The sequence below is a fragment of the Equus caballus genome, chromosome 14, assembly GCF_041296265.1.
Source record: "Equus caballus isolate H_3958 breed thoroughbred chromosome 14, TB-T2T, whole genome shotgun sequence".
Lineage (NCBI taxonomy): Eukaryota > Metazoa > Chordata > Mammalia > Perissodactyla > Equidae > Equus > Equus caballus.
In genome coordinates, this window is record NC_091697.1 from 5209540 (window position 1) to 5497897 (window position 288358).

Below are 288358 nucleotides of genomic sequence, written 5' to 3' on the forward strand. Positions count from 1 at the left end.
GTTGGAACCACCTCTCAGACGTGCCAGAAGCACGTGGCGGACAGTCCGGAATCACCTGTTGGGCATACGCAACCACCTCTGACACGTACCAGAACCACGTGCCGTGCACGCCGGAACCACCTACCGGACAGACCGGAATCAACTTTTGGGCATGCCGGAACCACCAGTCAGATGTGCCAGAAACACGTGCCGGAGACGCCGGAAGCACCTGCCGAGCACGTCGCAACCACCTGCTCAACTCGCCTGAACCACCTGCCGGACACGCCAAAATCACCTGCCCGCTACACCAGCACCACTTCGGGGACAAGCCAGAATCACGTGAGGGTCATGCCGGCACAGCCTCTCAGACTGAACCTCGTGCCGGACACCACAGAACCACCTGCCGGACAGACCGGAACCACCTGCCGGACACGCCGGAACCACCGGCTCGACCCGCCGGAACGACCGCTGGACATGCAAAATCACCTGCCGGCTACGCCGGAAACACTTGGCGAACACTCCGGAATCACCTGCCGGGCATGCCGGAACCACCTCTCAGATATGCCAGAACCACGTGCCAATGACCCCGGAAGCACCTGCCGAGCACGCCGGAACCACCTGCTCGACTCGCCAGAACCACCTGCCGGACACGCAAAAATCACCTGCCGGCTACGCCACAACCAGTTGGGGAACACTTCGGAATCACCTGCCGGGCTTGCTGGAACCACCTGCCGGTCATGCCAAAATCACCTGCCAACTAAGACAGTACCACTTGGCGGACACTGTGGAAACACCTGTCGGGCCCGCCGGAACCACATCTCAGACGTGCCAGAACCATGTGCATGAGATGCTGGAACCACACCCCGAACAGACGGAAAACACCTGCCAGACCCGTCTGAACAACCTGCCGAGCACGCTGGAGCCACCTGCTCGACTCGCCGGAACCACCTACCTGACATGCCCAAATCACCAGCCGGGTATGCCAGAACCACTTGGCGGACACTCCGGAATCATCTGCCGGACATGCCGGAACCAGCTCTCAGACACACCAGAACCACGTGCCGGAGACGCCGGAAGCACCTGCCGAGCATGCCGGAGCCACCTGCTCGACTCGCCAGAAACACCTGCCGGACACGCCAAAATCACCTGCCGGGTACGCCAGAACCACCTGGCGGACACTCCGAAACCTCCTGTCGCGCATGCCGGAACCACCTCTCAGACGTGCCGGAAGCACGTGCCGGACACGCCCGAATCACCTACCGGACAGACCGGAACCACCTGCCGAGCACGCCGGAGCCACCTGTTCGACTCGCTGGAACCACCTGCCGGACAGGCCAATATCAACTGCTGGCTATGCCAGAACCATTTGGGGGACGGTCCGGAATCACCTGCCAGCCATGGCGGAACCACCTCTCAGACGTACCAGAACCACCTGCCGGAGAAGCTGGAAACACGTCCTGGACAGTCTGGAACCACCTGCCGGCCAAGCCTGAACCACCTGCCAAGCACAACGGAACAACCTGCCAGACACGCCAAAATCACCTGCGTGTTATGCCAGAACCACTTGGAGGACTCTCTGGGATGACCTGCCGGGCATGCCGGAACCACCTCTCAGACGTGCCAGAACCATGTGGCGGACAGTCCGGAATCACCTGTTGGGCATGCGCAACCACCTCTGAGACGTACCAGAACCACATGCCGTGCAGGCTGGAACCACCTACCGGACAGACCGGAATCACCTTTCGGGCATGCCGGAACCACCCTTCAGAAGTACCAGAAACACGTGCCGGAGACGCCGGAAGCACCTGCCAAGCACGTTGGAACCACCTGCTCAACTCGCCTGAACCACCTGCCGGACATGCCAAAATCACCTGCCGACTATGCCAGAACCACTTGGCGAACACTCCGGAATCACTTGCCGTGCATGCAGGAACCACATCTCAGACATGCCAGAACCCCGTGCCAATGACCCCGGAAGCACCAGCCGAGCACGCCGGAACCACCTGCTCGACTCGCCAGAACCACCTGCCGATCACGCAAAAATCACCTGCCGGCTACGCCACAACCAGTTGGTGAACACTTTGGAATCACCTGCCAGGCTTGCTGGAACCACCTGCCAGTCATGCCAAAATCACCTGCCAACTACGCCAGAACCGCTTGGCGGACACTGCGGAAACACCTGTCGGGCCGGCTGGAACCACATCTCAGACGTGCCAGAAACGTGTTCATGAGATGCTGGAACCACACCCCGAACAGACGGATACCACCTGCCAGAACCGCCTGAACCACCTGCTGAGCACGCCGGAACCACCTGCTCGACTCACCAGTACCACCTCCCTGACACGCCAAAATCACCTGCTGGGTATGCCAGAACCACTTGGCGGACACTCCGGAATCATCTGCCGGACATGCCGGAACCAGCTCTCAGACACACCAGAACCACGTGCCGGAGACGCCGGAAGCACCTGCCGAGCATGCCGGAGCCACCTGCTCGACTCGCCAGAAACACCTGCCGGACACGCCAAAATCACCTGCCGGGTACGCCAGAACCACCTGGCGGACACTACGGAATCACCTGCCGCGCATGCCGGAACCACCTCTCAGACGTGCCGGAAGCACGTGCCAGACACGCCGGAAACACCTACCGGACAGACCGGAACCACCTGCCAAGAACGCCGGAGCCACCTGTTCGACTCGCTGGAACCACCTGCCGGACAGGCCAATATCAACTGCTGGCTATGCCAGAACCACCTGGGGGACAGTCCGGGATCACCTGCCAGCCATGGCGGAACCACCTCTCAGACGTACCAGAACCACCTGCCGGAGAAGCTGGAAACACGTCCTGGACAGACTGGAACCACGTGACGGCCATGCCTGAACCACCTGCCGAGCACGGCGGAACCACCTGCCGGACACGCCAAAATCACCTGCGGGCTACGCCAGAACCACTTGGACGACTCTCCGAAATGACCTGCCGGGCATGTTGGAACCACCTCTCAGACGTGCCAGAAGCACGTGGCGGACAGTCCGGAATCACCTGTTGGGCATACGCAACCACCTCTGACACGTACCAGAACCACGTGCCGTGCACGCCGGAACCACCTACCGGACAGACCGGAATCAACTTTTGGGCATGCCGGAACCACCAGTCAGATGTGCCAGAAACACGTGCCGGAGACGCCGGAAGCACCTGCCGAGCACGTCGCAACCACCTGCTCAACTCGCCTGAACCACCTGCCGGACACGCCAAAATCACCTGCCCGCTACACCAGCACCACTTCGGGGACAAGCCGGAATCACGTGAGGGGCATGCCGGCACAGCCTCTCAGACTGAACCTCGTGCCGGACACCACAGAACCACCTGCCGGACAGACCGGAACCACCTGCCGGACACGCCGGAACCACCGGCTCGACCCGCCGGAACGACCGCTGGACATGCAAAATCACCTGCCGGCTACGCCGGAAACACTTGGCGAACACTCCGGAATCACCTGCCGGGCATGCCGGAACCACCTCTCAGATATGCCAGAACCACGTGCCAATGACCCCGGAAGCACCTGCCGAGCACGCCGGAACCACCTGCTCGACTCGCCAGAACCACCTGCCGGACACGCAAAAATCACCTGCCGGCTACGCCACAACCAGTTGGGGAACACTTCGGAATCACCTGCCGGGCTTGCTGGAACCACCTGCCGGTCATGCCCAAATCACCTGCCAACTACGCCAGTACCACTTGGCGGACACTGTGGAAACACCTGTCGGGCCGGCCGGAACCACATCTCAGACGTGCCAGAACCATGTGCATGAGATGCTGGAACCACACCCCGAACAGACGGAAAACACCTGCCAGACCCGTCTGAACAACCTGCCGAGCACGCCGGAGCCACCTGCTCGACTCGCCGGAACCACCTACCTGACATGCCCAAATCACCAGCCGGGTATGCCAGAACCACTTGGCGGACACTCCGGAATCATCTGCCGGACATGCCGGAACCAGCTCTCAGACACACCAGAACCACGTGCCGGAGACGCCGGAAGCACCTGCCGAGCATGCCGGAGCCACCTGCTCGACTCGCCAGAAACACCTGCCGGACACGCCAAAATCACCTGCCGGGTACGCCACAACCACCTGGCGGACACTCCGAAATCACCTGTCGCGCATGCCGGAACCACCTCTCAGACGTGCCGGAAGCACGTGCCGGACACGCCGGAATCACCTACCGGACAGACCGGAACCACCTGCCGAGCACGCCGGAGCCACCTGTTCGACTCGCTGGAACCACCTGCCGGACAGGCCAATATCAACTGCTGGCTGTGCCAGAACCACCTGGGGGACGGTCCGGAATCGCCTGCCAGCCATGGCGGAACCACCTCTCAGACGTACCAGAACCACCTGCCGGAGAAGCTGGAAACACGTCCTGGACAGTCTGGAACCACCTGCCGGCCAAGCCTGAACCACCTGCCAAGCACAATGGAACAACCTGCCAGACACGCCAAAATCAACTGCGTGTTATGCCAGAACCACTTGGAGGACTCTCTGGGATGACCTGCCGGGCATGCCGGAACCACCTCTCAGACGTGCCAGAACCATGTGGCGGACAGTCCGGAATCACCTGTTGGGCATGTGCAACCACCTCTGAGACGTACCAGAACCACATGCCGTGCAGGCTGGAACCACCTACCGGACAGACCGGAATCAACTTTCGGGCATGCCGGAACCGCCTGTCAGATGTGCCAGAAACACGTGCCGGAGACGCCGGAAGCACCTGCCAAGCACGTTGGAACCACCTGCTCAACTCGCCTGAACCACCTGCCGGACATGCCAAAATCACCTGCCGACTATGCCAGAACCCCTTGGCGAACACTCCGGAATCACTTGCCGGGCATGCAGGAACCACCTCTCAGACATGCCAGAACCCCGTGCCAATGACCCCGGAAGCACCAGCCGAGCACGCCGGGACCACTTGCTCGACTCGCCAGAACCACCTGCCGATCACGCAAAAATCAGCTGCCGGCTACGCCACAACCAGTTGGTGAACACTTTGGAATCACCTGCCAGGCTTGCTGGAACCACCTGCCAGTCATGCCAAAATCACCTGCCAACTACGCCAGAACCGCTTGGCGGACACTGCGGAAACACCTGTCGGGCCGGCTGGAACCACATCTCAGACGTGCCAGAAACGTGTTCATGAGATGCTGGAACCACACCCCGAACAGACGGATACCACCTGCCAGAACCGCCTGAACCACCTGCTGAGCACGCCGGAACCACCTGCTCGACTCACCGGTACCACCTCCCTGACATGCCAAAATCACCTGCTGGGTATGCCAGAACCACTTGGCGGACACTCCGGAATCATCTGCCGGACATGCCGGAACCAGCTCTCAGACACACCAGAACCACGTGCCGGAGACGCCGGAAGCACCTGCCGAGCATGCCGGAGCCACCTGCTCGACTCGCCAGAAACACCTGCCGGACACGCCAAAATCACCTGCCGGGTACGCCAGAACCACCTGGCGGACACTACGGAATCACCTGCCGCGCATGCCGGAACCACCTCTCAGACGTGCCGGAAGCACGTGCCAGACACGCCGGAAACACCTACCGGACAGACCGGAACCACCTGCCAAGAACGCCGGAGCCACCTGTTCGACTCGCTGGAACCACCTGCCGGACAGGCCAATATCAACTGCTGGCTATGCCAGAACCACCTGGGGGACAGTCCGGGATCACCTGCCAGCCATGGCGGAACCACCTCTCAGACGTACCAGAACCACCTGCCGGAGAAGCTGGAAACACGTCCTGGACAGACTGGAACCACGTGACGGCCATGCCTGAACCACCTGCCGAGCACGGCGGAACCACCTGCCGGACACGCCAAAATCACCTGCGGGCTACGCCAGAACCACTTGGACGACTCTCCGAAATGACCTGCCGGGCATGTTGGAACCACCTCTCAGACGTGCCAGAAGCACGTGGCGGACAGTCCGGAATCACCTGTTGGGCATACGCAACCACCTCTGACACGTACCAGAACCACGTGCCGTGCACGCCGGAACCACCTACCGGACAGACCGGAATCAACTTTTGGGCATGCCGGAACCACCAGTCAGATGTGCCAGAAACACGTGCCGGAGACGCCGGAAGCACCTGCCGAGCACGTCGCAACCACCTGCTCAACTCGCCTGAACCACCTGCCGGACACGCCAAAATCACCTGCCCGCTACACCAGCACCACTTCGGGGACAAGCCGGAATCACGTGAGGGGCATGCCGGCACAGCCTCTCAGACTGAACCTCGTGCCGGACACCACAGAACCACCTGCCAGACAGACCGGAACCACCTGCCGGACACGCCGGAACCACCGGCTCGACCCGCCGGAACGACCGCTGGACATGCAAAATCACCTGCCGGCTACGCCGGAAACACTTGGCGAACACTCCGGAATCACCTGCCGGGCATGCCGGAACCACCTCTCAGATATGCCAGAACCACGTGCCAATGACCCCGGAAGCACCTGCCGAGCACGCCGGAACCACCTGCTCGACTCGCCAGAACCACCTGCCGGACACGCAAAAATCACCTGCCGGCTACGCCACAACCAGTTGGGGAACACTTCGGAATCACCTGCCGGGCTTGCTGGAACCACCTGCCGGTCATGCCAAAATCACCTGCCAACTACGCCAGTACCACTTGGCGGACACTGTGGAAACACCTGTCGGGCCGGCCGGAACCACATCTCAGACGTGCCAGAACCATGTGCATGAGATGCTGGAACCACACCCCGAACAGACGGAAAACACCTGCCAGACCCGTCTGAACAACCTGCCGAGCACGCCGGAGCCACCTGCTCGACTCGCCGGAACCACCTACCTGACATGCCCAAATCACCAGCCGGGTATGCCAGAACCACTTGGCGGACACTCCGGAATCATCTGCCGGACATGCCGGAACCAGCTCTCAGACACACCAGAACCACGTGCCGGAGACGCCGGAAGCACCTGCCGAGCATGCCGGAGCCACCTGCTCGACTCGCCAGAAACACCTGCCGGACACGCCAAAATCACCTGCCGGGTACGCCACAACCACCTGGCGGACACTCCGAAATCACCTGTCGCGCATGCCGGAACCACCTCTCAGACGTGCCGGAAGCACGTGCCGGACACGCCGGAATCACCTACCGGACAGACCGGAACCACCTGCCGAGCACGCCGGAGCCACCTGTTCGACTCGCTGGAACCACCTGCCGGACAGGCCAATATCAACTGCTGGCTGTGCCAGAACCACCTGGGGGACGGTCCGGAATCGCCTGCCAGCCATGGCGGAACCACCTCTCAGACGTACCAGAACCACCTGCCGGAGAAGCTGGAAACACGTCCTGGACAGACTGGAACCACGTGACGGCCATGCCTGAACCACCTGCCGGACACGCCAAAATCACCTGCGGGCTAGGCCAGAACCACGTGGACGACTCTCCGAAATGACCTGCCGGGCATGTTGGAACCACCTCTCAGACGTGCCAGAAGCACATGGCGGACAGTCCGGAATCACCAGTTGGGCATACGCAACCACCTCTGACACGTACCAGAACCACGTGCCGCGCACGCCGGAACCACCTACCGGACAGACCGGAATCAACTTTTGGGCATGCCGGAACCACCAATCAGATGTGCCAGAAACACGTGCCGGAGACGCCGGAAGCACCTGCCGAGCACGTCGCAACCACCTGCTCAACTCGCCTGAACCACCTGCCGGACACGCCAAAATCACCTGCCCGCTACACCAGCACCACTTCGGGGACAAGCCGGAATCACGTGAGGGGCATGCCGGCACAGCCTCTCAGACTGAACCTCGTGCCGGACACCACAGAACCAGCTGCCGGACAGACCGGAACCACCTGCCGGACACGCCGGAACCACCGGCTCGACCCGCCGGAACGACCGCTGGACATGCAAACTCACCTGCCGGCTACGCCGCAAACACTTGGCGAACACTCCGGAATCACCTGCCGGGCATGCCGGAACCACCTCTCAGATATGCCAGAACCACGTGCCAATGACCCCAGAAGCACCTGCCGAGCACGCCGGAACCACCTGCTCGACTCGCCAGAACCACCTGCCGGACACGCAGAAATCACCTGCCGGCTACGCCACAACCAGTTGGGGAACACTTCGGAATCACCTGCTGGGCTTGCTGGAACCACCTGCCGGTCATGCCAAAATCACCTGCCAACTACGCCAGTACCACTTGGCGGACACTGTGGAAACACCTGTCGGGCCGGCCGGAACCACATCTCAGACGTGCCAGGACCATGTGCATGAGATGCTGGAACCACACCCCGAACAGACGGAAAACACCTGCCAGACCCGTCTGAACAACCTGCCGAGCACGCCGGAGCCACCTGCTCGACTCGCTGGAACCACCTACCTGACATGCCAAAATCACCAGCCGGGTATTCCAGAACCACTTGGCTGACACTCCGAAATCATCTGCCGGACATGCTGGAACCAGCTCTCAGACTCACCAGAACCACGTGCCGGAGACGCCGGAACCACCTGCCGAGCATGCCGGAGCCACCTGCTCGACTCGCCAGAAACACCTGCCGGACACGCCAAAATCACCTGCCGGGTACGCCAGAACCACCTGGCGGACACTCCGAAACCACCTGTCACGCATGCCGGAACCACCTCTCAGACTTGCCGGAATCACGTGCCGGACACGCCGGAATCACCTACCGGACAGACCGGAACCACCTGCCGAGCACGCCGGAGCCACCTGTTCGACTCGCTGGAACCACCTGCCGGACAGGCCAATATCAACTGCTGGCTATGCCAGAACCACCTGGGGGACGGTCCGGAATCGCCTGCCAGCCATGGCGGAACCACCTCTCAGACGTACCAGAATCACCAGCCGGAGAAGCTGGAAACACGTCCTGGACAGTCTGGAACCACGTGACGGCCATGCCTGAACCACCTGCCGAGCACGGCGGAACCACCTGCCGGACACGCCAAAATCACCTGCGGGCTACGCCAGAACCACTTGGACGACTCTCCGAAATGACCCGCCGGGCATGTTGGAACCACCTCTCAGACGTGCCAGAAGCACGTGGCGGACAGTCCGGAATCACCTGTTGGGCATACGCAACCACCTCTGAGACGTACCAGAACCACGTGCCGTTCAGGCTGGAACCACCTACCGGACAGACCGGAATCACCTTTCGGGCATGCCGGAACCACCTGTCAGATGTGCCAGAAACACGTGCCGGAGACGCCGGAAGCACCTGCCAAGCACGTTGGAACCACCTGCTCAACTCGCCTGAACCACCTGCCGGACATGCCAAAATCACCTGCCGACTATGCCAGAACCACTTGGCGAACACTCCGGAATCACTTGCCGGGCATGCAGGAACCACCTCTCAGACATGCCAGAACCCCGTGCCAATGACCCCGGAAGCACCAGCCGAGCACGCCGGAACCACCTGTTCGACTCGCCAGAACCACCTGCCGATCACGCAAAAATCAGCTGCCGGCTACGCCACAACCAGTTGGTGAACACTTTGGAATCACCTGCCAGGCTTGCTGGAACCACCTGCCAGTCATGCCAAAATCACCTGCCAACTACGCCAGAACCGCTTGGCGGACACTGCGGAAACACCTGTCGGGCCGGCTGGAACCACATCTCAGACGTGCCAGAAACGTGTTCATGAGATGCTGGAACCACACCCCGAACAGACGGATACCACCTGCCAGAACCGCCTGAACCACCTGCTGAGCACGCCGGAACCACCTGCTCGACTCACCGGTACCACCTCCCTGAAACGCCAAAGTCACCTGCTGGGTATACCAGAACCACTTGGCAGACACTCCGGAATCATCTGCCGGACATGCCGGAACCAGCTCTAGACACACCAGAACCAAGTGCCGGAGACGCCGGAAGCACCTGCCGAGCATGCCGGAGCCACCTGCTCGACTCGCCAGAAACACCTGCCGGACACGCCAAAATCACCTGCCGGGTATGCCAGAACCACCTGGCGGACACTACGGAATCACCTGCAGCGCATGCCGGAACCACCTCTCAGACGTGCCGGAAGCACGTGCCAGACACGCCGGAAACACCTACCGGACAGACCGGAACCAGCTGCCAAGAACGCCGGAGCCACCTGTTCGACTCGCTGGAACCACCTGCCGGACAGGCCAATATCAACTGCTGGCTATGCCAGAACCACCTGGGGGACGGTCCGGGATCACCTGCCAGCCATGGCGGAACCACCTCTCAGACGTACCAGAACCACCTGCCGGAGAAGCTGGAAACACGTCCTGGACAGACTGGAACCACGTGACGGCCATGCCTGAACCACCTGCCGGACACGCCAAAATCACCTGCGGGCTACGCCAGAACCACTTGGACGACTCTCCGAAATGACCTGCCGGGCATGTTGGAACCACCTCTCAGACGTGCCAGAAGCACGTGGCGGACAGTCCGGTATCACCTGTTGGGCATACGCAACCACCTCTGACACGTACCAGAACCGCGTGCCGTGCACGCCGGAACCACCTACCGGACAGACCGGAATCAACTTTTGGGCATGCCGGAACCACCAGTCAGATGTGCCAGAAACACGTGCCGGAGACGCCGGAAGCACCTGCCGAGCACGTCGCAACCACCTGCTCAACTCGCCTGAACCACCTGCCGGACACGCCAAAATCACCTGCCCGCTACACCAGCACCACTACGGGGACAAGCCGGAATCACGTGAGGGGCATGCCGGCACAGCCTCTCAGACTGAACCTCGTGCCGGACACCACAGAACCACCAGCCGGACAGACCGGAACCACCTGCCGGACACGCCGGAACCACCGGCTCGACCCGCCGGAACGACCGCTGGACATGCAAAATCACCTGCCGGCTACGCCGGAAACACTTGGCGAACACTCCGGAATCACCTGCCGGGCATGCCGGAACCACCTCTCAGATATGCCAGAACCACGTGCCAATGACCCCGGAAGCACCTGCCGAGCACGCCGGAACCACCTGCTCGACTCGCCAGAACCACCTGCCGGACACGCAAAAATCACCTGCCGGCTACGCCACAACCAGTTGGGGAACACTTCGGAATCACCTGCCGGGCTTGCTGGAACCACCTGCCGGTCATGCCAAAATCACCTGCCAACTACGCCAGTACCACTTGGCGGACACTGTGGAAACACCTGTCGGGCCGGCCGGAACCACATCTCAGACGTGCCAGAACCATGTGCATGAGATGCTGGAACCACACCCCGAACAGACGGAAAACACCTGCCAGACCCGTCTGAACAACCTGCCGAGCACGCCGGAGCCACCTGCTCGACTCGCCGGAACCACCTACCTGACATGCCCAAATCACCAGCCGGGTATGCCAGAACCACTTGGCGGACACTCCGGAATCATCTGCCGGACATGCCGGAACCAGCTCTCAGACACACCAGAACCACGTGCCGGACGCCGGAAGCACCTGCCGAGCATGCCGGAGCCACCTGCTCGACTCGCCAGAAACACCTGCCGGACACGCCAAAATCACCTGCCGGGTACGCCAGAACCACCTGGCGGACACTCCGAAATCACCTGTCGCGCATGCCGGAACCACCTCTCAGACGTGCCGGAAGCACGTGCTGGACACGCCGGAATCACCTACCGGACACACCGGAACCACCTGCCGAGCACGCCGGAGCCACCTGTTCGACTCGCTGGAACCACCTGCCGGACAGGCCAATATCAACTGCTGGCTATGCCAGAACCACCTGGGGGACGGTCCGGAATCGCCTGCCAGCCATGGCGGAACCACCTCTCAGACGTACCAGAACCACCTGCCGGAGAAGCTGGAAACACGTCCTGGACAGTCTGGAACCACCTGCCGGCCAAGCCTGAACCACCTGCCAAGCACAACGGAACAACCTGCCAGGCACGCCAAGATCACCTGCGTGTTATGCCAGAACCACATGGAGGACTCTCTGGGATGACCTGCCGGGCATGCCGGAACCACCTCTCAGACGTGCCAGAACCATGTGGCGGACAGTCCGGAATCACCTGTTGGGCATGCGCAACCACCTCTGAGACGTACCAGAACCACATGCCGTGCAGGCTGGAACCACCTACCGGACAGACCGGAATCACCTTTGGGGCATGCCGGAACCGCCTGTCAGATGTGCCAGAAACACGTGCCGGAGACGCCGGAAGCACCTGCCAAGCACGTTGGAACCACCTGCTCAACTCGCCTGAACCACCTGCCGGACATGCCAAAATCACCTGCCGACTATGCCAGAACCCCTTGGCGAACACTCCGGAATCACTTGCCGGGCATGCAGGAACCACCTCTCAGACATGCCAGAACCCCGTGCCAATGACCCCGGAAGCACCAGCCGAGCACGCCGGGACCACTTGCTCGACTCGCCAGAACCACCTGCCGATCACGCAAAAATCACCTGCCGGCTACGCCACAACCAGTTGGTGAACACTTTGGAATCACCTGCCAGGCTTGCTGGAACCACCTGCCAGTCATGCCAAAATCACCTGCCAACTACGCCAGAACCGCTTGGCGGACACTGCGGAAACACATGTCGGGCCGGCTGGAACCACATCTCAGACGTGCCAGAACCGTGTTCATGAGATGCTGGAACCACACCCCGAACAGACGGATACCACCTGCCAGAACCGCCTGAACCACCTGCCGAGCACGCCGGAACCACCTGCTCGACTCACCGGTACCACCTCCCTGACACGCCAAAATCACCTGCTGGGTATGCCAGAACCACTTGGCGGAAACTCCGGAATCATCTGCCGGACATGCCGGAACCAGCTCTCAGACACACCAGAACCAAGTGCCGGAGACGCCGGAAGCACCTGCCGAGCATGCCGGAGCCACCTGCTCGACTCGCCAGAAACACCTGCCGGACACGCCAAAATCAACTGCCGGGTATGCCAGAACCACCTGGCGGACACTACGGAATCACCTGCCGCGCATGCCGGAACCACCTCTCCGACGTGCCGGAAGCACGTGCCAGACACGCCGGAAACTCCTACCGGACAGACCGGAACCACCTGCCAAGAACGCCGGAGCCACCTGTTCGACTCGCTGGAACCACCTGCCGGACAGGCCATTATCAACTGCTGGCTATGCCAGAACCACCTGGGGGACAGTCCGGGATCACCTGCCAGCCATGGCGGAACCACCTCTCAGACGTACCAGAACCACCTGCCGGAGAAGCTGGAAACACGTCCTGGACAGACTGGAACCACGTGACGGCCATGCCTGAACCACCTGCCGAGCACGGCGGAACCACCTGCCGGACACGCCAAAATCACCTGCGGGCTACGCCAGAACCACTTGGACGACTCTCCGAAATGACCTGCCGGGCATGTTGGAACCACCTCTCAGACGTGCCAGAAGCACGTGGCGGACAGTCCGGAATCACCTGTTGGGCATACGCAACCACCTCTGACACGTACCAGAACCACGTGCCGTGCACGCCGGAACCACCTACCGGACAGACCGGAATCAACTTTTGGGCATGCCGGAACCACCAGTCAGATGTGCCAGAAACACGTGCCGGAGACGCCGGAAGCACCTGCCGAGCACGTCGCAACCACCTGCTCAACTCGCCTGAACCACCTGCCGGACACGCCAAAATCACCTGCCCGCTACACCAGCACCACTTCGGGGACAAGCCAGAATCACGTGAGGGTCATGCCGGCACAGCCTCTCAGACTGAACCTCGTGCCGGACACCACAGAACCACCTGCCGGACAGACCGGAACCACCTGCCGGACACGCCGGAACCACCGGCTCGACCCGCCGGAACGACCGCTGGACATGCAAAATCACCTGCCGGCTACGCCGGAAACACTTGGCGAAGACTCCGGAATCACCTGCCGGGCATGCCGGAACCACCTCTCAGATATGCCAGAACCACGTGCCAATGACCCCGGAAGCACCTGCCGAGCACGCCGGAACCACCTGCTCGACTCGCCAGAACCACCTGCCGGACACGCAAAAATCACCTGCCGGCTACGCCACAACCAGTTGGGGAACACTTCGGAATCACCTGCCGGGCTTGCTGGAACCACCTGCCGGTCATGCCCAAATCACCTGCCAACTACGCCAGTACCACTTGGCGGACACTGTGGAAACACCTGTCGGGCCGGCCGGAACCACATCTCAGACGTGCCAGAACCATGTGCATGAGATGCTGGAACCACACCCCGAACAGACGGAAAACACCTGCCAGACCCGTCTGAACAACCTGCCGAGCACGCCGGAGCCACCTGCTCGACTCGCCGGAACCACCTACCTGACATGCCCAAATCACCAGCCGGGTATGCCAGAACCACTTGGCGGACACTCCGGAATCATCTGCCGGACATGCCGGAACCAGCTCTCAGACACACCAGAACCACGTGCCGGAGACGCCGGAAGCACCTGCCGAGCATGCCGGAGCCACCTGCTCGACTCGCCAGAAACACCTGCCGGACACGCCAAAATCACCTGCCGGGTACGCCAGAACCACCTGGCGGACACTCCGAAACCTCCTGTCGCGCATGCCGGAACCACCTCTCAGACGTGCCGGAAGCACGTGCCGGACACGCCCGAATCACCTACCGGACAGACCGGAACCACCTGCCGAGCACGCCGGAGCCACCTGTTCGACTCGCTGGAACCACCTGCCGGACAGGCCAATATCAACTGCTGGCTATGCCAGAACCATTTGGGGGACGGTCCGGAATCACCTGCCAGCCATGGCGGAACCACCTCTCAGACGTACCAGAACCACCTGCCGGAGAAGCTGGAAACACGTCCTGGACAGTCTGGAACCACCTGCCGGCCAAGCCTGAACCACCTGCCAAGCACAACGGAACAACCTGCCAGACACGCCAAAATCACCTGCGTGTTATGCCAGAACCACTTGGAGGACTCTCTGGGATGACCTGCCGGGCATGCCGGAACCACCTCTCAGACGTGCCAGAACCATGTGGCGGACAGTCCGGAATCACCTGTTGGGCATGCGCAACCACCTCTGAGACGTACCAGAACCACATGCCGTGCAGGCTGGAACCACCTACCGGACACACCGGAATCACCTTTCGGGCATGCCGGAACCACCTGTCAGATGTGCCAGAAACACGTGCCGGAGACGCCGGAAGCACCTGCCAAGCACGTTGGAACCACCTGCTCAACTCGCCTGAACCACCTGCCGGACATGCCAAAATCACCTGCCGACTATGCCAGAACCACTTGGCGAACACTCCGGAATCACTTGCCGGGCATGCAGGAACCACCTCTCAGACATGCCAGAACCCCGTGCCAATGACCCCGGAAGCACCAGCCGAGCACGCCGGAACCACCTGCTCGACTCGCCAGAACCACCTGCCGATCACGCAAAAATCACCTGCCGGCTACACCACAACCAGTTGGTGAACACTTTGGAATCACCTGCCAGGCTTGCTGGAACCACCTGCCAGTCATGCCAAAATCACCTGCCAACTACGCCAGAACCGCTTGGCGGACACTGCGGAAACACCTGTCGGGCCGGCTGGAACCACATCTCAGACGTGCCAGAAACGTGTTCATGAGATGCTGGAACCACACCCCGAACAGACGGATACCACCTGCCAGAACCGCCTGAACCACCTGCTGAGCACGCCGGAACCACCTGCTCGACTCACCGGTACCACCTCCCTGACACGCCAAAATCACCTGCTGGGTATGCCAGAACCACTTGGCGGACACTCCGGAATCATCTGCCGGACATGCCGGAACCAGCTCTCAGACACACCAGAACCAAGTGCCGGAGACGCCGGAAGCACCTGCCGAGCATGCCGGAGCCACCTGCTCGACTCGCCAGAAACACCTGCCGGACACGCCAAAATCACCTGCCGGGTACGCCAGAACCACCTGGCGGACACTACGGAATCACCTGCCGCGCATGCCGGAACCACCTCTCAGACGTGCCGGAAGCACGTGCCAGACACGCCGGAAACACCTACCGGACAGACCGGAACCACCTGCCAAGAACGCCGGAGCCACCTGTTCGACTCACTGGAACCACCTGCCGGACAGGCCAATATCAACTGCTGGCTATGCCAGAACCACCTGGGGGACAGTCCGGGATCACCTGCCAGCCATGGCGGAACCACCTCTCAGACGTACCAGGACCAACTGCCGGAGAAGCTGGAAACACGTCCTGGACACTCTGGAACCACCTGCCGGCCAAGCCTGAACCAGCTGCCAAGCACAACGGAACAACCTGCCAGAAACGCCAAAATCACCTGCGTGTTATGCCAGAACAACTTGGAGGACTCTCTGGGATGACCTGCCGGGCATGCCGGAACCACCCCTCAGACGTGCCAGAGCCACCTGCCGGAGAAGCTTGAAACACGTCCTGGACAGACTAGAACCACGTGACGGCCATGCCTGAACCACCTTCCGGACACGCCAAAATCACCTGCGGGCTACGCCAGAACCACTTAGACGACTCTCCGAAATGACCTGCCGGGCATGTTGGAACCACCTCTCAGACGTGCCAGAAGCACGTGGCGGAAAGTCCGGAATCACCTGTTGGGCATACGCAACCACCTCTGAGACGTACCAGAACCACGTGCCGTGCACGCCGGAACCACCTACCGGACAGACCGGAATCAACTTTTGGGCATGCTGGAACCACCAGTCAGATGTGCCAGAAACACGTGCCGGAGACGCCGGAAGCACCTGCCGAGCACGTCGCAACCACCTGCTCAACTCGCCTGAACCACCTGCCGGACATGCCAAAATCACCTGCCGACTATGCCAGAACCACTTGGCGAACACTCCGGAATCACTTGCCGGGCATGCAGGAACCACCTCTCAGACATGCCAGAACCCCGTGCCAATGACCCCGGAAGCACCAGCCGAGCACGCCGGAACCACCTGCTCGACTCGCCAGAACCACCTGCCGATCACGCAAAAATCACCTGCCGGCTACGCCACAACCAGTTGGTGAACACTTTGGAATCACCTGCCAGGCTTGCTGGAACCACCTGCCAGTCATGCCAAAATCACCTGCCAACTACGCCAGAACCGCTTGGCGGACACTGCGGAAACACCTGTCGGGCCGGCTGGAACCACATCTCAGACGTGCCAGAAACGTGTTCATGAGATGCTGGAACCACACCCCGAACAGACGGATACCACCTGCCAGAACCGCCTGAACCACGTGCTGAGCACGCCGGAAACACCTGCTCGACTCACCGGTACCACCTCCCTGACACGCCAAAATCACCTGCTGGGTATGCCAGAACCACTTGGCGGACACTCCGGAATCATCTGCCGGACATGCCGGAACCAGCTCTCAGACACACCAGAACCAAGTGCCGGAGACGCCGGAAGCACCTGCCGAGCATGCCGGAGCCACCTGCTCGACTCGCCAGAAACACCTGCCGGACACACCAAAATCACCTGCCGGGTATGCCAGAACCACCTGGCGGACACTACGGAATCACCTTCCGCGCATGCCGTAACCACCTCTCAGACGTGCCGGAAGAACGTGCCAGACACGCCGGAAACACCTACCGGACAAACCGGAACCACCTGACAAGAATGCCGGAGCCACCTGTTCGACTCGCTGGAACCACCTGCCGGACAGGCCAATATCAACTGCTGGCTATACCAGAACCACCTGGGGGACAGTCCGCGATCACCTGCCAGCCATGGCGGAACCACCTCTCAGACGTACCAGAACCACCTGCCGGAGAAGCTGGAAACACGTCCTGGACAGACTGGAACCACGTGACGGCCATGCCTGAACCACCTGCCGGACACGCCAAAATCACCTGCGGGCTACGCCAGAACCACTTGGACGACTCTCCGAAATGACCTGCCGGGCATGTTGGAACCACCTCTCAGACGTGCCAGAAGCACGTGGCGGACAGTCCGGAATCACCTGTTGGGCATACGCAACCACCTCTGAGACGTACCAGAACCACGTGCCGTGCACGCCGGAACCACCTACCGGACAGACCGGAATCAACTTTTGGGCATGCCGGAACCACCAGTCAGATGTGCCAGAAACACGTGCCGGAGACGCCGGAAGCACCTGCCGAGCACGTCGCAACCACCTGCTCAACTCGCCTGAACCACCTGCCGGACACGCCAAAATCACCTGCCCGCTACACCAGCACCACTTCGGGGACAAGCCGGAATCACGTGAGGGGCATGCCGGCACAGCCTCTCAGACTGAACCTCGTGCCGGACACCACAGAACCACCTGCCGGACAGACCGGAACCACCTGCCGGACACGCCGGAACCACCGGCTCGACCCGCCGGAACGACCGCTGGACATGCAAAATCACCTGCCGGCTACGCCGGAAACACTTGGCGAACACCTCGGAATCACCTGCCGGGCATGCCGGAACCACCTCTCAGATATGCCAGAACCACGTGCCAATGACCCCGGAAGCACCTGCCGAGCACGCCGGAACCACCTGCTCGACTCGCCAGAACCACCTGCCGGACACGCAAAAATCACCTGCCGGCTACGCCACAACCAGTTGGGGAACACTTCGGAATCATCTGCCGGGCTTGCTGGAGCCACCTGCCGGTCATGCCAAAATCACCTGCCAACTACGCCAGTACCACTTGGCGGACACTGTGGAAACACCTGTCGGGCCGGCCGGAACCACATCTCAGACGTGCCGGAACCATGTGCATGAGATGCTGGAACCACACCCCGAACAGACGGAAAACACCTGCCAGACCCGTCTGAACAACCTGCCGAGCACGCCGGAGCCACCTGCTCGACTCGCCGGAACCACCTACCTGACATGCCCAAATCACCAGCCGGGTATGCCAGAACCACTTGCCGGACACTCCGGAATCATCTGCCGGACATGCCGGAACCAGCTCTCAGACACACCAGAACCACGTGCCGGAGACGCCGGAAGCACCTGCCGAGCATGCCGGAGCCACCTGCTCAACTCGCCTGAACCACCTGCCGGACATGCCAAAATCACCTGCCGACTATGCCAGAACCACTTGGCGAACACTCCGGAATCACTTGCCGGGCATGCAGGAACCACCTCTCAGACATGCCAGAACCCCGTGCCAATGACCCCGGAAGCACCAGCCGAGCACGCCGGAACCACCTGCTCGACTCGCCAGAACCACATGCCGATCACGCAAAAATCACCTGCCGGCTACACCACAACCAGTTGGTGAACACTTTGGAATCACCTGCCAGGCTTGCTGGAACCACCTGCCAGTCATGCCAAAATCACCTGCCAACTATGCCAGAACCGCTTGGCGGACACTGCGGAAACACCTGTCGGGCCGGCTGGAACCACATCTCAGACGTGCCAGAAACGTGTTCATGAGATGCTGGAACCACACCCCGAACAGACGGATACCACCTGCCAGAACCGGCTGAACCACCTGCTGAGCACGCCGGAACCACCTGCTCGACTCACCGGTACCACCTCCCTGACACGCCAAAATCACCTGCTGGGTATGCCAGAACCACTTGGCGGACACTCCGGAATCATCTGCCGGACATGCCGGAACCAGCTCTCAGACACACCAGAACCAAGTGCCGGAGACGCCGGAAGCACCTGCCGAGCATGCCGGAGCCACCTGCTCGACTCGCCAGAAACACCTGCCGGACACGCCAAAATCACCTGCCGGGTACGCCAGAACCACCTGGCGGACACTACGGAATCACCTGCCGCGCATGCTGGAACCACCTCTCAGACGTGCCGGAAGCACGTGCCAGACACGCCGGAAACACCTACCGGACAGACCGGAACCACCTGCCAAGAACGCCGGAGCCACCTGTTCGACTCACTGGAACCACCTGCCGGACAGGCCAATATCAACTGCTGGCTATGCCAGAACCACCTGGGGGACAGTCCGGGATCACCTGCCAGCCATGGCGGAACCACCTCTCAGACGTACCAGGACCAACTGCCGGAGAAGCTGGAAACACGTCCTGGACACTCTGGAACCACCTGCCGGCCAAGCCTGAACCAGCTGCCAAGCACAACGGAACAACCTGCCAGAAACGCCAAAATCACCTGCGTGTTATGCCAGAACAACTTGGAGGACTCTCTGGGATGACCTGCCGGGCATGCCGGAACCACCCCTCAGACGTGCCAGAACCACCTGCCGGAGAAGCTTGAAACACGTCCTGGAAAGACTAGAACCACGTGACGGCCATGCCTGAACCACCTGCCGGACACGCCAAAATCACCTGCGGGCTACGCCAGAACCACTTAGACGACTCTCCGAAATGACCTGCCGGGCATGTTGGAACCACCTCTCAGACGTGCCAGAAGCACGTGGCGGACAGTCCGGAATCACCTGTTGGGCATACGCAACCACCTCTGAGACGTACCAGAACCACGTGCCGTGCACGACGGAACCACCTACCGGACAGACCGGAATCAACTTTTGGGCATGCCGGAACCACCAGTCAGATGTGCCAGAAACACGTGCCGGAGACGCCGGAAGCACCTGCCGAGCACGTCGCAACCACCTGCTCAACTCGCCTGAACCACCTGCCGGACATGCCAAAATCACCTGCCGACTATGCCAGAACCACTTGGCGAACACTCCGGAATCACTTGCCGGGCATGCAGGAACCACCTCTCAGACATGCCAGAACCCCGTGCCAATGACCCCGGAAGCACCAGCCGAGCACGCCGGAACCACCTGCTCGACTCGCCAGAACCACCTGCCGATCACGCAAAAATCACCTGCCGGCTACGCCACAACCAGTTGGTGAACACTTTGGAATCACCTGCCAGGCTTGCTGGAACCACCTGCCAGTCATGCCAAAATCACCTGCCAACTACGCCAGAACCGCTTGGCGGACACTGCGGAAACACCTGTCGGGCCGGCTGGAACCACATCTCAGACGTGCCAGAAACATGTTCATGAGATGCTGGAACCACACCCCGAACAGACGGATACCACCTGCCAGAACCGCCTGAACCACGTGCTGAGCACGCCGGAAACACCTGCTCGACTCACCGGTACCACCTCCCTGACACGCCAAAATCACCTGCTGGGTATGCCAGAACCACTTGGCGGACACTCCGGAATCATCTGCCGGACATGCCGGAACCAGCTCTCAGACACACCAGAACCAAGTGCCGGAGACGCCGGAAGCACCTGCCGAGCATGCCGGAGCCACCTGCTCGACTCGCCAGAAACACCTGCCGGACACACCAAAATCACCTGCCGGGTATGCCAGAACCACCTGGCGGACACTACGGAATCACCTTCCGCGCATGCCGTAACCACCTCTCAGACGTGCCGGAAGAACGTGCCAGACACGCCGGAAACACCTACCGGACAAACCGGAACCACCTGACAAGAATGCCGGAGCCACCTGTTCGACTCGCTGGAACCACCTGCCGGACAGGCCAATATCAACTGCTGGCTATACCAGAACCACCTGGGGGACAGTCCGCGATCACCTGCCAGCCATGGCGGAACCACCTCTCAGACGTACCAGAACCACCTGCCGGAGAAGCTGGAAACACGTCCTGGACAGACTGGAACCACGTGACGGCCATGCCTGAACCACCTGCCGGACACGCCAAAATCACCTGCGGGCTACGCCAGAACCACTTGGACGACTCTCCGAAATGACCTGCCGGGCATGTTGGAACCACCTCTCAGACGTGCCAGAAGCACGTGGCGGACAGTCCGGAATCACCTGTTGGGCATACGCAACCACCTCTGAGACGTACCAGAACCACGTGCCGTGCACGCCGGAACCACCTACCGGACAGACCGGAATCAACTTTTGGGCATGCCGGAACCACCAGTCAGATGTGCCAGAAACACGTGCCGGAGACGCCGGAAGCACCTGCCGAGCACGTCGCAACCACCTGCTCAACTCGCCTGAACCACCTGCCGGACACGCCAAAATCACCTGCCCGCTACACCAGCACCACTTCGGGGACAAGCCGGAATCACATGAGGGGCATGCCGGCACAGCCTCTCAGACTGAACCTCGTGCCGGACACCAAAGAACCACCTGCCGGACAGACCGGAACCACCTGCCGGACACGCCGGAACCACCGGCTCGACCCGCCGGAACGACCGCTGGACATGCAAAATCACCTGCCGGCTACACCGGAAACACTTGGCGAACACCTCGGAATCACCTGCCGGGCATGCCGGAACCACCTCTCAGATATGCCAGAACCACGTGCCAATGACCCCGGAAGCACCTGCCGAGCACGCCGGAACCACCTGCTCGACTCGCCAGAACCACCTGCCGGACACGCAAAAATCACCTGCCGGCTACGCCACAACCAGTTGGGGAACACTTCGGAATCACCTGCCGGGCTTGCTGGAACCACCTGCCGGTCATGCCAAAATCACCTGCCAACTACGCCAGTACCACTTGGCGGACACTGTGGAAACACCTGTCGGGCCGGCCGGAACCACATCTCAGACGTGCCAGAACCATGTGCATGAGATGCTGGAACCACACCCCGAACAGACGGAAAACACCTGCCAGACCCGTCTGAACAACCTGCCGAGCACGCCGGAGACACCTGCTCGACTCGCCGGAACCACCTACCTGACATGCCCAAATCACCAGCCGGGTATGCCAGAACCACTTGGCGGACAGTCCGGAATCATCTGCCGGACATGCCGGAACCAGCTCTCAGACAAACCAGAACCAAGTGCCGGAGACGCCGGAAGCACCTGCCGAGCATGCCGGAGCCACCTGCTCGACTCGCCAGAAACACCTGCCGGACAAGCCAAAATCACCTGCCGGGTACGCCACAACCACCTGGCGGACACTCCAAAATCACCTGTCGCGCATGCCGGAACCACCTCTCAGACGTGCCGGAAACACGTGCCGGACACGCCGGAATCACCTACCGGACAGACCGGAACCACCTGCCGAGCACGCCGGAGCCACCTGTTCGACTCGCTGGAACCACCTGCCGGACAGTTCAATATCAACTGCTGGCTATGCCAGAACCACCTGGGGGACCGTCCGGAATCACCTGCCAGCCATGGCGGAACCACCTCTCAGACGTACCAGAACCACCTGCCGGAGAAGCTGGAAACACGTCCTGGACAGTCTGGAACCACCTGCCGGCCAAGCCTGAACCACCTGCCAAGCACAACGGAACAACCTGCCAGACACGCCAAAATCACCTGCGTGTTATGCCAGAACCACTTGGAGGACTCTCTGGGATGACCTGCCGGGCATGCCGGAACCACCTCTCAGACGTGCCAGAACCATGTGGCGGACAGTCCGGAATCACCTGTTGGGCATGCGCAACCACCTCTGAGACGTACCAGAACCACATGCCGTGCAGGCTGGAACCACCTACCGGACAGACCGGAATCACCTTTCGGGCATGCCGGAACCACCTGTCAGATGTGCCAGAAACACGTGCCGGAGACGCCGGAAGCACCTGCCAAGCACGTTGGAACCACCTGCTCAACTCGCCTGAACCACCTGCCGGACATGCCAAAATCACCTGCCGACTATGCCAGAACCACTTGGCGAACACTCCGGAATCACTTGCCAGGCATGCAGGAACCACCTCTCAGACATGCCAGAACCCCGTGCCAATGACCCCGGAAGCACCAGCCGAGCACGCCGGAACCACCTGCTCGACTCGCCAGAACCACCTGCCGATCACGCAAAAATCACCTGCCGGCTACGCCACAACCAGTTGGTGAACACTTTGGAATCACCTGCCAGGCTTGCTGGAACCACCTGCCAGTCATGCCAAAATCACCTGCCAACTACGCCAGAACCGCTTGGCGGACACTGCGGAAACACCTGTCGGGCCGGCTGGAACCACATCTCAGACGTGCCAGAAACGTGTTCATGAGATGCTGGAACCACACCCCGAACAGACGGATACCACCTGCCAGAACCGCCTGAACCACCTGCTGAGCACGCCGGAAACACCTGCTCGACTCACCGGTACCACCTCCCTGACACGCCAAAATCACCTGCTGGGTATGCCAGAACCAATTGGCGGACACTCCGGAATCATCTGCCGGACATGCCGGAACCAGCTCTCAGACACACCAGAACCAAGTGCCGGAGACGCCAGAAGCACCTGCCGAGCATGCCGGAGCCACCTGCTCGACTCGCCAGAAACACCTGCCGGACACGCCAAAATCACCTGCCGGGTATGCCAGAACCACCTGGCGGACACTACGGAATCACCTGCCGCGCATGCCGGAACCACCTCTCAGACGTGCCGGAAGCACGTGCCAGACACGCCGGAAACACCTACCGGACAGACCGGAACCACCTGCCAAGAACGCCGGAGCCACCTGTTCGACTCGCTGGAACCACCTGCCGGACAGGCCAATATCAACTGCTGGCTATGCCAGAACCACCTGGGGGACAGTCCGGGATCACCTGCCAGCCATGGCGGAACCACCTCTCAGACGTACCAGAACCACCTGCCGGAGAAGCTGGAAACACGTCCTGGACAGACTGGAACCACGTGACGGCCATGCCTGAACCACCTGCCGAGCACGGCAGAACCACCTGCCGGACACGCCAAAATCACCTGCGGGCTACGCCAGAACCACTTGGACGACTCTCCGAAATGACCTGCCGGGCATGTTGGAACCACCTCTCAGATGTGCCAGAAGTACGTGGCGGACAGTCCGGAATCACCTGTTGGGCATACGCAACCACCTCTGAGACGTACCAGAACCACATGCCGTGCACGCCGGAACCACCTACCGGACAGACCGGAATCAACTTTCGGGCATGCCGGAACCACCAGTCAGATGTGCCAGAAACACGTGCCGGAGACGCCGGAAGCACCTGCCGATCACGTCGCAACCACCTGTTCAACTCGCCTGAACCACCTGCCGGACACGCCAAAATCACCTGCCCGCTACACCAGCACCACTTCGGGGACAAGCCGGAATCACGTGAGGGGCATGCCGGCACAGCCTCTCAGACTGAACCTCGTGCCGGACACCACAGAACCACCTGCCGGACAGACCGGAACCACCTGCCGGACACGCCGGGACCACCGGCTCGACCCGCCGGAATGACCGCTGGACATGCAAAATCACCTGCCGGCTACGCCGGAAACACTTGGCGAACACTCCGGAATCAACTGCCGGGCATGCCGTAACCACCTCTCAGATATGCCAGAACCACATGCCAATGACCCCGGAAGCACCTGCCGAGCACGCCGGAACCACCTGCTCGACTCGCCAGAACCACCTGCCGGACACGCAAAAATCACCTGCCGGCTACGCCACAACCAGTTGGGGAACACTTCGGAATCACCTGCCGGGCTTGCTGGAACCACCTGCCGGTCATGCCAAAATCACCTGCCAACTACGCCAGTACCACTTGGCGGACACTGTGGAAACACCTGTCGGGCCGGCCGGAACCACATCTCAGACGTGCCAGAACCATGTGCATGAGATGCTGGAACCACACCCCGAACAGACGGAAAGCACCTGCCAGACCCGTCTGAACAACCTGTCGAGCACGCTGGAGCCACCTGCTCGACTCACCGGAACCACCTACCTGACATGCCCACATCACCAGCCAGGTATGCCAGAACCACTTGGCGGACACTCCGGAATCATCTGCCGGACATGCCGGAACCAACTCTCAGACACACCAGAACCACGTGCCGGAGACGCCGGAAGCACCTGCCGAGCATGCCGGAGCCACCTGCTCGACTCGCCAGAAACACCTGCCGGACACGCCAAAATCACCTGCCGGGTATGCCAGAACCACATGGCGGACACTCCGAAACCACCTGACGCGCATGCCGGAACCACCTCTCAGACGTGCCGGAAGCACGTGCCGGACACGCCGGAATCACCTACCGGACAGACCGGAACCACCTGCCGAGCACGCCGGAGCCACCTGTTCGACTCGCTGGAACCACCTGCCGGACAGGCCAATATCAACTGCTGGCTATGCCAGAACCACCTGGGGGACGGTCCGGAATCACCTGTCATCCATGGCGGAACCACCTCTCAGACGTACCAGAACCACCTGCCGGAGAAGCTGGAAACACGTCCTGGACAGTCTGGAACCACCTGCCGGCCAAGCCTGAACCACCTTCCAAGCATCACGGAACAACCTGCCAGACACGCCAAAATCACCTGCGTGTTATGCCAGAACCACTTGGAGGACTCTCTGGGATGACCTGCCCGGCATGCCGGAATCACCTACCGGACAGACCGGAACCACCTGCCGAGCACGCCGGAACCACCTGCTCGACTCGCCAGAACCACCTGCCGGACACGCAAAAATCACCTGCTGGCTACGCCACAACCAGTTGGGGAACACTTCGGAATCACCTGCCGGGCTTGCTGGAACCACCTGCCTGTCATGCCAAAATCACCTGCCAACTACGCCAGTACCACTTGGCGGACACTGTTGAAACACCTGTCGGGCCGGCCGGAACCACATCTCAGACGTGCCAGAACCAAGTGCATGAGATGCTGGAACCACACCCCGAACAGACGGAAAGCACCTGCCAGACCCGTCTGAACAACCTGTCGAGCACGCCGGAGCCACCTGCTCGACTCGCCGAAACCACCTACCTGACATGCAAAAATCACCAGCCGGGTATGCCAGAACCACTTGGCAGACACTCCGGAATCACCTGCCGGGCATGCCGGAACCACCTCTCAGATATGCCAGAACCACGTGCCGGAGACGCCGGAAGCACCTGCCGAGCACGCCGGAGCCACCTGCTCGACTCGCCAGAACCACCTGCCGGACACGCAAAAATCACCTGCCGGCTACGCCACAACCAGTTGGGGAACACTTCGGAATCACCTGCCGGGCTTGCTGGAACCACCTGCCGGTCATGCCAAAATCACCTGCCAACTACGCCAGTACTATTTGGCGGACACTGTGGAAACACCTGTCGGGCCGGCCGGAACCACATCTCAGACGGGCCAGAACCATGTGCATGAGATGCTGGAACCACACCCCGAACAGACGGAAAACACCTGCCAGACCCGTCTGAACAACCTGCCGAGCATGCCGGAGCCACCTGCTCGACTCGCCAGAAACACCTGCCGGACACGCCAAAATCACCTGCCGGGTACGCCACAACCACCTGGCGGACACTCCGAAATCACCTGTCGCGCATGCCGGAACCACCTCTCAGACGTGCCGGAAGCACGTGCCGGACACCCCGGAATCACCTACCGGACAGACCGGAACCAACTGCCGAGCACGCCGGAGCCACCTGTTCGACTCGCTGGAACCACCTGCCGGACAGGCCAATATCAACTGCTGTCTATGCCAGAACCAACTGGGGGACGGTCCAGAATCACCTGCCAGCCATGGCGGAACCACCTCTCAGCCGTTCCAGAACCACCTGCCGGAGAAGCTGGAAACACGTCCTGGAGAGTCTGGAACCACCTGCCGGCCAAGCCTGAACCACCTGCCAAGCACAACGGCACAACCTGCCAGACACGCCAAAATCACCTGCGTGTTATGCCAGAACCACTTGGAGGACTCTCTGGGATGACCTGCCGGGCATGCCGGAACCACCTCTCAGACGTGCCAGAACCATGTGGCGGACAGTCCGGAATCACCTGTTGGGCATGCGCAACCACCTCTGAGACGTACCAGAACCACATGCCGTGCAGGCTGGAACCACCTACCGGACAGACCGGAATCCACTTTTGAGCATGCCGGAACCACCAGTCAGATGTGCCAGAAACACGTGCCGGAGACGCCGGAAGCACCTGCCGATCACGTCGCAACCACCTGCTCAACTCGCCTGAACCACCTGCCGGACACGCCAAAATCACCTGCCCGCTACACCAGCACCACTTCGGGGACAAGCCGGAATCACATGAGGGGCATGCCGGCACAGCCTCTCAGACTGAACCTCGTGCCGGACACCACAGAACCACCTGCCGGACACGCCGGAACCACCGGCTCGACCCGCCGGAACGACCGCTGGACATGCAAAATCACCTGCCGGCTACGCCGGAAACACTTGGCGAACACTCCGGAATCACCTGCCGGGCATGCCGGAACCACCTCTCAGATATGCCAGAACCACGTGCCAATGACCCCAGAAGCACCTGCCGAGCACGCCGGAACCACCTGCTCGACTCGCCAGAACCACCTGCCGGACACGCAGAAATCACCTGCCGGCTACGCCACAACCAGTTGGGGAACACTTCGGAATCACCTGCCGGGCTTGCTGGAACCACCTGCCGGTCATGCCAAAATCACCTGCCAACTACGCCAGTACCACTTGGCGGACACTGTGGAAACACCTGTCGGGCCGGCCGGAACCACATCTCAGACGTGCCAGAACCATGTGCATGAGATGCTGGAACCGCACACCGAACAGACGGAAAACACCTGCCAGACCCGTCCGAACAACCTGCCGAGCACACCGGAGCCACCTACCTGACATGCCCAAATCACCAGCCGGGTATGCCAGAACCACTTGGAGGACTCTCTCGGATGACCTGCCGGGCATGCCGGAACCACCTCTCAGACGTGCCAGAACCATGTGGCGGACAGTCCGGAATCACCTGTTGGGCATGCGCAACCACCTCTGAGACGTACCAGAACCACATGCCGTGCAGGCTGGAACCACCTACCGGACAGACGGGAATCACCTTTCGGGCATGCCGGAACCACCTGTCAGATGTGCCAGAAACACGTGCCGGAGACGCCGGAAGCACCTGCCAAGCACGTTGGAACCACCTGCTCAACTCGCCTGAACCACCTGCCGGACATGCCAAAATCACCTGCCGACTATGCCAGAACCACTTGGCGAACACTCCGGAATCACTTGCCGGGCATGCAGGAACCACCTCTCAGACATGCCAGAACCCCGTGCCAATGACCCCGGAAGCACCAGCCGAGCACGCCGGAACCACCTGCTCGACTCGCCAGAACCACCTGCCGATCACGCAAAAATCACCTGCCGGCTACGCCACAACCAGTTGGTGAACACTTTGGAATCACCTGCCAGGCTTGCTGGAACCACCTGCCAGTCATGCCAAAATCACCTGCCAACTACGCCAGAACCGCTTGGCGGACACTGCGGAAACACCTGTCGGGCCGGCTGGAACCACATCTCAGACGTGCCAGAAACGTGTTCATGAGATGCTGGAACCACACCCCGAACAGACGGATACCACCTGCCAGAACCGCCTGAACCACGTGCTGAGCACGCCGGAAACACCTGCTCGACTCACCGGTACCACCTCCCTGACACGCCAAAATCACCTGCTGGGTATGCCAGAACCACTTGGCGGACACTCCGGAATCATCTGCCGGACATGCCGGAACCAGCTCTCAGACACACCAGAACCAAGTGCCGGAGACGCCGGAAGCACCTGCCGAGCATGCCGGAGCCACCTGCTCGACTCGCCAGAAACACCTGCCGGACACGCCAAAATCACCTGCAGGGTACGCCAGAACCACCTGGCGGACACTACGGAATCACCTGCCGCGCATGCCGGAACCACCTCTAAGACGTGCCGGAAGCACGTGCCAGACACGCCGGAAACACCTACCGGACAGACCGGAACCACCTGCCAAGAACGCCGGAGCCACCTGTTCGACTCACTGGAACCACCTGCCGGACAGGCCAATATCAACTGCTGGCTATGCCAGAACCACCTGGGGGACAGTCCGGGATCACCTGCCAGCCATGGCGGAACCACCTCTCAGACGTACCAGAACCACCTGCCGGAGAAGCTGGAAACACGTCCTGGACAGACTGGAACCACGTGACGGCCATGCCTGAACCACCTGCCGAGCACGGCGGAACCACCTGCCGGACACGCCAAAATCACCTGTGGGCTACGCCAGAACCACTTGGACGACTCTCCGAAATGACCTGCCGGGCATGTTGGAACCACCTCTCAGACGTGCCAGAAGCACGTGGCGGACAGTCCGGAATCACCTGTTGGGCATACGCAACCACCTCTGAGACGTACCAGAACCACGTGCCGTGCACGCCGGAACCACCTACCGGACAGACCGGAATCAACTTTTGGGCATGCCGGAACCACCAGTCAGATGTGCCAGAAACACGTGCCGGAGACGCCGGAAGCACCTGCCGAGCACGTCGCAACCACCTGCTCAACTCGCCTGAACCACCTGCCGGACACGCCAAAATCACCTGCCCGCTACACCAGCACCACTTCGGGGACAAGCCGGAATCACATGAGGGGCATGCCGGCACAGCCTCTCAGACTGAACCTCGTGCCGGACACCACAGAACCACCTGCCGGACAGACCGGAACCACCTGCCGGACACGCCGGAACCACCGGCTCGACCCGCCGGAACGACCGCTGGACATGCAAAATCACCTGCCGGCTACGCCGGAAACACTTGGCGAACACCTCGGAATCACCTGCCGGGCATGCCGGAACCACCTCTCAGATATGCCAGAACCACGTGCCAATGACCCCGGAGGCACCTGCCGAGCACGCCGGAACCACCTGCTCGACTCGCCAGAACCACCTGCCGGACACGCAAAAATCACCTGCCGGCTACGCCACAACCAGTTGGGGAACACTTCGGAATCACCTGCCGGGCTTGCTGGAACCACCTGCCGGTCATGCCAAAATCACCTGCCAACTACGCCAGTACCACTTGGCGGACACTGTGGAAACACCTGTCGGGCCGGCCGGAACCACATCTCAGACGTGCCAGAACCATGTGCATGAGATGCTGGAACCACACCCCGAACAGACGGAAAACACCTGCCAGACCCGTCTGAACAACCTGCCGAGCACGCCGGAGCCACCTGCTCGACTCGCCGGAACCACCTACCTGACATGCCCAAATCACCAGCCGGGTATGCCAGAACCACTTGCCGGACACTCCGGAATCATCTGCCGGACATGCCGGAACCAGCTCTCAGACACACCAGAACCACGTGCCGGAGACGCCGGAAGCACCTGCCGAGCATGCCGGAGCCACCTGCTCGACTCGCCAGAAACACCTGCCGGACACGCCAAAATCACCTGCCGGGTACGCTACAACCACCTGGTGGACACTCCAAAACCACCTGTCGCGCATGCCGGAACCACCTCTCAGACGTGCCGGAAGCACGTGCCGGACACGCCGGAATCACCTACCGGACAGACCGGAACCACCTGCCGAGCACGCCGGAGCCACCTGTTCGACTCGCTGGAACCACCTGCCGGACAGGCCAATATCAACTGCTGGCTATGCCAGAACCACCTGGGGGACGGTCCGGAATCACCTGCCAGCCATGGCGGAACCGCCTCTCAGACGTACCAGAACCACCTCCCGGAGAAGCTGGAAACACGTCCTGGACAGTCTGGAACCACCTGCCGGCCAAGCCTGAACCACCTGCCCAGCACAACGGAACAACCTGCCAGACACGCCAAAATCACCTGCGTGTTATGCCAGAACCACTTGGAGGACTCTCTGGGATGACCTGCCGGGCATGCCGGAACCACCTCTCAGACGTGCCAGAACCATGTGGCGGACAGTCCGGAATCACCTGTTGGGCATGCGCAACCACCTCTGAGACGGACCAGAACCACATGCCGTGCAGGCTGGAACCACCTACCGGACAGACCGGAATCACCTTTCGGGCATGCCGGAACCACCTGTCAGATGTGCCAGAAACACGTGCCAGAGACGCCGGAAGCACCTGCCAAGCACGTTGGAACCACCTGCTCAACTCTCCTGAACCACCTGCCGGACATGCCAAAATCACCTGCCGACTATGCCAGAACCACTTGGCGAACACTCTGGAATCACTTGCCGGGCATGCAGGAACCACCTCTCAGACATGCCAGAACCCCGTGCCAATGACCCCGGAAGCACCAGCCGAGCACGCCGGAACCACCTGCTCGACTCGCCAGAACCACCTGCCGATCACGCAATAATCACCTGCCGGCTACGCCACAACCAGTTGGTGAACACTTTGGAATCACCTGCCAGGCTTGCTGGAACCACCTGCCAGTCATGCCAAAATCACCTGCCAACTACGCCAGAACTGCTTGGCGGACACTGCGGAAACACCTGTCGGGCCGGCTGGAACCACATCTCAGACGTGCCAGAAACGCGTTCATGAGATGCTGGAACCACACCCCGAACAGACGGATACCACCTGCCAGAACCGCCTGAACCACCTGCTGAGCACGCCGGAACCTCCTGCTCGACTCACCGGTACCACCTCCCTGACACGCCAAAATCAGCTGCTGGGTATGCCAGAACCACTTGGCGGACACTCCGGAATCATCTGCTGGACATGCCGGAACCAGCTCTCAGACACACCAGAACCAAGTGCCGGAGACGCCGGAAGCACCTGCCGAGCATGCAGGAGCCACCTGCTCGACTCGCCAGAAACACCTGCCGGACACGCCAAAATCACCTGCCGGGTATTCCAGAACCACCTGGCGGACACTATGGAATCACCTGCCGCGCATGCCGGAACCACCTCTCAGACGTGCCGGAAGCACGTGCCAGACACGCCGGAAACACCTACCGGACAGACCGGAACCACCTGCCAAGAACGCCGGAGCCACCTGTTCGACTCGCTGGAACCACCTGCCGGACAGGCCAATATCAACTGCTGGCTATGCCAGAACCACCTGGGGGACGGTCCGGGATCACCTGCCAGCCATGGCGGAACCACCTCCCAGACGTACCAGAACCACCTGCTGGAGAAGCTGGAAACACGTCCTGGACAGACTGGAACCACGTGACGGCCATGCCTGAACCACCTGCCGAGCACGGCGGAACCACCTGCCGGACACGCCAAAATCACCTGCGGGTTACACCAGAACCACTTGGACGACTCTCCGAAATGACCTGCCGGGCATTTTGGAACCACCTCTCAGACGTGCCAGAAGCACGTGGCGGACAGTCCGGAATCACCTGTTGGGCATACGCAACCACCTCTGACACGTACCAGAACCACGTGCCGTGCACGCCGGAACCACCTACCGGACAGACCGGAATCAACTTTTGGGCATGCCGGAACCAGCAGTCAGATGTGCCAGAAACACGTGCCGGAGACGCCGGAAGCACCTGCCGAGCACGTCGCAACCACCTGCTCAACTCGCCTGAACCACGTGCCGGACACGCCAAAATCACCTGCCCGCTACACCAGCACCACTTCAGGCACAAGCCGGAATCACGTGAGGGGCATGCCGGCACAGCCTCTCAGACTGAACCTCGTGCCGGACACCACAGAACCACCTGCCGGACAGACCGGAACCACCTGCCGGACACGCCGGAACCACCGGCTCGACCCGCCGGAACGACCGCTGGACATGCAAAATCACCTGCCGGCTACGCCGGAAACACTTGGCGAACACTCCGGAAGCACTTGCCGGGCACGCCGGAACCACCTGCTCGACTCGCCAGAACCACCTGCCGGACACGCAAAAATCACCTGCCGGCTACGCCACAACCAGTAGGGGAACACTTCGGAATCACCTGCCGGGCTTGCTGGAACCACCTGCCGGTCATGCCAAAATCACCTGCCAACTACGCCTGTACCACTTGGCGGACACTGTGGAAACACCTGTCGGGCCGGCCGGAACCACATCTCAGACGTGCCAGAACCATGTGCATGAGATGCTGGAACCACACCCCGAACAGACGGAAAACACCTGCCAGACCCGTCTGAACAACCTGCCGAGCACACCGGAGCCACCTGCTCGACTCGCCGGAACCACCTACCTGACATGCCCAAATCACCAGCCGGGTATGCCAGAACCACTTGGCGGACACTCCGGAATCATCTGCCGGACATGCCGGAACCAGCTCTCAGACACACCAGAACCACGTGCCGGAGACGCCGGAAGCACCTGCCGAGCATGCCGGAGCCACCTGCTCGACTCGCCAGAAACACCTGCCGGACACGCCAAAATCACCTGCCGGGTACGCCAGAACCACCTGGCGGACACTCCAAAACCACCTGTCGCGCATGCCGGAACCACCTCTCAGACGTGCCGGAAGCACGTGCCGGACACCCCGGAATCACCTACCGGACAGACCGGAACCAACTGCCGAGCACGCCGGAGCCACCTGTTCGACTCGCTGGAACCACCTGCCGGACAGTCCAATATCAACTGCTGTCTATGCCAGAACCAACTGGGGGACGGTCCGGAATCACCTGCCAGCCATGGCGGAACCACCTCTCAGCCGTTCCAGAACCACCTGCCGGAGAAGCTGGAAACATGTCCTGGAGAGTCTGGAACCACCTGCCGGCCAAGCCTGAACCACCTGCCAAGCACAACGGCACAACCTGCCAGACACGCCAAAATCACCTGCGTGTTATGCCAGAACCACTTGGAGGACTCTCTGGGATGACCTGCCGGGCATGCCGGAACCACCTCTCAGACGTGCCAGAACCATGTGGCGGACAGTCCGGAATCACCTGTTGGGCATGCGCAACCACCTCTGAGACGTACCAGAACCACATGCCGTGCAGGCTGGAACCACTTACCGGACAGACCGGAATCAACTTTTGGGCATGCCGGAACCACCAGTCAGATGTGCCAGAAACACGTGCCGGAGCCGCCGGAAGCACCTGCCGATCACGTCGCAACCACCTGCTCAACTCGCCTGAACCACCTGCCGGACACGCCAAAATCACCTGCCCGCTACACCAGCCCCACTTCGGGGACAAGCCGGAATCACATGAGGGGCATGCCGGCACAGCCTCTCAGACTGAACCTCGTGCCGGACACCACAGAACCACCTGCCGGACACGCCGGAACCACCGGCTCGACCCGCCGGAACGACCGCTGGACATGCAAAATCACCTGTCGGCTACGCCGGAAACACTTGGCGAACACTCCGCAATCACCTGCCGGGCATGCCGGAACCACCTCTCAGATATGCCAGAACCACGTGCCAATGACCCCGGAAGCACCTGCCGAGCACGCCGGAACCACCTGCTCGACTCGCCAGAACCACCTGCCGGACACGCAGAAATCACCTGCCGGCTACGCCACAACCAGTTGGGGAACACTTCGGAATCACCTGCCGGGCTTGCTGGAACCACCTGCCGGTCATGCCAAAATCACCTGCCAACTACGCCAGTACCACTTGGCGGACACTGTGGAAACACCTGTCGGGCCGGCCGGAACCACATCTCAGACGTGCCAGAACCATGTGCATGAGATGCTGGAACCGCACACCGAACAGACGGAAAACACCTGCCAGACCCGTCTGAACAACCTGCCGAGCACACCGGAGCCACCTACCTGACATGCCCAAATCACCAGCCGGGTATGCCAGAACCACTTGGAGGACTCTCTGGGATGACCTGCCGGGCATGCCGGAACCACCTCTCAGACGTGCCAGAACCATGTGGCGGACAGTCCGGAATCACCTGTTGGGCATGCGCAACCACCTCTGAGACGTACCAGAACCACATGCCGTGCAGGCTGGAACCACCTACCGGACAGACCGGAATCACCTTTCGGGCATGCCGGAACCACCTGTCAGATGTGCCAGAAACACGTGCCGGAGACGCCGGAAGCACCTGCCAAGCACGTTGGAACCACCTGCTCAACTCGCCTGAACCACCTGCCGGACATGCCAAAATCACCTGCCGACTATGCCAGAACCACTTGGCGAACACTCCGGAATCACTTGCCGGGCATGCAGGAACCACCTCTCAGACATGCCAGAACCCCGTGCCAATGACCCCGGAAGCACCAGCCGAGCACGCCGGAACCACCTGCTCGACTCGCCAGAACCACCTGCCGATCACGCAAAAATCACCTGCCGGCTACGCCACAACCAGTTGGTGAACACTTTGGAATCACCTGCCAGGCTTGCTGGAACCACCTGCCAGTCATGCCAAAATCACCTGCCAACTACGCCAGAACCGCTTGGCGGACACTGCGGAAACACCTGTCGGGCCGGCTGGAACCACATCTCAGATGTGCCAGAAACGTGTTCATGAGATGCTGGAACCACACCCCGAACAGACGGATACCACCTGCCAGAACCGCCTGAACCACCTGCTGAGCACGCTGGAACCACCTGCTCGACTCACCGGTACCACCTCCCTGACACGCCAAAATCACCTGCTGGGTATGCCAGAACCACTTGGCGGACACTCCGGAATCATCTGCCGGACATGCCGGAACCAGCTCTCAGACACACCAGAACCAAGTGCCGGAGACGCCGGAAGCACCTGCCGAGCATGCCGGAGCCACCTGCTCGACTCGCCAGAAACACCTGCCGGACACGCCAAAATCACCTGCCGGGTACGCCAGAACCACCTGGCGGACACTACGGAATCACCTGCCGCGCATGCCGGAACCACCTCTCAGACGTGCCGGAAGCACGTGCCAGACACGCCGGAAACACCTACCGGACAGACCGGAACGACCTGATAAGAACGCCGGAGCCACCTGTTCGACTCGCTGGAACCACCTGCCGGACAGGCCAATATCAACTGCTGGCTATGCCAGAACCACCTGGGGGACAGTCCGGGATCACCTGACAGCCATGGCGGAACCACCTCTCAGACGTACCAGAACCACCTGCCGGAGAAGCTGGAAACACGTCCTGGACAGACTGGAACCACGTGACGGCCATGATTGAACCACCTGCCGAGCACTGCGGAACCACCTGCCGGACACGCCAAAATCACCTGCGGGCTACGCCAGAACCACTTGGACGACTCTCCGAAATGACCTGCCGGGCATGTTGGAATCACCTCTCAAACGTGCCAGAAGCACGTGGCGGACAGTCCGGAATCACCTGTTGGGCATACGCAACCACCTCTGAGACGTACCAGAACCACGTGCCGTGCACGCCGGAACCACCTACCGGACAGACCGGAATCAACTTTTGGGCATGCCGGAACCACCAGTGAGATGTGCCAGAAACACGTGCCGGAGACGCCGGAAGCACCTGCCGAGCACGTCGCAACCACCTGCTCAACTCGCCTGAACCACCTGCCGGACACGCCAAAATCACCTGCCCGCTACACCAGCACCACTTCGGGGACAAGCCGGAATCACATGAGGGGCATGCCGGCACAGCCTCTCAGACTGAACCTCGTGCCGGACACCACAGAACCACCTGCCGGACAGACCGGAACCACCTGCCGGACACGCCGGAACCACCGGCTCGACCCGCCGGAACGACCGCTGGACATGCAAAATCACCTGCCGGCTACGCCGGAAACACTTGGCAAACACCTCGGAATCACCTGCCGGGCATGCCGGAACCACCTCTCAGATATGCCAGAACCACGTGCCAATGACCCCGGAGGCACCTGCCGAGCACGCCGGAACCACCTGCTCGACTCGCCAGAACCACCTGCCGGACACGCAAAAATCACCTGCCGGCTACGCCACAACCAGTTGGGGAACACTTCGGAATCACCTGCCGGGCTTGCTGGAACCACCTGCCGGTCATGCCAAAATCACCTGCCAACTACGCCAGTACCACTTGGCGGACACTGTGGAAACACCTGTCGGGCCGGCCGGAACCACATCTCAGACGTGCCAGAACCATGTGCATGAGATGCTGGAACCACACCCCGAACAGACGGAAAACACCTGCCAGACCCGTCTGAACAACCTGCCGAGCACGCCGGAGCCACCTGCTCGACTCGCCGGAACCACCTACCTGACATGCCCAAATCACCAGCCGGGTATGCCAGAACCACTTGCCGGACACTCCGGAATCATCTGCCGGACATGCCGGAACCAGCTCTCAGACACACCAGAACCACGTGCCGGAGACGCCGGAAGCACCTGCCGAGCATGCCGGAGCCACCTGCTCGACTCGCCAGAAACACCTGCCGGACACGCCAAAATCACCTGCCGGGTACGCCACAACCACCTGGTGGACACTCCGAAACCACCTGTCGCGCATGCCGGAACCACCTCTCAGACGTGCCGGAAGCACGTGCCGGACACGCCGGAATCACCTACCGGACAGACCGGAACCACCTGCCGAGCACGCCGGAGCCACCTGTTCGACTCGCTGGAACCACCTGCCGGACAGGCCAATATCAACTGCTGGCTATGCCAGAACCACCTGGGGGACGGTCCGGAATCACCTGCCAGCCATGGCGGAACCACCTCTCAGACGTACCAGAACCACCTGCCGGAGAAGCTGGAAACACGTCCTGGACAGTCTGGAACCACCTGCCGGCCAAGCCTGAACCACCTGCCCAGCACAACGGAACAACCTGCCAGACACGCCAAAATCACCTGCGTGTTATGCCAGAACCACTTGGAGGACTCTCTGGGATGACCTGCCGGGCATGCCGGAACCACCTCTCAGACGTGCCAGAACCATGTGGCGGACAGTCCGGAATCACCTGTTGGGCATGCGCAACCACCTCTGAGACGTACCAGAACCACATGCCGTGCAGGCTGGAACCACCTACCGGACAGACCGGAATCACCTTTCGGGCATGCCGGAACCACCTGTCAGATGTGCCAGAAACACGTGCCAGAGACGCCGGAAGCACCTGCCAAGCACGTTGGAACCACCTGCTCAACTCTCCTGAACCACCTGCCGGACATGCCAAAATCACCTGCCGACTATGCCAGAACCACTTGGCGAACACTCTGGAATCACTTGCCGGGCATGCAGGAACCACCTCTCAGACATGCCAGAACCCCGTGCCAATGACCCCGGAAGCACCAGCCGAGCACGCCGGAACCACCTGCTCGACTCGCCAGAACCACCTGCCGATCACGCAAAAATCACCTGCCGGCTACGCCACAACCAGTTGGTGAACACTTTGGAATCACCTGCCAGGCTTGCTGGAACCACCTGCCAGTCATGCCAAAATCACCTGCCAACTACGCCAGAACCGCTTGGCGGACACTGCGGAAACACCTGTCGGGCCGGCTGGAACCACATCTCAGACGTGCCAGAAACGTGTTCATGAGATGCTGGAACCACACCCCGAACAGACGGATACCACCTGCCAGAACCGCCTGAACCACCTGCTGAGCACGCTGGAACCACCTGCTCGACTCACCGGTACCACCTCCCTGACACGCCAAAATCACCTGCTGGGTATGCCAGAACCACTTGGCGGACACTCCGGAATCATCTGCCGGACATGCCGGAACCAGCTCTCAGACACACCAGAACCAAGTGCCGGAGACGCCGGAAGCACCTGCCGAGCATGCCGGAGCCACCTGCTCGACTCGCCAGAAACACCTGCCGGACACGCCAAAATCACCTGCCGGGTACGCCAGAACCACCTGGCGGACACTACGGAATCACCTGCCACGCATGCCGGAACCACCTCTCAGACGTGCCGGAAGCACGTGCCAGACACGCCGGAAACACCTACCGGACAGACCGGAACCACCTGCCAAGAACGCCGGAGCCACCTGTTCGACTCGCTGCAACCACCTGCCGGACAGGCCAATATCAACTGCTGGCTATGCCAGAACCACCTGGGGGACAGTCCGGGATCACCTGCCAGCCATGGCGGAACCACCTCTCAGACGTACCAGAACCACCTGCCGGAGAAGCTGGAAACACGTCCTGGACAGACTGGAACCACGTGACGGCCATGATTGAACCACCTGCCGAGCACTGCGGAACCACCTGCCGGACACGCCAAAATCACCTGCGGGCTACGCCAGAACCACTTGGACGACTCTCCGAAATGACCTGCCGGGCATGTTGGAATCACCTCTCAGACGTGCCAGAAGCACGTGGCGGACAGTCCGGAATCACCTGTTGGGCATACGCAACCACCTCTGAGACGTACCAGAACCACGTGCCGTGCACGCCGGAACCACCTACCGGACAGACCGGAATCAACTTTTGGGCATGCCGGAACCACCAGTGAGATGTGCCAGAAACACGTGCCGGAGACGCCGGAAGCACCTGCCGAGCACGTCGCAACCACCTGCTCAACTCGCCTGAACCACCTGCCGGACACGCCAAAATCACCTGCCCGCTACACCAGCACCACTTCGGGGACAAGCCGGAATCACATGAGGGGCATGCCGGCACAGCCTCTCAGACTGAACCTCGTGCCGGACACCACAGAACCACCTGCCGGACAGACCGGAACCACCTGCCGGACACGCCGGAACCACCGGCTCGACCCGCCGGAACGACCGCTGGACATGCAAAATCACCTGCCGGCTACGCCGGAAACACTTGGCAAACACCTCGGAATCACCTGCCGGGCATGCCGGAACCACCTCTCAGATATGCCAGAACCACGTGCCAATGACCCCGGAGGCACCTGCCGAGCACGCCGGAACCACCTGCTCGACTCGCCAGAACCACCTGCCGGACACGCAAAAATCACCTGCCGGCTACGCCACAACCAGTTGGGGAACACTTCGGAATCACCTGCCGGGCTTGCTGGAACCACCTGCCGGTCATGCCAAAATCACCTGCCAACTACGCCAGTACCACTTGGCGGACACTGTGGAAACACCTGTCGGGCCGGCCGGAACCACATCTCAGACGTGCCAGAACCATGTGCATGAGATGCTGGAACCACACCCCGAACAGACGGAAAACACCTGCCAGACCCGTCTGAACAACCTGCCGAGCACGCCGGAGCCACCTGCTCGACTCGCCAGAACCACCTACCTGACATGCCCAAATCACCAGCCGGGTATGCCAGAACCACTTGCCGGACACTCCGGAATCATCTGCCGGACATGCCGGAACCAGCTCTCAGACACACCAGAACCACGTGCCGGAGACGCCGGAAGCACCTGCCGAGCATGCCGGAGCCACCTGCTCGACTCGCCAGAAACACCTGCCGGACACGCCAAAATCACCTGCCGGGTACGCCACAACCACCTGGTGGACACTCCGAAACCACCTGTCGCGCATGCCGGAACCACCTCTCAGACGTGCCGGAAGCACGTGCCGGACACGCCGGAATCACCTACCGGACAGACCGGAACCACCTGCCGAGCACGCCGGAGCCACCTGTTCGACTCGCTGGAACCACCTGCCGGACAGGCCAATATCAACTGCTGGCTATGCCAGAACCACCTGGGGGACGGTCCGGAATCACCTGCCAGCCATGGCGGAACCACCTCTCAGACGTACCAGAACCACCTGCCGGAGAAGCTGGAAACACGTCCTGGACAGTCTGGAACCACCTGCCGGCCAAGCCTGAACCACCTGCCCAGCACAACGGAACAACCTGCCAGACACGCCAAAATCACCTGCGTGTTATGCCAGAACCACTTGGAGGACTCTCTGGGATGACCTGCCGGGCATGCCGGAACCACCTCTCAGAAGTGCCAGAACCATGTGGCGGACAGTCCGGAATCACCTGTTGGGCATGCGCAACCACCTCTGAGACGGACCAGAACCACATGCCGTGCAGGCTGGAACCACCTACCGGACAGACCGGAATCACCTTTCGGGCATGCCGGAACCACCTGTCAGATGTGCCAGAAACACGTGCCAGAGACGCCGGAAGCACCTGCCAAGCACGTTGGAACCACCTGCTCAACTCTCCTGAACCACCTGCCGGACATGCCAAAATCACCTGCCGACTATGCCAGAACCACTTGGCGAACACTCTGGAATCACTTGCCGGGCATGCAGGAACCACCTCTCAGACATGCCAGAACCCCGTGCCAATGACCCCGGAAGCACCAGCCGAGCACGCCGGAACCACCTGCTCGACTCGCCAGAACCACCTGCCGATCACGCAATAATCACCTGCCGGCTACGCCACAACCAGTTGGTGAACACTTTGGAATCACCTGCCAGGCTTGCTGGAACCACCTGCCAGTCATGCCAAAATCACCTGCCAACTACGCCAGAACTGCTTGGCGGACACTGCGGAAACACCTGTCGGGCCGGCTGGTACCACATCTCAGACGTGCCAGAAACGTGTTCATGAGATGCTGGAACCACACCCCGAACAGACGGATACCACCTGCCAGAACCGCCTGAACCACCTGCTGAGCACGCCGGAACCACCTGCTCGACTCACCGGTACCACCTCCCTGACACGCCAAAATCAGCTGCTGGGTATGCCAGAACCACTTGGCGGACACTCCGGAATCATCTGCTGGACATGCCGGAACCAGCTCTCAGACACACCAGAACCAAGTGCCGGAGACGCCGGAAGCACCTGCCGAGCATGCAGGAGCCACCTGCTCGACTCGCCAGAAACACCTGCCGGACACGCCAAAATCACCTGCCGGGTATTCCAGAACCACCTGGCGGACACTATGGAATCACCTGCCGCGCATGCCGGAACCACCTCTCAGACGTGCCGGAAGCACGTGCCAGACACGCCGGAAACACCTACCGGACAGACCGGAACCACCTGCCAAGAACGCCGGAGCCACCTGTTCGACTCGCTGGAACCACCTGCCGGTCAGGGCAATATCAACTGCTGGCTATGCCAGAACCACCTGGGGGACGGTCCGGGATCACCTGCCAGCCATGGCGGAACCACCTCTCAGACGTACCAGAACCACCTGCTGGAGAAGCTGGAAACACGTCCTGGACAGACTGGAACCACGTGACGGCCATGCCTGAACCACCTGCCGAGCACGGCGGAACCACCTGCCGGACACACCAAAATCACATGCGGGTTACACCAGAACCACTTGGACGACTCTCCGAAATGACCTGCCGGGCATGTTGGAACCACCTCTCAGACGTGCCAGAAGCACGTGGCGGACAGTCCGGAATCACCTGTTGGGCATACGCAACCACCTCTGAGACGTACCAGAACCACGTGCCGTGCACGCCGGAACCACCTACCGGACAGACCGGAATCAACTTTTGGGCATGCCGGAACCACCAGTCAGATGTGCCAGAAACACGTGCCGGAGACGCCGGAAGCACCTGCCGAGCACGTCGCAACCACCTGCTCAACTCACCTGAACCACGTGCCGGACATGCCAAAATCACCTGCCCGCTACACCAGCACCACTTCAGGGACAAGCCGGAATCACGTGAGGGGCATGCCGGCACAGCCTCTCAGACTGAACCTCGTGCCGGACACCACAGAACCACCTGCCGGACAGACCGGAACCACCTGCCGGACACGCCGGAACCACCAGCTCGACCCGCCGGAACGACCGCTGGACATGCAAAATCACCTGCCGGCTATGCCGGAAACACTTGGCGAACACTCCGGAAGCACTTGCCGGGCACGCCGGAACCACCTGCTCGACTCGCCAGAACCACCTGCCGGACACGCAAAAATCACCTGCCGGCTACGCCACAACCAGTTGGGGAACACTTCGGAATCACCTGCCGGGCTTGCTGGAACCACCTGCCGGTCATGCCAAAATCACCTGCCAACTACGCCAGTACCACTTGGCGGACACTGTGGAAACACCTGTCGGGCCGGCCGGAACCACATCTCAGACGTGCCAGAACCATGTGCATGAGATGCTGGAACCACACCCCGAAGAGACGGAAAACACCTGCCAGACCCGTCTGAACAACCTGCCGAGCACACCGGAGCCACCTGCTCGACTCGCCGGAACCACCTACCTGACATGCCCAAATCACCAGCCGGGTATGCCAGAACCACTTGCCGGACACTCCGGAATCATCTGCCGGACATGCCGGAACCAGCTCTCAGACACACCAGAACCACGTGCCGGAGACGCCGGAAGCACCTGCCGAGCATGCCGGAGCCACCTGCTCGACTCGCCAGAAACACCTGCTGGACACGCCAAAATCACCTGCCGGGTACGCCAGAACCACCTGGCGGACACTCCGAAACCACCTGTCGCGCATGCCGGAACCACCTCTCAGACGTGCCGGAAGCACGTGCCGGACACGCCGGAATCACCTACCGGACACACCGGAACCACCTGCCGAGCACGCCGGAGCCACCTGTTCGACTCGCTGGAACCACCTGCCGGACAGGCCAATATCAACTGCTGGCTATGCCAGAACCACCTGGGGGACGGTCCGGAATCACCTGCCAGCCATGGCGGAACCACCTCTCAGACGTACCAGAACCACCTGCCGGAGAAGCTGGAAACACGTCCTGGACAGTCTGGAACCACCTGCCGGCCAAGCCTGAACCACCTGCCCAGCACAACGGAACAACCTGCCAGACACGCCACAATCACCTGCGTGTTATGCCAGAACCACTTGGAGGACTCTCTGGGATGACCTGCCGGGCATGCCGGAACCACCTCTCAGACGTGCCAGAACCATGTGGCGGACAGTCCGGAATCACCTGTTGGGCATGCGCAACCACCTCTGAGACGTACCAGAACCACATGCCGTGCAGGCTGGAACCACCTACCGGACAGACCGGAATCACCTTTCGGGCATGCCGGAACCACCTGTCAGATGTGCCAGAAACACGTGCCGGAGACGCCGGAAGCACCTGCCAAGCACGTTGGAACCACCTGCTCAACTCGCCTGAACCACCTGCCGGACATGCCAAAATCACCTGCCGACTATGCCAGAACCACTTGGCGAACACTCCGGAATCACTTGCCGGGCATGCAGGAACCACCTCTCAGACATGCCAGAACCCCGTGCCAATGACCCCGGAAGCACCAGCCGAGCACGCCGGAACCACCTGCTCGACTCGCCAGAACCACCTGCCGATCACGCAAAAATCACCTGCCGGCTACGCCACAACCAGTTGGTGAACACTTTGGAATCACCTGCCAGGCTTGCTGGAACCACCTGCCAGTCATGCCAAAATCACCTGCCAACTACGCCAGAACCGCTTGGCGGACACTGCGGAAACACCTGTCGGGCCGGCTGGAACCACATCTCAGACGTGCCAGAAACGTGTTCATGAGATGCTGGAACCACACCCCGAACAGACGGATACCACCTGCCAGAACCGCCTGAACCACCTGCTGAGCACGCCGGAACCACCTGCTCGACTCACTGGTACCACCTCCCTGACACGCCAAAATCAGCTGCTGGGTATGCCAGAACCACTTGGCGGACACTCCGGAATCATCTGCCGGACATGCCGGAACCAGCTCTCAGACACACCAGAACCAAGTGCCGGAGACGCCGGAAGCACCTGCCGAGCATGCCGGAGCCACCAGCTCGACTCGCCAGAAACACCTGCCGGACACACAAAAATCACCTGCCGGGTATGCCAGAACCACCTGGCGGACACTACGGAATCACCTGCCGCGCATGCCGGAACCACCTCTCAGACGTGCCGGAAGCACGTGCCAGACACGCCGGAAACACCTACCGGACAGACCGGAACCACCTGCCAAGAACGCCGGAGCCACCTGTTCGACTCGCTGGAACCACCTGCCGGTCAGGGCAATATCAACTGCTGGCTATGCCAGAACCACCTGGGGGACGGTCCGGGATCACCTGCCAGCCATGGCGGAACCACCTCTCAGACGTACCAGAACCACCTGCTGGAGAAGCTGGAAACACGTCCTGGACAGACTGGAACCACGTGACGGCCATGCCTGAACCACCTGCCGAGCACGGCGGAACCACCTGCCGGACACACCAAAATCACATGCGGGTTACACCAGAACCACTTGGACGACTCTCCGAAATGACCTGCCGGGCATGTTGGAACCACCTCTCAGACGTGCCAGAAGCACGTGGCGGACAGTCCGGAATCACCTGTTGGGCATACGCAACCACCTCTGAGACGTACCAGAACCACGTGCCGTGCACGCCGGAACCACCTACCGGACAGACCGGAATCAACTTTTGGGCATGCCGGAACCACCAGTCAGATGTGCCAGAAACACGTGCCGGAGACGCCGGAAGCACCTGCCGAGCACGTCGCAACCACCTGCTCAACTCACCTGAACCACGTGCCGGACATGCCAAAATCACCTGCCCGCTACACCAGCACCACTTCAGGGACAAGCCGGAATCACGTGAGGGGCATGCCGGCACAGCCTCTCAGACTGAACCTCGTGCCGGACACCACAGAACCACCTGCCGGACAGACCGGAACCACCTGCCGGACACGCCGGAACCACCAGCTCGACCCGCCGGAACGACCGCTGGACATGCAAAATCACCTGCCGGCTATGCCGGAAACACTTGGCGAACACTCCGGAAGCACTTGCCGGGCACGCCGGAACCACCTGCTCGACTCGCCAGAACCACCTGCCGGACACGCAAAAATCACCTGCCGGCTACGCCACAACCAGTTGGGGAACACTTCGGAATCACCTGCCGGGCTTGCTGGAACCACCTGCCGGTCATGCCAAAATCACCTGCCAACTACGCCAGTACCACTTGGCGGACACTGTGGAAACACCTGTCGGGCCGGCCGGAACCACATCTCAGACGTGCCAGAACCATGTGCATGAGATGCTGGAACCACACCCCGAAGAGACGGAAAACACCTGCCAGACCCGTCTGAACAACCTGCCGAGCACACCGGAGCCACCTGCTCGACTCGCCGGAACCACCTACCTGACATGCCCAAATCACCAGCCGGGTATGCCAGAACCACTTGCCGGACACTCCGGAATCATCTGCCGGACATGCCGGAACCAGCTCTCAGACACACCAGAACCACGTGCCGGAGACGCCGGAAGCACCTGCCGAGCATGCCGGAGCCACCTGCTCGACTCGCCAGAAACACCTGCTGGACACGCCAAAATCACCTGCCGGGTACGCCAGAACCACCTGGCGGACACTCCGAAACCACCTGTCGCGCATGCCGGAACCACCTCTCAGACGTGCCGGAAGCACGTGCCGGACACGCCGGAATCACCTACCGGACACACCGGAACCACCTGCCGAGCACGCCGGAGCCACCTGTTCGACTCGCTGGAACCACCTGCCGGACAGGCCAATATCAACTGCTGGCTATGCCAGAACCACCTGGGGGACGGTCCGGAATCACCTGCCAGCCATGGCGGAACCACCTCTCAGACGTACCAGAACCACCTGCCGGAGAAGCTGGAAACACGTCCTGGACAGTCTGGAACCACCTGCCGGCCAAGCCTGAACCACCTGCCAAGCACAACGGAACAACCTGCCAGACACGCCACAATCACCTGCGTGTTATGCCAGAACCACTTGGAGGACTCTCTGGGATGACCTGCCGGGCATGCCGGAACCACCTCTCAGACGTGCCAGAACCATGTGGCGGACAGTCCGGAATCACCTGTTGGGCATGCGCAACCACCTCTGAGACGTACCAGAACCACATGCCGTGCAGGCTGGAACCACCTACCGGACAGACCGGAATCACCTTTCGGGCATGCCGGAACCACCTGTCAGATGTGCCAGAAACACGTGCCGGAGACGCCGGAAGCACCTGCCAAGAACGTTGGAACCACCTGCTCAACTCGCCTGAACCACCTGCCGGACATGCCAAAATCACCTGCCGACTATGCCAGAACCACTTGGCGAACACTCCGGAATCACTTGCCGGGCATGCAGGAACCACCTCTCAGACATGCCAGAACCCCGTGCCAATGACCCCGGAAGCACCAGCCGAGCACGCCGGAACCACCTGCTCGACTCGCCAGAACCACCTGCCGATCACGCAAAAATCACCTGCCGGCTACGCCACAACCAGTTGGTGAACACTTTGGAATCACCTGCCAGGCTTGCTGGAACCACCTGCCAGTCATGCCAAAATCACCTGCCAACTACGCCAGAACCGCTTGGCGGACACTGCGGAAACACCTGTCGGGCCGGCTGGAACCACATCTCAGACGTGCCAGAAACGTGTTCATGAGATGCTGGAACCACACCCCGAACAGACGGATACCACCTGCCAGAACCGCCTGAACCACCTGCTGAGCACGCCGGAACCACCTGCTCGACTCACTGGTACCACCTCCCTGACACGCCAAAATCAGCTGCTGGGTATGCCAGAACCACTTGGCGGACACTCCGGAATCATCTGCCGGACATGCCGGAACCAGCTCTCAGACACACCAGAACCAAGTGCCGGAGACGCCGGAAGCACCTGCCGAGCATGCCGGAGCCACCAGCTCGACTCGCCAGAAACACCTGCCGGACACACAAAAATCACCTGCCGGGTATGCCAGAACCACCTGGCGGACACTACGGAATCACCTGCCGCGCATGCCGGAACCACCTCTCAGACGTGCCGGAAGCACGTGCCAGACACGCCGGAAACACCTACCGGACAGACCGGAACCACCTGCCAAGAACGCCGGAGCCACCTGTTCGACTCGCTGGAACCACCTGCCGGACAGGCCAATATCAACTGCTGGCTATGCCAGAACCACCTGGGGGACAGTCCTGGATCACCTGCCAGCCATGGCGGAACAACCTCTCAGACGTACCAGAACCACCTGCCGGAGAAGCTGGAAACACGTCCTGGACAGACTGGAACCACGTGACGGCCAAGCCTGAACCACCTGCCGAGCACGGCGGAACCACCTGCCGGACACGCCAAAATCACCTGCGGGCTACGCCAGAACCACTTGGACAACTCTCCGAAATGACCGGCCGGGCATGTTGGAACCACCTCTCAGACGTGCCAGAAGCACGTGGCGGACAGTCCGGAATCACCTGTTGGGCATACGCAACCACCTCAGAGACGTACCAGAACCACGTGCCGTGCACGCCGGAACCACCTACCGGACAGACCGGAATCAACTTTTGGGCATGCCGGAACCACCAGTCAGATGTGCCAGAAACACGTGCCGGAGACGCCGGAAGCACCTGCCGAGCACGTCGCAACCACCTGCTCAACTCGCCTGAACCACCTGCCGGACACGCCAAAATCACCTGACCGCTACACCAGCACCACTTCGGGGACAAGCCGGAATCACGTGAGGGGCATGCCGGCACAGCCTCTCAGACTGAACCTCGTGCCGGACACCACAGAACCACCTGCCGGACAGACCGGAACCACCTGCCGGACACGCCGGAACCACCGGCTCGACCCGCCGGAACGACCGCTGGACATGCAAAATGACCTGCCGGCTACACCGGAAACACTTGGCGAACACTCTGGAAGCACCTGCCGAGCAGCCGGAACCACCTGCTCGACTCGCCAGAACCACCTGCCGGACACGCAAAAATCACCTGCCGGCTACGCCACAACCTGTTGGGGAACACTTCGGAATCACCTGTCGGGCTTGCTGGAAACACCTGCCGGTCATGCCAAAATCACCTGCCAACTACGCCTGTACCATTTGGCGGACACTGTGGAAACACCTGTCGGGCCGGCCGGAACCACATCTCAGACGTGCCAGAACCATGTGCATGAGATGCTGGAACCACACCCCGAAGAGATGGAAAACACCTGCCAGACCCGTCTGAACAACCTGCCGAGCACGCCGGAGCCACCTGCTCGACTCGCCGGAACCACCTACCTGACATGCCCAAATCACCAGCCGGGTATGCCAGAACCACTTGGCGGACACTCCGGAATCATCTGCCGGACATGCCGGAACCAGCTCTCAGACACACCAGAACCACGTGCCGGAGACGCCGGAAGCACCTGCCGAGCATGCCGGAGCCACCTGCTCGACTCGCCAGAAACACCTGCCGGACACGCCAAAATCACCTGCCGGGTATGCCAGAACAACCAGGCAACCACTCCGAAATCACCTGTCGCGCATGCCGGAACCACCTCTCAGACGTGCCGGAAGCACGTGCCGGACACGCCGGAATCACCTACCGGACAGACCCGAACCACCTGCCGAGCACGCAGGAGCCACCTGTTCGACTCGCTTGAACCACCTGCCGGACAGGCCAATATCAACTGCTGGCTATGCCAGAACCACCTGGGGGACGGTCCGGGATCACCTGCCAGCCATGGCGGAACCACCTCTCATACGTACCAGAACCACCTGCCGGAGAAGCTGGAAACACGTCCTGGACAGACTGGAACCACGTGACGGCCATGCCTGAACCACCTGCCGAGCACGGCGGAACCACCTGCCGGACACGCCAAAATCACCTGCAGGCTACGCCAGAACCACTTGGACGACTCTCCGATATGACCTGCCGGGCATGTTGGAACCACCTCTCAGACGTGCCAGAAGCACGTGGCGGAGAGTCCGGAATCACCTGTTGGGCATACGCAACCACCTCTGAGACGTACCAGAACCACGTGCCGTGCACGCCGGAACCACCTACCGGACAGACCGGAATCAACTCTTGCGCATGCCGGAACCACCAGTCAGATGTGCCAGAAACACGTGCCGGAGACGCCGGAAGCACCTGCCGAGCATGTCGCAACCACCTGCTCAACTCGCCTGAACCACCTGCCGGACACGCCAAAATCACCTGCCCGCTACACCAGCACCATTTCGGGGACAAGCCGGAATCACGTGAGGGGCATGCCGGCACAGCCTCTCAGCCTGAACCTCGTGCCGGACACCACAGAACCACCTGCCGGACAGACCGGAACCACCTGCCGGACACGCCGGAACCACCGGCTCGACCCGCCGGAACGACCGCTGGACATGCAAAATGACCTGCCGGCTACGCCGGAAACACTTGGCGAACACTCCGGAATCACCTGCCGGGCATGCCGGAACCACCTCTCAGATATGCCAGAACCACGTGCCAATGACCCCGGAAGCACCTGCCGAGCACGCCGGAACCACCTGCTCGACTCGCCAGAACCACCTGCCGGACACGCAAAAATCACCTGCCGGCTACGCCACAACCAGTTGGGGAACACTTCGGAATCACCTGCCGGGCTTGCTGGAACCACCTGCCGGTCATGCCAAAATCACCTGCCAACTACGCCAGTACCACTTGGCGGACACTGTGGAAACACCTGTCGGGCCGGCCGGAACCACATCTCAGACGTGCCAGAACCATGTGCATGAGATGCTGGAACCACACCCCGAACAGACGGAAAACACCTGCCAGACCCATCTGAACAACCTGCCGAGCACGCCGGAGCCACCTGCTCGACTCGCCGGAACCACCTACCTGACATGCCCAAATCACCAGCCGGGTATGCCAGAACCACTTGGCGGACACTCCGGAATCATCTGCCGGACATGCCGGAACCAGCTCTCAGACACACCAGAACCACGTGCCGGAGACGCCGGAAGCACCTGCCGAGCATGCCGGAGCCACCTGCTCGACTCGCCAGAAACACCTGCCGGACACGCCAAAATCACCTGCCGGGTACGCCAGAACCACCTGGCGGACACTCCGAAACCACCTGTCGCGCATGCCGGAACCACCTCTCAGACGTGCCGGAAGCACGTGCCGGACACGCCGGAATCACCTACCGGACAGACCGGAACCACCTGCCGAGCACGCTGGAGCCACCTGTTCGACTCCCTGGAACCACCTGCCGGACAGGCCAATATCAACTGCTGGCTATGCCAGAACCACCTGGGGGACGGTCCGGAATCACCTGCCAGCCATGGCGGAACCACCTCTCAGACGTACCAGAACCACCTGCCGGAGAAGCTGGAAACACGTCCTGGAGAGTCTGGAACCACCTGCCGGCCAAGCCTGAACCACCTGCCCAGCACAACGGAACAACCTGCCAGACACGCCAAAATCACCTGCGTGTTATGCCAGAACCACTTGGAGGACTCTCTGGGATGACCTGCCGGGCATGCCGGAACCACCTCTCAGACGTGCCAGAACCATGTGGCGGACAGTCCGGAATCACCTGTTGGGCATGCGCAACCACCTCTGAGACGTACCAGAACCACATGCCGTGCAGGCTGGAACCACCTACCGGACAGACGGGAATCACCTTTCGGGCATGCCGGAACCACCTGTCAGATGTGCCAGAAACACGTGCCGGAGACGCCGGAAGCACCTGCCAAGCACGTTGGAACCACCTGCTCAACTCGCCTGAACCACCTGCCGGACATGCCAAAATCACCTGCCGACTATGCCAGAACCACTTGGCGAACACTCCGGAATCACTTGCCGGGCATGCAGGAACCACCTCTCAGACATGCCAGAACCCCGTGCCAATGACCCCGGAAGCACCAGCCGAGCACGCCGGAACCACCTGCTCGACTCGCCAGAACCACCTGCCGATCACGCAAAAATCACCTGCCGGCTACGCCACAACCAGTTGGTGAACACTTTGGAATCACCTGCCAGGCTTGCTGGAACCACCTGCCAGTCATGCCAAAATCACCTGCCAACTACGCCAGAACCGCTTGGCGGACACTGCGGAAACACCTGTCGGGCCGGCTGGAACCACATCTCAGACGTGCCAGAAACGTGTTCATGAGATGCTGGAACCAAACCCCGAACAGACGGATACCACGTGCCAGAACCGCCTGAACCACCTGCTGAGCACGCCGGAACCACCTGCTCGACTCAGCGGTACCACCTCCCTGACACGCCAAAATCACCTGCTGGGTATGCCAGAACCACTTGGCGGACACTCCGGAATCATCTGCCGGACATGCCGGAACCAGCTCTCAGACACACCAGAACCACGTGCCGGAGACGCCGGAAGCACCTGCCGAGCATGCTGGAGCCACCTGCTCGACTCGCCAGAAACACCTGCCGGAAACGCCAAAATCACCTGCCGGGTATGCCAGAACCACCTGGCGGACACTCCGGAATCACCTGCCGCGCATGCCGGAACCACCTCTCAGACGTGCCGGAAGCACGTGCCAGACACGCCGGAAACACCTACCGGACAGACCGGAACCAGCTGCCAAGAACGCCGGAGCCACCTGTTCGACTCGCTGGAACCACCTGCCGGACAGGCCAATATCAACTGCTGGCTATGCCAGAACCACCTGGGGGACAGTCCGGGATCACCTGCCAGCCATGGCGGAACCACCACTCAGACGTACCAGAACCACCTGCCGGAGAAGCTGGAAACACGACATGGACAGACTGGAACCACGTGACGGCCATGCCTGAACTACCTGCCGAGCACGGCGGAACCACCTGCCGGACACGCCAAAATCACCTGCGGGCTACGCCAGAACCACTTGGATGACTCTGCGAAATGACCAGCCGGGCATGTTGGAACCACCTCTCAGACGTGCCAGAAGCACGTGGCGGACAGTCCGGAATCACCTGTTGGGCATACGCAACCATCTCTGAGACGTACCAGAACCACGTGCCGTGCACGCCGGAACCACCTACCGGACAGACCGGAATCAACTTTTGGGCATGCCGGAACCACCAGTCAGATGTGCCAGAAACACGTGCCGGAGACGCCGGAAGCACCTGCCGAGCACGTCGCAACCACCTGCTCAACTCGCCTGAACCACCTGCCGGACACGCCAAAATCACCTGCCCGCTACACCAGCACCACTTCGGGGACAAGCCGGAATCACGTGAGGGGCATGCCGGCACAGCCTCTCAGACTGAACCTCGTGCCGGACACCACAGAACCACCTGCTGGACAGACCGGAACCACCTGCCGGACACGCCGGAACCACCGGCTCGACCCGCCGGAACGACCGCTGGACATGCAAAATCACCTGCCGGCTACGCCGGAAACACTTGGCGAACACTCTGGAAGCACCTGCCGAGCACGCCGTAACCACCTGCTCGACTCGCCAGAACCACCTGCCGGACACGCAAAAATCACCTGCCGGCTACGCCACAACCTGTTGGGGAACACTTCGGAATCACCTGCCGGGCTTGCTGGAAACACCTGCCGGTCATGCCAAAATCACCTGCCAACTACGCCTGTACCACTTGGCGGACACTGTGGAAACACCTGTCGGGCCGGCCGGAACCACATCTCAGACGTGCCAGAACCATGTGCATGAGATGCTGGAACCACACCCCGAACAGACGGAAAACACCTGCCAGACCCGTCTGAAAAACCTGCCGAGCACGCCGGAGCCACCTGCTCGACTCGCCGGAACCACCTACCTGACATGCCCAAATCACCAGCCGGGTATGCCAGAACCACTTGGCGGACACTCCGGAATCATCTGCCGGACATGCCGGAACCAGCTCTCAGACACACCAGAACCACGTGCCGGAGACGCCGGAAGCACCTGCCGAGCATGCCGGAGCCACCTGCTCGACTCGCCAGAAACACCTGCCGGACACGCCAAAATCACCTGCCGGCTACGCCAGAACAACCAGGCAGACACTCCGAAATCACCTGTCGCGCATGCCGGAACCACCTCTCAGACGTGCCGGAAGCACGTGCCGGACACGCCGGAATCACCTACCGGACAGACCCGAACCAGCTGCCGAGCACGCCGGAGCCACCTGTTCGACTCGCTTGAACCACCTGCCGGACAGGCCAATATCAACTGCTGGCTATGCCAGAACCACCTGGGGGACGGTCCGGGATCACCTGCCAGCCATGGCGGAACCACCTCTCATACGTACCAGAACCACCTGCCGGAGAAGCTGGAAACACGTCCTGGACAGACTGGAACCACGTGACGGCCATGCCTGAACCACCTGCCGAGCACGGCGGAACCACCTGCCGGACACGCCAAAATCACCTGCGGGCTACGCCAGAACCACTTGGACGACTCTCCGATATGACCTGCCGGACATGTTGGAACCACCTCTCAGACGTGCCAGAAACACGTGGCGGAGAGTCCGGAATCACCTGTTGGGCATACGCAACCACCTCTGAGGCGTACCAGAACCACGTGCCGTGCACGCCGGAACCACCTACCGGACAGACCGGAATCAACTCTTGGGCATGCCGGAACCAACAGTCAGATGTGCCAGAAACACGTGCCGGAGACGCCGGAAGCACCTGCCGAGCACGTCGCAACCACCTGCTCAACTCGCCTGAACCACCTGCCGGACACGTCAAAATCACCTGCCCGCTACACCAGCACCACTTCAGGGACAAGCCAGAATCACGTGAGGGGCATGCCGGCACAGCCTCTCAGACTGAACCTCGTGCCGGACACCACAGAACCACCTGCCGGACAGACCGGAACCACCTGCCGGACACGCCGGAACCACCGGCTCGACCCGCCGGAACGACCGCTGGACATGCAAAATCACCTGCCGGCTACGCCGGAAACACTTGGCGAACACTCCGGAATCACCTGCCGGGCATGCCGGAACCACCTCTCAGATATGCCAGAACCACGTGCCAATGACCCCGGAAGCACCTGCCGAGCACGCCGCAACCACCTGCTCGACTCGCCAGAACCACCTTCCGGACACGCAAAAATCACCTGCCAGCTACGCCACAACCAGTTGGGGAACACTTCGGAATCACCTGCCGGGCTTGCTGGAACCACCTGCCGGTCATGCCAAAATCACCTGCCAACTACGCCAGTACCACTTGGCGGACACTGTGGAAACACCTGTCGGGCCGGCCGGAACCACATCTCAGACGTGCCAGAACCATGTGCATGAGATGCTGGAACCACACCCCGAACAGACGGAAAACACCTGCCAGAACCGTCTGAACAACCTGCCGAGCACACCGGAGCCACCTGCTCGACTCGCCGGAACCACCTACCTGACACGCCAAAATCACCAGCCGGGTATGCCAGAACCACTTGGCGGACACTCCGGAATCATCTGCCGGACATGCCGGAACCAGCTCTCAGACACACCAGAACCACGTGCCGGAGACGCCGGAAGCACCTGCCGAGCATGCCGGAGCCACCTGCTCGACTCGCCAGAAACACCTGCCGGACACGCCAAAATCACCTGCCGGGTATGCCAGAACCACCTGGCGGACACTACGGAATCACCTGCCGCGCATGCCGGAACCACCTCTCAGACGTGCCGGAAGCACGTGCCAGACACGCCGGAAACACCTACCGGACAGACCGGAACCACCTGCCAAGAACGCCGGAGCCACCTGTTCGACTCGCTGGAACCACCTGCCGGACAGGCCAATATCAACTGCTGGCTATGCCAGAACCACCTGGGGGACAGTCCGGGATCACCTGCCAGCCATGGCGGAACCACCTCTCAGACGTACCAGAACCACCTGCCGGAGAAGCTGGAAACACGTCCTGGACAGACTGGAACCACGTGACGGCCATGCCTGAACCACCTGCCGAGCACGGCGGAACCACCTGCCGGACACGCCAAAATCACCTGCGGGCTACGCCAGAACCACTTGGACGACTCTCCGAAATGACCTGCCGGGCATGTTGGAACCACCTCTCAGACGTGCCAGAAGCACGTGGCGGACAGTCCGGAATCACCTGTTGGGCATACGCAACCACCTCTGACACGTACCAGAACCACGTGCCGTGCACGCCGGAACCACCTACCGGACAGACCGGAATCAACTTTTGGGCATGCCGGAACCACCAGTCAGATGTGCCAGAAACACGTGCCGGAGACGCCGGAAGCACCTGCCGAGCACGTCGCAACCACCTGCTCAAATCGCCTGAACCACCTGCCGGACACGCCAAAATCACCTGCCCGCTACACCAGCACCACTTCGGGGACAAGCCGGAATCACGTGAGGGGCATGCCGGCACAGCCTCTCAGACTGAACCTCGTGCCGGACACCACAGAACCACCTGCCGGACAGACCTGAACCACCTGCCGGACACGCCGGAACCACCGGCTCGACCCGCCGGAACGACCGCTGGACATGCAAAATCACCTGCCGGCTACGCCGGAAACACTTGGCGAACACTCCGGAATCACCTGCCGGGCATGCCGGAACCACCTCTCAGATATGCCAGAACCACGTGCCAATGACCCCGGAAGCACCTGCCGAGCACGCCGGAACCACCTGCTCGACTTGCCAGAACCACCTGCCGGACACGCAAAAATCACCTGCCGGCTACGCCACAACCAGTTGGGGAACACTTCGGAATCACCTGCCGGGCTTGCTGGAACCACCTGCCGGTCATGCCCAAATCACCTGCCAACTACGCCAGTACCACTTGGCGGACACTGTGGAAACACCTGTCGGGCCGGCCGGAACCGCATCTCAGACGTGCCAGAACCATGTGCATGAGATGCTGGAACCACACCCCGAACAGACGGAAAACACCTGCCAGACCCGTCTGAACAACCTGCCGAGCATGCCGGAGCCACCTGCTCGACTCGCCGGAACCACCTACCTGACATGCCCAAATCACCAGCCGGGTATGCCAGAACCACTTGGCGGACACTCCGGAATCATCTGCCGGACATGCCGGAACCAGCTCTCAGACACACCAGAACCACGTGCCGGAGACGCCGGAAGCACCTGCCGAGCATGCCGGAGCCACCTGCTCGACTCGCCAGAAACACCTGCCGGACACGCCAAAATCACCTGCCGGGTACGCCAGAACCACCTGGCGGACACTCCGAAATCACCTGTCGCGCATGCCGGAACCACCTCTCAGACGTGCCGGAAGCACGTGCCGGACACGCCGGAATCACCTACCGGACACACCGGAACCACCTGCCGAGCACGCCGGAGCCACCTGTTCGACTCGCTGGAACCACCTGCCGGACAGGCCAATATCAACTGCTGGCTATGCCAGAACCACCTGGGGGACGGTCCGGAATCGCCTGCCAGCCATGGCGGAACCACCTCTCAGACGTACCAGAACCACCTGCCGGAGAAGCTGGAAACACGTCCTGGACAGTCTGGAACCACCTGCCGGCCAAGCCTGAACCACCTGCCAAGCATAACGGAACAACCTGCCAGGCACGCCAAGATCACCTGCGTGTTATGCCAGAACCACATGGAGGACTCTCTGGGATGACCTGCCGGGCATGCCGGAACCACCTCTCAGACGTGCCAGAACCATGTGGCGGACAGTCCGGAATCACCTGTTGGGCATGCGCAACCACCTCTGAGACGTACCAGAACCACATGCCGTGCAGGCTGGAACCACCTACCGGACAGACTGGAATCACCTTTCGGGCATGCCGGAACCACCTGTCAGATGTGCCAGAAACACGTGCCGGAGACGCCGGAAGCACCTGCCAAGCACGTTGGAACCACCTGCTCAACTCGCCTGAACCACCTGCCGGACATGCCAAAATCACCTGCCGACTATGCCAGAACCCCTTGGCGAACACTCCGGAATCACTTGCCGGGCATGCAGGAACCACCTCTCAGACATGCCAGAACCCCGTTCCAATGACCCCGGAAGCACCAGCCGAGCACGCCGGGACCACTTGCTCGACTCGCCAGAACCACCTGCCGATCACGCAAAAATCACCTGCCGGCTACGCCACAACCAGTTGGTGAACACTTTGGAATCACCTGCCAGGCTTGCTGGAACCACCTGCCAGTCATGCCAAAATCACCTGCCAAGTACGCCAGAACCGCTTGGCGGACACTGCGGAAACACCTGTCGGGCCGGCTGGAACCACATCTCAGACGTGCCAGAAACGTGTTCATGAGATGCTGGAACCACACCCCGAACAGACGGATACCACCTGCCAGAACCGCCTGAACCACCTGCTGAGCACGCCGGAACCACCTGCTCGACTCACCGGTACCACCTCCCTGACACGCCAAAATCACCTGCTGGGTATGCCAGAACCACTTGGCGGACACTCCGGAATCATCTGCCGGACATGCCGGAACCAGCTCTCAGACACACCAGAACCACGTGCCGGAGACGCCGGAAGCACCTGCCGAGCATGCCGGAGCCACCTGCTCGACTCGCCAGAAACACCTGCCGGACACGCCAAAATCACCTGCCGGGTATGCCAGAACCACCTGGCGGACACTACGGAATCACCTGCCGCGCATGCCGGAACCACCTCTCAGACGTGCCGGAAGCACGTGCCAGACACGCCGCAAACACCTACCGGACAGACCGGAACCACCTGCCAAGAACGCCGGAGCCACCTGTTCGACTCGCCTGAACCACCTGCCGGACACGCCAAAATCACCTGCCCGCTACACCAGCACCACTACGGGGACAAGCCGGAATCACGTGAGGGGCATGCCGGCACAGCCTCTCAGACTGAACCTCGTGCCGGACACCACAGAACCACCTGCCGGACAGACCGGAACCACCTGCCGGACACGCCGGAACCACCGGCTCGACCCGCCGGAACGACCGCTGGACATGCAAAATCACCTGCCGGCTACGCCGGAAACACTTGGCGAACACTCCGGAATCACCTGCCGGGCATGCCGGAACCACCTCTCAGATATGCCAGAACCACGTGCCAATGACCCCGGAAGCACCTGCCGAGCATGCCGGAACCACCTGCTCGACTCGCCAGAACCACCTGCCGGACACGCAAAAATCACCTGCCGGCTACGCCACAACCAGTTGGGGAACACTTCGGAATCACCTGCCGGGCTTGCTGGAACCACCTGCCGGTCATGCCCAAATCACCTGCCAACTACGCCAGTACCACTTGGCGGACACTGTGGAAACACCTGTCGGGCCGGCCGGAACCACATCTCAGACGTGCCAGAACCATGTGCATGAGATGCTGGAACCACACCCCGAACAGACGGAAAACACCTGCCAGACCCGTCTGAACAACCTGCCGAGCACGCCGGAGCCACCTGCTCGACTCGCCGGAACCACCTACCTGACATGCCCAAATCACCAGCCGGGTATGCCAGAACCACTTGGCGGACACTCCGGAATCATCTGCCGGACATGCCGGAACCAGCTCTCAGACACACCAGAACCACGTGCCGGAGACGCCGGAAGCACCTGCCGAGCATGCCGGAGCCACCTGCTCGACTCGCCAGAAACACCTGCCGGACACGCCAAAATCACCTGCCGGGTACGCCAGAACCACCTGGCGGACACTCCGAAATCACCTGTCGCGCATGCCGGAACCACCTCTCAGACGTGCCGGAAGCACGTGCCGGACACGCCGGAATCACCTACCGGACACACCGGAACCACCTGCCGAGCACGCCGGAGCCACCTGTTCGACTCGCTGGAACCACCTGCCGGACAGGCCAATATCAACTGCTGGCTATGCCAGAACCACCTGGGGGACGGTCCGGAATCGCCTGCCAGCCATGGCGGAACCACCTCTCAGACGTACCAGAACCACCTGCCGGAGAAGCTGGAAACACGTCCTGGACAGTCTGGAACCACCTGCCGGCCAAGCCTGAACCACCTGCCAAGCACAACGGAACAACCTGCCAGGCACGCCAAGATCACCTGCGTGTTATGCCAGAACCACATGGAGGACTCTCTGGGATGACCTGCCGGGCATGCCGGAACCACCTCTCAGACGTGCCAGAACCATGTGGCGGACAGTCCGGAATCACCTGTTGGGCATGCGCAACCACCTCTGAGACGTACCAGAACCACATGCCGTGCAGGCTGGAACCACCTACCGGACAGACCGGAATCACCTTTCGGGCATGCCGGAACCGCCTGTCAGATGTGCCAGAAACACGTGCCGGAGACGCCGGAAGCACCTGCCAAGCACGTTGGAACCACCTGCTCAACTCGCCTGAACCACCTGCCGGACATGCCAAAATCACCGGCCGACTATGCCAGAACCCCTTGGCGAACACTCCGGAATCACTTGCCGGGCATGCCGGAACCACCTCTCAGACGTGCCAGAACCATGTGGCGGACAGTCCGGAATCACCTGTTGGGCATACCCAACCACCTCTGACACGTACCAGAACCACGTGCCGTGCACGCCGGAACCACCTACCGGACAGACCGGAATCCACTTTTGGGCATGCCGGAACCACCAGTCAGATGTGCCAGAAACACGTGCCGGAGACGCCGGAAGCACCTGCCGAGCACGTCGCAACCACCTGCTCAACTCGCCTGAACCACCTGCCGGACACGCCAAAATCACCTGCCCGCTACACCAGCACCACTTCGGGGACAAGCCGGAATCACGTGAGGGGCATGCCGGCACAGCCTCTCAGACTGAACCTCGTGCCGGACACCACAGAACCACCTGCCGGACAGACCGGAACCACCTGCCGGACACGCCGGAACCACCGGCTCGACCCGCCGGAACGACCGCTGCACATGCAAAATCACCTGCCGGCTACGCCGGAAACACTTGGCGAACACTCCGGAATCACCTGCCGGGCATGCCGGAACCACCTCTCAGATATGCCAGAACCACGTGCCAATGACCCCGGAAGCACCTGCCGAGCACGCCGGAACCACCTGCTCGACTCGCCAGAACCACCTGCCGGACACGCAGAAATCACCTGCCGGCTACGCCACAACCAGTTGGGGAACACTTCGGAATCACCTGCCGGGCTTGCTGGAACCACCTGCCGGTCATGCCCAAATCACCTGCCAACTACGCCAGTACCACTTGGCGGACACTGTGGAAACACCTGTCGGGCCGGCCAGAACCACATCTCAGACGTGCCAGAACCATGTGCATGAGATGCTGGAACCACACCCCGAACAGACGGAAAACACCTGCCAGACCCGTCTGAACAACCTGCCGAGCACGCCGGAGCCACCTGCTCGACTCGCCGGAACCACCTACCTGACATGCCCAAATCACCAGACGGGTATGCCAGAACCACTTGGCGGACACTCCGGAATCATCTGCCGGACATGCCGGAACCAGCTCTCAGACACACCAGAACCACGTGCCGGAGACGCCGGAAGCACCTGCCGAGCATGCCGGAGCCACCTGCTCGACTCGCCAGAAACACCTGCAGGACACGCCAAAATCACCTGCCGGGTACGCCAGAACCACCTGGCGGACACTCCGAAACCACCTGTCGCGCATGCCGGAACCACCTCTCAGACGTGCCGGAAGCACGTGCCGGACATGCCGGAATCACCTACCGGACAGACCAGAACCACCTGCCGAGCACGCCGGAGCCACCTGTTCGACTCGCTGGAACCACCTGCCGGACAGGCCAATATCAACTGCTGGCTATGCCAGAACCACCTGGGGGACGGTCCGGAATCACCTGCCAGCCATGGCGGAACCACCTCTCAGACGTACCAGAACCACCTGCCGGAGAAGCTGGAAACACGTCCTGGACAGTCTGGAACCACCTGCCGACCAAGCCTGAACCACCTGCCAAGCACAACGGAACAACCTGCCAGACACGCCAAAATCACCTGCGTGTTATGCCAGAACCACTTGGAGGACTCTCTGGGATGACCTGCCGGGCATGCCGGAACCACCTCTCAGACGTGCCAGAACCATGTTGCGGACAGTCCGGAATCACCTGTTGGGCATGCGCAACCACCTCTGAGACGTACCAGAACCACATGCCGTGCAGGCTGGAACCACCTACCGGACAGACCGGAATCACCTTTCGGGCATGCCGGAACCACCTGTCAGATGTGCCAGAAACACGTGCAGGAGACGCCGGAAGCACCTGCCAAGCACGTTGGAACCACCTGCTCAACTCGCCTGAACCACCTGCCGGACATGCCAAAATCACCTGCCGACTATGCCAGAACCACTTGGCGAACACTCCGGAATCACTTGCCGGGCATGCAGGAACCACCTCTCAGACATGCCAGAACCCCGTGCCAATGACCCCGGAAGCACCAGCCGAGCACGCCGGAACCACCTGCTCGACTCGCCAGAACCACCTGCCGATCACGCAAAAATCACCTGCCGGCTACGCCACAACCAGTTGGTGAACACTTTGGAATCACCTGCCAGGCTTGCTGGAACCACCTGCCAGTCATGCCAAAATCACCTGCCAACTACGCCAGAACCGCTTGGCGGACACTGCGGAAACACCTGTCGGGCCGGGTGGAACCACATCTCAGATGTGCCAGAAACGTGTTCATGAGATGCTGGAACCACACCTCGAACAGACGGATACCACCTGCCAGAACCGCCTGAACCACCTGCTGAGCACGCCGGAACCACCTACTCGACTCACCGGTACCACCTCCCTGACACGCCAAAATCACCTGCTGGGTATGCCAGACCACTTGGCGGACACTCCTGAATCATCTGCCGGACATGTCGGAGCCAGCTCTCAAACACACCAGAACCAAGTGCCGGAGACGCCGGAAGCACCTGCCGAGCATGCCGGAGCCACCTGCTCGACTCGCCAGAAACACCTGCCGGACACGCCAAAATCACCTGCCGGGTATGACAGAACCACCTGGCGGACACTACGGAATCACCTGCCGCGCATGCCGGAACCACCTCTCAGACGTGCCGGAAGCACGTGCCAGACACGCCGGAATCACCTACCGGACAGACCGGAACCACCTGCCAAGAACGCCGGAGCCACCTGTTCGACTCGCTGAAACCACCTCCCGGACAGGCCAATATCAACTGCTGGCTATGCCAGAACCACCTGGGGGACAGTCCGGGATCACCTGCCAGCCATGGCGGAACCACCTCTGAGACGTACCAGAACCACCTGCCGGAGAAGCTGGAAACACGTCCTGGACAGACTGGAACCACGTGACGGCCATGCCTGAACCACCTGCCGTGCACGGCGGAACCACCTGCCGGACACGCCAAAATCACCTGCGGGCTACGCCAGAACCACTTGGACGACTCTCCGAAATGACCTGCCGGGCATGTTGGAACCACCTCTCAGACGTACCAGAACCACCTGCCGGAGAAGCTGGAAACACGTCCTGGACAGTCTGGAACCACCTGCCGGCCAAGCCTGAACCACCTGCCAAGCACAACGGAACAACCTGCCAGACAAGCCAAAATCACCTGCGTGTTATGCCAGAACCACTTGGAGGACTCTCTGGGATGACCTGCCGGGCATGCCGGAACCACCTCTCAGATGTGCCAGAACCATGTCTCGGACAGTCCGGAATCACCTGTTGGGCATACGCAACCACCTCTGAGACGTACCAGAACCACGTGCCGTGCACGCCGGAACCACCTACCGGACAGACCGGAATCAACTTTTGGGCATGCCGGAACCACCAGTCAGATGTGCCAGAAACACGTGCCGGAGACGCCGGAAGCACCTGCCGAGCACGTCGCAACCACCTGCTCAACTCGCCTGAACCACCTGCCGGACACGCCAAAATCACCTGCCCGCTACACCAGCACCACTTCGGGGACAAGCCGGAATCACGTGAGGGGCATGCCGGCACAGCCTCTCAGACTGAACCTCGTGCCGGACACCACAGAACCACCTGCCGGACAGACCGGAACCACCTGCCGGACACGCCGGAACCACCGGCTCGACCCGCCGGAACGACCGCTGCACATGCAAAATCACCTGCCGGCTACGCCGGAAACACTTGGCGAACACTCCGGAATCACCTGCCGGGCATGCCGGAACCACCTCTCAGATATGCCAGAACCACGTGCCAATGACCCCGGAAGCACCTGCCGAGCACGCCGGAACCACCTGCTCGACTCGCCAGAACCACCTGCCGGACACGCAAAAATCACCTGCCGGCTACGCCACAACCAGTTGGGGAACACTTCGGAATCACCTGCCGGGCTTGCTGGAACCACCTGCCGGTCATGCCCAAATCACCTGCCAACTACGCCAGTACCACTTGGCGGACACTGTGGAAACACCTGTCGGGCCGGCCGGAACCACATCTCAGACGTGCCAGAACCATGTGCATGAGATGCTGGAACCACACCCCGAACAGACGGAAAACACCTGCCAGACCCGTCTGAACAACCTGCCGAGCACGCCGGAGCCACCTGCTCGACTCGCCGGAACCACCTACCTGACATGCCCAAATCACCAGCCGGGTATGCCAGAACCACTTGGCGGACACTCCGGAATCATCTGCCGGACATGCCGGAACCAGCTCTCAGACACACCAGAACCACGTGCCGGAGACGCCGGAAGCACCTGCCGAGCATGCCGGAGCCACCTGCTCGACTCGCCAGAAACACCTGCCGGACACGCCAAAATCACCTGCCGGGTATGCCAGAACCACCTGGCGGACACTCCGAAACCACCTGTCGCGCATGCCGGAACCACCTCTCAGACGTGCCGGAAGCACGTGCCGGACACGCCGGAATCACCTACCGGACAGACCGGAACCACCTGCCGAGCACGCCGGAGCCACCTGTTCGACTCGCTGGAACCACCTGCCGGACAGGCCAATATCAACTGCTGGCTATTCCAGAACCACCTGGGGGACGGTCCGGAATCGCCTGCCAGCCATGGCGGAACCACCTCTCAGACGTACCAGAACCACCTGCCGGAGAAGCTGGAAACACGTCCTGGGCAGTCTGGAACCACCTGCCGGCCAAGCCTGAACCACCTGCCAAGCACAACGGAACAACCTGCCAGACACGCCAAAATCACCTGCGTGTTATGCCAGAACCACTTGGAGGACTCTCTGGGATGACCTGCCGGGCATGCCGGAACCACCTCTCAGACGTGCCAGAACCATGTGGCGGACAGTCCGGAATCACCTGTTGGGCATGCGCAACCACCTCTGAGACGTACCAGAACCACATGCCGTGCAGGCTGGAACCACCTACCGGACAGACGGGAATCACCTTTCGGGCATGCCGGAACCACCTGTCAGATGTGCCAGAAACACGTGCCGGAGACGCCGGAAGCACCTGCCAAGCACGTTGGAACCACCTGCTCAACTCTCCTGAACCTCCTGCCGGACATGCCAAAATCACCTGCCGACTATGCCAGAACCACTTGGCGAACACTCCGGAATCACTTGCCGGGCATGCAGGAACCACCTCTCAGACATGCCAGAACCCCGTGCCAATGACCCCGGAAGCACCAGCCGAGCACGCCGGAACCACCGCTCGACTCGCCAGAACCACCTGCCGATCACGCAAAAATCACCTGCCGGCTACGCCAGAACCACTTGGACGACTCTCCGAAATGACCTGCCGGGCATGTTGGAACCACCTCTCAGACGTGCCAGAAGCACGTGGCGGACAGTCCGGAATCACCTGTTGGGCATACGCAACCACCTCTGAGACGTACCAGAACCACGTGCCGTGCACGCCGGAACCACCTACCAGACAGACCGGAATCAACTTTTGGGCATGCCGGAACCACCTGTCAGATGTGCCAGAAACACGTGCCGGAGACGCCGGAAGCACCTGCCGAGCACGTCGCAACCACCTGCTCAACTCGCCTGAACCACCTGCCGGACACGCCAAAATCACCTGCCCGCTACACCAGCACCACTTCGGGGACAAGCCGGAAGCACGTGAGGGGCATGCCGGCACAGCCTCTCAGACTGAACCTCGTGCCGGACACCACAGAACCACCTGCCGGACAGACCGGAACCACCTGCCGGACACGCCGGAACCACCGGCTCGACCCGCCGGAACGACCGCTGGACATGCAAAATCACCTGCCGGCTACGCCGGAAACACTTGGCGAACACTCCGGAATCACCTGCCGGGCATGCCGGAACCACCTCTCAGATATGCCAGAACCACGTGCCAATGACCCCGGAAGCACCTGCCGAGCACGCCGGAACCACCTGCTCGACTCGCCAGAACCACCTGCCGGACACGCAGAAATCACCTGCCGGCTACGCCACAACCAGTTGGGGAACACTTCGGAATCACCTGCCGGGCTTGCTGGAACCACCTGCCGGTCATGCCCAAATCACCTGCCAACTACGCCAGTACCACTTGGCGGACACTGTGGAAACACCTGTCGGGCCGGCCGGAACCACATCTCAGACGTGCCAGAACCATGTGCATGAGATGCTGGAACCACACCCCGAACAGACGGAAAACACCTGCCAGACCCGTCTGAACAACCTGCCGAGCACACCGGAGCCACCTACCTGACATGCCCAAATCACCAGCCGGGTATGCCAGAACCACTTGGAGGACTCTCTGGGATGACCTGCCGGGCATGCCGGAACCACCTCTCAGACGTGCCAGAACCATGTGGCGGACAGTCCGGAATCACCTGTTGGGCATGCGCAACCACCTCTGAGACGTACCAGAACCACATGCCGTGCAGGCTGGAACCACCTACCGGACAGACCGGAATCACCTTTCGGGCATGCCGGAGCCACCTGTCAGATGTGCCAGAAACACGTGCCGGAGACGCCGGAAGCACCTGCCAAGCACGTTGGAACCACCTGCTCAACTCTCCTGAACCACCTGCCGGACATGCCAAAATCACCTGCCGACTATGCCAGAACCACTTGGCGAACACTCCGGAATCACTTGCCGGGCATGCAGGAACCACCTCTCAGACATGCCAGAACCCCATGCCAATGACCCCGGAAGCACCAGCCGAGCACGCCGGAACCACCTGCTCGACTCGCCAGAACCACCTGCCGATCACGCAAAAATCACCTGCCGGCTACGCCACAACCAGTTGGTGAACACTTTGGAATCACCTGCCAGGCTTGCTGGAACCACCTGCCAGTCATGCCAAAATCACCTGCCAACTACGCCAGAACCGCTTGGCGGACACTGCGGAAACACCTGTCGGGCCGGCTGGAACCACATCTCAGACGTGCCAGAAACGTGTTCATGAGATGCTGGAACCACACCCCGAACAGACGGATACCACCTGCCAGAACCGCCTGAACCACCTGCTGAGCACGCCGGAACCACCTGCTCGACTCACCGGTACCACCTCCCTGACACGCCAAAATCACCTGCTGGGTATGCCAGAACCACTTGGCGGACACTCCGGAATCATCTGCCGGACATGCCGGAACCAGCTCTCAGACACACCAGAACCAAGTGCCGGAGACGCCGGAAGCACCTGCCGAGCATGCCGGAGCCACCTGCTCGACCTGCCAGAAACTTCTCCCGGACACGCCAAAATCACCTGCCGGGTACGCCAGAACCACCTGGCGGACACTCCGAAACCACCTCTCAGACGTGCCGGAAGCACGTGCCGGACACGCCGGAATCACCTACCGGACAGACCGGAACCACCTGCCGAGCACGCCGGAGCCACCTGTTCGACTCGCTGGAACCACCTGCCGGACAGGCCAATATCAACTGCTGGCTATGCCAGAACCACCTGGGGGACGGTCCGGAATCGCCTGCCAGCCATGGCGGAACCACCTCTCAGACGTACCAGAACCACCTGCCGGAGAAGCTGGAAACACGTCCTGGACAGTCTGGAACCACCTGCCGGCCAAGCCTGAACCACCTGCCAAGCACAACGGAACAACCTGCCAGACACGCCAAAATCACCTGCGTGTTATGCCAGAACCACTTGGAGGACTCTCTGGGATGACCTGCCGGGCATGCCGGAACCACCTCTCAGACGTGCCAGAACCATGTGGCGGACAGTCCGGAATCACCTGTTGGGCATGCGCAACCACCTCTGAGACGTACCAGAACCACATGCCGTGCAGGCTGGAACCACCTACCGGACAGACCGGAATCACCTTTCGGGCATGCCGGAACCACCCTTCAGATGTACCAGAAACACGTGCCGGAGACGCCGGAAGCACCTGCCAAGCACGTTGGAACCACCTGCTCAACTCGCCTGAACCACCTGCCGGACATGCCAAAATCACCTGCCGACTATGCCAGAACCACTTGGCGAACACTCCGGAATCACTTGCCGTGCATGCAGGAACCACATCTCAGACATGCCAGAACCCCGTGCCAATGACCCCGGAAGCACCAGCCGAGCACGCCGGAACCACCTGCTCGACTCGCCACAACCACCTGCCGATCACGCAAAAATCACCTGCCGGCTACGCCACAACCAGTTGGTGAACACTTTGGAATCACCTGCCAGGCTTGCTGGAACCACCTGCCAGTCATGCCAAAATCACCTGCCAACTACGCCAGAACCGCTTGGCGGACACTGCGGAAACACCTGTCGGGCCGGCTGGAACCACATCTCAGACGTGCCAGAAACGTGTTCATGAGATGCTGGAACCACACCCCGAACAGACGGATACCACCTGCCAGAACCGCCTGAACCACCTGCTGAGCACGCCGGAACCACCTGCTCGACTCACCGGTACCACCTCCCTGACACGCCAAAATCACCTGCTGGGTATGCCAGAACCACTTGGCGGACACTCTGGAATCATCTGCCGGACATGCCGGAACCAGCTCTCAGACACACCAGAACCAAGTGCCGGAGACGCCGGAAGCACCTGCCGAGCATGCCGGAGCCACCTGCTCGACTCGCCAGAAACACCTGCCGGACACGCCAAAATCACCTGCCGGGTACGCCAGAACCACCTGGCGGACACTCCGAAATCACCTGTCGCGCATGCCGGAACCACCTCTCAGACGTGCCGGAAGCACGTGCCGGACACGCCGGAATCACCTACCGGACAGACCGGAACCAACTGCCGAGCACGCCGGAGCCACCTGTTCGACTCGCTGGAACCACCTGCCGGACAGGCCAATATCAACTGCTGTCTATGCCAGAACCAACTGGGCGACGGTCCGGAATCACCTGCCAGCCATGGCGGAACCACCTCTCAGCCGTACCAGAACCACCTGCCGGAGAAGCTGGAAACACGTCCTGGACAGTCTGGAACCACCTGCCGGCCAAGCCTGAACCACCTGCCAAGCAAAACGGCACAACCTGCCAGACACGCCAAAATCACCTGCGTGTTATGCCAGAACCACTTGGAGGACTCTCTGGGATGACCTGCCGGGAATGCCGGAACCACCTCTCAGATGTGCCAGAACCATGTGGCGGACAGTCCGGAATCACCTGTTGGGCATGCGCAACCACCTCTGAGACGTACCAGAACCACATGCCGTGCAGGCTGGAACCACCTACCGGACAGACCGGAATCAACTTTTGGGCATGCCGGAACCACCAGTCAGATGTGCCAGAAACACGTGCCGGAGACGCCGGAAGCACCTGCCGATCACGTCGCAACCACCTGCTCAACTCGCCTGAACCACCTGCCGGACGCGCCAAAATCACCTGCCCGCTGCACCAGCACCACTTCGGGGACAAGCCGGAATCACGTGAGGGGCATGCCGGCACAGCCTCTCAGACTGAACCTCGTGCCGGACACCACAGAACCACCTGCCGGACAGACCGGAACCACCTGCCGGACACGCCGGAACCACCGGCTCGACCCGCCAGAATGACTGCTGGACATGCAAAATCACCTGCCGGCTACGCCGGAAACACTTGGCGAACACTCCGGAATCACCTGCCGGGCATGCCGGAACCACATCTCAGATATGCCAGAACCACATGCCAATGACCCCGGAAGCACCTGCCGAGCACGCCGGAACCACCTGCTCGACTCGCCAGAACCACGTCCCGGACACGCAAAAATCACCTGCTGGCTACGCCACAACCAGTTGGTGAACACTTTGGAATCACCTGCCAGGCTTGCTGGAACCACCTGCCAGTCATGCCAAAATCACCTGCCAACTACGCCAGAACCGCTTGGTGGACACTGCGGAAACACCTGTCGGTCCGGCTGGAACCACATCTCAGACGTGCCAGAAACGTGTTCATGAGATGCTGGAACCACACCCCGAACAGACGGATACCACCTGCCAGAACCGCCTGAACCACCTGCTGAGCACGCCGGAACCACCTGCTCGACTCACCGGTACCACCTCCCTGACACGCCAAAATCACCTGCTGGGTATGCCAGAACCACTTGGCGGACACTCCGGAATCATCTGCCGGACATGCCGGAACCAGCTCTCAGACACACCAGAACCAAGTGCCGGAGACGCCGGAAGCACCTGCCGAGCATGCCGGAGCCACCTGCTCGACTCGCCAGAAACACCTGCCGGACACGCCAAAATCACCTGCCGGGTATGCCAGAACCACCTGGCGGACACTACGGAATCACCTGCCGCGCATGCCGGAACCACCTCTCAGACGTGCCGGAAGCACGTGCCAGACACGCCGGAAACACCTACCGGACAGACCGGAACCACCTGCCAAGAACGCCGGAGCCACCTGTTCGACTCGCTGGAACCACCTGCCGGACAGGCCAATATCAACTGCTGGCTATGCCAGAACCACCTGGGGGACAGTCTGGGATCACCAGCCAGCCATGGCGGAACCACCTCTCAGACGTACCAGAACCACCTGCCGGAGAAGCTGGAAACACGTCCTGGACAACCTGGAACCACCTGCCGGCCAAGCCTGAACCACCTGCCAAGCACAACGGAACAACCTGCCAGACACGCCAAAATCACCTGCGTGTTATGCCAGAACCACTTGGAGGACTCTCTGGGATGACCTGCCGGGCATGCCGGAACCACCTCTCAGACGTGCCAGAACCATGTGGCGGACAGTCCGGAATCACCTGTTGGGCATGCGCAACCACCTCTGAGACGTACCAGAACCACATGCCGTGCAGGCTGGAACCACCTACCGGACAGACCGGAATCACCTTTCGGGCATGCCGGAACCACCTGTCAGATGTGCCAGAAACACGTGCCGGAGACGCCGGAAGCACCTGCCAAGCACGTTGGAACCACCTGCTCAACTCTCCTGAACCACCTGCCGGACATGCCAAAATCACCTGCCGACTATGCCAGAACCACTTGGCGAACACTCCGGAATCACTTGCCGGGCATGCAGGAACCACCTCTCAGACATGCCAGAACCCCGTGCCAATGACCCCGGAAGCACCTGCCGAGCACGCCGGAACCACCTGCTCGACTCGCCAGAACCACCTGCCGGACACGCAGAAATCACCTGCCGGCTACGCCACAACCAGTTGGGGAACACTTCGGAATCACCTGCCGGGCTTGCTGGAACCACCTGCCGGTCATGCCAAAATCACCTGCCAACTACGCCTGTACTACTTGGCGGACACTGTGGAAACACCTGTCGGGCCGGCCGGAACCACATCTCAGACGTACCAGAACCATGTGCATGAGATGCTGGAACCACACCCCGAACAGACGGAAAACACCTGCCAGACCCGTCTGAACAACCTGCCGAGCATGCCGGAGCCACCTGCTCGACTCGCCAGAAACACCTGCCGGACACGCCAAAATCACCTGCCGGGTACGCCAGAACCACCTGGCGGACACTCCGAAATCACCTGTCGCGCATGCCTGAACCACCTCTCAGACGTGCCGGAAGCACGTGCCGGACACGCCGGAATCACCTACCGGACAGACCGGAACCAACTGCCGAGCACGCCGGAGCCACCTGTTCGACTCGCTGGAACCACCTGCCGGACAGGCCAATATCAACTGCTGTCTATGCCAGAACCAACTGGGGGACGGTCCGGAATCACCTGCCAGCCATGGCGGAACCACCTCTCAGCCGTACCAGAACCACCTGCCGGAGAAGCTGGAAACACGTCCTGGACAGTCTGGAACCACCTGCCGGCCAAGCCTGAACCACCTGCCAAGCAAAACGGCACAACCTGCCAGACACGCCAAAATCACCTGCGTGTTATGCCAGAACCACTTGGAGGACTCTCTGGGATGACCTGCCGGGCATGCCGGAACCACATCTCAGACGTGCCAGAACCATGTGGCGGACAGTCCGGAATCACCTGTTGGGCATGCGCAACCACCTCTGAGACGTACCAGAACCACATGCCGTGCAGGCTGGAACCACCTACCGGACAGACCGGAATCAACTTTTGGGCATGCCGGAACCACCAGTCAGATGTGCCAGACACACGTGCCGGAGACGCCGGAAGCACCTGCCGATCACGTCGCAACCACCTGCTCAACTCGCCTGAACCACCTGCCGGACGCGCCAAAATCACCTGCCCGCTACACCAGCACCACTTCGGGGACAAGCCGGAATCACGTGAGGGGCATGCCGGCACAGCCTCTCAGACTGAACCTCGTGCCGGACACCACAGAACCACCTGCCGGACAGACCGGAACCACCTGCCGGACACGCCGGAACCACCGGCTCGACCCGCCGGAACGACCGCTGGACATGCAAAATCACCTGCCGGCTACGCCGGAAACACTGGGCGAACACTCCGGAATCACCTGCCGGGCATGCCGGAACCACCTCTCAGATATGCCAGAACCACGTGCCAATGACCCCGGAAGCACCTGCCGAGCACGCCGGAACCACCTGCTCGACTCGCCAGAACCACCTGCCGGACACGCAAAAATCACCTGCCGGCTACGCCACAACCAGTTGGGGAACACTTCGGAATCACCTGCCGGGCTTGCTGGAACCACCTGCCGGTCATGCCCAAATCACCTGCCAACTACGCCAGTACCACTTGGCGGACACTGTGGAAACACCTGTCGGGCCGGCCGGAACCGCATCTCAGACGTGCCAGAACCATGTGCATGAGATGCTGGAACCACACCCCGAACAGACGGAAAACACCTGCCAGACCCGTCTGAACAACCTGCCGAGCACGCCGGAGCCACCTGCTCGACTCGCCGGAACCACCTACCTGACATGCCCAAATCACCAGCCGGGTATGCCAGAACCACTTGGCGGACACTCCGGAATCATCTGCCGGACATGCCGGAACCAGCTCTCAGACACACCAGAACCACGTGCCGGAGACGCCGGAAGCACCTGCCGAGCATGCCGGAGCCACCTGCTCGACTCGCCAGAAACACCTGCCGGACACGCCAAAATCACCTGCCGGGTACGCCAGAACCACCTGGCGGACACTCCGAAATCACCTGTCGCGCATGCCGGAACCACCTCTCAGACGTGCCGGAAGCACGTGCCGGACACGCCGGAATCACCTACCGGACACACCGGAACCACCTGCCGAGCACGCCGGAGCCACCTGTTCGACTCGCTGGAACCACCTGCCGGACAGGCCAATATCAACTGCTGGCTATGCCAGAACCACCTGGGGGACGGTCCGGAATCGCCTGCCAGCCATGGCGGAACCACCTCTCAGACGTACCAGAACCACCTGCCGGAGAAGCTGGAAACACGTCCTGGACAGTCTGGAACCACCTGCCGGCCAAGCCTGAACCACCTGCCAAGCACAACGGAACAACCTGCCAGGCACGCCAAGATCACCTGCGTGTTATGCCAGAACCACATGGAGGACTCTCTGGGATGACCTGCCGGGCATGCCGGAACCACCTCTCAGACGTGCCAGAACCATGTGGCGGACAGTCCGGAATCACCTGTTGGGCATGCGCAACCACCTCTGAGACGTACCAGAACCACATGCCGTGCAGGCTGGAACCACCTACCGGACAGACTGGAATCACCTTTCGGGCATGCCGGAACCGCCTGTCAGATGTGCCAGAAACACGTGCCGGAGACGCCGGAAGCACCTGCCAAGCACGTTGGAACCACCTGCTCAACTCGCCTGAACCACCTGCCGGACATGCCAAAATCACCTGCCGACTATGCCAGAACCCCTTGGCGAACACTCCGGAATCACTTGCCGGGCATGCAGGAACCACCTCTCAGACATGCCAGAACCCCGTGCCAATGACCCCGGAAGCACCAGCCGAGCACGCCGGGACCACTTGCTCGACTCGCCAGAACCACCTGCCGATCACGCAAAAATCACCTGCCGGCTACGCCACAACCAGTTGGTGAACACTTTGGAATCACCTGCCAGGCTTGCTGGAACCACCTGCCAGTCATGCCAAAATCACCTGCCAACTACGCCAGAACCGCTTGGCGGACACTGCGGAAACACCTGTCGGGCCGGCTGGAACCACATCTCAGACGTGCCAGAAACGTGTTCATGAGATGCTGGAACCACACCCCGAACAGACGGATACCACCTGCCAGAACCGCCTGAACCACCTGCTGAGCACGCCGGAACCACCTGCTCGACTCACCGGTACCACCTCCCTGACACGCCAAAATCACCTGCTGGGTATGCCAGAACCACTTGGCGGACACTCCGGAATCATCTGCCGGACATGCCGGAACCAGCTCTCAGACACACCAGAACCAAGTGCCGGAGACGCCGGAAGCACCTGCCGAGCATGCCGGAGCCACCTGCTCGACTCGCCAGAAACACCTGCCGGACACGCCAAAATCACCTGCCGGGTATGCCAGAACCACCTGGCGGACACTACGGAATCACCTGCCGCGCATGCCGGAACCACCTCTCAGACGTGCCGGAAGCACGTGCCAGACACGCCGGAAACACCTACCGGACAGACCGGAACCACCTGCCAAGAACGCCGGAGCCACCTGTTCGACTCGCTGGAACCACCTGCCGGACAGGCCAATATCAACTGCTGGCTATGCCAGAACCACCTGTGGGACAGTCCGGGATCACCTGCCAGCCATGGCGGAACCACCTCTCAGACGTACCAGAACCACCTGCCGGAGAAGCTGGAAACACGTCCTGGACAGACTGGAACCACGTGACGGCCATGCCTGAACCACCTGCCGAGCACGGCGGAACCACCTGCCGGACACGCCAAAATCACCTGCGGGCTACGCCAGAACCACTTGGACGACTCTCCGAAATGACCTGCCGGGCATGTTGGAACCACCTCTCAGACGTGCCAGAAGCACGTGGCGGACAGTCCGGAATCACCTGTTGGGCATACGCAACCACCTCTGACACGTACCAGAACCACGTGCCGTGCACGCCGGAACCACCTACCGGACAGACCGGAATCAACTTTTGGGCATGCCGGAACCACCAGTCAGATGTGCCAGAAACACGTGCCGGAGACGCCGGAAGCACCTGCCGAGCACGTCGCAACCACCTGCTCAACTCGCCTGAACCACCTGCCGGACACGCCAAAATCACCTGCCCGCTACACCAGCACCACTTCGGGGACAAGCCGGAATCACGTGAGGGGCATGCCGGCACAGCCTCTCAGACTGAACCTCGTGCCGGACACCACAGAACCACCTGCCAGACAGACCGGAACCACCTGCCGGACACGCCGGAACCACCGGCTCGACCCGCCGGAACGACCGCTGGACATGCAAAATCACCTGCCGGCTACGCCGGAAACACTTGGCGAACACTCCGGAATCACCTGCCGGGCATGCCGGAACCACCTCTCAGATATGCCAGAACCACGTGCCAATGACCCCGGAAGCACCTGCCGAGCACGCCGGAACCACCTGCTCGACTCGCCAGAACCACCTGCCGGACACGCAAAAATCACCTGCCGGCTACGCCACAACCAGTTGGGGAACACTTCGGAATCACCTGCCGGGCTTGCTGGAACCACCTGCCGGTCATGCCAAAATCACCTGCCAACTACGCCAGTACCACTTGGCGGACACTGTGGAAACACCTGTCGGGCCGGCCGGAACCACATCTCAGACGTGCCAGAACCATGTGCATGAGATGCTGGAACCACACCCCGAACAGACGGAAAACACCTGCCAGACCCGTCTGAACAACCTGCCGAGCACGCCGGAGCCACCTGCTCGACTCGCCGGAACCACCTACCTGACATGCCCAAATCACCAGCCGGGTATGCCAGAACCACTTGGCGGACACTCCGGAATCATCTGCCGGACATGCCGGAACCAGCTCTCAGACACACCAGAACCACGTGCCGGAGACGCCGGAAGCACCTGCCGAGCATGCCGGAGCCACCTGCTCGACTCGCCAGAAACACCTGCCGGACACGCCAAAATCACCTGCCGGGTACGCCACAACCACCTGGCGGACACTCCGAAATCACCTGTCGCGCATGCCGGAACCACCTCTCAGACGTGCCGGAAGCACGTGCCGGACACGCCGGAATCACCTACCGGACAGACCGGAACCACCTGCCGAGCACGCCGGAGCCACCTGTTCGACTCGCTGGAACCACCTGCCGGACAGGCCAATATCAACTGCTGGCTGTGCCAGAACCACCTGGGGGACGGTCCGGAATCGCCTGCCAGCCATGGCGGAACCACCTCTCAGACGTACCAGAACCACCTGCCGGAGAAGCTGGAAACACGTCCTGGACAGACTGGAACCACGTGACGGCCATGCCTGAACCACCTGCCGGACACGCCAAAATCACCTGCGGGCTAGGCCAGAACCACGTGGACGACTCTCCGAAATGACCTGCCGGGCATGTTGGAACCACCTCTCAGACGTGCCAGAAGCACATGGCGGACAGTCCGGAATCACCAGTTGGGCATACGCAACCACCTCTGACACGTACCAGAACCACGTGCCGCGCACGCCGGAACCACCTACCGGACAGACCGGAATCAACTTTTGGGCATGCCGGAACCACCAATCAGATGTGCCAGAAACACGTGCCGGAGACGCCGGAAGCACCTGCCGAGCACGTCGCAACCACCTGCTCAACTCGCCTGAACCACCTGCCGGACACGCCAAAATCACCTGCCCGCTACACCAGCACCACTTCGGGGACAAGCCGGAATCACGTGAGGGGCATGCCGGCACAGCCTCTCAGACTGAACCTCGTGCCGGACACCACAGAACCAGCTGCCGGACAGACCGGAACCACCTGCCGGACACGCCGGAACCACCGGCTCGACCCGCCGGAACGACCGCTGGACATGCAAACTCACCTGCCGGCTACGCCGCAAACACTTGGCGAACACTCCGGAATCACCTGCCGGGCATGCCGGAACCACCTCTCAGATATGCCAGAACCACGTGCCAATGACCCCAGAAGCACCTGCCGAGCACGCCGGAACCACCTGCTCGACTCGCCAGAACCACCTGCCGGACACGCAGAAATCACCTGCCGGCTACGCCACAACCAGTTGGGGAACACTTCGGAATCACCTGCTGGGCTTGCTGGAACCACCTGCCGGTCATGCCAAAATCACCTGCCAACTACGCCAGTACCACTTGGCGGACACTGTGGAAACACCTGTCGGGCCGGCCGGAACCACATCTCAGACGTGCCAGGACCATGTGCATGAGATGCTGGAACCACACCCCGAACAGACGGAAAACACCTGCCAGACCCGTCTGAACAACCTGCCGAGCACGCCGGAGCCACCTGCTCGACTCGCTGGAACCACCTACCTGACATGCCAAAATCACCAGCCGGGTATTCCAGAACCACTTGGCTGACACTCCGAAATCATCTGCCGGACATGCTGGAACCAGCTCTCAGACTCACCAGAACCACGTGCCGGAGACGCCGGAACCACCTGCCGAGCATGCCGGAGCCACCTGCTCGACTCGCCAGAAACACCTGCCGGACACGCCAAAATCACCTGCCGGGTACGCCAGAACCACCTGGCGGACACTCCGAAACCACCTGTCACGCATGCCGGAACCACCTCTCAGACTTGCCGGAATCACGTGCCGGACACGCCGGAATCACCTACCGGACAGACCGGAACCACCTGCCGAGCACGCCGGAGCCACCTGTTCGACTCGCTGGAACCACCTGCCGGACAGGCCAATATCAACTGCTGGCTATGCCAGAACCACCTGGGGGACGGTCCGGAATCGCCTGCCAGCCATGGCGGAACCACCTCTCAGACGTACCAGAATCACCTGCCGGAGAAGCTGGAAACACGTCCTGGACAGTCTGGAACCACGTGACGGCCATGCCTGAACCACCTGCCGAGCACGGCGGAACCACCTGCCGGACACGCCAAAATCACCTGCGGGCTACGCCAGAACCACTTGGACGACTCTCCGAAATGACCCGCCGGGCATGTTGGAACCACCTCTCAGACGTGCCAGAAGCACGTGGCGGACAGTCCGGAATCACCTGTTGGGCATACGCAACCACCTCTGAGACGTACCAGAACCACGTGCCGTTCAGGCTGGAACCACCTACCGGACAGACCGGAATCACCTTTCGGGCATGCCGGAACCACCTGTCAGATGTGCCAGAAACACGTGCCGGAGACGCCGGAAGCACCTGCCAAGCACGTTGGAACCACCTGCTCAACTCGCCTGAACCACCTGCCGGACATGCCAAAATCACCTGCCGACTATGCCAGAACCACTTGGCGAACACTCCGGAATCACTTGCCGGGCATGCAGGAACCACCTCTCAGACATGCCAGAACCCCGTGCCAATGACCCCGGAAGCACCAGCCGAGCACGCCGGAACCACCTGTTCGACTCGCCAGAACCACCTGCCGATCACGCAAAAATCAGCTGCCGGCTACGCCACAACCAGTTGGTGAACACTTTGGAATCACCTGCCAGGCTTGCTGGAACCACCTGCCAGTCATGCCAAAATCACCTGCCAACTACGCCAGAACCGCTTGGCGGACACTGCGGAAACACCTGTCGGGCCGGCTGGAACCACATCTCAGACGTGCCAGAAACGTGTTCATGAGATGCTGGAACCACACCCCGAACAGACGGATACCACCTGCCAGAACCGCCTGAACCACCTGCTGAGCACGCCGGAACCACCTGCTCGACTCACCGGTACCACCTCCCTGAAACGCCAAAGTCACCTGCTGGGTATACCAGAACCACTTGGCAGACACTCCGGAATCATCTGCCGGACATGCCGGAACCAGCTCTAGACACACCAGAACCAAGTGCCGGAGACGCCGGAAGCACCTGCCGAGCATGCCGGAGCCACCTGCTCGACTCGCCAGAAACACCTGCCGGACACGCCAAAATCACCTGCCGGGTATGCCAGAACCACCTGGCGGACACTACGGAATCACCTGCAGCGCATGCCGGAACCACCTCTCAGACGTGCCGGAAGCACGTGCCAGACACGCCGGAAACACCTACCGGACAGACCGGAACCAGCTGCCAAGAACGCCGGAGCCACCTGTTCGACTCGCTGGAACCACCTGCCGGACAGGCCAATATCAACTGCTGGCTATGCCAGAACCACCTGGGGGACGGTCCGGGATCACCTGCCAGCCATGGCGGAACCACCTCTCAGACGTACCAGAACCACCTGCCGGAGAAGCTGGAAACACGTCCTGGACAGACTGGAACCACGTGACGGCCATGCCTGAACCACCTGCCGGACACGCCAAAATCACCTGCGGGCTACGCCAGAACCACTTGGACGACTCTCCGAAATGACCTGCCGGGCATGTTGGAACCACCTCTCAGACGTGCCAGAAGCACGTGGCGGACAGTCCGGTATCACCTGTTGGGCATACGCAACCACCTCTGACACGTACCAGAACCGCGTGCCGTGCACGCCGGAACCACCTACCGGACAGACCGGAATCAACTTTTGGGCATGCCGGAACCACCAGTCAGATGTGCCAGAAACACGTGCCGGAGACGCCGGAAGCACCTGCCGAGCACGTCGCAACCACCTGCTCAACTCGCCTGAACCACCTGCCGGACACGCCAAAATCACCTGCCCGCTACACCAGCACCACTACGGGGACAAGCCGGAATCACGTGAGGGGCATGCCGGCACAGCCTCTCAGACTGAACCTCGTGCCGGACACCACAGAACCACCTGCCGGACAGACCGGAACCACCTGCCGGACACGCCGGAACCACCGGCTCGACCCGCCGGAACGACCGCTGGACATGCAAAATCACCTGCCGGCTACGCCGGAAACACTTGGCGAACACTCCGGAATCACCTGCCGGGCATGCCGGAACCACCTCTCAGATATGCCAGAACCACGTGCCAATGACCCCGGAAGCACCTGCCGAGCACGCCGGAACCACCTGCTCGACTCGCCAGAACCACCTGCCGGACACGCAAAAATCACCTGCCGGCTACGCCACAACCAGTTGGGGAACACTTCGGAATCACCTGCCGGGCTTGCTGGAACCACCTGCCGGTCATGCCAAAATCACCTGCCAACTACGCCAGTACCACTTGGCGGACACTGTGGAAACACCTGTCGGGCCGGCCGGAACCACATCTCAGACGTGCCAGAACCATGTGCATGAGATGCTGGAACCACACCCCGAACAGACGGAAAACACCTGCCAGACCCGTCTGAACAACCTGCCGAGCACGCCGGAGCCACCTGCTCGACTCGCCGGAACCACCTACCTGACATGCCCAAATCACCAGCCGGGTATGCCAGAACCACTTGGCGGACACTCCGGAATCATCTGCCGGACATGCCGGAACCAGCTCTCAGACACACCAGAACCACGTGCCGGACGCCGGAAGCACCTGCCGAGCATGCCGGAGCCACCTGCTCGACTCGCCAGAAACACCTGCCGGACACGCCAAAATCACCTGCCGGGTACGCCAGAACCACCTGGCGGACACTCCGAAATCACCTGTCGCGCATGCCGGAACCACCTCTCAGACGTGCCGGAAGCACGTGCTGGACACGCCGGAATCACCTACCGGACACACCGGAACCACCTGCCGAGCACGCCGGAGCCACCTGTTCGACTCGCTGGAACCACCTGCCGGACAGGCCAATATCAACTGCTGGCTATGCCAGAACCACCTGGGGGACGGTCCGGAATCGCCTGCCAGCCATGGCGGAACCACCTCTCAGACGTACCAGAACCACCTGCCGGAGAAGCTGGAAACACGTCCTGGACAGTCTGGAACCACCTGCCGGCCAAGCCTGAACCACCTGCCAAGCACAACGGAACAACCTGCCAGGCACGCCAAGATCACCTGCGTGTTATGCCAGAACCACATGGAGGACTCTCTGGGATGACCTGCCGGGCATGCCGGAACCACCTCTCAGACGTGCCAGAACCATGTGGCGGACAGTCCGGAATCACCTGTTGGGCATGCGCAACCACCTCTGAGACGTACCAGAACCACATGCCGTGCAGGCTGGAACCACCTACCGGACAGACCGGAATCACCTTTCGGGCATGCCGGAACCGCCTGTCAGATGTGCCAGAAACACGTGCCGGAGACGCCGGAAGCACCTGCCAAGCACGTTGGAACCACCTGCTCAACTCGCCTGAACCACCTGCCGGACATGCCAAAATCACCTGCCGACTATGCCAGAACCCCTTGGCGAACACTCCGGAATCACTTGCCGGGCATGCAGGAACCACCTCTCAGACATGCCAGAACCCCGTGCCAATGACCCCGGAAGCACCAGCCGAGCACGCCGGGACCACTTGCTCGACTCGCCAGAACCACCTGCCGATCACGCAAAAATCACCTGCCGGCTACGCCACAACCAGTTGGTGAACACTTTGGAATCACCTGCCAGGCTTGCTGGAACCACCTGCCAGTCATGCCAAAATCACCTGCCAACTACGCCAGAACCGCTTGGCGGACACTGCGGAAACACATGTCGGGCCGGCTGGAACCACATCTCAGACGTGCCAGAACCGTGTTCATGAGATGCTGGAACCACACCCCGAACAGACGGATACCACCTGCCAGAACCGCCTGAACCACCTGCCGAGCACGCCGGAACCACCTGCTCGACTCACCGGTACCACCTCCCTGACACGCCAAAATCACCTGCTGGGTATGCCAGAACCACTTGGCGGAAACTCCGGAATCATCTGCCGGACATGCCGGAACCAGCTCTCAGACACACCAGAACCAAGTGCCGGAGACGCCGGAAGCACCTGCCGAGCATGCCGGAGCCACCTGCTCGACTCGCCAGAAACACCTGCCGGACACGCCAAAATCAACTGCCGGGTATGCCAGAACCACCTGGCGGACACTACGGAATCACCTGCCGCGCATGCCGGAACCACCTCTCCGACGTGCCGGAAGCACGTGCCAGACACGCCGGAAACTCCTACCGGACAGACCGGAACCACCTGCCAAGAACGCCGGAGCCACCTGTTCGACTCGCTGGAACCACCTGCCGGACAGGCCATTATCAACTGCTGGCTATGCCAGAACCACCTGGGGGACAGTCCGGGATCACCTGCCAGCCATGGCGGAACCACCTCTCAGACGTACCAGAACCACCTGCCGGAGAAGCTGGAAACACGTCCTGGACAGACTGGAACCACGTGACGGCCATGCCTGAACCACCTGCCGAGCACGGCGGAACCACCTGCCGGACACGCCAAAATCACCTGCGGGCTACGCCAGAACCACTTGGACGACTCTCCGAAATGACCTGCCGGGCATGTTGGAACCACCTCTCAGACGTGCCAGAAGCACGTGGCGGACAGTCCGGAATCACCTGTTGGGCATACGCAACCACCTCTGACACGTACCAGAACCACGTGCCGTGCACGCCGGAACCACCTACCGGACAGACCGGAATCAACTTTTGGGCATGCCGGAACCACCAGTCAGATGTGCCAGAAACACGTGCCGGAGACGCCGGAAGCACCTGCCGAGCACGTCGCAACCACCTGCTCAACTCGCCTGAACCACCTGCCGGACACGCCAAAATCACCTGCCCGCTACACCAGCACCACTTCGGGGACAAGCCAGAATCACGTGAGGGTCATGCCGGCACAGCCTCTCAGACTGAACCTCGTGCCGGACACCACAGAACCACCTGCCGGACAGACCGGAACCACCTGCCGGACACGCCGGAACCACCGGCTCGACCCGCCGGAACGACCGCTGGACATGCAAAATCACCTGCCGGCTACGCCGGAAACACTTGGCGAAGACTCCGGAATCACCTGCCGGGCATGCCGGAACCACCTCTCAGATATGCCAGAACCACGTGCCAATGACCCCGGAAGCACCTGCCGAGCACGCCGGAACCACCTGCTCGACTCGCCAGAACCACCTGCCGGACACGCAAAAATCACCTGCCGGCTACGCCACAACCAGTTGGGGAACACTTCGGAATCACCTGCCGGGCTTGCTGGAACCACCTGCCGGTCATGCCCAAATCACCTGCCAACTACGCCAGTACCACTTGGCGGACACTGTGGAAACACCTGTCGGGCCGGCCGGAACCACATCTCAGACGTGCCAGAACCATGTGCATGAGATGCTGGAACCACACCCCGAACAGACGGAAAACACCTGCCAGACCCGTCTGAACAACCTGCCGAGCACGCCGGAGCCACCTGCTCGACTCGCCGGAACCACCTACCTGACATGCCCAAATCACCAGCCGGGTATGCCAGAACCACTTGGCGGACACTCCGGAATCATCTGCCGGACATGCCGGAACCAGCTCTCAGACACACCAGAACCACGTGCCGGAGACGCCGGAAGCACCTGCCGAGCATGCCGGAGCCACCTGCTCGACTCGCCAGAAACACCTGCCGGACACGCCAAAATCACCTGCCGGGTACGCCAGAACCACCTGGCGGACACTCCGAAACCTCCTGTCGCGCATGCCGGAACCACCTCTCAGACGTGCCGGAAGCACGTGCCGGACACGCCCGAATCACCTACCGGACAGACCGGAACCACCTGCCGAGCACGCCGGAGCCACCTGTTCGACTCGCTGGAACCACCTGCCGGACAGGCCAATATCAACTGCTGGCTATGCCAGAACCATTTGGGGGACGGTCCGGAATCACCTGCCAGCCATGGCGGAACCACCTCTCAGACGTACCAGAACCACCTGCCGGAGAAGCTGGAAACACGTCCTGGACAGTCTGGAACCACCTGCCGGCCAAGCCTGAACCACCTGCCAAGCACAACGGAACAACCTGCCAGACACGCCAAAATCACCTGCGTGTTATGCCAGAACCACTTGGAGGACTCTCTGGGATGACCTGCCGGGCATGCCGGAACCACCTCTCAGACGTGCCAGAACCATGTGGCGGACAGTCCGGAATCACCTGTTGGGCATGCGCAACCACCTCTGAGACGTACCAGAACCACATGCCGTGCAGGCTGGAACCACCTACCGGACAGACGGGAATCACCTTTCGGGCATGCCGGAACCACCTGTCAGATGTGCCAGAAACACGTGCCGGAGACGCCGGAAGCACCTGCCAAGCACGTTGGAACCACCTGCTCAACTCGCCTGAACCACCTGCCGGACATGCCAAAATCACCTGCCGACTATGCCAGAACCACTTGGCGAACACTCCGGAATCACTTGCCGGGCATGCAGGAACCACCTCTCAGACATGCCAGAACCCCGTGCCAATGACCCCGGAAGCACCAGCCGAGCACGCCGGAACCACCTGCTCGACTCGCCAGAACCACCTGCCGATCACGCAAAAATCACCTGCCGGCTACACCACAACCAGTTGGTGAACACTTTGGAATCACCTGCCAGGCTTGCTGGAACCACCTGCCAGTCATGCCAAAATCACCTGCCAACTACGCCAGAACCGCTTGGCGGACACTGCGGAAACACCTGTCGGGCCGGCTGGAACCACATCTCAGACGTGCCAGAAACGTGTTCATGAGATGCTGGAACCACACCCCGAACAGACGGATACCACCTGCCAGAACCGCCTGAACCACCTGCTGAGCACGCCGGAACCACCTGCTCGACTCACCGGTACCACCTCCCTGACACGCCAAAATCACCTGCTGGGTATGCCAGAACCACTTGGCGGACACTCCGGAATCATCTGCCGGACATGCCGGAACCAGCTCTCAGACACACCAGAACCAAGTGCCGGAGACGCCGGAAGCACCTGCCGAGCATGCCGGAGCCACCTGCTCGACTCGCCAGAAACACCTGCCGGACACGCCAAAATCACCTGCCGGGTACGCCAGAACCACCTGGCGGACACTACGGAATCACCTGCCGCGCATGCCGGAACCACCTCTCAGACGTGCCGGAAGCACGTGCCAGACACGCCGGAAACACCTACCGGACAGACCGGAACCACCTGCCAAGAACGCCGGAGCCACCTGTTCGACTCACTGGAACCACCTGCCGGACAGGCCAATATCAACTGCTGGCTATGCCAGAACCACCTGGGGGACAGTCCGGGATCACCTGCCAGCCATGGCGGAACCACCTCTCAGACGTACCAGGACCAACTGCCGGAGAAGCTGGAAACACGTCCTGGACACTCTGGAACCACCTGCCGGCCAAGCCTGAACCAGCTGCCAAGCACAACGGAACAACCTGCCAGAAACGCCAAAATCACCTGCGTGTTATGCCAGAACAACTTGGAGGACTCTCTGGGATGACCTGCCGGGCATGCCGGAACCACCCCTCAGACGTGCCAGAGCCACCTGCCGGAGAAGCTTGAAACACGTCCTGGACAGACTAGAACCACGTGACGGCCATGCCTGAACCACCTTCCGGACACGCCAAAATCACCTGCGGGCTACGCCAGAACCACTTAGACGACTCTCCGAAATGACCTGCCGGGCATGTTGGAACCACCTCTCAGACGTGCCAGAAGCACGTGGCGGAAAGTCCGGAATCACCTGTTGGGCATACGCAACCACCTCTGAGACGTACCAGAACCACGTGCCGTGCACGCCGGAACCACCTACCGGACAGACCGGAATCAACTTTTGGGCATGCTGGAACCACCAGTCAGATGTGCCAGAAACACGTGCCGGAGACGCCGGAAGCACCTGCCGAGCACGTCGCAACCACCTGCTCAACTCGCCTGAACCACCTGCCGGACATGCCAAAATCACCTGCCGACTATGCCAGAACCACTTGGCGAACACTCCGGAATCACTTGCCGGGCATGCAGGAACCACCTCTCAGACATGCCAGAACCCCGTGCCAATGACCCCGGAAGCACCAGCCGAGCACGCCGGAACCACCTGCTCGACTCGCCAGAACCACCTGCCGATCACGCAAAAATCACCTGCCGGCTACGCCACAACCAGTTGGTGAACACTTTGGAATCACCTGCCAGGCTTGCTGGAACCACCTGCCAGTCATGCCAAAATCACCTGCCAACTACGCCAGAACCGCTTGGCGGACACTGCGGAAACACCTGTCGGGCCGGCTGGAACCACATCTCAGACGTGCCAGAAACGTGTTCATGAGATGCTGGAACCACACCCCGAACAGACGGATACCACCTGCCAGAACCGCCTGAACCACGTGCTGAGCACGCCGGAAACACCTGCTCGACTCACCGGTACCACCTCCCTGACACGCCAAAATCACCTGCTGGGTATGCCAGAACCACTTGGCGGACACTCCGGAATCATCTGCCGGACATGCCGGAACCAGCTCTCAGACACACCAGAACCAAGTGCCGGAGACGCCGGAAGCACCTGCCGAGCATGCCGGAGCCACCTGCTCGACTCGCCAGAAACACCTGCCGGACACACCAAAATCACCTGCCGGGTATGCCAGAACCACCTGGCGGACACTACGGAATCACCTTCCGCGCATGCCGTAACCACCTCTCAGACGTGCCGGAAGAACGTGCCAGACACGCCGGAAACACCTACCGGACAAACCGGAACCACCTGACAAGAATGCCGGAGCCACCTGTTCGACTCGCTGGAACCACCTGCCGGACAGGCCAATATCAACTGCTGGCTATACCAGAACCACCTGGGGGACAGTCCGCGATCACCTGCCAGCCATGGCGGAACCACCTCTCAGACGTACCAGAACCACCTGCCGGAGAAGCTGGAAACACGTCCTGGACAGACTGGAACCACGTGACGGCCATGCCTGAACCACCTGCCGGACACGCCAAAATCACCTGCGGGCTACGCCAGAACCACTTGGACGACTCTCCGAAATGACCTGCCGGGCATGTTGGAACCACCTCTCAGACGTGCCAGAAGCACGTGGCGGACAGTCCGGAATCACCTGTTGGGCATACGCAACCACCTCTGACACGTACCAGAACCACGTGCCGTGCACGCCGGAACCACCTACCGGACAGACCGGAATCAACTTTTGGGCATGCCGGAACCACCAGTCAGATGTGCCAGAAACACGTGCCGGAGACGCCGGAAGCACCTGCCGAGCACGTCGCAACCACCTGCTCAACTCGCCTGAACCACCTGCCGGACACGCCAAAATCACCTGCCCGCTACACCAGCACCACTTCGGGGACAAGCCAGAATCACGTGAGGGTCATGCCGGCACAGCCTCTCAGACTGAACCTCGTGCCGGACACCACAGAACCACCTGCCGGACAGACCGGAACCACCTGCCGGACACGCCGGAACCACCGGCTCGACCCGCCGGAACGACCGCTGGACATGCAAAATCACCTGCCGGCTACGCCGGAAACACTTGGCGAAGACTCCGGAATCACCTGCCGGGCATGCCGGAACCACCTCTCAGATATGCCAGAACCACGTGCCAATGACCCCGGAAGCACCTGCCGAGCACGCCGGAACCACCTGCTCGACTCGCCAGAACCACCTGCCGGACACGCAAAAATCACCTGCCGGCTACGCCACAACCAGTTGGGGAACACTTCGGAATCACCTGCCGGGCTTGCTGGAACCACCTGCCGGTCATGCCCAAATCACCTGCCAACTACGCCAGTACCACTTGGCGGACACTGTGGAAACACCTGTCGGGCCGGCCGGAACCACATCTCAGACGTGCCAGAACCATGTGCATGAGATGCTGGAACCACACCCCGAACAGACGGAAAACACCTGCCAGACCCGTCTGAACAACCTGCCGAGCACGCCGGAGCCACCTGCTCGACTCGCCGGAACCACCTACCTGACATGCCCAAATCACCAGCCGGGTATGCCAGAACCACTTGGCGGACACTCCGGAATCATCTGCCGGACATGCCGGAACCAGCTCTCAGACACACCAGAACCACGTGCCGGAGACGCCGGAAGCACCTGCCGAGCATGCCGGAGCCACCTGCTCGACTCGCCAGAAACACCTGCCGGACACGCCAAAATCACCTGCCGGGTACGCCAGAACCACCTGGCGGACACTCCGAAACCTCCTGTCGCGCATGCCGGAACCACCTCTCAGACGTGCCGGAAGCACGTGCCGGACACGCCCGAATCACCTACCGGACAGACCGGAACCACCTGCCGAGCACGCCGGAGCCACCTGTTCGACTCGCTGGAACCACCTGCCGGACAGGCCAATATCAACTGCTGGCTATGCCAGAACCATTTGGGGGACGGTCCGGAATCACCTGCCAGCCATGGCGGAACCACCTCTCAGACGTACCAGAACCACCTGCCGGAGAAGCTGGAAACACGTCCTGGACAGTCTGGAACCACCTGCCGGCCAAGCCTGAACCACCTGCCAAGCACAACGGAACAACCTGCCAGACACGCCAAAATCACCTGCGTGTTATGCCAGAACCACTTGGAGGACTCTCTGGGATGACCTGCCGGGCATGCCGGAACCACCTCTCAGACGTGCCAGAACCATGTGGCGGACAGTCCGGAATCACCTGTTGGGCATGCGCAACCACCTCTGAGACGTACCAGAACCACATGCCGTGCAGGCTGGAACCACCTACCGGACAGACGGGAATCACCTTTCGGGCATGCCGGAACCACCTGTCAGATGTGCCAGAAACACGTGCCGGAGACGCCGGAAGCACCTGCCAAGCACGTTGGAACCACCTGCTCAACTCGCCTGAACCACCTGCCGGACATGCCAAAATCACCTGCCGACTATGCCAGAACCACTTGGCGAACACTCCGGAATCACTTGCCGGGCATGCAGGAACCACCTCTCAGACATGCCAGAACCCCGTGCCAATGACCCCGGAAGCACCAGCCGAGCACGCCGGAACCACCTGCTCGACTCGCCAGAACCACCTGCCGATCACGCAAAAATCACCTGCCGGCTACACCACAACCAGTTGGTGAACACTTTGGAATCACCTGCCAGGCTTGCTGGAACCACCTGCCAGTCATGCCAAAATCACCTGCCAACTACGCCAGAACCGCTTGGCGGACACTGCGGAAACACCTGTCGGGCCGGCTGGAACCACATCTCAGACGTGCCAGAAACGTGTTCATGAGATGCTGGAACCACACCCCGAACAGACGGATACCACCTGCCAGAACCGCCTGAACCACCTGCTGAGCACGCCGGAACCACCTGCTCGACTCACCGGTACCACCTCCCTGACACGCCAAAATCACCTGCTGGGTATGCCAGAACCACTTGGCGGACACTCCGGAATCATCTGCCGGACATGCCGGAACCAGCTCTCAGACACACCAGAACCAAGTGCCGGAGACGCCGGAAGCACCTGCCGAGCATGCCGGAGCCACCTGCTCGACTCGCCAGAAACACCTGCCGGACACGCCAAAATCACCTGCCGGGTACGCCAGAACCACCTGGCGGACACTACGGAATCACCTGCCGCGCATGCCGGAACCACCTCTCAGACGTGCCGGAAGCACGTGCCAGACACGCCGGAAACACCTACCGGACAGACCGGAACCACCTGCCAAGAACGCCGGAGCCACCTGTTCGACTCACTGGAACCACCTGCCGGACAGGCCAATATCAACTGCTGGCTATGCCAGAACCACCTGGGGGACAGTCCGGGATCACCTGCCAGCCATGGCGGAACCACCTCTCAGACGTACCAGGACCAACTGCCGGAGAAGCTGGAAACACGTCCTGGACACTCTGGAACCACCTGCCGGCCAAGCCTGAACCAGCTGCCAAGCACAACGGAACAACCTGCCAGAAACGCCAAAATCACCTGCGTGTTATGCCAGAACAACTTGGAGGACTCTCTGGGATGACCTGCCGGGCATGCCGGAACCACCCCTCAGACGTGCCAGAGCCACCTGCCGGAGAAGCTTGAAACACGTCCTGGACAGACTAGAACCACGTGACGGCCATGCCTGAACCACCTTCCGGACACGCCAAAATCACCTGCGGGCTACGCCAGAACCACTTAGACGACTCTCCGAAATGACCTGCCGGGCATGTTGGAACCACCTCTCAGACGTGCCAGAAGCACGTGGCGGAAAGTCCGGAATCACCTGTTGGGCATACGCAACCACCTCTGAGACGTACCAGAACCACGTGCCGTGCACGCCGGAACCACCTACCGGACAGACCGGAATCAACTTTTGGGCATGCTGGAACCACCAGTCAGATGTGCCAGAAACACGTGCCGGAGACGCCGGAAGCACCTGCCGAGCACGTCGCAACCACCTGCTCAACTCGCCTGAACCACCTGCCGGACATGCCAAAATCACCTGCCGACTATGCCAGAACCACTTGGCGAACACTCCGGAATCACTTGCCGGGCATGCAGGAACCACCTCTCAGACATGCCAGAACCCCGTGCCAATGACCCCGGAAGCACCAGCCGAGCACGCCGGAACCACCTGCTCGACTCGCCAGAACCACCTGCCGATCACGCAAAAATCACCTGCCGGCTACGCCACAACCAGTTGGTGAACACTTTGGAATCACCTGCCAGGCTTGCTGGAACCACCTGCCAGTCATGCCAAAATCACCTGCCAACTACGCCAGAACCGCTTGGCGGACACTGCGGAAACACCTGTCGGGCCGGCTGGAACCACATCTCAGACGTGCCAGAAACGTGTTCATGAGATGCTGGAACCACACCCCGAACAGACGGATACCACCTGCCAGAACCGCCTGAACCACGTGCTGAGCACGCCGGAAACACCTGCTCGACTCACCGGTACCACCTCCCTGACACGCCAAAATCACCTGCTGGGTATGCCAGAACCACTTGGCGGACACTCCGGAATCATCTGCCGGACATGCCGGAACCAGCTCTCAGACACACCAGAACCAAGTGCCGGAGACGCCGGAAGCACCTGCCGAGCATGCCGGAGCCACCTGCTCGACTCGCCAGAAACACCTGCCGGACACACCAAAATCACCTGCCGGGTATGCCAGAACCACCTGGCGGACACTACGGAATCACCTTCCGCGCATGCCGTAACCACCTCTCAGACGTGCCGGAAGAACGTGCCAGACACGCCGGAAACACCTACCGGACAAACCGGAACCACCTGACAAGAATGCCGGAGCCACCTGTTCGACTCGCTGGAACCACCTGCCGGACAGGCCAATATCAACTGCTGGCTATACCAGAACCACCTGGGGGACAGTCCGCGATCACCTGCCAGCCATGGCGGAACCACCTCTCAGACGTACCAGAACCACCTGCCGGAGAAGCTGGAAACACGTCCTGGACAGACTGGAACCACGTGACGGCCATGCCTGAACCACCTGCCGGACACGCCAAAATCACCTGCGGGCTACGCCAGAACCACTTGGACGACTCTCCGAAATGACCTGCCGGGCATGTTGGAACCACCTCTCAGACGTGCCAGAAGCACGTGGCGGACAGTCCGGAATCACCTGTTGGGCATACGCAACCACCTCTGAGACGTACCAGAACCACGTGCCGTGCACGCCGGAACCACCTACCGGACAGACCGGAATCAACTTTTGGGCATGCCGGAACCACCAGTCAGATGTGCCAGAAACACGTGCCGGAGACGCCGGAAGCACCTGCCGAGCACGTCGCAACCACCTGCTCAACTCGCCTGAACCACCTGCCGGACACGCCAAAATCACCTGCCCGCTACACCAGCACCACTTCGGGGACAAGCCGGAATCACGTGAGGGGCATGCCGGCACAGCCTCTCAGACTGAACCTCGTGCCGGACACCACAGAACCACCTGCCGGACAGACCGGAACCACCTGCCGGACACGCCGGAACCACCGGCTCGACCCGCCGGAACGACCGCTGGACATGCAAAATCACCTGCCGGCTACGCCGGAAACACTTGGCGAACACCTCGGAATCACCTGCCGGGCATGCCGGAACCACCTCTCAGATATGCCAGAACCACGTGCCAATGACCCCGGAAGCACCTGCCGAGCACGCCGGAACCACCTGCTCGACTCGCCAGAACCACCTGCCGGACACGCAAAAATCACCTGCCGGCTACGCCACAACCAGTTGGGGAACACTTCGGAATCATCTGCCGGGCTTGCTGGAGCCACCTGCCGGTCATGCCAAAATCACCTGCCAACTACGCCAGTACCACTTGGCGGACACTGTGGAAACACCTGTCGGGCCGGCCGGAACCACATCTCAGACGTGCCGGAACCATGTGCATGAGATGCTGGAACCACACCCCGAACAGACGGAAAACACCTGCCAGACCCGTCTGAACAACCTGCCGAGCACGCCGGAGCCACCTGCTCGACTCGCCGGAACCACCTACCTGACATGCCCAAATCACCAGCCGGGTATGCCAGAACCACTTGCCGGACACTCCGGAATCATCTGCCGGACATGCCGGAACCAGCTCTCAGACACACCAGAACCACGTGCCGGAGACGCCGGAAGCACCTGCCGAGCATGCCGGAGCCACCTGCTCAACTCGCCTGAACCACCTGCCGGACATGCCAAAATCACCTGCCGACTATGCCAGAACCACTTGGCGAACACTCCGGAATCACTTGCCGGGCATGCAGGAACCACCTCTCAGACATGCCAGAACCCCGTGCCAATGACCCCGGAAGCACCAGCCGAGCACGCCGGAACCACCTGCTCGACTCGCCAGAACCACATGCCGATCACGCAAAAATCACCTGCCGGCTACACCACAACCAGTTGGTGAACACTTTGGAATCACCTGCCAGGCTTGCTGGAACCACCTGCCAGTCATGCCAAAATCACCTGCCAACTATGCCAGAACCGCTTGGCGGACACTGCGGAAACACCTGTCGGGCCGGCTGGAACCACATCTCAGACGTGCCAGAAACGTGTTCATGAGATGCTGGAACCACACCCCGAACAGACGGATACCACCTGCCAGAACCGGCTGAACCACCTGCTGAGCACGCCGGAACCACCTGCTCGACTCACCGGTACCACCTCCCTGACACGCCAAAATCACCTGCTGGGTATGCCAGAACCACTTGGCGGACACTCCGGAATCATCTGCCGGACATGCCGGAACCAGCTCTCAGACACACCAGAACCAAGTGCCGGAGACGCCGGAAGCACCTGCCGAGCATGCCGGAGCCACCTGCTCGACTCGCCAGAAACACCTGCCGGACACGCCAAAATCACCTGCCGGGTACGCCAGAACCACCTGGCGGACACTACGGAATCACCTGCCGCGCATGCTGGAACCACCTCTCAGACGTGCCGGAAGCACGTGCCAGACACGCCGGAAACACCTACCGGACAGACCGGAACCACCTGCCAAGAACGCCGGAGCCACCTGTTCGACTCACTGGAACCACCTGCCGGACAGGCCAATATCAACTGCTGGCTATGCCAGAACCACCTGGGGGACAGTCCGGGATCACCTGCCAGCCATGGCGGAACCACCTCTCAGACGTACCAGGACCAACTGCCGGAGAAGCTGGAAACACGTCCTGGACACTCTGGAACCACCTGCCGGCCAAGCCTGAACCAGCTGCCAAGCACAACGGAACAACCTGCCAGAAACGCCAAAATCACCTGCGTGTTATGCCAGAACAACTTGGAGGACTCTCTGGGATGACCTGCCGGGCATGCCGGAACCACCCCTCAGACGTGCCAGAACCACCTGCCGGAGAAGCTTGAAACACGTCCTGGAAAGACTAGAACCACGTGACGGCCATGCCTGAACCACCTGCCGGACACGCCAAAATCACCTGCGGGCTACGCCAGAACCACTTAGACGACTCTCCGAAATGACCTGCCGGGCATGTTGGAACCACCTCTCAGACGTGCCAGAAGCACGTGGCGGACAGTCCGGAGTCACCTGTTGGGCATACGCAACCACCTCTGAGACGTACCAGAACCACGTGCCGTGCACGACGGAACCACCTACCGGACAGACCGGAATCAACTTTTGGGCATGCCGGAACCACCAGTCAGATGTGCCAGAAACACGTGCCGGAGACGCCGGAAGCACCTGCCGAGCACGTCGCAACCACCTGCTCAACTCGCCTGAACCACCTGCCGGACATGCCAAAATCACCTGCCGACTATGCCAGAACCACTTGGCGAACACTCCGGAATCACTTGCCGGGCATGCAGGAACCACCTCTCAGACATGCCAGAACCCCGTGCCAATGACCCCGGAAGCACCAGCCGAGCACGCCGGAACCACCTGCTCGACTCGCCAGAACCACCTGCCGATCACGCAAAAATCACCTGCCGGCTACGCCACAACCAGTTGGTGAACACTTTGGAATCACCTGCCAGGCTTGCTGGAACCACCTGCCAGTCATGCCAAAATCACCTGCCAACTACGCCAGAACCGCTTGGCGGACACTGCGGAAACACCTGTCGGGCCGGCTGGAACCACATCTCAGACGTGCCAGAAACATGTTCATGAGATGCTGGAACCACACCCCGAACAGACGGATACCACCTGCCAGAACCGCCTGAACCACGTGCTGAGCACGCCGGAAACACCTGCTCGACTCACCGGTACCACCTCCCTGACACGCCAAAATCACCTGCTGGGTATGCCAGAACCACTTGGCGGACACTCCGGAATCATCTGCCGGACATGCCGGAACCAGCTCTCAGACACACCAGAACCAAGTGCCGGAGACGCCGGAAGCACCTGCCGAGCATGCCGGAGCCACCTGCTCGACTCGCCAGAAACACCTGCCGGACACACCAAAATCACCTGCCGGGTATGCCAGAACCACCTGGCGGACACTACGGAATCACCTTCCGCGCATGCCGTAACCACCTCTCAGACGTGCCGGAAGAACGTGCCAGACACGCCGGAAACACCTACCGGACAAACCGGAACCACCTGACAAGAATGCCGGAGCCACCTGTTCGACTCGCTGGAACCACCTGCCGGACAGGCCAATATCAACTGCTGGCTATACCAGAACCACCTGGGGGACAGTCCGCGATCACCTGCCAGCCATGGTGGAACCACCTCTCAGACGTACCAGAAACACCTGCCGGAGATGCTGGAAACACGTCCTGGACAGACTGGAACCACGTGACGGCCATGCCTGAATCACCTGCCGGACACGCCAAAATCACCTGCGGGCTACGCCAGAACCACTTGGACGACTCTCCGAAATGACCTGCCGGGCATGTTGGAACCACCTCTCAGACGTGCCAGAAGCACGTGGCGGACAGTCCGGAATCACCTGTTGGGCATACGCAACCACCTCTGAGACGTACCAGAACCACGTGCCGTGCACGCCGGAACCACCTACCGGACAGACCGGAATCAACTTTTGGGCATGCCGGAACCACCAGTCAGATGTGCCAGAAACACGTGCCGGAGACGCCGGAAGCACCTGCCGAGCACGTCGCAACCACCTGCTCAACTCGCCTGAACCACCTGCCGGACACGCCAAAATCACCTGCCCGCTACACCAGCACCACTTCGGGGACAAGCCGGAATCACATGAGGGGCATGCCGGCACAGCCTCTCAGACTGAACCTCGTGCCGGACACCAAAGAACCACCTGCCGGACAGACCGGAACCACCTGCCGGACACGCCGGAACCACCGGCTCGACCCGCCGGAACGACCGCTGGACATGCAAAATCACCTGCCGGCTACACCGGAAACACTTGGCGAACACCTCGGAATCACCTGCCGGGCATGCCGGAAACACCTCTCAGATATGCCAGAACCACGTGCCAATGACCCCGGAAGCACCTGCCGAGCACGCCGGAACCACCTGCTCGACTCGCCAGAACCACCTGCCGGACACGCAAAAATCACCTGCCGGCTACGCCACAACCAGTTGGGGAACACTTCGGAATCACCTGCCGGGCTTGCTGGAACCACCTGCCGGTCATGCCAAAATCACCTGCCAACTACGCCAGTACCACTTGGCGGACACTGTGGAAACACCTGTCGGGCCGGCCGGAACCACATCTCAGACGTGCCAGAACCATGTGCATGAGATGCTGGAACCACACCCCGAACAGACGGAAAACACCTGCCAGACCCGTCTGAACAACCTGCCGAGCACGCCGGAGACACCTGCTCGACTCGCCGGAACCACCTACCTGACATGCCCAAATCACCAGCCGGGTATGCCAGAACCACTTGGCGGACAGTCCGGAATCATCTGCCGGACATGCCGGAACCAGCTCTCAGACAAACCAGAACCAAGTGCCGGAGACGCCGGAAGCACCTGCCGAGCATGCCGGAGCCACCTGCTCGACTCGCCAGAAACACCTGCCGGACAAGCCAAAATCACCTGCCGGGTACGCCACAACCACCTGGCGGACACTCCAAAATCACCTGTCGCGCATGCCGGAACCACCTCTCAGACGTGCCGGAAACACGTGCCGGACACGCCGGAATCACCTACCGGACAGACCGGAACCACCTGCCGAGCACGCCGGAGCCACCTGTTCGACTCGCTGGAACCACCTGCCGGACAGTTCAATATCAACTGCTGGCTATGCCAGAACCACCTGGGGGACCGTCCGGAATCACCTGCCAGCCATGGCGGAACCACCTCTCAGACGTACCAGAACCACCTGCCGGAGAAGCTGGAAACACGTCCTGGACAGTCTGGAACCACCTGCCGGCCAAGCCTGAACCACCTGCCAAGCACAACGGAACAACCTGCCAGACACGCCAAAATCACCTGCGTGTTATGCCAGAACCACTTGGAGGACTCTCTGGGATGACCTGCCGGGCATGCCGGAACCACCTCTCAGACGTGCCAGAACCATGTGGCGGACAGTCCGGAATCACCTGTTGGGCATGCGCAACCACCTCTGAGACGTACCAGAACCACATGCCGTGCAGGCTGGAACCACCTACCGGACAGACCGGAATCACCTTTCGGGCATGCCGGAACCACCTGTCAGATGTGCCAGAAACACGTGCCGGAGACGCCGGAAGCACCTGCCAAGCACGTTGGAACCACCTGCTCAACTCGCCTGAACCACCTGCCGGACATGCCAAAATCACCTGCCGACTATGCCAGAACCACTTGGCGAACACTCCGGAATCACTTGCCAGGCATGCAGGAACCACCTCTCAGACATGCCAGAACCCCGTGCCAATGACCCCGGAAGCACCAGCCGAGCACGCCGGAACCACCTGCTCGACTCGCCAGAACCACCTGCCGATCACGCAAAAATCACCTGCCGGCTACGCCACAACCAGTTGGTGAACACTTTGGAATCACCTGCCAGGCTTGCTGGAACCACCTGCCAGTCATGCCAAAATCACCTGCCAACTACGCCAGAACCGCTTGGCGGACACTGCGGAAACACCTGTCGGGCCGGCTGGAACCACATCTCAGACGTGCCAGAAACGTGTTCATGAGATGCTGGAACCACACCCCGAACAGACGGATACCACCTGCCAGAACCGCCTGAACCACCTGCTGAGCACGCCGGAAACACCTGCTCGACTCACCGGTACCACCTCCCTGACACGCCAAAATCACCTGCTGGGTATGCCAGAACCAATTGGCGGACACTCCGGAATCATCTGCCGGACATGCCGGAACCAGCTCTCAGACACACCAGAACCAAGTGCCGGAGACGCCAGAAGCACCTGCCGAGCATGCCGGAGCCACCTGCTCGACTCGCCAGAAACACCTGCCGGACACGCCAAAATCACCTGCCGGGTATGCCAGAACCACCTGGCGGACACTACGGAATCACCTGCCGCGCATGCCGGAACCACCTCTCAGACGTGCCGGAAGCACGTGCCAGACACGCCGGAAACACCTACCGGACAGACCGGAACCACCTGCCAAGAACGCCGGAGCCACCTGTTCGACTCGCTGGAACCACCTGCCGGACAGGCCAATATCAACTGCTGGCTATGCCAGAACCACCTGGGGGACAGTCCGGGATCACCTGCCAGCCATGGCGGAACCACCTCTCAGACGTACCAGAACCACCTGCCGGAGAAGCTGGAAACACGTCCTGGACAGACTGGAACCACGTGACGGCCATGCCTGAACCACCTGCCGAGCACGGCAGAACCACCTGCCGGACACGCCAAAATCACCTGCGGGCTACGCCAGAACCACTTGGACGACTCTCCGAAATGACCTGCCGGGCATGTTGGAACCACCTCTCAGATGTGCCAGAAGTACGTGGCGGACAGTCCGGAATCACCTGTTGGGCATACGCAACCACCTCTGAGACGTACCAGAACCACATGCCGTGCACGCCGGAACCACCTACCGGACAGACCGGAATCAACTTTCGGGCATGCCGGAACCACCAGTCAGATGTGCCAGAAACACGTGCCGGAGACGCCGGAAGCACCTGCCGATCACGTCGCAACCACCTGTTCAACTCGCCTGAACCACCTGCCGGACACGCCAAAATCACCTGCCCGCTACACCAGCACCACTTCGGGGACAAGCCGGAATCACGTGAGGGGCATGCCGGCACAGCCTCTCAGACTGAACCTCGTGCCGGACACCACAGAACCACCTGCCGGACAGACCGGAACCACCTGCCGGACACGCCGGGACCACCGGCTCGACCCGCCGGAATGACCGCTGGACATGCAAAATCACCTGCCGGCTACGCCGGAAACACTTGGCGAACACTCCGGAATCAACTGCCGGGCATGCCGTAACCACCTCTCAGATATGCCAGAACCACATGCCAATGACCCCGGAAGCACCTGCCGAGCACGCCGGAACCACCTGCTCGACTCGCCAGAACCACCTGCCGGACACGCAAAAATCACCTGCCGGCTACGCCACAACCAGTTGGGGAACACTTCGGAATCACCTGCCGGGCTTGCTGGAACCACCTGCCGGTCATGCCAAAATCACCTGCCAACTACGCCAGTACCACTTGGCGGACACTGTGGAAACACCTGTCGGGCCGGCCGGAACCACATCTCAGACGTGCCAGAACCATGTGCATGAGATGCTGGAACCACACCCCGAACAGACGGAAAGCACCTGCCAGACCCGTCTGAACAACCTGTCGAGCACGCTGGAGCCACCTGCTCGACTCACCGGAACCACCTACCTGACATGCCCACATCACCAGCCAGGTATGCCAGAACCACTTGGCGGACACTCCGGAATCATCTGCCGGACATGCCGGAACCAACTCTCAGACACACCAGAACCACGTGCCGGAGACGCCGGAAGCACCTGCCGAGCATGCCGGAGCCACCTGCTCGACTCGCCAGAAACACCTGCCGGACACGCCAAAATCACCTGCCGGGTATGCCAGAACCACATGGCGGACACTCCGAAACCACCTGACGCGCATGCCGGAACCACCTCTCAGACGTGCCGGAAGCACGTGCCGGACACGCCGGAATCACCTACCGGACAGACCGGAACCACCTGCCGAGCACGCCGGAGCCACCTGTTCGACTCGCTGGAACCACCTGCCGGACAGGCCAATATCAACTGCTGGCTATGCCAGAACCACCTGGGGGACGGTCCGGAATCACCTGTCATCCATGGCGGAACCACCTCTCAGACGTACCAGAACCACCTGCCGGAGAAGCTGGAAACACGTCCTGGACAGTCTGGAACCACCTGCCGGCCAAGCCTGAACCACCTTCCAAGCATCACGGAACAACCTGCCAGACACGCCAAAATCACCTGCGTGTTATGCCAGAACCACTTGGAGGACTCTCTGGGATGACCTGCCCGGCATGCCGGAATCACCTACCGGACAGACCGGAACCACCTGCCGAGCACGCCGGAACCACCTGCTCGACTCGCCAGAACCACCTGCCGGACACGCAAAAATCACCTGCTGGCTACGCCACAACCAGTTGGGGAACACTTCGGAATCACCTGCCGGGCTTGCTGGAACCACCTGCCTGTCATGCCAAAATCACCTGCCAACTACGCCAGTACCACTTGGCGGACACTGTTGAAACACCTGTCGGGCCGGCCGGAACCACATCTCAGACGTGCCAGAACCAAGTGCATGAGATGCTGGAACCACACCCCGAACAGACGGAAAGCACCTGCCAGACCCGTCTGAACAACCTGTCGAGCACGCCGGAGCCACCTGCTCGACTCGCCGAAACCACCTACCTGACATGCAAAAATCACCAGCCGGGTATGCCAGAACCACTTGGCAGACACTCCGGAATCACCTGCCGGGCATGCCGGAACCACCTCTCAGATATGCCAGAACCACGTGCCGGAGACGCCGGAAGCACCTGCCGAGCACGCCGGAGCCACCTGCTCGACTCGCCAGAACCACCTGCCGGACACGCAAAAATCACCTGCCGGCTACGCCACAACCAGTTGGGGAACACTTCGGAATCACCTGCCGGGCTTGCTGGAACCACCTGCCGGTCATGCCAAAATCACCTGCCAACTACGCCAGTACTATTTGGCGGACACTGTGGAAACACCTGTCGGGCCGGCCGGAACCACATCTCAGACGGGCCAGAACCATGTGCATGAGATGCTGGAACCACACCCCGAACAGACGGAAAACACCTGCCAGACCCGTCTGAACAACCTGCCGAGCATGCCGGAGCCACCTGCTCGACTCGCCAGAAACACCTGCCGGACACGCCAAAATCACCTGCCGGGTACGCCACAACCACCTGGCGGACACTCCGAAATCACCTGTCGCGCATGCCGGAACCACCTCTCAGACGTGCCGGAAGCACGTGCCGGACACCCCGGAATCACCTACCGGACAGACCGGAACCAACTGCCGAGCACGCCGGAGCCACCTGTTCGACTCGCTGGAACCACCTGCCGGACAGGCCAATATCAACTGCTGTCTATGCCAGAACCAACTGGGGGACGGTCCAGAATCACCTGCCAGCCATGGCGGAACCACCTCTCAGCCGTTCCAGAACCACCTGCCGGAGAAGCTGGAAACACGTCCTGGAGAGTCTGGAACCACCTGCCGGCCAAGCCTGAACCACCTGCCAAGCACAACGGCACAACCTGCCAGACACGCCAAAATCACCTGCGTGTTATGCCAGAACCACTTGGAGGACTCTCTGGGATGACCTGCCGGGCATGCCGGAACCACCTCTCAGACGTGCCAGAACCATGTGGCGGACAGTCCGGAATCACCTGTTGGGCATGCGCAACCACCTCTGAGACGTACCAGAACCACATGCCGTGCAGGCTGGAACCACCTACCGGACAGACCGGAATCCACTTTTGAGCATGCCGGAACCACCAGTCAGATGTGCCAGAAACACGTGCCGGAGACGCCGGAAGCACCTGCCGATCACGTCGCAACCACCTGCTCAACTCGCCTGAACCACCTGCCGGACACGCCAAAATCACCTGCCCGCTACACCAGCACCACTTCGGGGACAAGCCGGAATCACATGAGGGGCATGCCGGCACAGCCTCTCAGACTGAACCTCGTGCCGGACACCACAGAACCACCTGCCGGACACGCCGGAACCACCGGCTCGACCCGCCGGAACGACCGCTGGACATGCAAAATCACCTGCCGGCTACGCCGGAAACACTTGGCGAACACTCCGGAATCACCTGCCGGGCATGCCGGAACCACCTCTCAGATATGCCAGAACCACGTGCCAATGACCCCAGAAGCACCTGCCGAGCACGCCGGAACCACCTGCTCGACTCGCCAGAACCACCTGCCGGACACGCAGAAATCACCTGCCGGCTACGCCACAACCAGTTGGGGAACACTTCGGAATCACCTGCCGGGCTTGCTGGAACCACCTGCCGGTCATGCCAAAATCACCTGCCAACTACGCCAGTACCACTTGGCGGACACTGTGGAAACACCTGTCGGGCCGGCCGGAACCACATCTCAGACGTGCCAGAACCATGTGCATGAGATGCTGGAACCGCACACCGAACAGACGGAAAACACCTGCCAGACCCGTCCGAACAACCTGCCGAGCACACCGGAGCCACCTACCTGACATGCCCAAATCACCAGCCGGGTATGCCAGAACCACTTGGAGGACTCTCTCGGATGACCTGCCGGGCATGCCGGAACCACCTCTCAGACGTGCCAGAACCATGTGGCGGACAGTCCGGAATCACCTGTTGGGCATGCGCAACCACCTCTGAGACGTACCAGAACCACATGCCGTGCAGGCTGGAACCACCTACCGGACAGACGGGAATCACCTTTCGGGCATGCCGGAACCACCTGTCAGATGTGCCAGAAACACGTGCCGGAGACGCCGGAAGCACCTGCCAAGCACGTTGGAACCACCTGCTCAACTCGCCTGAACCACCTGCCGGACATGCCAAAATCACCTGCCGACTATGCCAGAACCACTTGGCGAACACTCCGGAATCACTTGCCGGGCATGCAGGAACCACCTCTCAGACATGCCAGAACCCCGTGCCAATGACCCCGGAAGCACCAGCCGAGCACGCCGGAACCACCTGCTCGACTCGCCAGAACCACCTGCCGATCACGCAAAAATCACCTGCCGGCTACGCCACAACCAGTTGGTGAACACTTTGGAATCACCTGCCAGGCTTGCTGGAACCACCTGCCAGTCATGCCAAAATCACCTGCCAACTACGCCAGAACCGCTTGGCGGACACTGCGGAAACACCTGTCGGGCCGGCTGGAACCACATCTCAGACGTGCCAGAAACGTGTTCATGAGATGCTGGAACCACACCCCGAACAGACGGATACCACCTGCCAGAACCGCCTGAACCACCTGCTGAGCACGCCGGAACCACCTGCTCGACTCACCGGTACCACCTCCCTGACACGCCAAAATCACCTGCTGGGTATGCCAGAACCACTTGGCGGACACTCCGGAATCATCTGCCGGACATGCCGGAACCAGCTCTCAGACACACCAGAACCAAGTGCCGGAGACGCCGGAAGCACCTGCCGAGCATGCCGGAGCCACCTGCTCGACTCGCCAGAAACACCTGCCGGACACGCCAAAATCACCTGCAGGGTACGCCAGAACCACCTGGCGGACACTACGGAATCACCTGCCGCGCATGCCGGAACCACCTCTAAGACGTGCCGGAAGCACGTGCCAGACACGCCGGAAACACCTACCGGACAGACCGGAACCACCTGCCAAGAACGCCGGAGCCACCTGTTCGACTCGCTGGAACCACCTGCCGGACAGGCCAATATCAACTGCTGGCTATGCCAGAACCACCTGGGGGACAGTCCGGGATCACCTGCCAGCCATGGCGGAACCACCTCTCAGACGTACCAGAACCACCTGCCGGAGAAGCTGGAAACACGTCCTGGACAGACTGGAACCACGTGACGGCCATGCCTGAACCACCTGCCGAGCACGGCGGAACCACCTGCCGGACACGCCAAAATCACCTGTGGGCTACGCCAGAACCACTTGGACGACTCTCCGAAATGACCTGCCGGGCATGTTGGAACCACCTCTCAGACGTGCCAGAAGCACGTGGCGGACAGTCCGGAATCACCTGTTGGGCATACGCAACCACCTCTGAGACGTACCAGAACCACGTGCCGTGCACGCCGGAACCACCTACCGGACAGACCGGAATCAACTTTTGGGCATGCCGGAACCACCAGTCAGATGTGCCAGAAACACGTGCCGGAGACGCCGGAAGCACCTGCCGAGCACGTCGCAACCACCTGCTCAACTCGCCTGAACCACCTGCCGGACACGCCAAAATCACCTGCCCGCTACACCAGCACCACTTCGGGGACAAGCCGGAATCACATGAGGGGCATGCCGGCACAGCCTCTCAGACTGAACCTCGTGCCGGACACCACAGAACCACCTGCCGGACAGACCGGAACCACCTGCCGGACACGCCGGAACCACCGGCTCGACCCGCCGGAACGACCGCTGGACATGCAAAATCACCTGCCGGCTACGCCGGAAACACTTGGCGAACACCTCGGAATCACCTGCCGGGCATGCCGGAACCACCTCTCAGATATGCCAGAACCACGTGCCAATGACCCCGGAGGCACCTGCCGAGCACGCCGGAACCACCTGCTCGACTCGCCAGAACCACCTGCCGGACACGCAAAAATCACCTGCCGGCTACGCCACAACCAGTTGGGGAACACTTCGGAATCACCTGCCGGGCTTGCTGGAACCACCTGCCGGTCATGCCAAAATCACCTGCCAACTACGCCAGTACCACTTGGCGGACACTGTGGAAACACCTGTCGGGCCGGCCGGAACCACATCTCAGACGTGCCAGAACCATGTGCATGAGATGCTGGAACCACACCCCGAACAGACGGAAAACACCTGCCAGACCCGTCTGAACAACCTGCCGAGCACGCCGGAGCCACCTGCTCGACTCGCCGGAACCACCTACCTGACATGCCCAAATCACCAGCCGGGTATGCCAGAACCACTTGCCGGACACTCCGGAATCATCTGCCGGACATGCCGGAACCAGCTCTCAGACACACCAGAACCACGTGCCGGAGACGCCGGAAGCACCTGCCGAGCATGCCGGAGCCACCTGCTCGACTCGCCAGAAACACCTGCCGGACACGCCAAAATCACCTGCCGGGTACGCTACAACCACCTGGTGGACACTCCAAAACCACCTGTCGCGCATGCCGGAACCACCTCTCAGACGTGCCGGAAGCACGTGCCGGACACGCCGGAATCACCTACCGGACAGACCGGAACCACCTGCCGAGCACGCCGGAGCCACCTGTTCGACTCGCTGGAACCACCTGCCGGACAGGCCAATATCAACTGCTGGCTATGCCAGAACCACCTGGGGGACGGTCCGGAATCACCTGCCAGCCATGGCGGAACCGCCTCTCAGACGTACCAGAACCACCTCCCGGAGAAGCTGGAAACACGTCCTGGACAGTCTGGAACCACCTGCCGGCCAAGCCTGAACCACCTGCCCAGCACAACGGAACAACCTGCCAGACACGCCAAAATCACCTGCGTGTTATGCCAGAACCACTTGGAGGACTCTCTGGGATGACCTGCCGGGCATGCCGGAACCACCTCTCAGACGTGCCAGAACCATGTGGCGGACAGTCCGGAATCACCTGTTGGGCATGCGCAACCACCTCTGAGACGGACCAGAACCACATGCCGTGCAGGCTGGAACCACCTACCGGACAGACCGGAATCACCTTTCGGGCATGCCGGAACCACCTGTCAGATGTGCCAGAAACACGTGCCAGAGACGCCGGAAGCACCTGCCAAGCACGTTGGAACCACCTGCTCAACTCTCCTGAACCACCTGCCGGACATGCCAAAATCACCTGCCGACTATGCCAGAACCACTTGGCGAACACTCTGGAATCACTTGCCGGGCATGCAGGAACCACCTCTCAGACATGCCAGAACCCCGTGCCAATGACCCCGGAAGCACCAGCCGAGCACGCCGGAACCACCTGCTCGACTCGCCAGAACCACCTGCCGATCACGCAATAATCACCTGCCGGCTACGCCACAACCAGTTGGTGAACACTTTGGAATCACCTGCCAGGCTTGCTGGAACCACCTGCCAGTCATGCCAAAATCACCTGCCAACTACGCCAGAACTGCTTGGCGGACACTGCGGAAACACCTGTCGGGCCGGCTGGAACCACATCTCAGACGTGCCAGAAACGCGTTCATGAGATGCTGGAACCACACCCCGAACAGACGGATACCACCTGCCAGAACCGCCTGAACCACCTGCTGAGCACGCCGGAACCTCCTGCTCGACTCACCGGTACCACCTCCCTGACACGCCAAAATCAGCTGCTGGGTATGCCAGAACCACTTGGCGGACACTCCGGAATCATCTGCTGGACATGCCGGAACCAGCTCTCAGACACACCAGAACCAAGTGCCGGAGACGCCGGAAGCACCTGCCGAGCATGCAGGAGCCACCTGCTCGACTCGCCAGAAACACCTGCCGGACACGCCAAAATCACCTGCCGGGTATTCCAGAACCACCTGGCGGACACTATGGAATCACCTGCCGCGCATGCCGGAACCACCTCTCAGACGTGCCGGAAGCACGTGCCAGACACGCCGGAAACACCTACCGGACAGACCGGAACCACCTGCCAAGAACGCCGGAGCCACCTGTTCGACTCGCTGGAACCACCTGCCGGACAGGCCAATATCAACTGCTGGCTATGCCAGAACCACCTGGGGGACGGTCCGGGATCACCTGCCAGCCATGGCGGAACCACCTCCCAGACGTACCAGAACCACCTGCTGGAGAAGCTGGAAACACGTCCTGGACAGACTGGAACCACGTGACGGCCATGCCTGAACCACCTGCCGAGCACGGCGGAACCACCTGCCGGACACGCCAAAATCACCTGCGGGTTACACCAGAACCACTTGGACGACTCTCCGAAATGACCTGCCGGGCATTTTGGAACCACCTCTCAGACGTGCCAGAAGCACGTGGCGGACAGTCCGGAATCACCTGTTGGGCATACGCAACCACCTCTGACACGTACCAGAACCACGTGCCGTGCACGCCGGAACCACCTACCGGACAGACCGGAATCAACTTTTGGGCATGCCGGAACCAGCAGTCAGATGTGCCAGAAACACGTGCCGGAGACGCCGGAAGCACCTGCCGAGCACGTCGCAACCACCTGCTCAACTCGCCTGAACCACGTGCCGGACACGCCAAAATCACCTGCCCGCTACACCAGCACCACTTCAGGCACAAGCCGGAATCACGTGAGGGGCATGCCGGCACAGCCTCTCAGACTGAACCTCGTGCCGGACACCACAGAACCACCTGCCGGACAGACCGGAACCACCTGCCGGACACGCCGGAACCACCGGCTCGACCCGCCGGAACGACCGCTGGACATGCAAAATCACCTGCCGGCTACGCCGGAAACACTTGGCGAACACTCCGGAAGCACTTGCCGGGCACGCCGGAACCACCTGCTCGACTCGCCAGAACCACCTGCCGGACACGCAAAAATCACCTGCCGGCTACGCCACAACCAGTAGGGGAACACTTCGGAATCACCTGCCGGGCTTGCTGGAACCACCTGCCGGTCATGCCAAAATCACCTGCCAACTACGCCTGTACCACTTGGCGGACACTGTGGAAACACCTGTCGGGCCGGCCGGAACCACATCTCAGACGTGCCAGAACCATGTGCATGAGATGCTGGAACCACACCCCGAACAGACGGAAAACACCTGCCAGACCCGTCTGAACAACCTGCCGAGCACACCGGAGCCACCTGCTCGACTCGCCGGAACCACCTACCTGACATGCCCAAATCACCAGCCGGGTATGCCAGAACCACTTGGCGGACACTCCGGAATCATCTGCCGGACATGCCGGAACCAGCTCTCAGACACACCAGAACCACGTGCCGGAGACGCCGGAAGCACCTGCCGAGCATGCCGGAGCCACCTGCTCGACTCGCCAGAAACACCTGCCGGACACGCCAAAATCACCTGCCGGGTACGCCAGAACCACCTGGCGGACACTCCAAAACCACCTGTCGCGCATGCCGGAACCACCTCTCAGACGTGCCGGAAGCACGTGCCGGACACGCCGGAATCACCTACCGGACAGACCGGAACCAACTGCCGAGCACGCCGGAGCCACCTGTTCGACTCGCTGGAACCACCTGCCGGACAGTCCAATATCAACTGCTGTCTATGCCAGAACCAACTGGGGGACGGTCCGGAATCACCTGCCAGCCATGGCGGAACCACCTCTCAGCCGTTCCAGAACCACCTGCCGGAGAAGCTGGAAACATGTCCTGGAGAGTCTGGAACCACCTGCCGGCCAAGCCTGAACCACCTGCCAAGCACAACGGCACAACCTGCCAGACACGCCAAAATCACCTGCGTGTTATGCCAGAACCACTTGGAGGACTCTCTGGGATGACCTGCCGGGCATGCCGGAACCACCTCTCAGACGTGCCAGAACCATGTGGCGGACAGTCCGGAATCACCTGTTGGGCATGCGCAACCACCTCTGAGACGTACCAGAACCACATGCCGTGCAGGCTGGAACCACTTACCGGACAGACCGGAATCAACTTTTGGGCATGCCGGAACCACCAGTCAGATGTGCCAGAAACACGTGCCGGAGCCGCCGGAAGCACCTGCCGATCACGTCGCAACCACCTGCTCAACTCGCCTGAACCACCTGCCGGACACGCCAAAATCACCTGCCCGCTACACCAGCCCCACTTCGGGGACAAGCCGGAATCACATGAGGGGCATGCCGGCACAGCCTCTCAGACTGAACCTCGTGCCGGACACCACAGAACCACCTGCCGGACACGCCGGAACCACCGGCTCGACCCGCCGGAACGACCGCTGGACATGCAAAATCACCTGTCGGCTACGCCGGAAACACTTGGCGAACACTCCGCAATCACCTGCCGGGCATGCCGGAACCACCTCTCAGATATGCCAGAACCACGTGCCAATGACCCCGGAAGCACCTGCCGAGCACGCCGGAACCACCTGCTCGACTCGCCAGAACCACCTGCCGGACACGCAGAAATCACCTGCCGGCTACGCCACAACCAGTTGGGGAACACTTCGGAATCACCTGCCGGGCTTGCTGGAACCACCTGCCGGTCATGCCAAAATCACCTGCCAACTACGCCAGTACCACTTGGCGGACACTGTGGAAACACCTGTCGGGCCGGCCGGAACCACATCTCAGACGTGCCAGAACCATGTGCATGAGATGCTGGAACCGCACACCGAACAGACGGAAAACACCTGCCAGACCCGTCTGAACAACCTGCCGAGCACACCGGAGCCACCTACCTGACATGCCCAAATCACCAGCCGGGTATGCCAGAACCACTTGGAGGACTCTCTGGGATGACCTGCCGGGCATGCCGGAACCACCTCTCAGACGTGCCAGAACCATGTGGCGGACAGTCCGGAATCACCTGTTGGGCATGCGCAACCACCTCTGAGACGTACCAGAACCACATGCCGTGCAGGCTGGAACCACCTACCGGACAGACCGGAATCACCTTTCGGGCATGCCGGAACCACCTGTCAGATGTGCCAGAAACACGTGCCGGAGACGCCGGAAGCACCTGCCAAGCACGTTGGAACCACCTGCTCAACTCGCCTGAACCACCTGCCGGACATGCCAAAATCACCTGCCGACTATGCCAGAACCACTTGGCGAACACTCCGGAATCACTTGCCGGGCATGCAGGAACCACCTCTCAGACATGCCAGAACCCCGTGCCAATGACCCCGGAAGCACCAGCCGAGCACGCCGGAACCACCTGCTCGACTCGCCAGAACCACCTGCCGATCACGCAAAAATCACCTGCCGGCTACGCCACAACCAGTTGGTGAACACTTTGGAATCACCTGCCAGGCTTGCTGGAACCACCTGCCAGTCATGCCAAAATCACCTGCCAACTACGCCAGAACCGCTTGGCGGACACTGCGGAAACACCTGTCGGGCCGGCTGGAACCACATCTCAGACGTGCCAGAAACGTGTTCATGAGATGCTGGAACCACACCCCGAACAGACGGATACCACCTGCCAGAACCGCCTGAACCACCTGCTGAGCACGCTGGAACCACCTGCTCGACTCACCGGTACCACCTCCCTGACACGCCAAAATCACCTGCTGGGTATGCCAGAACCACTTGGCGGACACTCCGGAATCATCTGCCGGACATGCCGGAACCAGCTCTCAGACACACCAGAACCAAGTGCCGGAGACGCCGGAAGCACCTGCCGAGCATGCCGGAGCCACCTGCTCGACTCGCCAGAAACACCTGCCGGACACGCCAAAATCACCTGCCGGGTACGCCAGAACCACCTGGCGGACACTACGGAATCACCTGCCGCGCATGCCGGAACCACCTCTCAGACGTGCCGGAAGCACGTGCCAGACACGCCGGAAACACCTACCGGACAGACCGGAACGACCTGATAAGAACGCCGGAGCCACCTGTTCGACTCGCTGGAACCACCTGCCGGACAGGCCAATATCAACTGCTGGCTATGCCAGAACCACCTGGGGGACAGTCCGGGATCACCTGACAGCCATGGCGGAACCACCTCTCAGACGTACCAGAACCACCTGCCGGAGAAGCTGGAAACACGTCCTGGACAGACTGGAACCACGTGACGGCCATGATTGAACCACCTGCCGAGCACTGCGGAACCACCTGCCGGACACGCCAAAATCACCTGCGGGCTACGCCAGAACCACTTGGACGACTCTCCGAAATGACCTGCCGGGCATGTTGGAATCACCTCTCAGACGTGCCAGAAGCACGTGGCGGACAGTCCGGAATCACCTGTTGGGCATACGCAACCACCTCTGAGACGTACCAGAACCACGTGCCGTGCACGCCGGAACCACCTACCGGACAGACCGGAATCAACTTTTGGGCATGCCGGAACCACCAGTGAGATGTGCCAGAAACACGTGCCGGAGACGCCGGAAGCACCTGCCGAGCACGTCGCAACCACCTGCTCAACTCGCCTGAACCACCTGCCGGACACGCCAAAATCACCTGCCCGCTACACCAGCACCACTTCGGGGACAAGCCGGAATCACATGAGGGGCATGCCGGCACAGCCTCTCAGACTGAACCTCGTGCCGGACACCACAGAACCACCTGCCGGACAGACCGGAACCACCTGCCGGACACGCCGGAACCACCGGCTCGACCCGCCGGAACGACCGCTGGACATGCAAAATCACCTGCCGGCTACGCCGGAAACACTTGGCAAACACCTCGGAATCACCTGCCGGGCATGCCGGAACCACCTCTCAGATATGCCAGAACCACGTGCCAATGACCCCGGAGGCACCTGCCGAGCACGCCGGAACCACCTGCTCGACTCGCCAGAACCACCTGCCGGACACGCAAAAATCACCTGCCGGCTACGCCACAACCAGTTGGGGAACACTTCGGAATCACCTGCCGGGCTTGCTGGAACCACCTGCCGGTCATGCCAAAATCACCTGCCAACTACGCCAGTACCACTTGGCGGACACTGTGGAAACACCTGTCGGGCCGGCCGGAACCACATCTCAGACGTGCCAGAACCATGTGCATGAGATGCTGGAACCACACCCCGAACAGACGGAAAACACCTGCCAGACCCGTCTGAACAACCTGCCGAGCACGCCGGAGCCACCTGCTCGACTCGCCGGAACCACCTACCTGACATGCCCAAATCACCAGCCGGGTATGCCAGAACCACTTGCCGGACACTCCGGAATCATCTGCCGGACATGCCGGAACCAGCTCTCAGACACACCAGAACCACGTGCCGGAGACGCCGGAAGCACCTGCCGAGCATGCCGGAGCCACCTGCTCGACTCGCCAGAAACACCTGCCGGACACGCCAAAATCACCTGCCGGGTACGCCACAACCACCTGGTGGACACTCCGAAACCACCTGTCGCGCATGCCGGAACCACCTCTCAGACGTGCCGGAAGCACGTGCCGGACACGCCGGAATCACCTACCGGACAGACCGGAACCACCTGCCGAGCACGCCGGAGCCACCTGTTCGACTCGCTGGAACCACCTGCCGGACAGGCCAATATCAACTGCTGGCTATGCCAGAACCACCTGGGGGACGGTCCGGAATCACCTGCCAGCCATGGCGGAACCACCTCTCAGACGTACCAGAACCACCTGCCGGAGAAGCTGGAAACACGTCCTGGACAGTCTGGAACCACCTGCCGGCCAAGCCTGAACCACCTGCCCAGCACAACGGAACAACCTGCCAGACACGCCAAAATCACCTGCGTGTTATGCCAGAACCACTTGGAGGACTCTCTGGGATGACCTGCCGGGCATGCCGGAACCACCTCTCAGACGTGCCAGAACCATGTGGCGGACAGTCCGGAATCACCTGTTGGGCATGCGCAACCACCTCTGAGACGTACCAGAACCACATGCCGTGCAGGCTGGAACCACCTACCGGACAGACCGGAATCACCTTTCGGGCATGCCGGAACCACCTGTCAGATGTGCCAGAAACACGTGCCAGAGACGCCGGAAGCACCTGCCAAGCACGTTGGAACCACCTGCTCAACTCTCCTGAACCACCTGCCGGACATGCCAAAATCACCTGCCGACTATGCCAGAACCACTTGGCGAACACTCTGGAATCACTTGCCGGGCATGCAGGAACCACCTCTCAGACATGCCAGAACCCCGTGCCAATGACCCCGGAAGCACCAGCCGAGCACGCCGGAACCACCTGCTCGACTCGCCAGAACCACCTGCCGATCACGCAAAAATCACCTGCCGGCTACGCCACAACCAGTTGGTGAACACTTTGGAATCACCTGCCAGGCTTGCTGGAACCACCTGCCAGTCATGCCAAAATCACCTGCCAACTACGCCAGAACCGCTTGGCGGACACTGCGGAAACACCTGTCGGGCCGGCTGGAACCACATCTCAGACGTGCCAGAAACGTGTTCATGAGATGCTGGAACCACACCCCGAACAGACGGATACCACCTGCCAGAACCGCCTGAACCACCTGCTGAGCACGCTGGAACCACCTGCTCGACTCACCGGTACCACCTCCCTGACACGCCAAAATCACCTGCTGGGTATGCCAGAACCACTTGGCGGACACTCCGGAATCATCTGCCGGACATGCCGGAACCAGCTCTCAGACACACCAGAACCAAGTGCCGGAGACGCCGGAAGCACCTGCCGAGCATGCCGGAGCCACCTGCTCGACTCGCCAGAAACACCTGCCGGACACGCCAAAATCACCTGCCGGGTACGCCAGAACCACCTGGCGGACACTACGGAATCACCTGCCACGCATGCCGGAACCACCTCTCAGACGTGCCGGAAGCACGTGCCAGACACGCCGGAAACACCTACCGGACAGACCGGAACCACCTGCCAAGAACGCCGGAGCCACCTGTTCGACTCGCTGCAACCACCTGCCGGACAGGCCAATATCAACTGCTGGCTATGCCAGAACCACCTGGGGGACAGTCCGGGATCACCTGCCAGCCATGGCGGAACCACCTCTCAGACGTACCAGAACCACCTGCCGGAGAAGCTGGAAACACGTCCTGGACAGACTGGAACCACGTGACGGCCATGATTGAACCACCTGCCGAGCACTGCGGAACCACCTGCCGGACACGCCAAAATCACCTGCGGGCTACGCCAGAACCACTTGGACGACTCTCCGAAATGACCTGCCGGGCATGTTGGAATCACCTCTCAGACGTGCCAGAAGCACGTGGCGGACAGTCCGGAATCACCTGTTGGGCATACGCAACCACCTCTGAGACGTACCAGAACCACGTGCCGTGCACGCCGGAACCACCTACCGGACAGACCGGAATCAACTTTTGGGCATGCCGGAACCACCAGTGAGATGTGCCAGAAACACGTGCCGGAGACGCCGGAAGCACCTGCCGAGCACGTCGCAACCACCTGCTCAACTCGCCTGAACCACCTGCCGGACACGCCAAAATCACCTGCCCGCTACACCAGCACCACTTCGGGGACAAGCCGGAATCACATGAGGGGCATGCCGGCACAGCCTCTCAGACTGAACCTCGTGCCGGACACCACAGAACCACCTGCCGGACAGACCGGAACCACCTGCCGGACACGCCGGAACCACCGGCTCGACCCGCCGGAACGACCGCTGGACATGCAAAATCACCTGCCGGCTACGCCGGAAACACTTGGCAAACACCTCGGAATCACCTGCCGGGCATGCCGGAACCACCTCTCAGATATGCCAGAACCACGTGCCAATGACCCCGGAGGCACCTGCCGAGCACGCCGGAACCACCTGCTCGACTCGCCAGAACCACCTGCCGGACACGCAAAAATCACCTGCCGGCTACGCCACAACCAGTTGGGGAACACTTCGGAATCACCTGCCGGGCTTGCTGGAACCACCTGCCGGTCATGCCAAAATCACCTGCCAACTACGCCAGTACCACTTGGCGGACACTGTGGAAACACCTGTCGGGCCGGCCGGAACCACATCTCAGACGTGCCAGAACCATGTGCATGAGATGCTGGAACCACACCCCGAACAGACGGAAAACACCTGCCAGACCCGTCTGAACAACCTGCCGAGCACGCCGGAGCCACCTGCTCGACTCGCCAGAACAACCTACCTGACATGCCCAAATCACCAGCCGGGTATGCCAGAACCACTTGCCGGACACTCCGGAATCATCTGCCGGACATGCCGGAACCAGCTCTCAGACACACCAGAACCACGTGCCGGAGACGCCGGAAGCACCTGCCGAGCATGCCGGAGCCACCTGCTCGACTCGCCAGAAACACCTGCCGGACACGCCAAAATCACCTGCCGGGTACGCCACAACCACCTGGTGGACACTCCGAAACCACCTGTCGCGCATGCCGGAACCACCTCTCAGACGTGCCGGAAGCACGTGCCGGACACGCCGGAATCACCTACCGGACAGACCGGAACCACCTGCCGAGCACGCCGGAGCCACCTGTTCGACTCGCTGGAACCACCTGCCGGACAGGCCAATATCAACTGCTGGCTATGCCAGAACCACCTGGGGGACGGTCCGGAATCACCTGCCAGCCATGGCGGAACCACCTCTCAGACGTACCAGAACCACCTGCCGGAGAAGCTGGAAACACGTCCTGGACAGTCTGGAACCACCTGCCGGCCAAGCCTGAACCACCTGCCCAGCACAACGGAACAACCTGCCAGACACGCCAAAATCACCTGCGTGTTATGCCAGAACCACTTGGAGGACTCTCTGGGATGACCTGCCGGGCATGCCGGAACCACCTCTCAGAAGTGCCAGAACCATGTGGCGGACAGTCCGGAATCACCTGTTGGGCATGCGCAACCACCTCTGAGACGGACCAGAACCACATGCCGTGCAGGCTGGAACCACCTACCGGACAGACCGGAATCACCTTTCGGGCATGCCGGAACCACCTGTCAGATGTGCCAGAAACACGTGCCGGAGACGCCGGAAGCACCTGCCAAGCACGTTGGAACCACCTGCTCAACTCTCCTGAACCACCTGCCGGACATGCCAAAATCACCTGCCGACTATGCCAGAACCACTTGGCGAACACTCTGGAATCACTTGCCGGGCATGCAGGAACCACCTCTCAGACATGCCAGAACCCCGTGCCAATGACCCCGGAAGCACCAGCCGAGCACGCCGGAACCACCTGCTCGACTCGCCAGAACCACCTGCCGATCACGCAATAATCACCTGCCGGCTACGCCACAACCAGTTGGTGAACACTTTGGAATCACCTGCCAGGCTTGCTGGAACCACCTGCCAGTCATGCCAAAATCACCTGCCAACTACGCCAGAACTGCTTGGCGGACACTGCGGAAACACCTGTCGGGCCGGCTGGTACCACATCTCAGACGTGCCAGAAACGTGTTCATGAGATGCTGGAACCACACCCCGAACAGACGGATACCACCTGCCAGAACCGCCTGAACCACCTGCTGAGCACGCCGGAACCACCTGCTCGACTCACCGGTACCACCTCCCTGACACGCCAAAATCAGCTGCTGGGTATGCCAGAACCACTTGGCGGACACTCCGGAATCATCTGCTGGACATGCCGGAACCAGCTCTCAGACACACCAGAACCAAGTGCCGGAGACGCCGGAAGCACCTGCCGAGCATGCAGGAGCCACCTGCTCGACTCGCCAGAAACACCTGCCGGACACGCCAAAATCACCTGCCGGGTATTCCAGAACCACCTGGCGGACACTATGGAATCACCTGCCGCGCATGCCGGAACCACCTCTCAGACGTGCCGGAAGCACGTGCCAGACACGCCGGAAACACCTACCGGACAGACCGGAACCACCTGCCAAGAACGCCGGAGCCACCTGTTCGACTCGCTGGAACCACCTGCCGGTCAGGGCAATATCAACTGCTGGCTATGCCAGAACCACCTGGGGGACGGTCCGGGATCACCTGCCAGCCATGGCGGAACCACCTCTCAGACGTACCAGAACCACCTGCTGGAGAAGCTGGAAACACGTCCTGGACAGACTGGAACCACGTGACGGCCATGCCTGAACCACCTGCCGAGCACGGCGGAACCACCTGCCGGACACACCAAAATCACATGCGGGTTACACCAGAACCACTTGGACGACTCTCCGAAATGACCTGCCGGGCATGTTGGAACCACCTCTCAGACGTGCCAGAAGCACGTGGCGGACAGTCCGGAATCACCTGTTGGGCATACGCAACCACCTCTGAGACGTACCAGAACCACGTGCCGTGCACGCCGGAACCACCTACCGGACAGACCGGAATCAACTTTTGGGCATGCCGGAACCACCAGTCAGATGTGCCAGAAACACGTGCCGGAGACGCCGGAAGCACCTGCCGAGCACGTCGCAACCACCTGCTCAACTCACCTGAACCACGTGCCGGACATGCCAAAATCACCTGCCCGCTACACCAGCACCACTTCAGGGACAAGCCGGAATCACGTGAGGGGCATGCCGGCACAGCCTCTCAGACTGAACCTCGTGCCGGACACCACAGAACCACCTGCCGGACAGACCGGAACCACCTGCCGGACACGCCGGAACCACCAGCTCGACCCGCCGGAACGACCGCTGGACATGCAAAATCACCTGCCGGCTATGCCGGAAACACTTGGCGAACACTCCGGAAGCACTTGCCGGGCACGCCGGAACCACCTGCTCGACTCGCCAGAACCACCTGCCGGACACGCAAAAATCACCTGCCGGCTACGCCACAACCAGTTGGGGAACACTTCGGAATCACCTGCCGGGCTTGCTGGAACCACCTGCCGGTCATGCCAAAATCACCTGCCAACTACGCCAGTACCACTTGGCGGACACTGTGGAAACACCTGTCGGGCCGGCCGGAACCACATCTCAGACGTGCCAGAACCATGTGCATGAGATGCTGGAACCACACCCCGAAGAGACGGAAAACACCTGCCAGACCCGTCTGAACAACCTGCCGAGCACACCGGAGCCACCTGCTCGACTCGCCGGAACCACCTACCTGACATGCCCAAATCACCAGCCGGGTATGCCAGAACCACTTGCCGGACACTCCGGAATCATCTGCCGGACATGCCGGAACCAGCTCTCAGACACACCAGAACCACGTGCCGGAGACGCCGGAAGCACCTGCCGAGCATGCCGGAGCCACCTGCTCGACTCGCCAGAAACACCTGCTGGACACGCCAAAATCACCTGCCGGGTACGCCAGAACCACCTGGCGGACACTCCGAAACCACCTGTCGCGCATGCCGGAACCACCTCTCAGACGTGCCGGAAGCACGTGCCGGACACGCCGGAATCACCTACCGGACACACCGGAACCACCTGCCGAGCACGCCGGAGCCACCTGTTCGACTCGCTGGAACCACCTGCCGGACAGGCCAATATCAACTGCTGGCTATGCCAGAACCACCTGGGGGACGGTCCGGAATCACCTGCCAGCCATGGCGGAACCACCTCTCAGACGTACCAGAACCACCTGCCGGAGAAGCTGGAAACACGTCCTGGACAGTCTGGAACCACCTGCCGGCCAAGCCTGAACCACCTGCCCAGCACAACGGAACAACCTGCCAGACACGCCACAATCACCTGCGTGTTATGCCAGAACCACTTGGAGGACTCTCTGGGATGACCTGCCGGGCATGCCGGAACCACCTCTCAGACGTGCCAGAACCATGTGGCGGACAGTCCGGAATCACCTGTTGGGCATGCGCAACCACCTCTGAGACGTACCAGAACCACATGCCGTGCAGGCTGGAACCACCTACCGGACAGACCGGAATCACCTTTCGGGCATGCCGGAACCACCTGTCAGATGTGCCAGAAACACGTGCCGGAGACGCCGGAAGCACCTGCCAAGCACGTTGGAACCACCTGCTCAACTCGCCTGAACCACCTGCCGGACATGCCAAAATCACCTGCCGACTATGCCAGAACCACTTGGCGAACACTCCGGAATCACTTGCCGGGCATGCAGGAACCACCTCTCAGACATGCCAGAACCCCGTGCCAATGACCCCGGAAGCACCAGCCGAGCACGCCGGAACCACCTGCTCGACTCGCCAGAACCACCTGCCGATCACGCAAAAATCACCTGCCGGCTACGCCACAACCAGTTGGTGAACACTTTGGAATCACCTGCCAGGCTTGCTGGAACCACCTGCCAGTCATGCCAAAATCACCTGCCAACTACGCCAGAACCGCTTGGCGGACACTGCGGAAACACCTGTCGGGCCGGCTGGAACCACATCTCAGACGTGCCAGAAACGTGTTCATGAGATGCTGGAACCACACCCCGAACAGACGGATACCACCTGCCAGAACCGCCTGAACCACCTGCTGAGCACGCCGGAACCACCTGCTCGACTCACTGGTACCACCTCCCTGACACGCCAAAATCAGCTGCTGGGTATGCCAGAACCACTTGGCGGACACTCCGGAATCATCTGCCGGACATGCCGGAACCAGCTCTCAGACACACCAGAACCAAGTGCCGGAGACGCCGGAAGCACCTGCCGAGCATGCCGGAGCCACCAGCTCGACTCGCCAGAAACACCTGCCGGACACACAAAAATCACCTGCCGGGTATGCCAGAACCACCTGGCGGACACTACGGAATCACCTGCCGCGCATGCCGGAACCACCTCTCAGACGTGCCGGAAGCACGTGCCAGACACGCCGGAAACACCTACCGGACAGACCGGAACCACCTGCCAAGAACGCCGGAGCCACCTGTTCGACTCGCTGGAACCACCTGCCGGTCAGGGCAATATCAACTGCTGGCTATGCCAGAACCACCTGGGGGACGGTCCGGGATCACCTGCCAGCCATGGCGGAACCACCTCTCAGACGTACCAGAACCACCTGCTGGAGAAGCTGGAAACACGTCCTGGACAGACTGGAACCACGTGACGGCCATGCCTGAACCACCTGCCGAGCACGGCGGAACCACCTGCCGGACACACCAAAATCACATGCGGGTTACACCAGAACCACTTGGACGACTCTCCGAAATGACCTGCCGGGCATGTTGGAACCACCTCTCAGACGTGCCAGAAGCACGTGGCGGACAGTCCGGAATCACCTGTTGGGCATACGCAACCACCTCTGAGACGTACCAGAACCACGTGCCGTGCACGCCGGAACCACCTACCGGACAGACCGGAATCAACTTTTGGGCATGCCGGAACCACCAGTCAGATGTGCCAGAAACACGTGCCGGAGACGCCGGAAGCACCTGCCGAGCACGTCGCAACCACCTGCTCAACTCACCTGAACCACGTGCCGGACATGCCAAAATCACCTGCCCGCTACACCAGCACCACTTCAGGGACAAGCCGGAATCACGTGAGGGGCATGCCGGCACAGCCTCTCAGACTGAACCTCGTGCCGGACACCACAGAACCACCTGCCGGACAGACCGGAACCACCTGCCGGACACGCCGGAACCACCAGCTCGACCCGCCGGAACGACCGCTGGACATGCAAAATCACCTGCCGGCTATGCCGGAAACACTTGGCGAACACTCCGGAAGCACTTGCCGGGCACGCCGGAACCACCTGCTCGACTCGCCAGAACCACCTGCCGGACACGCAAAAATCACCTGCCGGCTACGCCACAACCAGTTGGGGAACACTTCGGAATCACCTGCCGGGCTTGCTGGAACCACCTGCCGGTCATGCCAAAATCACCTGCCAACTACGCCAGTACCACTTGCCGGACACTGTGGAAACACCTGTCGGGCCGGCCGGAACCACATCTCAGACGTGCCAGAACCATGTGCATGAGATGCTGGAACCACACCCCGAAGAGACGGAAAACACCTGCCAGACCCGTCTGAACAACCTGCCGAGCACACCGGAGCCACCTGCTCGACTCGCCGGAACCACCTACCTGACATGCCCAAATCACCAGCCGGGTATGCCAGAACCACTTGCCGGACACTCCGGAATCATCTGCCGGACATGCCGGAACCAGCTCTCAGACACACCAGAACCACGTGCCGGAGACGCCGGAAGCACCTGCCGAGCATGCCGGAGCCACCTGCTCGACTCGCCAGAAACACCTGCTGGACACGCCAAAATCACCTGCCGGGTACGCCAGAACCACCTGGCGGACACTCCGAAACCACCTGTCGCGCATGCCGGAACCACCTCTCAGACGTGCCGGAAGCACGTGCCGGACACGCCGGAATCACCTACCGGACACACCGGAACCACCTGCCGAGCACGCCGGAGCCACCTGTTCGACTCGCTGGAACCACCTGCCGGACAGGCCAATATCAACTGCTGGCTATGCCAGAACCACCTGGGGGACGGTCCGGAATCACCTGCCAGCCATGGCGGAACCACCTCTCAGACGTACCAGAACCACCTGCCGGAGAAGCTGGAAACACGTCCTGGACAGTCTGGAACCACCTGCCGGCCAAGCCTGAACCACCTGCCAAGCACAACGGAACAACCTGCCAGACACGCCACAATCACCTGCGTGTTATGCCAGAACCACTTGGAGGACTCTCTGGGATGACCTGCCGGGCATGCCGGAACCACCTCTCAGACGTGCCAGAACCATGTGGCGGACAGTCCGGAATCACCTGTTGGGCATGCGCAACCACCTCTGAGACGTACCAGAACCACATGCCGTGCAGGCTGGAACCACCTACCGGACAGACCGGAATCACCTTTCGGGCATGCCGGAACCACCTGTCAGATGTGCCAGAAACACGTGCCGGAGACGCCGGAAGCACCTGCCAAGCACGTTGGAACCACCTGCTCAACTCGCCTGAACCACCTGCCGGACATGCCAAAATCACCTGCCGACTATGCCAGAACCACTTGGCGAACACTCCGGAATCACTTGCCGGGCATGCAGGAACCACCTCTCAGACATGCCAGAACCCCGTGCCAATGACCCCGGAAGCACCAGCCGAGCACGCCGGAACCACCTGCTCGACTCGCCAGAACCACCTGCCGATCACGCAAAAATCACCTGCCGGCTACGCCACAACCAGTTGGTGAACACTTTGGAATCACCTGCCAGGCTTGCTGGAACCACCTGCCAGTCATGCCAAAATCACCTGCCAACTACGCCAGAACCGCTTGGCGGACACTGCGGAAACACCTGTCGGGCCGGCTGGAACCACATCTCAGACGTGCCAGAAACGTGTTCATGAGATGCTGGAACCACACCCCGAACAGACGGATACCACCTGCCAGAACCGCCTGAACCACCTGCTGAGCACGCCGGAACCACCTGCTCGACTCACTGGTACCACCTCCCTGACACGCCAAAATCAGCTGCTGGGTATGCCAGAACCACTTGGCGGACACTCCGGAATCATCTGCCGGACATGCCGGAACCAGCTCTCAGACACACCAGAACCAAGTGCCGGAGACGCCGGAAGCACCTGCCGAGCATGCCGGAGCCACCAGCTCGACTCGCCAGAAACACCTGCCGGACACACAAAAATCACCTGCCGGGTATGCCAGAACCACCTGGCGGACACTACGGAATCACCTGCCGCGCATGCCGGAACCACCTCTCAGACGTGCCGGAAGCACGTGCCAGACACGCCGGAAACACCTACCGGACAGACCGGAACCACCTGCCAAGAACGCCGGAGCCACCTGTTCGACTCGCTGGAACCACCTGCCGGACAGGCCAATATCAACTGCTGGCTATGCCAGAACCACCTGGGGGACAGTCCTGGATCACCTGCCAGCCATGGCGGAACAACCTCTCAGACGTACCAGAACCACCTGCCGGAGAAGCTGGAAACACGTCCTGGACAGACTGGAACCACGTGACGGCCAAGCCTGAACCACCTGCCGAGCACGGCGGAACCACCTGCCGGACACGCCAAAATCACCTGCGGGCTACGCCAGAACCACTTGGACAACTCTCCGAAATGACCGGCCGGGCATGTTGGAACCACCTCTCAGACGTGCCAGAAGCACGTGGCGGACAGTCCGGAATCACCTGTTGGGCATACGCAACCACCTCAGAGACGTACCAGAACCACGTGCCGTGCACGCCGGAACCACCTACCGGACAGACCGGAATCAACTTTTGGGCATGCCGGAACCACCAGTCAGATGTGCCAGAAACACGTGCCGGAGACGCCGGAAGCACCTGCCGAGCACGTCGCAACCACCTGCTCAACTCGCCTGAACCACCTGCCGGACACGCCAAAATCACCTGACCGCTACACCAGCACCACTTCGGGGACAAGCCGGAATCACGTGAGGGGCATGCCGGCACAGCCTCTCAGACTGAACCTCGTGCCGGACACCACAGAACCACCTGCCGGACAGACCGGAACCACCTGCCGGACACGCCGGAACCACCGGCTCGACCCGCCGGAACGACCGCTGGACATGCAAAATGACCTGCCGGCTACACCGGAAACACTTGGCGAACACTCTGGAAGCACCTGCCGAGCAGCCGGAACCACCTGCTCGACTCGCCAGAACCACCTGCCGGACACGCAAAAATCACCTGCCGGCTACGCCACAACCTGTTGGGGAACACTTCGGAATCACCTGTCGGGCTTGCTGGAAACACCTGCCGGTCATGCCAAAATCACCTGCCAACTACGCCTGTACCATTTGGCGGACACTGTGGAAACACCTGTCGGGCCGGCCGGAACCACATCTCAGACGTGCCAGAACCATGTGCATGAGATGCTGGAACCACACCCCGAAGAGATGGAAAACACCTGCCAGACCCGTCTGAACAACCTGCCGAGCACGCCGGAGCCACCTGCTCGACTCGCCGGAACCACCTACCTGACATGCCCAAATCACCAGCCGGGTATGCCAGAACCACTTGGCGGACACTCCGGAATCATCTGCCGGACATGCCGGAACCAGCTCTCAGACACACCAGAACCACGTGCCGGAGACGCCGGAAGCACCTGCCGAGCATGCCGGAGCCACCTGCTCGACTCGCCAGAAACACCTGCCGGACACGCCAAAATCACCTGCCGGGTATGCCAGAACAACCAGGCAACCACTCCGAAATCACCTGTCGCGCATGCCGGAACCACCTCTCAGACGTGCCGGAAGCACGTGCCGGACACGCCGGAATCACCTACCGGACAGACCCGAACCACCTGCCGAGCACGCAGGAGCCACCTGTTCGACTCGCTTGAACCACCTGCCGGACAGGCCAATATCAACTGCTGGCTATGCCAGAACCACCTGGGGGACGGTCCGGGATCACCTGCCAGCCATGGCGGAACCACCTCTCATACGTACCAGAACCACCTGCCGGAGAAGCTGGAAACACGTCCTGGACAGACTGGAACCACGTGACGGCCATGCCTGAACCACCTGCCGAGCACGGCGGAACCACCTGCCGGACACGCCAAAATCACCTGCAGGCTACGCCAGAACCACTTGGACGACTCTCCGATATGACCTGCCGGGCATGTTGGAACCACCTCTCAGACGTGCCAGAAGCACGTGGCGGAGAGTCCGGAATCACCTGTTGGGCATACGCAACCACCTCTGAGACGTACCAGAACCACGTGCCGTGCACGCCGGAACCACCTACCGGACAGACCGGAATCAACTCTTGCGCATGCCGGAACCACCAGTCAGATGTGCCAGAAACACGTGCCGGAGACGCCGGAAGCACCTGCCGAGCATGTCGCAACCACCTGCTCAACTCGCCTGAACCACCTGCCGGACACGCCAAAATCACCTGCCCGCTACACCAGCACCATTTCGGGGACAAGCCGGAATCACGTGAGGGGCATGCCGGCACAGCCTCTCAGCCTGAACCTCGTGCCGGACACCACAGAACCACCTGCCGGACAGACCGGAACCACCTGCCGGACACGCCGGAACCACCGGCTCGACCCGCCGGAACGACCGCTGGACATGCAAAATGACCTGCCGGCTACGCCGGAAACACTTGGCGAACACTCCGGAATCACCTGCCGGGCATGCCGGAACCACCTCTCAGATATGCCAGAACCACGTGCCAATGACCCCGGAAGCACCTGCCGAGCACGCCGGAACCACCTGCTCGACTCGCCAGAACCACCTGCCGGACACGCAAAAATCACCTGCCGGCTACGCCACAACCAGTTGGGGAACACTTCGGAATCACCTGCCGGGCTTGCTGGAACCACCTGCCGGTCATGCCAAAATCACCTGCCAACTACGCCAGTACCACTTGGCGGACACTGTGGAAACACCTGTCGGGCCGGCCGGAACCACATCTCAGACGTGCCAGAACCATGTGCATGAGATGCTGGAACCACACCCCGAACAGACGGAAAACACCTGCCAGACCCATCTGAACAACCTGCCGAGCACGCCGGAGCCACCTGCTCGACTCGCCGGAACCACCTACCTGACATGCCCAAATCACCAGCCGGGTATGCCAGAACCACTTGGCGGACACTCCGGAATCATCTGCCGGACATGCCGGAACCAGCTCTCAGACACACCAGAACCACGTGCCGGAGACGCCGGAAGCACCTGCCGAGCATGCCGGAGCCACCTGCTCGACTCGCCAGAAACACCTGCCGGACACGCCAAAATCACCTGCCGGGTACGCCAGAACCACCTGGCGGACACTCCGAAATCACCTGTCGCGCATGCCGGAACCACCTCTCAGACGTGCCGGAAGCACGTGCCGGACACGCCGGAATCACCTACCGGACACACCGGAACCACCTGCCGAGCACGCTGGAGCCACCTGTTCGACTCCCTGGAACCACCTGCCGGACAGGCCAATATCAACTGCTGGCTATGCCAGAACCACCTGGGGGACGGTCCGGAATCACCTGCCAGCCATGGCGGAACCACCTCTCAGACGTACCAGAACCACCTGCCGGAGAAGCTGGAAACACGTCCTGGAGAGTCTGGAACCACCTGCCGGCCAAGCCTGAACCACCTGCCCAGCACAACGGAACAACCTGCCAGACACGCCAAAATCACCTGCGTGTTATGCCAGAACCACTTGGAGGACTCTCTGGGATGACCTGCCGGGCATGCCGGAACCACCTCTCAGACGTGCCAGAACCATGTGGCGGACAGTCCGGAATCACCTGTTGGGCATGCGCAACCACCTCTGAGACGTACCAGAACCACATGCCGTGCAGGCTGGAACCACCTACCGGACAGACGGGAATCACCTTTCGGGCATGCCGGAACCACCTGTCAGATGTGCCAGAAACACGTGCCGGAGACGCCGGAAGCACCTGCCAAGCACGTTGGAACCACCTGCTCAACTCGCCTGAACCACCTGCCGGACATGCCAAAATCACCTGCCGACTATGCCAGAACCACTTGGCGAACACTCCGGAATCACTTGCCGGGCATGCAGGAACCACCTCTCAGACATGCCAGAACCCCGTGCCAATGACCCCGGAAGCACCAGCCGAGCACGCCGGAACCACCTGCTCGACTCGCCAGAACCACCTGCCGATCACGCAAAAATCACCTGCCGGCTACGCCACAACCAGTTGGTGAACACTTTGGAATCACCTGCCAGGCTTGCTGGAACCACCTGCCAGTCATGCCAAAATCACCTGCCAACTACGCCAGAACCGCTTGGCGGACACTGCGGAAACACCTGTCGGGCCGGCTGGAACCACATCTCAGACGTGCCAGAAACGTGTTCATGAGATGCTGGAACCAAACCCCGAACAGACGGATACCACGTGCCAGAACCGCCTGAACCACCTGCTGAGCACGCCGGAACCACCTGCTCGACTCAGCGGTACCACCTCCCTGACACGCCAAAATCACCTGCTGGGTATGCCAGAACCACTTGGCGGACACTCCGGAATCATCTGCCGGACATGCCGGAACCAGCTCTCAGACACACCAGAACCACGTGCCGGAGACGCCGGAAGCACCTGCCGAGCATGCTGGAGCCACCTGCTCGACTCGCCAGAAACACCTGCCGGAAACGCCAAAATCACCTGCCGGGTATGCCAGAACCACCTGGCGGACACTCCGGAATCACCTGCCGCGCATGCCGGAACCACCTCTCAGACGTGCCGGAAGCACGTGCCAGACACGCCGGAAACACCTACCGGACAGACCGGAACCAGCTGCCAAGAACGCCGGAGCCACCTGTTCGACTCGCTGGAACCACCTGCCGGACAGGCCAATATCAACTGCTGGCTATGCCAGAACCACCTGGGGGACAGTCCGGGATCACCTGCCAGCCATGGCGGAACCACCACTCAGACGTACCAGAACCACCTGCCGGAGAAGCTGGAAACACGACATGGACAGACTGGAACCACGTGACGGCCATGCCTGAACTACCTGCCGAGCACGGCGGAACCACCTGCCGGACACGCCAAAATCACCTGCGGGCTACGCCAGAACCACTTGGATGACTCTGCGAAATGACCAGCCGGGCATGTTGGAACCACCTCTCAGACGTGCCAGAAGCACGTGGCGGACAGTCCGGAATCACCTGTTGGGCATACGCAACCATCTCTGAGACGTACCAGAACCACGTGCCGTGCACGCCGGAACCACCTACCGGACAGACCGGAATCAACTTTTGGGCATGCCGGAACCACCAGTCAGATGTGCCAGAAACACGTGCCGGAGACGCCGGAAGCACCTGCCGAGCACGTCGCAACCACCTGCTCAACTCGCCTGAACCACCTGCCGGACACGCCAAAATCACCTGCCCGCTACACCAGCACCACTTCGGGGACAAGCCGGAATCACGTGAGGGGCATGCCGGCACAGCCTCTCAGACTGAACCTCGTGCCGGACACCACAGAACCACCTGCTGGACAGACCGGAACCACCTGCCGGACACGCCGGAACCACCGGCTCGACCCGCCGGAACGACCGCTGGACATGCAAAATCACCTGCCGGCTACGCCGGAAACACTTGGCGAACACTCTGGAAGCACCTGCCGAGCACGCCGTAACCACCTGCTCGACTCGCCAGAACCACCTGCCGGACACGCAAAAATCACCTGCCGGCTACGCCACAACCTGTTGGGGAACACTTCGGAATCACCTGCCGGGCTTGCTGGAAACACCTGCCGGTCATGCCAAAATCACCTGCCAACTACGCCTGTACCACTTGGCGGACACTGTGGAAACACCTGTCGGGCCGGCCGGAACCACATCTCAGACGTGCCAGAACCATGTGCATGAGATGCTGGAACCACACCCCGAACAGACGGAAAACACCTGCCAGACCCGTCTGAACAACCTGCCGAGCACGCCGGAGCCACCTGCTCGACTCGCCGGAACCACCTACCTGACATGCCCAAATCACCAGCCGGGTATGCCAGAACCACTTGGCGGACACTCCGGAATCATCTGCCGGACATGCCGGAACCAGCTCTCAGACACACCAGAACCACGTGCCGGAGACGCCGGAAGCACCTGCCGAGCATGCCGGAGCCACCTGCTCGACTCGCCAGAAACACCTGCCGGACACGCCAAAATCACCTGCCGGCTACGCCAGAACAACCAGGCAGACACTCCGAAATCACCTGTCGCGCATGCCGGAACCACCTCTCAGACGTGCCGGAAGCACGTGCCGGACACGCCGGAATCACCTACCGGACAGACCCGAACCAGCTGCCGAGCACGCCGGAGCCACCTGTTCGACTCGCTTGAACCACCTGCCGGACAGGCCAATATCAACTGCTGGCTATGCCAGAACCACCTGGGGGACGGTCCGGGATCACCTGCCAGCCATGGCGGAACCACCTCTCATACGTACCAGAACCACCTGCCGGAGAAGCTGGAAACACGTCCTGGACAGACTGGAACCACGTGACGGCCATGCCTGAACCACCTGCCGAGCACGGCGGAACCACCTGCCGGACACGCCAAAATCACCTGCGGGCTACGCCAGAACCACTTGGACGACTCTCCGATATGACCTGCCGGACATGTTGGAACCACCTCTCAGACGTGCCAGAAACACGTGGCGGAGAGTCCGGAATCACCTGTTGGGCATACGCAACCACCTCTGAGGCGTACCAGAACCACGTGCCGTGCACGCCGGAACCACCTACCGGACAGACCGGAATCAACTCTTGGGCATGCCGGAACCAACAGTCAGATGTGCCAGAAACACGTGCCGGAGACGCCGGAAGCACCTGCCGAGCACGTCGCAACCACCTGCTCAACTCGCCTGAACCACCTGCCGGACACGTCAAAATCACCTGCCCGCTACACCAGCACCACTTCAGGGACAAGCCAGAATCACGTGAGGGGCATGCCGGCACAGCCTCTCAGACTGAACCTCGTGCCGGACACCACAGAACCACCTGCCGGACAGACCGGAACCACCTGCCGGACACGCCGGAACCACCGGCTCGACCCGCCGGAACGACCGCTGGACATGCAAAATCACCTGCCGGCTACGCCGGAAACACTTGGCGAACACTCCGGAATCACCTGCCGGGCATGCCGGAACCACCTCTCAGATATGCCAGAACCACGTGCCAATGACCCCGGAAGCACCTGCCGAGCACGCCGCAACCACCTGCTCGACTCGCCAGAACCACCTTCCGGACACGCAAAAATCACCTGCCAGCTACGCCACAACCAGTTGGGGAACACTTCGGAATCACCTGCCGGGCTTGCTGGAACCACCTGCCGGTCATGCCAAAATCACCTGCCAACTACGCCAGTACCACTTGGCGGACACTGTGGAAACACCTGTCGGGCCGGCCGGAACCACATCTCAGACGTGCCAGAACCATGTGCATGAGATGCTGGAACCACACCCCGAACAGACGGAAAACACCTGCCAGAACCGTCTGAACAACCTGCCGAGCACACCGGAGCCACCTGCTCGACTCGCCGGAACCACCTACCTGACATGCCCAAATCACCAGCCGGGTATGCCAGAACCACTTGGCGGACACTCCGGAATCATCTGCCGGACATGCCGGAACCAGCTCTCAGACACACCAGAACCACGTGCCGGAGACGCCGGAAGCACCTGCCGAGCATGCCGGAGCCACCTGCTCGACTCGCCAGAAACACCTGCCGGACACGCCAAAATCACCTGCCGGGTATGCCAGAACCACCTGGCGGACACTACGGAATCACCTGCCGCGCATGCCGGAACCACCTCTCAGACGTGCCGGAAGCACGTGCCAGACACGCCGGAAACACCTACCGGACAGACCGGAACCACCTGCCAAGAACGCCGGAGCCACCTGTTCGACTCGCTGGAACCACCTGCCGGACAGGCCAATATCAACTGCTGGCTATGCCAGAACCACCTGGGGGACAGTCCGGGATCACCTGCCAGCCATGGCGGAACCACCTCTCAGACGTACCAGAACCACCTGCCGGAGAAGCTGGAAACACGTCCTGGACAGACTGGAACCACGTGACGGCCATGCCTGAACCACCTGCCGAGCACGGCGGAACCACCTGCCGGACACGCCAAAATCACCTGCGGGCTACGCCAGAACCACTTGGACGACTCTCCGAAATGACCTGCCGGGCATGTTGGAACCACCTCTCAGACGTGCCAGAAGCACGTGGCGGACAGTCCGGAATCACCTGTTGGGCATACGCAACCACCTCTGACACGTACCAGAACCACGTGCCGTGCACGCCGGAACCACCTACCGGACAGACCGGAATCAACTTTTGGGCATGCCGGAACCACCAGTCAGATGTGCCAGAAACACGTGCCGGAGACGCCGGAAGCACCTGCCGAGCACGTCGCAACCACCTGCTCAAATCGCCTGAACCACCTGCCGGACACGCCAAAATCACCTGCCCGCTACACCAGCACCACTTCGGGGACAAGCCGGAATCACGTGAGGGGCATGCCGGCACAGCCTCTCAGACTGAACCTCGTGCCGGACACCACAGAACCACCTGCCGGACAGACCTGAACCACCTGCCGGACACGCCGGAACCACCGGCTCGACCCGCCGGAACGACCGCTGGACATGCAAAATCACCTGCCGGCTACGCCGGAAACACTTGGCGAACACTCCGGAATCACCTGCCGGGCATGCCGGAACCACCTCTCAGATATGCCAGAACCACGTGCCAATGACCCCGGAAGCACCTGCCGAGCACGCCGGAACCACCTGCTCGACTTGCCAGAACCACCTGCCGGACACGCAAAAATCACCTGCCGGCTACGCCACAACCAGTTGGGGAACACTTCGGAATCACCTGCCGGGCTTGCTGGAACCACCTGCCGGTCATGCCCAAATCACCTGCCAACTACGCCAGTACCACTTGGCGGACACTGTGGAAACACCTGTCGGGCCGGCCGGAACCGCATCTCAGACGTGCCAGAACCATGTGCATGAGATGCTGGAACCACACCCCGAACAGACGGAAAACACCTGCCAGACCCGTCTGAACAACCTGCCGAGCATGCCGGAGCCACCTGCTCGACTCGCCGGAACCACCTACCTGACATGCCCAAATCACCAGCCGGGTATGCCAGAACCACTTGGCGGACACTCCGGAATCATCTGCCGGACATGCCGGAACCAGCTCTCAGACACACCAGAACCACGTGCCGGAGACGCCGGAAGCACCTGCCGAGCATGCCGGAGCCACCTGCTCGACTCGCCAGAAACACCTGCCGGACACGCCAAAATCACCTGCCGGGTACGCCAGAACCACCTGGCGGACACTCCGAAATCACCTGTCGCGCATGCCGGAACCACCTCTCAGACGTGCCGGAAGCACGTGCCGGACACGCCGGAATCACCTACCGGACACACCGGAACCACCTGCCGAGCACGCCGGAGCCACCTGTTCGACTCGCTGGAACCACCTGCCGGACAGGCCAATATCAACTGCTGGCTATGCCAGAACCACCTGGGGGACGGTCCGGAATCGCCTGCCAGCCATGGCGGAACCACCTCTCAGACGTACCAGAACCACCTGCCGGAGAAGCTGGAAACACGTCCTGGACAGTCTGGAACCACCTGCCGGCCAAGCCTGAACCACCTGCCAAGCATAACGGAACAACCTGCCAGGCACGCCAAGATCACCTGCGTGTTATGCCAGAACCACATGGAGGACTCTCTGGGATGACCTGCCGGGCATGCCGGAACCACCTCTCAGACGTGCCAGAACCATGTGGCGGACAGTCCGGAATCACCTGTTGGGCATGCGCAACCACCTCTGAGACGTACCAGAACCACATGCCGTGCAGGCTGGAACCACCTACCGGACAGACTGGAATCACCTTTCGGGCATGCCGGAACCACCTGTCAGATGTGCCAGAAACACGTGCCGGAGACGCCGGAAGCACCTGCCAAGCACGTTGGAACCACCTGCTCAACTCGCCTGAACCACCTGCCGGACATGCCAAAATCACCTGCCGACTATGCCAGAACCCCTTGGCGAACACTCCGGAATCACTTGCCGGGCATGCAGGAACCACCTCTCAGACATGCCAGAACCCCGTTCCAATGACCCCGGAAGCACCAGCCGAGCACGCCGGGACCACTTGCTCGACTCGCCAGAACCACCTGCCGATCACGCAAAAATCACCTGCCGGCTACGCCACAACCAGTTGGTGAACACTTTGGAATCACCTGCCAGGCTTGCTGGAACCACCTGCCAGTCATGCCAAAATCACCTGCCAAGTACGCCAGAACCGCTTGGCGGACACTGCGGAAACACCTGTCGGGCCGGCTGGAACCACATCTCAGACGTGCCAGAAACGTGTTCATGAGATGCTGGAACCACACCCCGAACAGACGGATACCACCTGCCAGAACCGCCTGAACCACCTGCTGAGCACGCCGGAACCACCTGCTCGACTCACCGGTACCACCTCCCTGACACGCCAAAATCACCTGCTGGGTATGCCAGAACCACTTGGCGGACACTCCGGAATCATCTGCCGGACATGCCGGAACCAGCTCTCAGACACACCAGAACCACGTGCCGGAGACGCCGGAAGCACCTGCCGAGCATGCCGGAGCCACCTGCTCGACTCGCCAGAAACACCTGCCGGACACGCCAAAATCACCTGCCGGGTATGCCAGAACCACCTGGCGGACACTACGGAATCACCTGCCGCGCATGCCGGAACCACCTCTCAGACGTGCCGGAAGCACGTGCCAGACACGCCGCAAACACCTACCGGACAGACCGGAACCACCTGCCAAGAACGCCGGAGCCACCTGTTCGACTCGCCTGAACCACCTGCCGGACACGCCAAAATCACCTGCCCGCTACACCAGCACCACTACGGGGACAAGCCGGAATCACGTGAGGGGCATGCCGGCACAGCCTCTCAGACTGAACCTCGTGCCGGACACCACAGAACCACCTGCCGGACAGACCGGAACCACCTGCCGGACACGCCGGAACCACCGGCTCGACCCGCCGGAACGACCGCTGGACATGCAAAATCACCTGCCGGCTACGCCGGAAACACTTGGCGAACACTCCGGAATCACCTGCCGGGCATGCCGGAACCACCTCTCAGATATGCCAGAACCACGTGCCAATGACCCCGGAAGCACCTGCCGAGCATGCCGGAACCACCTGCTCGACTCGCCAGAACCACCTGCCGGACACGCAAAAATCACCTGCCGGCTACGCCACAACCAGTTGGGGAACACTTCGGAATCACCTGCCGGGCTTGCTGGAACCACCTGCCGGTCATGCCCAAATCACCTGCCAACTACGCCAGTACCACTTGGCGGACACTGTGGAAACACCTGTCGGGCCGGCCGGAACCACATCTCAGACGTGCCAGAACCATGTGCATGAGATGCTGGAACCACACCCCGAACAGACGGAAAACACCTGCCAGACCCGTCTGAACAACCTGCCGAGCACGCCGGAGCCACCTGCTCGACTCGCCGGAACCACCTACCTGACATGCCCAAATCACCAGCCGGGTATGCCAGAACCACTTGGCGGACACTCCGGAATCATCTGCCGGACATGCCGGAACCAGCTCTCAGACACACCAGAACCACGTGCCGGAGACGCCGGAAGCACCTGCCGAGCATGCCGGAGCCACCTGCTCGACTCGCCAGAAACACCTGCCGGACACGCCAAAATCACCTGCCGGGTACGCCAGAACCACCTGGCGGACACTCCGAAATCACCTGTCGCGCATGCCGGAACCACCTCTCAGACGTGCCGGAAGCACGTGCCGGACACGCCGGAATCACCTACCGGACACACCGGAACCACCTGCCGAGCACGCCGGAGCCACCTGTTCGACTCGCTGGAACCACCTGCCGGACAGGCCAATATCAACTGCTGGCTATGCCAGAACCACCTGGGGGACGGTCCGGAATCGCCTGCCAGCCATGGCGGAACCACCTCTCAGACGTACCAGAACCACCTGCCGGAGAAGCTGGAAACACGTCCTGGACAGTCTGGAACCACCTGCCGGCCAAGCCTGAACCACCTGCCAAGCACAACGGAACAACCTGCCAGGCACGCCAAGATCACCTGCGTGTTATGCCAGAACCACATGGAGGACTCTCTGGGATGACCTGCCGGGCATGCCGGAACCACCTCTCAGACGTGCCAGAACCATGTGGCGGACAGTCCGGAATCACCTGTTGGGCATGCGCAACCACCTCTGAGACGTACCAGAACCACATGCCGTGCAGGCTGGAACCACCTACCGGACAGACCGGAATCACCTTTCGGGCATGCCGGAACCGCCTGTCAGATGTGCCAGAAACACGTGCCGGAGACGCCGGAAGCACCTGCCAAGCACGTTGGAACCACCTGCTCAACTCGCCTGAACCACCTGCCGGACATGCCAAAATCACCGGCCGACTATGCCAGAACCCCTTGGCGAACACTCCGGAATCACTTGCCGGGCATGCCGGAACCACCTCTCAGACGTGCCAGAACCATGTGGCGGACAGTCCGGAATCACCTGTTGGGCATACCCAACCACCTCTGACACGTACCAGAACCACGTGCCGTGCACGCCGGAACCACCTACCGGACAGACCGGAATCCACTTTTGGGCATGCCGGAACCACCAGTCAGATGTGCCAGAAACACGTGCCGGAGACGCCGGAAGCACCTGCCGAGCACGTCGCAACCACCTGCTCAACTCGCCTGAACCACCTGCCGGACACGCCAAAATCACCTGCCCGCTACACCAGCACCACTTCGGGGACAAGCCGGAATCACGTGAGGGGCATGCCGGCACAGCCTCTCAGACTGAACCTCGTGCCGGACACCACAGAACCACCTGCCGGACAGACCGGAACCACCTGCCGGACACGCCGGAACCACCGGCTCGACCCGCCGGAACGACCGCTGCACATGCAAAATCACCTGCCGGCTACGCCGGAAACACTTGGCGAACACTCCGGAATCACCTGCCGGGCATGCCGGAACCACCTCTCAGATATGCCAGAACCACGTGCCAATGACCCCGGAAGCACCTGCCGAGCACGCCGGAACCACCTGCTCGACTCGCCAGAACCACCTGCCGGACACGCAGAAATCACCTGCCGGCTACGCCACAACCAGTTGGGGAACACTTCGGAATCACCTGCCGGGCTTGCTGGAACCACCTGCCGGTCATGCCCAAATCACCTGCCAACTACGCCAGTACCACTTGGCGGACACTGTGGAAACACCTGTCGGGCCGGCCAGAACCACATCTCAGACGTGCCAGAACCATGTGCATGAGATGCTGGAACCACACCCCGAACAGACGGAAAACACCTGCCAGACCCGTCTGAACAACCTGCCGAGCACGCCGGAGCCACCTGCTCGACTCGCCGGAACCACCTACCTGACATGCCCAAATCACCAGACGGGTATGCCAGAACCACTTGGCGGACACTCCGGAATCATCTGCCGGACATGCCGGAACCAGCTCTCAGACACACCAGAACCACGTGCCGGAGACGCCGGAAGCACCTGCCGAGCATGCCGGAGCCACCTGCTCGACTCGCCAGAAACACCTGCAGGACACGCCAAAATCACCTGCCGGGTACGCCAGAACCACCTGGCGGACACTCCGAAACCACCTGTCGCGCATGCCGGAACCACCTCTCAGACGTGCCGGAAGCACGTGCCGGACATGCCGGAATCACCTACCGGACAGACCAGAACCACCTGCCGAGCACGCCGGAGCCACCTGTTCGACTCGCTGGAACCACCTGCCGGACAGGCCAATATCAACTGCTGGCTATGCCAGAACCACCTGGGGGACGGTCCGGAATCACCTGCCAGCCATGGCGGAACCACCTCTCAGACGTACCAGAACCACCTGCCGGAGAAGCTGGAAACACGTCCTGGACAGTCTGGAACCACCTGCCGACCAAGCCTGAACCACCTGCCAAGCACAACGGAACAACCTGCCAGACACGCCAAAATCACCTGCGTGTTATGCCAGAACCACTTGGAGGACTCTCTGGGATGACCTGCCGGGCATGCCGGAACCACCTCTCAGACGTGCCAGAACCATGTTGCGGACAGTCCGGAATCACCTGTTGGGCATGCGCAACCACCTCTGAGACGTACCAGAACCACATGCCGTGCAGGCTGGAACCACCTACCGGACAGACCGGAATCACCTTTCGGGCATGCCGGAACCACCTGTCAGATGTGCCAGAAACACGTGCAGGAGACGCCGGAAGCACCTGCCAAGCACGTTGGAACCACCTGCTCAACTCGCCTGAACCACCTGCCGGACATGCCAAAATCACCTGCCGACTATGCCAGAACCACTTGGCGAACACTCCGGAATCACTTGCCGGGCATGCAGGAACCACCTCTCAGACATGCCAGAACCCCGTGCCAATGACCCCGGAAGCACCAGCCGAGCACGCCGGAACCACCTGCTCGACTCGCCAGAACCACCTGCCGATCACGCAAAAATCACCTGCCGGCTACGCCACAACCAGTTGGTGAACACTTTGGAATCACCTGCCAGGCTTGCTGGAACCACCTGCCAGTCATGCCAAAATCACCTGCCAACTACGCCAGAACCGCTTGGCGGACACTGCGGAAACACCTGTCGGGCCGGGTGGAACCACATCTCAGATGTGCCAGAAACGTGTTCATGAGATGCTGGAACCACACCTCGAACAGACGGATACCACCTGCCAGAACCGCCTGAACCACCTGCTGAGCACGCCGGAACCACCTACTCGACTCACCGGTACCACCTCCCTGACACGCCAAAATCACCTGCTGGGTATGCCAGACCACTTGGCGGACACTCCTGAATCATCTGCCGGACATGTCGGAGCCAGCTCTCAAACACACCAGAACCAAGTGCCGGAGACGCCGGAAGCACCTGCCGAGCATGCCGGAGCCACCTGCTCGACTCGCCAGAAACACCTGCCGGACACGCCAAAATCACCTGCCGGGTATGACAGAACCACCTGGCGGACACTACGGAATCACCTGCCGCGCATGCCGGAACCACCTCTCAGACGTGCCGGAAGCACGTGCCAGACACGCCGGAATCACCTACCGGACAGACCGGAACCACCTGCCAAGAACGCCGGAGCCACCTGTTCGACTCGCTGAAACCACCTCCCGGACAGGCCAATATCAACTGCTGGCTATGCCAGAACCACCTGGGGGACAGTCCGGGATCACCTGCCAGCCATGGCGGAACCACCTCTGAGACGTACCAGAACCACCTGCCGGAGAAGCTGGAAACACGTCCTGGACAGACTGGAACCACGTGACGGCCATGCCTGAACCACCTGCCGTGCACGGCGGAACCACCTGCCGGACACGCCAAAATCACCTGCGGGCTACGCCAGAACCACTTGGACGACTCTCCGAAATGACCTGCCGGGCATGTTGGAACCACCTCTCAGACGTACCAGAACCACCTGCCGGAGAAGCTGGAAACACGTCCTGGACAGTCTGGAACCACCTGCCGGCCAAGCCTGAACCACCTGCCAAGCACAACGGAACAACCTGCCAGACAAGCCAAAATCACCTGCGTGTTATGCCAGAACCACTTGGAGGACTCTCTGGGATGACCTGCCGGGCATGCCGGAACCACCTCTCAGATGTGCCAGAACCATGTGGCGGACAGTCCGGAATCACCTGTTGGGCATACGCAACCACCTCTGAGACGTACCAGAACCACGTGCCGTGCACGCCGGAACCACCTACCGGACAGACCGGAATCAACTTTTGGGCATGCCGGAACCACCAGTCAGATGTGCCAGAAACACGTGCCGGAGACGCCGGAAGCACCTGCCGAGCACGTCGCAACCACCTGCTCAACTCGCCTGAACCACCTGCCGGACACGCCAAAATCACCTGCCCGCTACACCAGCACCACTTCGGGGACAAGCCGGAATCACGTGAGGGGCATGCCGGCACAGCCTCTCAGACTGAACCTCGTGCCGGACACCACAGAACCACCTGCCGGACAGACCGGAACCACCTGCCGGACACGCCGGAACCACCGGCTCGACCCGCCGGAACGACCGCTGCACATGCAAAATCACCTGCCGGCTACGCCGGAAACACTTGGCGAACACTCCGGAATCACCTGCCGGGCATGCCGGAACCACCTCTCAGATATGCCAGAACCACGTGCCAATGACCCCGGAAGCACCTGCCGAGCACGCCGGAACCACCTGCTCGACTCGCCAGAACCACCTGCCGGACACGCAAAAATCACCTGCCGGCTACGCCACAACCAGTTGGGGAACACTTCGGAATCACCTGCCGGGCTTGCTGGAACCACCTGCCGGTCATGCCCAAATCACCTGCCAACTACGCCAGTACCACTTGGCGGACACTGTGGAAACACCTGTCGGGCCGGCCGGAACCACATCTCAGACGTGCCAGAACCATGTGCATGAGATGCTGGAACCACACCCCGAACAGACGGAAAACACCTGCCAGACCCGTCTGAACAACCTGCCGAGCACGCCGGAGCCACCTGCTCGACTCGCCGGAACCACCTACCTGACATGCCCAAATCACCAGCCGGGTATGCCAGAACCACTTGGCGGACACTCCGGAATCATCTGCCGGACATGCCGGAACCAGCTCTCAGACACACCAGAACCACGTGCCGGAGACGCCGGAAGCACCTGCCGAGCATGCCGGAGCCACCTGCTCGACTCGCCAGAAACACCTGCCGGACACGCCAAAATCACCTGCCGGGTATGCCAGAACCACCTGGCGGACACTCCGAAACCACCTGTCGCGCATGCCGGAACCACCTCTCAGACGTGCCGGAAGCACGTGCCGGACACGCCGGAATCACCTACCGGACAGACCGGAACCACCTGCCGAGCACGCCGGAGCCACCTGTTCGACTCGCTGGAACCACCTGCCGGACAGGCCAATATCAACTGCTGGCTATTCCAGAACCACCTGGGGGACGGTCCGGAATCGCCTGCCAGCCATGGCGGAACCACCTCTCAGACGTACCAGAACCACCTGCCGGAGAAGCTGGAAACACGTCCTGGGCAGTCTGGAACCACCTGCCGGCCAAGCCTGAACCACCTGCCAAGCACAACGGAACAACCTGCCAGACACGCCAAAATCACCTGCGTGTTATGCCAGAACCACTTGGAGGACTCTCTGGGATGACCTGCCGGGCATGCCGGAACCACCTCTCAGACGTGCCAGAACCATGTGGCGGACAGTCCGGAATCACCTGTTGGGCATGCGCAACCACCTCTGAGACGTACCAGAACCACATGCCGTGCAGGCTGGAACCACCTACCGGACAGACCGGAATCACCTTTCGGGCATGCCGGAACCACCTGTCAGATGTGCCAGAAACACGTGCCGGAGACGCCGGAAGCACCTGCCAAGCACGTTGGAACCACCTGCTCAACTCTCCTGAACCTCCTGCCGGACATGCCAAAATCACCTGCCGACTATGCCAGAACCACTTGGCGAACACTCCGGAATCACTTGCCGGGCATGCAGGAACCACCTCTCAGACATGCCAGAACCCCGTGCCAATGACCCCGGAAGCACCAGCCGAGCACGCCGGAACCACCTGCTCGACTCGCCAGAACCACCTGCCGATCACGCAAAAATCACCTGCCGGCTACGCCAGAACCACTTGGACGACTCTCCGAAATGACCTGCCGGGCATGTTGGAACCACCTCTCAGACGTGCCAGAAGCACGTGGCGGACAGTCCGGAATCACCTGTTGGGCATACGCAACCACCTCTGAGACGTACCAGAACCACGTGCCGTGCACGCCGGCACCACCTACCAGACAGACCGGAATCAACTTTTGGGCATGCCGGAACCACCTGTCAGATGTGCCAGAAACACGTGCCGGAGACGCCGGAAGCACCTGCCGAGCACGTCGCAACCACCTGCTCAACTCGCCTGAACCACCTGCCGGACACGCCAAAATCACCTGCCCGCTACACCAGCACCACTTCGGGGACAAGCCGGAAGCACGTGAGGGGCATGCCGGCACAGCCTCTCAGACTGAACCTCGTGCCGGACACCACAGAACCACCTGCCGGACAGACCGGAACCACCTGCCGGACACGCCGGAACCACCGGCTCGACCCGCCGGAACGACCGCTGGACATGCAAAATCACCTGCCGGCTACGCCGGAAACACTTGGCGAACACTCCGGAATCACCTGCCGGGCATGCCGGAACCACCTCTCAGATATGCCAGAACCACGTGCCAATGACCCCGGAAGCACCTGCCGAGCACGCCGGAACCACCTGCTCGACTCGCCAGAACCACCTGCCGGACACGCAGAAATCACCTGCCGGCTACGCCACAACCAGTTGGGGAACACTTCGGAATCACCTGCCGGGCTTGCTGGAACCACCTGCCGGTCATGCCCAAATCACCTGCCAACTACGCCAGTACCACTTGGCGGACACTGTGGAAACACCTGTCGGGCCGGCCGGAACCACATCTCAGACGTGCCAGAACCATGTGCATGAGATGCTGGAACCACACCCCGAACAGACGGAAAACACCTGCCAGACCCGTCTGAACAACCTGCCGAGCACACCGGAGCCACCTACCTGACATGCCCAAATCACCAGCCGGGTATGCCAGAACCACTTGGAGGACTCTCTGGGATGACCTGCCGGGCATGCCGGAACCACCTCTCAGACGTGCCAGAACCATGTGGCGGACAGTCCGGAATCACCTGTTGGGCATGCGCAACCACCTCTGAGACGTACCAGAACCACATGCCGTGCAGGCTGGAACCACCTACCGGACAGACCGGAATCACCTTTCGGGCATGCCGGAGCCACCTGTCAGATGTGCCAGAAACACGTGCCGGAGACGCCGGAAGCACCTGCCAAGCACGTTGGAACCACCTGCTCAACTCTCCTGAACCACCTGCCGGACATGCCAAAATCACCTGCCGACTATGCCAGAACCACTTGGCGAACACTCCGGAATCACTTGCCGGGCATGCAGGAACCACCTCTCAGACATGCCAGAACCCCATGCCAATGACCCCGGAAGCACCAGCCGAGCACGCCGGAACCACCTGCTCGACTCGCCAGAACCACCTGCCGATCACGCAAAAATCACCTGCCGGCTACGCCACAACCAGTTGGTGAACACTTTGGAATCACCTGCCAGGCTTGCTGGAACCACCTGCCAGTCATGCCAAAATCACCTGCCAACTACGCCAGAACCGCTTGGCGGACACTGCGGAAACACCTGTCGGGCCGGCTGGAACCACATCTCAGACGTGCCAGAAACGTGTTCATGAGATGCTGGAACCACACCCCGAACAGACGGATACCACCTGCCAGAACCGCCTGAACCACCTGCTGAGCACGCCGGAACCACCTGCTCGACTCACCGGTACCACCTCCCTGACACGCCAAAATCACCTGCTGGGTATGCCAGAACCACTTGGCGGACACTCCGGAATCATCTGCCGGACATGCCGGAACCAGCTCTCAGACACACCAGAACCAAGTGCCGGAGACGCCGGAAGCACCTGCCGAGCATGCCGGAGCCACCTGCTCGACCTGCCAGAAACTTCTCCCGGACACGCCAAAATCACCTGCCGGGTACGCCAGAACCACCTGGCGGACACTCCGAAACCACCTCTCAGACGTGCCGGAAGCACGTGCCGGACACGCCGGAATCACCTACCGGACAGACCGGAACCACCTGCCGAGCACGCCGGAGCCACCTGTTCGACTCGCTGGAACCACCTGCCGGACAGGCCAATATCAACTGCTGGCTATGCCAGAACCACCTGGGGGACGGTCCGGAATCGCCTGCCAGCCATGGCGGAACCACCTCTCAGACGTACCAGAACCACCTGCCGGAGAAGCTGGAAACACGTCCTGGACAGTCTGGAACCACCTGCCGGCCAAGCCTGAACCACCTGCCAAGCACAACGGAACAACCTGCCAGACACGCCAAAATCACCTGCGTGTTATGCCAGAACCACTTGGAGGACTCTCTGGGATGACCTGCCGGGCATGCCGGAACCACCTCTCAGACGTGCCAGAACCATGTGGCGGACAGTCCGGAATCACCTGTTGGGCATGCGCAACCACCTCTGAGACGTACCAGAACCACATGCCGTGCAGGCTGGAACCACCTACCGGACAGACCGGAATCACCTTTCGGGCATGCCGGAACCACCCTTCAGATGTACCAGAAACACGTGCCGGAGACGCCGGAAGCACCTGCCAAGCACGTTGGAACCACCTGCTCAACTCGCCTGAACCACCTGCCGGACATGCCAAAATCACCTGCCGACTATGCCAGAACCACTTGGCGAACACTCCGGAATCACTTGCCGTGCATGCAGGAACCACATCTCAGACATGCCAGAACCCCGTGCCAATGACCCCGGAAGCACCAGCCGAGCACGCCGGAACCACCTGCTCGACTCGCCACAACCACCTGCCGATCACGCAAAAATCACCTGCCGGCTACGCCACAACCAGTTGGTGAACACTTTGGAATCACCTGCCAGGCTTGCTGGAACCACCTGCCAGTCATGCCAAAATCACCTGCCAACTACGCCAGAACCGCTTGGCGGACACTGCGGAAACACCTGTCGGGCCGGCTGGAACCACATCTCAGACGTGCCAGAAACGTGTTCATGAGATGCTGGAACCACACCCCGAACAGACGGATACCACCTGCCAGAACCGCCTGAACCACCTGCTGAGCACGCCGGAACCACCTGCTCGACTCACCGGTACCACCTCCCTGACACGCCAAAATCACCTGCTGGGTATGCCAGAACCACTTGGCGGACACTCTGGAATCATCTGCCGGACATGCCGGAACCAGCTCTCAGACACACCAGAACCAAGTGCCGGAGACGCCGGAAGCACCTGCCGAGCATGCCGGAGCCACCTGCTCGACTCGCCAGAAACACCTGCCGGACACGCCAAAATCACCTGCCGGGTACGCCAGAACCACCTGGCGGACACTCCGAAATCACCTGTCGCGCATGCCGGAACCACCTCTCAGACGTGCCGGAAGCACGTGCCGGACACGCCGGAATCACCTACCGGACAGACCGGAACCAACTGCCGAGCACGCCGGAGCCACCTGTTCGACTCGCTGGAACCACCTGCCGGACAGGCCAATATCAACTGCTGTCTATGCCAGAACCAACTGGGCGACGGTCCGGAATCACCTGCCAGCCATGGCGGAACCACCTCTCAGCCGTACCAGAACCACCTGCCGGAGAAGCTGGAAACACGTCCTGGACAGTCTGGAACCACCTGCCGGCCAAGCCTGAACCACCTGCCAAGCAAAACGGCACAACCTGCCAGACACGCCAAAATCACCTGCGTGTTATGCCAGAACCACTTGGAGGACTCTCTGGGATGACCTGCCGGGAATGCCGGAACCACCTCTCAGATGTGCCAGAACCATGTGGCGGACAGTCCGGAATCACCTGTTGGGCATGCGCAACCACCTCTGAGACGTACCAGAACCACATGCCGTGCAGGCTGGAACCACCTACCGGACAGACCGGAATCAACTTTTGGGCATGCCGGAACCACCAGTCAGATGTGCCAGAAACACGTGCCGGAGACGCCGGAAGCACCTGCCGATCACGTCGCAACCACCTGCTCAACTCGCCTGAACCACCTGCCGGACGCGCCAAAATCACCTGCCCGCTGCACCAGCACCACTTCGGGGACAAGCCGGAATCACGTGAGGGGCATGCCGGCACAGCCTCTCAGACTGAACCTCGTGCCGGACACCACAGAACCACCTGCCGGACAGACCGGAACCACCTGCCGGACACGCCGGAACCACCGGCTCGACCCGCCAGAATGACTGCTGGACATGCAAAATCACCTGCCGGCTACGCCGGAAACACTTGGCGAACACTCCGGAATCACCTGCCGGGCATGCCGGAACCACATCTCAGATATGCCAGAACCACATGCCAATGACCCCGGAAGCACCTGCCGAGCACGCCGGAACCACCTGCTCGACTCGCCAGAACCACGTCCCGGACACGCAAAAATCACCTGCTGGCTACGCCACAACCAGTTGGTGAACACTTTGGAATCACCTGCCAGGCTTGCTGGAACCACCTGCCAGTCATGCCAAAATCACCTGCCAACTACGCCAGAACCGCTTGGTGGACACTGCGGAAACACCTGTCGGTCCGGCTGGAACCACATCTCAGACGTGCCAGAAACGTGTTCATGAGATGCTGGAACCACACCCCGAACAGACGGATACCACCTGCCAGAACCGCCTGAACCACCTGCTGAGCACGCCGGAACCACCTGCTCGACTCACCGGTACCACCTCCCTGACACGCCAAAATCACCTGCTGGGTATGCCAGAACCACTTGGCGGACACTCCGGAATCATCTGCCGGACATGCCGGAACCAGCTCTCAGACACACCAGAACCAAGTGCCGGAGACGCCGGAAGCACCTGCCGAGCATGCCGGAGCCACCTGCTCGACTCGCCAGAAACACCTGCCGGACACGCCAAAATCACCTGCCGGGTATGCCAGAACCACCTGGCGGACACTACGGAATCACCTGCCGCGCATGCCGGAACCACCTCTCAGACGTGCCGGAAGCACGTGCCAGACACGCCGGAAACACCTACCGGACAGACCGGAACCACCTGCCAAGAACGCCGGAGCCACCTGTTCGACTCGCTGGAACCACCTGCCGGACAGGCCAATATCAACTGCTGGCTATGCCAGAACCACCTGGGGGACAGTCTGGGATCACCAGCCAGCCATGGCGGAACCACCTCTCAGACGTACCAGAACCACCTGCCGGAGAAGCTGGAAACACGTCCTGGACAACCTGGAACCACCTGCCGGCCAAGCCTGAACCACCTGCCAAGCACAACGGAACAACCTGCCAGACACGCCAAAATCACCTGCGTGTTATGCCAGAACCACTTGGAGGACTCTCTGGGATGACCTGCCGGGCATGCCGGAACCACCTCTCAGACGTGCCAGAACCATGTGGCGGACAGTCCGGAATCACCTGTTGGGCATGCGCAACCACCTCTGAGACGTACCAGAACCACATGCCGTGCAGGCTGGAACCACCTACCGGACAGACCGGAATCACCTTTCGGGCATGCCGGAACCACCTGTCAGATGTGCCAGAAACACGTGCCGGAGACGCCGGAAGCACCTGCCAAGCACGTTGGAACCACCTGCTCAACTCTCCTGAACCACCTGCCGGACATGCCAAAATCACCTGCCGACTATGCCAGAACCACTTGGCGAACACTCCGGAATCACTTGCCGGGCATGCAGGAACCACCTCTCAGACATGCCAGAACCCCGTGCCAATGACCCCGGAAGCACCTGCCGAGCACGCCGGAACCACCTGCTCGACTCGCCAGAACCACCTGCCGGACACGCAGAAATCACCTGCCGGCTACGCCACAACCAGTTGGGGAACACTTCGGAATCACCTGCCGGGCTTGCTGGAACCACCTGCCGGTCATGCCAAAATCACCTGCCAACTACGCCTGTACTACTTGGCGGACACTGTGGAAACACCTGTCGGGCCGGCCGGAACCACATCTCAGACGTACCAGAACCATGTGCATGAGATGCTGGAACCACACCCCGAACAGACGGAAAACACCTGCCAGACCCGTCTGAACAACCTGCCGAGCATGCCGGAGCCACCTGCTCGACTCGCCAGAAACACCTGCCGGACACGCCAAAATCACCTGCCGGGTACGCCAGAACCACCTGGCGGACACTCCGAAATCACCTGTCGCGCATGCCTGAACCACCTCTCAGACGTGCCGGAAGCACGTGCCGGACACGCCGGAATCACCTACCGGACAGACCGGAACCAACTGCCGAGCACGCCGGAGCCACCTGTTCGACTCGCTGGAACCACCTGCCGGACAGGCCAATATCAACTGCTGTCTATGCCAGAACCAACTGGGGGACGGTCCGGAATCACCTGCCAGCCATGGCGGAACCACCTCTCAGCCGTACCAGAACCACCTGCCGGAGAAGCTGGAAACACGTCCTGGACAGTCTGGAACCACCTGCCGGCCAAGCCTGAACCACCTGCCAAGCAAAACGGCACAACCTGCCAGACACGCCAAAATCACCTGCGTGTTATGCCAGAACCACTTGGAGGACTCTCTGGGATGACCTGCCGGGCATGCCGGAACCACATCTCAGACGTGCCAGAACCATGTGGCGGACAGTCCGGAATCACCTGTTGGGCATGCGCAACCACCTCTGAGACGTACCAGAACCACATGCCGTGCAGGCTGGAACCACCTACCGGACAGACCGGAATCAACTTTTGGGCATGCCGGAACCACCAGTCAGATGTGCCAGACACACGTGCCGGAGACGCCGGAAGCACCTGCCGATCACGTCGCAACCACCTGCTCAACTCGCCTGAACCACCTGCCGGACGCGCCAAAATCACCTGCCCGCTACACCAGCACCACTTCGGGGACAAGCCGGAATCACGTGAGGGGCATGCCGGCACAGCCTCTCAGACTGAACCTCGTGCCGGACACCACAGAACCACCTGCCGGACAGACCGGAACCACCTGCCGGACACGCCGGAACCACCGGCTCGACCCGCCGGAACGACCGCTGGACATGCAAAATCACCTGCCGGCTACGCCGGAAACACTGGGCGAACACTCCGGAATCACCTGCCGGGCATGCCGGAACCACCTCTCAGATATGCCAGAACCACGTGCCAATGACCCCGGAAGCACCTGCCGAGCACGCCGGAACCACCTGCTCGACTCGCCAGAACCACCTGCCGGACACGCAAAAATCACCTGCCGGCTACGCCACAACCAGTTGGGGAACACTTCGGAATCACCTGCCGGGCTTGCTGGAACCACCTGCCGGTCATGCCCAAATCACCTGCCAACTACGCCAGTACCACTTGGCGGACACTGTGGAAACACCTGTCGGGCCGGCCGGAACCGCATCTCAGACGTGCCAGAACCATGTGCATGAGATGCTGGAACCACACCCCGAACAGACGGAAAACACCTGCCAGACCCGTCTGAACAACCTGCCGAGCACGCCGGAGCCACCTGCTCGACTCGCCGGAACCACCTACCTGACATGCCCAAATCACCAGCCGGGTATGCCAGAACCACTTGGCGGACACTCCGGAATCATCTGCCGGACATGCCGGAACCAGCTCTCAGACACACCAGAACCACGTGCCGGAGACGCCGGAAGCACCTGCCGAGCATGCCGGAGCCACCTGCTCGACTCGCCAGAAACACCTGCCGGACACGCCAAAATCACCTGCCGGGTACGCCAGAACCACCTGGCGGACACTCCGAAATCACCTGTCGCGCATGCCGGAACCACCTCTCAGACGTGCCGGAAGCACGTGCCGGACACGCCGGAATCACCTACCGGACACACCGGAACCACCTGCCGAGCACGCCGGAGCCACCTGTTCGACTCGCTGGAACCACCTGCCGGACAGGCCAATATCAACTGCTGGCTATGCCAGAACCACCTGGGGGACGGTCCGGAATCGCCTGCCAGCCATGGCGGAACCACCTCTCAGACGTACCAGAACCACCTGCCGGAGAAGCTGGAAACACGTCCTGGACAGTCTGGAACCACCTGCCGGCCAAGCCTGAACCACCTGCCAAGCACAACGGAACAACCTGCCAGGCACGCCAAGATCACCTGCGTGTTATGCCAGAACCACATGGAGGACTCTCTGGGATGACCTGCCGGGCATGCCGGAACCACCTCTCAGACGTGCCAGAACCATGTGGCGGACAGTCCGGAATCACCTGTTGGGCATGCGCAACCACCTCTGAGACGTACCAGAACCACATGCCGTGCAGGCTGGAACCACCTACCGGACAGACTGGAATCACCTTTCGGGCATGCCGGAACCGCCTGTCAGATGTGCCAGAAACACGTGCCGGAGACGCCGGAAGCACCTGCCAAGCACGTTGGAACCACCTGCTCAACTCGCCTGAACCACCTGCCGGACATGCCAAAATCACCTGCCGACTATGCCAGAACCCCTTGGCGAACACTCCGGAATCACTTGCCGGGCATGCAGGAACCACCTCTCAGACATGCCAGAACCCCGTGCCAATGACCCCGGAAGCACCAGCCGAGCACGCCGGGACCACTTGCTCGACTCGCCAGAACCACCTGCCGATCACGCAAAAATCACCTGCCGGCTACGCCACAACCAGTTGGTGAACACTTTGGAATCACCTGCCAGGCTTGCTGGAACCACCTGCCAGTCATGCCAAAATCACCTGCCAACTACGCCAGAACCGCTTGGCGGACACTGCGGAAACACCTGTCGGGCCGGCTGGAACCACATCTCAGACGTGCCAGAAACGTGTTCATGAGATGCTGGAACCACACCCCGAACAGACGGATACCACCTGCCAGAACCGCCTGAACCACCTGCTGAGCACGCCGGAACCACCTGCTCGACTCACCGGTACCACCTCCCTGACACGCCAAAATCACCTGCTGGGTATGCCAGAACCACTTGGCGGACACTCCGGAATCATCTGCCGGACATGCCGGAACCAGCTCTCAGACACACCAGAACCAAGTGCCGGAGACGCCGGAAGCACCTGCCGAGCATGCCGGAGCCACCTGCTCGACTCGCCAGAAACACCTGCCGGACACGCCAAAATCACCTGCCGGGTATGCCAGAACCACATGGCGGACACTACGGAATCACCTGCCGCGCATGCCGGAACCACCTCTCAGACGTGCCGGAAGCACGTGCCAGACACGCCGGAAACACCTACCGGACAGACCGGAACCACCTGCCAAGAACGCCGGAGCCACCTGTTCGACTCGCTGGAACCACCTGCCGGACAGGCCAATATCAACTGCTGGCTATGCCAGAACCACCTGTGGGACAGTCCGGGATCACCTGCCAGCCATGGCGGAACCACCTCTCAGACGTACCAGAACCACCTGCCGGAGAAGCTGGAAACACGTCCTGGACAGACTGGAACCACGTGACGGCCATGCCTGAACCACCTGCCGAGCACGGCGGAACCACCTGCCGGACACGCCAAAATCACCTGCGGGCTACGCCAGAACCACTTGGACGACTCTCCGAAATGACCTGCCGGGCATGTTGGAACCACCTCTCAGACGTGCCAGAAGCACGTGGCGGACAGTCCGGAATCACCTGTTGGGCATACGCAACCACCTCTGACACGTACCAGAACCACGTGCCGTGCACGCCGGAACCACCTACCGGACAGACCGGAATCAACTTTTGGGCATGTCGGAACCACCAGTCAGATGTGCCAGAAACACGTGCCGGAGACGCCGGAAGCACCTGCCGAGCACGTCGCAACCACCTGCTCAAATCGCCTGAACCACCTGCCGGACACGCCAAAATCACCTGCCCGCTACACCAGCACCACTTCGGGGACAAGCCGGAATCACGTGAGGGGCATGCCGGCACAGCCTCTCAGACTGAACCTCGTGCCGGACACCACAGAACCACCTGCCGGACAGACCGGAACCACCTGCCGGACACGCCGGAACCACCGGCTCGACCCGCCGGAACGACCGCTGGACATGCAAAATCACCTGCCGGCTACGCCGGAAACACTTGGCGAACACTCCAGAATCGCCTGCCGGGCATGCCGGAACCACCTCTCAGATATGCCAGAACCACGTGCCAATGACCCCGGAAGCACCTGCCGAGCACGCCGGAACCACCTGCTCGACTCGCCAGAACCACCTGCCGGACACGCAAAAATCACCTGCCGGCTACGCCACAACCAGTTGGGGAACACTTCGGAATCACCTGCCGGGCTTGCTGGAACCACCTGCCGGTCATGCCAAAATCACCTGCCAACTACGCCAGTACCACTTGGCGGACACTGTGGAAACACCTGTCGGGCTGGCCGGAACCACATCTCAGACGTGCCAGAACCATGTGCATGAGATGCTGGAACCACACCCCGAACAGACGGAAAACACCTGCCAGACCCGTCTGAACAACCTGCCGAGCACGCCGGAGCCACCTGCTCGACTCGCCGGAACCACCTACCTGACATGCCCAAATCACCAGCCGGGTATGCCAGAACCACTTGGCGGACACTCCGGAATCATCTGCCGGACATGCCGGAACCAGCTCTCAGACACACCAGAACCACGTGCCGGAGACGCCGGAAGCACCTGCCGAGCATGCCGGAGCCACCTGCTCGACTCGCCAGAAACACCTGCCTGACACGCCAAAATCACCTGCCGGGTACGCCAGAACCACCTGGCGGACACTCCGAAATCACCTGTCGCGCATGCCGGAACCACCTCTCAGACGTGCCGGAAACACGTGCCGGACACGCCGGAATCACCTACCGGACAGACCGGAACCACCTGCCGAGCACGCCGGAGCCACCTGTTCGACTCGCTGGAACCACCTGCCGGACAGTTCAATATCAACTGCTGGCTATGCCAGAACCACCTGGGGGACCGTCCGGAATCACCTGCCAGCCATGGCGGAACCACCTGTCAGACGTACCAGAACCACCTGCCGGAGAAGCTGGAAACACGTCCTGGACAGTCTGGAACCACCTGCCGGCCAAGCCTGAACCACCTGCCAAGCACAACGGAACAACCTGCCAGACACGCCAAAATCACCTGCGTGTTATGCCAGAACCACTTGGAGGACTCTCTGGGATGACCTACCGGGCATGCCGGAACCAGCTCTCAGACGTGCCAGAACCATGTGGCGGACAGTCCGGAATCACCTGTTGGGCATGCGCAACCACCTCTGAGACGTACCAGAACCACATGCCGTGCAGGCTGGAACCACCTACCGGACAGACCGGAATCACCTTTCGGGCATGCCGGAGCCACCTGTCAGATGTGCCAGAAACACGTGCCGGAGACGCCGGAAGCACCTGCCAAGCACGTTGGAACCACCTGCTGAACTCGCCTGAACCACCTGCCGGACATGCCAAAATCACCTGCCGACTATGCCAGAACCACTTGGCGAACACTCCGGAATCACTTGCCGGGCATGCAGGAACCACCTCTCAGACATGCCAGAACCCCGTGCCAATGACCCCGGAAGCACCAGCCGAGCACGCCGGAACCACCTGCTCGACTCGCCAGAACCACCTGCCGATCACGCAAAAATCACCTGCCGGCTACGCCACAACCAGTTGGCGAACACTTTGGAATCACCTGCCAGGCTTGCTGGAACCACCTGCCAGTCATGCCAAAATCACCTGCCAACTACGCCAGAACTGCTTGGCGGACACTGCGGAAACACCTGTCGGGCCGGCTGGAACCACATCTCAGACGTGCCAGAAACGTGTTCATGAGATGCTGGAACCACACCCCGAACAGACGCCAGAACCGCCTGAACCACCTGCTGAGCACGCCGGAAACACCTGCTCGACTCACCGGTACCACCTCCCTGACACGCCAAAATCACCTGCTGGGTATGCCAGAACCACTTGGCGGACACTCCGGAATCATCTGCCGGACATGCCGGAACCAGCTCTCAGACACACCAGAACCAAGTGCCGGAGACGCCGGAAGCACCTGCCGAGCATGCCGGAGCCACGTGCTCGACTCGCCAGAAACACCTGCCGGACACGCCAAAATCACCTGCCGGGTACGCCAGAACCACCTGGCGGACACTACGGAATCACCTGCCGCGCATGCCGGAACCACCTCTCAGACGTGCCGGAAGCACGTGCCAGACACGCCGGAAACACCTACCGGACAGACCGGAACCACCTGCCAAGAACGCCGGAGCCACCTGTTCGACTCGCTGGAACCACCTGCCGGACAGGCCAATATCAACTGCTGGCTATGCCAGAACCACCTGGGGGACGGTCCGGGATCACCTGCCAGCCATGGCGGAACCACCTCTCAGACGTACCAGAACCACCCGCCGGAGAAGCTGCAAACACGTCCTGGACAGACTGGAACCACGTGACGGCCATGCCTGAACCACCTGCCGAGCACGGCGGAACCACCTGCCGGACACGCCAAAATCACCTGCGTGCTACGCCAGAACCACTTGGACGACTCTCCGAAATGACCTGCCGGGCATGTTGGAACCACCTCTCAGACGTGCCAGAAGCACGTGGCGGACAGTCCGGAATCACCTGTTGGGCATACGCAACCACCTCTGAGACGTACCAGAACCACGTGCCGTGCACGCCGGAACCACCTACCGGACAGTCCGGAATCAACTTTTGGGCATGCCGGAACCACCAGTCAGATGTGCCAGAAACACGTGCCGGAGACGCCGGAAGCACCTGCCGAGCACGTCGCAACCACCTGCTCAACTCGCCGGAACCACCTGCCGGACACGCCAAAATCACCTGCCCGCTACACCAGCACCACTTCGGGGACAAGCCGGAATCACGTGAGGGGCATGCCGGCACAGCCTCTCAGACTGAACCTCGTGCCGGACACCACAGAACCACCTGCCGGACAGACCGGAACCACCTGCCGGACACGCCGGAACCACCGGCTCGACCCGCCGGAACGACCGCTGGACATGCAAAATCACCTGCCGGCTACGCCGGAAACACTTGGCGAACACTCCGGAATCACCTGCCGGGCATGCCGGAACCACCTCTCAGATATGCCAGAACCACGTGCCAATGACCCCGGAAGCACCTGCCGAGCACGCCGGAACCACCTGCTCGACTCGCCAGAACCACCTGCCGGACACGCAGAAATCACCTGCCGGCTACGCCACAACCAGTTGGGGAACACTTCGGAATCACCTGCCGGGCTTGCTGGAACCACCTGCCGGTCATGCCAAAATCACCTGCCAACTACGCCAGTACCACTTGGCGGACACTGTGGAAACACCTGTCGGGCCGGCCGGAACCACATCTCAGACGTGCCAGAACCATGTGCATGAGATGCTGGAACCACACCCCGAACAGACGGAAAACACCTGCCAGACCCGTCTGAACAACCTGCCGAGCACACCGGAGCCACCTACCTGACATGCCCAAATCACCAGCCGGGTATGCCAGAACCACTTGGAGGACTCTCTGGGATGACCTGCCGGGCATGCCGGAACCACCTCTCAGACGTGCCAGAACCATGTGGCGGACAGTCCGGAATCACCTGTTGGGCATGCGCAACCACCTCTGAGACGTACCAGAACCACATGCCGTGCAGGCTGGAACCACCTACCGGACAGATCGGAATCACCTTTCGGGCATGCCGGAGCCACCTGTCAGATGTGCCAGAAACACGTGCCGGAGACGCCGGAAGCACCTGCCAAGCACGTTGGAACCACCTGCTCAACTCGCCTGAACCACCTGCCGGACATGCCAAAATCACCTGCCGACTATGCCAGAACCACTTGGCGAACACTCCGGAATCACTTGCCGGGCATGCAGGAACCACCTCTCAGACATGCCAGAACCCCGTGCCAATGACCCCGGAAGCACCAGCCGAGCACGCCGGAACCACCTGCTCGACTCGCCAGAACCACCTGCCGATCACGCAAAAATCACCTGCCGGCTACGCCACAACCAGTTGGTGAACACTTTGGAATCACCTGCCAGGCTTGCTGGAACCACCTGCCAGTCATGCCAAAATCACCTGCCAACTACGCCAGAACCGCTTGGCGGACACTGCGGAAACACCTGTCGGGCCGGCTGGAACCACATCTCAGACGTGCCAGAAACGTGTTCATGAGATGCTGGAACCACACCCCGAACAGACGGATACCACCTGCCAGAACCGCCTGAACCACCTGCCGAGCACGCCGGAACCACCTGCTCGACTCACCGGTACCACCTCCCTGACATGCCAAAATCACCTGCCGGGTACGCCAGAACCACCTGGCGGACACTCCGAAACCACCTCTCAGACGTGACGGAAGCACGTGCCGGACACGCCGGAATCACCTACCGGACAGACTGGAACCACCTGCCGAGCACGCCGGAGCCACCTTTTCGACTCGCTGGAACCACGTGCCGGACAGGCCAATATCAACTGCTGGCTATGCCAGAACCACCTGGGGGACGGTCCGGAATCTCCTGCCAGCCATGGCGGAACCACCTCTCAGACGTACCAGAACCACCTGCCGGAGAAGCTGGAAACACGTCCTGGACAGTCTGGAACCACCTGCCGGCCAAGCCTGAACCACCTGCCAAGCACAACGGAACAACCTGCCAGACACGCCAAAATCACCTGCGTGTTATGCCAGAACCACATGGAGGACTCTCTGGGATGACCTGCCGGGCATGCCGGAACCACCTCTCAGACGTGCCAGAACCATGTGGCGGACAGTCCGGAATCACCTGTTGGGCATGCGCAACCACCTCTGAGACGTACCAGAACCACATGCCGTGCAGGCTGGAACCACCTACCGGACAGACCGGAATCACCTTTCGGGCATGGCGGAACCACCTGTCAGATGTGCCAGAAACACGTGCCGGAGACGCCGGAAGCACCTGCCAAGCACGTCGGAACCACCTGCTCAACTCGCCTGAACCACCTGCCGGACAAGCCAAAATCACCTGCCGACTATGCCAGAACCACTTGGCGAACACTCCGGAATCACTTGCCGGGCATGCAGGAACCACCTCTCAGACATGCCAGAACCCCGTGCCAATGACCCCGGAAGCACCTGCCGAGCACGCCGGAACCACCTGCTCGACTCGCCAGAACCACCTGCCGGACACGCAGAAATCACCTGCCGGCTACGCCACAACCAGTTGGGGAACACTTCGGAATCACCTGCCGGGCTTGCTGGAACCACCTGCCGGTCATGCCAAAATCACCTGCCAACTACGCCTGTACTACTTGGCGGACACTGTGGAAACACCTGTCGGGCCGGCCGGAACCACATCTCAGACGGGCCAGAACCATGTGCATGAGATGCTGGAACCACACCCCGAACAGACGGAAAACACCTGCCAGACCCGTCTGAACAACCTGCCGAGCATGCCGGAGCCACCTGCTCGACTCGCCAGAAACACCTGCCGGACACGCCAAAATCACCTGCCGGGTACGCCAGAACCACCTGGCGGACACTCCGAAATCACCTGTCGCGCATGCCGGAACCACCTCTCAGACGTGCCGGAAGCACGTGCCGGACACGCCGGAATCACCTACCGGACACACCGGAACCAACTGCCGAGCACGCCGGAGCCACCTGTTCGACTCACTGGAACCACCTGCCGGACAGGCCAATATCAACTGCTGTCTATGCCAGAACCAACTGGGGGACGGTCCGGAATCACCTGCCAGCCATGGCGGAACCACCTCTCAGCCGTACCAGAACCACCTGCCGGAGAAGCTGGAAACACGTCCTGGACAGTCTGGAACCACCTGCCGTCCAAGCCTGAACCACCTGCCAAGCACAACGGCACAACCTGCCAGACACGCCAAAATCACCTGCGTGTTATGCCAGAACCACTTGGAGGACTCTCTGGGATGACCTGCCGGGCATGCCGGAACCACCTCTCAGACGTGCCAGAACCATGTGGCGCACAGTCCGGAATCACCTGTTGGGCATGCGCAACCACCTCTGAGACGTACCAGAACCACATGCCGTGCAGGCTGGAACCACCTACCGGACAAACCGGAATCAACTTTTGGGCATGCCGGAACCACCAGTCAGATGTGCCAGAAAAACGTGCCGGAGACGCCGGAAGCACCTGCCGAGCACGTCGCAACCACCTGCTCAACTCGCCTGAACCACCTGCCGGACACGCCAAAATCACCTGCCCGCTACACCAGCACCACTTCGGGGACAAGCCGGAATCACGTGAGGGGCATGCCGGCACAGCCTCTCAGACTGAACCTCGTGCCGGACACCACAGAACCACCTGCCGGACAGACCGGAACCACCTGCCGGACACGCCGGAATGACTGCTGGACATGCAAAATCACCTGCCGGCTACGCCGGAAACACTTGGCGAACACTCCGGAATCACCTGCCGGGCATGCCGGAACCACCTCTCAGATATGCCAGAACCACAGGCCAATGACCCCGGAAGCACCTGCCGAGCACGCCGGAACCACCTGCTCGACTCGCCAGAACCACCTGCAGGACACGCAACAATCACCTGCTGGCTACTCCACAACCAGTTGGTGAACACTTTGGAATCACCTGCCAGGCTTGCTGGAACCACCTGCCAGTCATGCCAAAATCACCTGCCAACTACGCCAGAACCGCTTGGCGGACACTGCGGAAACACCTGTCGGGCCGGCTGGAACCACATCTCAGACGTGCCAGAAACGTGTTCATGAGATGCTGGAACCACACCCCGAACAGACGGATACCACCTGCCAGAACCGCCTGAACCACCTGCCGAGCACGCCAGAACCACCTGCCGGACACGCAGAAATCACCTGCCGGCTACGCCACAACCAGTTGGGGAACACTTCGGAATCACCTGCCGGGCTTGCTGGAACCACCTGCCGGTCATGCCAAAATCACCTGCCAACTACGCCAGTACCACTTGGCGGACACTGTGGAAACACCTGTCGGGCCGGCCGGAACCACATCTCAGACGTGCCAGAACCATGTGCATGAGATGCTGGAACCACACCCCGAACAGACGGAAAACACCTGCCAGACCCGTCTGAACAACCTGCCGAGCACACCGGAGCCACCTACCTGACATGCCCAAATCACCAGCCGGGTATGCCAGAACCACTTGGAGGACTCTCTGGGATGACCTGCCGGGCATGCCGGAACCACCTCTCAGACGTGCCAGAACCATGTGGCGGACAGTCCGGAATCACCTGTTGGGCATGCGCAACCACCTCTGAGACGTACCAGAACCACATGCCGTGCAGGCTGGAACCACCTACCGGACAGATCGGAATCACCTTTCGGGCATGCCGGAGCCACCTGTCAGATGTGCCAGAAACACGTGCCGGAGACGCCGGAAGCACCTGCCAAGCACGTTGGAACCACCTGCTCAACTCGCCTGAACCACCTGCCGGACATGCCAAAATCACCTGCCGACTATGCCAGAACCACTTGGCGAACACTCCGGAATCACTTGCCGGGCATGCAGGAACCACCTCTCAGACATGCCAGAACCCCGTGCCAATGACCCCGGAAGCACCAGCCGAGCACGCCGGAACCACCTGCTCGACTCGCCAGAACCACCTGCCGATCACGCAAAAATCACCTGCCGGCTACGCCACAACCAGTTGGTGAACACTTTGGAATCACCTGCCAGGCTTGCTGGAACCACCTGCCAGTCATGCCAAAATCACCTGCCAACTACGCCAGAACCGCTTGGCGGACACTGCGGAAACACCTGTCGGGCCGGCTGGAACCACATCTCAGACGTGCCAGAAACGTGTTCATGAGATGCTGGAACCACACCCCGAACAGACGGATACCACCTGCCAGAACCGCCTGAACCACCTGCCGAGCACGCCGGAACCACCTGCTCGACTCACCGGTACCACCTCCCTGACATGCCAAAATCACCTGCCGGGTACGCCAGAACCACCTGGCGGACACTCCGAAACCACCTCTCAGACGTGACGGAAGCACGTGCCGGACACGCCGGAATCACCTACCGGACAGACTGGAACCACCTGCCGAGCACGCCGGAGCCACCTTTTCGACTCGCTGGAACCACGTGCCGGACAGGCCAATATCAACTGCTGGCTATGCCAGAACCACCTGGGGGACGGTCCGGAATCTCCTGCCAGCCATGGCGGAACCACCTCTCAGACGTACCAGAACCACCTGCCGGAGAAGCTGGAAACACGTCCTGGACAGTCTGGAACCACCTGCCGGCCAAGCCTGAACCACCTGCCAAGCACAACGGAACAACCTGCCAGACACGCCAAAATCACCTGCGTGTTATGCCAGAACCACATGGAGGACTCTCTGGGATGACCTGCCGGGCATGCCGGAACCACCTCTCAGACGTGCCAGAACCATGTGGCGGACAGTCCGGAATCACCTGTTGGGCATGCGCAACCACCTCTGAGACGTACCAGAACCACATGCCGTGCAGGCTGGAACCACCTACCGGACAGACCGGAATCACCTTTCGGGCATGGCGGAACCACCTGTCAGATGTGCCAGAAACACGTGCCGGAGACGCCGGAAGCACCTGCCAAGCACGTCGGAACCACCTGCTCAACTCGCCTGAACCACCTGCCGGACAAGCCAAAATCACCTGCCGACTATGCCAGAACCACTTGGCGAACACTCCGGAATCACTTGCCGGGCATGCAGGAACCACCTCTCAGACATGCCAGAACCCCGTGCCAATGACCCCGGAAGCACCTGCCGAGCACGCCGGAACCACCTGCTCGACTCGCCAGAACCACCTGCCGGACACGCAGAAATCACCTGCCGGCTACGCCACAACCAGTTGGGGAACACTTCGGAATCACCTGCCGGGCTTGCTGGAACCACCTGCCGGTCATGCCAAAATCACCTGCCAACTACGCCTGTACTACTTGGCGGACACTGTGGAAACACCTGTCGGGCCGGCCGGAACCACATCTCAGACGGGCCAGAACCATGTGCATGAGATGCTGGAACCACACCCCGAACAGACGGAAAACACCTGCCAGACCCGTCTGAACAACCTGCCGAGCATGCCGGAGCCACCTGCTCGACTCGCCAGAAACACCTGCCGGACACGCCAAAATCACCTGCCGGGTACGCCAGAACCACCTGGCGGACACTCCGAAATCACCTGTCGCGCATGCCGGAACCACCTCTCAGACGTGCCGGAAGCACGTGCCGGACACGCCGGAATCACCTACCGGACAGACCGGAACCAACTGCCGAGCACGCCGGAGCCACCTGTTCGACTCACTGGAACCACCTGCCGGACAGGCCAATATCAACTGCTGTCTATGCCAGAACCAACTGGGGGACGGTCCGGAATCACCTGCCAGCCATGGCGGAACCACCTCTCAGCCGTACCAGAACCACCTGCCGGAGAAGCTGGAAACACGTCCTGGACAGTCTGGAACCACCTGCCGGCCAAGCCTGAACCACCTGCCAAGCACAACGGCACAACCTGCCAGACACGCCAAAATCACCTGCGTGTTATGCCAGAACCACTTGGAGGACTCTCTGGGATGACCTGCCGGGCATGCCGGAACCACCTCTCAGACGTGCCAGAACCATGTGGCGCACAGTCCGGAATCACCTGTTGGGCATGCGCAACCACCTCTGAGACGTACCAGAACCACATGCCGTGCAGGCTGGAACCACCTACCGGACAAACCGGAATCAACTTTTGGGCATGCCGGAACCACCAGTCAGATGTGCCAGAAAAACGTGCCGGAGACGCCGGAAGCACCTGCCGAGCACGTCGCAACCACCTGCTCAACTCGCCTGAACCACCTGCCGGACACGCCAAAATCACCTGCCCGCTACACCAGCACCACTTCGGGGACAAGCCGGAATCACGTGAGGGGCATGCCGGCACAGCCTCTCAGACTGAACCTCGTGCCGGACACCACAGAACCACCTGCCGGACAGACCGGAACCACCTGCCGGACACGCCGGAATGACTGCTGGACATGCAAAATCACCTGCCGGCTACGCCGGAAACACTTGGCGAACACTCCGGAATCACCTGCCGGGCATGCCGGAACCACATCTCAGATATGCCAGAACCACAGGCCAATGACCCCGGAAGCACCTGCCGAGCACGCCGGAACCACCTGCTCGACTCGCCAGAACCACCTGCCGGACACGCAACAATCACCTGCTGGCTACTCCACAACCAGTTGGTGAACACTTTGGAATCACCTGCCAGGCTTGCTGGAACCACCTGCCAGTCATGCCAAAATCACCTGCCAACTACGCCAGAACCGCTTGGCGGACACTGCGGAAACACCTGTCGGGCCGGCTGGAACCACATCTCAGACGTGCCAGAAACGTGTTCATGAGATGCTGGAACCACACCCCGAACAGACGGATACCACCTGCCAGAACCGCCTGAACCACCTGCTGAGCACGCCGGAACCACCTGCTCGACTCACCGGTACCACCTCCCTGACACGCCAAAATCACCTGCTGGGTATGCCAGAACCACTTGGCGGACACTCCGGAATCATCTGCCGGACATGCCGGAACCAGCTCTCAGACACACCAGAACCAAGTGCCGGAGACGCCGGAAGCACCTGCCGAGCATGCCGGAGCCACCTGCTCGACTCGCCAGAAACACCTGCCGGACACGCCAAAATCACCTGCCGGGTATGCCAGAACCACCTGGCGGACACTACGGTATCACCTGCCGCGCATGCCGGAACCACCTCTCAGACGTGCCGGAAGCACGTGCCAGACACGCCGGAAACACCTACCGGACAGACCGGAACCACCTGCCAAGAACGCCGGAGCCACCTGTTCGACTCGCTGGAACCACCTGCCGGACAGGCCAATATCAACTGCTGGCTATGCCAGAACCACCTGGGGGACAGTCTGGGATCACCTGCCAGCCATGGCGGAACCACCTGTCAGACGTACCAGAACCACCTGCCGGAGAAGCTGGAAACACGTCCTGGACAGACTGGAACCACGTGACGGCCATGCCTGAACCACCTGCCGAGCACGGCGGAACCACCTGCCGGACAGGCCAAAATCACCTGCGGGCTACGCCAGAACCACTTGGACGACTCTCCGAAATGACCTGCCGGGCATGTTGGAACCACCTCTCAGACGTGCCAGAAGCACGTGGCGGACAGTCCGGAATCACCTTTTGGGCATAAGCAACCACCTCTGACACGTACCAGAACCACGTGCCGTGCACGCCGGAACCACCTACCGGACAGACCGGAATCAACTTTTGGGCATGCCGGAACCACCAGTCAGATGTGCCAGAAACACGTGCCGGAGACGCCGGAAGCACCTGCCGAGCATGTCCCAACCACCTGCTCAACTCGCCTGAACCACCTGCCGGACACGCCAAAATCACCTGCCCGCTACACCAGCACCACTACGGGGACAAGCCGGAATCACGTGAGGGGCATGCCGGCACAGCCTCTCAGACTGAACCTCGTGCCGGACACCACAGAACCACCTGCCGGACAGACCGGAACCACCTGCCGGACACGCCGGAACCACCGGCTCGACCCGCCGGAACGACCGCTGGACATGCAAAATCACCTGCCGGCTACGCCGGAAACACTTGGCGAACACTCCGGAATCACCTGCCGGGCATGCCGGAACCACCTCTCAGATATGCCAGAACCACGTGCCAATGACCCCGGAAGCACCTGCCGAGCACGCCGGAACCACCTGCTCGACTCGCCAGAACCACCTGCCGGACACGCAAAAATCACCTGCCGGCTACGCCACAACCAGTTGGGGAACACTTCGGAATCACCTGCCGGGCTTGCTGGAACCACCTGCGGGTCATGCCAAAATCACCTGCCAACTACGCCAGTACCACTTGGCGGACACTGTGGAAACACCTGTCGGGCCGGCCGGAACCACATCTCAGACGTGCCAGAACCATGTGCATGAGATGCTGGAACCACACCCCGAACAGACGGAAAACACCTGCCAGACCCGTCTGAACAACCTGCCGAGCACGCCGGAGCCACCTGCTCGACTCGCCGGAACCACCTACCTGACATGCCCAAATCACCAGCCGGGTATGCCAGAACCACTTGGCGGACACTCCGGAATCATCTGCCGGACATGCCGGAACCAGCTCTCAGACACACCAGAACCACGTGCCGGAGACGCCGGAAGCACCTGCCGAGCATGCCGGAGCCACCTGCTCGACTCGCCAGAAACACCTGCCGGACACGCCAAAATCACCTGCCGGGTACGCCAGAACCACCTGGCGGACACTCCGAAATCACCTGTCGTGCATGCCGGAACCACCTCTCAGACGTGCCGGAAGCACGTGCCGGACACGCCGATATCACCTACCGGACAGACCGGAACCACCTGCCGAGCACGCCGGAGCCACCTGTTCGACTCGCTGGAACCACCTGCCGGACAGGCCAATATCAACTGCTGGCTATGCCAGAACCACCTGGGGGACGGTCCGGAATCACCTGCCAGCCATGGCGGAACCACCTCTCAGACGTACCAGAACCACCTGCCGGAGAAGCTGGAAACACGTCCTGGACAGTCTGGAACCACCTGCCGGCCAAGCCTGAACCACCTGCCAAGCACAACGGAACAACCTGCCAGACACGCCAAAATCACCTGCGTGTTATGCCAGAACCACTTGGAGGACTCTCTGGGATGACCTGCCGGGCATGCCGGAACCACCTCTCAGACGTGCCAGAACCATGTGGCGGACAGTCCGGAATCACCTGTTGGGCATGCGCAACCACCTCTGAGACGTACCAGAACCACATGCCGTGCAGGCTGGAACCACCTACCGGACAGACGGGAATCACCTTTCGGGCATGCAGGAACCACCTGTCAGATGTGCCAGAAACACGTGCCGGAGACGCCGGAAGCACCTGCCAAGCACGTTGGAACCACCTGCTCAACTCGCCTGAACCACCTGCCGGACATGCCAAAATCACCTGCCGACTATGCCAGAACCACTTGGCGAACACTCCGGAATCACTTGCCGGGCATGCAGGAACCACCTCTCAGACATGCCAGAACCCCGTGCCAATGATCCCGGAAGCACCAGCCGAGCACGCCGGAACCACCTGCTCGACTCGCCAGAGCCACCTGCCGATCACGCAAAAATCACCTGCCAGCTACGCCACAACCAGTTGGTGAACACTTTGGAATCACCTGCCAGGCTTGCTGGAACCACCTGCCAGTCATGCCAAAATCACCTGCCATTACGCCAGAACCGCTTGGCGGACACTGCGGAAACACCTGTCGGGCCGGCTGGAACCACATCTCAGACGTGCCAGAAACCTGTTCATGAGATGCTGGAACCACACCCCGAACAGACGGATACCACCTGCCAGAACCGCCTGAACCACCTGCTGAGCACGCCGGAACCACCTGCTCGACTCACCGGTACCACCTCCCTGACACGCCAAAATCACCTGCTGGGTATGCCAGAACCACTTGGCGGACACTCCGGAATCATCTGCCGGACATGCCGGAACCAGCTCTCAGACACACCAGAACCAAGTGCCGGAGACGCCGGAAGCACCTGCCGAGCATGCCGGAGACACCTGCTTGAATCGCCAGGAACACCTGCCGGACACGCCAAAATCACCTGCCCGGTACGCCAGAACCACCTGGCGGACACTACGGAATCACCTGCCGCGCATGCCGGAACCACCTCTCAGACGTGCCGGAAGCACGTGCCAGACACGCCGGAAACACCTACCGGACAGACCGGAACCACCTGCCAAGAACGCCGGAGCCACCTGTTCGAATCGCTGGAACCACCTGCCGGGCAGGCCAATATCAACTGCTGGCTATGCCAGAACCACCTGGGGGACAGTCCGGGATCACCTGCCAGCCATGGCGGAACCACCTCTCAGACGTACCAGAACCTCATGCCGGAGAAGCTGGAAACACGTCCTGGACAGACTGGAACCACGTGACGGCCATGCCTGAACCACCTGCCGAGCACGGCAGAACCACCTGCCGGACACGCCAAAATCACCTGCGGGCTACGCCAGAACCACTTGGACGACTCTCCGAAATGACCTGCCGGGCATGTTGGAACCACCTGTCAGACGTGCCAGAAGCACGTGGCGGACAGTCCGGAATCACCTGTTGGGCATACGCAACCACCTCTGACACGTACCAGAACCACGTGCCGTGCACGCCGGAACCACCTACCGGACAGACCGGAATCAACTTTTGGGCATGCCGGAACCACCAGTGAGATGTGCCAGAAACACGTGCCGGAGACGCCGGAAGCACCTGCCGAGCACGTCGCAACCACCTGCTCAACTCGCCTGAACCACCTGCCGGACACGCCAAAATCACCTGCCCGCTACACCAGCACCACTTCGGGGACAAGCCGGAATCACGTGAGGGGCATGCCGGCACAGCCTCTCAGACTGAACCTCGTGCCGGACACCACCGAACCACCTGCCGGACAGACCGGAACCACCTGCCGGACACGCCGGAACCACCGGCTCGACCCGCCGGAACGACCGCTGGACATGCAAAATCACCTGCCGGCTACGCCGGAAACACTTGGCGAACACTCCGGAATCACCTGCCGGGCATGCCGGAACCACCTCTCAGATATGCCAGAACCACGTGCCAATGACCCCGGAAGCACCTGCCGAGCACGCCGGAACCACGTGCTCGACTCGCCAGAACCACCTGCCGGACACGCAAAGATCACCTGCCGGCTACGCCACAACCAGTTGGGGAACACTTCGGAATCACTTGCCGGGCTTGCTGGAACCACCTGCCGGTCATGCCAAAATCACCTGCCAACTACGCCAGTACCACTTGGCGGACACTGTGGAAACACCTGTCGGGCCGGCCGGAACCACATCTCAGACGTGCCAGAACCATGTGCATGAGATGCTGGAACCACACCCCGAACAGACGGAAAACACCTGCCAGACCCGTCTGAACAACCTGCTGAGCACGCCGGAGCCACCTGCTCGACTCGCCGGAACCAACTACCTGACACGCCAAAATCACCTGCTGGGTATGCCAGAACCACTTGGCGGACACTCCGGAATCACCTGCCTGACATGCCGGAACCTGCTCTCAGACACACCAGAACCAAGTGCCGGAGACGCCGGAAGCACCTGCCGAGCATGCCGGAGCCACCTGCTCGACTCGCCAGAAACACCTGCCGGACACGCCAAAATCACCTGCCGGGTACGCCAGAACCACCTGGCGGACACTACGGAATCACCTGCCTCGCATGCCGGAACCACCTCTCAGACGTGCCGGAAGCACGTGCCAGACACGCCGCAAACACCTACCGGACAGACCGGAACCACCTGAAAAGAACGCCGGAGCCACCTGTTCGACTCGCTGGAACCACCTGCCGGACAGGCCAATATCAACTGCTGGCTATGCCAGAACCACCTGGGGGACAGTCCGGGATCACCTGCCAGCCATGGCGGAACCACCTCTCAGACGTACCAGAACCACCTGCCGGAGAAGCTGGAAACACGTCCTGGACAGACTGGAACCACGTGACGGCCATGCCTGAACCACCTGCCAGACCCGTCTGAACAACCTGCCGAGCACGCCGGAGCCACCTGCTCGACTCGCCGGAACCACCTACCTGACATGCCCAAATCACCAGCCGGGTATGCCAGAACCACTTGGCGGACACTCCGGAATCATCTGCCGGACATGCCGGAACCAGCTCTCAGACACACCAGAACCACGTGCCGGAGACGCCGGAAGCACTTGGCGAACACTCCGGAATCACCTGCCGGGCATGCCGGAACCACCTCTCAGATATGCCAGAACCACGTGCCAATGACCCCGGAAGCACCTGCCGAGCACGCCGGAACCACCTGCTCGACTCGCCAGAACCACCTGCCGGACACGCAAAATTCACCTGCCGGCTACGCCACAACCAGTTGGGGAACACTTCGGAATCACCTGCCGGGCTTGCTGGAACCACCTGCCGGTCATGCCAAAATCACCTGCCAACTACGCCAGTACCACTTGACGGACACTGTGGAAACACCTGTCGGGCCGGCCGGAACCACATCTCAGACGTGCCAGAACCATGTGCATGAGATGCTGGAACCACACCCCGAAAAGACGGAAAACACCTGCCAGACCCGTCTGAACAACCTGCCGAGCACGCCGGAGCCACCTGCTCGACTCGCCGGAACCACCTACCTGACATGCCCAAATCACCAGCCGGGTATGCCAGAACCACTTGGCGGACACTCCAGAATCATCTGCCGGACATGCCGGAACCAGCTCTCAGACACACCAGAACCACGTGCCGGAGACGCCGGAAGCACCAGCCGAGCATGCCGGAGCCACCTGCTCGACTCGCCAGAAACACCTGCCGGACAGGCCAATATCAACTGCTGGCTATGCCAGAACCACCTGGGGGACGGTCCGGAATCACCTGCCAGCCATAGCGGAACCACCTCTCAGACGTACCAGAACCACCTGCCGGAGAAGCTGGAAACACGTCCTGGACAGTCTGGAACCACCTGCCGGCCAAGCCTGAACCACCTGCCAAGCACAACGGAACAACCTGCCAGACACGCCAAAATCACCTGCGTGTTATGCCAGAACCACTTGGAGGACTCTCTGGGATGACCTGCCGGGCATGCCGGAACCACCTCTCAGACGTGCCAGAAACCTGTTCATGAGATGCTGGAACCACACCCCGAACAGACGGATACCACCTGCCAGAACCGCCTGAACCACCTGCTGAGCACGCCGGAACCACCTGCTCGACTCACCGGTACCACCTCCCTGACACGCCAAAATCACCTGCTGGGTATGCCAGAACCACTTGGCGGACACTCCGGAATCATCTGCCGGACATGCCGGAACCAGCTCTCAGACACACCAGAACCAAGTGCCGGAGACGCCGGAAGCACCTGCCGAGCATGCCGGAGACACCTGCTTGAATCGCCAGGAACACCTGCCGGACACGCCAAAATCACCTGCCCGGTACGCCAGAACCACCTGGCGGACACTACGGAATCACCTGCCTCGCATGCCGGAACCACCTCTCAGACGTGCCGGAAGCACGTGCCAGACACGCCGGAAACACCTACCGGACAGACCGGAACCACCTGCCAAGAACGCCGGAGCCACCTGTTCGACTCGCTGGAACCACCTGCCGGGCAGGCCAATATCAACTGCTGGCTATGCCAGAACCACCTGGGGGACAGTCCGGGATCACCTGCCAGCCATGGCGGAACCACCTCTCAGACGTACCAGAACCTCATGCCGGAGAAGCTGGAAACACGTCCTGGACAGACTGGAACCACGTGACGGCCATGCCTGAACCACCTGCCGAGCACGGCGGAACCACCTGCCGGACACGCCAAAATCACCTGCGGGCTACGCCAGAACCACTTGGACGACTCTCCGAAATGACCTGCCGGGCATGTTGGAACCACCTGTCAGACGTGCCAGAAGCACGTGGCGGACAGTCCGGAATCACCTGTTGGGCATACGCAACCACCTGTGAGACGTACCAGAACCACGTGCCGTGCACGCCGGAACCACCTACCGGACAGACCGGAATCAACTTTTGGGCATGCCGGAACCACCAGTCAGATGTGCCAGAAACACGTGCCGGAGACGCCGGAAGCACCTGCCGAGCACGTCGCAACCACCTGCTCAACTCGCCTGAACCACCTGCCGATCACGCAAAAATCACCTGCCGGCTACGCCACAACCAGTTGGTGAACACTTTGGAATCACCTGCCAGGCTTGCTGGAACCACCTGCCAGTCATGCCAAAATCACCTGCCAACTACGCCAGAACCGCTTGGCGGACACTGCGGAAACACCTGTCGGGCCGGCTGGAACCACATCTCAGACGTGCCAGAAACGTGTTCATGAGATGCTGGAACCACACCCCGAACAGACGGATACCACCTGCCAGAACCGCCTGAACCACCTGCTGAGCACGCCGGAACCACCTGCTCGACTCACCGGTACCACCTCCCTGACACGCCAAAATCACCTGCTGGGTATGCCAGAACCACTTGGCGGACACTCCGGAATCATCTGCCGGACATGCCGGAACCTGCTCTCAGACACACCAGAACCAAGTGCCGGAGACGCCGGAAGCACCTGCCGAGCATGCCGGAACCACCTGCTCGACTCGCCAGAAACACCTGCCGGACACGCCAAAATCACCTGCCGGGTATGCCAGAACCACCTGGCGGACACTACGGAATCACCTGCCGCGCATGCCGGAACCACCTCTCAGACGTGCCGGAAGCACGTGCCAGACACGCCGGAAACACCTACCGGACAGACCGGAACCACCTGCCGAGCACGCCGGAGCCACCTGTTCGACTCGCTGGAACCACCTGCCGGACACGCCAAAATCACCTGCCCGCTACACCAGCACCACTTCGGGGACAAGCCGGAATCACGTGAGGGGCATGCCGGCACAGCCTCGCAGACTGAACCTCGTGCCGGACACCACAGAACCACCTGCCGGACAGACCGGAACCACCTGCCGGACACGCCGGAACCACAGGCTCGACCCGCCGGAACGACCGCTGGACATGCAAAATCACCTGCCGGCTACGCCGGAAGCACTTGGCGAACACTCCGGAATCACCTGCCGGGCATGCCGGAACCACCTCTCAGATATGCCAGAACCACGTGCCAATGACCCCGGAAGCACCTGCCGAGCACGCCGGAACCACCTGCTCGACTCGCCAGAACCACCTGCCGGACACGCAAAATTCACCTGCCGGCTACGCCACAACCAGTTGGGGAACACTTCGGAATCACCTGCCGGGCTTGCTGGAACCACCTGCCGGTCATGCCAAAATCACCTGCCAACTACGCCAGTACCACTTGACGGACACTGTGGAAACACCTGTCGGGCCGGCCGGAACCACATCTCAAACGTGCCAGAACCATGTGCATGAGATGCTGGAACCACACCCCGAAAAGACGGAAAACACCTGCCAGACCCGTCTGAACAACCTGCCGAGCACGCCGGAGCCACCTGCTCGACTCGCCGGAACCACCTACCTGACATGCCCAAATCACCAGCCGGGTATGCCAGAACCACTTGGCGGACACTCCAGAATCATCTGCCGGACATGCCGGAACCAGCTCTCAGACACACCAGAACCACGTGCCGGAGACGCCGGAAGCACCTGCCGAGCATGCCGGAGCCACCTGCTCGACTCGCCAGAAACACCTGCCGGACAGGCCAATATCAACTGCTGGCTATGCCAGAACCACCTGGGGGACGGTCCGGAATCACCTGCCAGCCATAGCGGAACCACCTCTCAGACGTACCAGAACCACCTGCCGGAGAAGCTGGAAACACGTCCTGGACAGTCTGGAACCACCTGCCGGCCAAGCCTGAACCACCTGCCAAGCACAACGGAACAACCTGCCAGACACGCCAAAATCACCTGCGTGTTATGCCAGAACCACTTGGAGGACTCTCTGGGATGACCTGCCGGGCATGCCGGAACCACCTCTCAGACGTGCCAGAAACCTGTTCATGAGATGCTGGAACCACACCCCGAACAGACGGATACCACCTGCCAGAACCGCCTGAACCACCTGCTGAGCACGCCGGAACCACCTGCTCGACTCACCGGTACCACCTCCCTGACACGCCAAAATCACCTGCTGGGTATGCCAGAACCACTTGGCGGACACTCCGGAATCATCTGCCGGACATGCCGGAACCAGCTCTCAGACACACCAGAACCAAGTGCCGGAGACGCCGGAAGCAACTGCCGAGCATGCCGGAGACACCTGCTTGAATCGCCAGGAACACATGCCGGACACGCCAAAATCACCTGCCCGGTACGCCAGAACCACCTGGCGGACACTACGGAATCACTTGCCTCGCATGCCGGAACCACCTCTCAGACGTGCCGGAAGCACGTGCCAGACACGCCGGAAACACCTACCGGACAGACCGGAACCACCTGCCAAGAACGCCGGAGCCACCTGTTCGACTCGCTGGAACCACCTGCCGGACAGGCCAATATCAACTGCTGGCTATGCCAGAACCACCTGGGGGACAGTCCGGGATCACCTGCCAGCCATGGCGGAACCACCTCTCCGACGTACCAGAACCACCTGCCGGAGAAGCTGGAAACACGTCCTGGACAGACTGGAACCACGCGACGGCCATGCCTGAACCACCTGCCGAGCACGGCGGAACCACCTGCCGGACACGCCAAAATCACCTGCGGGCTACGCCAGAACCACTTTGACAACTCTCCGAAATGACCTGCCTGGCATGTTGGAACCACCTCTCAGACGTGCCAGAAGCACATGGCGGACACTCCGGAATCACCTGTTGGGCATACGCAACCACCTCTGAGACGTACCAGAACCACGTGCCGTGCACGCCGGAACCACCTACCCGACAGACCGGAATCAACTCTTGGGCATGCCGGAACCACCAGTCAGATGTGCCAGAAACACGTGCCGGAGACGCCGGAAGCACCTGCCGAGCACGTCGCAACCACCTGCTCAACTCGCCTGAACCACCTGCCGGACACGCCAAAATCACCTGCCCGCTACACCAGCACCACTTCGGGGACAAGCCGGAATCACGTGAGGGGCATGCCGGCACAGCCTCTCAGACAGAACCTCGTGCCGCACACCACAGAACCACCTGCCGGACAGACCGGGACTACCTGCCGGACACGCCGGAACCACCGGCTCGACCCGCCGGAACGACCGCTGGACATGCAAAATCACCTGCCGGCTATGCCGGAAACACTTGGCGAACACTCCGGAAGCACCTGCCGAGCACGCCGGAACCACCTGCTCGACTCGCCAGAACCACCTGCCGGACACGCAGAAATCAGCTGCCGGCTACGCCACAACCAGTTGGGGAACACTTCGGAATCACCTGCCGGGCTTGCTGGAACCACCTGCCGGTCATGCCAAAATCACCTGCCAACTACGCCAGTACCACTTGGCGGACACTGTGGAAACACCTGTCGGGCCGGCCGGAACCACATCTCAGACGTGCCAGAACCATGTGCATGAGATGCTGGAACCACACCCCGAACAAACGGAAAACACCTGCCAGACCCATCTGAACAACCTGCCGAGCACGCCGGAGCCACCTGCTCGACTCGCCGGAACCACCTACCTGACATGCCCAAATCACCAGCCGGGTATGCCAGAACCACTTGGCGGACACTCCGGAATCATCTGCCGGACATGCCGGAACCAGCTCTCAGACACACCAGAACCACGTGCCGGAGAAGCCGGAAGCACCTGCCGAGCATGCCGGAGCCACCTGCTCGACTCGCCAGAAACACCTGCCGCACACGCCAAAATCACCTGCCGGCTACGACCGAACCACCAGGCGGACACTCCGAAATCACCTGTCGCGCATGCCGGAACCACCTCTCAGACGTGCCGGAAGCACGTGCCGGACACGCCGGAATCACCTACTGGACAGACCGGAACCACCTGCCGAGCACGCCGGAGCCACCTGTTCGACTCGCTGGAACCACCTGCCGGACAGGCCAATATCAACTGCTGGCTATGCCAGAACCACCTGGGGGACGGTCCGGAATCACCTGCCAGCCATGGCGGAACCACCTCTCAGACGTACCAGAACCACCTGTCGGAGAAGCTGGAAACACGTCCTGGACAGTCTGGAACCACCTGCCGGCCAAGCCTGAACCACCTGCCAAGCACAACGGAACAACCTGCCAGACACGCCAAAATCACCTGCGTGTTATACCAGAACCACTTGGAGGACTCTCTGGGATGACCTGCCGGGCATGCCGGAACCACCTCTCAGACGTGCCAGAACCATGTGCGGACAGTCCGGAATCACCTGTTGGGCATACGCAACCACCTCTGACACGTACCAGAACCACGTGCCGTGCACGCCGGAACCACCTACCGGACAGACCGGAATCAACTTTTGGGCATGCCGGAACCACCAGTCAGATGTGCCAGAAACACGTGCCGGAGACGCCGGAAGCACCTGCCGAGCACGTCGCAACCACCTGCTCAACTCGCCTGAACCACCTGCCGGACACGCCAAAATCACCTGCCCGCTACACCAGCACCACTTCGGGGACAAGCCGGAATCACGTGAGGGGCATGCCGGCACAGCCTCTCAGACTGAACCTCGTGCCGGACACCACAGAACCACCTGCCGGACAGACCGGAACCACCTGCCGGACACGCCGGAACCACAGGCTCGACCCGCCGGAACGACCGCTGGACATGCAAAATCACCTGCCGGCTACGTCGGAAACACTTGGCGATCACTCCGGAAGCACCTGCCGGGCACGCCGGAACCACCTGCTCGACTCGCCAGAACCACCTGCCGGACACGCAAAAATCACCTGCCGGCTACGCCGGAAACACTTGGCGAACACTCCGGAATCACCTGCCGGGCATGCCGGAACCACCTCTCAGATATGCCAGAACCACGTGCCAATGACCCCGGAAGCACCTGCCGAGCACGCCGGAACCACCTGCTCGACTCGCCAGAACCACCAGCCGGACACGCAAAAATCACCTGCCGGCTACGCCACAACCAGTTGGGGAACACTTCGGAATCATCTGCCGGGCTTGCTGGAACCACCTGCCGGTCATGCCAAAATCACCTGCCAACTACGCCAGTACCACTTGGCGGACACTGTGGAAACACCTGTCGGGCCGGCCGGAACCACATCTCAGACGTGCCAGAACCATGTGCATGAGATGCTGGAACCACACCCCGAACAGACGGAAAACACCTGCCAGACCCGTCTGAACAACCTGCCGAGCACGCCGGAGCCACCTGCTCGACTCGCCGGAACCACCTACCTGACATGCCCAAATCACCAGCCGGGTATGCCAGAACCACTTGGCGGACACTCCGGAATCACCTGCCGGGCATGCCGGAACCACCTCTCAGATATGCCAGAACCACGTGCCGGAGACGCCGGAAGCACCTGCCGAGCACGCCAGAGCCACCTGCTCGACTCCCCAGAACCACCTGCCGGACACGCAAAAATCACCTGCCGGCTACGCCACAACCAGTTGGGGAACACTTCGGAATCACCTGCCGGGCTTGCTGGAACCACCTGCCGGTTATGCCAAAATCACCTGCCAACTACGCCAGTACCACTTGGCGGACACTGTGGAAACACCTTTCGGGCCGGCCGGAACCACATCTCAGACGTGCCAGAACCATGTGCATGAGATGCTGGAACCACACCCCGAACAGACGGAAAACACCTGCCAGACCCGTCTGAACAACCTGCCGAGCACGCCGGAGCCACCTGCTCGACTCGCCGGAACCACCTACATGACATGCCCAAATCACCAGCCGGGTATGCCAGAACCACTTGCCGGAACCTCCGGAATCATCTGCCGGACATGCCGGAACCAGCTCTCAGACACACCAGAACCACGTGCCGGAGACGCCGGAAGCACCTGCTGAGCATGCCGGAGCCACCTGCTCGACTCGCCAGAAACACCTGCCGGACACGCCAAAATCACCTGCCGGGTACGCCAGAACCAGGTGGCGGGCACTCCGAAACCACCTGTCGCGCATGCCGGAACCACCTCTCAGACGTGCCGGAAGCACGTGCCGGACACGCCGGAATCACCTACCGGACAGACCGGAACCACCTGCCGAGCACGCCGGAGCCACCTGTTCGACTCGCTGGAACCACCTCCCGGACAGGCCAATATCAAATGCTGGCTATGCCAGAACCACCTGGGGGACGGTCCGGAATCACCTGCCAGCCATGGCGGAACCACCTCTCAGACGTACCAGAACCACCAGCTGGAGAAGCTGGAAACACGTCCTCGACAGTCTGGAACCACCTTCCGGCCAAGCCTGAACCACCTGCCAAGCACAACGGAACAACCTGCCAAACACGCCAAAATCACCTGCGTGTTATGCCAGAACCACTTGGAGGACTCTCTGGGATGACCTGCCGGGCATGCCGGAACCACCTCTCAGACGTGCCAGAACCATGTGGCGGACAGTCCGGAATCACCTGTTGGGCATGCGCAACCACCTCTGAGACGTACCAGAACCACATGCCGTGCAGGCTGGAACCACCTACCGGACAGACCGGAATCACCTTTCGGGCATGCCGGAACCACCAGTCAGATGTGCCAGAAACACGTGCCGGAGACGCCGGAAGCACCTGCCGAGCACGTTGGAACCACCTGCTCAACTCGCATGAACCACCTGCCGGACATGCCAAAATCACCTGCCGACTATGCCAGAACCACTTGGCGAACACTCCGGAATCACTTGCCGGGCATGCAGGAACAACCTCTCAGACATGCCAGAACCCCGTGCCAATGACCCCAGAAGCACCAGCCGAGCACGCCGGAACCACCTGCTCGACTCGCCAGAACCACCTGCCGATCACGCAAAAATCACCTGCCGGCTACGCCACAACCAGTTGGTGAACACTTTGGAATCACCTGCCAGGCTTGCTGGAACCACCTGCCAGTCATGCCAAAATCACCTGCCAAGTAAACCAGAACCCCTTGGCGGACACTGCGGAAACACCTGTCGGGCCGGCTGGAACCACATCTCAGACGTGCCAGAAACGTGTTCATGAGATGCTGGAACCACACCACGAACAGACGGATACCACCTGCCAGAACCGCCTGAACCACCTGTTGAGCACGCCGGAACCACCTGCTCAACTCACCGGTACCACCTCCCTGACACGCCAAAATCAGCTGCCGGGTATGCCAGAACCACTTGGCGGACACTCCGGAATCATCTGCCGGACATGCCGGAACCAGCTCTCAGACACACCAGAACCAAGTGCCGGAGACGCCGGAAGCACCTGCCGAGCATGCAGGAGCCACCTGCTCGACTCGCCAGAAACACCTGCCGGACACGCCAAAATCACCTGCCGGGTATTCCAGAACCACCTGGCGGACACTATGGAATCACCTGCCGCGCATGCCGGAACCACCTCTCAGACGTGCCGGAAGCACGTGCCAGACACGCCGGAAACACCTACCGGACAGACCGGAACCACCTGCCAAGAACGCCGGAGCCACCTGTTCGACTCGCTGGAACCACCTGCCGGACAGGCCAATATCAACTGCTGGCTATGCCAGAACCACCTGGGGGACGGTCCGGGATCACCTGCCAGCCATGGCGGAACCACCTCTCAGACGTACCAGAACCACCTGCTGGAGAAGCTGGAAACACGTCCTATACAGTCTGGAGCCACCTTCCGGCCAAGCCTGAACCACCTGCTGAGCACGGCGGAACCACCTGCCTGACACGCCAAAATCACCTGCGTGCTACGCCACAACCACTTGGACGACTCTCCGCAATGACCTGCCGGGCATGTTGGAACCACCTCTCAGACGTGCCAGAAGCACGTGGCGGACAGTCCGGAATCACCTGTTGGGCATACGCAACCACCTCTGACACGTACCAGAATTACGTGCTGCGCACGCCGGAACCACCTACCGGACAGACCGGAATCAACTTTTGGGCATGCCGGAACCACCAGTCAGATGAGCCAGAAACACGTGCCGGAGACGCCGGAAGCACCTGCTGAGCACGTCGCAACCACCTGCTCAAATCGCCTGAACCACCTGCCGGACACGCCAAAATCACCTGCCCGCTACACCAGCACCACTTCGGGGACAAGCCGGAATCACGTGAGGGGCATGCCGGCACAGCCTCGCAGACTGAACCTCGTGCCGGACACCACAGAACCACCTGCCGGACAGACCGGAACCACCTGCCGGACACGCCGGAACCACTGGCTCGACCCGCCGGAACGACCGCTGGACATGCAAACTCACCTGCCGGCTACGCCGTAAATACTTGGCGAACACTCCGGAATCACCTGCCGGGCATGCCGGAACCACCTCTCAGATATGCCAGAACCACGTGCCAATGACCCCGGAAGCACCTGCCGAGCACGCCGGAACCACCTGCTCGACTTGCCAGAACCACCTGCCGGACACGCAGAAATCACCTGCCGGCTACGCCACAACCAGTTGGGGAACACTTCGGAATCACCTGCCGGGCTTGCTGGAACCACCTGCCGGTCATGCCAAAATCACCTGCCAACTACGCCAGTACCACTTGGCGGACACTGTGGAAACACCTGTCGGGCCGGCCGGAACCACATCTCAGACGTGCCAGAACCATGTGCATGAGATGCTGGAACCACACCCCGAACAGACGGAAAACACCTGCCAGAACCGTCTGAACAACCTGCCGAGCACGCCGGAGCAACCTGCTCGACTCGCCGGAACCACCTACCTGACATGCCCAAATCACCAGCCGGGTATGCCAGAACCACTTGGCGGACACTCCGGAATCATCTGCCGGACATGCCGGAACCAGCTCTCAGACACACCAGAACCAAGTGCCGGAGACGCCGGAAGCACCTGCCGAGCATGCTGGAGCCACCTGCTCGACTCGCCAGAAACACCTGCCGGACACGCCAAAATCACCTGCCGGGTACGCCAGAACCACCTGGCGGACACTCCGAAATCACCTGTCGCGCATGCCGGAACCACCTCTCAGACGTGCCGGAAGCACGTGCCGGACACGCCGGAATCACCTACCGGACAGACCGGAACCATCTGCCGGGCACGCCGGAGCCACCTGTTCGACTCCCTGGAACCACCTGCCGGACAGGCCAATATCAACTGCTGGCTATGTCAGAACCACCTGGGGGACCGTCCGGAATCACCTGCCAGCCATGGCGGAACCACCTATCAGACGTACCAGAACCGCCTGCCGGAGATGCTGGAAACACGTCCTCGACAGTCTGGAACCACCTGCCAGCCAAGCCTGAACCACCTGCCAAGCACAACGGAACAACCTGCCAGACACGCCAAAATCACCTGCGTGTTATGCCAGAACCACTTGGAGGACTCTCTGGGATGACCTGCCGGGCATGCCGGAACCACCTCTCAGACGTGCCAGAACCATGTGGCGGACAGTCCGGAATCACCTGTTGGGCATGCGCAACCACCTCTGAGACGTACCAGAACCACATGCCGTGCAGGCTGGAACCACCTACCGGACAGACCGGAATCACCTTTCGGGCATGCCGGAACCACCTGTCAGATGTGCCAGAAACACGTGCCGGAGACGCCGGAAGCACCTGCCAAGCACGTTGGAACCACCTGCTCAACTCGCCTGAACCACCTGCCGGACATGCCAAAATCACCTGCCGACTATGCCAGAACCACTTGGCGAACACTCCGGAATCACTTGCCGGGCATGCAGGAACCACCTCTCAGACATGCCAGAACCCCGTGCCAATGACCCCGGAAGCACCAGCCGAGCACGCCGGAACCACCTGCTCGACTCGCCAGAACCACCTGCCGATCACGCAAAAATCACCTGCCGGCTACGCCACAACCAGTTGGTGAACACTTTGGAATCACCTGCCAGGCTTGCTGGAACCACCTGCCAGTCATGCCAAAATCACCTGCCAACTACGCCAGAACCGCTTGGCGGACACTGCGGAAACACCTGTCGGGCCGGCTGGAACCACATCTCAGATGTGCCAGAACCGTGTTCATGAGATGCTGGAACCACACCCCGAACAGACGGATACCACCTGCCAGAACCGCCTGAACCACCTGCCGAGCACGCCGGAACCACCTGCTCGACTCACCGGTACCACCTCCCTGACACGCCAAAATCACCTGCTGGGTATGCCAGAACCACTTGGCGGACACTCCGGAATCATCTGCCGGACATGCCGGAACCAGCTCTCAGACACACCAGAACCAAGTGCCGGAGACGCCGGAAGCACCTGCCGAGCATGCCGGAGCCACCTGCTCGACTCGCCAGAAACACCTGACGGACACGCCAAAATCACCTGCCGGGTATGCCAGAACCACCTGGCGGACACTACGGAATCACCTTCCGCGCATGCCGGAACCACCTCTCAGACGTGCCGGAAGAACGTGCCAGACACGTCGGAAACACCTACCGGACAGACCGGAACCACCTGCCAAGAACGCCAGAGCCACCTGTTCGACTCGCTGGAACCACCTGCCGGACAGGCCAATATCAACTGCTGGCTATACCAGAACCACCTGGGGGACAGTCCGCGATCACCTGCCAGCCATGGCGGAACCACCTCTCAGACGTACCAGAACCACCTGCCGGAGAAGCTCGAAACACGTCCTGGACAGACTGGAACCACGTGACGGCCATGCCTGAATCACCTGCCGAGCACGGCAGAACCACCTGCCGGACACGCCAAAATCACCTGCGGGCTACGCCAGAACCACTTGGACGACTCTCCGCAATGACCTGCCGGGCATGTTGGAACCACCTCTCAGACATGCCAGAAGCACGTGGCGGACAGTCCGGAATCACCTGTTGGGCATACGCAACCACCTCTGTGACGTACCAGAACCACGTGCCGTGCAGGCTGGAACCACCTACGGGACAGACCGGAATCACCTTTCGGGCATGCCGGAACCACCAGTCAGATGTGCCAGAAACACGTGCCGGAGACGCCGGAAGCACCTGCCGAGCACGTCGCAACCACCTGCTCAACTCGCCTGAACCACCTGCCGGACACGCCATAATCACCTGCCCGCTACACCAGCACCACTTCGGGGACAAGGCGGAAGCACGTGAGGGGCATGCCGGCACAGCCTCTCAGACTGAACCTCGTGCCGGACACCACAGAACCACCTGCCGGACAGACCGGAACCACCTGCCGGACACGCCGGAACCACCGGCTCGACCCGCCGGAACGACCGCTGGACATGCAAAATCACCTGCCGGCTACGCCGGAAACACTTGGCGAACACTCCGGAATCACCTGCCGGGCATGCCGGAACCACCTCTCAGATATGCCAGAACCACGTGCCAATGACCCCGGAAGCACCTGCCGAGCACGCCGGAACCACCTGCTCGACTCGCCAGAACCACCTGCCGGACACGCAGAAATCACCTGCCGGCTACGCCACAACCAGATGGGGAACACTTCGGAATCACCTGCCGGGCTTTCTGGAACCACCTGCCGGTCATGCCAAAATCACCTGCCAACTACGCCAGTACCACTTGGCGGACACTGTGGAAACACCTGTCGGGCTGGTCGGAACCACATCTCAGACGTGCCAGAACCATGTGCATGAGATGCTGGAACCACACCCCGAACAGACGGAAAACACCTGCCAGACCCGTCTGAACAACCTGCCGAGCACGCCGGAGCCACCTGCTCGACTCGCCGGAACCACCTACATGACATGCCCAAATCACCAGCCGGGTATGCCAGAACCACTTGGCGGACACTCCGGAATCATCTGCCGGACATGCCGGAACCAGCTCTCAGACACACCAGAACCACGTGCCGGAGACGCCGGAAGCACCTGCCGAGCATGCCGGAGCCACCTGCTCGACTCGCCAGAAACACCTGCCTGACACGCCAAAATCACCTGCCGGGTACGCCATAACCACCTGGCGGACACTCCGAAATCACCTGTCGCGCATGCCGGAACCACCTCTCAGACGTGCCGGAAACACGTGCCGGACACGCCGGAATCACCTACCGGACAGACCGGAACCACCTGCCGAGCACGCCGGAGCCACCTGTTCGACTCGCTGGAACCACCTGCCGGACAGTTCAATATCAACTGCTGGCTATGCCAGAACCACCTGGGGGACCGTCCGGAATCACCTGCCAGCCATGGCGGAACCACCTGTCAGACGTACCAGAACCACCTGCCGGAGAAGCTGGAAACACGTCCTGGACAGTCTGGAACCACCTGCCGGCCAAGCCTGAACCACCTGCCAAGCACAACGGAACAACCTGCCAGACACGCCAAAATCACCTGCGTGTTATGCCAGAACCACTTGGAGGACTCTCTGGGATGACCTACCGGGCATGCCGGAACCACCTCTCAGACGTGCCAGAACCATGTGGCGGACAGTCCGGAATCACCTGTTGGGCATGCGCAACCACCTCTGAGACGTACCAGAACCACATGCCGTGCAGGCTGGAACCACCTACTGGACAGACCGGAATCACCTTTCGGGCATGCCGGAGCCACCTGTCAGATGTGCCAGAAACACGTGCCGGAGACGCCGGAAGCACCTGCCAAGCACGTTGGAACCACCTGCTCAACTCGCCTGAACCACCTGCCGGACATGCCAAAATCACCTGCCGACTATGCCAGAACCACTTGGCGAACACTCCGGAATCACTTGCCGGGCATGCAGGAACCACCTCTCAGACATGCCAGAACCCCGTGCCAATGACCCCGGAAGCACCAGCCGAGCACGCCGGAACCACCTGCTCGACTCGCCAGAACCACCTGCCAATCACGCAAAAATCACCTGCCGGCTACGCCACAACCAGTTGGCGAACACTTTGGAATCACCTGCCAGGCTTGCTGGAACCACCTGCCAGTCATGCCAAAATCACCTGCCAACTACGCCAGAACTGCTTGGCGGACACTGCGGAAACACCTGTCGGGCCGGCTGGAACCACATCTCAGACGTGCCAGAAACGTGTTCATGAGATGCTGGAACCACACCCCGAACAGACGCCAGAACCGCCTGAACCACCTGCTGAGCACGCCGGAAACACCTGCTCGACTCACCGGTACCACCTCCCTGACACGCCAAAATCACCTGCTGGGTATGCCAGAACCACTTGGCGGACACTCCGGAATCATCTGCCGGACATGCCGGAACCAGCTCTCAGACACACCAGAACCAAGTGCCGGAGACGCCGGAAGCACCTGCCGAGCATGCCGGAGCCACGTGCTCGACTCGCCAGAAACACCTGCCGGACACGCCAAAATCACCTGCCGGGTACGCCAGAACCACCTGGCGGACACTACGGAATCACCTGCCGCGCATGCCGGAACCACCTCTCAGACGTGCCGGAAGCACGTGCCAGACACGCCGGAAACACCTACCGGACAGACCGGAACCACCTGCCAAGAACGCCGGAGCCACCTGTTCGACTCGCTGGAACCACCTGCCGGACAGGCCAATATCAACTGCTGGCTATGCCAGAACCACCTGGGGGACGGTCCGGGATCACCTGCCAGCCATGGCGGAACCACCTCTCAGACGTACCAGAACCACCCGCCGGAGAAGCTGGAAACACGTCCTGGACAGACTGGAACCACGTGACGGCCATGCCTGAACCACCTGCCGAGCACGGCGGAACCACCTGCCGGACACGCCAAAATCACCTGCGTGCTTCGCCAGAACCACTTGGACGACTCTCCGAAATGACCTGCCGGGCATGTTGGAACCACCTCTCAGACGTGCCAGGAGCACGTGGCGGACAGTCCGGAATCACCTGTTGGGCATACGCAACCACCTCTGAGACGTACCAGAACCACGTGCCGTGCACGCCGGAACCACCTACCGGACAGTCCGGAATCAACTTTTGGGCATGCCGGAACCACCAGTCAGATGTGCCAGAAACACGTGCCGGAGACGCCGGAAGCACCTGCCGAGCACGTCGCAACCACCTGCTCAACTCGCCGGAACCACCTGCCGGACACGCCAAAATCACCTGCCCGCTACACCAGCACCACTTCGGGGACAAGCCGGAATCACGTGAGGGGCATGCCGGCACAGCCTCTCAGACTGAACCTCGTGCCGGACACCACAGAACCACCTGCCGGACAGACCGGAACCACCTGCCGGACACGCCGGAACCACCGGCTCGACCCGCCGGAACGACCGCTGGACATGCATAATCACCTGCCGGCTACGCCGGAAACACTTGGCGAACACTCCGGAATCACCTGCCGGGCATGCCGGAACCACCTCTCAGATATGCCAGAACCACGTGCCAATGACCCCGGAAGCACCTGCCGAGCACGCCGGAACCACCTGCTCGACTCGCCAGAACCACCTGCCGGACACGCAGAAATCACCTGCCGGCTACGCCACAACCAGATGGGGAACACTTCGGAATCACCTGCCGGGCTTGCTGGAACCACCTGCCGGTCATGCCAAAATCACCTGCCAACTACGCCAGTACCACTTGGCGGACACTGTGGAAACACCTGTCGGGCTGGTCGGAACCACATCTCAGACGTGCCAGGACCATGTGCATGAGATGCTGGAACCACACCCCGAACAGACGGAAAACACCTGCCAGACCCGTCTGAACAACCTGCCGAGCACGCCGGAGCCACCTGCTCGACTCGCCGGAACCACCTACATGACATGCCCAAATCACCAGCCGGGTATGCCAGAACCACTTGGCGGACACTCCGGAATCATCTGCCGGACATGCCGGAACCAGCTCTCAGACACACCAGAACCACGTGCCGGAGACGCCGGAAGCACCTGCCGAGCATGCCGGAGCCACCTGCTCGACTCGCCAGAAACACCTGCCTGACACGCCAAAATCACCTGCCGGGTACGCCATAACCACCTGGCGGACACTCCGAAATCACCTGTCGCGCATGCCGGAACCACCTCTCAGACGTGCCGGAAACACGTGCCGGACACGCCGGAATCACCTACCGGACAGACCGGAACCACCTGCCGAGCACGCCGGAGCCACCTGTTCGACTCGCTGGAACCACCTGCCGGACAGTTCAATATCAACTGCTGGCTATGCCAGAACCACCTGGGGGACCGTCCGGAATCACCTGCCAGCCATGGCGGAACCACCTGTCAGACGTACCAGAACCACCTGCCGGAGAAGCTGGAAACACGTCCTGGACAGTCTGGAACCACCTGCCGGCCAAGCCTGAACCACCTGCCAAGCACAACGGAACAACATGCCAGACACGCCAAAATCACCTGCGTGTTATGCCAGAACCACTTGGAGGACTCTCTGGGATGACCTACCGGGCATGCCGGAACCACCTCTCAGACGTGCCAGAACCATGTGGCGGACAGTCCGGAATCACCTGTTGGGCATGCGCAACCACCTCTGAGACGTACCAGAACCACATGCCGTGCAGGCTGGAACCACCTACCGGACAGACCGGAATCACCTTTCGGGCATGCCGGAGCCACCTGTCAGATGTGCCAGAAACACGTGCCGGAGACGCCGGAAGCACCTGCCAAGCACGTTGGAACCACCTGCTCAACTCGCCTGAAGCACCTGCCGGACATGCCAAAATCACCTGCCGACTATGCCAGAACCACTTGGCGAACACTCCGGAATCACTTGCCGGGCATGCAGGAACCACCTCTCAGACATGCCAGAACCCCGTGCCAATGACCCCGGAAGCACCAGCCGAGCACGCCGGAACCACCTGCTCGACTCGCCAGAACCACCTGCCAATCACGCAAAAATCACCTGCCGGCTACGCCACAACCAGTTGGCGAACACTTTGGAATCACCTGCCAGGCTTGCTGGAACCACCTGCCAGTCATGCCAAAATCACCTGCCAACTACGCCAGAACTGCTTGGCGGACACTGCGGAAACACCTGTCGGGCCGGCTGGAACCACATCTCAGACGTGCCAGAAACGTGTTCATGAGATGCTGGAACCACACCCCGAACAGACGCCAGAACCGCCTGAACCACCTGCTGAGCACGCCGGAAACACCTGCTCGACTCACCGGTACCACCTCCCTGACACGCCAAAATCACCTGCTGGGTATGCCAGAACCACTTGGCGGACACTCCGGAATCATCTGCCGGACATGCCGGAACCAGCTCTCAGACACACCAGAACCAAGGGCCGGAGACGCCGGAAGCACCTGCCGAGCATGCCGGAGCCACGTGCTCGACTCGCCAGAAACAGCTGCCGGACACGCCAAAATCACCTGCCGGGTACGCCAGAACCACCTGGCGGACACTACGGAATCACCTGCCGCGCATGCCGGAACCACCTCTCAGACGTGCCGGAAGCACGTGCCAGACACGCCGGAAACACCTACCGGACAGACCGGAACCACCTGCCAAGAACGCCGGAGCCACCTGTTCGACTCGCTGGAACCACCTGCCGGACAGGCCAATATCAACTGCTGGCTATGCCAGAACCACCTGGGGGACGGTCCGGGATCACCTGCCAGCCATGGCGGAACCACCTCTCAGACGTACCAGAACCACCCGCCGGAGAAGCTGGAAACACGTCCTGGACAGACTGGAACCACGTGACGGCCATGCCTGAACCACCTGCCGAGCACGGCGGAACCACCTGCCGGACACGCCAAAATCACCTGCGTGCTACGCCAGAACCACTTGGACGACTCTCCGAAATGACCTGCCGGGCATGTTGGAACCACCTCTCAGACGTGCCAGGAGCACGTGGCGGACAGTCCGGAATCACCTGTTGGGCATACGCAACCACCTCTGAGACGTACCAGAACCACGTGCCGTGCACGCCGGAACCACCTACCGGACAGTCCGGAATCAACTTTTGGGCATGCCGGAACCACCAGTCAGATGTGCCAGAAACACGTGCCGGAGACGCCGGAAGCACCTGCCGAGCACGTCGCAACCACCTGCTCAACTCGCCTGAACCACCTGCCGGACACGCCAAAATCACCTGCCCGCTACACCAGCACCACTTCGGGGACAAGCCGGAAGCACGTGAGGGGCATGCCGGCACAGCCTCTCAGACTGAACCTCGTGCCGGACACCACAGAACCACCTGCCGGACAGACCGGAACCACCTGCCGGACACGCCGGAACCACCGGCTCGACCCGCCGGAACGACCGCTGGACATGCAAAATCACCTGCCGGCTACGCCGGAAACACTTGGCGAACACTCCGGAATCACCTGCCGGGCATGCCGGAACCACCTCTCAGATATGCCAGAACCACGTGCCAATGACCCCGGAAGCACCTGCCGAGCACGCCGGAACCACCTGCTCGACTCGCCAGAACCACCTGCCGGACACGCAGAAATCACCTGCCGGCTACGCCACAACCAGTTGGGGAACACTTCGGAATCACCTGCCGGGCTTGCTGGAACCACCTGCCGGTCATGCCAAAATCACCTGCCAACTACGCCAGTACCGCTTGGCGGACACTGTGGAAACACCTGTCGGGCCGGCCGGAACCACATCTCAGACGTGCCCGAACCATGTGCATGAGATGCTGGAACCACACCCCGAACAGACGGAAAACACCTGCCAGACCCGTCTGAACAACCTGCCGAGCACACCGGAGCCACCTACCTGACATGCCCAAATCACCAGCCGGGTATGCCAGAACCACTTGGAGGACTCTCTGGGATGACCTGCCGGGCATGCCGGAACCACCTCTCAGACGTGCCAGAACCATGTGGCGGACAGTCCGGAATCACCTGTTGGGCATGCGCAACCACCTCTGAGACGTACCAGAACCACATGCCGTGCAGGCTGGAACCACCTACCGGACAGACCGGAATCACCTTTCGGGCATGCCGGAGCCACCTGTCAGATATGCCAGAAACACGTGCCGGAGACGCCGGAAGCACCTGCCAAGCACGTTGGAACCACCTGCTCAACTCGCCTGAACCACCTGCCGGACATGCCAAAATCACCTGCCGACTATGCCAGAACCCCTTGGCGAACACTCCGGAATCACTTGCCGGGCATGCAGGAACCACCTCTCAGACATGCCAGAACCCCGTGCCAATGACCCCGGAATCACCAGCCGAGCACGCCGGGACCACTTGCTCGACTCGCCAGAACCACCTGCCGATCACGCAAAAATCACCTGCCGGCTACGCCACAACCAGTTGGTGAACACTTTGGAATCACCTGCCAGGCTTGCTGGAACCACCTGCCAGTCATGCCAAAATCACCTGCCAACTACGCCAGTACCACTTGGCGGACACTGTGGAAACACCTGTCAGGCCGGCCGGAACCACATCTCAGACGTGCCAGAACCATGTGCATGAGATGCTGGAACCACACCCCGAACAGACGGAAAACACCTGCCAGACCCGTCTGAACAACCTGCCGAGCACGCCGGAGCCACCTGCTCGACTCGCCGGAACCACCTACCTGACATGCCCAAATCACCAGCCGGGTATGCCAGAACCACTTGGCGGACACTCCGGAATCATCTGCCGGACATGCCGGAACCAGCTCTCAGACACACCAGAACCAAGTGCCGGAGACGCCGGAAGCACCTGCCGAGCATGCCGGAGCCACCTGCTCGACTCGCCAGAAACACCTGCCGGACACGCCAAAATCACCTGCCGGGTACGCCAGAACCACCTGGCGGACACTCCGAAATCACCTGTCGCGCATGCCGGAACCACCTCTCAGACGTGCCGGAAGCACGTGCCGGACACGCCGGAATCACCTACTGGACACACCGGAACCAACTGCCGAGCACGCCGGAGCCACCTGTTCGACTCGCTGGAACCACCTGCCGGACAGGCCAATATCAACTGCTGGCTGTGCCAGAACCACCTGGGGGACAGTCCGGAATCGCCTGCCAGCCATGGCGGAACCACCTCTCAGACGTACCAGAACCACCTGCCGGAGAAGCTGGAAACACGTCCTGGACAGTCTGGAACCACCTGCCGGCCAAGCCTGAACCACCTGCCAAGCACAACGGAACAACCTGCCAGGCACGCCAAGATCACCTGCGTGTTATGCCAGAACCAAAGAAGTACTCTCTGGGATGACCTGCCGGGCATGCCGGAACCACCTCTCAGACGTGCCAGAACCATGTGGCGGACAGTCCGGAATCACCTGTTGGGCATGCGCAACCACCTCTGAGACGGACCAGAACCACATGCCGTGCAGGCTGGAACCACCTACCGGACAGACCGGAATCAACATTCGGGCATGCCGGAACCACCTGTCAGATGTGCCAGAAACACGTGCCGGAGACTCCGGAAGCACCTGCCAAGCACGTTGGAACCACCTGCTCAACTCGCCTGAACCACCTGCCGGACATGCCAAAATCACCTGCCGACTATGCCAGAACCACTTGGCGAACACTCCGGAATCACTTGCCGGGCATGCAGGAACCACATCTCAGACATGCCAGAACCCCGTGCCAATGACCCCGGAAGCACCAGCCGAGCACGCCGGAACCACCTGCTCGACTCGCCAGAACCACCTGCCGATCACGCAAAAATCACCTGCCGGCTACGCCACAACCAGTTGGTGAACACTTTGGAATCACCTGCCAGGCTTGCTGGAACCACCTGCCAGTCATGCCAAAATCACCTGCCAACTACGCCAGAACCGCTTGGCGGACACTGCGGAAACACCTGTCGGGCCGGCTGGAACCACATCTCAGACGTGCCAGAAACGTGTTCATGAGATGCTGGAACCACACCCCGAACAGACGGATACCACCTGCCAGAACCGCCTGAACCACCTGCTGAGCACGCCGGAACCACCTGCTCGACTCACCGGTACCACCTCCCTGACACGCCAAAATCACCTGCTGGGTATGCCAGAACCACTTGGCGGACACTCCGGAATCATCTGCCGGACATGCCGGAACCAGCTCTCAGACACACCAGAACCAAGTGCCGGAGACGCCGGAAGCACCTGCCGAGCATGCCGGAGCCACCTGCTCGACTTGCCAGAAACTTCTCCCGGACACGCCAAAATCACCTGCCGGGTACGCCAGAACCACCTGGCGGACACTACGGAATCACCTGCCGCGCATGCCGGAACCACCTCTCAGACGTGCCGGAAGCACGTGCCAGACACGCCGCAAACACCTACCGGACAGACCGGAACCACCTGCCAAGAACGCCGGAGCCACCTGTTCGACTCGCTGGAACCACCTGCCGGACAGGCCAATATCAACTGCTGGCTATGCCAGAACCACCTGGGGGACAGTCCGGGATCACCTGCCAGCCATGGCGGAACCACCTCTCAGACGTACCAGAACCACCTGCCGGAGAAGCTGGAAACACGTCCTGGACAGACTGGAACCACGTGAGGACCATGCCTGAACCACCTGCCGAGCACGGCGGAACCACCTGCCGGACACGCCAAAATCACCTGCGGGCTACGCCAGAACCACTTGGACGACTGTCCGAAATGACCTGCCGGGCATGTTGGAACCACCTCTCAGACGTGCCAGAAGCACGTGGCGGACAGTCCGGAATCACCTGTTAGGCATACGCAACCACCTCTGAGACGTACCAGAACCACATGCCATGCAGGCTGGAACCACCTACCGGACAGACCGGAATCACCTTTCGGGCATGCCGGAACCACCTGTCAGATGTGCCAGAAACACGTGCCGGAGACGCCGGAAGCACCTGCCAAGCACGTTGGAACCACCTGCTCAACTCGCCTGAACCACCTGCCGGACATGCCAAAATCACCTGCCGACTATGCCAGAACCACTTGGCGAACACTCCGGAATCACTTGCCGGGCATGCAGGAACCACCTCTCAGACATGCCAGAACCCCGTGCCAATGACCCCGGAAGCACCAGCCGAGCACGCCGGAACCACCTGCTCGACTCGCCAGAACCACCTGCCGATCACGCAAAAATCACCTGCCGGCTACGCCACAACCAGTTGGTGAACACTTTGGAATCACCTGCCAGGCTTGCTGGAACCACCTGCCAGTCATGCCAAAATCACCTGCCAACTACGCCAGAACCGCTTGGCGGACACTGCGGAAACACCTTTCGGGCCGGGTGGAACCACATCTCAGATGTGCCAGAAACGTGTTCATGAGATGCTGGAACCACACCTCGAACAGACGGATACCACCTGCCAGAACCGCCTGAACCACCTGCTGAGCACGCCGGAACCACCTACTCGACTCACCGGTACCACATCCCTGACACGCCAAAATCACCTGCTGGGTATGCCAGACCACTTGGCGGACACTCCGGAATCATCTGCCGGACATGTCGGAGCCAGCTCTCAAACACACCAGAACCAAGTGCCGGAGACGCCGGAAGCACCTGCCGAGCATGCCGGAGCCACCTGCTCGACTCGCCAGAAACACCTGCCGGACACGCCAAAATCACCTGCCGGGTATGACAGAACCACCTGGCGGACACTACGGAATCACCTGCCGCGCATGCCGGAACCACCTCTCAGACGTGCCGGAAGCACGTTCCAGACACGCCGGAATCACCTACCGGACAGACCGGAACCACCTGCCAAGAACGCCGGAGCCACCTGTTCGACTCGCTGAAACCACCTCCCGGACAGGCCAATATCAACTGCTGGCTATGCCAGAACCACCTGGGGGACAGTCCGGGATCACCTGCCAGCCATGGCGGAACCACCTGTCAGACGTACCAGAACCACCTGCCGGAGAAGCTGGAAACACGTCCTGGACAGACTGGAACCACGTGACGGCCATGCCTGAACCACCTGCCGTGCACGGCGGAACCACCTGCCGGACACGCCAAAATCACCTGCGGGCTACGCCAGAACCACTTGGACGACTCTCCGAAATGACCTGCCGGGCATGTTGGAACCACCTCTCAGACGTACCAGAACCACCTGCCGGAGAAGCTGGAAACACGTCCTGGACAGTCTGGAACCACCTGCCGGCCAAGCCTGAACCACCTGTCAAGCACAACGGAACAACCTGCCAGACAAGCCAAAATCACCTGCGTGTTATGCCAGAACCACTTGGAGGACTCTCTGGGATGACCTGCCGGGCATGCCGGAACCACCTCTCAGACGTGCCAGAACCATGTGGCGGACAGTCCGGAATCACCTGTTGGGCATACGCAACCACCTCTGAGACGTACCAGAACCACGTGCCGTGCACGCCGGAACCACCTACCGGACAGACCGGAATCAACTTTTGGGCATGCCGGAACCACCAGTCAGATGTGCCAGAAACACGTGCCGGAGACGCCGGAAGCACCTGCCGAGCACGTCGCAACCACCTGCTCAACTCGCCTGAACCACCTGCCGGACACGCCAAAATCACCTGCCCGCTACACCAGCACCACTTCGGGGACAAGCCGGAATCACGTGAGGGGCATGCCGGCACAGCCTCTCAGACTGAACCTCGTGCCGGACACCACAGAACCACCTGCCGGACAGACCGGAACCACCTGCCGGACACGCCGGAACCACCGGCTCGACCCGCCGGAACGACCGCTGCACATGCAAAATCACCTGCCGGCTACGCCGGAAACACTTGGCGAACACTCCGGAATCACCTGCCGGGCATGCCGGAACCACCTCTCAGATATGCCAGAACCACGTGCCAATGACCCCGGAAGCACCTGCCGAGCACGCCGGAACCACCTGCTCGACTCGCCAGAACCACCTGCCGGACACGCAGAAATCACCTGCCGGCTACGCCACAACCAGATGGGGAACACTTCGGAATCACCTGCCGGGCTTGCTGGAACCACCTGCCGGTCATGCCAAAATCACCTGCCAACTACGCCAGTACCACTTGGCGGACACTGTGGAAACACCTGTCGGGCCGGCCGGAACCACATCTCAGAGGTGCCAGAACCATGTGCATGAGATGCTGGAACCACACCCCGAACAGACGGAAAACACCTGCCAGACCCGTCTGAACAACCTGCCGAGCACGCCGGAGCCACCTGCTCGACTCGCCGGAACCACCTACCTGACATGCCCAAATCACCAGCCGGGTATGCCAGAACCACTTGGCGGACACTCCGGAATCATCTGCCGGACATGCCGGAACCAGCTCTCAGACACACCAGAACCACGTGCCGGAGACGCCGGAAGCACCTGCCGAGCATGCCGGAGCCACCTGCTCGACTCGCCAGAAACACCTGCCGGACACGCCAAAATCACCTGCCGGGTACGCCAGAACCACCTGGCGGACACTCCGAAACCACCTGTCGCGCATGCCGGAACCACCTCTCAGACGTGCCGGAAGCACGTGCCGGACACGCCGGAATCACCTACCGGACAGACCGGAACCACCTGCCGAGCACGCCGGAGCCACCTGTTCGACTCGCTGGAACCACCTGCCGGACAGGCCAATATCAACTGCTGGCTATTCCAGAACCACCTGGGGGACGGTCCGGAATCGCCTGCCAGCCATGGCGGAACCACCTCTCAGACGTACCAGAACCACCTGCCGGAGAAGCTGGAAACACGTCCTGGGCAGTCTGGAACCACCTGCCGGCCAAGCCTGAACCACCTGCCAAGCACAACGGAACAACCTGCCAGACACGCCAAAATCACCTGCGTGTTATGCCAGAACCACTTGGAGGACTCTCTGGGATGACCTGCCGGGCATGCCGGAACCACCTCTCAGACGTGCCAGAACCATGTGGCGGACAGTCCGGAATGACCTGTTGGGCATGCGCAACCACCTCTGAGACGTACCAGAACCACATGCCGTGCAGGCTGGAACCACCTACCGGACAGACCGGAATCACCTTTCGGGCATGCCGGAACCACCTGTCAGATGTGCCAGAAACACGTGCCGGAGACGCCGGAAGCACCTGCCAAGCACGTTGGAACCGCCTGCTCAACTCTCCTGAACCTCCTGCCGGACATGCCAAAATCACCTGCCGACTATGCCAGAACCACTTGGCGAACACTCCGGAATCACTTGCCGGGCATGCAGGAACCACCTCTCAGACATGCCAGAACCCCGTGCCAATGACCCCGGAAGCACCAGCTGAGCACGCCGGAACCACCTGCTCGACTCGCCAGAACCACCTGCCGATCACGCAAAAATCACCTGCCGGCTACGCCAGAACCGCTTGGCGGACACTGCGGAAACACCTGTCGGGCCGGCTGGAACCACATCTCAGACGTGCCAGAAACATGTTCATGAGATGCTGGAACCACACCCCGAACAGACGGATACCACCTGCCAGAACCTCCTGAACCACCTGCTGAGCACGCCGGAAACACCTGCTCGACTAACCGGTACCACCTCCCTGACACGCCAAAATCACCTGCTGGGTATGCCAGAACCACTTGGCGGACACTCCGGAATCATCTGCCGGACATGCCGGAACCAGCTCTCAGACACACCAGAACCACGTGCCGGAGACGCCGGAAGCACCTGCCGAGCATGCCGGAGCCACCTGCTCGACTCGCCAGAAACACCTGCCGGACACGCCAAAATCACTTGCCGGGTACCCAAGAACCACCTGGCGGACACTACGGAATCACCTGCCGCGCATGCCGGAACCACCTCTCAGACGTGCCGGAAGCACGTGCCAGACACGCCGGAAACACCTACCGGACAGACCGGAACCACCTGCCAAGAACGCCGGAGCCACCTGTTCGACTCGCTGGAACCACCTGCCGGACAGGCCAATATCAACTGCTGGCTATGCCAGAACCACCTGGGGGACGGTCCGGGATCACCTGCCAGCCATGGCGGAACCACCTCTCAGACGTACCAGAACCACCCGCCGGAGAAGCTGGAAACACGTCCTGGACAGACTGGAACCACGTGACGGCCATGCCTGAACCACCTGCCGAGCAAGGCAGAACCACCTGCCGGACACGCCAAAATCACCTGCGGGCTACGCCAGAACCACTTGGACGACTCTCCGAAATGACCTGCCGGGCATGTTGGAACCACCTCTCAGACGTGCCAGAAGCACGTGGCGGACAGTCCGGAATCACCTGTTGGGCATACGCAACCACCTCTGAGACGTACCAGAACCACGTGCCGTGCACGCCGGAACCACCTACCAGACAGACCGGAATCAAATTTTGGGCATGCCGGAACCACCAGTCAGATGTGCCAGAAACACGTGCCGGAGACGCCGGAAGCACCTGCCGAGCACGTCGCAACCACCTGCTCAACTCGCCTGAACCACCTGCCGGACACGCCAAAATCACCTGCCCGCTACACCAGCACCACTTCGGGGACAAGCCGGAAGCACGTGAGGGGCATGCCGGCACAGCCTCTCAGACTGAACCTCGTGCCGGACACCACAGAACCACCTGCCGGACAGACCGGTACCACCTGCCGGACACGCCGGAACCACCGGCTCGACCCGCCGGAACGACCGCTGGACATGCAAAATCACCTGCCGGCTACGCCGGAAACACTTGGCGAACACTCCGGAATCACCTGCCGGGCATGCCGGAACCACCTCTCAGATATGCCAGAACCACGTGCCAATGACCCCGGAAGCACCTGCCGAGCACGCCGGAACCACCTGCTCGACTCGCCAGAACCACCTGCCGGACACGCAGAAATCACCTGCCGGCTACGCCACAACCAGTTGGGGAACACTTCGGAATCACCTGCCGGGCTTGCTGGAACCACCTGCCGGTCATGCCCAAATCACCTGCCAACTACGCCAGTACCACTTGGCGGACACTGTGGAAACACCTGTCGGGCCGGCCGGAACCACATCTCAGACGTGCCAGAACCATGTGCATGAGATGCTGGAACCACACCCCGAACAGACGGAAAACACCTGCCAGACCCGTCTGAACAACCTGCCGAGCACGCCGGAGCCACCTGCTCGACTCGCCGGAACCACCTACCTGACATGCCCAAATCACCAGCCGGGTATGCCAGAACCACTTGGCGGACACTCCGGAATCATCTGCCGGACATGCCGGAACCAGCTCTCAGACACACCAGAACCACGTGCCGGAGACGCCGGAAGCACCTGCCGAGCATGCCGGAGCCACCTGCTCGACTCGCCAGAAACACCTGCCGGACACGCCAAAATCACCTGCCGGGTATGCCAGAACCACCTGGCGGACACTCCGAAACCACCTGTCGCGCATGCCGGAACCACCTCTCAGACGTGCCGGAAGCACGTGCCGGACACGCCGGAATCACCTACCGGACAGACCGGAACCACCTGCCGAGCACGCCGGAGCCACCTGTTCGACTCGCTGGAACCACCTGCCGGACAGGCCAATATCAACTGCTGGCTATTCCAGAACCACCTGGGGGACGGTCCGGAATCGCCTGCCAGCCATGGCGGAACCACCTCTCAGACGTACCAGAACCACCTGCCGGAGAAGCTGGAAACACGTCCTGGGCAGTCTGGAACCACCTGCCGGCCAAGCCTGAACCACCTGCCAAGCACAACGGAACAACCTGCCAGACACGCCAAAATCACCTGCGTGTTATGCCAGAACCACTTGGAGGACTCTCTGGGATGACCTGCCGGGCATGCCGGAACCACCTCTCAGACGTGCCAGAACCATGTGGCGGACAGTCCGGAATCACCTGTTGGGCATGCGCAACCACCTCTGAGACGTACCAGAACCACATGCCGTGCAGGCTGGAACCACCTACCGGACAGACCGGAATCACCTTTCGGGCATGCCGGAACCACCTGTCAGATGTGCCAGAAACACGTGCCGGAGACGCCGGAAGCACCTGCCAAGCACGTTGGAACCACCTGCTCAACTCTCCTGAACCTCCTGCCGGACATGCCAAAATCACCTGCCGACTATGCCAGAACCACTTGGCGAACACTCCGGAATCACTTGCCGGGCATGCAGGAACCACCTCTCAGACATGCCAGAACCCCGTGCCAATGACCCCGGAAGCACCAGCCGAGCACGCCGGAACCACCTGCTCGACTCGCCAGAACCACCTGCCGATCACGCAAAAATCACCTGCCGGCTACGCCAGAACCACTTGGACGACTCTCCGAAATGACCTGCCGGGCATGTTGGAACCACCTCTCAGACGTGCCAGAAGCACGTGGCGGACAGTCCGGAATCACCTGTTGGGCATACGCAACCACCTCTGAGACGTACCAGAACCACGTGCCGTGCACGCCGGAACCACCTACCAGACAGACCGGAATCAAATTTTGGGCATGCCGGAACCACCAGTCAGATGTGCCAGAAACACGTGCCGGAGACGCCGGAAGCACCTGCCGAGCACGTCGCAACCACCTGCTCAACTCGCCTGAACCACCTGCCGGACACGCCAAAATCACCTGCCCGCTACACCAGCACCACTTCGGGGACAAGCCGGAATCACGTGAGGGGCATGCCGGCACAGCCTCTCAGACTGAACCTCGTGCCGGACACCACAGAACCACCTGCCGGACAGACCGGAACCACCTGCCGGACACGCCGGAACCACCGGCTCGACCCGCCGGAACGACCGCTGGACATGCAAAATCACCTGCCGGCTACGCCGGAAACACTTGGCGAACACTCCGGAATCACCTGCCGGGCATGCCGGAACCACCTCTCAGATATGCCAGAACCACGTGCCAATGACCCCGGAAGCACCTGCCGAGCACGCCGGAACCACCTGCTCGACTCGCCAGAACCACCTGCCGGACACGCAGAAATCACCTGCCGGCTACGCCACAACCAGTTGGGGAACACTTCGGAATCACCTGCCGGGCTTGCTGGAACCACCTGCCGGTCATGCCCAAATCACCTGCCAACTACGCCAGTACCACTTGGCGGACACTGTGGAAACACCTGTCGGGCCGGCCGGAACCACATCTCAGACGTGCCAGAACCATGTGCATGAGATGCTGGAACCACACCCCGAACAGACGGAAAACACCTGCCAGACCCGTCTGAACAACCTGCCGAGCACACCGGAGCCACCTACCTGACATGCCCAAATCACCAGCCGGGTATGCCAGAACCACTTGGAGGACTCTCTGGGATGACCTGCCGGGCATGCCGGAACCACCTCTCAGACGTGCCAGAACCATGTGGCGGACAGTCCGGAATCACCTGTTGGGCATGCGCAACCACCTCTGAGACGTACCAGAACCACATGCCGTGCAGGCTGGAACCACCTACCGGACAGACCGGAATCACCTTTCGGGCATGCCGGAGCCACCTGTCAGATGTGCCAGAAACACGTGCCGGAGACGCCGGAAGCACCTGCCAAGCACGTTGGAACCACCTGCTCAACTCTCCTGAACCACCTGCCGGACATGCCAAAATCACCTGCCGACTATGCCAGAACCACTTGGCGAACACTCCGGAATCACTTGCCGGGCATGCAGGAACCACCTCTCAGACATGCCAGAACCCCATGCCAATGACCCCGGAAGCACCAGCCGAGCACGCCGGAACCACCTGCTCGACTCGCCAGAACCACCTGCCGATCACGCAAAAATCACCTGCCGGCTACGCCACAACCAGTTGGTGAACACTTTGGAATCACCTGCCAGGCTTGCTGGAACCACCTGCCAGTCATGCCAAAATCACCTGCCAACTACGCCAGAACCGCTTGGCGGACACTGCGGAAACACCTGTCGGGCCGGCTGGAACCACATCTCAGACGTGCCAGAAACGTGTTCATGAGATGCTGGAACCACACCCCGAACAGACGGATACCACCTGCCAGAACCGCCTGAACCACCTGCTGAGCACGCCGGAACCACCTGCTCGACTCACCGGTACCACCTCCCTGACACGCCAAAATCACCTGCTGGGTATGCCAGAACCACTTGGCGGACACTCCGGAATCATCTGCCGGACATGCCGGAACCAGCTCTCAGACACACCAGAACCAAGTGCCGGAGACGCCGGAAGCACCTGCCGAGCATGCCGGAGCCACCTGCTCGACTTGCCAGAAACTTCTCCCGGACACGCCAAAATCACCTGCCGGGTACGCCAGAACCACCTGGCGGACACTCCGAAACCACCTCTCAGACGTGCCGGAAGCACGTGCCGGACACGCCGGAATCACCTACCGGACAGACCGGAACCACCTGCCGAGCACGCCGGAGCCACCTGTTCGACTCGCTGGAACCACCTGCCGGACAGGCCAATATCAACTGCTGGCTATGCCAGAACCACCTGGGGGACAGTCCGGAATCTCCTGCCAGCCATGGCGGAACCACCTCTCAGACGTACCAGAACCACCTGCCGGAGAAGCTGGAAACACGTCCTGGACAGTCTGGAACCACCTGCCGGCCAAGCCTGAACCACCTGCCAAGCACAACGGAACAACCTGCCAGACACGCCAAAATCACCTGCGTGTTATGCCAGAACCACTTGGAGGACTCTCTGGGATGACCTGCCGGGCATGCCGGAACCACCTCTCAGACGTGCCAGAACCATGTGGCGGACAGTCCGGAATCACCTGTTGGGCATGCGCAACCACCTCTGAGACGGACCAGAACCACATGCCGTGCAGGCTGGAACCACCTACCGGACAAACCGGAATCACCTTTCGGGCATGCCGGAATCACCTGTCAGATGTGCCAGAAACACGTGCCGGAGACGCCGGAAGCACCTGCCAAGCACGTTGGAACCACCTGCTCAACTCGCCTGAACCACCTGCCGGACATGCCAAAATCACCTGCCGACTATGCCAGAACCACTTGGCGAACACTCCGGAATCACTTGCCGGGCATGCAGGAACCACCTCTCAGACATGCCAGAACCCCGTGCCAATGACCCCGGAAGCACCTGCCGAGCACGCCGGAACCACCTGCTCGACTCGCCAGAACCACCTGCCGGACACGCAAAAATCACCTGCCGGCTACGCCACAACCAGTTGGGGAACACTTCGGAATCACCTGCCGGGCTTGCTGGAACCACCTGCCGGTCATGCCAAAATCAGCTGCCAACTACGCCTGTACTACTTGGCGGACACTGTGGAAACACCTGTCGGGCCGGCCGGAACCACATCTCAGACGGGCCAGAACCATGTGCATGAGATGCTGGAACCACACCCCGAACAGACGGAAAACACCTGCCAGACCCGTCTGAACAACCTGCCGAGCATGCCGGAGCCACCTGCTCGACTCGCCAGAAACACCTGCCGGACACGCCAAAATCACCTGCCGGGTACGCCAGAACCACCTGGCGGACACTCCGAAATCACCTGTCGCGCATGCCGGAACCACCTCTCAGACGTGCCGGAAGCACGTGCCGGACACGCCGGAATCACCTACCGGACAGACCGGAACCAACTGCCGAGCACGCCGGAGCCACCTGTTCGACTCGCTGGAACCACCTGCCGGACAGGCCAATATCAACTGCTGTCTATGCCAGAACCAACTGGGGGACGGTCCGGAATCACCTGCCAGCCATGGCGGAACCACCACTCAGCCATACCAGAACCACCTGCCGGAGAAGCTGGAAACACGTCCTGGACAGTCTGGAACCACCTGCCGGCCAAGCCTGAACCACCTGCCAAGCAAAACGGCACAACCTGCCAGACACGCCAAAATCACCTGCGTGTTATGCCAGAACCACTTGGAGGACTCTCTGGGATGACCTGCCGGGCATGCCGGAACCACCTCTCAGATGTGCCAGAACCATGTGGCGGACAGTCCGGAATCACCTGTTGGGCATGCGCAACCACCTCTGAGACGTACCAGAACCACATGCCGTGCAGGCTGGAACCAATTACCGGACAGACCGGAATCAACTTTTGGGCATGCCGGAACCACCAGTCAGATGTGCCAGAAACACGTGCCGGAGACGCCGGAAGCACCTGCCGATCACGTCGCAACCACCTGCTCAACTCGCCTGAACCACCTGCCGGACGCGCCAAAATCACCTGCCCGCTGCACCAGCACCACTTCGGGGACAAGCCGGAATCACGTGAGGGGCATGCCGGCACAGCCTCTCAGACTGAACCTCGTGCCGGACACCACAGAACCACCTGCCGGACAGACCGGAACCACCTGCCGGACACGCCGGAACCACCGGCTCGACCCGCCAGAATGACTGCTGGACATGCAAAATCACCTGCCGGCTACGCCGGAAACACTTGGCGAACACTCCGGAATCACCTGCCGGGCATGCCGGAACCACCTCTCAGATATGCCAGAACCACATGCCAATGACCCCGGAAGCACCTGCCGAGCACGCCGGAACCACCTGCTCGACTCGCCAGAACCACCTGCCGGACACGCAAAAATCACCTGCCGGCTACGCCACAACCAGTTGGTGAACACTTTGGAATCACCTGCCAGGCTTGCTGGAACCACCTGCCAGTCATGCCAAAATCACCTGCCAACTACGCCAGAACCGCTTGGTGGACACTGCGGAAACACCTGTCGGTCCGGCTGGAACCGCATCTCAGACGTGCCAGAAACGTGTTCATGAGATGCTGGAACCACACCCCGAACAGACGGATACCACCTGCCAGAACCGCCTGAACCACCTGCTGAGCACGCCGGAACCACCTGCTCGACTCACCGGTACCACCTCCCTGACACGCCAAAATCACCTGCTGGGTATGCCAGAACCACTTGGCGGACACTCCGGAATCATCTGCCGGACATGCCGGAACCAGCTCTCAGACACACCAGAACCAAGTGCCGGAGACGCCGGAAGCACCTGCCGAGCATACCGGAGCCACCTGCTCGACTCGCCAGAAACACCTGCCGGACACGCCAAAATCACCTGCCGGGTACGCCAGAACCACCTGGCGGACACTACGGAATCACCTGCCGCGCATGCCGGAACCACCTCTCAGACGTGCCGGAAGCACGTGCCAGACACGCCGGAAACACCTACCGGACAGACCGGAACCACCTGCCAAGAACGCCGGAGCCACCTGTTCGACTCGCTGGAACCACCTGCCGGACAGGCCAATATCAACTGCTGGCTATGCCAGAACCACCTGGGGGACAGTCTGGGATCACCTGCCAGCCATGGCGGAACCACCTCTCAGACGTACCAGAACCACCTGCCGGAGAAGCTGGAAACACGTCCTGGACAGTCTGGAACCACCTGCCGGCCAAGCCTGAACCACCTGCCAAGCACAACGGAACAACCTGCCAGACACGCCAAAATCACCTGCGTGTTATGCCAGAACCACTTGGAGGACTCTCTGGGATGACCTGCCGGGCATGCCGGAACCACCTCTCAGACGTGCCAGAACCATGTGGCGGACAGTCCGGAATCACCTGTTGGGCATGCGCAACCACCTCTGAGACGTACCAGAACCACATGCCGTGCAGGCTGGAACCACCTACCGGACAGACCGGAATCACCTTTCGGGCATGCCGGAACCACCTGTCAGATGTGCCAGAAACACGTGCCGGAGACGCCGGAAGCACCTGCCAAGCACGTTGGAACCACCTGCTCAACTCGCCTGAACCACCTGCCGGACAAGCCAAAATCACCTGCCGACTATGCCAGAACCACTTGGCGAACACTCCGGAATCACTTGCCGGGCATGCAGGAACCACCTCTCAGACATGCCAGAACCCCGTGCCAATGACCCCGGAAGCACCTGCCGAGCACGCCGGAACCACCTGCTCGACTCGCCAGAACCACCTGCCGGACACGCAGAAATCACCTGCCGGCTACGCCACAACCAGTTGGGGAACACTTCGGAATCACCTGCCGGGCTTGCTGGAACCACCTGCCGGTCATGCCAAAATCACCTGCCAACTACGCCTGTACTACTTGGCGGACACTGTGGAAACACCTGTCGGGCCGGCCGGAACCACATCTCAGACGTACCAGAACCATGTGCATGAGATGCTGGAACCACACCCCGAACAGACGGAAAACACCTGCCAGACCCGTCTGAACAACCTGCCGAGCATGCCGGAGCCACCTGCTCGACTCGCCAGAAACACCTGCCGGACACGCCAAAATCACCTGCCGGGTACGCCAGAACCACCTGGCGGACACTCCGAAATCACCTGTCGCGCATGCCTGAACCACCTCTCAGACGTGCCGGAAGCACGTGCCGGACACGCCGGAATCACCTACCGGACAGACCGGAACCAACTGCCGAGCACGCCGGAGCCACCTGTTCGACTCGCTGGAACCACCTGCCGGACAGGCCAATATCAACTGCTGTCTATGCCAGAACCAACTGGGGGACGGTCCGGAATCACCTGCCAGCCATGGCGGAACCACCTCTCAGCCGTACCAGAACCACCTGCCGGAGAAGCTGGAAACACGTCCTGGACAGTCTGGAACCACCTGCCGGCCAAGCCTGAACCACCTGCCAAGCAAAACGGCACAACCTGCCAGACACGCCAAAATCACCTGCGTGTTATGCCAGAACCACTTGGAGGACTCTCTGGGATGACCTGCCGGGCATGCCGGAACCACCTCTCAGACGTGCCAGAACCATGTGGCGGACAGTCCGGAATCACCTGTTGGGCATGCGCAACCACCTCTGAGACGTACCAGAACCACATGCCGTGCAGGCTGGAACCACCTACCGGACAGACCGGAATCAACTTTTGGGCATGCCGGAACCACCAGTCAGATGTGCCAGACACACGTGCCGGAGACGCCGGAAGCACCTGCCGATCACGTCGCAACCACCTGCTCAACTCGCCTGAACCACCTGCTGGATGCGCCAAAATCACCTGCCCGCTACACCAGCACCACTTCGGGGACAAGCCGGAATCACGTGAGGGGCATGCCGGCACAGCCTCTCAGACTGAACCTCGTGCCGGACACCACAGAACCACCTGCCGGACAGACCGGAACCACCTGCCGGACACGCCGGAACCACCGGCTCGACCCGCCGGAACGACCGCTGGACATGCAAAATCACCTGCCGGCTACGCCGGAAACACTGGGCGAACACTCCGGAATCACCTGCCGGGCATGCCGGAACCACCTCTCAGATATGCCAGAACCACGTGCCAATGACCCCGGAAGCACCTGCCGAGCACGCCGGAACCACCTGCTCGACTCGCCAGAACCACCTGCCGGACACGCAAAAATCACCTGCCGGCTACGCCACAACCAGTTGGGGAACACTTCGGAATCACCTGCCGGGCTTGCTGGAACCACCTGCCGGTCATGCCCAAATCACCTGCCAACTACGCCAGTACCACTTGGCGGACACTGTGGAAACACCTGTCGGGCCGGCCGGAACCGCATCTCAGACGTGCCAGAACCATGTGCATGAGATGCTGGAACCACACCCCGAACAGACGGAAAACACCTGCCAGACCCGTCTGAACAACCTGCCGAGCACGCCGGAGCCACCTGCTCGACTCGCCGGAACCACCTACCTGACATGCCCAAATCACCAGCCGGGTATGCCAGAACCACTTGGCGGACACTCCGGAATCATCTGCCGGACATGCCGGAACCAGCTCTCAGACACACCAGAACCACGTGCCGGAGACGCCGGAAGCACCTGCCGAGCATGCCGGAGCCACCTGCTCGACTCGCCAGAAACACCTGCCGGACACGCCAAAATCACCTGCCGGGTACGCCAGAACCACCTGGCGGACACTCCGAAATCACCTGTCGCGCATGCCGGAACCACCTCTCAGACGTGCCGGAAGCACGTGCCGGACACGCCGGAATCACCTACCGGACACACCGGAACCACCTGCCGAGCACGCCGGAGCCACCTGTTCGACTCGCTGGAACCACCTGCCGGACAGGCCAATATCAACTGCTGGCTATGCCAGAACCACCTGGGGGACGGTCCGGAATCGCCTGCCAGCCATGGCGGAACCACCTCTCAGACGCACCAGAACCACCTGCCGGAGAAGCTGGAAACACGTCCTGGACAGTCTGGAACCACCTGCCGGCCAAGCCTGAACCACCTGCCAAGCACAACGGAACAACCTGCCAGGCACGCCAAGATCACCTGCGTGTTATGCCAGAACCACATGGAGGACTCTCTGGGATGACCTGCCGGGCATGCCGGAACCACCTCTCAGACGTGCCAGAACCATGTGGCGGACAGTCCGGAATCACCTGTTGGGCATGCGCAACCACCTCTGAGACGTACCAGAACCACATGCCGTGCAGGCTGGAACCACCTACCGGACAGACTGGAATCACCTTTCGGGCATGCCGGAACCGCCTGTCAGATGTGCCAGAAACACGTGCCGGAGACGCCGGAAGCACCTGCCAAGCACGTTGGAACCACCTGCTCAACTCGCCTGAACCACCTGCCGGACATGCCAAAATCACCTGCCGACTATGCCAGAACCCCTTGGCGAACACTCCGGAATCACTTGCCGGGCATGCAGGAACCACCTCTCAGACATGCCAGAACCCCGTGCCAATGACCCCGGAAGCACCAGCCGAGCACGCCGGGACCACTTGCTCGACTCGCCAGAACCACCTGCCGATCACGCAAAAATCACCTGCCGGCTACGCCACAACCAGTTGGTGAACACTTTGGAATCACCTGCCAGGCTTGCTGGAACCACCTGCCAGTCATGCCAAAATCACCTGCCAACTACGCCAGAACCGCTTGGCGGACACTGCGGAAACACCTGTCGGGCCGGCTGGAACCACATCTCAGACGTGCCAGAAACGTGTTCATGAGATGCTGGAACCACACCCCGAACAGACGGATACCACCTGCCAGAACCGCCTGAACCACCTGCTGAGCACGCCGGAACCACCTGCTCGACTCACCGGTACCACCTCCCTGACACGCCAAAATCACCTGCTGGGTATGCCAGAACCACTTGGCGGACACTCCGGAATCATCTGCCGGACATGCCGGAACCAGCTCTCAGACACACCAGAACCAAGTGCCGGAGACGCCGGAAGCACCTGCCGAGCATGCCGGAGCCACCTGCTCGACTCGCCAGAAACACCTGCCGGACACGCCAAAATCACCTGCCGGGTATGCCAGAACCACCTGGCGGACACTACGGAATCACCTGCCGCGCATGCCGGAACCACCTCTCAGACGTGCCGGAAGCACGTGCCAGACACGCCGGAAACACCTACCGGACAGACCGGAACCACCTGCCAAGAACGCCGGAGCCACCTGTTCGACTCGCTGGAACCACCTGCCGGACAGGCCAATATCAACTGCTGGCTATGCCAGAACCACCTGGGGGACAGTCCGGGATCACCTGCCAGCCATGGCGGAACCACCTCTCAGACGTACCAGAACCACCTGCCGGAGAAGCTGGAAACACGTCCTGGACAGACTGGAACCACGTGACGGCCATGCCTGAACCACCTGCCGAGCACGGCGGAACCACCTGCCGGACACGCCAAAATCACCTGCGGGCTACGCCAGAACCACTTGGACGACTCTCCGAAATGACCTGCCGGGCATGTTGGAACCACCTCTCAGACGTGCCAGAAGCACGTGGCGGACAGTCCGGAATCACCTGTTGGGCATACGCAACCACCTCTGACACGTACCAGAACCACGTGCCGTGCACGCCGGAACCACCTACCGGACAGACCGGAATCAACTTTTGGGCATGCCGGAACCACCAGTCAGATGTGCCAGAAACACGTGCCGGAGACGCCGGAAGCACCTGCCGAGCACGTCGCAACCACCTGCTCAAATCGCCTGAACCACCTGCCGGACACGCCAAAATCACCTGCCCGCTACACCAGCACCACTTCGGGGACAAGCCGGAATCACGTGAGGGGCATGCCGGCACAGCCTCTCAGACTGAACCTCGTGCCGGACACCACAGAACCACCTGCCGGACAGACCGGAACCACCTGCCGGACACGCCGGAACCACCGGCTCGACCCGCCGGAACGACCGCTGGACATGCAAAATCACCTGCCGGCTACGCCGGAAACACTTGGCGAACACTCCGGAATCACCTGCCGGGCATGCCGGAACCACCTCTCAGATATGCCAGAACCACGTGCCAATGACCCCGGAAGCACCTGCCGAGCACGCCGGAACCACCTGCTCGACTTGCCAGAACCACCTGCCGGACACGCAAAAATCACCTGCCGGCTACGCCACAACCAGTTGGGGAACACTTCGGAATCACCTGCCGGGCTTGCTGGAACCACCTGCCGGTCATGCCCAAATCACCTGCCAACTACGCCAGTACCACTTGGCGGACACTGTGGAAACACCTGTCGGGCCGGCCGGAACCGCATCTCAGACGTGCCAGAACCATGTGCATGAGATGCTGGAACCACACCCCGAACAGACGGAAAACACCTGCCAGACCCGTCTGAACAACCTGCCGAGCATGCCGGAGCCACCTGCTCGACTCGCCGGAACCACCTACCTGACATGCCCAAATCACCAGCCGGGTATGCCAGAACCACTTGGCGGACACTCCGGAATCATCTGCCGGACATGCCGGAACCAGCTCTCAGACACACCAGAACCACGTGCCGGAGACGCCGGAAGCACCTGCCGAGCATGCCGGAGCCACCTGCTCGACTCGCCAGAAACACCTGCCGGACACGCCAAAATCACCTGCCGGGTACGCCAGAACCACCTGGCGGACACTCCGAAATCACCTGTCGCGCATGCCGGAACCACCTCTCAGACGTGCCGGAAGCACGTGCCGGACACGCCGGAATCACCTACCGGACACACCGGAACCACCTGCCGAGCACGCCGGAGCCACCTGTTCGACTCGCTGGAACCACCTGCCGGACAGGCCAATATCAACTGCTGGCTATGCCAGAACCACCTGGGGGACGGTCCGGAATCGCCTGCCAGCCATGGCGGAACCACCTCTCAGACGTACCAGAACCACCTGCCGGAGAAGCTGGAAACACGTCCTGGACAGTCTGGAACCACCTGCCGGCCAAGCCTGAACCACCTGCCAAGCATAACGGAACAACCTGCCAGGCACGCCAAGATCACCTGCGTGTTATGCCAGAACCACATGGAGGACTCTCTGGGATGACCTGCCGGGCATGCCGGAACCACCTCTCAGACGTGCCAGAACCATGTGGCGGACAGTCCGGAATCACCTGTTGGGCATGCGCAACCACCTCTGAGACGTACCAGAACCACATGCCGTGCAGGCTGGAACCACCTACCGGACAGACTGGAATCACCTTTCGGGCATGCCGGAACCACCTGTCAGATGTGCCAGAAACACGTGCCGGAGACGCCGGAAGCACCTGCCAAGCACGTTGGAACCACCTGCTCAACTCGCCTGAACCACCTGCCGGACATGCCAAAATCACCTGCCGACTATGCCAGAACCCCTTGGCGAACACTCCGGAATCACTTGCCGGGCATGCAGGAACCACCTCTCAGACATGCCAGAACCCCGTTCCAATGACCCCGGAAGCACCAGCCGAGCACGCCGGGACCACTTGCTTGACTCGCCAGAACCACCTGCCGATCACGCAAAAATCACCTGCCGGCTACGCCACAACCAGTTGGTGAACACTTTGGAATCACCTGCCAGGCTTGCTGGAACCACCTGCCAGTCATGCCAAAATCACCTGCCAACTACGCCAGAACCGCTTGGCGGACACTGCGGAAACACCTGTCGGGCCGGCTGGAACCACATCTCAGACGTGCCAGAAACGTGTTCATGAGATGCTGGAACCACACCCCGAACAGACGGATACCACCTGCCAGAACCGCCTGAACCACCTGCTGAGCACGCCGGAACCACCTGCTCGACTCACCGGTACCACCTCCCTGACACGCCAAAATCACCTGCTGGGTATGCCAGAACCACTTGGCGGACACTCCGGAATCATCTGCCGGACATGCCGGAACCAGCTCTCAGACACACCAGAACCACGTGCCGGAGACGCCGGAAGCACCTGCCGAGCATGCCGGAGCCACCTGCTCGACTCGCCAGAAACACCTGCCGGACACGCCAAAATCACCTGCCGGGTATGCCAGAACCACCTGGCGGACACTACGGAATCACCTGCCGCGCATGCCGGAACCACCTCTCAGACGTGCCGGAAGCACGTGCCAGACACGCCGCAAACACCTACCGGACAGACCGGAACCACCTGCCAAGAACGCCGGAGCCACCTGTTCGACTCGCCTGAACCACCTGCCGGACACGCCAAAATCACCTGCCCGCTACACCAGCACCACTACGGGGACAAGCCGGAATCACGTGAGGGGCATGCCGGCACAGCCTCTCAGACTGAACCTCGTGCCGGACACCACAGAACCACCTGCCGGACAGACCGGAACCACCTGCCGGACACGCCGGAACCACCGGCTCGACCCGCCGGAACGACCGCTGGACATGCAAAATCACCTGCCGGCTACGCCGGAAACTCTTGGCGAACACTCCGGAATCACCTGCCGGGCATGCCGGAACCACCTCTCAGATATGCCAGAACCACGTGCCAATGACCCCGGAAGCACCTGCCGAGCATGCCGGAACCACCTGCTCGACTCGCCAGAACCACCTGCCGGACACGCAAAAATCACCTGCCGGCTATGCCACAACCAGTTGGGGAACACTTCGGAATCACCTGCCGGGCTTGCTGGAACCACCTGCCGGTCATGCCCAAATCACCTGCCAACTACGCCAGTACCACTTGGCGGACACTGTGGAAACACCTGTCGGGCCGGCCGGAACCACATCTCAGACGTGCCAGAACCATGTGCATGAGATGCTGGAACCACACCCCGAACAGACGGAAAACACCTGCCAGACCCGTCTGAACAACCTGCCGAGCACGCCGGAGCCACCTGCTCGACTCGCCGGAACCACCTACCTGACATGCCCAAATCACCAGCCGGGTATGCCAGAACCACTTGGCGGACACTCCGGAATCATCTGCCGGACATGCCGGAACCAGCTCTCAGACACACCAGAACCACGTGCCGGAGACGCCGGAAGCACCTGCCGAGCATGCCGGAGCCACCTGCTCGACTCGCCAGAAACACCTGCCGGACACGCCAAAATCACCTGCCGGGTACGCCAGAACCACCTGGCGGACACTCCGAAATCACCTGTCGCGCATGCCGGAACCACCTCTCAGACGTGCCGGAAGCACGTGCCGGACACGCCGGAATCACCTACCGGACACACCGGAACCACCTGCCGAGCACGCCGGAGCCACCTGTTCGACTCGCTGGAACCACCTGCCGGACAGGCCAATATCAACTGCTGGCTATGCCAGAACCACCTGGGGGACGGTCCGGAATCGCCTGCCAGCCATGGCGGAACCACCTCTCAGACGTACCAGAACCACCTGCCGGAGAAGCTGGAAACACGTCCTGGACAGTCTGGAACCACCTGCCGGCCAAGCCTGAACCACCTGCCAAGCACAACGGAACAACCTGCCAGGCACGCCAAGATCACCTGCGTGTTATGCCAGAACCACATGGAGGACTCTCTGGGATGACCTGCCGGGCATGCCGGAACCACCTCTCAGACGTGCCAGAACCATGTGGCGGACAGTCCGGAATCACCTGTTGGGCATGCGCAACCACCTCTGAGACGTACCAGAACCACATGCCGTGCAGGCTGGAACCACCTACCGGACAGACCGGAATCACCTTTCGGGCATGCCGGAACCGCCTGTCAGATGTGCCAGAAACACGTGCCGGAGACGCCGGAAGCACCTGCCAAGCACGTTGGAACCACCTGCTCAACTCGCCTGAACCACCTGCCGGACATGCCAAAATCACCGGCCGACTATGCCAGAACCCCTTGGCGAACACTCCGGAATCACTTGCCGGGCATGCCGGAACCACCTCTCAGACGTGCCAGAACCATGTGGCGGACAGTCCGGAATCACCTGTTGGGCATACGCAACCACCTCTGAGACGTACCAGAACCACGTGCCGTGCACGCCGGAACCACCTACCGGACAGACCGGAATCAACTTTTGGGCATGCCGGAACCACCAGTCAGATGTGCCAGAAACACGTGCCGGAGACGCCGGAAGCACCTGCCGAGCACGTCGCAACCACCTGCTCAACTCGCCTGAACCACCTGCCGGACACGCCAAAATCACCTGCCCGCTACACCAGCACCACTTCGGGGACAAGCCGGAATCACGTGAGGGGCATGCCGGCACAGCCTCTCAGACTGAACCTCGTGCCGGACACCACAGAACCACCTGCCGGACAGACCGGAACCACCTGCCGGACACGCCGGAACCACCGGCTCGACCCGCCGGAACGACCGCTGCACATGCAAAATCACCTGCCGGCTACGCCGGAAACACTTGGCGAACACTCCGGAATCACCTGCCGGGCATGCCGGAACCACCTCTCAGATATGCCAGAACCACGTGCCAATGACCCCGGAAGCACCTGCCGAGCACGCCGGAACCACCTGCTCGACTCGCCAGAACCACCTGCCGGACACGCAGAAATCACCTGCCGGCTACGCCACAACCAGTTGGGGAACACTTCGGAATCACCTGCCGGGCTTGCTGGAACCACCTGCCGGTCATGCCCAAATCACCTGCCAACTACGCCAGTACCACTTGGCGGACACTGTGGAAACACCTGTCGGGCCGGCCAGAACCACATCTCAGACGTGCCAGAACCATGTGCATGAGATGCTGGAACCACACCCCGAACAGACGGAAAACACCTGCCAGACCCGTCTGAACAACCTGCCGAGCACGCCGGAGCCACCTGCTCGACTCGCCGGAACCACCTACCTGACATGCCCAAATCACCAGACGGGTATGCCAGAACCACTTGGCGGACACTCCGGAATCATCTGCCGGACATGCCGGAACCAGCTCTCAGACACACCAGAACCACGTGCCGGAGACGCCGGAAGCACCTGCCGAGCATGCCGGAGCCACCTGCTCGACTCGCCAGAAACACCTGCAGGACACGCCAAAATCACCTGCCGGGTACGCCAGAACCACCTGGCGGACACTCCGAAACCACCTGTCGCGCATGCCGGAACCACCTCTCAGACGTGCCGGAAGCACGTGCCGGACATGCCGGAATCACCTACCGGACAGACCAGAACCACCTGCCGAGCACGCCGGAGCCACCTGTTCGACTCGCTGGAACCACCTGCCGGACAGGCCAATATCAACTGCTGGCTATGCCAGAACCACCTGGGGGACGGTCCGGAATCACCTGCCAGCCATGGCGGAACCACCTCTCAGACGTACCAGAACCACCTGCCGGAGAAGCTGGAAACACGTCCTGGACAGTCTGGAACCACCTGCCGACCAAGCCTGAACCACCTGCCAAGCACAACGGAACAACCTGCCAGACACGCCAAAATCACCTGCGTGTTATGCCAGAACCACTTGGAGGACTCTCTGGGATGACCTGCCGGGCATGCCGGAACCACCTCTCAGACGTGCCAGAACCATGTTGCGGACAGTCCGGAATCACCTGTTGGGCATGCGCAACCACCTCTGAGACGTACCAGAACCACATGCCGTGCAGGCTGGAACCACCTACCGGACAGACCGGAATCACCTTTCGGGCATGCCGGAACCACCTGTCAGATGTGCCAGAAACACGTGCAGGAGACGCCGGAAGCACCTGCCAAGCACGTTGGAACCACCTGCTCAACTCGCCTGAACCACCTGCCGGACATGCCAAAATCACCTGCCGACTATGCCAGAACCACTTGGCGAACACTCCGGAATCACTTGCCGGGCATGCAGGAACCACCTCTCAGACATGCCAGAACCCCGTGCCAATGACCCCGGAAGCACCAGCCGAGCACGCCGGAACCACCTGCTCGACTCGCCAGAACCACCTGCCGATCACGCAAAAATCACCTGCCGGCTACGCCACAACCAGTTGGTGAACACTTTGGAATCACCTGCCAGGCTTGCTGGAACCACCTGCCAGTCATGCCAAAATCACCTGCCAACTACGCCAGAACCGCTTGGCGGACACTGCGGAAACACCTGTCGGGCCGGGTGGAACCACATCTCAGATGTGCCAGAAACGTGTTCATGAGATGCTGGAACCACACCTCGAACAGACGGATACCACCTGCCAGAACCGCCTGAACCACCTGCTGAGCACGCCGGAACCACCTACTCGACTCACCGGTACCACCTCCCTGACACGCCAAAATCACCTGCTGGGTATGCCAGACCACTTGGCGGACACTCCTGAATCATCTGCCGGACATGTCGGAGCCAGCTCTCAAACACACCAGAACCAAGTGCCGGAGACGCCGGAAGCACCTGCCGAGCATGCCGGAGCCACCTGCTCGACTCGCCAGAAACACCTGCCGGACACGCCAAAATCACCTGCCGGGTATGACAGAACCACCTGGCGGACACTACGGAATCACCTGCCGCGCATGCCGGAACCACCTCTCAGACGTGCCGGAAGCACGTGCCAGACACGCCGGAATCACCTACCGGACAGACCGGAACCACCTGCCAAGAACGCCGGAGCCACCTGTTCGACTCGCTGAAACCACCTCCCGGACAGGCCAATATCAACTGCTGGCTATGCCAGAACCACCTGGGGGACAGTCCGGGATCACCTGCCAGCCATGGCGGAACCACCTCTGAGACGTACCAGAACCACCTGCCGGAGAAGCTGGAAACACGTCCTGGACAGACTGGAACCACGTGACGGCCATGCCTGAACCACCTGCCGTGCACGGCGGAACCACCTGCCGGACACGCCAAAATCACCTGCGGGCTACGCCAGAACCACTTGGACGACTCTCCGAAATGACCTGCCGGGCATGTTGGAACCACCTCTCAGACGTACCAGAACCACCTGCCGGAGAAGCTGGAAACACGTCCTGGACAGTCTGGAACCACCTGCCGGCCAAGCCTGAACCACCTGCCAAGCACAACGGAACAACCTGCCAGACAAGCCAAAATCACCTGCGTGTTATGCCAGAACCACTTGGAGGACTCTCTGGGATGACCTGCCGGGCATGCCGGAACCACCTCTCAGATGTGCCAGAACCATGTGGCGGACAGTCCGGAATCACCTGTTGGGCATACGCAACCACCTCTGAGACGTACCAGAACCACGTGCCGTGCACGCCGGAACCACCTACCGGACAGACCGGAATCAACTTTTGGGCATGCCGGAACCACCAGTCAGATGTGCCAGAAACACGTGCCGGAGACGCCGGAAGCACCTGCCGAGCACGTCGCAACCACCTGCTCAACTCGCCTGAACCACCTGCCGGACACGCCAAAATCACCTGCCCGCTACACCAGCACCACTTCGGGGACAAGCCGGAATCACGTGAGGGGCATGCCGGCACAGCCTCTCAGACTGAACCTCGTGCCGGACACCACAGAACCACCTGCCGGACAGACCGGAACCACCTGCCGGACACGCCGGAACCACCGGCTCGACCCGCCGGAACGACCGCTGCACATGCAAAATCACCTGCCGGCTACGCCGGAAACACTTGGCGAACACTCCGGAATCACCTGCCGGGCATGCCGGAACCACCTCTCAGATATGCCAGAACCACGTGCCAATGACCCCGGAAGCACCTGCCGAGCACGCCGGAACCACCTGCTCGACTCGCCAGAACCACCTGCCGGACACGCAAAAATCACCTGCCGGCTACGCCACAACCAGTTGGGGAACACTTCGGAATCACCTGCCGGGCTTGCTGGAACCACCTGCCGGTCATGCCCAAATCACCTGCCAACTACGCCAGTACCACTTGGCGGACACTGTGGAAACACCTGTCGGGCCGGCCGGAACCACATCTCAGACGTGCCAGAACCATGTGCATGAGATGCTGGAACCACACCCCGAACAGACGGAAAACACCTGCCAGACCCGTCTGAACAACCTGCCGAGCACGCCGGAGCCACCTGCTCGACTCGCCGGAACCACCTACCTGACATGCCCAAATCACCAGCCGGGTATGCCAGAACCACTTGGCGGACACTCCGGAATCATCTGCCGGACATGCCGGAACCAGCTCTCAGACACACCAGAACCACGTGCCGGAGACGCCGGAAGCACCTGCCGAGCATGCCGGAGCCACCTGCTCGACTCGCCAGAAACACCTGCCGGACACGCCAAAATCACCTGCCGGGTATGCCAGAACCACCTGGCGGACACTCCGAAACCACCTGTCGCGCATGCCGGAACCACCTCTCAGACGTGCCGGAAGCACGTGCCGGACACGCCGGAATCACCTACCGGACAGACCGGAACCACCTGCCGAGCACGCCGGAGCCACCTGTTCGACTCGCTGGAACCACCTGCCGGACAGGCCAATATCAACTGCTGGCTATTCCAGAACCACCTGGGGGACGGTCCGGAATCGCCTGCCAGCCATGGCGGAACCACCTCTCAGACGTACCAGAACCACCTGCCGGAGAAGCTGGAAACACGTCCTGGGCAGTCTGGAACCACCTGCCGGCCAAGCCTGAACCACCTGCCAAGCACAACGGAACAACCTGCCAGACACGCCAAAATCACCTGCGTGTTATGCCAGAACCACTTGGAGGACTCTCTGGGATGACCTGCCGGGCATGCCGGAACCACCTCTCAGACGTGCCAGAACCATGTGGCGGACAGTCCGGAATCACCTGTTGGGCATGCGCAACCACCTCTGAGACGTACCAGAACCACATGCCGTGCAGGCTGGAACCACCTACCGGACAGACCGGAATCACCTTTCGGGCATGCCGGAACCACCTGTCAGATGTGCCAGAAACACGTGCCGGAGACGCCGGAAGCACCTGCCAAGCACGTTGGAACCACCTGCTCAACTCTCCTGAACCTCCTGCCGGACATGCCAAAATCACCTGCCGACTATGCCAGAACCACTTGGCGAACACTCCGGAATCACTTGCCGGGCATGCAGGAACCACCTCTCAGACATGCCAGAACCCCGTGCCAATGACCCCGGAAGCACCAGCCGAGCACGCCGGAACCACCTGCTCGACTCGCCAGAACCACCTGCCGATCACGCAAAAATCACCTGCCGGCTACGCCAGAACCACTTGGACGACTCTCCGAAATGACCTGCCGGGCATGTTGGAACCACCTCTCAGACGTGCCAGAAGCACGTGGCGGACAGTCCGGAATCACCTGTTGGGCATACGCAACCACCTCTGAGACGTACCAGAACCACGTGCCGTGCACGCCGGAACCACCTACCAGACAGACCGGAATCAAATTTTGGGCATGCCGGAACCACCAGTCAGATGTGCCAGAAACACGTGCCGGAGACGCCGGAAGCACCTGCCGAGCACGTCGCAACCACCTGCTCAACTCGCCTGAACCACCTGCCGGACACGCCAAAATCACCTGCCCGCTACACCAGCACCACTTCGGGGACAAGCCGGAAGCACGTGAGGGGCATGCCGGCACAGCCTCTCAGACTGAACCTCGTGCCGGACACCACAGAACCACCTGCCGGACAGACCGGAACCACCTGCCGGACACGCCGGAACCACCGGCTCGACCCGCCGGAACGACCGCTGGACATGCAAAATCACCTGCCGGCTACGCCGGAAACACTTGGCGAACACTCCGGAATCACCTGCCGGGCATGCCGGAACCACCTCTCAGATATGCCAGAACCACGTGCCAATGACCCCGGAAGCACCTGCCGAGCACGCCGGAACCACCTGCTCGACTCGCCAGAACCACCTGCCGGACACGCAGAAATCACCTGCCGGCTACGCCACAACCAGTTGGGGAACACTTCGGAATCACCTGCCGGGCTTGCTGGAACCACCTGCCGGTCATGCCCAAATCACCTGCCAACTACGCCAGTACCACTTGGCGGACACTGTGGAAACACCTGTCGGGCCGGCCGGAACCACATCTCAGACGTGCCAGAACCATGTGCATGAGATGCTGGAACCACACCCCGAACAGACGGAAAACACCTGCCAGACCCGTCTGAACAACCTGCCGAGCACACCGGAGCCACCTACCTGACATGCCCAAATCACCAGCCGGGTATGCCAGAACCACTTGGAGGACTCTCTGGGATGACCTGCCGGGCATGCCGGAACCACCTCTCAGACGTGCCAGAACCATGTGGCGGACAGTCCGGAATCACCTGTTGGGCATGCGCAACCACCTCTGAGACGTACCAGAACCACATGCCGTGCAGGCTGGAACCACCTACCGGACAGACCGGAATCACCTTTCGGGCATGCCGGAGCCACCTGTCAGATGTGCCAGAAACACGTGCCGGAGACGCCGGAAGCACCTGCCAAGCACGTTGGAACCACCTGCTCAACTCTCCTGAACCACCTGCCGGACATGCCAAAATCACCTGCCGACTATGCCAGAACCACTTGGCGAACACTCCGGAATCACTTGCCGGGCATGCAGGAACCACCTCTCAGACATGCCAGAACCCCATGCCAATGACCCCGGAAGCACCAGCCGAGCACGCCGGAACCACCTGCTCGACTCGCCAGAACCACCTGCCGATCACGCAAAAATCACCTGCCGGCTACGCCACAACCAGTTGGTGAACACTTTGGAATCACCTGCCAGGCTTGCTGGAACCACCTGCCAGTCATGCCAAAATCACCTGCCAACTACGCCAGAACCGCTTGGCGGACACTGCGGAAACACCTGTCGGGCCGGCTGGAACCACATCTCAGACGTGCCAGAAACGTGTTCATGAGATGCTGGAACCACACCCCGAACAGACGGATACCACCTGCCAGAACCGCCTGAACCACCTGCTGAGCACGCCGGAACCACCTGCTCGACTCACCGGTACCACCTCCCTGACACGCCAAAATCACCTGCTGGGTATGCCAGAACCACTTGGCGGACACTCCGGAATCATCTGCCGGACATGCCGGAACCAGCTCTCAGACACACCAGAACCAAGTGCCGGAGACGCCGGAAGCACCTGCCGAGCATGCCGGAGCCACCTGCTCGACTTGCCAGAAACTTCTCCCGGACACGCCAAAATCACCTGCCGGGTACGCCAGAACCACCTGGCGGACACTCCGAAACCACCTCTCAGACGTGCCGGAAGCACGTGCCGGACACGCCGGAATCACCTACCGGACAGACCGGAACCACCTGCCGAGCACGCCGGAGCCACCTGTTCGACTCGCTGGAACCACCTGCCGGACAGGCCAATATCAACTGCTGGCTATGCCAGAACCACCTGGGGGACGGTCCGGAATCGCCTGCCAGCCATGGCGGAACCACCTCTCAGACGTACCAGAACCACCTGCCGGAGAAGCTGGAAACACGTCCTGGACAGTCTGGAACCACCTGCCGGCCAAGCCTGAACCACCTGCCAAGCACAACGGAACAACCTGCCAGACACGCCAAAATCACCTGCGTGTTATGCCAGAACCACTTGGAGGACTCTCTGGGATGACCTGCCGGGCATGCCGGAACCACCTCTCAGACGTGCCAGAACCATGTGGCGGACAGTCCGGAATCACCTGTTGGGCATGCGCAACCACCTCTGAGACGTACCAGAACCACATGCCGTGCAGGCTGGAACCACCTACCGGACAGACCGGAATCACCTTTCGGGCATGCCGGAACCACCCTTCAGATGTACCAGAAACACGTGCCGGAGACGCCGGAAGCACCTGCCAAGCACGTTGGAACCACCTGCTCAACTCGCCTGAACCACCTGCCGGACATGCCAAAATCACCTGCCGACTATGCCAGAACCACTTGGCGAACACTCCGGAATCACTTGCCGTGCATGCAGGAACCACATCTCAGACATGCCAGAACCCCGTGCCAATGACCCCGGAAGCACCAGCCGAGCACGCCGGAACCACCTGCTCGACTCGCCACAACCACCTGCCGATCACGCAAAAATCACCTGCCGGCTACGCCACAACCAGTTGATGAACACTTTGGAATCACCTGCCAGGCTTGCTGGAACCACCTGCCAGTCATGCCAAAATCACCTGCCAACTACGCCAGAACCGCTTGGCGGACACTGCGGAAACACCTGTCGGGCCGGCTGGAACCACATCTCAGACGTGCCAGAAACGTGTTCATGAGATGCTGGAACCACACCCCGAACAGACGGATACCACCTGCCAGAACCGCCTGAACCACCTGCTGAGCACGCCGGAACCACCTGCTCGACTCACCGGTACCACCTCCCTGACACGCCAAAATCACCTGCTGGGTATGCCAGAACCACTTGGCGGACACTCTGGAATCATCTGCCGGACATGCCGGAACCAGCTCTCAGACACACCAGAACCAAGTGCCGGAGACGCCGGAAGCACCTGCCGAGCATGCCGGAGCCACCTGCTCGACTCGCCAGAAACACCTGCCGGACACGCCAAAATCACCTGCTGGGTATGCCAGAACCACCTGGCGGACACTACGGAATCACCTGCCGCGCATGCCGGAACCACCTCTCAGACGTGCCGGAAGCACGTGCCGGACACGCCGGAATCACCTACCGGACAGACCGGAACCACCTGCCGAGCACGCCGGAGCCACCTGTTCGACTCGCTGGAACCACGTGCCGGACAGGCCAATATCAACTGCTGGCTATGCCAGAACCACCTGGGGGACGGTCCGGAATCTCCTGCCAGACATGGCGGAACCACCTCTCAGACGTACCAGAACCACCTGCCGGAGAAGCTGGAAACACGTCCTGGACAGTCTGGAACCACCTGCCGGCCAAGCCTGAACCACCTGCCAAGCACAACGGAACAACCTGCCACACACGCCAAAATCACCTGCGTGTTATGCCAGAACCACTTGGAGGACTCTCTGGGATGACCTGCCGGGCATGCCGGAACCACCTCTCAGACGTGCCAGAACCATGTGGCGGACAGTCCGGAATCACCTGTTGGGCATGCGCAACCACCTCTGAGACGGACCAGAACCACATGCCGTGCAGGCTGGAACCACCTACCGGACAAACCGGAATCACCTTTCGGGCATGCCGGAATCACCTGTCAGATGTGCCAGAAACACGTGCCGGAGACGCCGGAAGCACCTGCCAAGCACGTTGGAACCACCTGCTCAACTCGCCTGAACCACCTGCCGGACATGCCAAAATCACCTGCCGACTATGCCAGAACCACTTGGCGAACACTCCGGAATCACTTGCCGGGCATGCAGGAACCACCTCTCAGACATGCCAGAACCCCGTGCCAATGACCCCGGAAGCACCTGCCGAGCACGCCGGAACCACCTGCTCGACTCGCCAGAACCACCTGCCGGACACGCAAAAATCACCTGCCGGCTACGCCACAACCAGTTGGGGAACACTTCGGAATCACCTGCCGGGCTTGCTGGAACCACCTGCCGGTCATGCCAAAATCACCTGCCAACTACGCCTGTACTACTTGGCGGACACTGTGGAAACACCTGTCGGGCCGGCCGGAACCACATCTCAGACGGGCCAGAACCATGTGCATGAGATGCTGGAACCACACCCCGAACAGACGGAAAACACCTGCCAGACCCGTCTGAACAACCTGCCGAGCATGCCGGAGCCACCTGCTCGACTCGCCAGAAACACCTGCCGGACACGCCAAAATCACCTGCCGGGTACGCCAGAACCACCTGGCGGACACTCCGAAATCACCTGTCGCGCATGCCGGAACCACCTCTCAGACGTGCCGGAAGCACGTGCCGGACACGCCGGAATCACCTACCGGACAGACCGGAACCAACTGCCGAGCACGCCGGAGCCACCTGTTCGACTCGCTGGAACCACCTGCCGGACAGGCCAATATCAACTGCTGTCTATGCCAGAACCAACTGGGCGACGGTCCGGAATCACCTGCCAGCCATGGCGGAACCACCTCTCAGCCGTACCAGAACCACCTGCCGGAGAAGCTGGAAACACGTCCTGGACAGTCTGGAACCACCTGCCGGCCAAGCCTGAACCACCTGCCAAGCAAAACGGCACAACCTGCCAGACACGCCAAAATCACCTGCGTGTTATGCCAGAACCACTTGGAGGACTCTCTGGGATGACCTGCCGGGAATGCCGGAACCACCTCTCAGATGTGCCAGAACCATGTGGCGGACAGTCCGGAATCACCTGTTGGGCATGCGCAACCACCTCTGAGACGTACCAGAACCACATGCCGTGCAGGCTGGAACCACCTACCGGACAGACCGGAATCAACTTTTGGGCATGCCGGAACCACCAGTCAGATGTGCCAGAAACACGTGCCGGAGACGCCGGAAGCACCTGCCGATCACGTCGCAACCACCTGCTCAACTCGCCTGAACCACCTGCCGGACGCGCCAAAATCACCTGCCCGCTGCACCAGCACCACTTCGGGGACAAGCCGGAATCACGTGAGGGGCATGCCGGCACAGCCTCTCAGACTGAACCTCGTGCCGGACACCACAGAACCACCTGCCGGACAGACCGGAACCACCTGCCGGACACGCCGGAACCACCGGCTCGACCCGCCAGAATGACTGCTGGACATGCAAAATCACCTGCCGGCTACGCCGGAAACACTTGGCGAACACTCCGGAATCACCTGCCGGGCATGCCGGAACCACATCTCAGATATGCCAGAACCACATGCCAATGACCCCGGAAGCACCTGCCGAGCACGCCGGAACCACCTGCTCGACTCGCCAGAACCACCTGCCAGACACGCAAAAATCACCTGCTGGCTACGCCACAACCAGTTGGTGAACACTTTGGAATCACCTGCCAGGCTTGCTGGAACCACCTGCCAGTCATGCCAAAATCACCTGCCAACTACGCCAGAACCGCTTGGTGGACACTGCGGAAACACCTGTCGGTCCGGCTGGAACCACATCTCAGACGTGCCAGAAACGTGTTCATGAGATGCTGGAACCACACCCCGAACAGACGGATACCACCTGCCAGAACCGCCTGAACCACCTGCTGAGCACGCCGGAACCACCTGCTCGACTCACCGGTACCACCTCCCTGACACGCCAAAATCACCTGCTGGGTATGCCAGAACCACTTGGCGGACACTCCGGAATCATCTGCCGGACATGCCGGAACCAGCTCTCAGACACACCAGAACCAAGTGCCGGAGACGCCGGAAGCACCTGCCGAGCATGCCGGAGCCACCTGCTCGACTCGCCAGAAACACCTGCCGGACACGCCAAAATCACCTGCCGGGTATGCCAGAACCACCTGGCGGACACTACGGAATCACCTGCCGCGCATGCCGGAACCACCTCTCAGACGTGCCGGAAGCACGTGCCAGACACGCCGGAAACACCTACCGGACAGACCGGAACCACCTGCCAAGAACGCCGGAGCCACCTGTTCGACTCGCTGGAACCACCTGCCGGACAGGCCAATATCAACTGCTGGCTATGCCAGAACCACCTGGGGGACAGTCTGGGATCACCAGCCAGCCATGGCGGAACCACCTCTCAGACGTACCAGAACCACCTGCCGGAGAAGCTGGAAACACGTCCTGGACAACCTGGAACCACCTGCCGGCCAAGCCTGAACCACCTGCCAAGCACAACGGAACAACCTGCCAGACACGCCAAAATCACCTGCGTGTTATGCCAGAACCACTTGGAGGACTCTCTGGGATGACCTGCCGGGCATGCCGGAACCACCTCTCAGACGTGCCAGAACCATGTGGCGGACAGTCCGGAATCACCTGTTGGGCATGCGCAACCACCTCTGAGACGTACCAGAACCACATGCCGTGCAGGCTGGAACCACCTACCGGACAGACCGGAATCACCTTTCGGGCATGCCGGAACCACCTGTCAGATGTGCCAGAAACACGTGCCGGAGACGCCGGAAGCACCTGCCAAGCACGTTGGAACCACCTGCTCAACTCGCCTGAACCACCTGCCGGACAAGCCAAAATCACCTGCCGACTATGCCAGAACCACTTGGCGAACACTCCGGAATCACTTGCCGGGCATGCAGGAACCACCTCTCAGACATGCCAGAACCCCGTGCCAATGACCCCGGAAGCACCTGCCGAGCACGCCGGAACCACCTGCTCGACTCGCCAGAACCACCTGCCGGACACGCAGAAATCACCTGCCGGCTACGCCACAACCAGTTGGGGAACACTTCGGAATCACCTGCCGGGCTTGCTGGAACCACCTGCCGGTCATGCCAAAATCACCTGCCAACTACGCCTGTACTACTTGGCGGACACTGTGGAAACACCTGTCGGGCCGGCCGGAACCACATCTCAGACGTACCAGAACCATGTGCATGAGATGCTGGAACCACACCCCGAACAGACGGAAAACACCTGCCAGACCCGTCTGAACAACCTGCCGAGCATGCCGGAGCCACCTGCTCGACTCGCCAGAAACACCTGCCGGACACGCCAAAATCACCTGCCGGGTACGCCAGAACCACCTGGCGGACACTCCGAAATCACCTGTCGCGCATGCCTGAACCACCTCTCAGACGTGCCGGAAGCACGTGCCGGACACGCCGGAATCACCTACCGGACAGACCGGAACCAACTGCCGAGCACGCCGGAGCCACCTGTTCGACTCGCTGGAACCACCTGCCGGACAGGCCAATATCAACTGCTGTCTATGCCAGAACCAACTGGGGGACGGTCCGGAATCACCTGCCAGCCATGGCGGAACCACCTCTCAGCCGTACCAGAACCACCTGCCGGAGAAGCTGGAAACACGTCCTGGACAGTCTGGAACCACCTGCCGGCCAAGCCTGAATCACCTGCCAAGCAAAACGGCACAACCTGCCAGACACGCCAAAATCACCTGCGTGTTATGCCAGAACCACTTGGAGGACTCTCTGGGATGACCTGCCGGGCATGCCGGAACCACATCTCAGACGTGCCAGAACCATGTGGCGGACAGTCCGGAATCACCTGTTGGGCATGCGCAACCACCTCTGAGACGTACCAGAACCACATGCCGTGCAGGCTGGAACCACCTACCGGACAGACCGGAATCAACTTTTGGGCATGCCGGAACCACCAGTCAGATGTGCCAGACACACGTGCCGGAGACGCCGGAAGCACCTGCCGATCACGTCGCAACCACCTGCTCAACTCGCCTGAACCACCTGCCGGACGCGCCAAAATCACCTGCCCGCTACACCAGCACCACTTCGGGGACAAGCCGGAATCACGTGAGGGGCATGCCGGCACAGCCTCTCAGACTGAACCTCGTGCCGGACACCACAGAACCACCTGCCGGACAGACCGGAACCACCTGCCGGACACGCCGGAACCACCGGCTCGACCCGCCGGAACGACCGCTGGACATGCAAAATCACCTGCCGGCTACGCCGGAAACACTGGGCGAACACTCCGGAATCACCTGCCGGGCATGCCGGAACCACCTCTCAGATATGCCAGAACCACGTGCCAATGACCCCGGAAGCACCTGCCGAGCACGCCGGAACCACCTGCTCGACTCGCCAGAACCACCTGCCGGACACGCAAAAATCACCTGCCGGCTACGCCACAACCAGTTGGGGAACACTTCGGAATCACCTGCCGGGCTTGCTGGAACCACCTGCCGGTCATGCCCAAATCACCTGCCAACTACGCCAGTACCACTTGGCGGACACTGTGGAAACACCTGTCGGGCCGGCCGGAACCGCATCTCAGACGTGCCAGAACCATGTGCATGAGATGCTGGAACCACACCCCGAACAGACGGAAAACACCTGCCAGACCCGTCTGAACAACCTGCCGAGCACGCCGGAGCCACCTGCTCGACTCGCCGGAACCACCTACCTGACATGCCCAAATCACCAGCCGGGTATGCCAGAACCACTTGGCGGACACTCCGGAATCATCTGCCGGACATGCCGGAACCAGCTCTCAGACACACCAGAACCACGTGCCGGAGACGCCGGAAGCACCTGCCGAGCATGCCGGAGCCACCTGCTCGACTCGCCAGAAACACCTGCCGGACACGCCAAAATCACCTGCCGGGTACGCCAGAACCACCTGGCGGACACTCCGAAATCACCTGTCGCGCATGCCGGAACCACCTCTCAGACGTGCCGGAAGCACGTGCCGGACACGCCGGAATCACCTACCGGACACACCGGAACCACCTGCCGAGCACGCCGGAGCCACCTGTTCGACTCGCTGGAACCACCTGCCGGACAGGCCAATATCAACTGCTGGCTATGCCAGAACCACCTGGGGGACGGTCCGGAATCGCCTGCCAGCCATGGCGGAACCACCTCTCAGACGTACCAGAACCACCTGCCGGAGAAGCTGGAAACACGTCCTGGACAGTCTGGAACCACCTGCCGGCCAAGCCTGAAACACCTGCCAAGCACAACGGAACAACCTGCCAGGCACGCCAAGATCACCTGCGTGTTATGCCAGAACCACATGGAGGACTCTCTGGGATGACCTGCCGGGCATGCCGGAACCACCTCTCAGACGTGCCAGAACCATGTGGCGGACAGTCCGGAATCACCTGTTGGGCATGCGCAACCACCTCTGAGACGTACCAGAACCACATGCCGTGCAGGCTGGAACCACCTACCGGACAGACTGGAATCACCTTTCGGGCATGCCGGAACCGCCTGTCAGATGTGCCAGAAACACGTGCCGGAGACGCCGGAAGCACCTGCCAAGCACGTTGGAACCACCTGCTCAACTCGCCTGAACCACCTGCCGGACACGCCAAAATCACCTGCCGACTATGCCAGAACCCCTTGGCGAACACTCCGGAATCACTTGCCGGGCATGCAGGAACCACCTCTCAGACATGCCAGAACCCCGTGCCAATGACCCCGGAAGCACCAGCCGAGCACGCCGGGACCACTTGCTCGACTCGCCAGAACCACCTGCCGATCACGCAAAAATCACCTGCCGGCTACGCCACAACCAGTTGGTGAACACTTTGGAATCACCTGCCAGGCTTGCTGGAACCACCTGCCAGTCATGCCAAAATCACCTGCCAACTACGCCAGAACCGCTTGGCGGACACTGCGGAAACACCTGTCGGGCCGGCTGGAACCACATCTCAGACGTGCCAGAAACGTGTTCATGAGATGCTGGAACCACACCCCGAACAGACGGATACCACCTGCCAGAACCGCCTGAACCACCTGCTGAGCACGCCGGAACCACCTGCTCGACTCACCGGTACCACCTCCCTGACACGCCAAAATCACCTGCTGGGTATGCCAGAACCACTTGGCGGACACTCCGGAATCATCTGCCGGACATGCCGGAACCAGCTCTCAGACACACCAGAACCAAGTGCCGGAGACGCCGGAAGCACCTGCCGAGCATGCCGGAGCCACCTGCTCGACTCGCCAGAAACACCTGCCGGACACGCCAAAATCACCTGCCGGGTATGCCAGAACCACCTGGCGGACACTACGGAATCACCTGCCGCGCATGCCGGAACCACCTCTCAGACGTGCCGGAAGCACGTGCCAGACACGCCGGAAACACCTACCGGACAGACCGGAACCACCTGCCAAGAACGCCGGAGCCACCTGTTCGACTCGCTGGAACCACCTGCCGGACAGGCCAATATCAACTGCTGGCTATGCCAGAACCACCTGTGGGACAGTCCGGGATCACCTGCCAGCCATGGCGGAACCACCTCTCAGACGTACCAGAACCACCTGCCGGAGAAGCTGGAAACACGTCCTGGACAGACTGGAACCACGTGACGGCCATGCCTGAACCACCTGCCGAGCACGGCGGAACCACCTGCCGGACACGCCAAAATCACCTGCGGGCTACGCCAGAACCACTTGGACGACTCTCCGAAATGACCTGCCGGGCATGTTGGAACCACCTCTCAGACGTGCCAGAAGCACGTGGCGGACAGTCCGGAATCACCTGTTGGGCATACGCAACCACCTCTGACACGTACCAGAACCACGTGCCGTGCACGCCGGAACCACCTACCGGACAGACCGGAATCAACTTTTGGGCATGCCGGAACCACCAGTCAGATGTGCCAGAAACACGTGCCGGAGACGCCGGAAGCACCTGCCGAGCACGTCGCAACCACCTGCTCAAATCGCCTGAACCACCTGCCGGACACGCCAAAATCACCTGCCCGCTACACCAGCACCACTTCGGGGACAAGCCGGAATCACGTGAGGGGCATGCCGGCACAGCCTCTCAGACTGAACCTCGTGCCGGACACCACAGAACCACCTGCCGGACAGACCGGAACCACCTGCCGGACACGCCGGAACCACCGGCTCGACCCGCCGGAACGACCGCTGGACATGCAAAATCACCTGCCGGCTACGCCGGAAACACTTGGCGAACACTCCAGAATCACCTGCCGGGCATGCCGGAACCACCTCTCAGATATGCCAGAACCACGTGCCAATGACCCCGGAAGCACCTGCCGAGCACGCCGGAACCACCTGCTCGACTCGCCAGAACCACCTGCCGGACACGCAAAAATCACCTGCCGGCTACGCCACAACCAGTTGGGGAACACTTCGGAATCACCTGCTGGGCTTGCTGGAACCACCTGCCGGTCATGCCCAAATCGCCTGCCAACTACGCCAGTACCACTTGGCGGACACTGTGGAAACACCTGTCGGGCCGGCCGGAACCGCATCTCAGACGTGCCAGAACCATGTGCATGAGATGCTGGAACCACACCCCGAACAGACGGAAAACACCTGCCAGACCCGTCTGAACAACCTGCCGAGCATGCCGGAGCCACCTGCTCGACTCGCCGGAACCACCTACCTGACATGCCCAAATCACCAGCCGGGTATGCCAGAACCACTTGGCGGACACTCCGGAATCATCTGCCGGACATGCCGGAACCAGCTCTCAGACACACCAGAACCACGTGCCGGAGACGCCGGAAGCACCTGCCGAGCATGCCGGAGCCACCTGCTCGACTCGCCAGAAACACCTGCCGGACACGCCAAAATCACCTGCCGGGTACGCCAGAACCACCTGGCGGACACTCCGAAATCACCTGTCGCGCATGCCGGAACCACCTCTCAGACGTGCCGGAAGCACGTGCCGGACACGCCGGAATCACCTACCGGACAGACCGGAACCACCTGCCGAGCACGCCGGAGCCACCTGTTCGACTCGCTGGAACCACCTGCCGGACAGGCCAATATCAACTGCTGGCTATGCCAGAACCACCTGGGGGACGGTCCGGAATCGCCTGCCAGCCATGGCGGAACCACCTCTCAGACGTACCAGAACCACCTGCCGGAGAAGCTGGAAACACGTCCTGGACAGTCTGGAACCACCTGCCGGCCAAGCCTGAACCACCTGCCAAGCATAACGGAACAACCTGCCAGGCACGCCAAGATCACCTGCGTGTTATGCCAGAACCACATGGAGGACTCTCTGGGATGACCTGCCGGGCATGCCGGAACCACCTCTCAGACGTGCCAGAACCATGTGGCGGACAGTCCGGAATCACCTGTTGGGCATGCGCAACCACCTCTGAGACGTACCAGAACCACATGCCGTGCAGGCTGGAACCACCTACCGGACAGACTGGAATCACCTTTCGGGCATGCCGGAACCACCTGTCAGATGTGCCAGAAACACGTGCCGGAGACGCCGGAAGCACCTGCCAAGCACGTTGGAACCACCTGCTCAACTCGCCTGAACCACCTGCCGGACATGCCAAAATCACCTGCCGACTATGCCAGAACCCCTTGGCGAACACTCCGGAATCACTTGCCGGGCATGCAGGAACCACCTCTCAGACATGCCAGAACCCCGTTCCAATGACCCCGGAAGCACCAGCCGAGCACGCCGGGACCACTTGCTCGACTCGCCAGAACCACCTGCCGATCACGCAAAAATCACCTGCTGGCTACGCCACAACCAGTTGGTGAACACTTTGGAATCACCTGCCAGGCTTGCTGGAACCACCTGCCAGTCATGCCAAAATCACCTGCCAACTACGCCAGAACCGCTTGGCGGACACTGCGGAAACACCTGTCGGGCCGGCTGGAACCACATCTCAGACGTGCCAGAAACGTGTTCATGAGATGCTGGAACCACACCCCGAACAGACGGATACCACCTGCCAGAACCGCCTGAACCACCTGCTGAGCACGCCGGAACCACCTGCTCGACTCACCGGTACCACCTCCCTGACACGCCAAAATCACCTGCTGGGTATGCCAGAACCACTTGGCGGACACTCCGGAATCATCTGCCGGACATGCCGGAACCAGCTCTCAGACACACCAGAACCACGTGCCGGAGACGCCGGAAGCACCTGCCGAGCATGCCGGAGCCACCTGCTCGACTCGCCAGAAACACCTGCCGGACACGCCAAAATCACCTGCCGGGTATGCCAGAACCACCTGGCGGACACTACGGAATCACCTGCCGCGCATGCCGGAACCACCTCTCAGACGTGCCGGAAGCACGTGCCAGACACGCCGGAAACACCTACCGGACAGACCGGAACCACCTGCCAAGAACGCCGGAGCCACCTGTTCGACTCGCTGGAACCACCTGCCGGAGAGGCCAATATCAACTGCTGGCTATGCCAGAACCACCTGGGGGACAGTCCGGGATCACCTGCCAGCCATGGCGGAACCACCTCTCAGACGTACCAGAACCACCTGCCGGAGAAGCTGGAAACACGTCCTGGACAGACTGGAACCACGTGACGGCCATGCCTGAACCACCTGCCGAGCACGGCGGAACCACCTGCCGGACACGCCAAAATCACCTGCGGGCTACGCCAGAACCACTTGGACGACTCTCCGAAATGACCTGCCGGGCATGTTGGAACCACCTCTCAGACGTGCCAGAAGCACGTGGCGGACAGTCCGGAATCACCTGTTGGGCATACGCAACCACCTCTGACACGTACCAGAACCACGTGCCGTGCACGCCGGAACCACCTACCGGACAGACCGGAATCAACTTTTGGGCATGCCGGAACCACCAGTCAGATGTGCCAGAAACACGTGCCGGAGACGCCGGAAGCACCTGCCGAGCACGTCGCAACCACCTGCTCAACTCGCCTGAACCACCTGCCGGACACGCCAAAATCACCTGCCCGCTACACCAGCACCACTACGGGGACAAGCCGGAATCACGTGAGGGGCATGCCGGCACAGCCTCTCAGACTGAACCTCGTGCCGGACACCACAGAACCACCTGCCGGACAGACCGGAACCACCTGCCGGACACGCCGGAACCACCGGCTCGACCCGCCGGAACGACCGCTGGACATGCAAAATCACCTGCCGGCTACGCCGGAAACACTTGGCGAACACTCCGGAATCACCTGCCGGGCATGCCGGAACCACCTCTCAGATATGCCAGAACCACGTGCCAATGACCCCGGAAGCACCTGCCGAGCATGCCGGAACCACCTGCTCGACTCGCCAGAACCACCTGCCGGACACGCAAAAATCACCTGCCGGCTACGCCACAACCAGTTGGGGAACACTTCGGAATCACCTGCCGGGCTTGCTGGAACCACCTGCCGGTCATGCCCAAATCACCTGCCAACTACGCCAGTACCACTTGGCGGACACTGTGGAAACACCTGTCGGGCCGGCCGGAACCACATCTCAGACGTGCCAGAACCATGTGCATGAGATGCTGGAACCACACCCCGAACAGACGGAAAACACCTGCCAGACCCGTCTGAACAACCTGCCGAGCACGCCGGAGCCACCTGCTCGACTCGCCGGAACCACCTACCTGACATGCCCAAATCACCAGCCGGGTATGCCAGAACCACTTGGCGGACACTCCGGAATCATCTGCCGGACATGCCGGAACCAGCTCTCAGACACACCAGAACCACGTGCCGGAGACGCCGGAAGCACCTGCCGAGCATGCCGGAGCCACCTGCTCGACTCGCCAGAAACACCTGCCGGACACGCCAAAATCACCTGCCGGGTACGCCAGAACCACCTGGCGGACACTCCGAAATCACCTGTCGCGCATGCCGGAACCACCTCTCAGACGTGCCGGAAGCACGTGCCGGACACGCCGGAATCACCTACCGGACACACCGGAACCACCTGCCGAGCACGCCGGAGCCACCTGTTCGACTCGCTGGAACCACGTGCCGGACAGGCCAATATCAACTGCTGGCTATGCCAGAACCACCTGGGGGACGGTCCGGAATCGCCTGCCAGCCATGGCGGAACCACCTCTCAGACGTACCAGAACCACCTGCCGGAGAAGCTGGAAACACGTCCTGGACAGTCTGGAACCACCTGCCGGCCAAGCCTGAACCACCTGCCAAGCACAACGGAACAACCTGCCAGGCACGCCAAGATCACCTGCGTGTTATGCCAGAACCACATGGAGGACTCTCTGGGATGACCTGCCGGGCATGCCGGAACCACCTCTCAGACGTGCCAGAACCATGTGGCGGACAGTCCGGAATCACCTGTTGGGCATGCGCAACCACCTCTGAGACGTACCAGAACCACATGCCGTGCAGGCTGGAACCACCTACCGGACAGACCGGAATCACCTTTCGGGCATGCCGGAACCACCTGTCAGATGTGCCAGAAACACGTGCCGGAGACGCCGGAAGCACCTGCCAAGCACGTTGGAACCACCTGCTCAACTCGCCTGAACCACCTGCCGGACATGCCAAAATCACCTGCCGACTATGCCAGAACCCCTTGGCGAACACTCCGGAATCACTTGCCGGGCATGCAGGAACCACCTCTCAGACATGCCAGAACCCCGTGCCAATGACCCCGGAAGCACCAGCCGAGCACGCCGGGACCACTTGCTCGACTCGCCAGAACCACCTGCCGATCACGCAAAAATCACCTGCCGGCTACGCCACAACCAGTTGGTGAACACTTTGGAATCACCTGCCAGGCTTGCTGGAACCACCTGCCAGTCATGCCAAAATCACCTGCCAACTACGCCAGAACCGCTTGGCGGACACTGCGGAAACACCTGTCGGGCCGGCTGGAACCACATCTCAGACGTGCCAGAAACGTGTTCATGAGATGCTGGAACCACACCCCGAACAGACGGATACCACCTGCCAGAACCGCCTGAACCACCTGCTGAGCACGCCGGAACCACCTGCTCGACTCACCGGTACCACCTCCCTGACACGCCAAAATCACCTGCTGGGTATGCCAGAACCACTTGGCGGACACTCCGGAATCATCTGCCGGACATGCCGGAACCAGCTCTCAGACACACCAGAACCAAGTGCCGGAGACGCCGGAAGCACCTGCCGAGCATGCCGGAGCCACCTGCTCGACTCGCCAGAAACACCTGCCGGACACGCCAAAATCACCTGCCGGGTATGCCAGAACCACCTGGCGGACACTACGGAATCACCTGCCGCGCATGCCGGAACCACCTCTCAGACGTGCCGGAAGCACGTGCCAGACACGCCGGAAACACCTACCGGACAGACCGGAACCACCTGCCAAGAACGCCGGAGCCACCTGTTCGACTCGCTGGAACCACCTGCCGGACAGGCCAATATCAACTGCTGGCTATGCCAGAACCACCTGGGGGACAGTCCGGGATCACCTGCCAGCCATGGCGGAACCACCTCTCAGACGTACCAGAACCACCTGCCGGAGAAGCTGGAAACACGTCCTGGACAGTCTGGAACCACCTGCCGGCCAAGCCTGAACCACCTGCCAAGCACAACGGAACAACCTGCCAGACAAGCCAAAATCACCTGCGTGTTATGCCAGAACCACTTGGAGGACTCTCTGGGATGACCTGCCGGGCATGCCGGAACCACCTCTCAGACGTGCCAGAACCATGTGGCGGACAGTCCGGAATCACCTGTTGGGCATACGCAACCACCTCTGAGACGTACCAGAACCACGTGCCGTGCACGCCGGAACCACCTACCGGACAGACCGGAATCAACTTTTGGGCATGCCGGAACCACCAGTCAGATGTGCCAGAAACACGTGCCGGAGACGCCGGAAGCACCTGCCGAGCACGTCGCAACCACCTGCTCAACTCGCCTGAACCACCTGCCGGACACGCCAAAATCACCTGCCCGCTACACCAGCACCACTTCGGGGACAAGCCGGAATCACGTGAGGGGCATGCCGGCACAGCCTCTCAGACTGAACCTCGTGCCGGACACCACAGAACCACCTGCCGGACAGACCGGAACCACCTGCCGGACACGCCGGAACCACCGGCTCGACCCGCCGGAACGACCGCTGCACATGCAAAATCACCTGCCGTCTACGCCGGAAACACTTGGCGAACACTCCGGAATCACCTGCCGGGCATGCCGGAACCACCTCTCAGATATGCCAGAACCACGTGCCAATGACCCCGGAAGCACCTGCCGAGCACGCCGGAACCACCTGCTCGACTCGCCAGAACCACCTGCCGGACACGCAGAAATCACCTGCCGGCTACGCCACAACCAGTTGGGGAACACTTCGGAATCACCTGCCGGGCTTGCTGGAACCACCTGCCGGTCATGCCCAAATCACCTGCCAACTACGCCAGTACCACTTGGCGGACACTGTGGAAACACCTGTCGGGCCGGCCGGAACCACATCTCAGAGGTGCCAGAACCATGTGCATGAGATGCTGGAACCACACCCCGAACAGACGGAAAACACCTGCCAGACCCGTCTGAACAACCTGCCGAGCACGCCGGAGCCACCTGCTCGACTCGCCGGAACCACCTACCTGACATGCCCAAATCACCAGCCGGGTATGCCAGAACCACTTGGCGGACACTCCGGAATCATCTGCCGGACATGCCGGAACCAGCTCTCAGACACACCAGAACCACGTGCCGGAGACGCCGGAAGCACCTGCCGAGCATGCCGGAGCCACCTGCTCGACTCGCCAGAAACACCTGCCGGACACGCCAAAATCACCTGCCGGGTACGCCAGAACCACCTGGCGGACACTCCGAAACCACCTGTCGCGCATGCCGGAACCACCTCTCAGACGTGCCGGAAGCACGTGCCGGACACGCCGGAATCACCTACCGGACAGACCCGAACCACCTGCCGAGCACGCCGGAGCCACCTGTTCGACTCGCTGGAACCACCTGCCGGACAGGCCAATATCAACTGCTGGCTATGCCAGAACCACCTGGGGGACGGTCCGGAATCGCCTGCCAGCCATCGCGGAACCACCTATCAGACGTACCAGAACCACCTGCCGGAGAAGCTGGAAACACGTCCTGGACAGTCTGGAACCACCTGCCGGCCAAGCCTGAACCACCTGCCAAGCACAACGGAACAACCTGCCAGACACGCCAAAATCACCTGCGTGTTATGCCAGAACCACTTGGAGGACTCTCTGGGATGACCTGCCGGGCATGCCGGAACCACCTCTCAGACGTGCCAGAACCATGTGGCGGACAGTCCGGAATGACCTGTTGGGCATGCGCAACCACCTCTGAGACGTACCAGAACCACATGCCGTGCAGGCTGGAACCACCTACCGGACAGACCGGAATCACCTTTCGGGCATGCCGGAACCACCTGTCAGATGTGCCAGAAACACGTGCCGGAGACGCCGGAAGCACCTGCCAAGCACGTTGGAACCACCTGCTCAACTCTCCTGAACCTCCTGCCGGACATGCCAAAATCACCTGCCGACTATGCCAGAACCACTTGGCGAACACTCCGGAATCACTTGCCGGGCATGCAGGAACCACCTCTCAGACATGCCAGAACCCCGTGCCAATGACCCCGGAAGCACCAGCTGAGCACGCCGGAACCACCTGCTCGACTCGCCAGAACCACCTGCCGATCACGCAAAAATCACCTGCCGGCTACGCCAGAACCGCTTGGCGGACACTGCGGAAACACCTGTCGGGCCGGCTGGAACCACATCTCAGACGTGCCAGAAACATGTTCATGAGATGCTGGAACCACACCCCGAACAGACGGATACCACCTGCCAGAACCGCCTGAACCACCTGCTGAGCACGCCGGAAACACCTGCTCGACTCACCGGTACCACCTCCCTGACACGCCAAAATCACCTGCTGGGTATGCCAGAACCACTTGGCGGACACTCCGGAATCATCTGCCGGACATGCCGGAACCAGCTCTCAGACACACCAGAACCAAGTGCCGGAGACGCCGGAAGCACCTGCCGAGCATGCCGGAGCCACGTGCTCGACTCGCCAGAAACACCTGCCGGACACGCCAAAATCACTTTCCGGGTACGCCAGAACCACCTGGCGGACACTACGGAATCACCTGCCGCGCATGCCGGAACCACCTCTCAGACGTGCCGGAAGCACGTGCCAGACACGCCGGAAACACCTACCGGACAGACCGGAACCACCTGCCAAGAACGCCGGAGCCACCTGTTCGACTCGCTGGAACCACCTGCCGGACAGGCCAATATCAACTGCTGGCTATGCCAGAACCACCTGGGGGACGGTCCGGGATCACCTGCCAGCCATGGCGGAACCACCTCTCAGACGTACCAGAACCACCTGCCGGAGAAGCTGGAAACACGTCCTGGACAGACTGGAACCACGTGACGGCCATGCCTGAACCACCTGCCGAGCACGGCGGAACCACCTGCTGGACACGCCAAAATCACCTGCGTGCTATGCCAGAACCACTTGGACGAATCTCCGAAATGACCTGCCGGGCATGTTGGAACCACCTCTCAGACGTGCCAGAAGCACGTGGCGGACAGTCCGGAATCACCTGTTGGGCGTACGCAACCACCTCTGAGACGTACCAGAACCACGTGCCGTGCACGCCGGAACCACCTACCGGACAGTCCGGAATCAACTTTTGGGCATGCCGGAACCACCAGTCAGATGTGCCAGAAACACGTGCCGGAGACGCCGGAAGCACCTGCCGAGCACGTCGCAACCACCTGCTCAACTCGCCTGAACCACCTGCCGGACACGCCAAAATCACCTGCCCGCTACACCAGCACCACTTCGGGGACAAGCCGGAAGCACGTGAGGGGCATGCCGGCACAGCCTCTCAGACTGAACCTCGTGCCGGACACCACAGAACCACCTGCCGGACAGACCGGAACCACCTGCCGGACACGCCGGAACCACCGGCTCGACCCGCCGGAACGACCGCTGGACATGCAAAATCACCTGCCGGCTACGCCGGAAACACTTGGCGAACACTCCGGAATCACCTGCCGGGCATGCCGGAACCACCTCTCAGATATGCCAGAACCACGTGCCAATGACCCCGGAAGCACCTGCCGAGCACGCCGGAACCACCTGCTCGACTCGCCAGAACCACCTGCCGGACACGCAGAAATCACCTGCCGGCTACGCCACAACCAGTTGGGGAACACTTCGGAATCACCTGCCGGGCTTGCTGGAACCACCTGCCGGTCATGCCAAAATCACCTGCCAACTACGCCAGTACCACTTGGCGGACACTGTGGAAACACCTGTCGGGCCGGCCGGAACCACATCTCAGACGTGCCAGAACCATGTGCATGAGATGCTGGAACCATACCCCGAACAGACGGAAAACACCTGCCAGACCCGTCTGAACAACCTGCCGAGCACGCCGGAGCCACCTGCTCGACTCGCCGGAACCACCTACCTGACATGCCCAAATCACCAGCCGGGTATGCCAGAACCACTTGGCGGACACTCCGGAATCATCTGCCGGACATGCCGGAACCAGCTCTCAGACACACCAGAACCACGTGCCGGAGACGCCGGAAGCACCTGCCGAGCATGCCGGAGCCACCTGCTCGACTCGCCAGAAACACCTACCGGACACGCCAAAATCACCTGCCGGGTATGCCAGAACCACCTGGCGGACACTCCGAAATCACCTGTCGCGCATGCCGGAACCACCTCTCAGACGTGCCGGAAGCACGTGCCGGACACGCCGGAATCACCTAGCGGACAGACCGGAACCACCTGCCGAGCACGCCGGAGCCACCTGTTCGACTCGCTGGAACCACCCGCCGGACAGGCCAATATCAACTGCTGGCTATGCCAGAACCACCTGGGGGACGGTCCGGAATCTCCTGCCAGCCATGGCGGAACCACCTCTCAGACGTACCAGAACCACCTGCCGGAGAAGCTGGAAACACGTCCTGGACAGTCTGGAACCACCTGCCGGCCAAGCCTGAACCACCTGCCAAGCACAACGGAACAACCTGCCAGACACGCCAAAATCACCTGCGTGTTATGCCAGAACCACTTGGAGGACTCTCTGGGATGACCTGCCGGGCATGCCGGAACCACCTCTCAGACGTGCCAGAACCATGTGGCGGACAGTCCGGAATCACCTGTTGGGCATGCGCAACCACCTCTGAGACGTACCAGAACCACATGCCGTGCAGGCTGGAGCCACCTACCGGACAGACCGGAATCACCTTTCGGGCATGCCGGAACCACCTGTCAGATGTGCCAGAAACACGTGCCGGAGACGCCGGAAGCACCTGCCAAGCACGTTGGAACCACCTGCTCAACTCGCCTGAACCACCTGCCGGACAAGCCAAAATCACCTGCCGACTATGCCAGAACCACTTGGCGAACACTCCGGAATCACTTGCCGGGCATGCAGGAACCACCTCTCAGACATGCCAGAACCCCGTGCCAATGACCCCGGAAGCACCTGCCGAGCACGCCGGAACCACCTGCTCGACTCGCCAGAACCACCTGCCGGACATGCAGAAATCACCTGCCGGCTACGCCACAACCAGTTGGGGAACACTTCGGAATCACCTGCCGGGCTTGCTGGAACCACCTGCCGGTCATGCCAAAATCACCTGCCAACTACGCCTGTACTACTTGGCGGACACTGTGGAAACACCTGTCGGGCCGGCCGGAACCACATCTCAGACGTACCAGAACCATGTGCATGAGATGCTGGAACCACACCCCGAACAGACGGAAAACACCTGCCAGACCCGTCTGAACAACCTGCCGAGCATGCCGGAGCCACCTGCTCGACTCGCCAGAAACACCTGCCGGACACGCCAAAATCACCTGCCGGGTACGCCAGAACCACCTGGCGGACACTCCGAAATCACCTGTCGCGCATGCCGGAACCACCTCTCAGACGTGCCGGAAGCACGTGCCGGACACGCCGGAATCACCTACCGGACAGACCGGAACCAACTGCCGAGCACGCCGGAGCCACCTGTTCGACTCGCTGGAACCACCTGCCGGACAGGCCAATATCAACTGCTGTCTATGCCAGAACCAACTGGGGGACGGTCCGGAATCACCTGCCAGCCATGGCGGAACCACCTCTCAGCCGTACCAGAACCACCTGCCGGAGAAGCTGGAAACACGTCCTGGACAGTCTGGAACCACCTGCCGGCCAAGCCTGAACCACCTGCCAAGCAAAACGGCACAACCTGCCAGACACGCCAAAATCACCTGCGTGTTATGCCAGAACCACTTGGAGGACTCTCTGGGATGACCTGCCGGGCATGCCGGAACCACCTCTCAGACGTGCCAGAACCATGTGGCGGACAGTCCGGAATCACCTGTTGGGCATGCGCAACCACCTCTGAGACGTACCAGAACCACATGCCGTGCAGGCTGGAACCACCTACCGGACAGACCGGAATCAACTTTTGGGCATGCCGGAACCACCAGTCAGATGTGCCAGAAACACGTGCCATAGACGCCGGAAGCACCTGCCGATCACGTCGCAACCACCTGCTCAACTCGCCTGAACCACCTGCCGGACGCGCCAAAATCACCTGCCCGCTACACCAGCACCACTTCGGGGACAAGCCGGAATCACGTGAGGGGCATGCCGGCACAGCCTCTCAGACTGAACCTCGTGCCGGACACCACAGAACCACCTGCCGGACAGACCGGAACCACCTGCCGGACACGCCGGAACCACCGGCTCGACCCGCCGGAATGACTGCTGGACATGCAAAATCACCTGCCGGCTACGCCGGAAACACTTGGCGAACACTCCGGAATCACCTGCCGGGCATGCCGGAACCACCTCTCAGATATGCCAGAACCACATGCCAATGACCCCGGAAGCACCTGCCGAGCACGCCGGAACCACCTGCTCGACTCGCCAGAACCACCTGCCGGACACGCAAAAATCACCTGCTGGCTACGCCACAACCAGTTGGTGAACACTTTGGAATCACCTGCCAGGCTTGCTGGAACCACCTGCCAGTCATGCCAAAATCACCTGCCAACTACGCCAGAACCGCTTGGCGGACACTGCGGAAACACCTGTCGGGCCGGCTGGAACCACATCTCAGACGTGCCAGAAACGTGTTCATGAGATGCTGGAACCACACCCCGAACAGACGGATACCACCTGCCAGAACCGCCTGAACCACCTGCTGAGCACGCCGGAACCACCTGCTCGACTCACCGGTACCACCTCCCTGACACGCCAAAATCACCTGCTGGGTATGCCAGAACCACTTGGCGGACACTCCGGAATCATCTGCCGGACATGCCGGAACCAGCTCTCAGACACACCAGAACCAAGTGCCGGAGACGCCGGAAGCACCTGCCGAGCATGCCGGAGCCACCTGCTCGACTCGCCAGAAACACCTGCCGGACACGCCAAAATCACCTGCCGGGTATGCCAGAACCACCTGGCGGACACTACGGAATCACCTGCCGCGCATGCCGGAACCACCTCTCAGACGTGCCGGAAGCACGTGCCAGACACGCCGGAAACACCTACCGGACAGACCGGAACCACCTGCCAAGAACGCCAGAGCCACCTGTTCGACTCGCTGGAACCACCTGCCGGACAGGCCAATATCAACTGCTGGCTATGCCAGAACCACCTGGGGGACAGTCTGGGATCACCTGCCAGCCATGGCGGAACCACCTCTCAGACGTACCAGAACCACCTGCCGGAGAAGCTGGAAACACGTCCTGGACAGACTGGAACCACGTGACGGCCATGCCTGAACCACCTGCCGAGCACGGCGGAACCACCTGCCGGACACGCCAAAATCACCTGCGGGCTACGCCAGAACCACTTGGACGACTCTCCGAAATGACCTGCCGGGCATGTTGGAACCACCTCTCAGACGTGCCAGAAGCACGTGGCGGACAGTCCGGAATCACCTGTTGGGCATACGCAACCACCTCTGACACGTACCAGAACCACGTGCCGTGCACGCCGGAACCACCTACCGGACAGACCGGAATCAACTTTTGGGCATGCCGGAACCACCAGTCAGATGTGCCAGAAACACGTGCCAGAGACTCGGAAGCACCTGCCGAGCACGTCGCAACCACCTGCTCAACTCGCCTGAACCACCTGCCGGACACGCCAAAATCACCTGCCCGCTACACCAGCACCACTTCGGGGACAAGCCGGAATCACGTGAGGGGCATGCCGGCACAGCCTCTCAGACTGAACCTCGTGCCGGACACCACAGAACCACCTGCCAGACAGACCGGAACCACCTGCCGGACACGCCGGAACCACCGGCTCGACCCGCCGGAACGACCGCTGGACATGCAAAATCACCTGCCGGCTACGCCGGAAACACTGGGCGAACACTCCGGAATCACCTGCCGGGCATGCCGGAACCACCTCTCAGATATGCCAGAACCACGTGCCAATGACCCCGGAAGCACCTGCCGAGCACGCCGGAACCACCTGCTCGACTCGCCAGAACCACCTGCCGGACACGCAAAAATCACCTGCCGGCTACGCCACAACCAGTTGGGGAACACTTCGGAATCACCTGCCGGGCTTGCTGGAACCACCTGCCGGTCATGCCCAAATCACCTGCCAACTACGCCAGTACCACTTGGCGGACACTGTGGAAACACCTGTCGGGCCGGCCGGAACCACATCTCAGACGTGCCAGAACCATGTGCATGAGATGCTGGAACCACACCCCGAACAGACGGAAAACACCTGCCAGACCCGTCTGAACAACCTGCCGAGCACGCCGGAGCCACCTGCTCGACTCGCCGGAACCACCTACCTGACATGCCCAAATCACCAGCCGGGTATGCCAGAACCACTTGGCGGACACTCCGGAATCATCTGCCGGACATGCCGGAACCAGCTCTCAGACACACCAGAACCACGTGCCGGAGACGCCGGAAGCACCTGCCGAGCATGCCGGAGCCACCTGCTCGACTCGCCAGAAACACCTGCCGGACACGCCAAAATCACCTGCCGGGTACGCCAGAACCACCTGGCGGACACTCCGAAATCACCTGTCGCGCATGCCGGAACCACCTCTCAGACGTGCCGGAAGCACGTGCCGGACACGCCGGAATCACCTACCGGACACACCGGAACCACCTGCCGAGCACGCCGGAGCCACCTGTTCGACTCGCTGGAACCACCTGCCGGACAGGCCAATATCAACTGCTGGCTATGCCAGAACCACCTGGGGGACGGTCCGGAATCGCCTGCCAGCCATGGCGGAACCACCTCTCAGACGTACCAGAACCACCTGCCGGAGAAGCTGGAAACACGTCCTGGACAGTCTGGAACCACCTGCCGGCCAAGCCTGAACCACCTGCCAAGCACAACGGAACAACCTGCCAGGCACGCCAAGATCACCTGCGTGTTATGCCAGAACCACATGGAGGACTCTCTGGGATGACCTGCCGGGCATGCCGGAACCACCTCTCAGACGTGCCAGAACCATGTGGCGGACAGTCCGGAATCACCTGTTGGGCATGCGCAACCACCTCTGAGACGTACCAGAACCACATGCCGTGCAGGCTGGAACCACCTACCGGACAGACCGGAATCACCTTTCGGGCATGCCGGAACCGCCTGTCAGATGTGCCAGAAACACGTGCCGGAGACGCCGGAAGCACCTGCCAAGCACGTTGGAACCACCTGCTCAACTCGCCTGAACCACCTGCCGGACATGCCAAAATCACCTGCCGACTATGCCAGAACCCCTTGGCGAACACTCCGGAATCACTTGCCGGGCATGCAGGAACCACCTCTCAGACATGCCAGAACCCCGTGCCAATGACCCCGGAAGCACCAGCCGAGCACGCCGGGACCACTTGCTCGACTCGCCAGAACCACCTGCCGATCACGCAAAAATCACCTGCCGGATACGCCACAACCAGTTGGTGAACACTTTGGAATCACCTGCCAGTCTTGCTGGAACCACCTGCCAGTCATGCCAAAATCACCTGCCAACTACACCAGAACCGCTTGGCGGACACTGCGGAAACACCTGTCGGGCCGGCTGGAACCACATCTCAGACGTGCCAGAAACGTGTTCATGAGATGCTGGAACCACACCCCGAACAGACGGATACCACCTGCCAGAACCGCCTGAACCACCTGCTGAGCACGCCGGAACCACCTGCTCGACTCACCGGTACCACCTCCCTGACACGCCAAAATCACCTGCTGGGTATGCCAGAACCACTTGGCGGACACTCCGGAATCATCTGCCGGACATGCCGGAACCAGCTCTCAGACACACCAGAACCACGTGCCGGAGACGCCGGAAGCACCTGCCGAGCATGCCGGAGCCACCTGCTCGACTCGCCAGAAACACCTGCCGGACACGCCAAAATCACCTGCCGGGTATGCCAGAACCACCTGGCGGACACTACGGAATCACCTGTCGCGCATGCCGGAACCACCTCTCAGACGTGCCGGAAGCACGTGCCAGACACGCCGGAAACACCTACCGGACAGACCGGAACCACCTGCCAAGAACGCCGGAGCCACCTGTTCGACTCGCTGGAACCACCTGCCGGACAGGCCAATATCAACTGCTGGCTATGCCAGAACCACCTGGGGGACAGTCCGGGATCACCTGCCAGCCATGGCGGAACCACCTCTCAGACGTACCAGAACCACCTGCCGGAGAAGCTGGAAACACGTCCTGGACAGACTGGAACCACGTGACGGCCATGCCTCAACCACCTGCCGAGCACGGCGGAACCACCTGCCGGACACGCCAAAATCACCTGCGGGCTACGCCAGAACCACTTGGACGACTCTCCGAAATGACCTGCCGGGCATGTTGGAACCACCTCTCAGACGTGCCAGAAGCACGTGGCGGACAGTCCGGAATCACCTGTTGGGCATACGCAACCACCTCTGACACGTACCAGAACCACGTGCCGTGCACGCCGGAACCACCTACCGGACAGACCGGAATCAACTTTTGGGCATGCCGGAACCACCAGTCAGATGTGCCAGAAACACGTGCCGGAGACGCCGGAAGCACCTGCCGAGCACGTCGCAACCACCTGCTCAACTCGCCTGAACCACCTGCCGGACACGCCAAAATCACCTGCCCGCTACACCAGCACCACTTCGGGGACAAGCCGGAATCACGTGAGGGGCATGCCGGCACAGCCTCTCAGACTGAACCTCGTGCCGGACACCACAGAACCACCTGCCGGACAGACCGGAACCACCTGCCGGACACGCCGGAACCACCGGCTCGACCCGCCGGAACGACCGCTGGACATGCAAAATCACCTGCCGGCTACGCCGGAAACACTTGGCGAACACTCCGGAATCACCTGCCGGGCATGCCGGAACCACCTCTCAGATATGCCAGAACCACGTGCCAATGACCCCGGAAGCACCTGCCGAGCACGCCGGAACCACCTGCTCGACTCGCCAGAACCACCTGCCGGACACGCAAAAATCACCTGCCGGCTACGCCACAACCAGTTGGGGAACACTTCGGAATCACCTGCCGGGCTTGCTGGAACCACCTGCCGGTCAGGCCCAAATCACCTGCCAACTACGCCAGTACCACTTGGCGGACACTGTGGAAACACCTGTCGGGCCGGCCAGAACCACATCTCAGACGTGCCAGAACCATGTGCATGAGATGCTGGAACCACACCCCGAACAGACGGAAAACACCTGCCAGACCCGTCTGAACAACCTGCCGAGCACGCCGGAGCCACCTGCTCGACTCGCCGGAACCACCTACCTGACATGCCCAAATCACCAGACGGGTATGCCAGAACCACTTGGCGGACACTCCGGAATCATCTGCCGGACATGCCGGAACCAGCTCTCAGACACACCAGAACCACGTGCCGGAGACGCCGGAAGCACCTGCCGAGCATGCCGGAGCCACCTGCTCGACTCGCCAGAAACACCTGCCGGACACGCCAAAATCACCTGCCGGGTACGCCAGAACCACCTGGCGGACACTCCGAAACCACCTGTCGCGCATGCCGGAACCACCTCTCAGACGTGCCGGAAGCACGTGCCGGACATGCCGGAATCACCTACCGGACAGACCGGAACCACCTGCCGAGCACGCCGGAGCCACCTGTTCGACTCGCTGGAACCACCTGCCGGACAGGCCAATATCAACTGCTGGCTATGCCAGAACCACCTGGGGGACGGTCCGGAATCACCTGCCAGCCATGGCGGAACCACCTCTCAGACGTACCAGAACCACCTGCCGGAGAAGCTGGAAACACGTCCTGGACAGTCTGGAACCACCTGCCGACCAAGCCTGAACCACCTGCCAAGCACAACGGAACAACCTGCCAGACACGCCAAAATCACCTGCGTGTTATGCCAGAACCACTTGGAGGACTCTCTGGGATGACCTGCCGGGCATGCCGGAACCACCTCTCAGACGTGCCAGAACCATGTGGCGGAAAGTCCGGAATCACCTGTTGGGCATGCGCAACCACCTCTGAGACGTACCAGAACCACATGCCGTGCAGGCTGGAACCACCTACCGGACAGACCGGAATCACCTTTCTGGCATGCCGGAACCACCTGTCAGATATGCCAGAAACACGTGCCGGAGACGCGGGAAGCACCTGCCAAGCACGTTGGAACCACCTGCTCAACTCGCCTGAACCACCTGCCGGACATGCCAAAATCACCTGCCGACTATGTCAGAACCCCTTGGCGAACACTCCGGAATCACTTGCCGGGCATGCAGGAACCACCTCTCAGACATGCCAGAACCCCGTGCCAATGAACCCGGAAGCACCAGCCGAGCACGCCGGGACCACTTGCTCGACTCGCCAGAACCACCTGCCGATCACGCAAAAATCACCTGCCGGCTACGCCACAACCAGTTGGTGAACACTTTGGAATCGCCTGCCAGGCTTGCTGGAACCACCTGCCAGTCATGCCAAAATCACCTGCCAACTACGCCAGAACCGCTTGGCGGACACTGCGGAAACACCTGTCGGGCCGGCTGGAACCACATCTCAGACGTGCCAGAAACGTGTTCATGAGATGCTGGAACCACACCCCGAACAGACGGATACCACCTGCCAGAACCGCCTGAACCACCTGCTGAGCACGCCGGAACCACCTGCTCGACTCACCGGTACCACCTCCCTGACACGCCAAAATCACCTGCTGGGTATGCCAGAACCACTTGGCGGACACTCCGGAATCATCTGCCGGACATGCCGGAACCAGCTCTCAGACACACCAGAACCAAGTGCCGGAGACGCCGGAAGCACCTGCCGAGCATGCCGGAGCCACCTGCTCGACTCGCCAGAAACACCTGCCGGACACGCCAAAATCACCTGCCGGGTATGCCAGAACCACCTGGCGGACACTACGGAATCACCTGCCGCGCATGCCGGAACCACCTCTCAGACGTGCCGGAAGCACGTGCCAGACACGCCGGAAACACCTACCGGACAGACCGGAACCACCTGCCAAGAACGGCGGAGCCACCTCTTCGACTCGCTGGAACCACCTGCCGGACAGGCCAATATCAACTGCTGGCTATGCCAGAACCACCTGGGGGACAGTCCGGGATCACCTGCCAGCCATGGCGGAACCACCTCTCAGACGTACCAGAACCACCTGCCGGAGAAGCTGGAAACACTTCCTGGACAGACTGGAACCACGTGACGGCCATGCCTGAACCACCTGACGAGCACGGCGGAACCACCTGCCGGACACGCCAAAATCACCTGCGGGCTACGCCAGAACCACTTGGACGACTCTCCGAAATGACCTGCCGGGCATGTTGGAACCACCTCTCAGACGTGCCAGAAGCACGTGGCGGACAGTCCGGAATCACCTGTTGGGCATACGCAACCACCTCTGACACGTACCAGAACCACGTGCCGTGCACGCCGGAACCACCTACCGGACAGACCGGAATCAACTTTTGGGCATGCCGGAACCACCAGTCAGATGTGCCAGAAACACGTGCCGGAGACGCCGGAAGCACCTGCCGAGCACGTCGCAACCACCTGCTCAACTCGCCTGAACCACCTGCCGGACACGCCAAAATCACCTGCCCGCTACACCAGCACCACTTCGGGGACAAGCCGGAATCACGTGAGGGGCATGCCGGCACAGCCTCTCAGACTGAACCTCGTGCCGGACACCACAGAACCACCTGCCGGACAGACCGGAACCACCTGCCGGACACGCCGGAACCACCGGCTCGACCCGCCGGAACGACCGCTGCACATGCAAAATCACCTGCCGGCTACGCCGGAAACACTTGGCGAACACTCCGGAATCACCTGCCGGGCATGCCGGAACCACCTCTCAGATATGCCAGAACCACGTGCCAATGACCCCGGAAGCACCTGCCGAGCACGCCGGAACCACCTGCTCGACTCGCCAGAACCACCTGCCGGACACGCAAAAATCACCTGCCGGCTACGCCACAACCAGTTGGGGAACACTTCGGAATCACCTGCCGGGCTTGCTGGAACCACCTGCCGGTCATGCCAAAATCACCTGCCAACTACGCCAGTACCACTTGGCGGACACTGTGGAAACACCTGTCGGGCCGGCCGGAACCACATCTCAGACGTGCCAGAACCATGTGCATGAGATGCTGGAACCACACCCCGAACAGACGGAAAACACCTGCCAGACCCGTCTGAACAACCTGCCGAGCACGCCGGAGCCACCTGCTCGACTCGCCGGAACCACCTACCTGACATGCCCAAATCACCAGCCGGGTATGCCAGAACCACTTGCCGGACACTCCGGAATCATCTGCCGGACATGCCGGAACCAGCTCTCAGACACACCAGAACCACGTGCCGGAGACGCCGGAAGCACCTGCCGAGCATGCCGGAGCCACCTGCTCGACTCGCCAGAAACACCTGCCGGACACGCCAAAATCACCTGCCGGGTACGCCAGAACCACCTGGCGGACACTCCGAAATCACCTGTCGCGCATGCCGGAACCACCTCTCAGACGTGCCGGAAGCACGTGCCGGACACGCCGGAATCACCTACCGGACACACCGGAACCACCTGCCGAGCACGCCGGAGCCACCTGTTCGACTCGCTGGAACCACCTGCCGGACAGGCCAATATCAACTGCTGGCTGTGCCAGAACCACCTGGGGGACGGTCCGGAATCGCCTGCCAGCCATGGCGGAACCACCTCTCAGACGTACCAGAACCACCTGCCGGAGAAGCTGGAAACACGTCCTGGACAGTCTGGAACCACCTGCCGGCCAAGCCTGAACCACCTGCCAAGCACAACGGAACAACCTGCCAGGCACGCCAAGATCACCTGCGTGTTATGCCAGAACCACATGGAGGACTCTCTGGGATGACCTGCCCGGCATGCCGGAACCACCTCTCAGACGTGCCAGAACCATGTGGCGGACAGTCCGGAATCACCTGTTGGGCATGCGCAACCACCTCTGAGACGTACCAGAACCACATGCCGTGCAGGCTGGAACCACCTACCGGACAGACTGGAATCACCTTTCGGGCATGCCGGAACCACCTGTCAGATGTGCCAGAAACACGTGCCGGAGACGCCGGAAGCACCTGCCAAGCACGTTGGAACCACCTGCTCAACTCGCCTGAACCACCTGCCGGACATGCCAAAATCACCTGCCGACTATGCCAGAACCCCTTGGCGAACACTCCGGAATCACTTGCCGGGCATGCAGGAACCACCTCTCAGACATGCCAGAACCCCGTGCCAATGACCCCGGAAGCACCAGCCGAGCACGCCGGGACCACTTGCTCGACTCGCCAGAACCACCTGCCGATCACGCAAAAATCACCTGCCGGCTACGCCACAACCAGTTGGTGAACACTTTGGAATCACCTGCCAGGCTTGCTGGAACCACCTGCCAGTCATGCCAAAATCACCTGCCAACTACGCCAGAACCGCTTGGCGGACACTGCGGAAACACCTGTCGGGCCGGCTGGAACCACATCTCAGACGTGCCAGAAACGTGTTCATGAGATGCTGGAACCACACCCCGAACAGACGGATACCACCTGCCAGAACCGCCTGAACCACCTGCTGAGCACGCCGGAACCACCTGCTCGACTCACCGGTACCACCTCCCTGACACGCCAAAATCACCTGCTGGGTATGCCAGAACCACTTGGCGGACACTCCGGAATCATCTGCCGGACATGCCGGAACCAGCTCTCAGACACACCAGAACCACGTGCCGGAGACGCCGGAAGCACCTGCCGAGCATGCCGGAGCCACCTGCTCGACTCGCCAGAAACACCTGCCGGACACGCCAAAATCACCTGCCGGGTATGCCAGAACCACCTGGCGGACACTACGGAATCACCTGCCGCGCATGCCGGAACCACCTCTCAGACGTGCCGGAAGCACGTGCCAGACACGCCGGAAACACCTACCGGACAGACCGGAACCACCTGCCAAGAACGCCGGAGCCACCTGTTCGACTCGCTGGAACCACCTGCCGGACAGGCCAATATCAACTGCTGGCTATGCCAGAACCACCTGGGGGACAGTCCGGGATCACCTGCCAGCCATGGCGGAACCACCTCTCAGACGTACCAGAACCACCTGCCGGAGAAGCTGGAAACACGTCCTGGACAGACTGGAACCACGTGACGGCCATGCCTGAACCACCTGCCGAGCACGGCGGAACCACCTGCCGGACACGCCAAAATCACCTGCGGGCTACGCCAGAACCACTTGGACGACTCTCCGAAATGACCTGCCGGGCATGTTGGAACCACCTCTCAGACGTGCCAGAAGCACGTGGCGGACAGTCCGGTATCACCTGTTGGGCATACGCAACCACCTCTGACACGTACCAGAACCGCGTGCCGTGCACGCCGGAACCACCTACCGGACAGACCGGAATCAACTTTTGGGCATGCCGGAACCACCAGTCAGATGTGCCAGAAACACGTGCCGGAGACGCCGGAAGCACCTGCCGAGCACGTCGCAACCACCTGCTCAACTCGCCTGAACCACCTGCCGGACACGCCAAAATCACCTGCCCGCTACACCAGCACCACTACGGGGACAAGCCGGAATCACGTGAGGGGCATGCCGGCACAGCCTCTCAGACTGAACCTCGTGCCGGACACCACAGAACCACCTGCCGGACAGACCGGAACCACCTGCCGGACACGCCAGAACCACCGGCTCGACCCGCCGGAACGACCGCTGGACATGCAAAATCACCTGCCGGCTACGCCGGAAACACTTGGCGAACACTCCGGAATCACCTGCCGGGCATGCCGGAACCACCTCTCAGATATGCCAGAACCACGTGCCAATGACCCCGGAAGCACCTGCCGAGCACGCCGGAACCACCTGCTCGACTCGCCAGAACCACCTGCCGGACACGCAAAAATCACCTGCCGGCTACGCCACAACCAGTTGGGGAACACTTCGGAATCACCTGCCGGGCTTGCTGGAACCACCTGCCGGTCATGCCAAAATCACCTGCCAACTACGCCAGTACCACTTGGCGGACACTGTGGAAACACCTGTCGGGCCGGCCGGAACCACATCTCAGACGTGCCAGAACCATGTGCATGAGATGCTGGAACCACACCCCGAACAGACGGAAAACACCTGCCAGACCCGTCTGAACAACCTGCCGAGCACGCCGGAGCCACCTGCTCGACTCGCCGGAACCACCTACCTGACATGCCCAAATCACCAGCCGGGTATGCCAGAACCACTTGGCGGACACTCCGGAATCATCTGCCGGACATGCCGGAACCAGCTCTCAGACACACCAGAACCACGTGCCGGAGACGCCGGAAGCACCTGCCGAGCATGCCGGAGCCACCTGCTCGACTCGCCAGAAACACCTGCCGGACACGCCAAAATCACCTGCCGGGTACGCCAGAACCACCTGGCGGACACTCCGAAATCACCTGTCGCGCATGCCGGAACCACCTCTCAGACGTGCCGGAAGCACGTGCCGGACACGCCGGAATCACCTACCGGACACACCGGAACCACCTGCCGAGCACGCCGGAGCCACCTGTTCGACTCGCTGGAACCACCTGCCGGACAGGCCAATATCAACTGCTGGCTGTGCCAGAACCACCTGGGGGACGGTCCGGAATCGCCTGCCAGCCATGGCGGAACCACCTCTCAGACGTACCAGAACCACCTGCCGGAGAAGCTGGAAACACGTCCTGGACAGTCTGGAACCACCTGCCGGCCAAGCCTGAACCACCTGCCAAGCACAACGGAACAACCTGCCAGGCACGCCAAGATCACCTGCGTGTTATGCCAGAACCACATGGAGGACTCTCTGGGATGACCTGCCGGGCATGCCGGAACCACCTCTCAGACGTGCCAGAACCATGTGGCGGACAGTCCGGAATCACCTGTTGGGCATGCGCAACCACCTCTGAGACGTACCAGAACCACATGCCGTGCAGGCTGGAACCACCTACCGGACAGACTGGAATCACCTTTCGGGCATGCCGGAACCACCTGTCAGATGTGCCAGAAACACGTGCCGGAGACGCCGGAAGCACCTGCCAAGCACGTTGGAACCACCTGCTCAACTCGCCTGAACCACCTGCCGGACATGCCAAAATCACCTGCCGACTATGCCAGAACCCCTTGGCGAACACTCCGGAATCACTTGCCGGGCATGCAGGAACCACCTCTCAGACATGCCAGAACCCCGTGCCAATGACCCCGGAAGCACCAGCCGAGCACGCCGGGACCACTTGCTCGACTCGCCAGAACCACCTGCCGATCACGCAAAAATCACCTGCCGGCTACGCCACAACCAGTTGGTGAACACTTTGGAATCACCTGCCAGGCTTGCTGGAACCACCTGCCAGTCATGCCAAAATCACCTGCCAACTACGCCAGAACCGCTTGGCGGACACTGCGGAAACACCTGTCGGGCCGGCTGGAACCACATCTCAGACGTGCCAGAAACGTGTTCATGAGATGCTGGAACCACACCCCGAACAGACGGATACCACCTGCCAGAACCACCTGAACCACCTGCTGAGCACGCCGGAACCACCTGCTCGACTCACCGGTACCACCTCCCTGACACGCCAAAATCACCTGCTGGGTATGCCAGAACCACTTGGCGGACACTCCGGAATCATCTGCCGGACATGCCGGAACCAGCTCTCAGACACACCAGAACCACGTGCCGGAGACGCCGGAAGCACCTGCCGAGCATGCCGGAGCCACCTGCTCGACTCGCCAGAAACACCTGCCGGACACGCCAAAATCACCTGCCGGGTATGCCAGAACCACCTGGCGGACACTACGGAATCACCTGCCGCGCATGCCGGAACCACCTCTCAGACGTGCCGGAAGCACGTGCCAGACACGCCGGAAACACCTACCGGACAGACCGGAACCACCTGCCAAGAACGCCGGAGCCACCTGTTCGACTCGCTGGAACCACCTGCCGGACAGGCCAATATCAACTGCTGGCTATGCCAGAACCACTTGGGGGACAGTCCGGGATCACCTGCCAGCCATGGCGGAACCACCTCTCAGACCTACCAGAACCACCTGCCGGAGAAGCTGGAAACACGTCCTGGACAGACTGGAACCACGTGACGGCCATGCCTGAACCACCTGCCGAGCACGGCGGAACCACCTGCCGGACACGCCAAAATCACCTGCGGGCTACGCCAGAACCACTTGGACGACTCTCCGAAATGACCTGCCGGGCATGTTGGAACCACCTCTCAGACGTGCCAGAAGCACGTGGCGGACAGTCCGGTATCACCTGTTGGGCATACGCAACCACCTCTGACATGTACCAGAACCGTGTGCCGTGCACGCCGGAACCACCTACCGGACAGACCGGAATCAACTTTTGGGCATGCCGGAACCACCAGTCAGATGTGCCAGAAACACGTGCCGGAGACGCCGGAAGCACCTGCCGAGCACGTCGCAACCACCTGCTCAACTCGCCTGAACCACCTGCCGGACACGCCAAAATCACCTGCCCGCTACACCAGCACCACTACGGGGACAAGCCGGAATCACGTGAGGGGCATGCCGGCACAGCCTCTCAGACTGAACCTCGTGCCGGACACCACAGAACCACCTGCCGGACAGACCGGAACCACCTGCCGGACACGCCGGTACCACCGGCTCGACCCGCCGGAACGACCGCTGGACATGCAAAATCACCTGCCGGCTACGCCGGAAACACTTGGCGAACACTCCGGAATCACCTGCCGGGCATGCCGGAACCACCTCTCAGATATGCCAGAACCACGTGCCAATGACCCCGGAAGCACCTGCCGAGCACGCCGGAACCACCTGCTCGACTCGCCAGAACCACCTGCCGGACACGCAAAAATCACCTGCCGGCTACGCCACAACCAGTTGGGGAACACTTCGGAATCACCTGCCGGGCTTGCTGGAACCACCTGCCGGTCATGCCAAAATCACCTGCCAACTACGCCAGTACCACTTGGCGGACACTGTGGAAACACCTGTCGGGCCGGCCGGAACCACATCTCAGACGTGCCAGAACCATGTGCATGAGATGCTGGAACCACACCCCGAACAGACGGAAAACACCTGCCAGACCCGTCTGAACAACCTGCCGAGCACGCCGGAGCCACCTGCTCGACTCGCCGGAACCACCTACCTGACATGCCCAAATCACCAGCCGGGTATGCCAGAACCACTTGGCGGACACTCCGGAATCATCTGCCGGACATGCCGGAACCAGCTCTCAGACACACCAGAACCACGTGCCGGAGACGCCGGAAGCACCTGCCGAGCATGCCGGAGCCACCTGCTCGACTCGCCAGAAACACCTGCCGGACACGCCAAAATCACCTGCCGGGTACGCCAGAACCACCTGGCGGACACTCCGAAATCACCTGTCGCGCATGCCGGAACCACCTCTCAGACGTGCCGGAAGCACGTGCCGGACACGCCGGAATCACCTACCGGACACACCGGAACCACCTGCCGAGCACGCCGGAGCCACCTGTTCGACTCGCTGGAACCACCTGCCGGACAGGCCAATATCAACTGCTGGCTATGCCAGAACCACCTGGGGTACGGTCCGGAATCGCCTGCCAGCCATGGCGGAACCACCTCTCAGACGTACCAGAACCACCTGCCGGAGAAGCTGGAAACACGTCCTGGACAGTCTGGAACCACCTGCCGGCCAAGCCTGAACCACCTGCCAAGCACAACGGAACAACCTGCCAGGCACGCCAAGATCACCTGCGTGTTATGCCAGAACCACTTGGAGGACTCTCTGGGATGACCTGCCGGGCATGCCGGAACCACCTCTCAGACGTGCCAGAACCATGTGGCGGACAGTCCGGAATCACCTGTTGGGCATGCGCAACCACCTCTGAGACGTACCAGAACCACATGCCGTGCAGGCTGGAACCACCTACCGGACAGACCGGAATCACCTTTCGGGCATGCCGGAACCACCCTTCAGAAGTACCAGAAACACGTGCCGGAGACGCCGGAAGCACCTACCAAGCACGTTGGAACCACCTGCTCAACTCGCCTGAACCACCTGCCGGACATGCCAAAATCACCTGCCGACTATGCCAGAACCACTTGGCGAACACTCCGGAATCACTTGCCGTGCATGCAGGAACCACATCTCAGACATGCCAGAACCCCGTGCCAATGACCCCGGAAGCACCAGCCGAGCACGCCGGAACCACCTGCTCGACTCGCCAGAACCACCTGCCGATCACGCAAAAATCACCTGCCGGCTACGCCACAACCAGTTGGTGAACACTTTGGAATCACCTGCCAGGCTTGCTGGAACCACCTGCCAGTCATGCCAAAATCACCTGCCAACTACGCCAGAACCGCTTGGCGGACACTGCGGAAACACCTGTCGGGCCGGCTGGAACCACATCTCAGACGTGCCAGAAACGTGTTCATGAGATGCTGGAACCACACCCCGAACAGACGGATACCACCTGCCAGAACCGCCTGAACCACCTGCTGAGCACGCCGGAACCACCTGCTCGACTCACCGGTACCACCTCCCTGACACGCCAAAATCACCTGCTGGGTATGCCAGAACCACTTGGCGGACACTCCGGAATCATCTGCCGGACATGCCGGAACCAGCTCTCAGACACACCAGAACCACGTGCCGGAGACGCCGGAAGCACCTGCCGAGCATGCCGGAGCCACCTGCTCGACTCGCCAGAAACACCTGCCGGACACGCCAAAATCACCTGCCGGGTACGCCAGAACCACCTGGCGGACACTACGGAATCACCTGCCGCGCATGCCGGAACCACCTCTCAGACGTGCCGGAAGCACGTGCCAGACACGCCGGAAACACCTACCGGACAGACCGGAACCACCTGCCAAGAACGCCGGAGCCACCTGTTCGACTCGCTGGAACCACCTGCCGGACAGGCCAATATCAACTGCTGGCTATGCCAGAACCACCTGGGGGACAGTCCGGGATCACCTGCCAGCCATGGCGGAACCACCTCTCAGACGTACCAGAACCACCTGCCGGAGAAGCTGGAAACACGTCCTGGACAGACTGGAACCACGTGACGGCCATGCCTGAACCACCTGCCGAGCACGGCGGAACCACCTGCCGGACACGCCAAAATCACCTGCGGGCTACGCCAGAACCACTTGGACGACTCTCCGAAATGACCTGCCGGGCATGTTGGAACCACCTCTCAGACGTGCCAGAAGCACGTGGCGGACAGTCCGGAATCACCTGTTGGGCATACGCAACCACCTCTGACACGTACCAGAACCACGTGCCGTGCACGCCAGAACCACCTACCGGACAGACCAGAATCAACTTTTGGGCATGCTGGAACCACCAGTCAGATGTGCCAGAAACACGTGCCGGAGACGCCGGAAGCACCTGCCGAGCACGTCGCAACCACCTGCTCAACTCGCCTGAACCACCTGCCGGACACGCCAAAATCACCTGCCCGCTACACCAGCACCACTTCGGGGACAAGCCGGAATCACGTGAGGGGCATGCCGGCACAGCCTCTCAGACTGAACCTCGTGCCGGACACCACAGAACCACCTGCCGGACAGACCGGAACCACCTGCCGGACACGCCGGAACCACCGGCTCGACCCGCCGGAACGACCGCTGGACATGCAAAATCACCTGCCGGCTACGCCGGAAACACTTGGCGAACACTCCGGAATCACCTGCCGGGCATGCCGGAACCACCTCTCAGATATGCCAGAACCATGTGCCAATGACCCCGGAAGCACCTGCCGAGCACGCCGGAACCACCTGCTCGACTCGCCAGAACCACCTGCCGGACACGCAAAAATCACCTGCCGGCTACGCCACAACCAGTTGGGGAACACTTCGGAATCACCTGCCGGGCTTGCTGGAACCACCTGCCGGTCATGCCAAAATCACCTGCCAACTACGCCAGTACCACTTGGCGGACACTGTGGAAACACCTGTCGGGCCGGCCGGAACCACATCTCAGACGTGCCAGAACCATGTGCATGAGATGCTGGAACCACACCCCGAACAGACGGAAAACACCGGCCAGACCCGTCTGAACAACCTGCCGAGCACGCCGGAGCCACCTGCTCGACTCGCCGGAACCACCTACCTGACATGCCCAAATCACCAGCCGGGTATGCCAGAACCACTTGGCGGACACTCCGGAATCATCTGCCGGACATGCCGGAACCAGCTCTCAGACACACCAGAACCACGTGCCGGAGACGCCGGAAGCACCTGCCGAGCATGCCGGAGCCACCTGCTCGACTCGCCAGAAACACCTGCCGGACACGCCAAAATCACCTGCCGGGTACGCCAGAACCACCTGGCGGACACTCCGAAATCACCTGTCGCGCATGCCGGAACCACCTCTCAGACGTGCCGGAAGCACGTGCCGGACACGCCGGAATCACCTACCGGACACACCGGAACCACCTGCCGAGCACGCCGGAGCCACCTGTTCGACTCGCTGGAACCACCTGCCGGACAGGCCAATATCAACTGCTGGCTATGCCAGAACCACCTGGGGTACGGTCCGGAATCGCCTGCCAGCCATGGCGGAACCACCTCTCAGACGTACCAGAACCACCTGCCGGAGAAGCTGGAAACACGTCCTGGACAGTCTGGAACCACCTGCCGGCCAAGCCTGAACCACCTGCCAAGCACAACGGAACAACCTGCCAGGCACGCCAAGATCACCTGCGTGTTATGCCAGAACCACATGGAGGACTCTCTGGGATGACCTGCCGGGCATGCCGGAACCACCTCTCAGACGTGCCAGAACCATGTGGCGGACAGTCCGGAATCACCTGTTGGGCATGCGCAACCACCTCTGAGACGTACCAGAACCACATGCCGTGCAGGCTGGAACCACCTACCGGACAGACTGGAATCACCTTTCGGGCATGCCGGAACCACCTGTCAGATGTGCCAGAAACACGTGCCGGAGACGCCGGAAGCACCTGCCAAGCACGTTGGAACCACCTGCTCAACTCGCCTGAACCACCTGCCGGACATGCCAAAATCACCTGCCGACTATGCCAGAACCCCTTGGCGAACACTCCGGAATCACTTGCCGGGCATGCAGGAACCACCTCTCAGACATGCCAGAACCCCGTGCCAATGACCCCGGAAGCACCAGCCGAGCACGCCGGGACCACTTGCTCGACTCGCCAGAACCACCTGCCGATCACGCAAAAATCACCTGCTGGCTACGCCACAACCAGTTGGTGAACACTTTGGAATCACCTGCCAGGCTTGCTGGAACCACCTGCCAGTCATGCCAAAATCACCTGCCAACTACGCCAGAACCGCTTGGCGGACACTGCGGAAACACCTGTCGGGCCGGCTGGAACCACATCTCAGACGTGCCAGAAACGTGTTCATGAGATGCTGGAACCACACCCCGAACAGACGGATACCACCTGCCAGAACCGCCTGAACCACCTGCTGAGCACGCCGGAACCACCTGCTCGACTCACCGGTACCACCTCCCTGACACGCCAAAATCACCTGCTGGGTATGCCAGAACCACTTGGCGGACACTCCGGAATCATCTGCCGGACATGCCGGAACCAGCTCTCAGACACACCAGAACCACGTGCCGGAGACGCCGGAAGCAACTGCCGAGCATGCCGGAGCCACCTGCTCGACTCGCCAGAAACACCTGCCGGACACGCCAAAATCACCTGCCCGCTACACCAGCACCACTTCGGGGACAAGCCGGAATCACGTGAGGGGCATGCCGGCACAGCCTCTCAGACTGAACCTCGTGCCGGACACCACAGAACCACCTGCCGGACAGACCGGAACCACCTGCCGGACACGCCGGAACCACCGGCTCGACCCGCCGGAACGACCGCTGGACATGCAAAATCACCTGCCGGCTACGCCGGAAAATCTTGGCGAACACTCCGGAATCACCTGCCGGGCATGCCGGAACCACCTCTCAGATATGCCAGAACCACGTGCCAATGACCCCGGAAGCACCTGCCGAGCACGCCGGAACCACCTGCTCGACTCGCCAGAACCACCTGCCGGACACGCAAAAATCACCTGCCGGCTACGCCACAACCAGTTGGGGAACACTTCGGAATCACCTGCCGGGCTTGCTGGAACCACCTGCCGGTCATGCCCAAATCACCTGCCAACTACGCCAGTACCACTTGGCGGACACTGTGGAATCACCTGTCGGGCCGGCCGGAACCACATCTCAGACGTGGCAGAACCATGTGCATGAGATGCTGGAACCACACCCCGAACAGACGGAAAACACCTGCCAGACCCGTCTGAACAACCTGCCGAGCACGCCGGAGCCACCTGCTCGACTCGCCGGAACCACCTACCTGACATGCCCAAATCACCAGCCGGGTATGCCAGAACCACTTGGCGGACACTCCGGAATCATCTGCCGGACATGCCGGAACCAGCTCTCAGACACACCAGAACCACGTGCCGGAGACGCCGGAAGCACCTGCCGAGCATGCCGGAGCCACCTGCTCGACTCGCCAGAAACACCTGCCGGACACGCCAAAATCACCTGCCGGGTACGCCAGAACCACCTGGCGGACACTCCGAAACCACCTGTCGCGCATGCCGGAACCACCTCTCAGACGTGCCGGAAGCACGTGCCGGACATGCCGGAATCACCTACCGGACAGACCGGAACCACCTGCCGAGCACGCCGGAGCCACCTGTTCGAATCGCTGGAACCACCTGCCGGACAGGCCAATATCAACTGCTGGCTATGCCAGAACCACCTGGGGGACGGTCCGGAATCACCTGCCAGCCATGGCGGAACCACCTCTCAGACGTACCAGAACCACCTGCCGGAGAAGCTGGAAACACGTCCTGGACAGTCTGGAACCACCTGCCGACCAAGCCTGAACCACCTGCCAAGCACAACGGAACAACCTGCCAGACACGCCAAAATCACCTGCGTGCTATGCCAGAACCACTTGGAGGACTCTCTGGGATGACCTGCCGGGCATGCCGGAACCACCTCTCAGACGTGCCAGAACCATGTTGCGGACAGTCCGGAATCACCTGTTGGGCATGCGCAACCACCTCTGAGACGTACCAGAACCACATGCCATGCAGGCTGGAACCACCTACCGGACAGACCGGAATCACCTTTCGGGCATGCCGGAACCACCTGTCAGATGTGCCAGAAACACGTGCCGGAGACGCCGGAAGCACCTGCCAAGCACGTTGGAACCACCTGCTCAACTCGCCTGAACCACCTGCCGGACATGCCAAAATCACCTGCCGACTATGCCAGAACCACTTGGCGAACACTCTGGAATCACTTGCCGGGCATGCAGGAACCACCTCTCAGACATGCCAGAACCCCGTGCCAATGACCCCGGAAGCACCAGCCGAGCACGCCGGAACCACCTGCTCGACTCGCCAGAACCACCTGCCGATCACGCAAAAATCACCTGCCGGCTACGCCACAACCAGTTGGTGAACACTTTGGAATCACCTGCCAGGCTTGCTGGAACCACCTGCCAGTCATGCCAAAATCACCTGCCAACTACGCCAGAACCGCTTGGCGGACACTGCGGAAACACCTGTCGGGCCGGCTGGAACCACATCTCAGACGTGCCAGAAACGTGTTCATGAGATGCTGGAACCACACCCCGAACAGACGGATACCACCTGCCAGAACCACCTGAACCACCTGCTGAGCACGCCGGAACCACCTGCTCGACTCACCGGTACCACCGCCCTGACACGCCAAAATCACCTGCTGGGTATGCCAGAACCACTTGGCAGACACTCCGGAATCACCTGCCGGACATGCCGGAACCAGCTCTCAGACACACCAGAACCAAGTGCCGGAGACGCCGGAAGCACTTGCCGAGCATGCCGGAGCCACCTGCTCGACTCGCCAGAAACACCTGCCGGACACGCCAAAATCACCTGCCGGGTATGCCAGAACCACCTGGCGGACACTACGGAATCACCTGCCGCGCATGCCGGAACCACCTCTCAGACGTGCCGGAAGCACGTGCCAGACACGCCGCAAACACCTACCGGACAGACCGGAACCACCTGCCAAGAACGCCGGAGCCACCTGTTCGACTCGCTGGAACCACCTGCCGGACAGGCCAATATCAACTGCTGGCTATGCCAGAACCACCTGGGGGACAGTCCGGGATCACCTGCCAGCCATGGCGGAACCACCTCTCAGACGTACCAGAACCACCTGCCGGAGAAGCTGGAAACACGTCCTGGACAGACTGGAACCACGTGACGACCATGCCTGAACCACCTGCCGAGCACGGCGGAACCACCTGCCGGACACGCCAAAATCACCTGCGGGCTACGCCAGAACCACTTGGACGACTCTCCGAAATGACCTGCCGGGCATGTTGGAACCACCTCTCAGACGTGCCAGAAGCACGTGGCGGACAGTCCGGAATCACCTGTTGGGCATACGCAACCACCTCTGAGACGTACCAGAACCACGTGCCGTGCACGCTGGAACCACCTACCGGACAGACCGGAATCAACTTTTGGGCATGCCGGAACCACCAGTCAGATGTGCCAGAAACACGTGCCGGAGACGCCGGAAGCACCTGCCGAGCACGTCGCAACCACCTGCTCAACTCGCCTGAACCACCTGCCGGACACGCCAAAATCACCTGCCCGCTACACCAGCACCACTTCGGGGACAAGCCGGACTCACGTGAGGGGCATGCCGGCACAGCCTCTCAGACTGAACCTCGTGCCGGACACCACAGAACCACCTGCCGGACAGACCGGAACCACCTGCCGGACACGCCGGAACCACCGGCTCGACCCGCCGGAACGACCGCTGGATATGCAAAATCACCTGCCGGCTACGCCGGAAACACTTGGCGAACACTCCGGAATCACCTGCCGGGCATGCCGGAACCACCTCTCAGATATGCCAGAACCACGTGCCAATGACCCCGGAAGCACCTGCCGAGCACGCCGGAACCACCTGCTCGACTCGCCAGAACCACCTGCCGGACACGCAAAAATCACCTGCCGGCTACGCCACAACCAGTTGGGGAACACTTCGGAATCACCTGCCGGGCTTGCTGGAACCACCTGCCGGTCATGCCAAAATCACCTGCCAACTACGCCAGTACCACTTGGCGGACACTGTGGAAACACCTGTCGGGCCCGCCGGAACCACATCTCAGACGGGCCAGAACCATGTGCATGAGATGCTGGAACCACACCCCGAACAGACGGAAAACACCGGCCAGACCCGTCTGAACAACCTGCCGAGCACGCCGGAGCCACCTGCTCGACTCGCCGGAACCACCTACCTGACATGCCCAAATCACCAGCCGGGTATGCCAGAACCACTTGGCGGACACTCCGGAATCATCTGCCGGACATGCCGGAACCAGCTCTCAGACACACCAGAACCACGTGCCGGAGACGCCGGAAGCACCTGCCGAGCATGCCGGAGCCACCTGCTCGACTCGCCAGAAACACCTGCCGGACACGCCAAAATCACCTGCCGGGTACGCCAGAACCACCTGGCGGACACTCCGAAACCTCCTGTCGCGCATGCCGGAACCACCTCTCAGACGTGCCGGAAGCACGTGCCGGACACGCCGGAATCACCTACCGGACAGACCGGAACCACCTGCCGAGCACGCCGGAGCCACCTGTTCGACTCGCTGGAACCACCTGCCGGACAGGCCAATATCAACTGCTGGCTATGCCAGAACCACTTGGGGGACGGTCCGGAATCACCTGCCAGCCATGGCGGAACCACCTCTCAGACGTACCAGAACCACCTGCCGGAGAAGCTGGAAACTCGTCCTGGACAGTCTGGAACCACCTGCCGGCCAAGCCTGAACCACCTGCCAAGCACAACGGAACAACCTGCCAGACACGCCAAAATCACCTGCGTGTTATGCCAGAACCACTTGGAGGACTCTCTGGGATGACCTGCCGGGCATGCCGGAACCACCTCTCAGACGTGCCAGAACCATGTGGCGGACAGTCCGGAATCACCTGTTGGGCATGCGCAACCACCTCTGAGACGTACCAGAACCACATGCCGTGCAGGCTGGAACCACCTACCGGACAGACCGGAATCACCTTTCGGGCATGCCGGAACCACCCTTCAGAAGTACCAGAAACACGTGCCGGAGACGCCGGAAGCACCTGCCAAGCACGTTGGAACCACCTGCTCAACTCGCCTGAACCACCTGCCGGACATGCCAAAATCACCTGCCGACTATGCCAGAACCACTTGGCGAACACTCCGGAATCACTTGCCGTGCATGCAGGAACCACATCTCAGACATGCCAGAACCCCGTGCCAATGACCCCGGAAGCACCAGCCGAGCACGCCGGAACCACCTGCTCGACTCGCCAGAACCACCTGCCGATCACGCAAAAATCACCTGCCGGCTACGCCACAACCAGTTGGTGAACACTTTGGAATCACCTGCCAGGCTTGCTGGAACCACCTGCCAGTCATGCCAAAATCACCTGCCAACTACGCCAGAACCGCTTGGCGGACACTGCGGAAACACCTGTCGGGCCGGCTGGAACCACATCTCAGACGTGCCAGAAACGTGTTCATGAGATGCTGGAACCACACCCCGAACAGACGGATACCACCTGCCAGAACCGCCTGAACCACCTGCTGAGCACGCCGGAACCACCTGCTCGACTCACCGGTACCACCTCCCTGACACGCCAAAATCACCTGCTGGGTATGCCAGAACCACTTGGCGGACACTCCGGAATCATCTGCCGGACATGCCGGAACCAGCTCTCAGACACACCAGAACCACGTGCCGGAGACGCCGGAAGCAACTGCCGAGCATGCCGGAGCCACCTGCTCGACTCGCCAGAAACACCTGCCGGACACGCCAAAATCACCTGCCCGCTACACCAGCACCACTTCGGGGACAAGCCGGAATCACGTGAGGGGCATGCCGGCACAGCCTCTCAGACTGAACCTCGTGCCGGACACCACAGAACCACCTGCCGGACAGACCGGAACCACCTGCCGGACACGCCGGAACCACCGGCTCGACCCGCCGGAACGACCGCTGGACATGCAAAATCACCTGCCGGCTACGCCGGAAACACTTGGCGAACACTCCGGAATCACCTGCCGGGCATGCCGGAACCACCTCTCAGATATGCCAGAACCACGTGCCAATGACCCCGGAAGCACCTGCCGAGCACGCCGGAACCACCTGCTCGACTCGCCAGAACCACCTGCCGGACACGCAAAAATCACCTGCCGGCTACGCCACAACCAGTTGGGGAACACTTCGGAATCACCTGCCGGGCTTGCTGGAACCACCTGCCGGTCATGCCCAAATCACCTGCCAACTACGCCAGTACCACTTGGCGGACACTGTGGAATCACCTGTCGGGCCGGCCGGAACCACATCTCAGACGTGGCAGAACCATGTGCATGAGATGCTGGAACCACACCCCGAACAGACGGAAAACACCTGCCAGACCCGTCTGAACAACCTGCCGAGCACGCCGGAGCCACCTGCTCGACTCGCCGGAACCACCTACCTGACATGCCCAAATCACCAGCCGGGTATGCCAGAACCACTTGGCGGACACTCCGGAATCATCTGCCGGACATGCCGGAACCAGCTCTCAGACACACCAGAACCACGTGCCGGAGACGCCGGAAGCACCTGCCGAGCATGCCGGAGCCACCTGCTCGACTCGCCAGAAACACCTGCCGGACACGCCAAAATCACCTGCCGGGTACGCCAGAACCACCTGGCGGACACTCCGAAACCACCTGTCGCGCATGCCGGAACCACCTCTCAGACGTGCCGGAAGCACGTGCCGGACATGCCGGAATCACCTACCGGACAGACCGGAACCACCTGCCGAGCACGCCGGAGCCACCTGTTCGAATCGCTGGAACCACCTGCCGGACAGGCCAATATCAACTGCTGGCTATGCCAGAACCACCTGGGGGACGGTCCGGAATCACCTGCCAGCCATGGCGGAACCACCTCTCAGACGTACCAGAACCACCTGCCGGAGAAGCTGGAAACACGTCCTGGACAGTCTGGAACCACCTGCCGACCAAGCCTGAACCACCTGCCAAGCACAACGGAACAACCTGCCAGACACGCCAAAATCACCTGCGTGTTATGCCAGAACCACTTGGAGGACTCTCTGGGATGACCTGCCGGGCATGCCGGAACCACCTCTCAGACGTGCCAGAACCATGTTGCGGACAGTCCGGAATCACCTGTTGGGCATGCGCAACCACCTCTGAGACGTACCAGAACCACATGCCATGCAGGCTGGAACCACCTACCGGACAGACCGGAATCACCTTTCGGGCATGCCGGAACCACCTGTCAGATGTGCCAGAAACACGTGCCGGAGACGCCGGAAGCACCTGCCAAGCACGTTGGAACCACCTGCTCAACTCGCCTGAACCACCTGCCGGACATGCCAAAATCACCTGCCGACTATGCCAGAACCACTTGGCGAACACTCTGGAATCACTTGCCGGGCATGCAGGAACCACCTCTCAGACATGCCAGAACCCCGTGCCAATGACCCCGGAAGCACCAGCCGAGCACGCCGGAACCACCTGCTCGACTCGCCAGAACCACCTGCCGATCACGCAAAAATCACCTGCCGGCTACGCCACAACCAGTTGGTGAACACTTTGGAATCACCTGCCAGGCTTGCTGGAACCACCTGCCAGTCATGCCAAAATCACCTGCCAACTACGCCAGAACCGCTTGGCGGACACTGCGGAAACACCTGTCGGGCCGGCTGGAACCACATCTCAGACGTGCCAGAAACGTGTTCATGAGATGCTGGAACCACACCCCGAACAGACGGATACCACCTGCCAGAACCACCTGAACCACCTGCTGAGCACGCCGGAACCACCTGCTCGACTCACCGGTACCACCGCCCTGACACGCCAAAATCACCTGCTGGGTATGCCAGAACCACTTGGCAGACACTCCGGAATCACCTGCCGGACATGCCGGAACCAGCTCTCAGACACACCAGAACCAAGTGCCGGAGACGCCGGAAGCACTTGCCGAGCATGCCGGAGCCACCTGCTCGACTCGCCAGAAACACCTGCCGGACACGCCAAAATCACCTGCCGGGTATGCCAGAACCACCTGGCGGACACTACGGAATCACCTGCCGCGCATGCCGGAACCACCTCTCAGACGTGCCGGAAGCACGTGCCAGACACGCCGCAAACACCTACCGGACAGACCGGAACCACCTGCCAAGAACGCCGGAGCCACCTGTTCGACTCGCTGGAACCACCTGCCGGACAGGCCAATATCAACTGCTGGCTATGCCAGAACCACCTGGGGGACAGTCCGGGATCACCTGCCAGCCATGGCGGAACCACCTCTCAGACGTACCAGAACCACCTGCCGGAGAAGCTGGAAACACGTCCTGGACAGACTGGAACCACGTGACGACCATGCCTGAACCACCTGCCGAGCACGGCGGAACCACCTGCCGGACACGCCAAAATCACCTGCGGGCTACGCCAGAACCACTTGGACGACTCTCCGAAATGACCTGCCGGGCATGTTGGAACCACCTCTCAGACGTGCCAGAAGCACGTGGCGGACAGTCCGGAATCACCTGTTGGGCATACGCAACCACCTCTGAGACGTACCAGAACCACGTGCCGTGCACGCTGGAACCACCTACCGGACAGACCGGAATCAACTTTTGGGCATGCCGGAACCACCAGTCAGATGTGCCAGAAACACGTGCCGGAGACGCCGGAAGCACCTGCCGAGCACGTCGCAACCACCTGCTCAACTCGCCTGAACCACCTGCCGGACACGCCAAAATCACCTGCCCGCTACACCAGCACCACTTCGGGGACAAGCCGGACTCACGTGAGGGGCATGCCGGCACAGCCTCTCAGACTGAACCTCGTGCCGGACACCACAGAACCACCTGCCGGACAGACCGGAACCACCTGCCGGACACGCCGGAACCACCGGCTCGACCCGCCGGAACGACCGCTGGATATGCAAAATCACCTGCCGGCTACGCCGGAAACACTTGGCGAACACTCCGGAATCACCTGCCGGGCATGCCGGAACCACCTCTCAGATATGCCAGAACCACGTGCCAATGACCCCGGAAGCACCTGCCGAGCACGCCGGAACCACCTGCTCGACTCGCCAGAACCACCTGCCGGACACGCAAAAATCACCTGCCGGCTACGCCACAACCAGTTGGGGAACACTTCGGAATCACCTGCCGGGCTTGCTGGAACCACCTGCCGGTCATGCCAAAATCACCTGCCAACTACGCCAGTACCACTTGGCGGACACTGTGGAAACACCTGTCGGGCCCGCCGGAACCACATCTCAGACGGGCCAGAACCATGTGCATGAGATGCTGGAACCACACCCCGAACAGACGGAAAACACCGGCCAGACCCGTCTGAACAACCTGCCGAGCACGCCGGAGCCACCTGCTCGACTCGCCGGAACCACCTACCTGACATGCCCAAATCACCAGCCGGGTATGCCAGAACCACTTGGCGGACACTCCGGAATCATCTGCCGGACATGCCGGAACCAGCTCTCAGACACACCAGAACCACGTGCCGGAGACGCCGGAAGCACCTGCCGAGCATGCCGGAGCCACCTGCTCGACTCGCCAGAAACACCTGCCGGACACGCCAAAATCACCTGCCGGGTACGCCAGAACCACCTGGCGGACACTCCGAAACCTCCTGTCGCGCATGCCGGAACCACCTCTCAGACGTGCCGGAAGCACGTGCCGGACACGCCGGAATCACCTACCGGACAGACCGGAACCACCTGCCGAGCACGCCGGAGCCACCTGTTCGACTCGCTGGAACCACGTGCCGGACAGGCCAATATCAACTGCTGGCTATGCCAGAACCACTTGGGGGACGGTCCGGAATCACCTGCCAGCCATGGCGGAACCACCTCTCAGACGTACCAGAACCACCTGCCGGAGAAGCTGGAAACACGTCCTGGACAGTCTGGAACCACCTGCCGGCCAAGCCTGAACCACCTGCCAAGCACAACGGAACAACCTGCCAGACACGCCAAAATCACCTGCGTGTTATGCCAGAACCACTTGGAGGACTCTCTGGGATGACCTGCCGGGCATGCCGGAACCACCTCTCAGACGTGCCAGAACCATGTGGCGGACAGTCCGGAATCACCTGTTGGGCATGCGCAACCACCTCTGAGACGTACCAGAACCACATGCCGTGCAGGCTGGAACCACCTACCGGACAGACCGGAATCACCTTTCGGGCATGCCGGAACCACCCTTCAGAAGTACCAGAAACACGTGCCGGAGACGCCGGAAGCACCTGCCAAGCACGTTGGAACCACCTGCTCAACTCGCCTGAACCACCTGCCGGACATGCCAAAATCACCTGCCGACTATGCCAGAACCACTTGGCGAACACTCCGGAATCACTTGCCGTGCATGCAGGAACCACATCTCAGACATGCCAGAACCCCGTGCCAATGACCCCGGAAGCACCAGCCGAGCACGCCGGAACCACCTGCTCGACTCGCCAGAACCACCTGCCGATCACGCAAAAATCACCTGCCGGCTACGCCACAACCAGTTGGTGAACACTTTGGAATCACCTGCCAGGCTTGCTGGAACCACCTGCCAGTCATGCCAAAATCACCTGCCAACTACGCCAGAACCGCTTGGCGGACACTGCGGAAACACCTGTCGGGCCGGCTGGAACCACATCTCAGACGTGCCAGAAACGTGTTCATGAGATGCTGGAACCACACCCCGAACAGACGGATACCACCTGCCAGAACCGCCTCAACCACCTGCTGAGCACGCCGGAACCACCTGCTCGACTCACCGGTACCACCTCCCTGACACGCCAAAATCACCTGCTGGGTATGCCAGAACCACTTGGCGGACACTCCGGAATCATCTGCCGGACATGCCGGAACCAGCTCTCAGACACACCAGAACCACGTGCCGGAGACGCCGGAAGCACCTGCCGAGCATGCCGGAGCCACCTGCTCGACTCGCCAGAAACACCTGCCGGACACGCCAAAATCACCTGCCGGGTACGCCAGAACCACCTGGCGGACACTACGGAATCACCTGCCGCGCATGCCGGAACCACCTCTCAGACGTGCCGGAAGCACGTGCCAGACACGCCGGAAACACCTACCGGACAGACCGGAACCACCTGCCAAGAACGCCGGAGCCACCTGTTCGACTCGCTGGAACCACCTGCCGGACAGGCCAATATCAACTGCTGGCTATGCCAGAACCACCTGGGGGACAGTCCGGGCTCACCTGCCAGCCATGGCGGAACCACCTCTCAGACGTACCAGAACCACCTGCCGGAGAAGCTGGAAACACGTCCTGGACAGACTGGAACCACGTGACGGCCATGCCTGAACCACCTGCCGAGCACGGCGGAACCACCTGCCGGACACGCCAAAATCACCTGCGGGCTACGCCAGAACCACTTGGACGACTCTCCGAAATGACCTGCCGGGCATGTTGGAACCACCTCTCAGACGTGCCAGAAGCACGTGGCGGACAGTCCGGTATCACCTGTTGGGCATACGCAACCACCTCTGACACGTACCAGAACCACGTGCCGTGCACGCCGGAACCACCTACCGGACAGACCGGAATCAACTTTTGGGCATGCCGGAACCACCAGTCAGATGTGCCAGAAACACGTGCCGGAGACGCCGGAAGCACCTGCCGAGCACGTCGCAACCACCTGCTCAACTCGCCTGAACCACCTGCCGGACACGCCAAAATCACCTGCCCGCTACACCAGCACCACTACGGGGACAAGCCGGAATCACGTGAGGGGCATGCCGGCACAGCCTCTCAGACTGAACCTCGTGCCGGACACCACAGAACCACCTGCCGGACAGACCGGAACCACCTGCCGGACACGCCGGAACCACCGGCTCGACCCGCCGGAACGACCGCTGGACATGCAAAATCACCTGCCGGCTACGCCGGAAACACTTGGCGAACACTCCGGAATCACCTGCCGGGCATGCCGGAACCACCTCTCAGATATGCCAGAACCACGTGCCAATGACCCCGGAAGCACCTACCGAGCACGCCGGAACCACCTGCTCGACTCGCCAGAACCACCTGCCGGACACGCAAAAATCACCTGCCGGCTACGCCACAACCAGTTGGGGAACACTTCGGAATCACCTGCCGGGCTTGCTGGAACCACCTGCCGGTCATGCCCAAATCACCTGCCAACTACGCCAGTACCACTTGGCGGACACTGTGGAAACACCTGTCGGGCCGGCCGGAACCACATCTCAGACGTGCCAGAACCATGTGCATGAGATGCTGGAACCACACCCCGAACAGACGGAAAACACCTGCCAGACCCGTCTGAACAACCTGCCGAGCACGCCGGAGCCACCTGCTCGACTCGCCGGAACCACCTACCTGACATGCCCAAATCACCAGCCGGGTATGCCAGAACCACTTGGCGGACACTCCGGAATCATCTGCCGGACATGCCGGAACCAGCTCTCAGACACACCAGAACCACGTGCCGGAGACGCCGGAACCACCTGCCGAGCATGCCGGAGCCACCTGCTCGACTCGCCAGAAACACCTGCCGGACACGCCAAAATCACCTGCCGGGTACGCCAGAACCACCTGGCGGACACTCCGAAACCACCTGTCACGCATGCCTGAACCACCTCTCAGACGTGCCGGAAGCACGTGCCGGACACGCCGGAATCACCTACCGGACAGACCGGAACCACCTGCCGAGCACGCCGGAGCCACCTGTTCGACTCGCTGGAACCACCTGCCGGACAGGCCAATATCAACTGCTGGCTATGCCAGAACCACCTGGGGGACGGTCCGGAATCGCCTGCCAGCCATGGCGGAACCACCTCTCAGACGTACCAGAACCACCTGCCGGAGAAGCTGGAAACACGTCCTGGACAGTCTGGAACCACCTGCCGGCCAAGCCTGAACCACCTGCCAAGCACAACGGAACAACCTGCCAGGCACGCCAAGATCACCTGCGTGTTATGCCAGAACCACATGGAGGACTCTCTGGGATGACCTGCCGGGCATGCCGGAACCACCTCTCAGACGTGCCAGAACCATGTGGCGGACAGTCCGGAATCACCTGTTGGGCATGCGCAACCACCTCTGAGACGTACCAGAACCACATGCCGTGCAGGCTGGAACCACCTACCGGACAGACCGGAATCACCTTTCGGGCATGCCGGAACCGCCTGTCAGATGTGCCAGAAACACGTGCCGGAGACGCCGGAAGCACCTGCCAAGCACGTTGGAACCACCTGCTCAACTCGCCTGAACCACCTGCCGGACATGCCAAAATCACCTGCCGACTATGCCAGAACCCCTTGGCGAACACTCCGGAATCACTTGCCGGGCATGCAGGAACCACCTTTCAGACATGCCAGAACCCCGTGCCAATGACCCCGGAAGCACCAGCCGAGCACGCCGGGACCACTTGCTCGACTCGCCAGAACCACCTGCCGATCACGCAAAAATCACCTGCCGGCTACGCCACAACCAGTTGGCGAACACTTTGGAATCACCTGCCAGGCTTGCTGGAACCACCTGCCAGTCATGCCAAAATCACCTGCCAACTACGCCAGAACCGCTTGGCGGACACTGCGGAAACACCTGTCGGGCCGGCTGGAACCACATCTCAGACGTGCCAGAAACGTGTTCATGAGATGCTGGAACCACACCCCGAACAGACGGATACCACCTGCCAGAACCGCCTGAACCACCTGCTGAGCACGCCGGAACCACCTGCTCGACTCACCGGTACCACCTCCCTGACACGCCAAAATCACCTGCTGGGTATGCCAGAACCACTTGGCGGACACTCCGGAATCATCTGCCGGACATGCTGGAACCAGCTCTCAGACACACCAGAACCAAGTGCCGGAGACGCCGGAAGCACCTGCCGAGCATGCCGGAGCCACCTGCTCGACTCGCCAGAAACACCTGCCGGACACGCCAAAATCACCTGCCGGGTATGCCAGAACCACCTGGCGGACACTACGGAATCACCTGCCGCGCATGCCGGAACCACCTCTCCGACGTGCCGGAAGCACGTGCCAGACACGCCGGAAACTCCTACCGGACAGACCGGAACCACCTGCCAAGAACGCCGGAGCCACCTGTTCGACTCGCTGGAACCACCTGCCGGACAGGCCAATATCAACTGCTGGCTATGCCAGAACCACCTGGGGGACAGTCCGGGATCACCTGCCAGCCATGGCGGAACCACCTCTCAGACGTACCAGAACCACCTGCCGGAGAAGCTGGAAACACGTCCTGGACAGACTGGAACCACGTGACGGCCATGCCTGAACCACCTGCCGAGCACGGCGGAACCACCTGCCGGACACGCCAAAATCACCTGCGGGCTACGCCAGAACCACTTGGACGACTCTCCGAAATGACCTGCCGGGCATGTTGGAACCACCTCTCAGACGTGCCAGAAGCACGTGGCGGACAGTCCGGAATCACCTGTTGGGCATACGCAACCACCTCTGACACGTACCAGAACCACGTGCCGTGCACGCCGGAACCACCTACCGGACAGACCGGAATCAACTTTTGGGCATGCCGGAACCACCAGTCAGATGTGCCAGAAACACGTGCCGGAGACGCCGGAAGCACCTGCCGAGCACGTCGCAACCACCTGCTCAACTCGCCTGAACCACCTGCCGGACACGCCAAAATCACCTGCCCGCTACACCAGCACCACTTCGGGGACAAGCCGGAATCACGTGAGGGGCATGCCGGCACAGCCTCTCAGACTGAACCTCGTGCCGGACACCACAGAACCACCTGCCGGACAGACCGGAACCACCTGCCGGACACGCCGGAACCACCGGCTCGACCCGCCGGAACGACCGCTGGACATGCAAAATCACCTGCCGGCTACGCCGGAAACACTTGGCGAACACTCCGGAATCACCTGCCGGGCATGCCGGAACCACCTCTCAGATATGCCAGAACCACGTGCCAATGACCCCGGAAGCACCTGCCGAGCACGCCGGAACCACCTGCTCGACTCGCCAGAACCACCTGCCGGACACGCAAAAATCACCTGCCGGCTACGCCACAACCAGTTGGGGAACACTTCGGAATCACCTGCCGGGCTTGCTGGAACCACCTGCCGGTCATGCCAAAATCACCTGCCAACTACGCCAGTACCACTTGGCGGACACTGTGGAAACACCTGTCGGGCCGGCCGGAACCACATCTCAGACGTGCCAGAACCATGTGCATGAGATGCTGGAACCACACCCCGAACAGACGGAAAACACCTGCCAGACCCGTCTGAACAACCTGCCGAGCACGCCGGAGCCACCTGCTCGACTCGCCGGAACCACCTACCTGACATGCCCAAATCACCAGCCGGGTATGCCAGAACCACTTGGCGGACACTCCGGAATCATCTGCCGGACATGCCGGAACCAGCTCTCAGACACACCAGAACCACGTGCCGGAGACGCCGGAAGCACCTGCCGAGCATGCCGGAGCCACCTGCTCGACTCCCCAGAAACACCTGCCGGACACGCCAAAATCACCTGCCGGGTACGCCAGAACCACCTGGCGGACACTCCGAAATCACCTGTCGCGGATGCCGGAACCACCTCTCAGACGTGCCGGAAGCACGTGCCGGACACGCCGGAATCACCTACCGGACAGACCGGAACCACCTGCCGAGCACGCCGGAGCCACCTGTTCGACTCGCTGGAACCACCTGCCGGACAGGCCAATATCAACTGCTGGCTGTGCCAGAACCACCTGGGGGATGGTCCGGAATCGCCTGCCAGCCATGGCGGAACCACCTCTCAGACGTGCCGGAGACACGTGCCGGACACGCCGGAATCACCTACCGGACAGACCGGAACCACCTGCCGAGCACGCCGGAGCCACCTGTTCGACTCGCTGGAACCACCTGCCGGACAGGCCAATATCAACTGCTGGCTATGCCAGAACCACCTGGGGGACGGTCCGGAATCACCTGCCAGCCATGGCGGAACCACCTCTCAGACGTACCAGAACCACCTGCCGGAGAAGCTGGAAACACGTCCTGGACAGTCTGGAACCACCTGCCGGCCAAGCCTGAACCACCTGCCAAGCACAACGGAACAACCTGTCAGGCACGCCAAGATCACCTGCGTGTTATGCCAGAACCAAAGGAGTACTCTCTGGGATGACCTGCCGGGCATGCCGGAACCACCTCTCAGACGTGCCAGAACCATGTGGCGGACAGTCCGGAATCACCTGTTGGGCATGCGCAACCACCTCTGAGACGTACCAGAACCACATGCCGTGCAGGCTGGAACCACCTACCGGACAGACCGGAATCACCTTTCGGGCATGCCGGAACCACCTGTCAGATGTGCCAGAAACACGTGCCGGAGACGCCGGAAGCACCTGCCAAGCACGTTGGAACCACCTGCTCAACTCTCCTGAACCACCTGCCGGACATGCCAAAATCACCTGCCGACTATGCCAGAACCCCTTGGCGAACACTCCGGAATCACTTGCCGGGCATGCCGGAACCACCTCTCAGACATGCCAGAACCCCGTGCCAATGACCCCGGAAGCACCAGCCGAGCACGCCGGAACCACTTGCTCGACTCGCCAGAACCACCTGCCGATCATGCAAAAATCACCTGCCGGCTACGCCACAACCAGTTGGTGAACACTTTGGAATCACCTGCCAGGCTTGCTGGAACCACCTGCCAGTCATGCCAAAATCACCTGCCAACTACGCCAGAACCGCTTGGCGGACACTGCGGAAACACCTGTCGGGCCGGCTGGAACCACATCTCAGACGTGCCAGAAACGTGTTCATGAGATGCTGGAACCACACCCCGAACAGACGGATACCACCTGCCAGAACCACCTGAACCACCTGCTGAGCACGCCGGAACCACCTGCTCGACTCACCGGTACCACCGCCCTGACACGCCAAAATCACCTGCTGGGTATGCCAGAACCACTTGGCAGACACTCCGGAATCACCTGCCGGACATGCCGGAACCAGCTCTCAGACACACCAGAACCAAGTGCCGGAGACGCCGGAAGCACTTGCCGAGCATGCCGGAGCCACCTGCTCGACTCGCCAGAAACACCTGCCGGACACGCCAAAATCACCTGCCGGGTATGCCAGAACCACCTGGCGGACACTACGGAATCACCTGCCGCGCATGCCGGAACCACCTCTCAGACGTGCCAGAAGCACGTGCCAGACACGCCGCAAACACCTACCGGACAGACCGGAACCACCTGCCAAGAACGCCGGAGCCACCTGTTCGACTCGCTGGAACCACCTGCCGGACAGGCCAATATCAACTGCTGGCTATGCCAGAACCACCTGGGGGACAGTCCGGGATCACCTGCCAGCCATGGCGGAACCACCTCTCAGACGTACCAGAACCACCTGCCGGAGAAGCTGGAAACACGTCCTGGACAGACTGGAACCACGTGACGACCATGCCTGAACCACCTGCCGAGCACGGCGGAACCGCCTGCCGGACACGCCAAAATCACCTGCGGGCTACGCCAGAACCACTTGGACGACTCTCCGAAATGACCGGCCGGGCATGTTGGAACCACCTCTCAGACGTGCCAGAAGCACGTGGCGGACAGTCCGGAATCACCTGTTGGGCATACGCAACCACCTCTGAGACGTACCAGAACCACGTGCCGTGCACGCCGGAACCACCTACCGGACAGACCGGAATCAACTCTTGGGCATGCCGGAACCACCAGTCAGATGTGCCAGAAACACGTGCCGGAGACGCCGGAAGCACCTGCCGAGCACGTCGCAACCACCTGCTCAACTCGCCTGAACCACCTGCCGGACACGCCAAAATCACCTGCCCGCTACACCAGCACCACTTCGGGGACAAGCCGGAATCACGTGAGGGGCATGCCGGCACAGCCTCTCAGACTGAACCTCGTGCCGGACACCACAGAACCACCTGCCGGACAGACCGGAACCACCTGCCGGACACGCCGGAACCACCGGCTCGACCCGCCGGAACGACCGCTGGACATGCAAAATCACCTGCCGGCTACGCCGGAAACACTTGGCGAACACTCCGGAATCACCTGCCGGGCATGCCGGAACCACCTCTCAGATATGCCAGAACCACGTGCCAATGACCCCGGAAGCACCTGCCGAGCACGTCGGAACCACCTGCTCGACTCGCCAGAACCACCTGCCGGACATGCAAAAATCACCTGCCGGCTACGCCACAACCAGTTGGGGAACACTTCGGAATCACCTGCCGGGCTTGCTGGAACCACCTGCCGGTCATGCCAAAATCACCTGCCAACTACGCCAGTACCACTTGGCGGACACTGTGGAAACACCTGTCGGGCCGGCCGGAACCACATCTCAGACGTGCCAGAACCATGTGCATGAGATGCTGGAACCACACCCCGAACAGACGGAAAACACCTGCCAGACCCGTCTGAACAACCTGCCGAGCACGCCGGAGCCACCTGCTCGACTCGCCGGAACCACCTACCTGACATGCCCAAATCACCAGCCGGGTATGCCAGAACCACTTGGCGGACACTCCGGAATCATCTGCCGGACATGCCGGAACCAGCTCTCAGACACACCAGAACCACGTGCCGGAGACGCCGGAAGCACCTGCCGAGCATGCCGGAGCCACCTGCTCGACTCACCAGAAACACCTGCCGGACATGCCAAAATCACCTGCCGGGTACGCCAGAACCACCTGGCGGACACTCCGAAACCACCTGTCGCGCATGCCGGAACCACCTCTCAGACGTGCCGGAAGCACGTGCCGGACACGCCGGAATCACCTACCGGACAGACCGGAACCACCTGCCGAGCACGCCGGAGCCACCTGTTCGACTCGCTGGAACCACCTGCCGGACAGGCCAATATCAACTGCTGGCTATGCCAGAACCACCTGGGGGACGGTCCGGAATCGCCTGCCAGCCATGGCGGAACCACCTCTCAGACGTACCAGAACCACCTGCCGGAGAAGCTGGAAACACGTCCTGGGCAGTCTGAAACCACCTGCCGGCCAAGCCTGAACCACCTGCCAAGCACAACGGAACAACCTGCCAGACACGCCAAAATCACCTGCGTGTTATGCCAGAACCACTTGGAGGACTCTCTGGGATGACCTGCCGGGCATGCCGGAACCACCTCTCAGACGTGCCAGAACCATGTGGCGGACAGTCCGGAATCACCTGTTGGGCATGCGCAACCACCTCTGAGACGTACCAGAACCACATGCCGTGCAGGCTGGAACCACCTACCGGACAGACCGGAATCACCTTTCGGGCATGCCGGAACCACCTGTCAGATGTGCCAGAAACACGTGCCGGAGACGCCGGAAGCACCTGCCAAGCACGTTGGAACCACCTGCTCAACTCGCCAGAACCACCTGCCGATCACGCAAAAATCACCTGCCGGCTACGCCACAACCAGTTGGTGAACACTTTGGAATCACCTGCCAGGCTTGCTGGAACCACCTGCCAGTCATGCCAAAATCACCTGCCAACTACGCCAGAACCGCTTGGCGGACACTGCGGAAACACCTTTCGGGCCGGCTGGAACCACATCTCAGACGTGCCAGAAACGTGTTCATGAGATGCTGGAACCACACCCCGAACAGACGGATACCACCTGCCAGAACCGCCTGAACCACCTGCTGAGCACGCCGGAACCACCTGCTCGACTCACCGGTACCACCTCCCTGACACGCCAAAATCACCTGCTGGGTATGCCAGAACCACTTGGCGGACACTCCGGAATCATCTGCCGGACATGCCGGAACCAGCTCTCAGACACACCAGAACCAAGTGCCGGAGACGCCGGAAGCACCTGCCGAGCATGCCGGAGCCACCTGCTCGACTCGCCAGAAACACCTGCCGGACACGCCAAAATCACCTGCCGGGTACGCCAGAACCACCTGGCGGACACTACGGAATCACCTGTCGCGCATGCCGGAACCACCTCTCAGACGTGCCGGAAGCACGTGCCAGACACGCCGGAAACACCTACCGGACAGACCGGAACCACCTGCCAAGAACGCCGGAGCCACCTGTTCGACTCGCTGGAACCACCTGCCGGACAGGCCAATATCAACTGCTGGCTATGCCAGAACCACCTGGGGGACAGTCCGGGATCACCTGCCAGCCATGGCGGAACCACCTCTCAGACGTACCAGAACCACCTGCCGGAGAAGCTGGAAACACGTCCTGGACAGACTGGAACCACGTGACGGCCATGCCTGAACCACCTGCCGAGCACGGCGGAACCACCTGCCGGACACGCCAAAATCACCTGCGGGCTATGCCAGAACCACTTGGACGACTCTCCGAAATGACCTGCCGGGCATGTTGGAACCACCTCACAGACGTGCCAGAAGCACGTGGCGGACAGTCCGGAATCACCTGTTGGGCATACGCAACCACCTCTGAGACGTACCAGAACCATGTGCCGTGCACGCCGGAACCACCTACCGGACAGACCGGAATCAACTTTTGGGCATGCCGGAACCACCAGTCAGATGTGCCAGAAACACGTGCCGGAGACGCCTGAAGCACCTGCCGAGCACGTCGCAACCACCTGCTCAACTCGCCTGAACCACCTGCCGGACACGCCAAAATCACCTGCCCGCTACACCAGCACCACTTCGGGGACAAGCCGGAATCACGTGAGGGGCATGCCGGCACAGCCTCTCAGACTGAACCTCGTGCCGGACACCACAGAACCACCTGCCGGACAGACCGGAACCACCTGCCGGACACGCCGGAACCACCGGCTCGACCCGCCGGAACGACCGCTGGACGTGCAAAATCACCTGCCGGCTACGCCGGAAACACTTGGCGAACACTCCGGAATCACCTGCCGGGCATGCCGGAACCACCTCTCAGATATGCCAGAACCACGTGCCAATGACCCCGGAAGCACCTGCCGAGCACGCCGGAACCACCTGCTCGACTCGCCAGAACCACCTGCCGGACACGCAAAAATCACCTGCCGGCTACGCCACAACCAATTGGGGAACACTTCGGAATCACCTGCCGGGCTTGCTGGAACCACCTGCCGGTCATGCCAAAATCACCTGCCAACTACACCAGTACCACTTGGCGGACACTGTGGAAACACCTGTCGGGCCGGCCGGAACCACATCTCAGACGTGACAGAACCATGTGCATGAGATGCTGGAACCACACCCCGAACAGACGGAAAACACCTGCCAGTCCCGTCTGAACAACCTGCCGAGCACGCCGGAGCCACCTGCTCGACTCGCCGGAACCACCTACCTGACATGCCCAAATCACCAGCCGGGTATGCCAGAACCACTTGGCGGACACTCCGGAATCATCTGCCGGACATGCCGGAACCAGCTCTCAGACACACCAGAACCACGTGCCAGAGACGCCGGAAGCACCTGCCGAGCATGCCGGAGCCAACTGCTCGACTCACTAGAAACAACTGCCGGACACGCCAAAATCACCTGCCGGGTACGCCAGAACCACCTGGCGGACACTCCGAAACCACCTGTCCCGCATGCCGGAACCACCTCTCAGACGTGCCGGAAGCACGTGCCGGACACGCCGGAATCACCTACCGGACAGACCGGAACCACCTGCCGAGCACGCCGGAGCCACCTGTTCGACTCGCTGGAACCACCTGCCGGACAGGCCAATATCAACTGCTGGCTATCCCCGAACCACCTGGGGGACAGTCAGGAATCACCTGCCAGCCATGGCGGAACCACCTCTCAGACATGCCAGAACCCCGTGCCAACGACCCCGGAAGCACCAGCCGAGCACGCCGGAACCACCTGCTCGACTCGCCAGAACCACCTGCCGATCACGCAAAAATCACCTGCCGGCTACGCCACAACCAGTTGGTGAACACTTTGGAATCACCTGCCAGGCTTGCTGGAACCCCCTGCCAGTCATGCCAAAATCACCTGCCAACTATGCCAGAACCGCTTGGCGGACACTGCGGAAACACCTGTCGGGCCGGCTGGAACCACATCTCAGACGTGCCAGAAACGTGTTCATGAGATGCTGGAACCACACCCCGAACAGACGGATACCACCTGCCAGAACCGCCTGAACCACCTGCTGAGCACGCCGGAACCACCTGCTCGACTCACCGGTACCACCTCCCTGACACGCCAAAATCACCTGCTGAGTATGCCAGAACCACTTGGCGGACACTCCGGAATCATCTGCCGGACATGCCGGAACCAGCTCTCAGACACACCAGAACCAAGTGCCGGAGACGCCGGAAGCACCTGCCGAGCATGCCGGAGCCACCTGCTCGACTCGCAAGAAACACCTGCCGGACACGCCAAAATCAACTGCCTGGTATGCCAGAACCACCTGGCGGACACTATGGAATCACCTGCCGCGCATGCCGGAACCACCTGCTCGACTCGCCAGAACCACCTGCCGGACACGCAAAAATCACCTGCCCGCTACACCAGCACCACTTCGGGGACAAGCCGGAATCACGTGAGGGGCATGCCGGCACAGCCTCTCAGACTGAACCTCGTGCCGGACACCACAGGACCACCTGCCGGACAGACCGGAACCACCTGCCGGACACGCCGGAACCACCGGCTCGACCCGCCGGAACGACCGCTGGACATGCAAAATCACCTGCCGGCTACGCCGGAAACACTTGGCGAACACTCCGGAATCACCTGCCGGGCATGCCGGAACCACCTCTCAGATATGCCAGAACCACGTGCCAATGACCCCGGAAGCACCTGCCGAGCACGCCGGAACCACCTGCTCGACTCGCCAGAACCACCTGCCGGACACGCAAAAATCACCTGCCGGCTACGCCACAACCAGTTGGGGAACACTTCGGAATCACCTGCCGGGCTTGCTGGAACCACCTGCGGGTCATGCCAAAATCACCTGCCAACTACGCCAGTACCACTTGGCGGACACTGTGGAAACACCTGTCGGGCCGGCCGGAACCACATCTCAGACGTGCCAGAACCATGTGCATGAGATGCTGAAACCACACCCCGAACAGACGGAAAACACCTGCCAGACCCGTCTGAACAACCTGCCGAGCACGCCGGAGCCACCTGCTCGACTCGCCGGAACCACCTACCTGACATGCCCAAATCACCAGCCGGGTATGCCAGAACCACTTGGCGGACACTCCGGAATCATCTGCCGGACATGCCGGAACCAGCTCTCAGACACACCAGAACCACGTGCCGGAGACGCCGGAAGCACCTGCCGAGCATGCCGGAGCCACCTGCTCGACTCCCCAGAAACACCTGCCGGACACGCCAAAATCACCTGCCGGGTACGCCAGAACCACCTGGCAGACACTCCGAAACCACCTGTCGCGCATGCCGGAACCACCTCTCAGACGTGCCGGAAGCACGTGCCGGACACGCCGGAATCACCTACACGACAGACCCGAACCACCTGCCGAGCACGCCAGAGCCACCTGTTCGACTCGCTGGAACCACATGCCGGACAGGCCAATATCAACTGCTGGCTATGCCAGGACCACCTGGGGGACGGTCCGGAATCGCCTGCCAGCCATGGCGGAACCACCTCTCAGACGGACCAGAACCACCTGCCGGAGAAGCTGGAAACACGTCCTGGACAGTCTGGAACCACCTGCCGGCCAAGCCTGAACCACCTGCCAAGCACAACGGAACAACCTGCCAGACACGCCAAAATCACCTGCGTGTTATGCCAGAACCACTTGGAGGACTCTCTGGGATGACCTGCCGGGCATGCCGGAACCACCTCTCAGACGTGCCAGAACCATGTGGCGGACAGTCCGGAATCACCTGTTGGGCATGCGCAACCACCTCTGAGACGTACCAGAACCACATGCCGTGCAGGCTGGAACCACCTACCGGACAGACCGGAATCACCTTTCGGGCATGCCGGAACCACCTGTCAGATGTGCCAGAAACACGTGCCGGAGACGCCGGAAGCACCTGCCAAGCACGTTGGAACCACCTGCTCGACTCGCCAGAACCACCTGCCGATCACGCAAAAATCACCTGCCGGCTACGCCACAACCAGTTGGTGAACACTTTGGAATCACCTGCCAGGCTTGCTGGAACCACCTGCCAGTCATGCGAAAATCACCTGCCAACTACGCCAGAACCGCTTGGCGGACACCGCGGAAACACCTTTCGGGCCGGCTGGAACCACAGCTCAGACGTGCCAGAAACGTGTTCATGAGATGCTGGAACCACACCCCGAACAGACGGATACCACCTGCCAGAACCGCCTGAACCACCTGCTGAGCACGCCGGAACCACCTGCTCGACTCACCGGTACCACCTCCCTGACACGCCAAAATCACCTGCTGGGTATGCCAGAACCACTTGGCGGACACTCCGGTATCATCTGCTGGACATGGCGGAACCAGCTCTCAGACACACCAGAACCAAGTGCCGGAGAAGCCGGAAGCACCTGCCGAGCATGCCGGAGCCACCTGCTCGACTCGCCAGACACACCTATCGGACACGCCAAAATCAACTGCCGGGTATGCCAGAACCACCTGGCGGACACTACGGAATCACCTGCCGCTCATGCCGGAACCACCTCTCAGACGTGCTGGAAGCATGTGCCAGACACGCCGGAAACACCTACCGGACAGACCGGAAGCACCTGCCGAGCACGCCGGAGCCACCTGCTCGACTCGCCAGAACCACCTGCCGGAGACGCAGAAATCACCTGCCGGCTACGCCACAACCAGTTGGGGAACACTTCGGAATCACCTGCCGGGCTTGCTGGAACCACCTGCCGGTCATGCCAAAATCACCTGCCAACTACGCCAGTACCACTTGGCGGACACTGTGGAAACACCTGTCGGGCCGGCCGGAACCACATCTCAGACGTGCCAGAACCATGTGCATGAGATGCTGGAACCACACCCCGAACAGACGGAAAACACCTGCCAGACCCGTCTGAACAACCTGCCGAGCATGCCGGAGCCACCTGCTCAACTCGCCAGAAACACCTGCCGGACACGCCAAAATCACCTGCCGGGTACGCCAGAACCACCTGGCGGACACTCCGAAATCACCTGTCGCGCATGCCGGAACCACCTCTCAGACGTGCCGGAAGCACGTGCCGGAAACGCCGGAATCACGAACCGGACAGACCGGAACCAAATGCCGAGCACGCCGGAGCCACCTGTTCGACTCGCTGGAACCACCTGCCGGACAGGCCAAAATCACCTGCTGGGTATGCCAGAACCACTTGGCGGACACTCCGGAATCATCTGCCTGACATGCCGGAACCTGCTCTCAGACACTCCAGAACCAAGTGCCGGAGACGCCGGAAGCACCTGCCGAGCATGCCGGAGCCACCTGCTCGACTCGCCAGAAACACCTGCCGGACACGCCAAAATCACCTGCCGGGTACGCCAGAACCACCTGGCGGACACTACGGAATCACCTGCCTCGCATGCCGGAACCACCTCTCAGACGTGCCGGAAGCACGTGCCAGACACGCCGCAAACACCTACCGGACAGAAGGGAACCACCTGCCAAGAACGCCGGAGCCACCTGTTCGACTCGCTGGAACCACCTGCCGGACAGGCCAATATCAACTGCTGGCTATGCCAGAACCACCTGGGGGACAGTCCGGGATCACCTGCCAGCCATGGCGGAACCACCTCTCAGACGTACCAGAACCACCTGCCGGAGAAGCTGGAAACACGTCCTGGACAGTCTGGAACCACCTGCCGGCCAAGCCTGAACCACCTGCCAAGCACAACGGAACAACCTGCCAGGCACGCCAAGATCACCTGCGTGTTATGCCAGAACCACTTGGAGGACTCTCTGGGATGACCTGCCGGGCATGCCGGAACCACCTCTCAGACGTGCCAGAACCATGTGGCGGACAGTCCGGAATCACCTGTTGGGCATGCGCAACCACCTCTGAGACGTACCAGAACCACATGCCGTGCAGGCTGGAACCACCTACCGGACAGACCGGAATCACCTTTCGGGCATGCCGGAACCACCTGTCAGATGTGCCAGAAACACGTGCCGGAGACGCCGGAAGCACCTGCCAAGCACGTTGGAACCACCTGCTCAACTCGCCTGAACCACCTGCCGGACATGCCAAAATCACCTGCCAACTATGCCAGAACCACTTGGCGAACACTCCGGAATCACTTGCCGGGCATGCAGGAACCACCTCTCAGACATGCCAGAACCCCGTGCCAATGATCCCGGAAGCACCAGCCGAGCACGCCGGAACCACCTGCTCGACTCGCCAGAGCCACCTGCCGATCACGCAAAAATCACCTGCCGGCTACGCCACAACCAGTTGGTGAACACTTTGGAATCACCTGCCAGGCTTGCTGGAACCACCTGCCAGTCATGCCAAAATCACCTGCCAACTACGCCAGAACCGCTTGGCGGACACTGCGGAAACACCTGTCGGGCCGGCTGGAACCACATCTCAGACGTGCCAGAAACGTGTTCATGAGATGCTGGAACCACACCCCGAACAGACGGATACCACCTGCCAGAACCGCCTGAACCACCTGCTGAGCACGCCGGAACCACCTGCTCGACTCACCGGTACCACCTCCCTGACACGCCAAAATCACCTGCTGGGTATGCCAGAACCACTTGGCGGACACTCCGGAATCATCTGCCGGACATGCCGGAACCAGCTCTCAGACACACCAGAACCAAGTGCCGGAGACGCCGGAAGCACCTGCCGAGCATGCCGGAGCCACCTGCTTGAATCGCCAGGAACACCTGCCGGACACGCCAAAATCACCTGCCCGGTACGCCAGAACCACCTGGCGGACACTACGGAATCACCTGCCGCGCATGCCGGAACCACCTCTCAGACGTGCCGGAAGCACGTGCCGGACACGCCGGAAACACCTACCGGACAGACCGGAACCACCTGCCAAGAACGCCGGAGCCACCTGTTCGACTCGCTGGAACCACCTGCCGGGCAGGCCAATATCAACTGCTGGCTATGCCAGAACCACCTGGGGGACAGTCCGGGATCACCTGCCAGCCATGGCGGAACCACCTCTCAGACGTACCAGAACCTCATGCCGGATAAGCTGGAAACACGTCCTGGACAGACTGGAACCACGTGACGGCCATGCCTGAACCACCTGCCGAGCACGGCAGAACCACCTGCCGGACACGCCAAAATCACCTGCGGGCTACGCCAGAACCACTTGGACGACTCTCTGAAATGACCTGCCGGGCATGTTGGAACCACCTCTCAGACGTGCCAGAAGCACGTGGCGGACAGTCCGGAATCACCTGTTGGGAATACGCAACCACCTGTGAGACGTACCAGAACGACGTGCCGTGCACGCCGGAACCACCTACCGGACAGACCGGAATCAACTCTTGGGCATGCCGGAACCACCAGTCAGATGTGCCAGAAACACGTGCCAATGACCCCGGAAGCACCTGCCGAGCACGCCGGAACCACCTGCTCGACTCGCCAGAACCACCTGCCGGACACGCAAAAATCACCTGCCGGCTACGCCACAACCAGTTGGGGAACACTTCGGAATCACCTGCCGGGCTTGCTGGAACCACCTGCCGGTCATGCCAAAATCACCTGCCAACTACGCCAGTACCACTTGGCGGACACTGTGGAAACACCTGTCGGGCCGGCCGGAACCACATCTCAGACGTGCCAGAACCATGTGCATGAGATGCTGGAACCACACCCCGAACAGACGGAAAACACCTGCCAGACCCATCTGAACAACCTGCCGAGCACGCCGGAGCCACCTGCTCGACTCGCCGGAACCACCTACCTGACATGCCCAAATCACCAGCCGGGTATGCCAGAACCACTTGGCGGACACTCCGGAATCATCTGCCGGACATGCCGGAACCAGCTCTCAGACACACCACAACCACGTGCCGGAGAAGCCGGAAGCACCTGCCGAGCATGCCGGAGCCACCTGCTCGACTCGCCAGAAACACCTGCCGCACACGCCAAAATCACCTGCCGGCTACGACCGAACCACCAGGCGGACACTCCGAAATCACCTGTCGCGCATGCCGGAACCACCTCTCAGACGTGCCGGAAGCACGTGCCGGACACGCCGGAATCACCTACTGGACAGACCCGAACCACCTGCCGAGCACGCCGGAGCCACCTGTTCGACTCGCTGGAACCACCTGCCGGACAGGCCAATATCAACTGCTGGCTATGCCAGAACCACCTGGGGGACGGTCCGGAATCACCTGCCAGCCATGGCGGAACCACCTCTCAGACGTACCAGAACCACCTGCCGGAGAAGCTGGAAACACGTCCTGGACAGTCTGGAACCACCTGCCGGCCAAGCCTGAACCACCTGCCAAGCACAACGGAACAACCTGCCAGACACGCCAAAATCACCTGCGTGTTATACCAGAACCACTTGGAGGACTCTCTGGGATGACCTGCCGGGCATGCCGGAACCACCTCTCAGACGTGCCAGAACCATGTGGCGGACAGTCCGGAATCACCTGTTGGGCATACGCAACCACCTCTGACACGTACCAGAACCACGTGCCGTGCACGCCGGAACCACCTACCGGACAGACCGGAATCAACTTTTGGGCATGCCGGAACCACCAGTCAGATGTGCCAGAAACACGTGCCGGAGACGCCGGAAGCACCTGCCGAGCACGTCGCAACCACCTGCTCAACTCGCCTGAACCACCTGCCGGACACGCCAAAATCACCTGCCCGCTACACCAGCACCACTTCGGGGACAAGCCGGAATCACGTGAGGGGCATGCCGGCACAGCCTCTCAGACTGAACCTCGTGCCGGACACCACAGAACCACCTGCCGGACAGACCGGAACCACCTGCCGGACACGCCGGAACCACCGGCTCGACCCGCCGGAACGACCGCTGGACATGCAAAATCACCTGCCGGCTACGCCAGTACCACTTGGCGGACACTGTGGAAACACCTGTCGGGCCGGCCGGAACCACATCTCAGACGTGCCAGAACCATGTGCATGAGATGCTGGAACCACACCCCGAACAGACGGAAAACACCTGCCAGACCCGTCTGAACAACCTGCCGAGCACGCCGGAGCCACCTGCTTGACTCGCCGGAACCACCTACCTGACATGCCCAAATCACCAGCCGGTTATGCCAGAACCACTCGCCGGAACCTCCGGAATCATCTGCCGGACATGCCGGAACCAGCTCTCAGACACACCAGAACCACGTGCCGGAGACGCCGGAAGCACCTGCCGAGCACGTCGCAACGACCTGCTCAACTCGCCGGAACCACCTGCCGGGCACGCCAAAATCACCTGCCCGCTACACCAGCACCACTTCGGGGACAAGCTGGAATCACGTGAGGGGCATGCCGGCACAGCCTCTCAGACTGAACCTCGTGCCGGACACCACAGAACCACCTGACGGACAGACCGGAACCACCTGCCGGACACGCCGGAACCACCGGCTCGACCCGCCCGAACGACCGCTGGACATGCAAAATCACCTGCCGGCTACGCCGGAAAAACTTGTTGAACACTCCGGAATCACCTGCCGGGCATGCCGGAAGCACCTCTCAGATATGACAGTACCACGTGCCAATGACCCCGGAAGCACCTGCCGAGCACGCCGGAACCACCTGCTCGACTCGCCAGAACCACCTGCCGGACACGCAAAAATCACCTGCCGGCTACGCCACAACCAGTTGGAGAACACTTCGGAATCACCTGCCGGGCTTGCTGGAACCACCTGCCGGTCATGCCAAAATCAACTGCCAACTACGCCAGTACCACTTGGCGGACACTGTGGAAACACCTGTCGGGCCGGCCGGAACCACATCTCAGACGTGCCAGAACCATGTGCATGAGATGCTGGAACCACACCCCGAACAGACCGAAAACACCTGCCAGACCTGTCTGAACAACCTGCCGAGCACGCCGGAGCCACCTGCTCGACTTGCCGGAACCACCTACCTGACATGCCCAAATCACCAGCCGGGTATGCCAGAACCACTTGGCGGACACTCCGGAATCATCTTCCGGACATGCAGGAACCAGCTCTCAGACACACCAGAACCACGTGCCGGAGACGCCGGAAGCACCTGCCGAGCATGCCGGAGCCACCTGCTCGACTCGCCAGAAACACCTGCCGGAGAAGCTGGAAACACGTCCTGGACAGTCTGGAACCACCTGCCGGCCAAGCCTGAACCACCTGCCAAGCACAACGGAACAACCTGCATGAAACGCGAAAATCACCTGCGTGTTATGCCAGAACCACTTGGAGGACTCTCTGGGATGACCTGCCGGGCATGCCGGAACCACCTCTCAGACGTGCCAGAACCATGTGGCGGACAGTCCGGAATCACCTGTTGGGCATGCGCAACCACCTCTGAGACGTACCAGAACCACATGCCGTGCAGGCTGGAACCACCTACCGGACAGACCGGAATCACCTTTCGGGCATGCCGGAACCACCTGTCAGATGTGCCAGAAACACGTGCCGGAGACGCCGGAAGCACCTGCCAAGCACGTTGGAACCACCTGCTCAACTCGCCTGAACCACCTGACGGACATGCCAAAATCACCTGCCGACTAGGCCAGAACCACTTGGCGAACACTCCGGAATCACTTGCCGGGCATGCAGGAACCACCTCTCAGACATGCCAGAACCCCGTGCCAATGACCCCGGAAGCACCAGCCGAGCACGCCGGAACCACCTGCTCGACTCGCCAGAACCACCTGCCGATCACGCAAAAATCACCTGCCGGCTACGCCACAACCAGTTGGTGAACACTTTGGAATCACCTGCCAGGCTTGCTGGAACCACCTGCCAGTCATGCCAAAATCACCTGCCAACTACGCCAGAACCGCTTGGCGGACACTGCGGAAACACCTGTCGGGCCGGCTGGAACCACATCTCAGACGTGCCAGAAACGTGTTCATGAGATGCTGGAACCACACCCCGAACAGACGGATACCACCTGCCAGAACCGCCTGAACCACCTGCTGAGCACGCCAGAACCACCTGCTCGACTCACCGGTACCACCTCCCTGACACGCCAAAATCACCTGCCGGGTATGCCAGAACCACTTGGCGGACACTCCAGAATCATCTGCCGGACATGCCGGAACCAGCTCTCAGAAACACCAGAACCAAGTGCCGGAGACGCCGGAAGCACCTGCCGAGCATGCCGGAGCCACCTGCTCGACTCGCCAGAAACACCTGCCGGACACGCCAAAATCACCTGCCGGGTATGCCAGAACCACCTGGCGGACACTACGGAATCACCTGCCGCGCATGCCGGAACCACCTCTCAGACGTGCCGGAAGCACGTGCCAGACATGCCGGAAACACCTACCGGACAGACCGGAACCACCTGCCAAGAACGCCGGAGCCACCTGTTCGACTCGCTGGAACCACCTGCCGGACAGGCCAATATCAACTGCTGGCTATGCCAGAACCACCTGGGGGACAGTCCGGGATCACCTGCCAGCCATGGCGGAACCACCTCTCAGACGTACCAGAACCACCTGCCGGAGAAGCTGGAAACACGTCCTGGACAGACTGGAACCACGTGACGGCCATGCCTGAACCACCTGCCGAGCACGGCGGAACCACCTGCCGGACACGCCAAAATCACCTGCGGGCTACGCCAGAACCACTTGGACGACTCTCCGAAATGACCTGCCGTGCATGTTGGAACCACCTCTCAGACGTGCCAGAAGCACGTGGCGGACAGTCCGGAATCACCTGTTGGGCATACGCAACCACCTCTGACACGTACCAGAACCACGTGCCGTGCACGCCGGAACCACCTACCGGACAGACCGGAATCAACTTTTGGGCATGCCGGAACCACCAGTCAGATGTGCCAGAAACACGTGCCGGAGACGCCGGAAGCACCTGCCGAGCACGTCGCAACCACCTGCTCAACTCGCCTGAACCACCTGCCGGACACGCCAAAATCACCTGCCCGCTACACCAGCACCACTTCGGGGACAAGCCGGAATCACGTGAGGGGCATGCCGGCACAGCCTCTCAGACTGAACCTCGTGCCGGACACCACAGAACCACCTGCCGGACAGACCGGAACCACCTGCTGGACACGCCGGAACCACCGGCTCGACCCGCCGGAACGACCGCTGGACATGCAAAATCACCTGCCGGCTACGCCGGAAACACTTGGCGAACACTCCGGAATCACCTGCCGGGCATGCCGGAACCACCTCTCAGATATGCCAGAACCACGTGCCAATGACCCCGGAAGCACCTGCCGAGCACGCCGGAACCACCTGCTCGACTCGCCAGAACCACCTGCCGGACACGCAAAAATCACCTGCCGGCTACGCCACAACCAGTTGGGGAACACTTCGGAATCACCTGCCGGGCTTGCTGGAACCACATGCCGGTCATGCCAAAATCACCTGCCAACTACGCCAGTACCACATGGCGGACACTCTGGAAACACCTGTCGGGCCGGCCGGAACCACATCTCAGACGTGCCAGAACCATGTGCATGAGATGCTGGAACCACACCCCGAACAGACGGAAAACACCTGCCAGACCCGTCTGAACAACCTGCCGAGCACGCCGGAGCCACCTGCTCGACTCGCCGGAACCACCAACCTGACATGCCCAAATCACCAGCCGGGTATGCCAGAACCACTTGGCGGACACTCCGGAATCATCTGCCGGACATGCCGGAACCAGCTCTCAGACACACCAGAACCACGTGCCGGAGACGCCGGAACCACCTGCCGAGCATGCCGGAGCCACCTGCTCGACTCGCCAGAAACACCTGCCGGACACGCCAAAATCACCTGCCGGGTACGCCAGAACCACCTGGCGGACACTCCGAAACCAACTGTCGCGCATGCCGGAACCACCTCTCAGACGTGCCGGAAGCACGTGCCGGACACGCCGGAATCACCTACCCGACAGACCGGAACCACCTGCCGAGCACGCCGGAGCCACCTGTTCGACTCGCTGGAACCACCTGCCGGACAGGCCAATATCAACTGCTGGCTATGCCAGAACCACCTGGGGGACAGTCCGGGATCACCTGCCAGCCATGGCGGAACCACCTCTCAGACGTACCAGAACCACCTGCCGGAGAAGCTGGAAACACGTCCTGGACAGTCTGGAACCACCTGCCGGCCAAGCCTGAACCACCTGCCCAGCACAACGGAACAACCTGCCAGACACGCCAAAATCACCTGCGTGTTATGCCAGAACCACTTGGAGGACTCTCTGGGATGACCTGCCGGGCATGCCGGAACCACCTCTCAGACGTGCCAGAACCATGTGGCGGACAGTCCGGAATCACCTGTTGGGCATGCGCAACCACCTCTGAGACGTACCAGAACCACATGCCGTGCAGGCTGGAACCACATACCGGACAGACCGGAATCACCTTTCGGGCATGCCGGAACCACCTGTCAGATGTGCCAGAAACACGTGCCGGAGACGCCGGAAGCACCTGCCAAGCACGTTGGAACCACCTGCTCAACTCTCCTGAACCACCTGCCGGACATGCCAAAATCACCTGCCGACTATGCCAGAACCACTTGGCGAACACTCCGGAATCACTTGCCGGGCATGCAGGAACCACCTCTCAGACATGCCAGAACCCCGTGCCAATGACCCCGGAAGCACCAGCCGAGCACGCCGGAACCACCTGCTCGACTCGCCAGAACCACCTGCCGATCACGCAAAAATCACCTGCCGGCTACGCCACAACCAGTTGGTGAACACTTTGGAATCACCTGCCAGGCTTGCTGGAACCACCTGCCAGTCATGCCAAAATCACCTGCCAACTACGCCAGAACCGCTTGGCGGACACTGCGGAAACACCTGTCGGGCCGGCTGGAACCACATCTCAGACGTGCCAGAAACGTGTTCATGAGATGCTGGAACCACACCCCGAACAGACGGATACCACCTGCCAGAAACCGCCTGAACCACCTGCTGAGCACGCCGGAACCACCTGCTCGATTCACCGGTACCACCTCCCTGACACGCCAAAATCACCTGCTGGGTATGCCAGAACCACTTGGCGGACACTCCGGAATCATCTGCCGGACATACCGGAACCAGCTCTCAGACACACCAGAACCAAGTGCCGGAGACGCCGGAAGCACCTGCCGAACATGCCGGAGCCACCTGCTCGACTCGCCAGAAACACCTGCCGGACACGCCAAAATCACCTGCCGGGTATGCCAGAACCACCTGGCGGACACTACGGAATCACCTGCCGCGCATGCCGGAACCACCTCTCAGACGTGCCGGAAGCACGTGCCAGACACGCCGGAAACACCTACCGGACAGACCGGAACCACCTGCGGAGCACGCCGGAGCCACCTGTTCGACTCGCTGGAACCACCTGCCGGACACGCCAAAATCACCTGCCCGCTACACCAGCACCACTTCGGGGACAAGCCGGAATCACGTGAGGGGCATGCCGGCACAGCCTCGCAGACTGAACCTCGTGCCGGACACCACAGAACCACCTGCCGGACATACCGGAACCACCTGCCGGACACGCCGGAACCACCGGCTCGACCCGCCGGAACGACCGCTGGATATGCAAAATCACCAGCCGGCTACGCCGGAAACACTTGGCGAACACTCCGGAATCACCTGCCGGGCATGCCGGAACCACCTCTCAGATATGCCAGAACCACGTGCCAATGACCCCGGAAGCACCTGCCGAGCACGCCGGAACCACCTGCTCGACTCGCCAGAACCACCTGCCGGACACGCCAAAATCACCTGCCGGGTATGCCAGAACCACCTGGCGGACACTACGGAATAACCTGCCGCGCATGCCGGAACCACCTCTCAGACGTGCCGGAAGCACGTGCCAGACACGCCGGAAACACCTACCGGACAGACCGGAACCACCTGCCAAGAACGCCGGAGCCACCTGTTCGGCTCGCTGGAACCACCTGCCAGACAGGCCAATATCAACTGCTGGCTATGCCAGAACCACCTGGGGGACAGTCCGGGATCACCTGCCAGCCATGGCGGAACCACCTCTCAGACGTACAAGAACCACCTGCCGGAGAAGCTCGAAACACGTCCTGGACAGACTGGAACCACGTGACGGCCATGCCTGAACCACCTGCCGGACACGCCAAAATCACCTGCGGGCTACGCCAGAACCACTTGGACGACTCTCCGAAATGACCTGCCGGGCATGTTGGAACCACCTCTCAGACGTGCCAGAAGCATGTGGCGGACAGTCCGGAATCACCAGTTGGGCATACGCAACCACCTCTGACACGTACCAGAACCACGTGCCGCGCACGCCGGAACCACCTACCGGACAGACCGGAATCAACTTTTGGGCATGCCGGAACCACCAGTCAGATGTGCCAGAAACACGTGCCGGAGACGCCGGAAGCACCTGCCGAGCACGTCGCAACCACCTGCTCAACTCGCCTGAACC